We start from the raw sequence: 283673 nt of genomic DNA, 5'->3' as shown, positions 1-283673 counted from the left end.
CGCAAGGCCTTGAGTGGGGAGAGGGTTTGGTTGTGCCAGGGAAGAAAGGAGGTCGCTGGGGCCTGATTCAGAGAGAGAGGAAAGCGACCAGGTGGGAGAGGAGGCCAAGGGCAGGTCCCGTAGGGCCCCGGGGGGCCAGGGAGGGGAACTTTGCTTTTGTTCTCAATACAATGAGAGGTCACTGGAGGGTTCGCCTGTGAGTGCCCCGAGTGCCCTGCTCTCACTTCAGCTTTGAAAAGATCATTCTGGATGCCGGGGAAAGAGCAGAGAAGGGGCGAGAATAAAAAGAGGCAGCTGAGTCGTCAAGCAGGGACAGCAGTCCTCAGGGCATATCCTCATTAAGCCGTGAACCTGGCGTTTTCACAAGGTACCCCAACTCCAGGGGTGCCCGTCACCTAATCGAAATATGGACAGCATCCTGGTTGCTTTAGTCCCTTACGATTCTGAAAGTCTCTTACGACCCTGACATAGTCATGTCAAAGGGGCAAAATAAAAACCCCTTTAGCACCATTTTTCTACAGGAAAGTAAGACAAGCCACAAATCACTCTATCTAGGACCGGATCATTAATTATGCAATGAAGTAAATAGGAGGAACCGCAAAATCTAAACTAATCTTGTGCCTTTAATTAACTTATACCCATTGGAAAATATGTTAATCCCTTGGTTATGCGCCCCAGCACTCAGGAGAAGAATCACGGATGATCCAACAAATTGTTTCCGTACTTGTAATTGGTTTAAACATGAGGACTCACAGAGACACGCTGCAGCTGCTCCACGGGCAATGGCATTTCGGTTCCTATCATTGTCCAAACTGAATCATGAATGTTCAAAAAAACACAAACGGGTGGGAATGTAAATTGATACAGCCACTGTGGAGAACAGTATGGAGGTTCCTTAAAAAACTACAGATAGAACTACCATAGGACCCAGCAATCCCACTACTGGGCATACACCCTGAGAAAACCATAATTCAAAAAGAGTCATGTACCACAATGTTCATTGCAGCTCTATTTACAATAGCCCGGAGATGGAAACAACCTAAGTGCCCATCATCAGATGAATGGATAAAGAAGATGTGGCACATATATACAATGGAATATTACTCAGCCATAAAAAGAAACAAAATTGAGCTATTTGTAATGAGGTGGATAGACCTAGAGTCTGTCATACAGAATGAAGTCAGTCAGAAAGAGAGAGACAAATACCGTATGCTAACACATATATATGGAATTTAAGAAAAAAAATGTCATGAAGAACCTAGGGGTAAGACAAGAATAAAGACACAGACCTACTAGAGAATGGACTTGAGGATATGGGGAGGGGGAAGGGTAAGCTGTGACAAAGCGAGAGAGAGGCATGGACATATATACACTACCAAACGTAAGGTAGATAGCTAGTGGGAAGCAGCCGCATAGCACAGGGAGATCAGCTCGGTGCTTTGTGACCGCCTGGAGGGGTGGGATAGGGAGGGTGGGAGGGAGGGAGACGCAAGAGGGAAGAGATATGGGAACATATGTATATGTATAACTGATTCACTTTGTTGTAAAGCAGAAACTAACACACCATTGTAAAGCGATTATACTCCAATAAAGATGTTTAAAAAAAAACAAAACACAAACGTTTGTTCATTCTCTCATCAAATATATGTTGAGAGCCTGCTGTTCGTACTCCAGGCACTGCTGGGCCCTGGAGCAAACAAACAACCCGTATGTCCCCTGCCTTCGTGCACAGACATTAAACAAAAAAATACACAAATAAATAGTTAAGATTTGTAACAAGGCCTATAAGGGAAAAGAACAGAGAAGATACTGGGGGGGGAGTGCCTCCTTTAGATTGTAAGGGTCAGGGAATGCATCCCTACTGGACCTTTAAGATGGCCAAGGGCCACCTGGGCCGTTACACCCTCCCATTGCTCCCCGACCTCATTCCTCATTCTCCTCTCTCTCTCCCTTGCTCCCTCTCTCTCTTCAAACAAATATCTGCCCAGGAATTCACTCTCTTACCCGTTATTCCTCCCTGCCAGCCCCACGCCCCCCAAGCTCCGTGACCGCCGTGCAAGCAGATAACCCTTAGAGCCAGCACTTCACATCAAGGTGTTCTCGGAGGGACAGCAGTGAGTGGTGGCTTGAAGCAAGATCTCAGTTCCCTGCCCAGGAACTGAACCTGGGCAGCCTGGATGAAAACCAGGAATCCTAGCTGCTAGTCTACCAGGGGCTAGAGGCTAGAAGCAAAGTTCCCCTGGCTCTTGCCCCATTGAAAACTGCATTTCTCAAGGAGGCAAAAGCTGTAAAACCAGGTACAAAGTTTATTATTAGAGACACAGCACAACAAGTGGGAGAACTCACAGGGAAACAGTTGGTTTATTTAAGACAGAAGCGAGGCAGAGATACACACCCGGAGAAAAAGGGCGTGGACATCCCCCCTAGCAAGGAGGAGCGCAGTAAAGAGGTGGTTAAGTCATTTCTACAGGGCAGTTCTTCCAGGTCTTTGTTTCCGTTTGGTCAATTATCTCATTTCTTTCCCACCTCTGACCTGTCCTAGGGCCCTCCCCTATATGCACGCACAACTTTTTGCCACGATGGATTCCAGCCCACAAGCCTGTAGGAGGTTTGACAACACCTATTATGGGGTGGCGCCCCTCCCTTTTTGACCCCTGAGGAGCCTTCCTGTGTACGTGCAGTCGGGGAGGTCTCCTTGACCTCAGGAGCGGTCATCTTATCTCTTTATTCCAGCAGAGCTCAGCTCCTGCCATTAACTTTGTCCTTGGACTGTCTGGGTGAGAACAAAGCTTCAGTTTCCCCCTCTCAGCAAACTCCAGCCGCTCTGCCCCGGGGCTCATCTAGCTCCTACCTCAAAGGAAGCCCGGAACTCCTCGGTCTGGTTCTCGCAGGGTCTCACTCTGTTCGTGACCTTTGGGTGTGGCTGCCTCTTCCCAGAAGTGTCAGGACCCCCATCTGTCAAGCGGAAGGAAACACACAGCCCCCAGAGTCCCCGGCTGAGCCCCCAGGATTGACTCTGCTGCCCAGACGGCCTTGGAGGCCCACTGCAGGCTGGCAGACAGATTCCCACACCAGCCTGGGATCTGAGGGGCAGACAGCATCACAGAAAAGCCCTAACTCCTGCCAGGTCCTCCAGAGGCCCCCAGCCTCAGGCAGGGCCAGACCCCATGCACAGGCTCCCCCAGTCTCCCTCCCAGCCCTGGGAGGGAGACATCTTTGCAAAGCCTGCCCGCTAGCCCCTGGTGCTCCCTGCAAGCCTTCAGAAACAAACACTTAAGACGAGGTGAGGAAAGTGGAGAACTTCCATGAGTGAAGAAAGGGCGCAGGTTTTCTTTCTAGGCGCTGTGTCTGACGTGAAGCCGGATGTCAGGAAGTCGCTCACCACACCCGGCTGCTCATTGGCCGACCTCCCCGTCATCTCCAGCCTCTTCGTTAGCAAAACCCGGCATCCGGGTGAGGTCTCCAGACCCGGGCCAGCTCCTGGCACGGCTAGAAGGGGAGGAGGTCACCTCCTTGCCGTGCCCCGTTCTCGGTCTCTGGGCAGGCTCTGCCTCCTCTTAGAGCAGAACTAGGGCATGGCCACGGACGGTGGCCCACGGCGGGGCGGTGGGGCAGGGGAAGTCTCTGGACCCGGACAGCGGGAAGGAGTAGGAGACCCACAAGTGGCCTCCAGGAGGGAGGGCTTTCTGACCTGGGTTCCCGCTGCTGTTCTACCAACAACGGACTGTGTGACATCTCGTCCCCTCCAGGTCTCGGGCCCCTGATGGTGAGTGGGGTTGAACTAAGTGACCTCGAAGCCATCTTCCAGCTCTAGGATTTGTAAATTCTTGATGAGTGCTAATGCCTAAAGGCGTGCTCATCACATATGTGCTACGTGGGAGGGAGACTGCGGGATTCCTGTTTGATGGGGGGGATGGGGCACTTGGTGAGTGATAACGGAGAGCTGGACACGCCCCCGGCGGGGGGCGGGGCTTCTGTGGACTTTGCACAGCCGTGAAGGCTCCAGGGCTCTGCTCGCTGCTTGGGGCTGCGGCGGGGACAGCTGGAACTCACCGCATCACAGAAGTGAATCCAGCATACTTAAGAGCCACTGCCCACAGCAGCCTGGATTTGGGAAATGTACGTTAACCACGTTTTAGACGAGGCCCAAATCATGATGCATGCTATCAGCAGAGCCTCTTGATCGTTTCATAATTTATCCCGCAGGTATTAAGGTCTGTTACTGTCCGGCACTGTGCTAAGAGCTAGAGAAATAAAGATGAATGGAACCCAGTCCTCTCCCTGGGGCGTCCTAAGCTAGAGCACCCATTAGTCCAAATGGTACCTTTTACACAAATTAGGAAAAGGGACGCCCCCCCCCCCGCACCCAACCAGGCCGATGCAGCCCGTTGGCAGACAGTCTGACTAGTGGGCGGAGTAGAGCCGGCCGCTGGTCTCCGTTGGTGTTTATTGGAACATAAGAAAACGTAACATGTGAATTAACATGTGAAATACACAAGAGGTCACATTCAGAGCAGCAAACCGGTATTAAAGGCGACCAAGTGACAGATAGAGTGGGAGCTATTCTAGTCCCTGCGGGACCCAGTTATACCGCGGCAGTGACCGCATTGTAATTATTCTCGACTTGTTTAATGTGTTTTTAGTATTTTAATGCCTTGCAGTGTGTCACACACACACAAAGGTTGGAAGCCACCAGTCTAGTGGAAAAGAGGTGTAAAGAAAAGAATGCCAGCTTCCTGGCTCAGTTCTTACTGGAGACCTCAGATCAAGAGGACGCGACACGCAGTTCTACCCAGAGGGGCCAAGGAGGGCTTCGTAAAGGAGGTGAGCACACAGGCAACCTTGAAGACCGAGAAGGAGCTTCCCAAGCAGACGGGTGGGGAGCACCTTGCGCAAAGGTGTGAAGAAAGAACAAGTTTGGGGAACGTCCTGCCTGCACGCTGTGACACGGCTGGAGGGGTAAGTATGAGTAACCGGGGCGCAAGAGGTGGGGAGAAGCAGCTCACAAAAGAACACTAACGATGTTAGTTCTCCTTCCCCAGTTGAGCCTCCCCACCCGGCAGGAAAGGTAAGATTAGTGTGAAGACACGGGTGATCGCGCTTTCTGTGGGGTCCAGGCGACACCACAATCCTGCATCTTTAACTCGAGTGGAAAATGCGTAACACCCGCTGAGGAATTTGCAGAAATATCAAGGGCCAGACCCTGCGAAATAGAAGCCTGTCTTCAGAATCGGTGACACAAAATGAAAATGCAGGGAGTGGGGAGCTTTTGTTCGAAACATTAAGAATTTCAAGACAGCATCAGCAGAGCAGTAAATGAGGGGTGAGCCCTTTCTAAGCGGGGGACCGTATGTGACTACCCAGGGTGCGCACCCAGAAAGCCAGACCTGTAGCCGAGGGAGGCCAGGAGGCCTCATTAGAGCACTTTCATCTTTAGTGGAATTGGATTTATTTCTCTGGGTAAGAGAGGAAGATGAGGTGGGGTGGGGTGGAGGGGGAGAGAGAGTGTGGAGAGAGACTGGGAGGCCAAATTAAGGCAGTCAAAATCCTTTTTTGACTTGGAAGCAATCTAAATGTCCATCGGCAGGTGAATGGCTAAAGAAGATGTGGTACGTATATACAATGGAATACTACCCAGCCATAAAGAAAAGAATGAAACTTTGCCATTGGCAGCAACATGGAGGGACTTGCAGGGCATTATGCTAAGAGAAATAAGTCAGACAGAGAAAGACAAATACTATATGATATCACTTATATGTGGAATCTAAACAATACAACAAACTAGTGAATACAGCACAAATAAAAGGCAGACTCACAGATGTAGAGAACAAACTGGTGGTTACCAGTGGGGAGAGGGAAGGGGGGAGGGGCAAGATAGGAGTAGGGGATTAAGAGGTACAAACTATTAGGTACAGAATAAGCTACAGGGAGATATTGCACAACACTGGGAACATAGCCAATATTTTATAGTAACTATAAATGGAGTATAACCTTTAAAAAGTGGGAATCACTATATTGTACACCTATAACATATAATATTATACATCAACTATACTTCAATTTTAAAAGTTTTTAATTAAAAAAAGAATGTAAAATTTCTGAGTCAAAATATCACCTTTGTCTGTTTATTAGTAATCTATTAATTACTTATTAATTATATTATTCAAATCCCCTTCAGTGCTGTCCGATAGAAATGCAATGTGACTCACACATGTTATTTAAACGTTTCCAGTATTCATGTTAAAATAAATAAACAGAACTGGTGAGATTAATTTTAATAGATTTTATTTAACCCGATATCTCTAAAATATGATCTTTTCAACATGTAATCAATATTTGAAAATATTCCCAAGACATCTTACCAGATTTTTTGTACCAAGACTTAGAAAGCCGACATGTGCTCTATACTTACAGCACATCTCAGTTTAAGGGCTCAACAGCTCGGTGGTTATTGACTCTACTATGTGGCTAGGGGCAGCTGAATTGGACGATGCAAGTAATTAAATCCTTGGTTATTTTTTGTCTACTTGCGCTGTCATTTTTGCTTTATACATTTTGAAACCATGCACAAAGATTTATGAGTGGACAAGAACAAAACCAAACAGAAACCCTCTTCTCGGACCATTAATTCTTTTGGCTTTGAACTCCATTCTGTCTGGTGTTGGCGCTGGCACACCCGTTTCCTGGGGTTAGTGTTTCCTTGGTTAATAATCTTTTCCATTCCTTCACTTTGCAACTTTCTGTGCCTTATATTTTTGTATCCCTTTCAAACAACATTTAACTGAACTTTGTTTGGTTACCCAGTATGAGAGTTGTGACATTTTAATGGAGACTTTGACCAAATCACATAAATTTTGAGCACTGATATATGTGGACTTATTTTGTCCATATACTTGTATTTTCTATTTACTGTGCTTTCTTGTTTCTTTTCTTTTTTGCATTTCTTACTTTTATTGGATTAGTCAGGTTTTAGGTGTTATGTTTCCTTTTTCTTTCCTTTATCAGTTTACAGTTTATGTATCCTATTTTTATTCTTTTTTTTAACCTCTCATTTTTCTTCAGTAGAAGAAAGCGGACAGTTTTACTTCCAATGCTGTGTGATTGTCAGCTAACTACTTTATCTCGCCCTTTTTTGTTGTTGTTATCTTTAATTTTAACTAATGTTAAGTTACATAGATATTTTCTCCTTGTGAAAAACAAAAACGTTATAGATTTGGTCAAATTCCTCATTGATTACATCCCCAATCCCAGTCCCCTCTCAAGAAGTAATGACCAGGACTTCCCTGGTGGCACAGTGGTTAAGAATCCGCCTGATGATGCAGGGGACACGGGTTCGAGCCCTGGTCCGAGAAGATCCCACATGCCGTAGAGCAACTCAGCCCGTGCGCCACAACTACTGAGCCTGTGCTCTAGAGCCCACGAGCCACAACTACTGAGCCCGCGAGCCACAACTACTGAGCCCACGTGCCTAGAGCCCATGCTCCGCAACAAGAGAAGCCACCACAAGGAGAAGCCCGCGCACTACAATGAAGAGTAGCCCCCGTTCACCGCAACTAGAGAAAGCCTGCATGCAGCAATGAAGACCCAATGCGGCCATAAATAAATTAATTTAATTTAAAAAAAGAAGTAATTACTATACTTATACTAAGTTTAAAAGATATTCTTCCAACTTTTTCCATGCATTATATTATATATACATATATATATATCCATAAAAATTGCGTTTTCTGCGATTCCATTTCTAGAAATTTATCATGAAGAAATAACTGAATAAGTAGGCCAAACTATATGTGAAAAAATGCTTCATAACCACACTGTGAATTTTTAAAATTATAAACATTCTAAATATTCACCCATAGAAGATTGGTGAATAATATAACATATACAGATGTTATAATTTTGAAAATATTAAAAACCTTTTCCCAAAAGGTAAATCTTTTTTTTTTTTTTTTCTGTTACGTGGGCCTCTTACCGTTGTGGCCTCTCCCGTTACGAAGCACAGGCTACGGACGCGCAGGCTCAGCGGCCATGGCTCACGGGCCCAGCCGCTCCGCGGCATGTGGGATCTTCCCGGACCGGGGCACGAATCCGCGTCCCCTGCATCGGCAGGCGGACTCCCAACCACTGCGCCACCAGGGAAGCCCCAAAAAGGTAAATCTTAAATAACATAAATGCTCCAGGAATATTTGCCATGTTTATCCAAAGGTTTCCCCTCCTCCCTGGCATATGACCTTTGAGCCTGGGAGAGCCTATGCCCCAGTTATAAAAGCAAGCTCCGAGCACTTGCAAAGTAAGAGGAGAGAGGACTAGCATTGCGTGCCATGCATACGAAAAAATTCCAGTTGTAAAGAGTCAGTGTCATTCTGCACGTCGCTGGTACATTTGCTCAGTTATCTGTCCTTATGTTTTCTGAACCCTAGGTGTGTTTTTCTATGTTTTGCCTTAATATTCTTCTGGGAAAGAAGCAGGTTGTAAAGCCCTTCATGAAGAATGCCAAGAGCATGGCAAGCAGTCTAAGCAATGCTTCTGACACTGTTAATGAAGATCAGTAATTATTTCAAGCACTAATTAGCACAACTAATGTTCGTGGTGTCATTGGAAGTGTGCCTCGCAACAGCTGAAAAACTCCTACTCCTGCTGGGACGTCTCTGTCGTGGGAATAATCCCTGAGATTGTGAGGTTTGGTGCCGCAATCATTTCGTTACCACCTCCTAAGAAGCACCAGGAATTGTTGCAAAAAGGAGTAGCTTGGTCATCAAGCTCCCAGCGAAACGCAGGCTGAAGTCAAGCTGATCCCAACTGATCAATATTTAACATCTTGTCCTTCCCCAGGCCTGGAAGAGGGAGAAGTGCTGACCAGAGGCTCCTTTTCTCTATTTGTCATATGAAGAAACCGAGACCAGCCCCCACGCTCAGAGGGTAGCAATAGTCTTAAGATGAGTTGCTCCTCATTTTAAAGATGGGGAGACCGGCTGAGTCACACAAGCTATAGGATGCACACGTGGAGGGCAGTGCCTTCTACCTGGGTGGGTCCACCTGCAGGAATGTGGCTGTTCTTCCTGAGACGGGAACTCAACAGAGTCTATACAAAGAGGTCTCATCGGGGCCGCATCAGGACGACAGCTTAACAAGCAGGAATGTCCGGAAGCAGCAGCAGAGGTTGTCAAGGGAAGCTTCATGTCCTTGCAACCCTCCTGGGTACTAACTGCAAACTGTTTTGGAAGACAGGCTTGTACTTAGAGGATGGAGAAATCCAAGGTTTACATTTCCTGACCTGTGATGGTTCACGGTCCAACCTGACCGCTAAGCTGATGCGCTGAACGTCCTGGGGATGGGGATGCCGACTGTGTGTGTGTGACTGTGTGTGTGTGTGTGGAGTGCGTGTGTAACCTTCCACCCAAAACAAAGGTGTTTTCCGTGACTCCACCTCTAGGAGTGGACATAGATACCGTCGCCAGGAATTCAGGATATCAGGTCCCGTGCTGGCATGAAGGGCACCCCACGAGATCTACCCTGTACCTCAATCAATGGGTGATGGTCAGTTGAGATCTAAGGGAAGAAGTCTAGATGTTATTATTACTTTTTACATTTCTAAAGGAGTCTCTGCGAGTCCCATCCCTCCAGCATCCGCGATGCATCTCCGATGTAAGGCAGCAAATGGTGCCAGAACACAGACTGGAGGCAGGGGCTGCCTGTCCCCAGCCAGGGGCGGCAGATGTGCCGCAGGCCGGGATGAGAAGCACAGATCTCCCAGTCCGGGACTAAAACTCCTCCTTCACTGTAGCTTCCTGTTGGGGATTTCACCGGCCCTCCGTTTTTTGTTTGTTTGTTTTTTCCCCAAATGAAGGAGTACTCTTCCCATTTTGCAGATGAGGAACTGAGGCCGAGACCCAGAAGCCAAGCCCAAGCGTTTGTGACTCAGTCAGTGCTCAGAGCTGGGGCAGGGGTGGGGAAACTATGACAGTGAGGATCCTGACAATGAGATCTGTCCTCTGAATTATCAGCTCAGCCTTTGGAGGAGCCAGTGTGACCAGGAAACCATGGCCTTCCTCACGAGAACGCAGGAGGAGGATGGGAATGGAATATGTCCAACTCACAGCTCACTTCCCTCGCCTTACCCAGGGGATCCAAGCCAACCCCCAGTTCCTTTCCCACAGATGCTGGATCCTCACCCGCCAACTTCTCCAAGTGTGAAATAAAATGGAACAGATCAGGATCGTGTTAGTGGAGCAGCTCTTGGGGCGGAGAGGGGGCAGAAGGTCCATTCTTTCATAGAAGGTGCGGACGACACAAAGACCAAACTCTGGAAGTCTGGGGTTTCACATCCGTGAGGTCTGACATGGGAACACTGGCCATGCATGGCTACTGAACCCTTGCAACGTGTAAGTGCAACAGAAGGACCAAATTTTTTATTTCAACAAGTTAATTAACCTAAACTGAAATTTTTTTTTTTTTTTTTTTTTTTTTTTTTTTTGCGGTACGCGGGCCTCCCACTGCTGTGGCCTCTCCCGTTGCGGAGCACAGGCTCTGGACGCGCAGGCTCAGCGGCCATGGCTCACGGGCCCAGCCGCCCCGCGGCATGTGGGATCCTCCCGGACCGGGGCACGAACCCGCGTCCCCTGCATCGGCAGGCGGACTCTCAACCACTGCGCCACCAGGGAAGCTCTCTAAACTTAAATTTTAAAACTGATCACTCGATGTGGTTACTGGAAAGCATAAGTGTGTATAGAGCAACTTAGGTTTATAAATCTACTTCTTCAATCATAAATGTTATGAAATCCAGGCACTTCCAACGTAGAGGCAGCATCTGAATTCAGATATGCTGTGCGTGTACAATACACACAGGGTCTGAAGACTTAGTTTGAAGAAAATGTAAAACATCTCTTTAATAACTCTTTATATTGATTCATGTTGAAACGATCACATTTTTAGATATATTGTGTTAAATAAGATGTATCATTAGAAGTCATTTCACCTGTTTCTTTTTATACATTTTTTTTAATGGGGCTACTGGGAAATTTAAAATTGCATATCACATTTCCATGGGTTCGCTCCTCTCGATCTTAATGTCGCCAGGGATAGTGCTGGAGAGCGGACATCCTGGCTCAGAGGTTCATTTGTCACTGGCCCTCTCATATTGCTAAAGGTCCCTCCGGAGTACTTTGCCCTCTCCCTCCTAACTATGGTTTCAACAACACTAACTTTCGTGAACACGCACTTCCCTTCATCCTCACCCCACCGACGGCCTCTTCTCCCATTCAGGTCTCCTCCACCCTTCTCTCCTCTACCCCTTAGAAAACCATCTTCTACCACCTGTTTCTCAGGCTTTTCCTTTAACACCACCTTCTCCGGCACATCTGTGACTTGAAACTGCTTCATCAGAGGTTGAGGTCCTCCCCAGAGGTCCAGGTCCTCCCCAGAGGTCTCACGGAGGGGCCCTCACATTCTGTGCTGCTCTGGCCTCTCTCCCACCACAGGCTCGGCCTTCACCCTGAATGCGGTGCCGGGGGTTCATGGCCTCTTCTCTACCCCCAACCCACCTTTCCTTTGTTCAGCCCCCTTTCTCACTGACCCTCTGTCTCAGTCTGGATTTCTGGGAAACAGACCACGCACGGAGACGGAGAGCCGGGCGTCAATGGGAGGGACTCTTAGGGACAATGCCTGTAAGAAAGCAAGAGATGAGGGCTTCCCTGGTGGTCCAGTGGTTAAGAATCCGCCTGCCAATGCAGGAGACACGGGTTCAAGCCCTGGTCTGGGAAGATCCCACATGCCACAGAGCAACTAAGCCCGTGCACCACAACTACTGAGCGTGCACTCTACAGGCCGCGAGCCACAACTACTGAAGCCTGCACGCCTAGAGCCTGTGCTCTGCAACAAGAGAAGCTACCGCAATGAGAAGCCTGTGCACTGCAACAAAGAGTAGCCCCCGCTCGCCGCAAATAGAGAAAGCCCGCACGCAGCAAAGAAGACCCAACGCAGCCAAAAATAAATAAATAAAATAAATACATTTTTTAAATTCTATTTTAAAAAAAACAACAGAGATGGGACTTCCCTGGTGGTCCAGTGGTAAAGAGTCCACTACTGGACTTACAGTGCGGGGGACGCGGGTTCGATCTCTGGTCTGGGAACTAAGATCCCACATGCCGCGGGGCAGCTGGGCCCTCGCGCCACAACTGCTGAGCTCGCATGCCTCAACTAGAGCCCATGCGCCACAGCTACAGAGCCCATGCGCCCTGGAGCCTGCGCGCCACAACTACAGAGAGAAAACCCACACATCACAACTAGAGAGAAGCCCGCATGTCACAAGGAAAGATCCCGCATGCCGCAACTAAGACCCAATGCAGCCAAAACTAAATTGAATAAATAATCTTAAAAAAATAAGTGAGAGAAATGGGACAGCAGAGAGTGAACTTGAACTGGACGCAGTTTCCCCAGAAGCTGATCCCTCAGGAAACTCCGGAGCTGGGATGGCCCTTCAGAGGCCTCTGGAGCAGAAGTAAACCACCCAATCGGGTCCGGATGCCCCCAAGGAGGGGGACCTGGCTCATCCTGCCTCCACTGAGGGACCCTCTCAGAAGCCCCTGAGGAGCGCCTCATCGCCGAGTCTAGCCCCGTTTCCTTGGGCGCCCTCCTCTTCGGCAGCCCTGGAGCTGGGCCCCTGCAGGACCCGCCCTCTCCTCCGTGATGTGGCACCAGGCACTGCACAGACCCCCGCCAACCGGGGCAGCTTCTTTCACCCACCCTCTCCCTGCTTAGACCGGGTTCTGCCCTCAGCCCGGCCTGCCCTGCCTGGTCTACACTCGTCCTTCATCTCAGCTTCTCGGTGCTCCTGTTGTCTCCCTCTCCCCCAGCGCCCCGAAGGCCTCCTTCCTGAGACCCTCACCCCAAGCAGCTCTCTAGACCCGCCTCTGCTGCATCTTCCCCAGTCACCCCCCATTTCAGTGCTTCCTCCCCAGGGACTATTGCCGTCACCTCCCTCAGAGGCCCCCATCCCACCTCCCCTCTGCCCCCCTTTCACAGCCCGAGGTGCGGGGAGGATGGCTGGCAGCCCTGGACCAGCAGCCTGGTAAATGGGTAACGGCGCTTTCTGTGCTCAAATTTGAAAAGACCACGGTTGGGTAAGCTCAGGCCTCTGCTGCTTTGGCAGGTAACAGGAACCATGAGGCCCCACCGGTTGGATCCAGTTCAGGCAGCTTTGCCCCTGCTCTGGGCCAGGGCGGGACAGATGGGCTGTGTCGACTCGCTTTTTTCTCCAGTCCGGAAGGAGACCTTGACTCCCAGAGCCCAGGAAATGGAAAGCTGACGGCCCACAGGACTCTCAGAGGGACAGGGCTGGGTTGGGGTCTTCCTTGTGTACGTGGGTCTGGGGGGAAGCGGGGAGGATGGGGAGGCTCTTTGTGATCACACGGGCCGGTCCTTAGAGTCCCCGCACACCCCCACGGCCAGCTTCCCCCACTACCCTGAGGGGTTTCACGCCCCACTAGGGGCCCACTTGGGGGGACAGGGAGGCCTCCGGGAGGCCCGGGTAGGGTGTCTGCAAGCCGCCCGACTTCCATCCATCCACCCATCCATCCATCCATCCATCCCCCCTCCTCGCAGGGACCCCGGGGCCACCGCACAGCTGCCCTGACTCGGACTGGATTCGCTTCGTGCGCTCTGAACGGGAGAAAGGCCAACCCCTAACAAAGACGGGCGGCCGGCGGGGCGGCGGGAGAAGGAGCCCGGGTATTGGAGGGGCCGGGGGTGGGCGCTCAGGAGGCGGGGCGCGGCCGCAGGAAGTGCAGAGCGAGCGCGGGGCTGAGCGCGGCTGCGGTCCTCACCCGCTGGCCCTGCAGCCCCACCCCGGCGCCGGCGGCCTTCGCTGCGGAGCCCGCGACCGGTGAGTGCGGGCGGGGGCGCGGGAGGGGGCCCGGCGGCCGCTCGGGACTCCCGCGGGAGGGACTGGGAGTTGCGTGGCCGAGCGCGGCCCGGCGGGCCCGGGCAGCCGACTCCCGGGAGGATGGGGGCAGGATGGGGCGAGCACGCACCGCTGGCTGCCGTGTTCCCATCCGTCCTCCGGAGACTGCCCGTCTGCACTTAGTGTCTCGGGAGGGAGCTCGGGACCTCAGTGCGCGTCTGTCTCTCCTCCAAACGTCATTCTCTTTGTCCACCTGGACTTCTGGTGGCTCTTATGCACGGGCCCGAGGTGACAGGCCCAGAGCCATCCTAACTAGAATGGGTACAGCCCTTGGTTCCGTACCCCCGGCAAGGCCTTGCCCAGTGTTGGCAGCTGGCGTGTCTCCTGTGCGGGCACAGGATCGTTCTCGGTGGGTCCGTCTGCCTGCCAGGGTGGTCCACAAGTTTCATGGGCGCATCTGTGCACTTGGGGGAACCCGGCTCTGCAGGCCCTGTCACCTGTGTGTCCTCCCTGCTCCTGTGCCTGCAGCTGGCTGGCTTGGTATGGAAGGACAGGAGGTGTGGAAGGTTCTAGGTGTATTGTTTTCACCAGCTGTACGTTCACACACATGACTTGGCTGGAAATATGAAAGGGGCATCTCAAGCTGGGTCTCAGTTGCCGAGGGTGCGGGGGTGAGTGTTGGCCGTCTCAGCACATGGGCACCCACTGTGGGGCAGGGTGGCGTGGAGAGAGAAGGGAGCTCCTGGAAAAACCCCAAGTGCACCCTAGGGCCTAGGGTAGGTGGCCGTGTGGGAGAGACCTGGGTGGTGTTCGGCCGGAGCGGGTGGTCTGTGGTTAGCTGTGGGCAGCTGGATTAGAGGTGGAGTTGGAGACCTGGGTTTGAACCAGAACTTGGTGGAGGGTCACCACGGCAGTAGCGTGTTCCCTGCGCCTGTCCCCCTGGGACTCAGTTGCTTCGTGTGCAAAATGGGACTAATGACTGCTGTCCTGCCCACCTCGGGAGGTGTCTGGAGGCTCAAGTTGGCTAAGCAAAGTGCTTTGACAGCGGGGAGGCTCCAGGGACAAAGAGTGAAGGCCAGGCCCACGGGCGCGCCGATCGGGCTTTGGGGAATGCATCGGGGGCCAGGTCTGTGGGCTGCAGCAGCAGCTGTCTTCATACCGCTCCCTAGAATATTCCAGAGATAGGAGTGTCTGCCCGGTGCCGGGCCTCGATCTCTTGGAGTGTGAGGTATTCGCAGGCCTGTCTGGTGCTGCCCCTTCGGTGTGGATGCTTCCACAGCACAAGAGGACAGCCGGCTTGGCAGGTCTTCAAATCATAGCCCTGGAGCAGCTCAGCTGTGCAGAGACCCTCCTCCAGGTGGGCTGGGACCTTCACACCCCCCGGCTGGCTTTTCTCTGCTTGTCACCACCACCAGAAGCAGTCAGGCCACAGTTCAGGCCAGGGAGATGGCAGAGGAGGGAGCTCTCTGTCCCTGGTCACCAGCCTCAGGGTTCCATCTTCTGGTCACGGGGCATCCTCTAGAACCAACGCTGCACCTGCCAAGGAGGGCAGGGAGGGCGTCAAGAGTCCTCACAGCCCCAGACACCGGGATGTGGTTGTGGTTTGTCACCCCTGGATGTCACCTGTCACCAAGGCTTCTTGGCCCGTAGTAGCTGCTTCGTAAAGAAGCCCTGGAAACCCGGGTTCAGTGCAGCTCGGCTTCCTACCCGCTGTGTGACCTGGGGAAAGTCCCTTCACCTCTCTGGGTCTGTTTCCTCGTTGGTCAAAATCAGCATCTTTCCAGATTATAGTTCTGGTCTAGCCCACATTTCACGTCCTCAGAGAGGAGGTGACCCTCTATCCAAAGTGGCCACCTCCCGGCCTCCGTCACATTGCCCTGATCTGTTTCCTTCCTAGCACTCTCCGCACCATCTGAACCGCTCTCAGCTGCATCCAGCCACGCTGAGAGCTTTGCCGAGGAGGGACCTCCTGTTACCTGCTGGCTCACCGCACCTGGAGCCTAGTAGGTGCTCCGGAGAAGCTGTCAGTGAGTGAGTAACTCAATAAGGGAGAGGGATGCGCGTCTTTCACATCGTGCTCCTGGGAGCTTGTGAGGGGGGAGCGGGCCCATAGGCAGGGCCCTGGGCTCTGCACACCCCAGCTTGGGACTAATGTGAGTTAGGGGCTGGCTTCCATATAGGACTTCCCTTGAAGAAAGGGCCCTCCCATTAAAATAAAACTAGAAAGCCATTGCATCCGAAGACGATGGGGCCTTTTCAACTCCAAGTTGAAATTACAGTACTGGGACGGGGAGTAACGCACACTCAGCCTTCGGGGATGACCAAAGGCTGTGGTTCAGACATGCAGAGCTGTCATCCCGTCAACCATCACTGCTTGGCCGTGGAATTCATGATATGGTTGCTTTTTTGCAACTGGTTTAATTTCCTGAGCTTTGGGTCAAGATTAACGTGAAGAGGATTCTGCATCATGGGGTGTGCGGGGTTCTGGACCAGAAGGAAGCAGTGGACATCACAGAGTGGATAGGAGACACGCTGATACTGGTGAGCTGCCTGTGCGGGGTTCCCGTCTGCCATCATCCTCCTTTGGGTGTGTCCCAGGCAGACTGCCCAGATGCACGTGTCTCTCCCCAGTAGTTTGCTCCGCCTGGTTTTTCTCAAGTAGTTGGTAGTGGAGGACGCCCTTCTCTCTGAGTGATTCCTGAGCCTGGAGAGCCAGGTGGATGGCATGCCACGCCCTATATTGAAGCAGCCACGGAAAACATCCCTCCTTTGTCGCTTCTTGTAAATTCATTTGTGAATGGCGGGGTGACTCCCCTGTCCGGTGCTGTGCCCAGGTTTGGGGCACAGAATACAGTTCATCACCACCTTTGCTAAACCCCAAGGGCTGGGCGTCAGTAGTCCGCCCAAGGACGGGGAAGGAGGTTGAGTTGTTTGTGGGGTTGTTTTAGGTGGCTGGTTGAGGAGAGAGACGGGAGAAGTGGACAGAAGGGACTGAGTGCAGGACGCAGCCCTCTGCTAATTCCTCTGACGTTGACCTTGCTTCTTGTACGCATCCCTGCTGGGCTGACGCTTGTGCGTTCCCGGGTCCAGAAGCTTTAACCTTCCAAGAGGACACAGGCAGAGGGCAGAGCCAATAGAGGTGGTGGAGGGGGGAGAGGGGTTCGGGCGGGGGTCAATATTCTCACGTTCCCTGTGTGCCACAGGCCTGAGGCTAATAAAGACCCAGCCCTGACCTCCGAGCAGCCAGTTGTGAAGGAGATGAAACTTACTCCCCGGAGGAGAGGCGAGAACAGCTGAGTGCAGACTGCAGCGGGGGTGGGGGTGGGGGTCTCACCCAGGCCACAGCTGGAGCTCAGAGAAGGGTCTGGAAAGTGCCAGGGGGCAGAGAGCCCGGGCGGTCAGCTGTCCAGCCTGGAATCTGGACTCTGCCTTCTCCTGAGCGCCTTCCGTGACCTTTCCTGCTCTGTAAGCGGAGGAGACGGTCTCTAGGTCATAGCCTGGCTTCAGGTCCCCGAGGCTTCCCCCCCCAGGCCAGCCCCGTCCCTTACCTCCTCTGGGTGCCCTTCCAACTGGGCCATTCCCCTCCCCACCTGGCTGTGAGAGGAGCTGGCTGTATTCCAGAACTTCTGCCATCCGTGCTCACTGCCCCCCTCCTCGGGGGCTATGCACATGGCCCTTCGTAAAGGCTTAAGGAGCTTTGCTGTCAAATACCAAGAATTCAAGACTTGAGGATGTTACAGAGGTTGAGGGAACGTTACGGGAAGTTGCTCGGCTGGGTCCCCGATCTGCTGAGATCACGAGCAGGGTACCCAGACCCTCTCCAGTGGTAATGTGTGTTGGCGGGGGGAGGTAACCCAAAGTGGTTCTCACCTTGTCCTGACATATGGGTTCTTCCTCTTGTTTTTAAACACGGACCCCGTGTTTTGAAAGTTTTTTATCAGCCAAATTTCAACATAAATGAAAATTTGTTTCTCCATCTGAAAAAATGATTCAGAGCCACAAAACTGAAAGGGATTCACTCTCCAGTGCCCACCTTTCTGGTTTGTATCACTTACATTTTTTCAGAATCAGCTTATGTTATTTACTAACAGATTCTAGTGTGTTTCAAAGGCTCAGAAGAGAAAAAAGACAAAGGACAGGAGTGAGCTGTTTGTGTCGGTTTGCCTGAGGTCTGGAACCGATTGCAAAATTTTAATAAAAAAGCATTACCTATCCTGGTTGACCGTGTAGAGTGGTAGCTGAACTCTGAAGCATTTTTGACAGGTAAAAGCCCAAGTTTCATGAAATATCGTAAAGAGATTTCCCTCTCAGAAGCCCCTTTACTAGACACGTACGAGGGTTCTGACGTTTGGAAAACAATGTCCCATACCCGGGTTTCAGAATGGTATACCTCACCCCTGCTGGAGGATGGAAATTGACTTTCTTTTCCTGGCAACCAGCACGAAGCTGGGCGAGCGGTAGGGGTTCGGTAAATGTCCACTGGGCGGATATTTCAGAAGCACTCCTCAGCCATGCCTACGTCTGTGCCTGAAAGAGAAATCCCTACGCCCGCGCCCTTAACTCAAAAAGCAGGAAAAAGTGCCTATAGGTACTGAAATACAAAGCTTTTTCCTTTCTTCCGTGGCCTCTTTATTGACTTGTCATGATGTGGTTTTTTTACTTGCTTTTTAATGACATTGTAAGTAAAGAAAAGTTAAAGTTTTGAATGACTTGCATGAATTTTACATTCGCCTTTATATTGTGCAACGCCTGTTTTAAATGTAAATAGATGCGCATTTCACTCATACGCTGAAACACCAAAATGACACGATTCCTATTTCACAGCTCGTATGTGCGCGTGTATTTTGTTCCTACCAGGACAGCAGACATGGGGCAAGAAACTAACTCAGGTGTTTTTGTTTCACTTCTTGATACACACACGTTCCATCAACACACACCACCTTTGGCCTAGTGGTGAAGGAGGGACAGAAGGGAAAGGGAAAAGGCTGTCCTTCCTTTCCTCCTGTGTCATCATTTTCAGTGTACGTGGGTGAGTAATGCAGGAGGTAGCAGAAATCGGGAAAGACAGGCTATCCCAGGACGGCCCTTGGTTGTTGGCGTTTCTCAGAATGCACAGCTTTCTGTTGGCTTTGAATCAAGCTCGGGTTCCAGCAGGGAGCCTGGCCTCCCAGGCTGCTCTGTCATGGACGTGACTCCTTACCTGTACTCTCTCTGAGGCTTTCTGAACCCCGCACATCAAGGATGCCCTGGGATTCTGTGCTCCTGGGGCATCAGGAGCACCAGGTCAAGTGCGGCCTCAAGGAACAGTGGGTCCACATACTGTGCGTATCTCCCCAGCTCGCATTCATGCCCACCGTCCCATGAGACTTCACTTACAAAACACAGGTTCAAAGATAAATTATTAAGAATTCTGAGATGGGGCTTCCCTGGTGGCGCAGTGGTTGAGAGTCCGCCTGCCGATGCAGGGGACGCGGGTTCGTGCCCCGGTCCGGGAAGATCCCACATGCCGCGGAGCAGCTGGGCCCGTGAGCCATGGCCGCTGGGCCTGTGCTCCGCAACGGGAGAGGCCCGCGTACAGCAAAAATAAAACAAAAAGAATTCTGAGATGAAACAGCCGAGCATTAAACCAGGCACGGGGCCCTGTGAGGCTAGACTTGGTTTTGGCCCAGGAAGCCAGCGAGGACCCTCCTGTGGGTCACAGTTGTGGATGGTGGCCCAGTTAGGGCAGAGCTAATCCTTTAAACAAGTGGGCTGGGGAAGTGCCCTCGGATCCCTGCTTGTGATTTATATCTTTGGAAAATGCTGGAGGCTGCCGTTTCCTTTCCAGGCCTCCACCCTCCTGCTTTAAATCATTTACATTTTTTAAAAGTCAGCTTAGGTCATTCACTAACAGGTTCTAGGGGTTTTTAAAGGTTCAGAAGAAAAGAACAAAGGAAAGGAGTAGAGGTGGGTGTTGTCCATTTCGTCTGAGGTCTGGAACAGATTGGAAAGCACAAAGCCTCTAGGAGTTCTGAGGCCCATTTAGAGACGCTCACCAGCTGCTCCGGGTACGATTATTTTTATGCCCAAACTGAGCAGATAGGTTGGGACAGAGGAGGGAGTGGCCTAGTGACCAGGGACCCAGGGCTCTCAGGGTTGGAGAGGAGGGGGAGGGGGAGAAGGGGCCACGTGCAGGTGCCATGTGACTCCACAGTTTGGAGTGGGTTTTGCACACACACAGGCTTAGGGAAACCAGGAATTTTATTCCAGAAGAAAGAAACTCCTCTGTCTGTGGGCAGAGAGGGTGAGACCGGAAGTTAGAACCAGGAGCCCTGGGAGAGAATGAAATACTCAGAAGGCAGTTTGCACTTTCAGACAGCTCTGAGCACGTCGCTGAGGGCTTTTAAGTTGCTGGAAACCGAAAGTTCCAAGCAAGTTCTAGGAAGCAGGTACTGGTACCGTGAGCTGGAGGAGGGTGGAAGGAAGCCCACCCGCCCCCTTTTTTTTTTAACATCTTTTTTGGAGTATCATTGCTTTACAATGGTGTGTTAGTTGCTGCTGTATCACAAAGTGAATCAGCTATACATACACATATATCCCCATATCCCCTCCCTCTTGCGTCTCCCTCCTCCCACCCTCCCTATCCCACCCCTCTAGGGGGTCACAAAGCACCGAGCTGATGTCCCTGTGCTATGCGGCTGCTTCCCACTAGCTATCTATTTTACACTTGGTAGTGTTTATATGTCCATGCAGCTCTCTCCCTTCGTCCCAGCTTACCCTTCCCCCTCCCCGTGTCCTCAAGTCCATTCTCTACGTCTGCATCTTTATTCCTGTCCTGCCTCTACCACCCCCCCTCCCTTTTTAATGTAGAAAGAAAAACTGGGTTAGAAAGAAACAGCGATGATAACAAGTAAAAGATTAGCGGGAGAAACCATGTTTACATCGTACATTTAGTCCCTTTGAATCGGTCTGCCTTCTACCTTGGTTTTAATTTACTGTATGATTAATGCTGATTGTGAGTTGCTGATTCCATCATTAGATTTAATAATTGCATAACGGGCTGTTCTCCAGGGCTCTGCAAACTGTTTTTGGATGACCTGCAAGCTGAGGATGATTTTTACCTTTTTTTTTTGGCGGTACGCGGGCCTCTCACTGCTGTGGCCTCTCCCGTGGCGGTGCACAGGCTCCGGACGCGCAGGCTCAGCGGCCATGGCTCACGGGCCCAGCCGCTCCGCAGCATGTGGGATCTTCCCGGACCGGGGCACGAACCCGCGTCCCCTGCATCGGCAGGTGGACTCTCAACCGCTGCGCCACCAGGGAAGCCCCGATTTTTACCTTTTTAAAGGGCTGAAACAAACAAAAAACAAAGAAGGACATACAGCGGAGGCCAGAGGCCCAAAGACTGAAACATTCGAACTGGTCCCGTGCAAAAACGGTTTGCTGGGCCATAGCCGTCAGCCCCAGGCTGTGACCGTGGACAGCTCAGCACCCAGGGCTCTGGATGTGGGCACCGCGGCTGGAGGGAAGCTTAGCCTCTGAACCAGGGTCTCTGGGCTGCTCCCCTCTGAGATCCCGACCGAGTTCACCTGGGGTGAAGCCTGGGAATAAGGGTTTTTTACATTCCTTGGCGGGAGGGGTGGGGAGGGTGTCCTAGTGCAGCTAAGGTTGAAAATCACTGCCCTAAGGCAGTAATTCTCAAAGCGAGGTCTTCCACCTGCAGTGTCTGCAGTGTCAACATCCCCCAGCTGGTTAGAAATGCAAAATTCAGGACCCCACCTGACCTGCCAACTCAGGAACTCTTGGGGGGAGGCGGGGAGCAAACTGCGTTTTAACCAGCCCCCCAGGGGATTCTGATGCACCTCAAGTTTGAGACCACTGCTCTTGGCTTGGCCTTTCAAACTTAAACCTTCCTGTTTGCAGGCGAACGTCAGAGATGGTTAGGTGGAGAAGGCAAGACAGGAGGAAGCCAGCGGGAGGGGATAGCAAGGCCTTGAAGGTTATTTCAAGGCTGGACGTAACTGTAGTTGTTATTTTATACACAACCAAGGCCCTGGGAGGTGAAATGGTTGCAGGAAGCAGAGCTTGGGACTAGAATAACACTACCACCTACAGCAATCATGTTATCCTTAACAGATATCATAAATAGCAATTTTAGCTTTGGGCGCTACTTTCCATTACTACAGATATGATTGTCTTTTAGTACATTAACTTATAGAAGGTACCCATGTGGTAAATGCAGGGATTTAAGCACACTTCTGAGCTATCTTGAAATCATTTGAATGAACATTATACATGCCTGGGAAGTCGGAAGGCTGTATTGCTGACCATCACCTCATAACTGAGGGTGAATTCTGTTCTCCCAACCACTCCCTCAAGGGAAGGCAGATCCCCCCAGGATACTTCGCCCCAACTGCTGGCCCTCCAACAATGTAGCCCATGGGGCATTTGTGAAAATGTCACAGGGATTAGAACCTACTGATGTCCTGCTATGTGCCAGGCACTGTGATAGGTTTTAACATACATTATCTCCTACAGTCATCGCAGTGCTCTTATCCCCATTTTATAGTTGGGAATGTTGAGGCACAGAGAGGTTAAAGACTTTCCCCAAATCCCGCAGCTGACAAACCCGGGAATGTCTGGCCTCAAGATCGGTGGAAGTGGAGGGGAAGCTTGCCCACAGTCAGGCATGATGTGGCATTTCAGTAAATCTAAGCTGGGGAGCCTATGAACATGTAAAGCAATTACTCCCAGTTCTCCCAAGCCTTGCCCAGTGTCCTGGGTGTCCTTGGAAGGGTGTGAGTCCACCCAAAGGCTGGATTGCCGTTGTGCTATCTTAGAATTCAAGGGCCAGAGGCACACGAGCATCCAGGGATAAAGACTCCATCTGGGTTGTCAAAAATGCAGTTGCTCCCCACAGAGCTGGCTGGGTTCTTCCATTCCTCCTTCCTCATTTGGAAAATTAGCAGCTAAATTGATAGACAGATTTTTACATATTACATACTATCATCGCTATCAGTAGTAACAAGGCATCCTTTTAGAGGTTTCGCATCTCCAGGGCACTATACGCTCCTTAGCTCCTGCTGTCCTGGCGTTGGTGGCCTTGGTTATGACCAGAGGCAGCAAGAGCTCAGAGATCATGACCGTGGGGCAGCGCTGTGAGTCTGCAGCTCCCCGAAACCCCCAAACTAGGACTGAGGACCAGAGATATGCGTTTGAGTCCCAGCTCTTACCTGGTGAGAGTGGAGAAATGGCCTCCACCCTCTGGGCCTCCCTGGCCAACACGTGAGGCTGAACTGGTGTCTAAGAAGTCTCTTCTCCACCTTCTAGACCTGGGACATGCGGGCAGCTTTCCAAACCTTGGGAACAATGGGTAGTGATGCTCCTGGTGATGATGTAATTGGTACCCGACTAGGGAGCCGATGTGGGCAATAGCTAGGATATTCTGATGCCAAGTCCGTTTCTATAACATCCTCCCTCTGGAACTCATGGAACTACAGTTCTTTTTTGGAAAGAATTAGGGTAACAGTGCGGGGGTTGCTGGTTAGTTGCCATGTGCGTACATTATTTCCTTGCCCAGAAAGGTCAAGTATCTCTAAAAAGACAAGTTTCTGTATGCTTGGCTCTCCTGCAGGGGGAAGATTCTAATACTTTCCAAGGTGGGGGTTTCTAAGGTTTCTTAGGTTTCTAAGGTTTCTTAGGTTTCTAAGGTTTCTTAGGTTTCTAAGTCCGTAGAAAATATGTTTTCACAGACCTGGGATGAAGAAACATGGCTTATTTATCAGGGAGCTTAGCAGCTTCCAAACTCTCTTTGATAAATTACATCATCTCCTGGACTTAAGACCTAGCAGATTTACATCCAAGACCCAAAGTGAAAATGGGAGTTTAGAATTGGATGCATGAACGTCCTCTCCCGCAGCCTTGCACACACACGCACATAGATACACCATCCGTGCGTCTGGCAGAAAGCAAGTTGAAGCGGGGTCTGGGTACCCGGGACACCTGGCTTCCTCCCCAGCTTGGCCTCTGCTGCATCCTTGGGGCCAACGGGGTCTCTGAGCCTGTGTCTAAGACAGCCCTTCCCGTAGGAGGTCATAGTTCAGGTCTTATCTGTACCTACCCGAAGAAGGAACCTTAACCTTTTTGTGGAGCAAAGTCATGAACCCCTTTGGGGATGTGCTAAAGCCTATGGGGCCCCAGCACGTAAATAGTAACATTTTTCCATACAGTTTCAGGGGCCTCCACGTCATAACTCCTTGGAAGGAATGGTCTTTCAGGCTTACTTCTCAGCCACGGTGTCCCGCTCCAGAGACAAGACAGGCACTGTTTTGAAAGCAAATGAGAAATTGTACCAATCATCTCTGGGAACAGAGATGAGTTTTTGTGTCATTTGGGCTTTTTTTTTTTTTTTTTTTTTTTAATTTCCCGATGCCTGTAAAGGAGTGTCTGTGCCTTTCTGACGCCCAGGAGCAGGTTGTGAATGTCCGTAAGCCAAAGTCACGTGCACCATGATATAGGCTTCTCCAGGGCCCCTCCTGCCCGCCAGAGCATCGCCCCTGCAGCCTGGCTAGTCCCTTAGAGCCACAAAGCCTTCAGACCGCCATCGATCGTCCCCTCGACGGAGGCACTGCTGCTGCTGGTGTGATGGGGGGAGGGGCAAGCTGCGCTTCACCCACACTTCCTGGCCTTCATGGTCACTGTCTCGGAGGTCCGCACCCTCTTACCCCTGGAGGGCGGAGGGGGAGACTGGCTCAGGTACTTGGGTGACCTACCCAAGGTCACACAGCTGGTACGGGTGACGTTAATTTTCCCTCCGTGTATGTGAAAGCCCAAACCAAACGTCAGAGAACCATGCTGGGGGCGGGGGTAGCAGTGTCGTCAGAGCGTCCATGTCCGGGGACTTGGGTCCCCGAGTCAAGCCTGGTGGCAAGTCCTTCTTGAGTCTGAGGGCTGGGACCATTGTTAATGGGCCCCGATTGTTTCCTGCACCATCTGGACCGGTGGTCCCCAACCTTTTTGGCACCAGGGACTGGTTTCATGGAAGGCAATTTTTCCATGGCCGGGTGGGGGTCGGGGGGCGGGTGGATGGTTCAGGCGGTGATGCGAGCGGTGGGGAGCGGCAGGTGGACGGTTCAGGAGGTGATGCGAGCGGTGGGGAGTGGCAGGTGGACGGTTCAGGCGGTGATGCGAGCGGTGCGGAGCGGCAGGTGGACGGTTCAGGAGGTGATGTGAGCAGTGGGGAGCGGCAGGTGGACGGTTCAGGAGGTGATGTGAGCGGTGGGGAGCGGCAGGTGACGCTTCGCTCGCCCGCCCGCCCGCCGCTCACCTCCCGCTGTGCGGCCCCGTTCCTAACAGGCCACGGCCCTGGGGAGGTTGAGGACCCCTGCTCTAGACTATGAGGAGTGTGTCTTACCCCCTTCCCTGCTCAGTACCCACAACGGAGGAAATGCACCCTGGTCTCTAAGAACAGCATCACCCCCAGTTCCTCCAGCTCCATTGTGAGCCCCGAATCCAAGCTTGGGAGGCCCACAGGCCCAGACTGTCCCCCGCTTCTGCCAGGCTCACTGGAGGGCTGTGGGTGTGGGGGGGTTCCCTCCACTCTCAGGGTCACGTTCACCCAGCCCTTCCAACCTTCTCTGATTTCTACAAGGCACTAGCACCCGGGTGTCGGCTGGACCACCGACGGGTGGATGGCGGAGTGATGGGAAGACCTGCTTCCGATGCTTCCAGCCTAACCCTGCGCCAGAGGGGCTGGAGCAGAACCGCCTGGCTGGCATCTCTGGCCGCCGCCTCCTCTGGGCCTGCGTGTGGTTGGCAGCCTTTTCTCCCAGCCCTGGTCACATGGCCTCAGCCCCCAGGGTCCCGGTGCAGCTTCCAAAGACCCAGCCCGGGCTCAGGCTCCCTGGCTGAGTCCAGGGCCTGGACAGTGTGAGTCAGATGCACTGGGAGCCGCCCTGGGGGGAGAGAAGGGGCCAGTCCTCCTGACCCGGGGTCCCCAGGCCCAAGCCGAGGGCACGGAGCAGAGCAGAGCAGAAGCCTCCTGGCGGAGATGCTCTCACCATCAGCCGGGAGCGGGGCACGAATCAGCGAAGCCTGATGCCACGGCCAGAACTGGAGAGCAGCCCACAGAGTGAACCGGCCCGGCAGGACCCAAACTAGGACGTGCTCCTGGGGGGCCCGGCACCGGGAGCCTGGGCAGGACGGCCTGCCACGCTGTCTGGGAGACGGGGCAGCAGCACAGGGAGTGGATGAGCGGGTGGATTTGTATTTCACACTGGCTCGTGTGCCCCCCGGTGAGTTTCCTTGTCTGTGGGCTGGGGACGCTAAGAGCGCCGGCCTCTCGTCCTGCTGAGAGCTGCTCACCCACTGGCCTTATTATATATCTGTGCAAGTGACCTGAGGTAGTGACAGTGGTAGAGTTTATGTTATGTGTAGTTTGCCACAATAGAAAGAGAAAGAGAAAGAGTAGGGTTGAGGCCAGCGGGGACCATCACACGCCGAACCGTCTGTCAAGTGAAAGACTCCTCAGATGATCTGGGACGTCACTTTCAGTTCTAGAAATATCCTCTGGGTCTATGGAGTTAAAGCGTAACGAAGCTCACGCCTGCACCGTCTCAGAGAGCGCTAGAGCGGGTTTCTTTGTGGTTCGGGCTTTGGGGGAGTGGGGAGGGGAGACAGCGATCAAGTGAGCTTAGATGGGGAAGGGGCTAAACACACCCCTTCTGCCAGAGAAGCTGCAGTTCATCTGTTTTATATGTTGAGGTTCTAGCAGAAAATTTACTTAAAAGAATGTCCCGTTAGAACACCAGCGTCCTCATTGTGTAGATAAAGACAGAGGCACACAGAGGGGTAGGGACCTGCCCACGTGCTGGTGCACAGCAAGGGGCACCCTGAGTTAGATCCCCTGGGCCCTGCCCTCCCCCGTCTGCCGATGCCTCTGTACACACCACACCGTGTCCATTAGCGGACATTCCTAGCATCACTCTCTGCGAATCGCGGGAAGGGAGGACAGCCCTCGGCGCCTGTCCCTCGCCTGGGGTCCAGGACACATGTTTTCCCCAACCCAGTCCCCCTCGTGCTGAACACCAGCCTTCCCTGGGGGTCATGGCCAAGCAGCCCCCCGCGCCTGCACAGGGCCTCACGCGTGTGTCTCCACGTGGGTGATGAAAAGAGCAGCTCTTTCTTGGTGGAAAGCTTAATCCATTCATTCAAAAAGATCAGGGAAATTATAATATAGATCCATCTCTGAGTGTGGGAAAAATAATAGACTGTGTTCTTCGCTATAATTAAGCTGGTTTTAGTGGGAGCAGTAAGTACATCTGACAGCAGTGCATTGTTCTTTTTAAAGGTACTTTTGAGACCCAGTGTATCAGAATTAAAACCCTGCGGTCTTAGTTCAGAGCGGCGGTGATTTTCCTTGGTGGGTTTAGGGTCTCACGTCTCATCAGCCTCCGCTGCTCCCCTAGCCCGGTCCACCTGTGCAGGCCGTGGCGGCTGCAGAAGGACTGGATGAGGACGCGAGGCTTCAGACCTTGGTGGTGAAGAGAAGGGGATCTGGCGATAATTTGATTCAGGGGAACATGCGAGACCTGGGAGAGAGCATGCATAGCGATTCGGTCTAGTTCGGGAATCGTACACCTGAGATTGCATCCTGGCTCTGTGTGTATCCGATCAAGGAGGAATTTGCGGCCCCTGGAGGTGGACTTGGAACAGAATTTTTTTCTTCTTTTTCAATGGGATGTCATACAGAGAAGAATGTGACCCCTAGGATACAATTCAGTTAGAGGCAAGGCTGAATGGCTGTATCAGACACCTCACAGGACAGTGACTTAAAGAACAAAATGTGTTTTTCTCTCTTGGAACGGTCCGGGGTAGGCAGGCTGTCCTGCTCCATGAGGTCCTGCGGGGATCTTCTGTCTCAACCATCCCCACGCGCAGTGTGTGGTCCCCAGACCAGCAGAATCGGCACCCCCTGGAAGCTTGTTGGAAAAGCAAATGACCAGGGTGGGGCCCCGGGGGTGGGCCCAGAAACCTGTGTTTGTAAAAGCCTTCCAGGGGATTCTAATAGACTCTACAGTTAAAGAACCATTGCTCTGAGGGGCTGTCCTCGTCTGTGTGGTTGAAACTGGGTTTCAGGCACATCTGTGGCCCAGTTCTTGGGAGGGGGGGAAGATGGTGGAGATGTGCAGGGGCAATATTTTAAGGCTCAGGCTTGGAAGTAGCATTTCTACTCACGTTCCTTTGTCAAAAACTACAACACAGCCAGATACGGCCACTTAGACAGTTGGGAAATGTAGCCACTGGTTCAGTGGCCATGTACCCAGCTCCAACTCCATTATAATGGAAGGAGGGGAGGACAGCTTTTGGTCGAACACTAGCCGTCTTGACTACCTGGTGATTCAAACTAAAGTAAGTTTCAATGCACCTCTCCTCCTCTAGAAAAAGGGGAGGATGTCTGCCTACAGGTCACAGTTTAGTTCGTATGTTTAAAAGGGTCCATGGGGTGGGGAGTAGTCAGGTGTACCAGCCCCCACACGTCTTCCCACCCTCACTGCCCACCCTCACGGGTCTTGGGCAGCCCAACCCTGAGACACCCACCCCACCTGCCCTCCCACTGTGTATTGTGCTGCCCAGTCCCTGCTTGGCAACTTCCAGTAAAAGTCAGGATTTCACCCAGCTGGTCCCTTGAGAAGGAGGGCACCCAGGCTTGGCAGGGAAGGCTGGGTGGTGAGGAGCCTGGTTTACTGGAAGGGAGAGAGAGAAGGCAGGTGAGCAGCTTGTTAAGTGAGCAGCCGTGCACACCTGCTCGGTCCCGGGGCAGCCGCTCGTGGGGACTCTGATGTGTGCGGCTCCCCTGGAAGTTGGGTGACGCTCTGTTTCTGTCTCACCCCCACGTCCCACCCTCTGCTGAGTCCCGGCAGCCTGGGCTCTCAGGACTTCCTGCTGCCACTGTTCCTTGCCTTACAGATCCTGAGCTCACCCTGCATGGGCCACCTCTGAGCCTCCATCCTTGCTATGCAAGGCTTCTCGGGAGGTGCCCCGAGACAGGACGGGAAAGTCAACTCTGGATGGAGGTGACTTCTCTCCTCCCCTCTAAGCCTACGGAAAGCTCAGACCTGAGGAGCCCTGACCTTAGCTTCCCTGACACCACGACCTGATGTTTCGGTGTGCCAGGGGAGCCTCAGCCTCCTTGTTTATAAAATAGAGGTGATAGCACCGGCTTCGCTGAGCCGTTGAGACAGTTAAAGACCTGGCCCCAGTGAGGGGCCCACCGCTCTTCACTGGCCGAAGTTACAGGGGGCTGGGCTCTGGGGGCTGCCGGCCAGAACCTGGGCGAGGCGCTGGGGCTGGAGATGGCTTCTCTGTGCTCTCAAACGTCTCGTCTCCGTGAGTGGGGAAGCACACGTTTGTGGCGCAGAGCAGAACGACCTGCCTCCCTCTGGCGTTTGTTTATTTAATGAGCTACTTTCAGACCCAGCGCATGCACACGCCACCACGATGCTGAGCCTTCTGTAGGAGGAGGGGGAGGAAGCCAGTGTATTTTTCAGCCCTGAGATCCCACTGGGGCAGCCCTTAGGGGCTGTGGGCTTCCCCAGCCTCAGCTGGAGAGCCATCCCCAAGGGCTGGAGCCCACAGGGTGCATGGGGGTCGGAGGAGGGGCTGATGCTCGTTCATTTTCAGAGCCTGTGGTTTCTTCTGAGGTCGGGCTTCTCTCGGGAGCACCTGTGTGTCCAGGTGTTTCCCCCCAGTGGAACTGTCCTGGTCCCATTTGTGCCTCATTTGTTTTATTTTCAGAAGGGTTTTTCTACTTTGGTGTACCATGGACATAGGTCTGGGTTTCTCACCTGGGGCTGGCCTTGAAAGATGAGGGGAAGAAGAGGGTGGCGTGGAGAGGACAGAGAAGGTCCGTGGGTGGCTTGGGCAGGACGTCCCGGGAGGCCTGTTGGGAGGTGCTGAGCCTGTGCTGAACCCTCCACGCGAAACGTCCTCCACACTCGCGTGCATCGGGCCGAGGAAAGGATGCTGTAGGTTTGGCTTCTCTCCTTCTCATCACCTCTGACCCAGGTGTCCTGGGGAACTTGTGGGAAATATTTCTATAACCCTCAGAGCGCGCAGGGGCTTTCACGTGGCTCTCTGGTGCATATGTTCATCCGTTCATTCATTCCTTCCCTATCCCATGACACCCTCAGGTCAGGTGCCGAGGGGCATGCTTAGGATACAGGCTGAGCTCAGGTCTTAGCAAATGCTGTGGTTAAGGGAAACACCTTATGCTTCTCAGTAGGGTTGGTGACCCTGAGTGTCAGAGCACGTGGGTTGGAGAAACCTATAGTGTGTGGAGGGGATCGGGGCAGAAAGAGTCAGGGGCTTGAGAAATATTGAATACTGTTGACACCCAATTTAAGATAGTGGTGAAGAGCCAGGACTGAATGAACATCCAAACCGGGATATTTTTTTAAGTGAAAAGGTCCCTGCAAATAGTCATGCCAAGACAATAGGTGTGAACCGGGGCTGTCCAGAGAAACTGGCATTGGGCGGGCAAAGTGGAGCATATGGTCCCCCTGAGAAGAGTCCACTTTGAAGCCAGTCTGCATGACTCTGAATCCCACCCCCTCCTTACTGACAGCCTGGCCCAGGCAGGCTCTATAACCTTTGTCTCCCTTTCCTCATCTGTCACGTGGGGTGATGCTCATGTCTGCTCATGGGGTTACTAGGAGAATTAAAAGAGGGGACCCTTCCAAAAGGCTTAGGACCATACCTGACATGTGGTACACGATCAATAAGTATTGGCCCTTGTTATTTGTAGGTACACGATCACACACACGGAGCCTCAGGTGATGCAGAAATTACGTGACAGCAGCAAGTCCTGCAATGGAGTTGCAACTTTACCCATCTCAGTGAGGGAGATAGAGTCATTGCAGTTTTATAGATGAGAAAAACTGAGGCCCAAAGTCACAGAGCAACTTAGGAAACAGAAATGGGACAAGAACCCAGGTCTCTGGATGCCAAGCCCAGTCCTCCTTAAATCCTGCCTAGGGGCAGAGGGGTTATGAGAAGGGAGGGAATGGGTAGGGGCGACATCCTTCACTCTCTGGGCTTAATGACCTCATTAGCCCTGCTTTGATGGCAGAGGGCTAGCCATGCTATCCCATGGAGCCCCACCCACAGGCCCCCTAGGCAGCAGCCCTCCCCTGGAGCCCCTTCTCACACCCAACAGAGGATGTTTCTTTCACAGCATCTTGTTGAGAACTGAGATGAGGTGCTTAATGTTCACCAAAACCCTTTCCTTTTTCCCCCTTCTTTTTTTTCCAGTAGGAATATATGTTTTAATGACATAATTAACAAAACTGGAAAGTATACACTCTTTTCAACACACATGGAACATTCACTGAAAGAAACGATTTTCTGGGCCATAAAGCAAGTCTCAACAAATTTCAAAGGACTGAAGTTATACAGAGCATATTCTCCAGCCACAGTAGAATACGCCAGAAATCAACAAGAAAAACACAACTAAAACATTCTCCAAATGTTTGAAAAATCAAGCAACATACATATAATCTTGGATCAAAAAAGAAACTGCAGTGAGGATTAGAAAGTACTTTGAAATGAATAGTGAAAATATGACAAATTAAAATGTGCAGAAAGCAGCCAAAGCAGTACTCAGGGGAAAATACATAGCCTTACATGCATGTATTGACTTTGAAAAAGATCATCAAGCTATACACTTAAGACCTCTGTGCTTTACTATATATTTATTAAACTTCAATATTAAAAATTTAGAAAAATAGGAAATCATCCGATTTAACAAATTCACACTAAAATACAACAAATGAGTGATAACATTCATCTATTTCTACCTTTTAAGAAAAAGGTATAGAAAAAATGATTTTTGCCATACTTTCAAGTGAAATGCCAGTACAAACTGGAAAATTTCAGATGACCAATGTAGGAGAGTTTAGAAGACTTTCAAATGAAACTTAGACCAACCCATCTAGCAGAAGGTTATACAAAAATTGCATTTTAGAGACACATTTGGGTGAAACAGAACTTAGAAAGGGAGGTATTGATGAATGATAAAAAGAAAGAGAAGACTAGGAAAAATAATGTCCAAATAGATATTTTACAGTTTTATACTTAAACATGGTAAATAGACACCTACATGGTGTCAACTGCACTGTTTCTAGGATAACCCTTGGTAAAGGTCCCCGGCAGCTCGCAGTTGCCTTCTGATGTATAATCTCAAATTGATTTCCCTGTAATTCTATAGAGAGTATAATTCTTTATCATTCTTACCTTGCCTTCCTCCACAACTGGTTAGTTGATAGGTTCTCATGATTTTAAGGCTAATCTCAAGATTAGCCTGAGTTAAATGTTATTAATATTTGTATCCGCCCTTCTTTTAAAATGACTATCCTGTCTGAACCAATCTACTTTTTTAAAGTAAGGTCTTGATCTTCTGCAGTTGAATTTTTCCTGGTCACCTGGGGACAAGGTCTCCTGTCATGGCCATCTAAGTGGAGTCCACGAGTAGGCAAGTGGGCTTAGATACAGAGGCTTTAAGACTATATCCCCAACGATCGGATACATGGCCTCTGGCTGATGTAGTCCATAGAGTTACCCACACCTTGTTCTTCATTCAAGGACCTCTTGGGGGTTGGTGTAATAATGCCTTTACCCTGGCATGGCACTGAGGCTGTAAAAACCAGTACACACAGTTGTTGCAAATTCTTCAGCCCATTTGATCCTCACAGCCAACCTGCAAGGGAGGCAAAGTTGGACCAGCATCAGCTCCATTTCACAAAGGAGGAAGCTGAGGCCCAGAGGTCCTGTGACTTGCCCAGGGTCACGCTGCTGTAGGTGACAGCTGGTATTCACACCAGGATCTTCTGACCCACTGACTAGAACTGTTTTTGTTTGTTCACTCATTCTTTTCATAAGCACTGGGGAAGCCCTCATTTCATGGGTCAGACTGAGATTTTTTTAAAAAGGACCCAGGAAAAACAGCAGAGGGTGATACTCGCCTACAGGCAGAACTTCCAAAGACTCTGTGTATGTATAAATGTAGAGAGTCAGAAGGCAGCGAAACCACCTGCCTCAGGTTCTGAACATGGCCCTGACTAATTCACTGAATGCACGTTGGCACCTGCAAATGAAGCAAAAAATAGTCCCGTACTTAGGAAAACATGAGTCTCTGGGGATAAAGACTAAGAGTTCTTGGTGCTGAGGGGGTTTTTTTATTTATTTTTTTTGCGGTGCGCGGGCCTCTCGCTGTTGTGACCTCTCCCGTTGCGGAGCACAGGCTCCAGATGCGCAGGCTTAGCGGCCATGGCTCACGGGCCCAGCCGCTCCGTGGCATGTGGGATCTTCCCGGACCGGGGCACGAACCCGTGTCCCCTGCATCGGCAGGCGGACTCTCAACCACTGCGCCACCAGGGAAGCCCCTCAAAATCCTATTGGTGGCCATGGAGACAGAAGGCCAGCTCTCTGTCCTGCCACTAATCTACAGTGTGACTTTGGCCCCAGTGTGTCACCCCTACCCCACCCCCAGAGCCCAGCTTCCTCAGGGCCGAGCCAGGGATGCTTCCCCTTCAGCTGTCCCATTCAGAGGCCCGAGGAAGCCTCACTTCTCTGACCCCTGCAGAGGGACTCTCCACCCACCAGGAATAGGGTCTCAGGCACGTGGAAATTAAACAGAGGGGCAGGAGAGCAAAGAAGGGGCACATGCGGGGATTGCAACCAGGGTTCACTTGAAGCCTAAATTCAGTTACAGGTTAAACCACTTGGACTGTTTTTTCCTTTCCACCTCTTTGACCGCCACACAGGCCTGGCCTCTTGTTGACCAAGAACCCAGAGGAGGAAAGTGGGACTTATTTAACTGAGGGGGAGGGTGGAGCTAGTTTTTCCACAGCAAATATACTGGCTTTGTCTTTATTTTAGAAACACCAAGCTCCCCCTCCGCCCCCGAGTATGGGGAGTCCGCCCTCAGGGAATGAAGAGGCAGGGCACCCGCAGCCTGAGCTTGTGCTAACCGGAGCAGGCAGAGAACAAGAGGTTGGTGAGAGCCCAGGCGTAGAGAGCGTGTGGGGAGGGAAAAGTCACACCAAGTGCGGCCAGCCGGATTGACCCCTGGCCCCTGACCTGACCTTCTAGGCTTTTCTGCAGCCGCAGTGTCCAGCCTCTGCTCATGCTGTCCCCTCTGGCTGAGCAGCCTCCCCGTGCAGAAGCCCTGCCTGTCCTCAAGGACCAGGTTTAATGCCCCCCACTCCGCCCCCATCGCAACCTGGCAGGATCCATGTGCCGCTTCCTCTGGGCCACCGGCAGGGTCTGGAGGTTATATGTGTGCGGGCGCCCCAGCCCCACGGCTGCTGTCAGCTCCTTAAGGGCGAACTCCAGGGGTTCTATGTACAGCTCCTGGCACACGGTGGGGACTTGATGCGTGTCTGTTGAATGAGCAAAGGATGCAGCTGGCCCAGGGGCCGACAGAGCCTCGTATCTATACGGTCAGGTCCCAGGCACCCGCCTGCCCTCTGCTGCCCTCCCCCAGCGCCCAGCGTGGTCCACTCTGCTCTGGTCTCTCCCTCTGGCTGAGCCCTGCCCTGCCCACCGGGACTTCGGCACATCCAGCCAGCCGACGGGGTTCTGCCTACGTGTCCCTCATCTTCTCTGCACTTAGAGACTCATTCTCTCCGGGGGGGAGTGGGGTGGCGAGAAGCCGTAGAAGAGATGATGCCCCCCAGGTCTCAGGGCCCATAATTTTACATATCCGGCCTGACGTGGTCCCCAGATCCATCCTTCACCATCAAGTCATTTGAGGCAGCCTTTCTGAGATGTCCTGCAGCACAGGCCCCCAGGCCTGCTGGCTCTCCCTGAATCCCAGCTTTGTTCTGCAGTCAGAGCTTTGGCCTGGAGACCCGGCGCCCCAAGGCTGCATCACCAGGCTGTCTGGGAAATCTTCGTCCTAAATGTGGACTTTGTGTGAGAGGGTGCACCCACCCTGGGGCTCCGCCCCACCCGCTCAGTTACGTCTGTTCAGATGCAAAGGGTAATTACAGGGTAATTACACTGTGCAGGCCATGGAGTTAAGAGAACTGGAAGGGGCTTTGGAGAACACTGACTCGGAGTGTGGTCCCCAGACCAGAGGCAGCATCTGGGAGTCGGGTGACCACCCCCCTACTTCACTCCGGGTGGTCCAGGTTCAGCCCTGAAAGTCCAGCGTTCCGAGCAATCCCTCAGTCCTGGGCAAATCACATAGCTGGTCGTCCTGCCCGGGAGTCTGTTCTCCAGGGTCCCACCCCAGTCCTGATAAATCAGACACCCTGGGCTGAGCTGTCCCTGTCGACCAGCCCTCCAGATTCTGATGCTCCTGAGAACGGCTGCCCCGCCCCACAGATGGGAAGACAGACACCCAGGGGAGGGGGGCCGCTTGCCTGAGCCTGGGAGACAGTGAAGGGACAGAGCCAGGAAGTGTCCAAAGTCAATCAGCCTGTTCGCAGCACAAAAAGGTACTAAAAAGGACCTAGACGAACTGCTGCGGTCAGTGGGCAAGGTTCCAGATTCAGGGGCGGGCCCGGGAAGGGGCCGGGGGTGGGGGCAGCAGGCCAGTTACAAGGCCAAAGAAGAGACGTCCTTTGCTGAAATGGGGCTCATGACATTCCTCAGAGCTCAGGGAAAATGGTCCTGGAGGGTGATCCGAAGCCCTGGTTCCTCCAGTCCCTTGGTGGGGGAGATGGAGGTGGGGGAGAGATAAGGCCAGTCAGGCAGCTTGGGTTCACTTTCCCCTCTCCAGGGGCTGCCGTGGCCATTCCCTCCCTCCTACCCCCCACCCCCCGTCCCTGCCCCTGCTCATAATCACAGGGAAGGGCTGAGGAAAACTGGGGTGAAAGAAGGGCCAGGGGAGGAGAATACATGAGGACGGCTGCCTGCCAGGCCCCATCTGGAACCACTTGGGAGAAATGGGTTCTTCTGCTCCCCCCACCTTCAGCCGGTCCACCCATCCCCAGTCACTAGGCAGGAGGGTTTAGTGGTGGCTGGGAATCTTTCCCAGTGAAATGAGCATGCAAATCTCCCTTCTTTACAAGGCAAAGACACTTCTCAACGTCAACTAGGCCTTCTAGCTGCTTCCCTCGCCTTCTCATTTGAAAATATCTACCTTGGGTCTCCAGATCCCCACCCCCCCACCCCCACTCCTGGCTTCCTGACCAGAGTCATCCTCCGCTGATGCTGCCCTGGAAAAGGTGAGCCCTGCCACGCTCTGTGATTGGCTCTCTCGGCAGCCCGCGGTGCTGTGGCCGACCCCGCACTCGCCTGTTCTCCTCCAGCCCGCTCCCTCGTGCATCCCTCTCCCCAAGGCTGATGAGGTCTTTCCTGCTTCTCCTCCTAGCTGTACACATGGCCTGCCTGCCCATGTCTGTCCCCTGCTCTCCATCCCGCTGCCCCGGGCCTGGTTCAGACCCCCCTGTCCCCTTCTTGGACATCAGCACCAACTGTACCAACTGCTTAACTGGTCCCCAGGCACCCAGTTGGCCCCAGCCCTGTTCTGCCCCTGCCAGGGAACTCTTTCTGAAATGCAGGGCTCATTAAGGGACTGCCTCGCTGCGTGCTTTCCTGTGGTTCTCATCACTTGAGGACATGAGTCCATGTTCTGGGGCTTAGCTGCTCACGATCTGACCCCTACCTACCTGTACACTTCTCACCCCTCCATTTTAAAACCTGCATCAGTTGGCCCCAAAGCGGAGACAGACCATCTACTTAGAATTCCTCTTCCTAATTATTTTCATCTTAAAAAAAAAAAAGCAAAATTAAGCTTTTTGATGAATTTGATGATGTTTACCATATAGGTCTATAATAGTACATGAATAAAATTTATAAATAAATATACATATTTATGGGGTGTGCTCAAAACATTTTAGTGATCGAGTGTAAAGTTAAAAGAGCTTGTGGCCACTGCCCAACATCACCACCCGTCTGACTGCCCCATCCTCAGTGCCCCTGCTCACGTGCTCTGGCAGACCTTTGTACCCACCACTCCATCTACCACATCAGGGTGAAGTTAGCTATGGGTAATAGAATATTCAACCATGTACCTTAAAGAAGCTACAAGTTTTTTTGTTCTCTCATATAAACTAAGTCTGGAGGTGAGCAGCCCATGGATGGTGTGGCAGCTCCAAAATCATCTGAGATCCAGGTTCTTTGAACTTATTGCTCTACACTTTTCAAACCATGCTTTCCAGCTCATGCCTCAAAATGGCTGCTGGAGCTCCAGCCATCACATCAGCATTCCAACCAACTAGAAGAAGGAAGGGGTGAAGAGAGACATGCCTCTCCTCACTTTAAGGATATTTCTGATGATTAGAGACAGAGAGTGACATTTACTAATGATAGAGATTGATCCACCAGGATGATATCACAACTCCAAATCTAAATGTACTACATAAAATAGCTGCAAAATATATACAGCAAAAATGAACAGAGTTAACCAACAGTATAGCACAGGGAACTATACTCCATATCTTGTAATAGCCTGTAATGGAAAAGAACCTGAAAAAGAGTATGTATGTAACGGAATCCCTTTGCTGTACACCTGAAACTAACACAACATTGTAAATCAACTGTATTTCAATAAAAATTTTTTAAAAGAAAAAAATGAACAGTTCAAGGATGGATATACAAATTCATGGTCCTAGTGGGAGTCTGATATACTTTTTTCAATAGACAGTAGAACAAGCAGACATGAAATCAGCGAAGATGTAGCTGTGAAAAGTGCAGTTACCAAATTTAACCTAATTGACGCCCATAGAACTCTGCTCCCTACAGTGACAGGATTCACCTTCTCAAACGCACACGAAACATACACCCAAAAATGATACCTTAAGTTGCATACACTGCTTCTGCTTCCGTGCCTTTTGCGAGCAGTTAATCCTGGCTGTACCCGGTAGGAAGAGAGGCTAGGGAGTGTCGTCTGCTCCAGGGGGCCAAGTACCCAACTAAAATGGGGGATTCTTGTCCTAATCTAGAGGGGAGAACAGCTATTAAGGAAGTCAGCAACCTCGGTCCTCCTTGCTCCCTCCCCCTGGCAGCTCTGGTCCTGAGAGCACTGCATGGTGGGTAAGAGCTTGGGCTGAGTCAGAAGCTCCTTGTTCTGTTCGGGCTTTGCCACTTACTTGCTCTGTGACTTGGACAGCTTATTTAACCTGTGGGAGCTTCAGTTTCCTTATCTTGCAAAAGGAATGGGAATAGCCCTACTTCATAGGGCTGTTGGGAAGCTAGAACAAGATCGCCCGTGTAAAGCACTTAATCGTGGGCTTGGCACGTAGTAAGTGCTCAGTAAATTAGCTGCACAGAGAAATTAAGTAACTTGCCCAAGGTCACACAGCCGGGAAATGACAAGGTTCTGACACTTCTTTGGGGGCCTCTGCCAGCCCCAGCATAGGGACCCACGTATAGTAGGGTCCTGTGTAAGGAGCACAGAACAGGGGGTTAGGCAACCATTAGCCATGTGACTTGAGAGAGGTCATTTGAAAATGAGTCTTAACTCAGACATGTATTAATTTCCTCATTCCTTCTGCAGAAGGTTGGATTAAGTGAGTCCAGAGGTTTTTGCTGACCCTGCCATTCCACAGCACTGTGGGCTTCTGTCTTCTCTACCCCTCAGGGCCGAAACTTTACCATTAGAAATATGTTTCTTTTGTTAAATCCTGTCATCTGCCTGAACTCTTTTAAAAATACAGTTTCCTTCAGAGGGTCCTGACCCCTTGGTCTGCAGGTCTAGAGAAGGTTCTGGTACATGAGTCCAGTGGGCCCCGGCTGGGAGGGGAGGGCCAGGCAAAGGGAGAAGAGAATGCAGACAGGAGGAGCTGGGCCCCAAACAGACGGTCAGTTTACCAATGGCCCCGGTGGCCCAGAGGGTCCCTCATCAGGACCTCGTGCACAGTGACCTGCACACGACCGTGTAATAGCTCCCGGTCCAGTCGCCTGGCTGACCCCATCCAGCACCGCTTTTTACACTTTTTTATAGGGCTTCCTTTTTTCTCCTTCTGTATTTTTTCCACCACCCTACCTCTCAGACTAAATCGGAGAAAAATGGGTTTTGTCTTTTTTTACCAAGAAGACAAAGTCTTAAATTACCTTCTTCAAGGTCTGCAAATAGAAATCCCAAATAAGACAGCCACCTCTTCTTTTCTGTCTTCCTCTCGCCCTGTCTCAGGAGCCCATGAGCTTGAAATAAAACTCAGCACGGTGGCTCCAGGGGAAGTAATCTGGGCCCGGCCGGCACCAGCCGCGGAGAGGCGGGGCAGGGCAGTGGTGGGGGGGCCCGAGCAGACACTGGTGGGAATGGAGGAGAGGGAGATGGAGGTGGGCAGAACCAAGGCCTGCTTGCTCTGGGTCTGGAATAAAAGAGGTCCCGCTAAAGGGGACGGTTCCTAAGGGAGCAGCTACGCTCCGAGTGTCAGAGCGTGTGTGAGGGGGAGCCCAGGGAATGAGAGAAGCCCGAGGAGAGATCTTGGAGGCTGCTTTGGGATTTAGATGCAAACAGGATCACCGGGCACATGAACCCCCATCTTCTCATCCCACTGACGCCACGGTTCCTAGAGAGCCCACCAGCGGGCATCGGGACAAGGGGAAGGAGCATGGTTCTGGGGCAAAGGCTAGGAATTTTAGGGCTGGCGCTCTGGGTTCTAACCCCTGCCACATGTAATATTAATAGCCAACAGTATAGAGCACTTACTCCGTGCCAGGGACTGTGGTCAACACCTCACGTAGATCATCCCATTTCATCTGCAAGACAACCCTGCCACGTGGGCATCATTATTCTCTCCGGTACAGAGGAGGGCACGAGGACGAGAGGTTACGTAACTACCCACATTCTCACACACCTTGTGACAGATCAGGGTTTAAACCCAGGGAGCCAGACTCCAGGTCTTGTCATCCTACTGCCAAACCACGCGGTCTACCGACCTGCTTCCTCCTTTGGAAAGTCGAGGTGCTGGGGTGGCCTGGGGATATCGAGGTCCCTTCCAGCACAGATGCTCTGATTTGGGGCTCGTGCCTCACCTGCGCATGCAGAGGTCCTGTTCAAATGATACAGGATTCCACCGCAAGGCAGGCACGCCGAGTGTGTGTGTGTGTGTGTGTGTGTGCAGGACAGGTGAACTTGTGTCCTGCCACCCTGCTAAGACGGGGGCAGAATAAGAACACAGTAGCATAGTGCAAAGTCTGTAGGAAGACTTGCAGGTTAGTCCTGCATCAGAAGGGCCAAACCAAGATCCACAGCGCTAGAAAATTCTGCGTGATTCACCTCCATTCTGTGTCCAGTGACCTTGGCGTTTCTCTGCTCTTTGCTTGGGGCTGCACACCCCCAGTCTGAGAGTCCCCGGCCAGACAGGCTAGGATGCCCTTTGAAGGGAACCTCGCCTGGCTCTGGGCGGGCAAGGCCGCCTCCGTGGACCCCTGGTCACACGTGTGTCTTCTTTGCAGGCCCAGCAACCATGGCCCATTACAAGGTTGATCAGGACGACTGGCTGACCGTCTACTTGAAGTATTTACTCGCTGTCTTTAACTTCTTCTTCTGGGTAAGTGAACCCGGCACGCGCCACCCGCTTCTCCAGCACCGCGTGAGTCAAGCCGTCTTTGCTTTCTGTGAGTCATCTCTCTGGAGCTGATTTTTTCCACATCAGAGACCACCCATGGGCTAATTCTGCCTACTTGAAAGCAAACGTGTACATTTGCTACTGAGGGGGAACCTAAGACTCGGCCTGCAGGTTGGCGTGGAGTCCGTACCGCACAGCAACCAGGCATCGCCATGAGCTTGCGTCCCGGCCTCAGTCCGCAAGGTCTGGCTCTCCCTCCCCTGCTAACTTGCGGCTCCAATGCCTGGTGGGAAATGTGACGGCCTCAAATAACTGCTTGTTTTCCTCCGAAGCCCATTTGCCTTTCATGATTCACATTCTCCAGGCCCGAGGCAGAGAAACATAAGTCCTGGGGGGCCCAGGGCTGCCTCTGTGCATCGGGAATGGTCTCTGTAGCGACTCCCCGCCGGGGAAACCACCCGGGCTAGGTCACCCAGGAAGAAAAGAGTCTGTCCACTTGAGGCAATTATCCAGATAATTGGTAGCAGAATACCACCAGGTCCCCAAAGAGCCAGACACTGGAATGTGTCTGGAGAGGCAGAAGGGGGCTAACGGTGCAGGCGTTGCCGTCAGCAGACAGGCTCTGCCGTAGGCAACTCACCTACGCTGGCTGAGCCTGTGTCTCCAGTTAAACGAAAGCTATTTGGCAATGACCAACCCGCTGTTTTGCCTAATGTAACTTCCTTGTTCCCAGCCCTTCTGCCTAGAAAAGTCTTTCGTTTTGTATGGCTCTCGGAGCTCCTTTGCATCTGCTAGATGGGATGCTGCCTGATTCAAATCGAGTTTTGTTCAAATCAACTTAACATTTTTAATGCGCCTCAGTTTATCTTTTATTTTTTAAATTAATTTATTAATTTATGGCTGCGTTGGGTCGTCGTTGGTGCGTGCGGGCTTTCTCTAGTCGCAGCGAGCGTGGGTTACTCTTCGTTGTGGTGCGTGGGCTTCTCATGGCGGTGGCTTTTCTTGCTGCGGAGCACGGGCTCTAGGTGCGTGGGCTTCAGTAGTTGTGGCACGCGGGCTCAGTAGTCGTGGCTAGCAGGCTGTAGAGCTCAGGATCTGTAGTTGTGGCGCACGGGCTTAGTTGCTCCGTGGCATGTGGGATCCTCCCGGACCAGGGCTCGAACCCATGTCCCCTGCATTGGCAGGTGGATTCTTAACCACTGCGATACCAGGGAAGTCCCTCAGTTTATCTGTTAATAGTGTATTTCAGAGACGCCCTGAAATGGTGTATGTGAAGTGCTTAATTCTGTCTCTGCACACAGAAGGCATTCAGTAAATGCAGTCTTTTGGGTATATTAGCTGTAGAAGGCCCCAAAATGCCAGCAGATCGACCTGCTCGTAAGGCAGGGCTGAGTCTCCTTGTTGCCATGGCAAAGGATGCGCTCTCAGAAGCCTCTCAGAAAGGCAGAGGCAAAGCTGGGCTGTGTTTGCCTTTTCAGAGTCTTCCACTAAGATTAATGAAATTGCTTAATACTGGGAAGGATCATGGTATAGTAGTTAAGGATTGGTACCCACAGCGAGGCAAGGGTTTAGAAGCGTCTTGGAGAGGGGACATACAATGCCATCTATTCAGAAGTTAAACAATCTGCCGTTTGCTTAAATGCTTTTTGCAAAGTTCCCGAAACGAACAATGAACTTGTTTTATTTGCAACTTTTCTCTTCCTGGGCGAGCGTTTCCTGGAATAGGGAAGTTGTATGGATGAAGACAGTGGAATAATAAAGCCACAGTGATATGATCAGGTCATTGTGTGGGCGTAGATAGTTTCGATTCTCAGAGAGAAATCCGGTGGGGTGTTTAAGATTCTCGCTGAGTGAGGATTTTTTTAAAAATACAGTAAGTCCCTTACATACGAACGAGTTCCGTTCCGAGAACGCATTCATAAGTCCAGTTTGTTCGTAAGTCCAACAGAGTTAGCCTAGGTGCCCAACACAATCGGCTCTATAGTACTGTACTGTGATAGGTTTATAACACTTTTCACACAGATAATACATAAAAACAAACACAAAAAATAAAACATTTTTAATCTTATGGTACAGTACCTTGAAAAGTACAGTAGCACCAGTACGACAGCTGGCACACGGGCTGGCACTGAGTGAACAGGCAGGAAGAGTTACTGCCTGGAGGAGGGAGAGGAGGTGGGAGCTGGTAGAGCTGAAGGGTCGTCAGCAACAGGAGACAGAGGAAGCTGCAGTGTCACTCACGCCTGACGCTGATGGCGCAGGTTCTGGTTCCTTTGCTGGAACCAGATGCACGTTTGCATCTTTGAAAGCTTGCATCTGGAAGGTTTGTATGTCGGGGACTTACTGTAATAAGTGTGCTCTTCCAGCTCATAAAGTCTTATGTATCCACTAATAATCGACAAAATACTAAAAAATTTAAGTAAGAAAAAAATGGCCCATATCTCAGGGTATTAGGCTCCTAGGGGGCTGTAACAAAGGAACATAAACTGAGTTGCTTAAGACAACAGAAATTGATTGTCTCACAGCTCTGGAGGCCAGAGTCAAGTCCGAAACGAGTGTCAGCAGGGCTGTGCTCCCTCTGAGACTCTAGGTAGGACCTTGCTTGCCTCTTGCAAGTGCCTGGTGGGGGCGGGCGTCGTGGAGTCCTTGGCTTTCGACTGCATCTTTCCAGGCCCTGCCTCAGTCATCACGTGCTGTCCTTCCTGTGTGTCTCTATCCTTACACAGCATTTTCTTCTTCTTGTAAGGACCCACTCATACAGGATTGGGGCCCATCCTAATGACTGTACCCTAATTAATTACATCTGCAAAGATCCTATTTCCGAATAAGGTCACATTCACAGGTACTGGGGTTAGGACTTTAACAAACCTTCCTGGGGACACAGTTCAACCCATAATACTGTCTACCCAGAAATGACCACTGTGGACATTCCTTCTAGGCTTTTCCCTGATCAGGACAACAGATGGTGGTGACCTGCATTGAGGGGGTGACAGCGAGCATCAAATACTTGGGGAAAGTCAAGGGTTTTAGGAAGCAAAATTGACAAGATTTGGTCATTAATCAGATGCTGTCGAGAGGGCAGATGTGTCTAGGATATGTAAGTCCATCCCCGCAGCGGGAGCCCAGGAAGGCAAGCAGCGTGGGGTCAGATGGCGAGGTCACACGTTGGCGTGGTGCGCTTGAGTTGCCAGGAGACCATCTGAGCGGAGATGCCCAGTGAGAGAAGTCAGCTCAGAGGTCTGGGTCTCAGATGGGCATCATCTCCACCCCCATGGTGGTTGCAGCCACGGGACTGGGTGAGAATCCCAGGGAGAGCATGGGGGCTGAGAATTCAGGCAAGAGAGAGATGTGGGAGTCCCAGATATCAGGGGTGCGTCCAGGGTCCACAGTGTCCCCGTTTGCCCTGTCTAAACCAGGAGAGACCGGGGTTACGATGCCTAGCATCTGAGAGGTACTGCTGGATAACGACCTTCCGTGGACCATCCCCTGTGATCCGCAGGTCAACCCTGGCGGCTGTGTCACTGTTATCCTCATGTTACAGACAGGGAGCAGGTACACCCAGTTCAGAATCCTGCCCAAGGTCTTGTCGTGGTGGTAAGGGAAGCTGGTGCTAACGTCCAGGTACTCTGGTCAGTGATAATGGAAAATCTATTCCATGGCATTTATTAGGCATGTGCTAAGTGCCAAGCCCTGTTGCGGACGCTTGGAATCCGTCCGTGGACAAAGCTCCCAGCATCCACGGAGCTTCTGTGATAGGCCTTCCCTGGGCTGTGCGTCCATGCGCATCCTCCCAGTGCCCCGAGGCTGTGAGCGGCTCTGCGAGAGCCCTGCGTTACAAGGTGGAAGCAGTCTGCCCGAAGCCCCGGAGCTGGGGGCCCCTCTCTCTCACCCCTAAGCCGGTGTGCCTGGCCGTCAGCTCTGACGTTACCTGCTGCCTCCAGCTCTGAGTTCCGCGTTTTCCCAGTGTCCCGGGTGCCGGGAAAACTTGGGCTCAAGTTCAGGCTCAAATTGAGACCCCATTGTCTATTTGCCGTGGAAGATTAGGTGCTGCGGACTGAACTGTGACCCATAGGGGTTGAAGCCCTAACCCTCAATGTGACTGTATTTGGAGACAGGGCATTTAGAAGGTGATTAAGGTTAAATGAAGTCACAAGGGTGAGGTCCTAATCCGATGGGATTGGCTTTACAGGTAGAGGAAGAGAGCTGTCTCTCTAAGCCTGCCCAGAGGAAAGGCCATGAGGACACGGTGAGGAGACAGCCGTCGTCTGTAAGCAAAGAAGGTCCTCACCCAAACTGAATCAGCCAGCACCTTATCTGGAGGACTTCCAGCCTCCAGAACCGTGAGAAATAGAGATAAATTGCTGTTGTTTAAGCTGCTCTATGGCGTTTTATTAGGGCAACCTTGAGCAGACTAACACATCAGGCAGATCACTCCATCTCACCGAGCGTCACGTTTTGCATACGTTAAACGGGAACATCAGTACCTGTAAGAATTAAAGACGAATATTTAGGAAAACATTTCGCACGGTGTCTGGCACACGCCCACCTGGTGCTTAGCTGTTCCGCGTAGCTACGCTATTATGATTAGACTAAGGGGCACGCCTCATCTCTAACCGCTTCCTACGTCCATAGCTCTGGCTTGGCGGCTTTGGGGATCATGTGACCCATATAAGAAGTTCATGGAAGCATAAGAATTGCTCATGTGAAGCAGCATTCACGAAGCTAAGCTCGCCCTTACCGCGTGCAGTGCACTCCGGTGCTTTCTCCTCTATGGCGTGGCGGTTTGGTTTGGTTTGGTTGCTTAGCACAGGTTACCACCCACCAAGTGTAGCTCACAGCCCTAAATGTTTACATCCCAAAGTTTGAAACACCCAGAGCAGTGAGATGGGGGGAAACAGCACCCCCTCCACCCCCAGGTGGGCAGGATTCAGGTGCCGGTCATGCAGTGCAAGGTCCTGGTGAGACTTTAAACCGAGTCTCCGCCAGCTGCCACCGTAGCACGGTGTGAGGGTTATAAACCACCTTACACTCCAAAATGATTCCACAAGCACTCTGTCATTACCTTCACTCCCATTCTGTAGATGATGAAACTTCAGCTGAGATGCCTGGCAGAGCTCTAGGTCAAGTCTGGGCTTTCTGACTCTGCGTCTGCTGCCCTTCCCATCTCCATAGACCACTGACTCGTAACCACAGCCTTAGACCCACCACTCTGATGCCTACTTGGACTCCAAAATGTCTCCAGGAGTCAGGGTTGAACCTGGGTTAGGACGTTTTGATGGTGTGGACAGTTCAGACACGCAGCGCATGAAGATTATAAGCAGAACTGAAGTACAGCATCGCAATACACACCCGCATCCTGTATCTAAGCTCTGCCCCACCTCTGGACCCCTACCCCCTACTCAACCCATGCCTGCCCCCCATCCTTCACCATCGCCCTGCCCCTGACTCCCACCCCACCCCCACCATGCAGTTCGACTAATGCAGAGTTGAACGTGACCATCTCACTGGGCAGGGGCGGCTCCCTTGGATACAGCTCTGGGTCAGGAACCAAAAATGCCAAAGCTTTCATGACCCTAAAAGAAAGTGTGACCCAAGCTTCCTACGCAGCCGCCTAGGAAATGCTTTACCTCCCCCTCCCATTTCCTACACGGGTCCCTACAGCTCCCATCACCCCTGCAACGTTGTTCTCTAATGTATTATTTTAATTAGCTCCTTGGCAGTGTTAATAATCAAAACTTTTCCAGCCTCCCAGGAGCTACGCAGGCTGTGGGAGAGCCAGGGAAGCAGCGGCTCCCTTGCCTGGGGTGGCCTTGCCTCCGGAAGCTCTGTCCTGCCCGCGGCGCTGGCTGCAGTGTCAGCACCTCCCTCAGGGGCCAGTGGGGCTCAGACTCCAGGGGATCCCTGGGGTCCCTTAGGGGGACACGGGCCAAGACAGGAGGCAGTGGTGATGGAGGACTCGCCCGACCAGGGCAGTGAAGTGGCTTGAGAGCATCCCTCCAGGGTCCCAGGGGAGGGCCTGGTAGGGAATAGCCTCCGCTACCCCCCTGCCGAGGGGAGAAGCCTTCACTCTGTTCACCATCATCCCACTGATGGTGGCCTCTGCCGACCTCCTGGGACAGGCCATCTGAGGAAGAAGAGCTGAGGGGCCCCGTGGCTGGCGTTTCTGCTGCGTCCCTTCTTAAGGTGCTGTGAAGTCGCAGGACCCCGTGGTGTCCGGGCATCCTGCCTCTCTGTGCTTCAGCTTCTGCTGGGGGACAGGCCCCTACTCGGGGGGAATGCACATCTGGTCTGCCCAGGGCCGCGGTGGGGAGACCGGTCCAGGAGGAAGCCTGTGGTGGCCACTCTGAGCCGTCGCCGCTGCAGCCCAGACAGCCCTCAGCTTGCTTGGGAGTGTCCGCAGCCCAGTGGGTGAAGAGGGCATGAAGTGGACGTCAGGTTCCTTGAGTTCTAGGCCCCCGGCCGGTCACGGGTCCTTGGAAAAGTCACTGTTCTCTGGGCCTCAGTTTCTTCATCCGGAATATAAAAGGGTCAGACCTGACTCTTTCCTCTGCCCCCTTCCTCTGTCCCTCCTGCTTCCATGGGGAGTTATGGGGCATCTGTCATACGTGGAGGGCTCTGCTGCAGATGCTAAGATGAGTGAGGTTTAACCAAGAATCTAGAGGGGGAGGCAGAAGAAGTACCGAATGCAGCAAACATGCCGTGACGCCTGTAACTGCAGAAACCCGTGCGGGCGGGGACGAGCAGGGCGGACAGGCTGATTTGCTGGGAGGGGGGCGGGGACAGCGCCAGGCAGCATCCCTCCGGGTTCTGAGCTGCGTGTGGAAGAGAACAGGTGATGTGAGTCCCCTCCCAGCCCCGACCCGCAGTAAGTCCCGTGAGATGTGCCCGTGTGATGAGGAGACTGGCCCTTGCTGTCCCTGCAAGAGAGTGAGAAGTCCAGAGTGGCGACCACGGGGGTCCTGGTGTGGGCCGTGGTGGTGCCGTTGATGAGACTGGGGGGGGGAGGGGCGCGGAGGACAGGGGTGGCTCTAACTGGGTGAACACTCGTCCAGCCCCTGGTCCTTCCCAGTCCAGGTGGTGCTTGGCACCTGGAGGCCCCCAGCAAACACTTAGGGGAGTGGACTGCACCACCACCTGTGCGACCTCCGCCCCCTCCCCGTGCCACGGGCGCCCCGGCACTGCGGGCAGAGAGCACTCCTGCCCCGGGGTCCTCCCGTGTTGGGAGCCCCAGCGTGCTGGGCCTGCTGCACCGGCCGGTCCCCTCCCCGACCCCAGCCCAGAAGCCATTCAGCTGCTGACGAGGAGAGGAACACCCTGCAATGACCTTTGCACCCCGCCTGCTTTCCCCTGGGTCTGACAGGCAACTTTCTGGCCATGTTTCTTCTCTATAAATGGGCCGTTCCTAAAATTACACGGCCTGGGTGACCTGCCCGCCCCTCCCGGCCTGCCCGTGTCCTGGTTGGTAAGAAGGCCAGCTTCACCCTCTGCAGGGCTTTCTGCCTGATTGGCTACAGGCTATGGTTTTGAAAAATGTACTTAATATTCCGAAGAAATCCAACCCAGTCTCTGTAGGGAGCCAGATACTGTTGAATCAACTCTATGCAAATAGCCGGTGCACAGCTCAGCAGGGCCATTTGGCTCCGGCCCCAGTCGGTCTTCCGCAGGGCCTCTTCCACCGCTCTTTCTGCTGACCCGGCATCTCTGAACCGCTTGACGAAAGCCACGAGCATCTTGCTGGAGGTGTATTGGCAGATGGTCGTGGGGACATGTCACCCATGCGGAAGACCTCCGAGCTTGTCATCCGGCCATTTTACAGATGAAGAAACTGAGGCTTCCAGAGGCGAAATGTCTGCACAGTCACACACTTAGTCAGGGGCACGGCCAGGGCTGGGACCCAAGCCCACTGACCGCTTCCCTCCCAAGACGCCCTCTGGCGATCCGTCCCGACGTTGGGCAGCTTTGACTTCTCCTGTCCACAGGAAAGATCGTTTCCTAAAGAGCCAACCGGGTCCCAAGCAGGACACCCCCTGAAGGACTTGAAACTCTCTTGCCCCGGATGGCAAATCCCATTGGGTGTCCCCAGCAGACACTATGTGACACCCCAGGGGAGGTCTGGGGGCCCCACTGACTCGGACTCGCCTCCTGATTTCTTCTGCACGTCAGGGCCAGTGTGAATTTGTTGCTGTCCAGACCTTAATCAGGACAGCGTGTCCGCCCAGACCCTCCCCTGTGGGCGAGGGCCCTGCTGCCGCCCTGGCTGAGCTGCAGCCCTGCCTGCTTTGCAGATCCCAGCCATTCCTGTGACCGGGACATGCTCCTCTCTTAGGGGGTCAGTGTGCTGCGGCTGCATTGCTCACAGCACCCCTCCCTCCCCTGGGAGCACATAGTTTCTTCCTTTCTTGCGTAATTTAACTTTCCTCCATTTGGACTGAAAATACTGCTCCTTGTCACCCCCCTTCTTCCCCAAAGCTCCTGTCAAAGCAAACATCCTGGGCTTCCCTGGTGGCGCAGTGGTTGAGAGTCCGCCTGCCGATGCAGGGGACACGGGTTCGTGCCCCGGTCCGGGAAGATCCCACATGCCGCGGAGCGGCTGGGCCCGTGAGCCATGGCCGCTGAGCCTGCGCGTCCGGAGCCTGTGCTCCGCAGCGGGAGAGGCCACAGCAGTGAGAGGCCCGCGTACCAAAAAAAAAAAGCAAACACCCTGATGCAGACAGGGAAGTGGTGGGAGGGGCAGTCCTGAGCTGGGCCAAGGGCCTCTAGGCCGCGGCCTCAGGGGAGGATGTTCTTGGGACCCTGCTGGGGGAGGGGACAGGACTGACCCCTGTTGACTAGGAAACTATGCGGTGGTTCTCAACTGGAACCACCTGGGAACTTAGTAAAGGATCCAGACCTGATCCCACCCCCCGAAATCCAGTCACCTTGGTGATGTGCGGAGGTCTCTGGGTGGTGGTGCGGCCCAGCTGAGAAGCACTGCCTTAGAGGGTGCAAGGTGGGGGGGCCCCAGAGACGTCTGCGCCGGGGTCATTGTGAGATGCAAGATGAGGCCTCAGCCTCCGAAGCCGAGCGCATTATTTTCCGTGGGTGACGTTCCTCTGGGCAAAGCGTCCCAGGCTTTTCATCAGCTTCTCAGGGGGTTCCATGTCCCCCAGCAGATTAGGTGTCCCCAGTGCTGTCCACACGCACCCCTTTGGGTGGTTCCAGATGCGATGCTAAGCCTGTGGGGTTGACAAGCCTAATGGATGACGCGCCTGTTTCTATGAAGACGCTACACGCGTCAACAGTGAGATCCACTCCGTGTGGTCACGTGGACTATTTCATGCTGCTCAGAATCTCTGCTTGGTACTACCACGTGCCTTTGATTAATCAAGAATGAGAAATGAACTGTTACTTCATGCACTGTGTTTGATAGGCAGAAACCTTTCAAAACATAAGACCCGTGGGAAAAGTAATCAAAGGGGCCCTTGATGGTTATAGTTGGGACCCACTGGCCTAACACGTCCACCTTGTTTGAGATGAAGAAACTGAGGCCCAGAGAGGTTAAGGGACCCTCTTTAGGTCACACAGCCAGTTATGCCCAGTTGAGACCCTCTCTCGAGCCTCCCGGGCATGCTGTAGGGGCAGAAAGATTATGTGCAGAATATTTTGCTGGAAACCCTCCCTTGACACGATCCTGTTGACCCAGACGGAGGAAGTTCCTCACTGGTCCTGGAGGTTATGTGGCCAGAGGTAGCCCACGCTCCTGAGAATTAGAAAGCCTGTTGTAGTCCAGGATTTCATCCAGCCTAAGATACCGTCACTTGTAAGATACACCATTGTTTTCTGTACCGCAAGGCAAGAGTGCGGCCAAGCGTGGTTGTAAGATGCCATCAACCATAAGATGTGTCTGGTTTTGGAGATGTTAAAACGGGAGGAAAAATATGTGCCGTGGAATCAAAGGAGGTGGATTCCATTTGGAGCCGTGCGACGTCCTTCCACCTGGTTCTCTTACCCGCTAGAGGTGCTAAGGGGGATGAAACGCCCCTTAAAAGAAAACAGATGTATCTAAAAAGCAGGAGAGAGTAGAGGAGCAGGCCCAGCCCAGTGTGTGCGATCCCAGGACAGAGTCCCACACTGGCCCTCAGCAGACCTGGGTTTGCATCTCAATCTCAAAACTCTGGGTGGGTTTCTGGGGGGGCGGGGAGGCGTGTGCAGGAGGGTGTCCTCTCGAGCATGCTCTATTCTCTCCAGCCTCCATTTCTTCATATGCAAAAGAGAAAACGCCTGCTCCCACCTGCCAGCCCTAAGCCTCCCGACTACTGTGAAGCTCGAAGAGGCGCCTGGTGCAGCCTCGTTGCTAAGGAGCTTCCGTCTGCCCCGCTGAGGTCTGCGAACGGCAGGCGGGTTATACAGAGTCATCGGGGCAGTGGGACCAAGCCCACTGGGGCTGCCCACCTTCAGCCACACTCAGGACCCCCTGAGGGAGCAGCAGCCCCCATCTGAGAAGAACTCATCCTCAGATGAGGCAGGGAAGTTGGGGGCCATCTGCCTTCCCAGGAGCAGGTGGCAGATCTGGTCACAGGTGCCGGGATCCTGCCCCGCCGCAAACCCTGGGCCGACACCCCTGCTGTTCACCATTTGGCACCTTGGGGACACACACACATACTTTGCAGGATCACAGCCACAGAAAGGGTCGTTCAGCCTCACTGCAGAAGGAACAGGGCAGCTGTATTTCCCAGGGTCCCTTCCTGGGATCAGGGCCGAAAGGGATCAGACGGCCAGCAAAGAGGACACCTCCCCCCCACTCAGTGTCCTGCCGTCCCAGAGCGACTCCAGCCTGTGGAGCGTGTGTCCCTCCCTTTGCGGGGGCAGTTCGGCGGAGCTGCAGACCCGGGCTCCGAGCTGGGGCTGGCCCTGCCCTGTGTCGCCCCACAGAGGCGGCCCTCGGGCAGCTCCCCTTCCTCTGTTGGCCTTGTCCTCTGTCTGTAGAGCAGAGATAAGAAGCCCAGTCGCGCTTCCCCCACAGGCGATGAGAAGGGGGCTTGTGAAAGTGGCCTGCCAGGGAGGCAAGACGGGGAGGAGCGCTCGGGGTTGGGGGCGGGGACGGCGGGAGGGGGTCCCCACAACTGGAGTGTCCCTGCCTCATGATGGGGACGCACGGGCATCGTGGTGGGAAGCACGGGACCGGGAGTCAGACCTGGACCCAAACTCTGTCCCTGCCTCTCCCCTCGACCATGGGTAAGCCTCTGTTTCCCCATCTACAAAATGGGCAGCCAGACACTTCCCACGGGCTTCTCAAAGGACCAAATGAGATGATGCTCGTAGGCAGTGGGTGCTCAGACCCGGTGTCCCGCAGATGGGGGGCGCCGCGGTCATGGCCGTGGGCGTCTGGACCCTGGTGGAGAAGAGCGGCTACCTCGGCGTCCTGGCCTCCAGCACCTTTGCCGCGTCTGCCTACATCCTCATCTTCGCGGGCACGCTCGTCATGGTGACCGGCTTCCTGGGCTTCGGTGCCGTCATCCGCGAGGACAGGAGCTGCCTCTCTGCGGTGAGTGTCTGCCCGGCCCTGCCCAGCGCCGTGGGCAGAGGGAGGGCCACCTGCCCCGGGCTTCTGAGAGCCTGACCAGGCTCCGCTCTGAGAGCCCCACCCAGTGACGCTGGCCTTGGTCTTGGAGGCCTCGGGAAGGCTGCCATGGTCTCCAGGTGCTTGGGACCTAAGCCAGGAGGGCACCTTGGAGGTGGCGGCAGCACTGCTCCTCCCCTTTTTTCTCCTCCTCCCCCGCTCCTCCTCTTCCTCTGTCCAGATTTTATCATGGTGATTTTCAAAAATAGGCAAAAATGAAAAGAATGTTACAATGAAGGTCCAGGTCATCACCCAGACTCACTGCCACCATCTCAGAGCCAATCCTGTCCATCTGCACCCTCCCCTGCTCCCCGCCCACCCAAGGCCCCAGATATCATGTCACCTGTAAGAATTCCAGGGTGTACCTCAAAGACATAAGGATCCTTTTTTAGAAGAGGTAATGACAAGACCATTATCACACCTAAAAACAATTAATAGTCATTCCTTGATATCATGAAATAACCAGGCAATTCCAAATTTCCCCAATTGACCCATGAGCTGTTCTTTTTTTTTTTTTTTTTTTTTTTGCAGTTTATTTGAATCAGAATCTAAATTTGTCAGGTCTGCGTATTAGAGTTGGTCGATGTGTCTCCCAAGTCACTTCTGGTCTCTAAGCTCCCCATCAATCTCTCTCTGCTTTTTTTCCTTGCAATTTACCTGTTGAAGGAACCAGGTCATTTGTGCTTTGCTGTCTCCCAGTCTGGGCTTCCTGATGCCTTGCTGGTGATGTTCTCGTAGTTGGGTGTAGAAGCTTGATCAGACTCAGGTGTGACTGTTTGGGCAGGTGTTTCATGGGTGAGGTGGGCAGCACAGGCTCCGCGTCGGATGCCCCCCTGGAAAGCTGAGAGGACACCTGCACCCCACCTCTGGCTCCAAGTGTCAGGAAAGGAAGGGCTGCACTCGAGGGGGCAGAAGCCGGAGTCCCGCTCAGGACTCCCAGACCCTCCCTCCCTCCTGGGCACCTGCTGCCAGGGCAGGCTCCCTGGGGCCCGGGTGGCATCTCCCCCTTCATCTCCCCAGCGACAAGCCCAGCGCGGGCAGGGTAGGCTGCAAAACATCTGGGCTCAGAAAGGAAGGGCCGGGGCTGGAGTCAATCAGGCTGAGCCTGGAAAGGCTGCAGGAAGAAGCCTTGAGGGCTACGCCCTCCCTGCCCCGCTTCCCGTGCCCATCACTGACGTGGCAGCCTCGGCCCCCCGCGTCTGACCAGAGAGAGGGGGGTCCGGAGGGGCCGAGCCCCGCCGCCTCTTGCGCCAGCCGTGACCTAGCTTTTCGCTCTGAAGGCAGCAGCACCTGCGCCCAGGCTCAGCGGGACAGCCCTCCCCTGCCTAGCAAAAGTCCTTAGCTCTGCTGAGGGTCGCCCAGAGCAGGGTGCGGGCCGCGTGGACGGTGCGGGGGTGAAGGCCCACGGGGACCAGCCACCGGAGCGTGGCTTTGACTTGAGCTGTCCTTCCAGCCGTGGGACAGGGGTGCCCTGAGCCAGCCTGTCCCTGCCAACCGTCCCCAACTCCTGAGTCCTGGTGAGCCTGCTGACACCCTCGATTGGACCCGTGTGAGCTGGATGAGGACACGAGACATGACTGAGGGACCGGGCCTGTGGTGTAGCAGGTGGTGAGGAGCAGGGGGGTCCAGCCCTCTGGGACTGAGGCTTACAGGGACCGGGGCTCCTGGCCCGTCCCCTGCATCATCTGTGACCCCCTTTGCCCTGCTCGGCCCTGGTTCTGCAGGAAGCAGGGCCTTCGCCTTGGCCTCTGGTCTCGGCCTTCGCCCTCTGGCCTGGGAGGCAAGCTGCCGGCCCTCCTTCCCACCCAGAGCTCTCCCTCTCGGTTCTAAAGGAGTCCTGTGGCCCGTGGTCCCCTGCAGCCTGGGAAACAGCCCCCTGCTTTCCACCGGGGTGCGATTATAACACAATGGGCTTGGATCACGGAGCGCCCCCTTCCTCTAAAAGCAGCCCTGCAGAGTCACAAGCGTCGTAACCTCTGTGTGCCAGGCCGTTCTAAACGCTCAGGCGTGTTAGTTCCTTTGATCCTCATGCCAGCCCCACGTTTTGGAGGCGAGGAAGGTGGGGTTAGAGAGGTTAAGCCATCAGATCTGGGTCACACTGCTGGCGGGTGGCCGTCCCCGGGCCCCTGCTCCCACCCGCCGCTCAGCACAGCCTCTAGAAGGCGCCGTTCACCCCCAGGTGAGAAAGCTGGCCTGGGAGACGGGGGCCAGCGCGGGCCGGGGCTGCCGTGTGATGCTGCTCTGTTAGAATCACCTGGGGAGCCCAAGCGTGCTGGAGGGAAGCCGAGCGGGACAGCGAGTACAGAGACACCGTCTCCCGAGTCCGTGGACACCTGCGCAGAGCAGCTGCCCTCAGAAGTCTGGGGGTGCAAGAGTGACTCCCGCGGGGCCCAGCTAGGCCCCAGGGCAGGAGACGGGGTGGGGTGGAACCCTAGAAGCCCTTGCAGAAATAACTGTGCACGGTCAGAACTCATCCAGGCTAGAAGGGAACCCAAGGGCCATCGAGTCCAACACTCCATCCAAGGGGCTGCAGGACCCCGGGGAGAGTGGGGGTCACCCAGATGTTAATGGGGGCACTCAGCGTCAGTGGCCATTTTGGAGGCTGTCAAACCATAAGCTCTTTTCCCCTTGGCGTCTCGGAGGCCAGAGGGGAGCCGAGGGGTCTGTAATTGGCCGCTGTCTGCCCGCCCAGCCTCCCCTTCCTACACGATCCATCCGCGAGACGTGTCCCGCCATCCAGGCCAAGCCATTATGAAAACAGGTCTCCAGCCTCCGCAGTCGCAGCCTGACCGTCACTTGGCCTGGGGACCACCCCTGTGCCCGGGGCCGGGCAGAGACCGTGCGAAGACCTAGGAAGCCCAGGGGCTCGGTCTGGCCTGTGGGCCGGGAGCACACCTCTTGCTCCAGGCTTCTGAACTTCAGAGGGTCGACAAACAGGTGGGCCTGCTTGTCTCCCTGGGCCTGGAGGCGGGGCTGGGGGGCGCAGGGGCTGCTGGACAGGCAGGTGTGAGATGCCGTCCTTCCTCCCAGCCCCACTTGACCCTCCTGCCCGTGTTCACTTCTATCCCGCCCAGAACTGACGAGTTCTCTGCCCCGACATCACTAACCAGACACATCAGAGAGGCGCTAACTTGAAAGTGAGGTCAGGAGAAAGCGCGTGTGTGGACACACACACAGCCACCCGCCGCCAGCAGCGTGGGGATGAGAGCTGACAGACAGCAAACCTCGAAGCCTCGCATCTTCTTGCTTTGCTTTTCCCCGCCCGACCCCTGAAAGAACCAAAGACAGACCAGGTCCGAGGACAGAGCACAGGTGAGGGGGCGGATCCTGAGAAACCCACATCCTGGCCCATGGGCCTCTAAATTACTGAGCATTTGAATGTTTAAGCCAGGAGGACGGCTGGAAGACTTCTCTTGGGTTAACGCAAAGTAGGAATTTTAAAACCCATGTTCCCGTTTAGAGGCAAGAGGGATACTTAAGTCAGTCTAAAAGTGTTCTGTGGTTCCTGGAGCTTCTTCCTTCCTGGTCTCGCTTCTTTCTTCCCCCTTCGTGTCTAACTTCCTTTTGAAATCTTTCATCAGCTAAATGGACAAATGCAGTGAGGGTAGCTCTCTACACAGCGCTCCCTAAAGAGGAAAAGGGACGATGAAAGACCAGGCATCTGAATGATGGGCGTCCACCTTGCATTAGGACGAGGGAGGGGCTTGACATCAAAAGTTCCCTGAGAGCTGCCTGGTGAGGGCGGTCCAGCTCCCTTGGGCCCCCGGGGCTGGTGTCCGTCCTGGCCCAAGCCCCTCCCCCAGCACATCTGCAGTCCCTCAGACTCACTTTCTCAAGAAGCAAATGTTCATCGGGGACAGGAATAGCACATCTTCGCCGGTGCTGAAATGATGACCAGCGCGGAGCCAGAAATCTGCAAGGGGGAAAGGGAACAGGGTTTAAATTATTCACACCAGATCTTCTTTTTTAGCAGGCTGCATGAGAGAGCCAGATAATTCAGGCCATCTCAGCCCGAGGCCGATGACCAGCACAGATGTCACCCTGATCCAAAGAAAGGGATATTTGTAGCGTTTGGAATATGGGCTCTGAACACTTTTGTATCTTCAGCCAAATGAAGGTTAGGATAGATGGTTCAGGCTCGACCGGTCTTTGTCAGGGGTTCTTTTCTATTTAGGGGATGGACTCAAAGGAGGGAGTTGTAGAAACAGTTTCTGAAAATGAGGGGCCCCCGAGTTGCAACACTTCCATCAGATACATCCAGACTTGGATAACCAAAGGAGGAAGGACTGCGGCTGAAAAGCGGTTCGTAGTGCCTCCTGCCTGGCCTGCTCCGGGACCTCTGGGGCGTCACCCGGCCACTCCCGGCCACCGTGGTACCCCCTCCCCATCCCCATTCAGGGTGAGGAGTGAGGAGGGGAACGAGGCAGCATTTTAGCTCTTAGGAAACGAGTCACCACATTATATAAAGATCATAAAGTGTGGCTATAATTATCACTTGCATCACCATCACCAGCTCCTTTGAGAAGAAGCCTAAATAAATGGAGTTATTCTTAGGCCGTGACTCCCAGGGTCCTCACAGCTTGCTGGGACACTGTAGAGGCAGGGGATGCAGGCGGCGTGGAGGGTGCCTGGGTCCCCTCGCCCAGGCCTTGGACCATGTCCTCCCCGGGCTGGTTCCTCACCCACATGTTACCTTGCCGGGGCCCTACCAGCCACCCAGCCAGCTGGTCACAGCCTACTCTGACCTTTGAGTCACTGCCCACGTGCGTCAAAGGAATGGGTCCTGCAGCCAAGGCCTGGGGAGCCCCAGCTCCGCCCCGTCGGAGGAGAGGACCTCTCCTCATCCGCTTGGCGTGGGCAGGAGGATCCTCGCCAGGCTCCTGGGGAAGCAGGTACAGATAACGTCCTGGAGACGCTGCACGAGAGCCCCGCGGTCACGCAGCCCGCTCTCCCAGCAGGCCTGGCGCACCCAGGCGGGAGAGGCCCTGGGCTGCACGCGGCTGCCTCCTGGATGTGACCCCTTCCTCTCAAGGCCCCGCAGATCCTTCCCCTCAGCCTCCTTCTTGCTGGCCTTACTTGGGTCAGGGGCTGCGCAGAAAGGGCTGCCAGGCGGCTGATGAGTGAACTCCCCACCCTCTCCTCAGCCACAGAGAAACAGACTCTCCTGAGGTCATATGGGCCTCACCCCGGCTCGGTCCGGGCCCTTCCGCTGTCCCAGCTGGCATGGTCCCCTTTTCCTGGACGCCTCCAACACAGGGAGTGGGCACGCACCTTCTCGTGACTCGGGGCCCGTCGTTGGCATCCCAGGTGTAAAGGGAAGCAGGGAGGTGAGAACTGGGGACAAGTTACCCAGCTGCCTGCCACCTGGTCCACTGGGAAGTGGAGGGCAGGCTGCAGGGTGCTGCGGGGTGCAGGGGTCGGCTGTGCACCAAGGAAGTGCTTCGGCTGGGTTGGAGATGAGTCTAACTCAGCTATGTGTGAGTGGGTGACCACCCCGCAGTGGGGGCCGAGCAGGTGTCGGAGCAGACCGACCTCGGAGAGGCAGCGCGTGTGTGGGTGCCTGTGTCCGTACGGTGCGTTGCAGGAGGGCAGGGATGGTTGGTAAACGGCATCTATTTGCGTCCCAAACCCCGGAGTTGATTGCGGGAGTATCCTCTGCCTTTCCATCATTCGGCTTCCTGCTTCCTTTCCTCAGCAGAGTCTGGGTTTAACCACGTCCCCGGGAGGGGACGTGCTCTGGTCCCTGTCACCTAGCTGGGCACGGTCAGCCCTGATCACTGAGCCCTTCAACCGAGGAGATCCTCAGAGCAGGTGATCTGGACAGCAGATAGTCCTTCAACAAACGTTTAGAGGCCCCGGGTGTATGCAGACGTTTTTCCTTCCCAGTATCATTTCACTCCTTTTTATGTTAACGTTAAAACAAACCCTATGCCACAGGCACGTGCCCAGCAAGGAAGGCTGGCGAGGGCTGGCAGCTGGGGAGAGCTGACCCAGAGAGGAGAGGCTCCCCTCCCGGCCCCCGTGTAGGCAGCTGGCAAGGTGGTTGAGAGCAGTGAGTGTCGCCGCTCTACTCTGACGGGACTCCTGGAAGGACGTGGCTGGCGGGGGCAGGTGGGCACCTCCCCCGCTTTGCTTTGGCCCTGCAGAGCCGGCCTCAGCTCCTGTCCGCCAGCATGAGCCAGGGGTGCAGGCAGGGGGCGGGACCCACCTTCCTTCCCATCAGTGAGGTGAGCGCGCCGGCTGACCCGAACCTCTCGGCAGTGGTAGCAGCGCATCACAGACTTGGGGCTGCAGGCCCCTTCCGCCACTGGGACCCGGACGGGAGTGGTGGCTGGACAGCTGTCTGGACATGCTGCCCTCATGTCGGGTCCCGGCACTGGCCTTGGGACACGGGGTGCCCTCTTCCATCTCACCGTACTTCACACGGAGGCTTTAGAGGGCTTAGAATCAATGGAGCATAAGAGCAGGAAACAGAGAGATGGCAGTCAAATGTCACCTTTATTCCTAGTGAAGCTGATGGGAGTGTGTGTCTTCACATCTGTGTCCAGAAGCCTTAGCAACTCCAGCTCTGGGGAGACATGCGTACATGCCTAAGAAGGGTATCACTCAACCCACCGTGTGGTGGCGAGCAGAGAATGTGGCATCCGGAGGACAGACTGGCCCCAAGGGGAGGGAGGGAGGCCCGCTAGCCAAGCAGATTGGAGTAGCCGTGAGTAAGGATGGGGGGAGAATCCGGGTGTCCTTCTAGATGTCCCTGCAGGGAGGCGGGAGGCCAGGACAGAGGAGGCTTGGCCCTGACTGCACAGACCGATGCAGCTGTGGCACCAAGACATTCTTCCCATCTTAGCCCCACATTTTATGCAGACGGCCCAGAGAGGGTGAGGGACTCCCCCAGGGTCACACAGCATCCTGTCCCAGAGGCCAGACTCCCAGGCCAGGGCGCCTTGTGTGACATCACTCTCTTCTCTGACCAGCACCCTTCAGGCTCAAGACCCACCTTTTCCTGGGCTGCAGCAGATGTAACTGATCCCCGCCTGCTTGTAGGAGCAAATCTTCTACAAGGGGCAGTTTTTACAGCCAGCTACCTTCCGCCACCTTCTCCTCTCCAGTTTTCCGCAGCTCACGCTCCAAGTTACAGTGATGGGCCTGCCTAATTCATCCGCCTCAACAAGCATTTCCAGCACATTCCAGACTTCCTGCCCTTCTGGGCACAAGGCAGGGTGGGCCGGGTGGGCAGGGGAGAGGACGCGGAGGGACTAAAACCCCGTCTTGGCTTGGAGGCTGGTGGGGAATACGAGACGCCTGTATGAAAGGACAGAGGACCGTGTGGGTGGGTGACTTTCCCGTTTGGCTTGATCAGAGCCCCCGGCCTCTCTGAGCCCCCAGACTTTTCCTAACCTCCAGGCTCGGCAGGAACGCTACTCAGCCTCCCTTTCCCCCAGTAGCCAACTCTGTCCTAGAACGACCACTGCTGGGGACCCCGGCACCCATCCCACCCTGGGGTCCCTGCCACCTGCTTCGTGCTACCCCAGCCCTTTGCACAATCTCATCTGTGCTGGCGTGAGCACAGGTGCCCGCAGGTTATATGACATCTCTCCAGGGCCCGTGAGCAGTCAGCCCCAAGGAACACCCAGGCCCTTTCAGGGGACTCGCAGGAGGCAGCAGTGGGTGACCTCCCCCTCCCGAGCCCAAATCCATCAGGCGGTGGCACCCCCCAAGTCCCTGGGCCCCTTACGTCCAGGGGAGCCTGCTCCTGTCCCCCCGCCAGGCGCTGCCATCCCCTCCTGACCCTGCTCTCTCCCCCCACACAGCCGAACTCCTAGCAGTCCTAGCCTGAAGTCCAGTGGATGCCTGGCTTTGGCTTGTGGTTCTGGAAATGTGTTCTCCTCCTGTGAGCCCCACAGTATGACCTTGGGACCCCCAACATTTTGGCTCGGGCATTGGATGGCCTCAGCTGCATCCTCTAGATGTGTCCCTCGAAAGCCTCCTGCCTCCGCACGGCCAATCTGCTCCCTCCTCTGCCCTCTTCCAACTGCCCCTCCCTCTGTGGACCGGCTCTCCTCTTCCCAGCCCCTTGGGCCAGCACACAATACTGTATTAGCATCAGACACGGGCCAGAGCACACCCTGACATCCTTTATAGCAGCCCAGAGCTGAAGTCGCTGTGGCTGGACGGCCTGGGCCGGGAGCCCTGGGCTGGGCCAGGAGGATAGAGGTCACCTTCATCCTTCCAGCAGTGACATCTTGTTACTGGAATGGCTCAAGGCTCCAAGGCTCTTTTCTGCACGAACGGGCGGGCAGCTGCGCCCTGAGCCCTGACAGCCTCCAGCCGGCGGTTAATTATCAGAAAATCACGCGCCCTGAGGTCACTGCCGTTTAAGCATCTGGCCCCGCCTTTTCCGGTCCGGCCTCTCTGGCTGCTCCAAGCTGCTGGACCGTCCCACGGCTGTGATCAGCTCACACAGCCAAGCGGGGGGCTGCAGGCTGGTCTTCTCCCCGTGACTCGGTCTCGGCTGCAGCCTGACTCTCCTGTCTCACTACCTCCCTGAGAGTAGGCCGGCTTCCCCCCTGCCCCAGCCCCGCCTGCCTGGACACAGCCTGGTTTCCATCGCTAATCATGCAGAATGCAGAGCGGACAGAGGAGAAGAGCTTCGGCCAAGCTCCCTTCTTTGTGGTAGAATCAATCCCGTGGAGAAATTCCAGAAGTCCAGTGGTGTAAAGTTCTTAAAAGTTACGTCAAGGAAGGCGCCAGCTGGGCCAAGCCGTCTGGTCTCGTGGGTCCCAGGAACCATGTCCCGGCTTGGCCCCGTGCAGGGTCAATCCACCTGAAGACTCACCTTCTAATTAATCACCGTCATGTCACAGTGAGGAATAATTCCGCATGCGTCCTGCGCAGCCTCTTATTAAAGAAAGCATCGGTTTGGTTCAGAGAGTCCTGTGCTGTCTCAGCTTCGTTTGGGATCTGTAGCTTTAGAAAATATCCAACTTTGCTTCCAGTTCAAACTGTTCCATTAGAGAATTAAAGGGGAAAAAAAACACAAAACTTTGGTAGGTGGTACAGGGGTGGAGGTGAATGTTTGGGTCCCGTTCTGTGCTTACCAGGCTGGTCCCTTCTGTGTCTGGGGTCCAGTCTGGTGTATTTGGAAGTGACGTGTCCTTATGGAGGGCTCTGGGGGCAGAGGCTACAAGAGGTTTCTTTGGAATTCTCACTGCTGGTTTCTCTCCGACCAGGATTCCGGTGGTCGATTCTGGAAGGACTGGGGGTGGGGCCGAGTGTGAGGCCGGCTGCTCGCAAAGCTCAGGGGGGCTTGAGGGTCGGGGGGTGTTGGCGTGGGGTGGGCTCCTTCCGCCCCGCGGTACACAGGGGCAGGGCAGAGCAGGTGGGCACACGGGGATCAAAGCCAATACACTCCCGGGAGCAGGACAGGCGTGAGGCCCGTGAGTCAGACAGGGGTCAGAAGGAAGGGTGAGGGCCGCAGGGTCGCAGTCAGGACCTGGGCGTGCGGCGCGCACCCAGGAAGCCAGGGGAGCTCGTGGAGGACCTCTTGGCTCCAGGAGCGCTTTGTGGAGGCCTTGACCAAGCTCACACTTGACGGCTGTCAGCTGCACAGCACAGACGTGCTCGGAGCAGCGAACACCGGGAGGGCCCGCAGAGACCAAGGTGCAGCCCTGTGTGCCCTCTCGGGGTGTAGCCCAGCTGTGCGGCCCCCAGACTCTCAAACGGTCAGGCCGGGCTGAGTAAAGCGAAGGGGACAGACGTGGGCGTTAGAGCTGCGGCTGTGAGCCCAGCACAGGTGTGAAGGCACGGGGCCCTTTGCTGGGGGCCGGGGAAGCTGCCTGGTTGGTGCTGAGGGCTGGAGGCTGCATGGGGGCCGGAGAGAGACCCTCCTGCGCCTGGGTTTCCCCTCTGTCTCTTGTCACCACCTGACACCCGGCATCCACCTAACCTGCCCCCCAGCCACGCTGTGAGCTCAGCCAGCCCGCCCGTCAGCCATCAGGGTGATCCAGCGTGTGAGCACACAGCCCTGCAGCCAGAATCCCTGGGCCCAGTTCCAGACTCAACCACGTGCCAGCCACGTGGCCTCGGCCAGGCTGCAGCCTCGCCACACACGTGTGTGGTGCTGGCGCCCGCAGAGCACCGTGATGAGAAGGGCCATGCAGGGAGCACCCGGGTGGGTAAGGCACTGGTTCTCCCAGGAGGGCTGATTTGGGGCTTTCAGGAGTATTTCGGTGGAGGGGATGCTGTCCACTGCTCCCACTGTAGAAGACCTGCCTTTCCTCTGTTCCTCAGAAGGCAGCACCCCCTGCGTTGGGTTATCACCTGCTAAGCCACAGGCCAGGAATTCTGGTGGTCTCTTGGGAATGGTGGGCTCAGGGTCCAGTACGTCCAGACTTACACTGAAACATGACTTCTCCACATTACTCACAGGGGATCTGAGAACTTTTTATTGACTTTTGTTCAATAATTCCCAACCCACACCAGGCCGAGTTGAAAGGGGCTGGACTGCACTGCAGCTCCAGAACCTCTGCAGGCTTCCCAGAATCAACCGTTATCCACAGACTTCAACAGCCCACCTCTGCCCAGGGGCCTGCCCGGGGACCCCAGGCACAGCCAGGCTAGCAGCTTCCTCTCTGCACCCCGGGTGCTGGCGCGCCCGCAGCTGAAGCCTCGTAGGCCTCCCTGATCCTTCCTCGAGTCGGGGGGGGCAACCTCCTGCCCCAAAGTTGCCCTCCAAGGCAGGTACGGGGTAAAGCCCCTCCCCTGCTTCTGTCCGTGTTGTTTCAGGCTTCTCAGGAACCGCAGAACCTTCCTGAGATCTTTTCTGTCATGTCTCCAATAGTGCATACGGGCACATATGCAAATCAAGCCCCAGCATCCGCCTTAGAACCTGAAGGTAAATGTGTAAGTCAGAGTTTCTCGGCGGCCTTGGCACTGGCCTTGACATTTAGGCCGGATCGTCTTTGCCACGGGGCCTGCCCTGTGACGGTGCGAGGCTTGGCCGTGTCCCCACGGCCTGCACCCACTAGGTGCCGGTAGCACTCCTTCCCCGACTTATGACAACAAAAAATGGCTCCAGACGTTGCCAGACGTGCCCTGGGGGCAAAATCGTGCCAGGCGGAGAACCACTGGTATAAATTAAATGGAAGTAACAATTCCGCGCCACCCACGGGTCAGCAGAGGATTAAGCTGCTGCCTCCAGGCGTGGGCTGCGAGCTCTGGCCAGTCCCCCGTCTCACAGGCACGCTTTGTAAGAAGCGCACTTGCAGATCTTAATCCAGGGCTGCTGTCCGAGCATCTAGACCCAGCTGGGCACCAGGCCCTGCGGAAGAGCCGGAGGAGCCTGAGACAGGGTGCCTGTTCCCCAGAAGCTCACGGTCATCCTGGAGAGACGGCGCAGTAGCACCAGAAGCAGGCTCCTGGGAGCAGTGGGTGGAGTTACGTCCCTCACCCCGCGGAGGCCACGCCCACGCCCGGGGCTGGGATGAGGGGCGGAAGGCAGGCAGGGTGGGCCCCGGGTCTAGCCCAGGGGAGAAGGAGAAGAGCTGGAGTTCTTGTCGGGACACGAGGCGGGTGAAGCGCTGCAGGCCTGTGGCTGGGACCCGAGGGCGGGCTCGTGGAGGCTGTGGCGGAGCTGCGTGTGGAACTCCAGGCAGGGGGACAGGGCAGAGGCGCGGAGGTGGGGGGCTGGGCCTGCATTCAGACAGCCCCCTGCACCGTGGGGCGAGATGATTTGGCTGGACCCGGGGCCTCAGGGGAGGCTTGGTGGAGGGCAAGGCGGAGGGCAGAGGCGAGGCATGTCAGAGCTCAGGGCGCCACGTGGCAGAGCCCTCCAGCCCGGCCCCGGTGCCCAGGCTCCAGCCGGCCAGCTCCAGAAGCCAGGCTGCCAGGATCCCAGGGAGTGGGGACTGTCACCCCGAGCTATGAGCCAGGGCCTCCCCCGCGCAGGTGAGTCACACACCTGCAGCCCTCCTGCCGCTGGAGCTACTGCCTGGAACCAGTGCCCGTGCCCACCGACCACCCAGCCGTCCTGTCCCTGGCACCCGCCCTCCGTCCTGCAGAGCCCAGCCCGGCCCTGACCCCCCTCACAGAGGCATCTTTACCGCCGGCCGGAGCTCCTGGGTGGGAGGGAGCGTCACAGCCTCTCGGGACCGCCCTTCCCCTCCTGACGACTCCGGCAGGTCGGGTAGTCTGTTTGATGCCTGCTGATGCGTCAGAACAGTTTTGAGGGGCTGGCAGGTATTCATTTAGCCTGCCATCATGTCAGGATGTGGCTGGGTCGCCCTCCGTTCCCATCCACCCTCTTCCCCAGCCTGGCTTCGACAGCACCTGTGGCAGCAACGTCCCCAGAGCAGCGTGACACTGCCACGTCTCCAGGACCACCCTCCCACGTGACCCGCAGCCGGAGGGGTGATGGAGAGGAGCCTCGGCCCCCGCTGCCCTCCCCCGGCGCGGCCGGCATGGGCGTGCGGCGCGCACCCAGGAAGCCAAGGGAGCAACTGGCGGTCACTGCGCGTAGGGAGGAGAGCGGCCTCGGTGCCAGGCGGGCAGGGGAAGTGGAGGGGCCGCCGTGTCAGAGGAGCTGCAGGCCGGGCATGTGCCCCTGGTTGGGGACGGACAGAGCTCGGGCACGCAGGCTCTCCTGGTGCAGTGCTGAGCCTGGGCTTGGAGGGAAGGGGACCAGGGACCTCCACTGTGCTCTTGCCTCAGGCCCGACAGATGATTAGGGCCAGCGGTCGCCACTCCTGCAGAGACTGGGAACGCTTCCCCACATCCCCGCTTCCCCACCACTAGCAGCTCTGATGCTGGGAGGGATGGGGCCCAGTAAGATGGGGGCGGGGGCACAGGATTCACTTAACTTGAGAGGAAGCCTGGCTCTTGGGTGGAAAGTTCCTTCTCTGTGCCAGCTCCCCCGTGGGCTGGGAGGTGTCCAGGCCATGCCTGCAGACCCATGGACAGGCATCCCTTGGAACTGGCCCCACAATCCCCGCCCTGCCACTGTCTCCTTCCATCTGTATCCCCTCCTGCCCTCCTTCCTTTCCCTACCTGACAGGCCCTGAAGTTTCAGAGCTCGCCCCCAGGCTCAGCCTTCCCTGGAACCCAGTGATCCAGTGACCAGGGGCTGCGGCCCTGGCGTGGCCAGCCAGGTGGGCGGCCCTGGGGGGAAGGAGGCGGCACCAGCCAGTGCTCGGGGGGGGGCGGGGGGGGGGCTGAGCGGCCCCAGAGGGCCCGCTTGCAGCCAACAGTACGTCCCTCCTCTTCCTCCCCTTCTTCCTTTCCCCCGCCCTCATCTCCATCCTCCCTCAGCTACCTCTCCCTGTCCCCTCCCAGCCACGTGGGCCTGGCATGCATTTCCGACCCTTGGCTCCTGTAAGAGCAGCCCAGGACCAAGCAGTGACACCAGGTGGGAGTGGGAGAGGGATGCAGGCCCATCCTCCTGCCGGTCACAGCCGGGTGCACAGCCTGGAAGCCAGCCAGCAGGGCTGTGACAGGGGCGGAGCGGTGGTGAGGGGAATTTAGAGCCCCTGCAGGGCTTTGAAGGGCTGTGCCTTTCCCAGGATCTGCGCTTTGCTGTTCCCCAGGCTTGGCTCTAGCTGCCCAGGCAGCATCAACACGCTAAGCCTCACCGGCTCTCCCCACTCCCTGAACTGCAGCCCCCCCACCCCTGGAGCTCTCTGCACCCTCCAGGCTTCCCACGCTCTCCCCTCCACCTGGCATGTGCTTCCCACTTCCTTCACCTGGCATCTCATCCTTAGAGATGCCACTCAGGTGCCACCTCCTCCAGGAAGCCCTCTCTGACTGCCCTCCCCGACCTGGGGCCTCCTATAGTTTCTAGGGCCTGCCCCATAATAGCATTTATAACACAACGTTGTAGGCACTTACTTATCTGTCCCTTCCACCAATAATTGAGGCCAATAATTGCCTTACTTAACGATACCTGGCATACAGTAGGTGTTTAATAAACATTGGGTGGGTGGACGGATTAATGAACTGACAGCAGACCGGTACATGAAGGGTGGAGGGGGGACCTCCAGGCCAGCAGCTGGGAGAGGCGGGTGTCCAGACCCCCGTCCAGGGCTGCTGGGAAGAGTAGGAAGAAGCTGTGAGTGATGGGAGCCCCCCTCAGCTTTGGGGAAGCATTTGTCAGAGGTCTTGAAGGGCCGGCTGCCTGCCCCAGGCTTGACCCGGCCGTGACCACCTTCTCTCCTCGCTCCTAGTATTTCTGCCTGTTGCTGGCGATCTTCCTTGTTGAGCTGGTGGCGGGGGTCCTGGCCCACGTGTACTACCAGAGGGTGAGTGAAGCGTCCTCCTCGTACTTTCCCCGTCGGCTCCCCAAGGAGGGACAGTGCGGGGAGGGGTGCATGGGGGTGGGGAGGCAGCAACATGCGGGTGGTCCTGGGCCTCACCCGCCTGCCTTGGCCAAGGATGCCACGGTCAGGTACCCTCCCACTGGGTGCTCAGTGACGCAAGGGTGATATTCGGCTGGTAGAGACAGATGACTGCACTGGCCTTTCACGCCAGCGCCCATACGACTGATGGATGTCCTCAAGATGACGATTGTAAATATTTTTAATGTCACCTCAAAATGAAAATCAACAGATACAGCCCTCCATATTCAGGGGTTCCGGGTGCACAGATTCAACGAATCATAGATCAGACATATTTGGAAAAAATTCCAGAAAGTTCTAAAAGGAAAAACTTGACTCCGCCGTGCACAACTTTTTTTTGGGGGGGGGGCGGGGGTGGTGGGAGGGGGGCTGTGCTGCGTGGCTTGCGGGATCTTAGTTCCCCGCCCGACCAGGCATTGAGCCCTGGCCCACGGCAGTGAAAGCACCTGCACAACTATTTATGTAACATTTACACTGTATTTACAACTATTTACGCAGCCTTTACGTTGCATTAGGTGTTATCAGTAATCTAGAGGTGACTTAAGTGTACGGAAGGATGCGCATAGGTTATATGCAAATACTGCACCATCTTATTATACACAAGGGACTTGAGCGCCCGCAGAAGATCAGTGCTAGTCCTGGAACCACCCCCCAGGTACCGAGGGACGACTGTATTTAAAGGCACCCAGTGCCTAGCCTCCCCCGTGCCCCCACCAGCCTTGAGCTCTGGGGCCCCACCTGTCTCCCAGCTCAGCCCATCACACTCCACCTAACGCAGGTCCCCAGCCTTCGCAACGCCATCTCTAGGGACCCCGCCTCCCGCCCGGGGTCCCAGTTCACTGTGTGGGAGGCCTCGGCCATAGCAACATTCAAGTTCAAGGAGCTCTAGAGTAGTGGGGGCGTGTCCGTGGGTGGTTCTGCTGACGTACCTTTCCTCTCCACCCTCCTTAGCTGAGCGAGGAGCTGAGGCAGCACTTGACCCGGACCCTGGCCCAGAACTACAGGCAGCCCGGCGCTGCGGAGATCACAGCCTCCGTAGACCGTCTACAGCAGGACGTAAGCACCTGCCCTGCGGGCCCGAAGGCCACGCAGACATGGGTTCCCATCCTGACTCTGTCCCTTCCCGTCTGTGTGACCCTGGGCGAGTCACTCAGCTTCTCTGAGCCTCACAGGGCGTGGGAGCATTAACTACGCCCATAGGTAGAAGTCCCTCCCACCACGAAATTACTTCCTGAATCCTGGTTCCTTCTTTCCTCCTCTTCTGCCCTCCCCTCTGGGTGCCTGGTGGGCAGGAAGCTGGCGGTACCAGGATTCGGCTGAGGCCCCAGAAGAGTGAACTGTGACAGGCAGAGGCATCTGAGCAAAGCCGCTGTAAGAATTACCCAGTTGCAAGCCATCGGGCAGAACTAGGGGCACAGAAAAGCGGTCTCTCCTTTCCAAGAAGAGGCCCAGCAGATCCCCGCAGTGAGGCCCACAGTCCTGCCAGAGGTTGGGCGGGGCAAGTGGACCTCAGACCAATATGGCAGCCACTGGCCACACGTGGCTCCTTACACCTAAACGTAAACCTCAGGCCCTCGCTCACACTCACCACATCTCACTGCCCGGTGGCCACGCGTGTCTAGTGGCCACCAAGGTGGACAGCACAGGTACAGGGCATTTCCACGTTCCAGAAAACTCTGTTGGATGCTGCAGCTTGCAATCTTGGGGGTTTCGTGTTGGAGAATTTGAGACAATGCTCCCCGCCTGCCCTGGTGCCCCTGCTCCCTGCCACCCATGCCACCCTCACCCTGTGGGCCCTGTGCCATCCTGCGTCTGCAGTCCCACCCTGGGCCTGGGGCCGTGGCCTTTTTGCCGGGACCCCAGGCAAGTAGAGGGGGAAGAGGCTGGGGGACCCTGAGCTCTGGCTGTGTCTTAGTTCAGTAGGGCGAGGCACCTGCCCCATTTCCCCGAGACTGGCCCAGCTCCCAGGGGCTCTCTTGTCCTCCAGTGTAGTGGCGAAGGGCAGCCCTGTCCCCAAGGTGCACACACACCCGGCTGGGCAGCCCCGTCCAGCTCCGTCTGCACTTGGCAGGCCTCCCACATAGGAAGTGTGCTGGGTCGCTGCCCTGGGGCCTCTCTTAGGAAGCCCGACACCCCACAGGCCACCACGGTCCAGGTGAGGCTGGGGGACCCTGACATGGAGAGCGGGGCCGGGGAGGCCAGCTGGGCTTGCCAGGGGGAGAGGACAGGAGGGCACAGTCTAAGCAGAGGGGGCCAGCTCTGCAGTGCTGCCCCGCGGGCACCAGAGCACATGGACTCGGGTTCCCACACATGCCAGGAACACCTAGAACACCCTCACAGGGACCTGAGGGACATGGGGCCCGGCCCGCATCTTGGGCCTAAGGACACTGAACCCTGAGAGGCAGCGTCTGGGCTCTGGGCCGCACCACAGGCCTGTGTTCACGCACGTATGGTGACCACAGGGGGCCCCTCGCTAACTGCCTCCTCTGTACTGGGCTCGTGGCCAAGTGCTTTACGTGACCCGCCGCTTTCAGGCCTCACAGCAGCCCTCGTGGAGGTACCTGGCCATCCCCATGTTACCGGGGGCAAAACTGAAGCCAGGGGGGCTAAGCGACCTGTTCAGGTGGCATACGAGGACAGTCCCGCGGGATTCCCAGCACACGCCATGCTGTTCCCTGCTGTCCCTGCTGTTCCCTTCCGCCTGGCCCTCGGGCTCGTCTGCTGCCCTGCGGGGCCTCCTTGGCCCTTTGCCCACGTGAGCACCTCTGTCCCTCCTACTAAGTGATAGTCAGTGACAAGCTTGGGAAAGCCAGGAGCTTCTTACTCAAGTTCAGGCCCAGGGCCTAGCTCCACTCTTGGCACACAGCCGGTGCCTAATAAATGCTTGTTAACTGGACTAAATGTACCTCCACCCCACACACCAGACAGCCTCACAACAGCCGTGTTCTGTGGCCCCTACAGGGACTTGAGTCTCAGTCCCCTAACTCGGGGTGCAGGAAATAAACCGTGTCCAGCCGTCCGGCTCCCCTGAGGCCCGGGCTGGTGCTCCCCACGCCCCGGAGCCGTGTGGAAGCCCCTGGTCTTGTTCGGCCCCTCTGCTCGGCACTGAGCTGGCTGTGTGTGGCCTCTGGGCACCTCTGTGTCCTGCAGGTCTAGGGGATCTGAGGCTTCGAGGCCTGGATGGGGGGCATCTGAGCCTCTGGGAAGGCTGCGACCCTGTGCCGGTGGGGGGGTGTCCTACCTCCCTGGATGACCAGGAAAGCACCCCCTGGTGGTTTGGTGCTGCCCTGGGCCTGCATGCAGCGGTGCACGGCCCCACTCCCTGGGGGACCCGCTGGCATCCGTCTCCCCACATCTTCTCCCAGACCCTCCCTGCCCCAGGGACACCCAGCGCAATCTCCTGAAAGGACGTGGGTGAACAAAAAGGTGGTGATCGGTGTTCCCGCCACCGGCTGTCCACCCGCCCGGAGAGGAGGGCCCCGCAGAGCCAGCCGCCCGCTCCAAAGAGGGGAAGGGAAGAAATCGCGGAAGCAGAGAGGGATTGGCTTAAGATTGAAGACTGTCCTGCGGCCCGTAAGCGAGGGGCTGGAGGCCCCGCCCCTCCCCCGGGCGGGTCCTCGCCTCCAGCCCCGTCTCTCGCTCCAGTTCAGGTGCTGCGGAAGCAACAGCTCAGCCGACTGGCAGCACAGCACGTACATTCTGTCTCCAGAGGCCGAGGGCCGCCGGGTGCCCGACAGCTGCTGCAAGACCGTGGTGGCGCGCTGCGGCCAGCGGGCACACCCCTCCAACATCTACAAGGTGGAGGTGAGTGCCCGTCCTGCCGGGGGAGGCGGGCGGCCCGGAAGGGCTCGAGATGGGCCAGGTGGAGATCATACTCACTGGCCACGACACGGCGGTGGGCCTTCCAAGGTCCCCACGAAGCCTGGGGGCGGCAGCCGCTCCTGGGAGATTCGGGGACATCGTGGCACGCCCCTGGGCCACCTGAGAAGCCCACGGGCACTTGAAAGGCTGGACCCGGCCCTTTAAGTGTCTGGCCTCCCTGAGCTGGGTGGGCGTAGCCCCCCAGCCAGCCCTCCCTCCCCATCCTCACACGCCTCTGGACCAAGGGGTGTGTGACCTGCCTTACTACCTTCCAGGGAGGCTGTATCACCAAGCTGGAGCAGTTCCTGGCCGACCACCTGCTGCTCATGGGGGCGGTGGGCATCGGGGTGGCCTGCCTGCAGGTGAGCCGGAGCAGGGATTCGGGTGCGGGGGGCAGTGTCTGGAACTCTGAAGCCCTCTCTCGCTAGCTGAGGTCGCAGATCCTGGCCCTCTGCCCGCCCTTGCCCTGCCTGCCCCCTCCTCCCCCATCCCCTCCTCTTCCTTCTGCAGCCGAGAAAACATGAAGGAAAATACCCGGGCCTTGGGGCCACCTTGAACTTGTCAGGCACAGAGACCTGGGAGGAGTGGGAGTGTGGGCTCAGGTACGTGCATGCACTGTGTGTGTGCACGCGGGGGTGTGTGCACAGCCTGCTGGGGTCCGAGTGGTCCATGGGTGTGTCTGCATGCCTGGGTGTACGTGGTCGGGGCCGGATGCACATATGTGTTTAGGCGGGCTGTGCATACGTGTATATTCTCGTGCATGGACACGCGCTCATTCCTCTGTGTGTGCGTGTGTGCGTGTGTGATGCACGTGTGTGTGCCCCTGGAGGTATGTACACCCAGCTCTGTGCTCTGAGGACGAGCGATGCCTTTTGCTCTGTTTCACCACTCCACACCCCTCCCCCGGCCACCACCCAGGAGTCCAGTTGCGGGTGCAGCCTCAGTTCCTCATTTGTAAAAAGGAGCTGATGGGTGACCAGAGGGGATGGGCATCGAGCACATACATCACTCAGCTCATCGCTGGGCAGACAGCAGACACTCAGAAAATGGTACCCACCACCGTTTCATCGTTTCTACGTGGGCACAGCATCTCTCAAAAGAGCCGAGTTGTCTCCTGTCCCCCTCACCCACACGCAGGTGCAGGCGCAGCGAGCCGGGGGCGGCAGGTCGGGGGCACTCACACGGCCCTTTCGCACCGCCCAGGCAGGCCTTCCGCTCGGTGCGCTGACCCCCGGGGGGCCGCAAGCCGGAGCCGGGGGAGGGATGCTCTGCGCTGCGGCTCCTACTCTGCCGAGCTTCCCGGACACCTGTTGCCGACTTCAGGTGTTGGGGGCCTGCTCTGCGGACGCTGACCGGACCTGGGCCGCACTCTCCGTCCGTTTCCTCCTGACCTCTGTTCTCAAAAGCGTGAAGCTGAAGATGAAGCAGTGAGGCCAAGGGCAGGGAGCGGGCTGACCGCTGAGCCCGAGGTCAGGGTGGGACACGTCCAGCTGTAGGAGTAACGCAGAGGAGGCCGGGTCACCAGGTCGAGGGCAGGTGCCCGCAGCCCCCCGTTGACCCCCACCAAGGGCGGCTCATCCTCCACAGCGCCCTGTGGGACAGTGCTTATGCGCCGGAGAGAGTGTCACCGGGCCACCTCTGGGTCCCCATCCCCGGCCCATTTTCTCCGTCCGTTCCGCTGCGGCGGCCGAGCCTCGGGGCTCCAGCGCCCCCTGCCGGCTGGCTCTGGAGCTACCACCCAGCCTCGAGGAGGGGCTCAAACCAGGCCAGCCCCCCCGGGCTGCCATCCTCCACCAGGCACCTAGCACCTTCCCCACACCCGCCCAGCCTGGCGCTTCGGAGACCCCCAGGCCCTGGAGATACAAGGCCAAGATGTCATGCCCCCCTGTCCTCAGGGACAGGGGAAGTCTTGCCTGGAGTCAGAGGCCCCCGTGGTAGACGGAGCCCCCCCTTCTGTGTGATCTGGGGAGCCACCCTCCCTCCTGAGCCTCAGTTTCTTTACCTGGAAAATGGAGGAGTCTGATGTCTGCAAGCCTTTTTTAAGCAGCAGCGATCTCTCATCCTGGAAGTCTTGCACAGGAACCCAGTTATTCAACGTGAAGCCAGAGCTGATGCGATGGAGGAGTCGGGAGATGAGCCTGGCGTGAGAGCCCTCAGGAAGCACTTGGCCCCCCCGCGATTTTCCAACTTTCTGGGAAGGCTCCCGCCTCAGTGAGACGGAGGTGCTGCCGCTTCTTGGGACGTTAGGTAGATGTCTCATGAATACTCTGAAGACCAAGCAGGAAGCAACGACAAACGACGAACGTAGCAAAGCTGATTCCAGTCAGACGTCGCGTGTGCCTCCAGGGCGCGTGGACCAGGCACTGGTCTGCCTGCAGAGATGCTGGCAGGCTGGATGGCCAGGATGCGAGGGGGGACGGGCCTCCTGGAGCCTCTGAGGGCTGCACGTTGAGGTCACCTGGCAAGCTTTAAAACACCCCGGGCCTAGGCTGCACCCCCAGAACAATTAAATAACGCCATCTGGGGCTGGCAGCCGGGCAGCTGTGTGCTTGTAAAGCTCCCTGGTGGGTCCAGCGTGCAGCCGGGAGGAGACACGTGAGAAGGAGCCCTGGGGGCCTGGAAGTCAGCAGTGGGAGAGATCAGGAGCTGGGGGACAGGACCGCACCCTCACGGTCCTTAACGCCCCAGACAGTCCTGAGGGGGGCAGGCAGGGGCCGGAGGACAGACAGAAACGGGAAGGGGAATTTACAGGGAGCCCGACTGGAGAACTTTCAAAGAACTGGAGCCAGCCGGCAGCGTCCCTGAAGAGCGCAGAGCGCTCCTGGCTGTAGCTTGGGACAGCGGTTGGGGGCTGGTGGGGACACTGAAGGACAGAGGTCCCGCACCTGCCAGGCTGTGCACCTGTCGCTTTCAGCAAGAGCTGGCAGGGCCCCCCCCACCCTCCCGTCTTGTGTGACTCCGTACACTGGATTTCCAGACCCGCAAGGTGCCCCACATCGTAGGCTTGTAGTCCGGGAAAAACTCGAAGATTCTCTAGGCGGGTATGTCAACCCTGGACACACAGTAGAATCAGGTTTAAAATCTACCGCTGCTCAGGCTCCATCCCCACACATCCTGGCTGTTGGTCTGGGGCGAGACCTGCGCACGGGTGTTTTCTAAATCCCTCCAGGTGATTCCCGTGTGTGCTCGGGGCTGAGAACACGCCCACCTATTCACGTACCTCTGGGGCACCAGGCCAGGACCCAGCTCCACCCTCGCGGCCCCTTCCGTGGGTGCGCTTTGGAGGCTGTCCACGCTGAGGTCACTTTGGAAGCTAATTGTCAGCGTATTCTGGCCAGGAAGCTTCTATCTAAAAAGGACATAGTGGCTCAGCCCCTTTTCCGACCGTCCTCTTCACACACAGAATCCGGGATCCTCCCTCTCAGGGGCAGGGTGGGCAGAGGAGGGGGAGGGCGAGCACTCTTTGTCAGCTTTGTAACGGGAGCTGCTGTGTGCCAGGCGCCCTGCCCAGTGCCAGGCCACACCAGCCAGCAGCACGTGGTCCCCTCTGCTAGGGGCTCTCACTCAAGGGGAGGAGACACACAGAACACAGGAGCCACGCACAGTCACAGTGTGAGCCCTGGTGTTTGGGGAGCACATAGGAGGCCTGAACCATCGTGGGCAGTCAGGGAAGGCTTCCTGGAGGAAGTGATATATAATTAAGCCTTGAAGGAGTTTGACAGAAGCAGAAGGGGGAAGCATGCCAGGGTGAGGGGACTACACGTGCAAAGCCCTGGCTGGCTGGGGGATGGGGGAGGTTTATCCTGAGGGCCCTGGGGAGCCTCTCACAGGCTCAGGGTGCAGAAGGGGCTGGGTGCCATGGTGTTGGTCTTGTCATACTGAGTTTCAAAGAATCTCGCTGGGAAGGCTCTGGACCTATGAACGGTCTGGATGTTTTCCTATTGATAGAGGGGAACTTGGGGCTCAGAGGTTATGACTGAACCCAAGGTCACAGAGCCCCAGATAGAAGCTAACCCACTCCCACCCTGACATTCCCACAACGTAGGATGGAAACCTGAGCCCAGAAACATACCGGACAGCGAGATTGGGGTCTGCAGGTCATTTAAAGGGGAACTGAATGATCTTATTGGAACGGCTTCTTGGACCTCCCTGGCCCATCCTTGATGCTTGTAATGACAGCCGGCTGCCGTCCCAAAAACCTCACAAGAGGCTAAAAGCATGCCGGCCTCCCTGTTAAAAAGCCCGCACGCGGCAATCACCGCCTCCAGGCAGGCTGCCAGGAGAGGGCACCTCTCACCCGTGCCCCACACAGGCTGAGCCCAGCAGCCTGTCCAGCCCACCCTCTGCCATCTCCTGCTCCTGCAGCCCCCTTGGCCTGTGTGTTCCTTGCTCACAGCCGTCTGCGCTGAGTCCCCCATGTCCTCTGTCAGGAACGGGACACTGGGGGTCCCTCAGGGACTGGATAGTTTGGGCCCATTCCCCATCTGCACGCATCAGGGTGGTGTGTGCGTCCGTGCGTGCGTGTGTGAATGTGTGTGCACATCCTCGGCCCCTCTGCATGCATCAAAGTGGTGTGTGTGTGTGTGCGTGTGTGCACATGTGTGTGTATACACGTGTGTGTACATGTGCCCACGTGTTGATGAGCACATCGTCTGCCCCTCTGCATGTATCAGGGTGGGGTGTGTGTGTGTGTGTGTGTGTGTTTGGACACGCGCTGACGTCCACCTCGCCGTGCCTTCCCCAGGGGCACCCTTGGGACACGTGTCATGTACAGAGTGTGCATGCTGGACGCTCAGCCCTCCGGGCCCTCCCCGGCATGAGAGGTGTGCTGTAGGGGACGCAGCCACGAGTCTGTGCTGGTCCAGCTGCCCCCATCTGGCCTCCCCCTGACAAGATGATCCCCCAGGACAAGTCATCAGACCATGAGGTGGGACAGGGCAGAGGGCCTGCACGCCACCTGGCTGGAATGACTGTGACCGCCACCCGCTTAAAGCCAGCGGGAGATGAGATAACCTCTTAAGCCACCTTTGAGCCCGTGGCTCTGAATCCCAGAGGTGGATTAGCGCTGCTCTCAGCGCCAAGTCTGAAAGCTGAAAGCTGTGTTCCCAGGGCGTGAAACTCCCGCGTGGGGACAGAGGGGAGGGAGGAAGGGGGCACAGAAGGGCTCGACCTCTGCTCCCTCCTTGAGTCTCTCAAAGAGAAACTAGGGTCTGCCAGCCCCACGCTGTCCTCATCAGCCTGTCCTCCTCCGTGTGCATCCGGAGGTACCCTGGAAAGATCAGGTCAGCAGCAGCCACTGGGAAAGATGGGGTACTGTTTCCTATATTTGGGAAGCCCACCTGGACCCCTGTCCACGGCACAGTCACGGGCTGCCCTCCCAGTGTCCCCTCCTGCGGGCCAGGAGCCGGAAGCCAGCAGCGCCATCTTCATCAGGGCCACGGCCCCAGCCCTGGGCCTCCTCGGTCTGACACGGCCTCACCTCCGCGTTCTCAGTGCATCCTCGGGCGTGAGGAAGGAGAGGAAGAGGAAGAAGCAAACAAAGAACAGGGTGGGGAACAAAGGTCCTCATCCTCTGCGTTTAGAGACGGGCAAGTGAGACGTGGGAGGCGACTGCCCAGCACTGCCCGGCTCTGGGCAGCTCGGAGATGGGACAGAGGGGCTGGCAGGCAGGCTCCCCGGGCCTGGGGCTGGGGCCGCGTCCCGAGCTGATTTACAAGATGAGCTGGTGACGGTCCTGGGCGCTCCACTGAGGACTTCAGTTTCCCCTCCTGCACGTCAGCCAGAGAATCGACTCCGGGGCCTTGTTTTTCTCTGGTATCTGAGAGCAGCAAGATGTAGACAGACTTTCCTCAGGAAAGACGGCTTCAGCCAGCAACGAGGGAGTGGCGGTGTCACCGTTCAGAATCTAATAAAACCAGGCCATCTCCAGAGAATATCTGGGACCACAGAGCCGCCGTGTGGACGGGAAGCTGGTTCGACGTGCAGGCCCTCACCCAGGCCACAGAATTGCAATCTGCAGCTAACAAGGTCCCCGGGGATCCGTGACCATTCAAGTGTGAGAAATACCGCTCTTGGGTGTGGTTCTCAACGTGGTCCCCACCTCCACCCCCAGCATCACGTGGGAGCTTGTTAGAAATGCAGAGTCCCAGGCCCAGGGCCCCCCGAGTCGGAATCTGCCCCTGATCAGGTCCCCAGGGGGCACTTGGGGGTGGGAAGCCCAGCTCCAGGGCGCCCTTGGCCGGCACGCTGGCGGGCTCTGATGGCTCTGTCCCTCTGCTCTTTCCACCCGGCAGATCTGCGGAATGATTCTCACCTGCTGTTTGCACCGGAGAGTCCAGCTGCACTTATACTAACGGCCAACCTTGTCCCCGTCCCACTGCCCCTCGCAAGTTCAGGGGCCCAAATGCCATCGGCCAGGCCTGCGACATCAGTATCAGCTGGCCTAGAAGCTCCCGGAAACAACCCCCACTCTGTGCCCAGCCCCTTGGGACCCACAAGTGCCTGAGACCATGGCTCCTGCAGCCCCCACCCGGGCCGGGGACCCTCAGCCCCCTCCCTGCACTTCTGTGGGCTCACCGCCAGAACCCCCAGGCCGGGGACGGAGCCTGCTGGGAGACCACAGCCAGAGCCTCTCCAGGCATGGGCTCCCGAGGACCGCAGGGGGCTGGGCTCAGGCTGTGCCCCCTCCCTGCTCCTGAACCCTGAACCAGGGCTAGAAACCTTGGCCCCTCTGCAATGCTTACGTTGGGCCCGTGACCCTCCCACCTGTGCTCAGCATCCTTCCTCGTGCCTCTGCTAGGTGTGCTTCCCCCCCTCCCCCCGGCCCAGGAAATGCATCAGGTGGGCAGGTAGGGTTGGCTCTGCCCCCAGAAGACCTAGCCTTCTGCCCACCACCACACCTTCTCACCTGGAAAGGAGTGTCAGGTGGCCCGGTTCCTTCCTGCAGGGCCGGGGTTGGGCGGCGCAGGCGGGGTGGAGCTGCCAGGGCCGGGAGCAGGGTCCTGCCTTGGGCCCCTCCCCGGGAGAGGTCCCCAAGCCCCGTCTCTAGCCATATGCCCCTCGGGGGTCTCCTGTCCATGGCTTGAATCTCAGGGTCACCGATGCCAGTTCATTAAAAGGGAGGCCAGCTTTCCAGCAATCCCAGATTGCACCAAAGCCAAAAAACATGGTGCTGCGATTATCTTTGCTGCCCTCCAACTTCCTGGGATTCGTGCATATAATCGAAAAATAACCATAAGTCCCAAGTTCTCTGCAGGGCTAGAGGCCAGGCTGACGTCACACTCTCCCGCCGGTACCGGGACCCCAGGCCACCTCACTCCAGAGTGGCAGCGTTTCTCCACGGGGACCAGTTCATTTGTCCCCGTCCCCAGATGCGGGGGGGGGGGCACTTTTCACCCCAAAGCAAAGCGACTTCCATCGTAATTCAGAGAAGCTGGGGGACCCAGGTTGCCCAGTGTGAAGCCAGAAGGAAGTAAATGCTTCGTCTTTTGTGACAGAACGCGCTCGTTCTACTTCATTCACTCTTCTGTCTAGAAAACTTGCTTGAGGTGGGCGGGGCTGGGGTCCGTGGGAGCACCTGGGCCAGCTGGGCTTGGGTGGCCCCAAGACGGGGGCACGGGGTGGTGCGGGGGTCTGCAGGCTGGGCGCGAGCCCCTCGCCTGGTGTGAACCCGACAGTCCCGTTCACTATGTGAGCCCTCCATCCACCAGGGATGTCCCTGGGGGGAACCCACCTTGCAGGGGAGTCCACAGCCCTGCCCTCCTCCTGTGTCACGCCCGCATCTTGGTCGAGATTATTCTCTGAACAACCACGGGGCCGCCCTCCGATGGCCTGGGTATCAGGCAGGGGCTGGACCCGGTCTAGGCACGTCTGAGCACATCTGTCTTGTTGGGCCGGCATGTCTGCTCACCTGCACCATCACCGTGGGCGTGAGTATGCACGCGTGTCCGCGCAAACGCTCAAGTGTGCCCGGGGGGCCGGCACACCTGCAGGCCCCTCCCCGCTGCACACAAGCAGCGCTGGGGGTGGTGGGCACTGCTGTCTACACAGGCTGGCAGTCAGCGGGGCCCGGTCAGGTGGGTGGGCAGCACGAAACCTTTGCGAAGCTGTCCGCCTCGGTGCCCGCCGGCGGGCCCGTCGCCTGCCGCTCCGTGCCAGCTCTGAGGGCCGGGCTGTCAGGCTGCAGTGGCTGGGCTGCCGCGAGCTGGGCCCTGCTTCCCTCCGTCCCCCAGCTGAGAATGGACAGGCTGTCAGTGGGGGCACAGGAAGCCCCGCTCCCGCTCTCCCCCTGCATCCATCGCTGGCTGAAGATGACGCAGTGGCTGAAGATGGTGACACAGTGACTGACGGCCGGCAGCGGGGCCTGGGGGAGCCTCTGGGTCAGGCCAGGGGGTGAAGAGGGTGGTCAGTAAAGCACGAACCCAGCCCTGTCCGTCAGCAAGGTCCAGACTCTGTCCTTGCACTTTGTCGTCAGCCAGGCCAGCCGGAGCCAAGAGGGCTAATGGTCCCATTGGCGCCGTTTCACGAGGTGGGAACGGTTTCCACCAGACCCTTCAAAAGCTGTAAGTGTCCCTGAAAGTCCTTATCTGGTGTTTAGGGAACCCCAGGTTGGGGACCACAGATCAAATTTCACATGCTTTCCCTGAGTTGCCAACCAGTAAGTGAGAAGGCTGAGTCCTTTGGAACCGGGTCTGTTGACCCAGAGAAGATATCTGTTGAGACGATATTGGCCCTGCAGGAATTCAGTGTGGGGAGAGGGAGGCAAAAGACCAGGAGCTTCCTGAGGCCATAGACCAGTGAGATGGCCTCACCTGTCCACACGCTGGATCAGCCTTGCTGTAGACGTCGGGCGAGGCTGGTTCCCTGAGCTCTGCAGCCACCCGAAGAAAAATCTCTGGGTGGCAGCAGGCTCTACCCACCAGACCCCCAGAGCACACTGGGGCCTGGCTACACAGTCCCCCCTCTGCTCAGCACCAAGGGGCACTGAGGGCAGCTGGGCAGTGCTCAGGGGTGCCCCAGCTGCCATCCAAGCGCCTCGACAGGGAGAGCCCAGCAGCAGCTTCAACCGGAGAGCCTGGCCCGGGCATGCCCTGTGGAGGGTTGTTACGCTTTTTCTTAGTTTAAGGAGACACACTAGTCCGTCTCCGTGGCTGCGTTACACTCAGCAAAAACAAGATGGCTAAATCAATAGCCTCCAACCTTTGCCGAACACTTTAAGAAGGAACCATTGCAATGCCAATACGTTGGTGTCCAAAATGACATTGACTTAATCTGACTTGTGTGGATTTGTTGAATGCTGCTACTGGACCAGCAGAGCAGAACAAGCCCCCCGGGGGAGGGGGGGAAGCTTGCCCACCGAGCCCGCACATCTCCCGAGCTCTATCCCGGCTCCACACTCCATCCAGCTCCGCCCCCCAGATCACTCTCTTCCAACTCCAGTTTTCAGCCAGGGGGATGCTCTTCCTTGGGGTCCCACCTCTTGTTTGGGGGCTCCTGAGGCCCCAGATTTGACCAGTGTCTTGCCAAGCACCTACTCTGGTTCAGAACAAGCTGGATGTCTTCTTTTTTTTTAAATTTATTTATTTTAATTTATTTATTTTTGGCTGTGTTGGGTCTTTGTTGCTGCGCGCAGGCTTTCTCTAGTTCCGGCGAGCGGGGGCTACTCTTTGTTGCAGTGCGTGGGCTTCTCATTGCGGTGGCTTCTCTTGTTGCGGAGCATGAACTCTAGGCGCATGGGCTTCAGTAGTTGCAGCATGTGGGCTCAGTAGTTGTGGCTTGCAGGCTCAGTAGTTGTGGCTTGCAGGCTCAGTAGTTGTGGCTCGTGGGCTCTAGAGCACAGGCTCAGTAGTTGTGGCCCATGGGCTTAGCTGCTCCATGGCATGTGGGATCTTCCCGGACCAGGGCTCGAACCCGTGTCCCCTGTATTGGCAGGTGGATTCTTAACCACTGCGCCACCAGGGAAGCCCTGGATGTTCCCCCATCCCGCTGGTAACTCCCTTCGTTCTCACGCTGTAGCCAGAGGCATGGCACGCAAGGGCAGAGCTGAGCCGGTCCCACGGGCTTCAAGCCTCTCAGCGGGCACCCACTGCTCTTAGCTTAAAGTTCAAACTCACCCACCGGCTCACAGGCTGTGACCCCTGCCCAGCCAGGGCAGCTGCCTCTCACAGCACACCTGGCAGGAACCCAGCGCTCACAGTGCAGCCGGGATGCTCCAGGAGCAGACAGCACAGGGGCCAGGTGGCATCGCCGTGGGGCGCCCACGGGCTGGGGCAGGAGTAAGAGCAGGATGGCAGGGGGAGCGGCCCCACCGGCGCTCCTCTGACTTGGTTGGTCCTCAGCAGATGACAGAGGGTCACCTGCTCTCGGCCCCAAGGTCCCCCGGTAACTGTCCTTGGGGAGGCTCCCAGGGACCCCACTCCACTGGACCTTCGAGAGGGTCGCCTCAGACTCCTCAGTCCTCAGCGAACCCCCGGGGGCTTCGGGGCACAGCAGCCGTGGGAAGGGGTGCCAAGGTGGGTGCTCAGGACAATTCGTGCCAGCCTGGCCTCCCCCTGAGGAGGGGGGCAGATCTCCACGTGTGGAGGGACTCAGGGAGACCCCGTGCTGTGCCTACCCTTCCTTCCCGCCCAGCCCGTCCACCCACCCCTCTCCTGTTCCTTGTCACTGTGACGATGACAGCAGAGGAAAACCCACAAGCCAGAACCCCAGCTGAGGGAGCTGGGAGCCTCCCGCTGCCGCTGGCCGGCAGATCAGGGCTCTCGTGCTCCAATGCCGCCCTCCGTCCCCGCCGACCATCTCTTGCTGACGGGTGCCTCCTGCCCTCTGAAGGCCGTGCCAGGGCCACCCTCAGCAGGTGCGGCCCCCTCAGTCCTGGGAGAGACGCCAGGCCCACACGAACCCAGGAACGTCGCAGGGACGGGGGAGAGGCTGTACCTAGAGCTGACAGCCCCGCCCCACTGGGGGCCTCTGAGAACTTGTTCCTGGCCCCGCCCTCACACGCTTACAGGACCCCAGGACTGGCCATCTGTGGCGGGTGGCGGACACTGAGGTGGGAGCTGGCCTCTCGCGCGGCCAGGCCGCCGGGACAGGCCCCTGACCCCAGACAGCCCTCCCCACCCAGCAGATCTGTAGCCTGGGCCCGAGGAGGTGGCGAGAGGTCCTTGCTGTGGGCTGTGCGTGGACAAGGCAGGCTGGTCCCCACAGCAACACCTCGTGAAAAAGCCACAGTCGTGGCTCAGTGGATACAAACACCACAAAGAGACAGGCTGCGTGTGCTTTTGACACGTTATCAGTTTTTATTTAAAAACATGCTAAAAACATGGCGTTCCGTAAGCCAGGACCAGGAGGAAGGAAGCGCACAGATACGGCATCGCAAGCAGAAAAGTGCATTGAAAACAGCACGCGTGCCCCCCCGCTCGGCCATGCTGCCCCAGCGGGCAGCGTGTGGGCACAAGCCCCAGGCCTGGCCCTCGAGGGGCCCGGTCAGCGTGGCGAGGCAAGGACACGGCCTGGCCTTGGCCTCGTGGCGGCGGAGCGGGGGGATGGGAGAACAGGAACGCAAGAGGCCGGCCCTGGAGGGCTGAGGGGCGGGGGGACCTCAGGCACCCGGCTCCCGCTCCGTCCTGGCTGGGTCGCTGCTGTTAGCACCTCCACCAGCGGTGGGCAGGGGCCGGAGAGGCGGGACATCCTTTCCATCCACCTGGACCACTCTTTGGCCACCAAAGCAAGGACGGACGGCCATCTGGTCCAAGTGAAACCAGAACACCTGCATGAGGGCCTGGGGTGGGCCAGCAACCTTTCCAGGGTGAGGGGCCACGACGCAGGCCCACGCTGGAGGGGAGAGAGGAGAGGGCCTCCAGCGGGGGAACAGGGGTCGGCACCTGCTGGGGTCCGCAAGGGCCGTGCTCAGCCCTGCTGGCTCACCTCCCTTGCGAGACGGCTGCAGAGAGAGGCCGAGTGGAGACAGGCACTCCCCTGACGTCTGCAGGACCTTGGCCTTGGGAGTCAACTCTGTAAACCGCCTGCATCAGACCCCACTGAGCTAACTGTGACCTTGGCAGGGGAGTCGCCAAGGAGGGGTTTCCCTCAGGTAGTGCTGCGCTCGACAGCAGGGTCGGGAGAAACCGAGCAGGTGCTGGGCCCCATCACTGACGTCACACGGTGCGGTGGGGACCGCTCTGCATGATGGGAGAGGGCCTGGAAGGAGCCCCCCCGGCCCCGTGCGCGGACTCGGCCGAATCACGGAACAGCCAAGCACAGGGTCAGGCGAGAAGGCAGTTTGGGGAACTGTGGACAAGGCTCTGTGGACAGACGGACGGGGCAGGGGCTGGCGGGAGGAGGGGGCCGGAGGACGCCCCTTGAAGCCCCAGAAACAGAAGATGCCAGCGAGGCCATACACCACCAAGGTGCTAGGCTTTCGCTGCTGATTTTAACAAAACTTTTACATTGCATTGATAGGCGTAAACCCCCCCCCAAGATAAACCCATTAAGCAGCAGTGCCACTGTGCCGCCCGAATGCTCGTTTGTGGAGGGTCCCTCGCGGCGGAATGGTGGTGCGTCCTCTCTGGGCTCTGCAGACCTGGGCTCCCGGGAAGGCAGGGCCAGAGGGCGGGGAAGGCCCGTCCCCTGTGGCCTCCGCCCACGGCCCTGCCCACAGGCTTTCCCATGAGCATCCCACTCCCGTCTCAGGAGGTGGGCTCTGCTCTGCCCAACCCGCTGAGCGCACCCTGCTCTCTGCTGCCCCACACCCAGAAGCTCGACTCCCGAGCACACCAAAAGCTCTGTACTGGTCCCAACCGTCTTGTACTTAAGGGAGAAGGGGGCTGCTGGCTGGGTGGCCAGGTCTCAGCTCTCGGAACAGACAGGTGGAGGCTGGGGAGGAGACAGGGCCCCCCAGGAGGTCAGGGCACCCATCCAAACAGTGCAGAACAAAGGCAGCGCCCAGGTGAGGCCCACCTGGGGAAGCACCAGCTGGTGGGGAAACCTTTCCAATCTCAGCCCCATGGACTCTTGACTTATTTTTCTAACTGCACAACTTGCTTAGACCAGCATGAACCCTAGTCGGGGCACCCCGCGGCAGTCGGATGCCCCCCAACTGTCCATCTCCAGGCCCTGACTCAGGCTGCTGTGTCCTGGGGCGACCGTAACAGGATCCCGTCTGACCTCTCTTGGGTCTCGGTACTCTGCCTTGGGGTCGCAGAGGACGTGATCACCAGTCACCTCAGCATCGATGAACCCCAGGGAAGGAGATGAGGTCCTGGGACCCGGGTGGACGTCTCTCCCTCCCTCCCAGCAGGGAGTCAGCAGCCAAGCGACTCTGGCTGGAGCGACCACGGCTCCGCCTCCCCTCTGGTGGTCGTGGGTCCTCTGCCGCTGTCTGAGCAGCTCCACGGAAGGACCGCTTCCCCTTCCAGAAGCAATGTGAGAGAGTAAGCAGCGTCTGAACTACAGAGGTATTTGTCCAAGAGTTTCTAGCAGGAATGTCTGTGAAATAACGTGTTTGCAGAACCTGTCGCGGGAATGCCCGCAGGGGTGGAAGGGGAGCCTCCCGGGCCCACAGAGGGCAGGAGGGAGGAAGAAGGGAAAAGGAACTGCTCATCAGTGACGCATAAGGACCCACGACCGCTCGGCCTCGTTCCCAAGCAAAGCACCCGCAGCCCCCAGAGGACCCCCGGCCCGGGCCTCTCACGCGGCCTGGGCCTCGGCAAACGCTGCACCCTGCAGGCCTCGCCCCCGCACGGCCTCCTGCGCCTCCGTCTCCCCTGCCCCTCCCAGGCTCCCTGCTCCCCCACCCTCAGTGCATCCTGGCGAGAGCCTCCTGAGTGTGCACAGCGGTCTGTCCTGACAGAAACCGGGCGGACATGCCCTGTCCCTGCCTGTCCCCACCCTCAGAAAGAAAATCAAACCGTTACAGAAATCAACGCAGTAAAAAGTTATAAATCAGAAAGCTAACCCTAAACTTATCCAAGAGATAGTATTCCTGAATAATCGTAATCAGAGTAAAATAAAATAGAAAAGTTACACTGTAAGGTATAAAAAGCCTGGGCGAGATGTTTCCAGGGGCCCGGCCGGGAGACGGTCAGCCCCGCCCGCATCCGCGCACCCGCTCTCCGGGTGGCCAGGGGCACCGGGGCCTCCGCCGCGCAGTCTCTCCACCGGGAGGGAGCCCTGCGCCTCCCGCCCCACGCCACGCGGGGACAAAGTGTCAGCGGAGGAAGGACAGGGCAGAAGCGCACTGGTGCCGGGGGGCTCCCAGAGCACACCGCCTGCCCACCCTGTCTTCTTTGGCAAATACACAGGAATCCGGGCACCCCGGCACCCCGAGGTCTCTGCACCTCCTCCTCCCTGGCCTCCGCCCGCCGAGAAGGCTGCAGTGGGCGGCGGGGAAGGCGGGCCGGGGCGGCGGGCGCAGGGGTCAGCAGTCTGGAGGGTGCGGGCAGGCGACACAAGCTGAAGGCCTCTTCCCAGGCGCAGTGTCCGCGGGGCCGGGGCGTTCGGCCGGCCCGCTCAGGCGTCATATTTTTTCCCAGTCCGGTGGATGTGCTGGAAGAGGGTCATGGAGAAGGCCATGCCCAGAATCTGAAAGACACGGGGAAGGCCTCAGATGGGGGCCACGGGCACCCAGAGAGCATGAGGCAGCCCCCTGCAGGATGCAGATGCTGGCGGAGTGAGGACGATGCAGAAAAGGGGAGGCCGCACGTGGGGACCTCGGCCGCTCGGACTGTCCGTGTGGGACGTCACCGAGCTTCAAGGCCCAGAAACCTGCCGTCTCAGAGCGCTGCGGTGAGGGCAGGACCTGACCCTAAGTGGCAGCCGACGGGGAGCTGGGGGCGTGGGGGTAGCGGCAGGACGTGGACAGCCCCCCGCCTCACTTCCGCGGGGTCCTGGGGTACATGGCGTGGCGTCTGACCGCTGCTCCGCTGGGAGGAAGTTACCACTCATCTGGGTCCCCTCAACCCCCCGATCCCGAGCGGGGCAGAACGTGCAGGAAGCCAGCCTGCGGCCTCCCGGGCACCGGCACTCGCCGCGAATCCCGCGGCCAAGGACACCGTACTTCCCGCGGCACTCACACTCAAGGTCTGCCCGTGACCTTGGAGACCGAGGGGCCCAGCCTGGCCCCGGCGTCCTGGTCCAGGCCGGGCTGCAGGCAGCCCCGAGCCGAGCCCCACTCTCGGCACCGGAGAGACCCTTGCTCCCATGAGCCCGTCTTCCGTCAGAGCCCTGAGCAGGGACAGTGGCTTGTCTGCTAAGCTCGGAGGCTCGCAGATGACCAGACATGGTCCGGCCCGCAGGGTTTAGGGAAGAAAGGGGACCTCGTGCAGGAGCTCATCTCCTCGTGGATGGACCAGTCAGGGTCAGGTGGTCACCAAGGGTAGGAGTTACACACAAGTGGGCAAGGGGGAGCCCATAATGCCCCCCCAGAAAGGCCAGGGGCTCCTGCTCTCACCACGTCAGCCTTCTCTTCAAGGAGGGAGCCGGGGGCCCCTGCGAGTCCCCCTCCGTCACCCACGCTGGGCCTTGCACAGCATGACCGCCCGCGAAACGCTGGCTGAGGGCAGCGAGCCCTTCCCGAGCACCTCCCCCGTGCGACGTGTCGGCTATTAAACTCACATAACGCTGAGAAGCGGCCCACGATCACGCCCACTACGCGGACGTGTAAACGAAGGCACAGCGGCTCAGCCACCTGCCAGGTCGCACGTATCCCACGGGATGGGGCAGACCCCACGGAGGCACCTGTAGGCCTTGCTCACAGCTGACGCCTGAGGACTCACCGCCGTTCAGTTCAGTCACAGGGTAAACGTCCCCGTGCTGTGGGGACAGGCACGTCACAGGCAAACCCATGGGGGCTTCCTACAGGCTCGCACAGGCCCCGGGGGCGCAGCCCGGGCGGGGAGGGGCAGGTCGGTCCTCTCTACCTCGGGCTTTGGGGCTGGGCTGCGCGAGGCTGGACGGCCCCCTTACCTGCACGATCAGGATGCACATCCCCACCGTGCCGAGCACGTGTTTATTGTCATCAAACCACATCTTCACCTTCTCGTAGCAGCCCTGGGGAGTGAGGACCAGAGCTTCAGGCGCCGGCGTGACCCTCTCTGCGCCTCTGCCACTGCCCCCGGCCCCGGTCCTCTTGCCTTCGAGCATCTCCCCCAGGGGTTCCGCCTACAAGGCCCCGCCGCACAGCCCCAGACCCCATTCCCTCCGACCTCCAACGCCCCCAGATGTGGGCCCAGATCCCCCACTGCCCACCTGCCTTCTGGCTTCAGGCCTGTGCATCCCCGCCCGTCCCACATTAAGCCACCTCCTTGGTGGCCCGGGCCACCGTCCCCAGGCTGTCCACCGCACGGACCCCTGGGGTGGGGTGGGGTGCAGCCTCACCGTCCTCCACACGGGGGCGCTGCTGTTGCGCCCACAGCCCTGGGAGTTCTCCATGCAGCAGCGGTCGGGAACCGTGTTCTCCCCCAGCACCGGGTACCAGTCTGTGTAGTCGGTGACACCACAGCACCGCATCTGCAGGGGGAGGGGCCCAGGGTCAGACGGGCCACACCCAGCTTCCCCGTTGGGCTTCCCCTGTCACCCGGCCCAGGGGTGACAGCCTTCTTGTCCCTTCTTTGGGCCTCAGCCGGGCCCAGGGGAGGAAGTGATCGCTCCTTCCTGGAGGCTGGATGGGGAGAAGGCAATGTCACCTGCCCTCTGAGCTGGGCGCTGGGCGCTGGGCGCTGGGCAGGCCGCTCAGCCCTCCGCTCGCCCACCAGCGCCCTGGCTCTTGGCTCTGTGGATCGCCCAAGCTGGCTGTAGCCCCCTGCCCCCTCGCGCTGTGCTAACTCCTTTCCTCTTAGAACAGAACCTCTTGAGTCATGACAAGGGAGGCAACCCTGCTGCTAAAATAAGTTGTCGTTCGTGCCAAAGCTTCAGAAAGGAAGGGCTTGGACGAGGTGCCCTCTCGATCATCCGTCCTTCCCAGCTCCCTGGGCCCCGCAGCTGCAGGCCACGTCCAGGCCCTGCTTGCCGACCCCCTCACCCCTCTGCGGCTGCCACACGGTGTCTGACCCAGAAGGCCAGGGTGCCCAGCCGGGTCCCAGAGTCTGAGGCCAGGCCCCGCCGTCCCACCCAGCACGACCCCGCACCTCGGCCTGAATGATGTTCCAGGCGTTCTTAAGCCCCACGTTGTTCTCCGAGTTGTACAGCAGCAGGCCTTCCTTCAGGTCCTTCCTGGCGTTCTCATTCACCTGGCAGGTGAGGGCAGACTCAGGTTGGGCGAAAGCAGGAGGCCGCCCCGCTCCCCAGCTCTCCCAGGTTGGCCAGGACAGCTGGCCACAGCTCTCCCGGGCGGGGGAGGCCCGCCGGGGGCCGGGCGGTGACCCTGGAGAGCCGAGCTCTTCGGGCCAGAGCTGTGACACGGAGGCGGGGACAGCCCAAGCCGCTCAGCTGCCCTGGTCCCAGGACCAGCCCCGCACAGGCCACCTGCCTCCAGGCCATGACACCCCCCAACGCTGCCCCTGTCGGGACACACCCTGGGAACTGCAGGGTGCGGATCAGCTGTCCCGAGCGTGGGCCACCTCTGCTTTGTCTGTGAAGTTGGAAAATAGCCTCTATCTCTGGGGTTGTGAGAGCTAGAGGAAAGGACTCCCATAAAGAGCTGAGAACAAGGCTGGCCCGCAGGGATCTTGCAGTATTATTCGTGCCTCCTTTTCAGAGATGCAAAGGAACTACTGTTAACAAATCCTAAGAGTGCCTCTCCCTCTCAGCGTGGCCCGGGCGCCTCCTTCAAGACCCAAGGAGAAGATGGTAACACGGTTCTGGGTACAACGCACCCAAAGGGCCCACCGAGCCCAAAGCCCACGCTTGGCCAGTCGTTCCTGGTGGTCCCAGAAGAAGTTCCCCAACTTTGCAGGGAACCGTCCAGCCTGGCGGGGTCGCCAGGGGTCCCCGCTCCACCCTCCTGACCCCCCGGGGCAGCCTGGGAGCAGCTGTCTGTCCCCAAAGGTCTCTGGAATCACAGCTGCCTCCACTGTGAGCCCTACACACTGTCACCTGGAAGCTTCCCCTGTGTTACCAATAGGTTACCCTCCTATCACCCAGCCCAGGCACCTAGTGAGCCCTGCATCCCTTCCCCACAACTGTGTTTGAATACTCCCAGTGACGGGGAGCTCTCTGTGCCACAGGCCGTCCGTGGCATCCCGTGGTCATTGGAGGACTCCACTTCCTAAGACTACACTAGGTAATGAGCCCCCACCAAAACCTCTCCTCCAGGCCCTTCTTAGCTCTCCTCTCCTCACAAGTATGAACTGTCACTGCTTTTCCTCCAGCTTCCCGGACCCAACCCCGGGGGCAAGGAAGTTCCATACGCCCCCTCCCCTCCTGGAAGGCTTACCTTGTCCGTGTAGACAAAGAAGAGGATAATTAAGATCAGCTCCGCCAGGAGGGTGATCAACAAGACGATGAAAAACTGCAAAGAGAAGGTGCAGGCGTGGGCACGTGGCAGCGGTCCCGGGCGGGGACGGGGTGCAAACGGGGTGGCCGGGGACAGGTAACACCTAGACAGGACTTCCCAGGTACGGGAGAGGCCACGGCTCCTGAGGACTCCCAGATGGGGAGGGCAGGGAGAGGAGGCAGACACCAGTCAAGGAGTGGGAGGGGCACCTAGGGCAGGGGCAGCCAATCATGAGGAAGAGGGGCGGGGTCAGGCAAAGACCATTCTAGGAGCTACTTCTCCGGGCTCAAGCTGGGCACCCAGGGGGCTCAGGGGCTCAGATGCAGGGCGATCCAGCGTTCGGAGGGCTGGGGGGTCTGGGGTCCAACTTACACTCAGAAGGAGGCACCTGTTCTCCTTGACGGCGCCCAGGCAGCCGAGGAAGCCCGTCACCATGACGACGGTGCCTATGGCAATGACGAGGTTGGCTGCAGACAGCGATGGGAAGCTGGGGGAGAAGGTGGCAAAATTGCCTTGGGACACGGAGAGCCAAATGCCCACTCCAAGCAGTCCACAGCCACAGAGCTGGAGAGAAAGGGAAGCCTGTTAGCCCGGCACTGCTCTGGTATCCGTCTCCACAAGACTCAAAGGACTGCGTGTCCCTCCACTGCCCCCACTTCCCCCGGCCCCAACCGTGAGACACGGACAGGGTGCAGCTGGGTGGTGTGACCTGCACGAAGCCCCCAGCCTCTCCGCGTCAAACGGGATGGAACTAGCTTCTCGAAGCTCAGAGGGTCACGTCAATGAGGACAAATTAAACAAGGCGCAGGGAAAGCACGTAACAAGTACGGAAGGTCCTAGCTGCACGTGCGTGGCCATGGGGGTGCCACTCAGCAGAGGAGGGCCTGGCGCTCCGGAAGGAGGCGGGGAGGGGCCACATGGTCATGGAAGCAAGTGAGGAGTTTGGGAGGGAACCGCCGAGCCAGTTTCTCAGAGCCAGACCCTGCGGTGACTGGGTCCCGCTGCCCTGACCAGAAGGGCCACCTGTCCATGGTCCTCAGGAGCTGGAAGAACAAATTTCACGCATATGGAAACAGGAAGGGGCTCCCTGGCCTGGCTGAGGGGCTGGCCGATGTGCAGGGCATGGGTCCGCCATGACCTCACCACCCATCCCAGGGAGCAGCAGCCGCCCCCGGCTGGAACCCACTCCGCTCCACGGCACCCCTGGGGCTGCGATGCCCGCGGCTGCAGTTTCCCACTCCCCGGGCAGCAGGTCTCCACAGCAGCCTTGTTTCACACTCCATAAGCTGACACCCCCCTGCTCCCTCCAGGGGCTCAAGGATGTCTGCGGGGTCTCGGGAGCTAGTTAGTCGGCCGACAGGTATCTATCGAGAACCTACAGCACAGAGGAGCCACAGCCACGTTAGGGACCTGCCTTCCCAGGGCCTCGGCTCGGACCAGACGGGAGCCAGGGGAGGGCAGCATCCACCCCAGGCCGTACGCACGGGGGCCAAGTAAGTGGCACAGAGTTCAGGTGGCAGGGGGAGGGGCAGCCCCGCAGGCACGTGCACGGGGCAGGTGGGGAATGAGACACTACCACTCCCTGTCTGGACCGTTGTGGGACTTGCAAAGAAAGAAGGCCCGTGAAGAGGGTGAGCAGGGCCAGGCGCCGGCATCCGGGAGACAGGTCCCGAGCCGGGCGCCATGCTGCGGCCCCCAGGATGCAAGCCCATCTCTGCTCTCGAGCTGCCCCCACTCCGGGGAGCGGACACGTGGCAGCGAGGGCCAGGCGGCCACACGCAGGCGCACAGCGGGAAGGCCAGGCACCGGCAGAGGCTGCCCAGGAGATGACTTCCTCTCTCATCTGCTCCACGAACCGGAATGGAGCTCCTACTCGTTAAAGCCGGGCCCTGCTCTAAGCACGGGGCAGCGGTGGCAACGGCGCCGGCAGAGACCCGCCCTGGGGAAGAGGGGACACACAAGCAAGCACACGACAGGCTTCCCAATGCCGTGAAGAGAAACAGTCAGGATGAGAGGGAGTGTGGGGCAGGGGGCAGGGAAGGCCCCTCGGGAAGGTGGCACTTGAGGAGGAACCCACAAGAGGGGAAGTAAATAAGCAGGCAAATAAGCGGGGGAAGAATGTTCTAGAGGAAACAGCAGTGCAAAGCCCTGGGGGGGGGGGGAGCCTGGCCAGCCGGGGACCAGAGGTGACAGAGTGACAGTGGTGGGGGACCGGCGGGTGGGAGCTCGCAGGCATCGGGAACGAAAATGGTGGTGTTCTTGATGGGATGGGAAGCCCGGGAGCAGGACAGGGACGTGATCTGTGGTTTCAGCAGGTCACTCTGGCTGCTGTGTGGAGAATAGGGCATCGGAGGGCAAAGTGCGATGGGCGAGCCATCAGGAAGCCACTGCCGTGACCAGGGGACCAGGCGGGGCTGGAGGGACCTCCAGCGGGAGGCTGTGCAGGAGTGCCGAGAGACAGTCCAATTCGAGATGTATTTGGAAGGGCTTGCTCGGCTTCGACGCATGAGTAGGATTTTGATAAATGAGGAGACGGAAAGGCAGTCCAGACGGGGCATGCCGAAAGAAGCGGGGCTATTCCCGCGCGGCACTAAACCGGAGACAGCTCCCAGGGCTGCAGATGGAGCCGGCCGAGCGGAGCAGCTGCTGGGGCCCCACGCCGTGGACAGCCGCCCTCGCCCCGTGCCCTGCGGCAGCCCCGCTGGAACGGGGCCGAGTCCGCGGTGTGGGCACACCGGGCCCAGAGCGGCCCCCCACGCAACGGGGCATCCACCCAGCTCAGCCAGGGACTGGGTGCCACCCACACCCGCAACCACCAGGTGGCGCCCCAAGCCGGTCAGAGCTCTGGGTTTGCAGGGAGGCTCAGAGACCTCCAACCTGTCACTGACTCTGCTCAATCCGGTCATTTTCTGTGGCTGCCGGCTCAATGTTTCCTTCATTAATCACACCGTGGAAATTCATGCTCTCCATGCTGGAGATTTATGGCTCTAAAAGCCAGACCCTGGAATGAAAAAGAGGAGACCCCGGGCTTCCCTGGTGCCACAGTGGTTGAGAGCCCGCCTGCCGATGCAGGGGACACGGGTTCGTGCCCCGGTCCGGGAAGATCCCACGTGCCGCGGAGCGGCTGGGCCCGTGAGCCATGGCCGCTGAGCCTGCGCGTCCGGAGCCTGTGCTCCGCAACGGGAGAGGCCACAACACTGAGAGGCCCGCGTACCGCAAAAAGAAAAGAAAAAGAGGAGACCCCGCTGCTGCCAGGTCACTTGCTACAGGCTAGGTCGCTCGCTACAGGTAGGGAGCCTGGCCTTGGGACCCTGGAGCCGCAGGACGCCTTCCCACCCTGCGCTGGAGACACCGGGCCCCTCGGGACCATCCCTGGGCCCGGGAAAGTCCTCAGGGCACTCGCACCACTTTATGTAAGGGACCTTAGCATTCCCGGATACCAAGGGACGACTGTCCGGCTCCCTCCCAGCAGCTGGTTCCCACCGGGAGTGGGCCTGGGAGGGTCCCCTTGTGCCTCGTGGACAGGGGCCCCCACGTGGGAAACCCCAACAGCTCAGAACCTCCAGGAGCCAGCCACCTCGGTGACTTCAGGCCCCCCAACCTCTGACCTGCTGTGCCAGCTCCCCACAGCCCGCCGGGGAGGACGAGCTGCTCCCCACACCTCTGCTTCCCTCTCATTTCCTGTCTGAGGTCACCCTGCCCCGGGTAAGTCTCAGGTAAGGCCTGCTGCGGACAGCAGGGCAGCCTCCACCGGCAGCCTGGACCCAAGTCCCGCACCTTCCTCTCAGAGCCACACACGCGTCCCCGTCCCCAAAAGGCCATCGCTGAATGAATGAGGCCCTGCAGGCAACGAGAGGCCCTGCTCACCCCACATCCTCGGCCTCCTGCTGAGATGGAGGGACCCTCTGCTCCCGTCTCTGACCCCAAACCAGCAGAGCCCCCAGACCCTAAGTTCACAGACTAGGACATCACACTGCCAGGCCCAGCCCGGGACCTGGCTGCCCGGCATTTGACGCAGAGCCCCGGCGCCACCGCCGCTGAGCCCCGACGGGTGAGAGGCGCCAGGCCGCTGCCTCAGCCCCAAGCCCAGGTCCCGGCCACGCACCCCTGCCTTCCTCTGGCCTCCGTTTTTCAGCCCAGCCTGCAAAGACCTGCCTGAATCCTTTCCCTAAAATGCCTCCTTCATTACGCTGCTCCCGTGTGACCCTAAGGTTCTTTCCCTCTCTGCGGCCCAAAGCCCTTTAAGATGTGGCATCCGGACTAGAGAATCTCCGAGCCTGAGACACGCTGTTCTCACCCCGGTCCGGTGGTCCCACCAGAGCAACTTTACTCCCAGGGGACATCGGCAATGTCGAGTCTTTTTTGTTGTCACAGCTTGGGGCGAGGGTGCTACTGGCACCTGAGTGGGCAGAGGCCAGGGACGCTGCTAACTGTCCTACAGGGCACAGGGCAGCCCTCACGCAACAAAGAGACATCTGGCCCCAAATGCCAATAGAGATTGAGAACCGCTGCCCTAGCCCCCTGCCCAAGCCAGGTGTCCACCCCCCAGCTACCAACTCACAGAGAAGACAGACACCCGAGGAAGAATTGGTGTGTCCCTCCAGGGTGGGGTGCGTCCTAGCTCTGAGAGGGACACGCACGGGAGGACAGTGCTGGTGAGGGCCGGAGAGGGGCTGATGTCTGGCGGGGGGGCAATGGCAGCAGACAGGGTTTGTTGGGCGGGAGGGCAAGAGGACAGGAAGCCACCTCTGAAGCCACAGAAGGGGCAGGGAGGGCGAGGGAGGGATGGGAGGGACAGGGGGAAACCACCCCACACGGGCGGGGGGGCGCCCGGCACAGGATGGAGGCGGGGCCTGCAGGGGCACAGCCAGAGCTCAGCGCTGGAGAGCTCAGCTGGTGGCATTCGGGGAAACTGGCTTCCCAAAGCAGAGGGTTGTCTCAGACACAACCAGCTGGATTCAAGCCCCCCGGCAGGAAGAAACCCCGGGGCGAGGCGGGGTGACTCAAGCACCAGGACCCAGCCAACTGACCGACCCAAAGGCACCAGCCACCCTGCTGCGGTCCGGCACTCCTCTCTAAGCAGAGGCAGGCCCAGGGGCCACCCTGACCACCGAGCCTCCCTGCCCCTTGCCCCTCCCCCAACCAAGGGCACTTCCAAGTATTTTCCACTCGGGCTCCAAATGAACCCCCATCCAAAGGTAAGCAAACCCTTGGCATTTGTCCGTTCCCTGCTCTCTACAGGGACCAGGACCTGGTCTGTACTGTCCGTTACTAAATCCCCAGGGCCTAGAACAGCGCCTCCCCTTGGCAATGCCCATGGGTCTCCCTCCTCCAGGCTCTCTCTTCAGAAGGGAGAACGTGCAGGACCCTCAGGGTCTCAGCATCTTCCTCATCACCCTGGGCCCATCCAACAGATGCACAGCATGCAGACTGAGGCCCGCAGGCTATGGCCTCATTTATCAAGTCTGCTGTAATCAGCCAACACCCCCATGGCCTTTCCCCATCTTCAGCTGCAACCACACTGATCTGTGGTTTTAATTCATGTTCCTGCCACGTGTCCTTATGCATTTTTCACACAGCGCCCCAGTTCTCCGGGAGGGAAACCATAACCTCCCCTGAACAAACCTCCCCCCTGAGCTTCCTCCCTCACTTGCTTAGAGCCAAAGGGCAGCCACTGCCTGTGTCCCTCACAGCTGCCACCATCTCCCCAACGTGTAGGGAGGCCCTCCCTGGGGTGACCTCCTGTGCCAGGGCTGGGCATCCCTCCCTGGCCCTCTGTGTAGACGCGCTGCCCATCTCCACAGAAACACCAATGCTCCCAGGCCAGGTTCACGTCTCAGCCCCTTCTCTACCACCGTGGGGCCCAGAACATGCCTGGATACTGCAGAAATATTTGTTCCATGGATGGATGGATGGAGGGATGGGTGGAGGGAAGGATGGAGGGAGGGAGGGAGGGATGGAGGAGGGAGGGATGCATGGATGGATGGAGGGAGGGATGGAGGGAGGGAGGGATGGAGGGAGGGATGGAGGGATGGAGGGAGGGATGGAGGGAGGGAGGGATGGATGGAGGGATGGATGGAGGGAGGGATGGAGGGATGGAGGGAGGGAGGGAGGGACGGAGGGAGGGAGGGAGGGGTGGGAGGGGTTGGGAACAGGACCATAGCCAGACACACAAACCCACCTGAAAAAGAAGGCCCCCTTTGCACCCTCTTCACCACCCCCGTGCCAAGTTCCCCCGCAACTCCCCTGTAGCCCCTGTTCGCCTGTTTAAGACGCCTTCTCTACCTGCCCCATCCCCTCAGAGCTCAGCACACCCTCTGGCTACTTTCATCCCCGAGGCCTCTGTGTCTCTGCAGCGCCCCTGCCCCCCACGCTCTCTTTGCTTTGCAGGAGCCCCTCAAATCCTTGGCCTCAGCACGCCCCCGTGTTCTCTATGAGTCAGGGCCAAGTGCAACGTTTAACAGCATTTAATAAATTAGTGGATGTGGAGAATAAAACAGCAAACAGAAACGACTATAATTTCACAGCCAGTGCGCTGGCTGGTGACGATCCTGCCTGGCCCTGGGAGAAGCCGGCTGCTAGGAACTTCATCACGCAGAGAAAGGGGAAAGGTGTCAGCGCGAGGACTGAGGGGGCGGCTACATCGTGTCTCAGCCACCCTCGCCTCTTGGCGGGGAGGTGGGCTGCAGCTCATTCAATGTCACGGCCATAAAGGGAGATGGGGGCCTCCAGACAGAGCTTCCAATTCCACACAGAAGGGACAACGTCACAGGGACACCTTTGCCAAAGCCACCCGGAGACAGAAGGACCAGGGCACGGAAAGGGGTGGGCGCCCGTGAGAGGGCTCCTCTGTGCCTGGCCCCAGGGGTCCAGCCTCCGCTTGAGCACCCCGGGGTCCCGGTGCTCACCTGCCAATAACACACTCTGTTCCTTTTTTGCACAGCTCTAATTGGTCAAGAATTCTTCCTTATTAACTCAGGAATCCGCTTCCCCAGGGCTAACGTGCGGCAGTCCTAGTTTTGCCCGCGAAGCCCGCCGAGATCCAGTGTGGCAGGACCTGAGGTTCTTGAAGGCCTGTATCTAACAAAATCCTTTCCCGACCTCCTCCTGGCCTATAAAAGGGCGTTTAGGGCTCTCACCTCTGAGTCACCCTCCACTACCAAAAGTTAGGTTCCAGCTCCAGAGGGACCAGTGCAGAGTGCAAGACACCACCCTCCCCTCCCGCACTCTGAGCTCTATACCTCTAGTAATCCAGCCTGTGCCGCCCCTGGCTTGGCTGGGAGCCACAGCACAGGTGTGGTTCACACTGAGTTTGCACGTGACTCAAAGCCAAACAGCATGGTGCCTCGGCCATTCTATTTTTAACCCCACACTTTCTCTCTCAAAGCCTCCAATTTCTTCACGACTTCACAGCCTCCAATATCACCAGCTTGCAGAGGTGATAGGGAGATCACACCCATATTTCCGAGCCGAATTTTCCTCCGAATAAACACGACATAAAGCATTTGCGTATCTAAAACCCAGTCACATTTTGATTACTGCAGAATGTGGTTATTTGTCTATCTAAGATGGTTCTAGGGGAGAGCGTTTAAATGTGGCCAAACTGCGGGGATGCTGTATTTGGGAGCTGTTGAGTCTCTGACGTTCACAAAGCTCTTAAGTTACATGCTTCCCGAGCCCACTTCTCTCCAGCGAGCTTTGCAGAGACATCGGGAACATGGGAACCACGCCCCCAATTCACTGGCATACCCCATCGGTTGAGAGGGGCTCCTGCTACAATACCTCTTGCTATCGAAGACTCTTAAAAGTGCTGGGGATGAAAGAGCTGAGACGGGGGGAGACCCCTCTTGAGACCGTGAGGCCAGCCCTTCCTCCCTCCAGTCAGTTAGGGTCCTGGGTAGGGGTAAATGCAGGTACCGCAGCCTTGGCCCCAAGCTGGCTGCACAAAGGGCCTGGCATCCTCTGACCCCACTGGAGGCAAGGGAGGAGACTGGCTTTGCTGAAGCACTGCCCACCTGTTTGGGCTTCCTGGCCTGGCCTCAGTACGGAGGGCACCTGCCCTGCCTAGGGGCTCACACCAGCCAAGGCACCTGTGGGACCGCAGGGTGGCAAGCCCTGTGTCTGTCCCTGGGCCTCAAAGGCCAGGGCAGGGGTGCCAACAGCAGGCCCAGTCTCCACGACAGCTGATGCCCAGGGAGCAAAGGGCAAGGACTAGAACTGGGGAAGGGGGTCTACCTTGGGCTCTCCCAACACGGCCCCTTTAAAACTCTGGACTTCCACACTGTTCCTGTCTGGGAGGAAGGCATGCAGGGCAACAGGGCTCACCTCCCCTACGTGCACCCGCACCCCAGTTCCCAGGCCATCTGGGCTCCTCAAATCGGACAGCGGGGCCCAAATCGACCTTCTCGGGTGCCAGCCACGGCACCTCAGTCTCGGACTGGCCACAGGCCTGCTCACTCGGTGGGGAGACGGAAAGAAAAGGAGGTGGGAAGCAGCTCAGAGCCCCCACGGGGGCCCAAGGAACAGGCCCAGATGGACCACAGGCTGATATGTGGTGAGGAGGCCAAGGAGCAGCGGGTGCGACAAAGCCCCTGCCAGCCTTGTAAAGGGGGCGTGGCCACTCATCAGTCTGTCCACACTGACCCAGGCTACGTGGCGGCCCTTCCAGGGCGGGCCCACCAGGCTGGCAGGGCTGCACGTGCTTCCTGTTCAAGCTGGGGTGGGGTGGGGTGGGGTGGCTGCAGGGGAGAAGGGACACGAGGGGAGCATTGTAACCCAGCGTTCCCAAGCTCGCCCCACGAGGATGGAGCCCATGGATGGCGGGGTTCTGCTCCCCTCGGGAGCGCACACAGCTGTGTTCCACCCCTGCTCTATAAAGGAGAGGAGATGGGCTAAAACAGCAGGGGGCAGGCTTGGGAAGAGCTTCTCAGATGGAGGAGACAGTCGGTTGTCCCGGCTCCACTGGACGCTTCTGTTCCCTGAGCCAGTGGGAGGACTGCCCTTCGCTGGGAGAGTCGGGGAAGGTGACCCCAAACTGCAGAACTTGTCAGCACTCCACAGGACACAGCTTGGCGCATCGGGCCACCCAAGACCAGCAACTCTTGGGCAGGTGCTAGTGCAAGAATGGATGCCCTGTGCTGGGGCAGGGGTGTGCACGGAGCCCTCATCACCTGCGCCCCAAGCGCCACGGCTCTGGAGCCGGGAGGGAGCCACGGGGAGACAGCCTGGGCCACAGCAAGAGGCACTGTCTGAACTCCCAAGGTCACGGTAAGCTGGGAGGGAAAAGCGCCAAGGACTCAGAATACTTGTCAGAGGAGTCTGGAGAAGGGATTTTCCCACCACAGGCGTATTTTTTCCCTTCCTGCATTTGTTTTACTTTGTGCCTCTGGGGAGAAAGGCACTCTTGACGGCATCGAAGCACAGAATAAAACATGAAGCTGGGGCTGCCTTGGGAGTCAGGGATGGGTTTCAGAAACCTATCTTCAAGGTTCATGTTGAAACTGGGGCCACCCGGGCTTCCCTGAGAAAGCGGAACCGCCCACAGCCTGCTCTCTGGACATGGAGCCCCAGGGGACAGTAATGGTCCAGCCGCCTTTCTGGGACGTCTCTCCGCTGAAAGACCGAGGGAGAAAAAAACACCTCCCCAGCACTCGGGGACACAGAGGATGGATAGGCTTATGCCTGCCGAGCCCTTTGTGTTCCTCGGTATATAAATATGGTACAAGGCACTGTGCTATTATTCAGACTCCTTGGAAAATGCAGGGGATAACCTTGAATTCACATCACATCTTTCTGGCAAAGAGCTCAAATGATCTGGGAGACTATAACTCACCTTGCAGAATGGGGAGGGGGTGGGGATCATTCTCCCTGTTTGAGGAAAGGTGCCCCCAGCCCCCCTAGAGAGGAAGAAGAGTCACGCCATGAAAATACGTCCACTTCTGGGTGCCTCTCATTCGTCAGGGCTGCCTCCATTCAGCCTGTCACAGAACGGAGGCCCTTTCATAATGTAAAGGGCACAGTCTTCCCTGGCTTGAGCTCAGCAAATAACACTCCCTGATTACATGTGTAGATATTGGGAAGGATCGTGGTGGACAACCAGCTCCAGCTCTGGCCCCAGGACAGCCGCCCACACACACTTCGGCTGTAAGCCTCGGACGTGGCCAACACGATTGGTCCTCTCTGCAGGGATGCACTGCCAGCCGGGAGCCGTGTCCACCCACGTCGGGATCTGACATTTCTGACATGTTCTGTGGGGGACACGGGCTGGTTAAGTTCAGGTGCCTCTGCCAGAGATGGTCTCTGCACCAACTTCACGTGTCAGCCTGAGACCCCCTCCTCGCCCCGGCCCTGGGCCGACGCTGCCATCTGGCAGAACGGGAGACCCTGGCCCGCCTTCTACTCCTTGATGTGCCCACTGCCATCGGGTCACTCGCTGAAAGCAGCCGGGCCACGGCCTGGCAGGCGAGCGCGCCCAAGCTCGCGGAGCTCATTCAGGGAGGAGCCTCATGCCCTGTCCTCACCCACCCGGCACCTTCCCTGTCTTCACTACCCCCCCGAAGCTGTGTTGCCAGGGACCCCAACCATGTGCCCGTGGTTCTGAGTGCTTGGCCGCATCTGCCTCACTTAATCCTCCCAACCCAATGGTGGGGACAGGGGGAGGTCATTCGTCCTCCCGTTCTACACCTGGAAGGGTGAGGGCACAGAGAGGTTAGGTGATGAAGGAACCCAGGGAATCTGCCTCTGGAAACCATGTTCTGACCCACCAGACCCCACTGCTTAGACCTAGGGCGTCCCAAATACCTCAGAAAGGAGTCCCTGGACATGTCCATGCTTGGAGAGGGGAAGGCCAGCCGCTGCGTACAGCGTGCCTGGGACCCACCTGTAGACTAAGAGGGTGGGGGAAAATGCAGGGATGGTGACAGTGATGGTGGTGACAAGGGTGGTGACGATGACAATGATGATACTGAGAACACGGATGAGGAAGCTAGCATCTACTGACCGCTGATCCACGCCAGGAACTGTGTCAACCCCTTTCCACAAAAACCAGACAAGGTATCTACAAACAGTAAAAGCTGGAGAGGGTGTGGAGAAAAGGGAACCCTCCTACTGTGGGTGGGAATGTAAATCAGTACAGCCACTATGGAGAACAGTATGGAGGTTCCTTAAAAAACTAAAAACAGAACTACCATATGACCCAGCAATCCACTCCTGGGCATATACCCGGAGAAAACCATAACTCCAAAAGACACATGCACCCCAGTGTTCATTGCAGCACTATTTACAAGAGCCAGGACACGGAAGCAAGCTAAACGTCCATCAACAGATGAATGGATAAAGAAGATGTGGTACATATATACAACGGAATATTACTCAGCCATAAAAAGGAATGAAATAGTGCCATTTGCAGAGACGTGGACAGACCCAGAGATTGTCATACAGAGTGAAGTAAGTCAGAAAGAGAAAAACAAATATCGTATAATATCGCTTTTATGTGGAATCTAGAAAAATGGTACAGATGAACTTATTTGCAAAGCAGAAATAGAGACACAGATGTAGAGAACAAACTTATGGATACTAAGGTGGGATAAACTGGGAGAATGGGGTTAATATATACACACTATTGATACTATGTATAAAATAGATAACTAATGAGAACCTACTGGAGAGCACAGGGAACTCCACTCAGTGCTCTGTGTGACCTGAATGGGAAGGAAATCTCAAGAAGAGGGGGTCTACATATATATACTCGTATAACTGATTCACTTTGCTGTACAGTAGAAACTAACACAACATTGTAAAGCAACTATACTACAATAAAAAATTTTTAATAATTTAAAAAAAACAGACAAGGTAGTTCCTACTGTTTCCCCAAACTTTGCAAATGAGAACCAAGGATCAGAGGTTAAGTATCTCATCTGAGCTGGATTTTAATCCAGTCTGATGCAACTCCAATCCTTTGACTGAAGCCTCTGTATGCCTCAGACAAACAAACAAACAAAACCCCCAAACTTCATTTTATTAACATTCTCCACTGTAGCCCAGTCTGAGTCAAGGGAGGCGGGGAGAAGTGCAGGGGTCCGGGACACACCCCAGCAGGCGCAGCTGGAAGGAGCGGCAGGTGGTCTGTCCTGCGTGCCGGCTGGGCGGGTAGAGGCGAGGAACAATCGTTAGGGGTGCCCCCCGCAGGGAGGGGTGCACGGAGTGCACATGTGTTGGGGGCAGACGTCCAGCCAACCTGCACTGCCCGCTTTGCTGATTTCACCAGAGTTGCGAAAATTGATGGCCATAGCTCTGCATGAGGAAGGAACAAAATAAATACTTTGGGGCTCGGTGGACCTTCTTACTGTGCCTCTATTTCCACAACAGAGGAGCTGGTGGAAACGATTCTCCGCCCTCCCACCCCCGTGCTGCGTTCTTCTGGAGGGGGCCTTCACACACGCCACTCCGCACGCTACCCACAGACCCCTGGACTCACTACCCCACGTTGCAGATGAGGCCGCTGCAGCTCGCGGGGGCCCAGGCCCCATCTTTCGAAGGCCCGTCCCCGCCCGGCGTGGTCAGCAGCCTCATGGGGACATCCACTTCTGACCCACCAGGAAACGGAGCTTCAGAGGAACGCTCAGAAGTGACTCGGAGAACTTCCTGTCTTTAGAAAGAAGCGACAGGGAGGCCTGACCCCCACTCCTGACGCCCCTCAGCCCAGTCCCTTCGCAGGGGCCTCAGTACCTGCCCTGAGCCGGGCACCCTGCTGACCACGGCCACCCAGGAGCAGGACACCCAGCTGGACCAGCAAGACCAGCCAGACAGGCAGCCACGACGCGGAAGAGCACAGGGCCAGTGGGAGGTCTGGGTCGGGGCTACAGACGGCTCTGGCCTTGGTTCAAGTTCACGGAGCCCTCATGTACCAGCGGGGGGGTGGGAATCTCAGAAAACGACTTTCCAGGGCTTGCTTTTTAAATGGGGAATTCATGGTTCCCACTACACAGAGTTGTAGTTGGGACTGAATGAGAAGCACGAAAATAAACTCCCCAGCGTAGCGCCTTTACAAAGCTATAAACGAGGGTCATTATTAGTACTTATGGCCTGCGGTCCTCATTCATCCTGACTGCTAAGACGCGGCAGAGCGGCTGTTAGCCAGGGTTCCCGCCGAGGCGGCAGCGCCCAGCCCCGCGGGGCCCCCCCACCCATCCAGGCCGCCGCACAGTCAGGCCAGATGCGCGTCCCTCACTCTGCCGCCCCACCCTCCCTTCCCCAGCCACCCATCTCCCGGAGGCAGCTCGCTTTCCCGATTGGCGAGCATGCTTTCTTTTGGCAGGGAGCTGCTGCCGTCTGTGCTCTGGACCGTAAAACAAGTTTTCATCAATAAATTAAGATAAGCGGAAAGCCAGCTCGAGAGGAGGTGGGCGGAGGCAGGCAGGCGGCGGCGGGCGGGAAGTGGCTCTGTGACCCAGAAGGGGTCGGAGTGAATCCAAAGCAGGACTGGGCTCCCTGCCTCCTGTCCTTGGATCCCAAGGGCCCCCTTCCACCGGGCTCCTGGCGACGGGAGGCTCGGGAAGTCCCCCGCCTCCCTCCGGTCCCTTCCATCCTCCGGCAGGTGAGCAAGCGGCAGTGACAGGTAGAGTCAGGTTCTCAGCAATGCTCTGAGCCAAAATAATGATCGCGATCGCTGTGTCAGACGAGCTAAATCTAATCAGACACGTGCCGCCCAATCACTGACACTGAGACCCAGCCCTGAAAATAAAACGTGTTTGGCCAGAGCCTCCCCACTCCTCGGCGGGAGCCCTCGGGTCCCTCACTGCACCTTCCACACCACCGTCTCCATGCCTGTCTCACAGCACCCCACCCACCCAAGAAACCTTCCTCTTCCCCCTTTGCACCATTCTCAGTCCCACCCAGGGCCCTCGGGTCCCCACTGACGCCCACCTCCTCCTCCAGGATGGCCAGCCCCGCCCTGACCCCCACCCAACACTCTGCAGCGGCTCTGACCGTCTGACCACTCACCAGCCCTGGACCCTTCTCCCACCCGCCAGCGCTGCCCTGGCCGGCGATGCTCCAGCGCAATGGCCGCCCGGGGCGGGGCGGGGCGGGGCGGGGCGGGATGCCTCCCCTCATACCTCTCTGTGTGCATCCCCGGCATCAAGCTGAGCGTTGGGCCAGGTATGGACGGAGCAAGCACAGGGAGGGAGGAGTGCGGGGACGTGGAAGCAAGGCGAGTGCCCAGCTCCGCAACAGAGCACCTCCCTGGCCCTGGCGCCATGACACTGAAACAGGCCAGAGCATATGGCAGGAGAAGGGCCACCTGTCCATCCAGCACCACACGTGGGGAGGCGCGGCACCACATATGTTCAGGACCTAACGGACAGGTGAGCCCTCGGGCAGGGCGGCAGGGTGAACCCCAAACGGCACAGCGCACTGGCCACGCGCCACCAGCGGCTGCAACCCCCGGCAAACCTCTCCCTCGTCTGAGCCTCGGCCCCCACCTTCCAGAGAAAAGGCCGAACCTCACAACATCCCAACTCCTCAGCCCTCAGGTCCTGGGCTCTCACCTCTGCTCTCCCCTCAGCCTGGCTGAGCAACAAGGAAGATGGCTACATCCACTGTTAGGTGAGGAGGTGACGTCTCTGAGGTTGAATGATCTGCCCCGGAGCTGGGAGGCTGGAACCCCCCCCACCTGCCTCCCCAGGGTGAGCCCCTGTCCCTCGGGGAAGGCAGCAGGAAGGAGAAGTGTCAGCACTGCACCGGACCTGAGAAGTGCTGTGTGACTTACCGCCCCCGTGACCCAAATCCCCCAGGTAAGGAGACGGATGCTCGGAGTTGAGACTTGCTCGGGGCCCCATGGTCAAGGGCCCAGGCCGACGCCAAGACAGGAACTGACCACTCAAACATACACACACAGCAGGAGGGGCTGGCAGGGCTTCAGGCCATAACGACGTGAAATCAAGACGGCTAATTATACCCCACCCTGGATGTACACCAGAATCGATCACTTCTGAGTCCGGGCACTTCCCAAAAGCGGAAGTAGAGGAGTGTGAGTTCTTTGACCGAGTCCAGGCAGCGGAGAGGCCTCCCTCCAAGCAGATCCCAAATGGCCCTCCCTCTCTCCTCCCAGCCCCCTCTTCTGCAGCGCGCGCGCGCGCGCGCACACACACACACACACACAGGCGCGCGCGCACGCAAGAGCGGGCGCACAAACGCTCCCCGCATCAAGACCTGGAGGGGAAAGGATGCCACTTCATAAACAGCAAACAGAAAAATAACTCAGATGTTGACATGTGAGATGGCGGGAGCCGAGCACAAAGTTCAATGAACGGAACAGAAACATATTGACAATAGCGAAAGGAAACAATTACCACGCATTTTCACACGAGATCCCATCCCCGGGAATAAACGTGCTCTGGCTTTTGCTTATTCGACAGAAAAAAACGAGCAGTAGCCGGAGACGGATGAGGACCCAGCACAATGCAGACGCTTGCATTTTGTGGCTCCACGTTTCCCCGAAGCTCTCAAAAGAGTGTTTTTTGAGATGCAGGCTGACCCGGGAGTCAGAAGAAATAGAAGAAATAACATTGTAAGTGGAGAGATTTTAGGGTGCTGCCTGCAGGGCACCCACTAAACAGACACCGTCAAATTACCACGGAGAGGGGCCGCTCCCGTCCACGTGGCAGGTTTGCATCTCGGGAAGTAGACGTTACCAAAAAGAAAAAAAAAAAAAAAAAAGATTTTCCTTGGAGATGGAAGCTTCCAGGTTCATGGTACCAGCTGCTCAGGGGAGCCAGAGCCTGGCTTCATCTCAGGAAAACTCTGACTTCTTTTGCACAAGAAAACCTAAGGCAGTCCTACAGAAAGCGGGTCACCGAGGCCCAGAAAAGCGGGGACGAGTGCTGGGGACAGGCCTACAGAACCACGTGTCATCCGCCTGTGGGCCTGATGCTGTGGACACTGGACACACAGGACTTGGGGGAGGACCCTGCCGCCTGCATCAGGATGGGGGGCACACTGACCGTGCAGGTACCACACTGCCTCTCGGGTCGCAAAGGGCCCGGGGCCCTTTGCTTGCCCCGACCGTCAGTATTTCATCTCCGTGGTGTCGTATGCTCTCTGAATGACGTCTTCTGAATCAGGGTGTCTGTCCCAGTCTCTGGAAAACATGCCCCTCCACCCGTGTCCCCATCTCTTCCTCCATCCAGGAATCAAAACTTGGATCTGGGGCCAGCAGTTAAGAGCACAGGCTCTGGAGTGAACGCCTGGGTTCTGAATCCCAGCTCTGCCGCTTCCCCAATGTAGCCTCATGCCAGTTGACCTCTGTGACTCTGATTCCTCATCTGTAAAATGGGGATAATAATGCTAACTCCCCCAAACTACATGTAGTACCTACAAGGTTTGTTGTGGAGAGTAAAAGGAGAAAACTGGGCTTCCCTGGTGGCGCAGTGGTTGAGAGTCCGCCTGCCGACGGAGAGGACACGGGTTCGTGCCCCGGTCTGGGAAGATCCCACATGCCGCGGAGCGGCTAGGCCCGTGAGCCATGGCCGCTGAGCCTGCGCGTCCGGAGCCTGTGCTCCACAACGGGAGAGGCCACAACAGTGAGAGGCCCGTGTACCACCCCCCCAAAAAGAAAAAAAAGGAGAAAACTTCTAAAGCCCTGAGAACAAGAACACGGCGTAATATCATAAACGATGGGCACCACCGCTGTTACCCTTCTGCATCTCGCCCATTCCAAATCCTCCAGCCACACCCCTGCAACTCTCCTGCAACCACCTGGTCCTCTCCACTCCCACGGCCCAGGTCCTGGTCTCATCCCTTCGGCCAGAACACTGAGAAGCACCCCTGTTGGTCACCCCACCTCCCCCCGCCGTCACCACCGTCATCTGAACACTCCACCTGGGGTACATCATGCCTCATCTTCCAGGCCCCGGAGGGCTCCTGCAGCCTGCAGGATGCGGCTGACGCTTCTCAGCACGGCGTCCAATTGATACCTCCTGCAGGCTCATCTTTTCATTATTAGCCTGCCAGTATCCCCACAGTCCAGGGCACTGGTCCCTCTGTGATGCACCCCAAGCCTTTGCCTGTGCGCCTCCCTGCCGGCTCTTCCCCGCCAGCCCTGCCCCTCCTGCGCCCCAACCAGTCAGCAGTGCCATCCTTCCCGGGAAGGGCCCATGAGCTCCACCCTCCCCATGCCCCCTCTGCACGCTAGAAGCACCTCCCACCTCCCTCACAGCACCCAACACCCTTCGCCCTACAAGGTTCATTCCTTGTTGGTTTTGCCGAAGTCGACTCTTATTTGGCATCTCCTACAGTGCCTCGCATATAGCAGGCTCCCAAGAGGTATTTTTCACGTTTTCACAAAGGCAAGCTCCCGGCAGCATGGGACTGAGACGGTACAACTGTGCAGCCCCCAGCTGGTCCCCTGGGGGAAAGGGCACCTGCCCTCACACTGTCGAAGACCACGAGGGTCAAGCCTTTCCATGAACACCAAGCATACGCAAACCCCGGGGGCACAGAAATGCTGTTGTATCTGATGCAGCTGCATCCCCATCCCCGCTTCCTCTGTGTGACTCAGTCATGCCGTCAACTTGCTTCGTTTCCAAAGGCCATTATTAAGCACACGCTACGCCAGGAACCACACCCCGCAGAGCTGGGCCCCCCACAGGCTCTCAAAGTGTCCTGAGGGACTGCTCCACCTGACTACTGCCAGGCAGAAGTGAGCGGCCCCTCCCTGCGCTCAGACTTGCGCACCCACGTGCCGACCGTGACCTCCCCTCGGACGCCTTACAGGCAGCTCAAGCTTAACAGGGTCACACGGGAAGCTTGATGCGCAAGTCACGGGGAACCCGTCACCAGCAACTCCTGCTGGTTCTACCTCCGATTTTTGACCCCAGCCCACCCATCTCTCCCCGACTCCACTGCTACCCCAGCCTCCTCCTTGAACTTCTGCGATCATTTTCTGTTTTCCCAGCTGCCACACCTGCCCCTCCACTCCTCACTCTCCACAGAGCAGCAAATTTCCAGAGGTTCCCCTCGTATGCAGAACAAATCCCAAATCCCCTCCCGTGTTCTCCGGGACCCTACACGATCCAGCCTCTGCCTTGCCCACCTCCTCCGTGCCCTGGTCCCGTTCACCGGCCTCTGCTAGCTCCCAGGCACACCATGTTATTCCGCACTCGGGTGTCCCTTGTCCGGAACGTTCTTCCTTAGAGACGCGTGGTTTCCTTCTTCTCCTTTAAGCTTCCTTTGCTCCCCATCTTGTATGAAAACCTATTATGACTTTAAGTGTTTATTTACTCTTGTCCATCTTCCCTGCTAGAATGTGAGCTCCATGAGGTCAGAGATCCCTGACTTGCCCCTTGTGTGTCCCTCGGGTGCCAGGTTCATGGCAAAGGCTCAATGAATCTCTGTGGAGGGAGGAACAGAGAGAGGGGGGAGACCAGGACTCGGGAACCTCCTGTCCTGGGGAACGTACGCCTTCAGCATACGTGGAGTAAACTTCTCGGGCGTCACCGAGAGCCTGGGAGTAGCAGAAGGGTGGTTGAGCTCAGCACAGAGAAAATGCTGCAGGATGTGAAAAGCTCTGGTGAAAAAGAACAAGAAGGAGCACGGGCTATGAAGTTCATGGACTCGAGGGAGTTCAACTCCCTGCCCCTGCTGTGCAACGTTAGAAAAGCAACTTGACCTCTCTGGGCCTTAATTCCTCATTTACAAGACGGAGACAACACCACCAAACTCACAGGTTGCATAAGCACGGTGCCTGGTACAGAGTGATGCTCACAGAAAAAAGTCTTTTTTTCCAAGGATGCTGGGGGCTCAGGCCACACACTCTTTCTAATTAAATGAGGTCGTCCTCCTGCTTCCCGGATGCTAGGCTGCCTGGTGTCACCACCACTCATGTATCAGCCACCTCATCTCAGGGTCTCACCTAAGGGACAAGGGGCAGTGAGGGGGGACATGGTGAAGCTGGGCATACCCCATGCTGTCTGCTAAGATCACGGACATGCTGGCACGTGCATTCAATTCCAGTGAATCTCTGTTGGGCGTCAGCAAGGAACGTCTGCTCCCAACCAAGCCATCATTTTTGACCGTGGCTTGGGGCCAAGACCCTGGGAGCAGGTACAGTGGTGGGGCTGGGCGGGGGGCGGGGACATGGCCCGGTGCCGTTCAGTACCGCTTGGCTCTAGGGTCATCCCCAGCTCCTTGCAGCCTTGATGGGAGGGGGAGACGAGAAAAAGAACCAGCTCACCTGACGGCTTGGTATCAAATGCCAAAGAGCAGCTCCAAACCCAGGGAAGGCGGGGAAGGCTCCCTCTGCCTTTAGCCGCTCCCTGAAGGAGACAAGCCACACGGCCCAGGCCAGAGATGCTCACAGTGGAGTCCCTCCTTCAGAAGTCAAGGGCCTGTGCTCTCCTCCCCCATCCCAGCGGACAGGACACCAGGGAGATTTCGAGCCCCGGAATATACCCATGGATGGGAGAACACGTCCCAGGCCCATAGCACTCAGACCCAAAACGAATCTTGCGAGGCTCTCCTTTGCTGAACCCCCAAAGCCCGTGGGCTGGACCACCAGGGTGCAGGTTCAGCCCGGGACAGAGCAAGCCTGCCTGCGGGGGGCTCAACACTCAGCTAGCCAGCAGCACCCCAGCACCCCTCTCCTCCCTGCCCTGCGAGGAGCCCACGCCCCCTGGCCTGGCGGTCAAGTTCCTCAGGAGCCGGCCGCGGCTCCCCGCCCAGCGTGCCTGCTGGGAACCATCTGACTCTGGCAAAACGGAGAGGCCAGCTTCGTCGTCATCCAAATATCCCCTGTTCGTGAAAGGAGGGCCCTCCTTCTCCTAGCTCACCCTGCAAGGGCAGCTAAGGGCTCCTCCCACAGGGCATGGTTCTCTGACAAAGAGCATGAAGAATCCGAGGGATGAAGGCCTGTCCTCTCCACGTCTGCGCCCCTGCGGCATCAGCGCTCTGCGCGAAGTTCCCGACCTGGCACACGCAGCGGCCAGTTAGAGAGAAGATGTCGCCCCAGGCGGAAGGGACATGGGGAGGACGACAGAGGCGGGAGGTTCCAGAACCCCCGCTGAGATGCTGGCGAGAGGGGGGCCGGGGCCACAGCAGAGGGGCCCGGAGAGCTCGCTGGGGTAATCTATTCCCGTGGCGCCTCTGCAGGCTTCGGCTGGGTGAGCTGAGATGGAACAAGCAGCGAGCGCCGTTGTTCTCGGACGCCTCGGCTGTGACGGGAGTGAGCGCAGAGCGACAGTGGCCATAAAGCAGAGGGCGGCCCATGGGGGGTGCAACACTCCACGGGGACCAGTTTCACGGTCCTGGAAACAGGAGGTTCCGAGCAGCTCAGAAGCACGGCCCATCCACAGCAGCAGGAGATGGAGCGGGACCCCCAGCCCCGGGAGGAAGGGGTCAGGCTGGAGGAGAAATCCAGGCTGGAAGCGGCACTTGCGGGGGAAGCAGTGCACACCTCCCACGAGGCTGGCGGCCGAGAACTGCCCACCCGCCGCCCCCACAGACCCCGGAGGGGCAGGCAGGCTACAAACCTACCCTCTCTCTGCAAAAGGGTGAGGGTTAACGCCTGCAGCAGACGGGGCGGGAGCAGGAAACCCCCAAAGCCTAGAACTGTAGTGGGAGAGATTCCTGCTCTTATGCGAGGCATTGGAAAGTGGGTCCTAACACACCAGGCCGTGGGGGGAGGTGACAGGACCAGGAGGGGGAACCCCTGACCTTCAGTGGTGCTACCCACTCACCCCGATACTCAGCAAGGCAGGTCCCTGAGCCTGAGCTACTTCCCAGGGGGAAAGGCACCGTCTCTGTGCCACAGGGCTGCCCCAGGACATCCTCCCACAGGACGGCCTCGTCAGAAAGACAGTCACACAGCAGAGTCCACTTTGCACTTCAGGCACCGGCCCTCCCCTGGATGGACCCTCTTGAAGTCCAGCTCCACGACGGCTCCGGCTCTGTTTTGGACAATGTGGAGTCACCACAACTTTGGGGGTCTTCTGCAGTCCCCCCAAAAGAGTTAACCTGGCCTCAAACCTGGCGCCTTAAGCAGGCGCCGCCGTGGAGCTTATCTGACCTCCTGAAGGGATTAGCACCCAGCTCAAGAAATGCCAATCGGCCAACAGGGCCAAACTTGACCTCAGCCATCCTCCCACCCTCGCCAGGGCACTCTCAAAATCGGCGATTACGCTAGAGGCAGCTCTCCCCACAGCCTGTCATCTGCTATTTATAACCCGCTCGCCTTCTGGGAGGAACCAGACACCTCCCGTCACAGCGAGGCACCGAGACTCGGCCCCCAGACCGCTGCCGCCCAGGGCCCTGCAGGAGGCGCTCCTCCCAGGCTCTGAGCCGCCCTGCCCTGTCTCCTCTGCTGCACTGGCCGAGTGCACCTCTGCCAGGGCCCTGCACTTCCTTGTGCAGACTCCAGGCTGAGCACCAGATGCGGCTCTCCCCAGCTCACCGCCCAGGCCCCTCCAGCTGCTGGCTCCCCCGGGGCCCCTCCCTCTTCCTCATCCCTTCATCATTCTGTGGTCCATTCAGACGGCGGAACAGTATTCTGTGCTGAACAGAAATGAGCCGTCACGCCATGAAAAGACACGGATGGACCTTCCACGCATATTACTAAGTGAAAGAAACCCACCTGAAAAGGCGACACACTGTAGGATTCCAACGATATAACATTCCAAAAAAGGCAAAACGATGGAGACAGAACATTAATCACTGCGTGCCCGGGTTTGTGGAGGTAAAAAGGTAGAGCCTGGAGGATTTTTAGGGCAGTGAAAATACCCTGTATGATACTATAGTGGTGGGAACAGATCCTTATACGTTTGCCAAATCCATAGGATGTACACCTCCAAGAGTGAACCTCACGTAAACTACAGACTTTGGGTGACCACGACTTGTCGATGCAGGTTCATCCTTGGTAACCAGTGTTGCATCTGGTGGGGATGCTGATGATGGGGGAGGCTGTCCATGTGTGGGGTGTACGGGACATCTCCTGTACCTTCCTCTCAATTTTGTTGTAAACCTAAAAGTGGTCTTAAGGAAAAAAAAAAAAACTCTTTTAAAGAAAAAAAAATGGTAGGTGACAGCAAACAGCCCTACAAGGATGTAACTAGCAAAAGAAAGGCTCTTCCACTCAAGGACGCTAATAAAAGCAGGTGTCTGTCCCTCAGAGACACGAAGGGGGTCCGGCTTTGTTCCCACAAAGGAGAGGCCTGAACCACAGGCTCATCTCCGGACCTGAGAGATGCCAACCCTTCCCAGCACTGCCATACAGTCGAGAGTCCGTTTACTTGTTTGCCCGAGGACTTCATCTAAAAGATGCTGCTTCATTCTAAGGGTCACCCAAAGAGAAAGGCTCTCTGGCTTCTGGGCTACAGGTGAGATGTCCCAAGAAGTCCTTTCTGAAAGCCAGGCATTCTTCTACCACTGAAGGTGGCAGGAATCCGCTGGCAGCTCCACGCCACTAAAACAGGCCCCCCTGCCATCCTCCCTATACAGGTCACAGCAGCCACATCCCTTTGGGGTGGCACAGGGACAATCTCTCAAGTACGGTGGCAAAGGGCTGAGTGGGGAGAAAGTGCTAGAGAAAAGTTTAATAATAGCTGGGTTGGGCACGGCCCGTTTCCTTTTTCAGCTCCCTGGCGGACTGCTCCCATTACGCGATGTGGCTGTGGGCAGAGCCCGTCAGCTGCTGCTGAGACTCAAACCCAGGTCAGCCCGGGGGCCACGTCTCCTCAGGCCACCCCGGTGAAGGGTCCACATGCCGCAGTCAGATGAGGGCCACACACACACTTGCAGGGCTCACCTAGCGCAGCTTCGCTATATAAAGCCTGGAGCTGGCGGGACAGACAGGGCCAGGCCGCGAGCCTCAAGGTTGACCATCCTGCACCCACCAGCCCTGCAGCCCAGCCATGCGCCCTGCTCCCCATTGCCCCTCTTGACCACAGACTGCTATTCTGGGCTCTGGGGGGCAGAGGGGAGCTGGTGACCGCAGCAGGAAGCCCACATGGCGGGCAGGCTGGCGTCAGAGCAGCTCTCCCGGCAATGGTGCATCTGCTGCCCTCTGTCCAGCCTCTCCCGTCCCCTGGAAACCAACAAATAAATACACCCGACAGTCAACACACGTGTGCACGGAGCATCCACCCTGCGCGGCAGCTACAGACCACAGAGGGAAGTGTCCACGGGAAAATGTGCGCTACGTGCTTGTCGCCATTGATGAGCTATTAATGGAAACCGATTCGGAATCAATATTAAAAGGACAGGATTAGGGAACGGCATGCCTGAAAACACAGCGCTTAGCAACACGTGGTCCATCTGTGACTCATCTTCCATATCCGTGAAATGGGTTTACGAATAGTACCTCCTTCAGAGCTGTCATGAAGCTAAAATAAGTTCAAGTGCGAAAAGCGCCTGAAACAGTGCCTGGCACTGAGTAAGTGTTCTACAGGCGCTGGACAGTGCCACCACCATCATCAGGATGGACAAGACAGACCCAAGTCCTTCACCTTAGTCCTCTTTATGGAGAAATGCCCTGAGCACTGGTCTGGGGCCTGGAACTCGGGCCCAGGCTGGGTTAGGAGGCGCCTGCGAACCTGACCCAGGGGCAGCCCAAGCCAAGCACCAATGTCCACGGACCTGCAGATGGTTCTCCCCGCAGCCTCTAAAACAGGAACCACCACTCCTGCATTTAGGCCTCCAATCTGGGGATGTGGGGAGGGGAGGGGTGAGGGCAAGGAAGACGGCCCTCAAGCCCGGAAAAGGTCTGGAGAAGAAGCTTGAGACCCTGAAGGCAGCCAGCCCCTGGCCCAACAGAGGAGGGGCCCCCACCCAGCCGGTGTTTCCAAGTTCACTGTCACTGCCACCACGCAGGGAGTAGGGCCTGTGCACTAGGCTCTGGGCCGGGTGTTCCAGACCCACTGTTCCATGTAACCTCACACCAGTCCAAGAAGGTGGGCACTGTTGTCCGAGACTAAGCAGCAGGGCCAGGCTGAGTGCCCAGCTCTGTCTGCCTCCACAGCCCTTACCCCACTCCCCTGCTGGGTGTCAGAATCACCGGGAAGGACTTTGGCATTGCAGCTGCCCAGGCCCCCACCCCAGACCTGCTGAGCATCAGAATCTCCAGAGCTGTAACCAGCCAGCTTCCCAGCCAGGAGTGGGCTCCGCTGGGCTCCAGCGGACAGAAATATCCCCAGGGAGGGACTTCCCTGGTGGCACAGCGGTTAAGAATCCGCCTGCCAATGCAGGGGACACGGGTTCGAGCCCTGGTCCGGGAAGATCCCACATGCTGCGGAGCAACAATGCCCGTGGGCCACAACTACTGAGCCTGCACTCTGGAGCCCGCGAGCCACAATTACTGAGCCCACGCGCCACAACTACTGAAGCCCGCGTGCCTAGAGCCTGTGCTCCGCAACAAGAGAAGCCACCGCAATGAGAAGCCCGCGCACTGCAACGAAGAGTAGCCCCCACTCACTGCAACTAGAGAAAGCCTGCGCGCAGCAACCAAGACCCAACGCAGCCAAAAATAAATAAAATAAATAAATTTATTTTGTAAAAAAAAGAAAGAAATATCCCCAGGGACATGCTGCCCCTTGAGGCCAGACATGCTGTGACCCCTCCCCACATCCCCTGGAGAATGAACACCCTGTCACCAGCACCCTGGCATCCCACCCCCTAAGGCAGGGCTCCTGGGGGCAGTAACCAGACTCCATCCGACCCCTGCCTAGCACGCTGTGGACCCCGATGGGGAGGGACTAGTTTTCCACCGAAGCTGGTCCTGGGCCGATCGGCATCACGGCAGGTACCCTCTGTCTGTGATGGGGTTCTGGGAAGGTCACAGCAGCGGCCACCGCAGCGGCCAAGCCATTCAGCACTGACTTGCAGCACGCACCCGCCCTACAGACCATCATCTTGGTGCATGTCCACTACACCTACGAGGTGGACATCATCATCACCCCTTTACCGATGAGAAACCGAGGCTCAGAGAGGCTGAGGAACTTGCCCTGTGACAGGCTCGGCAAGCCAGACCCAGAACCCAGGATGCGAAGCACAGGCCACGTTGGGTCCCTCACGAGGTGCTGGTGATTATTTCATTCACTGGGCTGCCAGCAGCCTTCTACGGAGCTGAACAGCCTTTGCTGCCTGTTTCCATCATCTCTTTATTTGGTTTTCTTGGAAACGTGTGTCTACTTAAAGAGGCTTTGCCTGGTGGGGAGACTGACTTTGGCAAATGAAGCGGGAGGACAGGGGTCGGCAGATCCCAGAGGAGCTCATAACAATTCTCTGAGGTCACGGGAACGCTTTGAGAGGCAGGGCAGAGCCACGTGGGTCCCCATTTTCCAGGTGGCAAGGAAAACAGGGTGGCCAAGCCGCCTGCTCAAACACGGCGCCAGCACCACCGAGGGAGGGAGGACGGAAAAAGCAGACTCCCGCTGCCGGCCCGGGGCTCACCCACCGTGTAATCGTGCAAACCCTCTTCCAGATGGCCCTGAAACAGCCCCGCCTCCCACCCCCGTGTCCTCCCCCCAGGACACGTGTCCATGGGCCCAAGGAGGGAAAAGCAACCAGCCCCCAGCAGCCCCGCGAGGGAAGGGAAGGGTCCCAGGCTCAGCGCAAGAGGCACTTCTCACTGCTCCCTCCAGTTTAAAATAGGCCGTGAGGACGCCTGCCAAGACCCAGTGCGCTCCTGGCAAACAGGAGGGTTATATTTCTGGCTGTGCACCGTGAAACACCAGGGAAGGCTTCCCAAACCAACAGCTGACTCGGGCTGTGATGACAAGACGATCCTGAGAGTTGGCTGGGGCCCAGCCAGCAGAGGCTCCCCGAGTGTGTCCAGCGGGGGGGTCATCCCCACCCGAGCTCTGGGAGCAGGGCGGTGGCTATATAAGGGAGCCCAGGGGGCGGGGAGTCCTCTGGCCCCGGCAGCAGCTCACACTCACGCGGGCCTGTGCACACACCTGCCACGGATAAACATTCCTGCGTGCCATTCCCTGGCCTGGAATGGGCTTCCCCATCCCGCTGCCATCACCATCCCCTCTCACCTGCTCCCGGAAGCCTAGCCAGAGGCTCTGCCTCCCTCCACGCTGCCCATGAGGAACGGGTGGGAACTAGAGGGGGCTGGGGGCAGGGGAGGGGGGAGGGGGGAGCGGGGAGGTGCACGGCTGCAGGTTTGAAGTACGGGCAGCCCTGCCGTGGCTCACGGTGTCTGGACTTATCCCACGAGGCTCTGGAGGGCAGAGCGGGGACCAGGGTCGGAACCGACAGGTGAAAAACGATCCGACAGCCTCACTCACCCAGAGACCCGGAGCTCACCAACACGGCAGCTGCCACTAGAAGTCTGGGACCAGACCCCAGGGCCACCTGCCAGGAGCCTCTGCTTTGGTGCAGGGGCTGTCCCACGAGCTACTGGGGTCCCAGCCACTCTGCAGGAAGTCCCAGGAGCAGGGTCCTCCTTCCAGGGGGCACCCAAGCCTGGGCAGAGTGGCTGCCCGGTTCCCAGGGTCAGCCAGCTAGGGCTGACGGTCAAAGTGGGAGGCCCCAGGCAGCCCAGGGTAGGAGGGCTGGGAACCCACTATCCTGTGTCCTTCTATTCCTTTAAACTCAAGGCATCCTTGGCAACAAAAGTCTCTCCTCCCACATACACACCTGGAAACTCATCAGAGGCGAGCAGAGGTTAGCCCGGCATGGCAACACGATGAAGCTAAAACTTTAATTTATGCTACTTCTCTACCTCTCTGTTCTTTCCAATACTCTCCAATGACCACATACAAATTTTATCATCAGCAATAAACTTTTTTTAAAGAAGAACCCACTTCCTTCTCCCCTCAGACACCCCCATCAGTAGCGAAGATGGACCACCTGGAAAACTCTATCCTCCTCTTTCCCGTACCCTCTGGCACATTCACACACACCAGGGGAGAGTGTCACATGCAAGTGGATCTCGTTTCTAGGGCAGCTCATTGCTGGGAAGGTCACAGCACTCGACTTCCCTGCTTTTCAGGTGCTAGACGCCTGTGTGACAGCAGGCGTACCCAGCAGGTGCACGTGGGGTGCGAGTTTCCTTCCTGTCGCGGAAGTGGTCTCTGCTGTTCCCAAGGCTCCCTCACCACCTCCGAAGACGGCCTTGGATCTTTTTTTTTTTTTTTTTGTGGTACGCGGGCCTCTCCCTGTTGTGGCCTCTCCCGCTGCGGAGCACAGGCTTCCGGACGCGCAGGCTCAGCGGCCATGGCTCACGGGCCCAGCTGCTCCGCGGCAGGTGGGATCTTCCCGGACCGGGGCACGAACCCGCGTCCCCTGCATCGGCAGGCGGACTCTCAACCACTGCGCCACCAGGGAAGCCCCGGCCTTGGATCTTTAATATGCCTGCGACCTCTTTAAGAAACCCAGGCTGGCATGAAGCCCCAAAGCAGGAGATCTTCAGAGCTCTGATCTCGGGCTGGGATGGTACCACCCACGCCCATCCCCGTGGTGACTCCCAAAACATAGGGGGGAAGGAAAATGAGGAAGAAAGGGAGCTGACCAGGAAGGGGAGGCCACAAGGAGATGAGAGAGTGCCTGGGCCAGAGCACAGGGCCACCAAGTCCACCTCGGTCCGCCTGCGACCCCTCCCGGCCCAGAGCCCCTCCTCCCAGCAGGTCATGCCCATCACTGCCACTAACCTGGCCGTCCCCAGGCCTGGCACCCGTGATTAGCACAGGAGGCCAGGAGCCCAGCTCTGCATGCCTCCGGCACTCCGTCACAGCACCAGGAAAGGCTCTCCTGTCACAGACACGATGCAGTGAGCCAGCAGGCCTGGGACGGGCTGTATCTGCGGCCGCTGCTCAGCTGACCTCAGCATGGGCGGCTGGGCCTGGAGTGGGAGTAGAGACGGGGCTTCTCGTGGTGTGTCTGTGCAGCGGGGAGGTGTCCTGTGCATGCCAGCTGTGGGAGGATCTGGGGAGGGGGTGGCCCTACTCCAAGGGGGAGACTCGTCCCCACATAAACACACCAGATAGACAGGAAGCAAGTGAGAACTTGAGACATGAGGGGAGATTCCTAAGAAGCTGAGACCTCCTCATTCTGGAAAAACAAAGTCGAGGGGGATTAGACCAAAGTTTGCAAAATCACGAAGGACAACGAGAAAGCAGCACAGACCAGCCCAACAGAGCCCGAGACAGAACAGCTCAGAGAACCTCACGATGACAGGACCACAGGGGGCCGTTCAGGAAGCAGGGGTGTTGGGGGCGTGGCCCTCACCGACGGCCAGCCCTGTGGCCAGCACGGGTGGCGGTCACGTGCCTCGTCAACAGGTGTGGGTGAGCAGAAAGCACGCAAGGTCTGCTGTCAGCTCCCAGCTCCGTCACTCACTCGGAGGCTTTGAGCAAATAACACCCCTCACTGGCCAGTCCTTCATTTGTAAAACACAGATGAGGATATCTCCCGTGAGGAACGACATGAGGACTAAAGCAAGTAACACGTGAACCCCGAGGACAGGGCCTGGTGTGAGGGAGGTGCACCAGGGGTCCCTCACGAGGGTCCGCGTTCACCGCGGGGGTGACTCAGACGTGGTTTGCCCACAGGCATGACGGACGTGCATTTGGGGAGTGAGATGTAGCCCAGCTGTGGCTCAGTCCTTCCGTGCCTGAGCTGTGTCATCCAAAAAGTGGACGAACTCTTCCACTTTGCAGGCCGATTGCTCATAAAGACGCCCTGCAAACTACAAAGGCACCTGATACACCTGAGATGCTGTGATCAGAGCTCGCAGCTGAAACCAAGAGGCTGGACAGGTTTGCCAAGGGAGAGCGAGGAGGAGAAGAGAGGGGGAAGGACCAGAGGTGTCACTTCCAAGGCCATCAGCTCAAGGCGAGAAGCAGCCGTGGAGAAAGCAGAGAAGCAGAAGGACAGACTAGGAGAGCACGCCACCTCCAAAGTCAAAGGCAGAGAGCGGTGCCTTCAGAGAGGAGCTGCACGGAGTCCTCTGCAGCGCACACTCTTGCCCCAGGCTGCCAGCCCGGCCGACACCGCCCAGCGTCCCACAGGGATGACTCCTCTTCCTCTCCCCGAAGAGGAGGACAGTTTCAAAGGTAAGGAAGTAACTATTGCAGAAGTAACCAGGGGCTGTGAGCATCCCTGTGCGGGGGACTCATCAAAGTCCTCGGGGGCAGACATGGCCAGGAAGGAGGCATTCAGGAGCCATTTGCGCCCTGATGAAAATGAAGAGCCTGTTAGGGACTCCCCTGGTCCAGCGGTTAGGACTTGTGGCTTTCACTGCCGAGGGTACAGGTCGGGGAACTAAGATCCCGCAAGCCGCACGGCGCAGGCTAAATAAATAAATAAATAAATAAAAATTTTTTAAAAACGAAGAGCCTGTTGCTCTGACATGCGGAGGTTGAGCAGATCCAGGGGAGACGGGCAGGAAGACAGGCTGACCATCGTGAGACCAAGAGGCAGTCTTCTAACCCGCCCCCCTCCGGGCCCACCACGCCTGCCCACTGGCACGTGCTGCAGGGCACGCCGCCCTGTGCTGGCAGCAGAGGCCGAGGGCGGGGGTCAGAGGGTGGGGGGAGCCCATCAGTAGGAAGAGCCCAGAGGGAGAGCAGTGGAGGGGGCCAGGGCAGACACCAGCACAGTGGGGTAGAGGCGGAAGCTGGCCACGGCCGCTCAGCGGGTGCCCTCTGGGGTGTCTCTCTGTGGGCGGAACACGCAGCCCCCCCAAGGGGTCTTCCCCAGCCTGCCTGCCCTGGGGAGGCTCCCAGACCTCGTTGTCATTTTGGCCTGACACCTCTCAGGCCTTCCTGTGCTTTGTCCTGCTCTGCAGACAGAGACACCGAAGCAGGAAGGCCTGCCAAGGGCTTCTGTGCCGTCCCCCCGCTCCACGCGGGCCACACTCCGGCATCACAGACGCCTGGCGACCACAACTCTTTTTCTTCCAGGCCAGCAAATTCCATCAGCCGTAGCCAGAGTCAGCAAAGCTCCTCTCCGACTCTGCCCCGAGCACATTTCACGGGTCTCTGTCAAGTCACTTCTGCTGTAACTTGGATCGCTCCTGCCAGGCCTCGGAGAGGCTCACGGGCGTCCCAAGACACTTTCCCTACGACCTCACGGCTTCAACACGGTACGTTTACAATCAACTTCCATGAGTCCAGCATGCGAGACACTCCTCCTCTCTGCCCTGGACAAACCCACAGCCTGTCCACCCACCCCTTCCTTCCATCCACCTGGGACCGCGCTCTACCCTCAGTCCAGGAGCTATAAACACACCACAGACTGGAGACTGCCTGCACTTCACCCAGGCCTCCACTGCCCACTGACCGTGCTCAGCCTCCCTGTGCCCCCAGGAGCAGAGCCCCACTCACCGCCAGCCCAGTGCCACCTTTGTGAGCCTCCCTGAGGGCTGGGCTGCCAGGACGGCCGGGCGGCGCACGGAGGGGGAGCTGGGAGCGTTGCCGGGGCTGCTCTGAACAGCCACCAACAGGGCTTTGCTCAACCCTGCCCGGAACAAGGCCATTATTAGGCCCAGGAATTGGAGGGTGGCGGTCCAGAAGTATGCGGGTGCCGTGACCAAGATAATGTGGGTCTGGAACAATTGGGCTACTGTTCCCTGGCGCCGAGAAAGGCACGGGCTTGGAACCCTTCTCAGGTGGGAAATTCTGCAGATGTCCATCTGCCTTTCGTCTCCCCTGCAGGGCGCGTCCTCGGAGTAAACGGGGCTCAAGCCCTTCTGCCAGAAGAGCTGCAGTCCCCCTGCCCCAAGGGCCCTAGGGAGGGAGGCACTGGAGCTGGGAGAAGGAGGGGACATCAGGGCAGGGTGAGCAGCCCTGGTCCTCCCTGGACTTTGAGGAGACTGCCCAGGTCTGCCCAGCAGGGACTGCAGCCCACGACCCGGGTGACCTCCCCCCAACACAGGAGTGCACCCACAGACACAGAACTGCCCGTGCCGGCTGCACGCCACGGTCCCATCCCCTGCACCGTGAACAAAGGATGTTTGGGGGTTGGGAGAAGCAGCCTAGGCCCCCATCACCCCTTATGACTGTTCCAGGAGCGCAGGTTCCACCAACACAGCGCAAGGAAGAAACGTGGAGAGGACAGGCGACAGCCAGCCCTTCCTTCCTGGTTACAGGTGGTCCACGGTCACCGGGCCTCACCTTACTCCCTTCGCCTCCCACACAGCTAGGCTCCCGCTCTACGTGCTTCCCTCCTTAGGGACATTCAAAAGAGGTTTGAGAGAAAGAAAACTGGAAAGCGTTTCTCTCTCTTGGCAGGAGTCCACCTTGCCTCCCCGTTTTCAGGGTGGGGCAGCTTTGAGAACATCCGTCTGTCTTTGCTGCACCTCTGGGCACCTCCCTCTGGCAGTGTCCCGAGAACGAGAAACGGGCCTGGCACCTTCCGGGGCTGTCCCGCTGGCTGGCAGGTGCGAGAAACGTGCCTTGGTCCAGGCACCTGCTCGCTGGCTTGGCCGCCCCGGGATGGTCCGGTCAGAGCGGTGCCGAGTTCCAGAACCGGGCGCTGCCAGCGAAAGGCAGAGGAGCAGAGCCTGCCCGGCTGGAGGGGGACTCCGGGAGGTCTGCTCTCCCTCCATCCCAGGAACTCACACCCAGGTGAGCTGGGCTGCTGTGCACAGACCTGTCTTCTCCAGAAGCCTGGAAAGACTGGATGCCCATGCAGTTGGGAAGCGAAGCCCAGGGAGGGGGAGGCCTGGCCCCAGGAGTGTGGCCGGATGCCGAGAGACAGAGCTGGGTCGGCTGACCTCAGGAGGGGGAAGGGAGGAAGAGCCCAGCCACACACACAGGGAGAAGGTTCCAGAGCCTTCTCTGCTGTCCAACAGCAAGATTTGGCTCCTGCTACCCCTTTCCCCTCCATTACCCAAGCTCTCACACCCATGACTAAAGAGCCCATCAGCCAGATGGTCCCCTTCAGGGAGCAGCGGGGGGCTCACCATCTGGTGGGACCGACGCTGTGTGCCTGCTGCACCGGGGACAGCAGGGCTGGCGCGGCACGAGAGCAGGGTCTCCCAAAGTGGACGTCGCCAGGTGCTTATGGCCGACCAGCCAGGCCTGGCCAGCAAGGCTTCGGCTCCCAGGAGGGCAGAACCAGAGGGCATGCGGGGACAGCGGGGCCCCAGGACAGCCGACGAGGGTAGCTCAATCACAGAAGGCTTCCCAGAGGCAGCGGTCTTGAGCTCAGTCACCTCCTGCCGCCCTACCGCCCCTTAGAGGCCACGGGGCCTGAGAGCCTGTATCAGAGGAGACAGGAAATCAGTGGGGCCTTCGTGTCCCTCCTCAGCCAGGCCTGGGCAAGGTGGCCAAGGGGAGGGAGTGGAGGAGGGTGGCAGAGGCAGGGCCTGAAGCCTGCTGCTCCCCGCACTGCCGTGCCCCCCAGCCCCGGCTGGCTGTGACCAGTGCGGCGCTAAGCGGCTTAGCCGAGGGCCCTATCTCCTCAGCTCAGGACTGGCGTCTAGGGATGCGGGAGCAGGGCGGCCTCAGCCAGACAGAGCCGGTGCGGCCATCAGTGAAGCCAAGCTGGTCCCTCAGCTCCTCTGAGCCTCCTGAAGAAGGACGAGGGCAGCCCTGCCTCCTGGCTGTGACGGGGATTCGGTGGGGCCATAGGAGCGAGGCCAGCTCCGTGCCTGGCCCACAGGAGACCTCCACGCAGGGGCCCGTGACAGTGGCGTGGAAGCACCGCGGGTTAGACCAGCAGAAAACGAGGTGCAGAGCCCAGCCACTATGCAGTAACGTAGGCAGGAAAAAGGTGGAAAAACTCATGGAAAACTAGAGCATCCCTAGGACAGGCTTGAGGGATGACTCTGTATTGGGTGATCTTCTCTACTTTGGGTTTTAAGGCCCATCCTGAGCCCTCATCCCCCGGCACACCGGTCCACCACCAGCACCCTCTGGCTGACTCGGAGGTGGGGCCCGGAGCCCAGGGACTCTCTGCCCCCTGCACTGTTCCCGCCATGGTCCCGCCTCTAAGGACACCCTCCCACTGCCCCAGGAACGCGGGCAGGGTTCAGGGAGCAGCCACCGCGGAGGGACACGGGATGCCCAGCTGTCAGTGCTGCTGGATATTCCGGGAGGGAAGAAGCAGCGCAAAGGACCAGCGCAGGAGATCACACGCACACTCAACGAGGGCCCCCGCGCCCTTGTGGCACCTTCAGGGTGACCAGGGCACCCCTGCCACAGCCTGCCCCTCAACCTGCTGACCACTAGAGCCCCTTGTTTGTCCTGTGCCGTCAGCTGAGCACAGAGAAGGGCAGGGACAGCCCCGTCCTTGGGACCTGGTGGGCAAAGGAGGAGAAGACGTCCAGGCTCCGCCCAGAGCTCACCGTGGGAGCCGAGCAGCCATGTCCCCGTTCTGGGGGCTGGGAATGCTCGGTGCAGAGGGGCAGGGGGTCGGCAACCCCGGAGTGCCAGGCCACCAGGCAGGAGGCATACCCAGGCCTCGGGCCTCGGCCACACCCACCCCAACCAGGCCACGGGGAAGAGCCCCTCCCAGGCTGGCCCCCACCCTGGCTCAGGGCTGGGTAAGAGGGGCTCTTGATGGGGCCCCTCCCTGCCTGCTCCCAAGCGGTCCCATCCCCAGGGGACCAAGGAGGCCTGAGAGGGAGACCCCTGAAGCTGGCCTGGGGACACCAGAGGGGCAGGGAGGCAAGAGGGCAGGACAGCAAAACGCTCTCTCCCTGGATCAGGGCTACTCCCTGCCCAGAGGAAGAGGGAGGTGTCCGGGTCTAGAATGGAGAGCCCCTCCTGCCCCAGGCACAGCCCCCAGCCTGCCAGGGCCCCGACTCAGCAGCTGCGCGGTGGCCACGGTGAGGAGGGGGCAGGGGACGGGACTCTGCCCTCCACAGCCCGGCCAGCAGCATTCCATTCTATCCTGAGTGAGTGACACAGCAGGGCCCCAGGCTGGCAGTGCCAACTGCCTCCCAGCCCTGCTGAGCACACTGGCCGGGCCAGCCCTTCCACGCGGGCCAGGACCGGGTGAGATCACTGGTGTAAGGTCAGAGCCCCGGCGCCCGGCCTCCCAGCTACAAGGAAGAAACCCAGGCCCTGATGGCGCAGTGGTTAAGAATCCGCCTGCCAATGCAGGGGACACGGGTTCAAGCCCTGGTCCAGGAAGATCCCACACGCTGTGGAGCAACTAAGCCCGTGCGGAGCAACTAAGCCCGTGCGCCGCAACTACTGAGCCTGCGCTCTAGAGCCCACGAGCCACAACTGCTGAGCCCGTGTGCCACAACTACTGAAGCCTGCACGCCTAGAGCCCATGCTCCGCAACAAGAGCAGCCACCGCAGTGAGAAGCCTCTTCACTGCAACGAAGACCCAACACAGCCAAAAATAAAAAATTTAAAAAAAAAATTGTTCAGAACTCACGCAGCCCATTTCTCCTGAGCCACTTCCTTGGTTCGCCTTTTTGGGATGTCCCTCCTGTCATACGCAGTCAGACACGTATGCATACATATGTTTTAAATTTAGGAACTTACTGTGTACACACCGTGGTAAACTATTTTTTCTCTTTTAAAATTATACGGTAGTGGTAGTTATGTGACTGCCTGTATTTGTCAAAACTCAGAACTGCACAGCAAAAAGAGTAAATTCTACTCTTGTATGTAAAGTAGACTCTATTGCCAACATTTTCCCCCATGTCATGTAATAATTTCCCAAACTCACTCACCCACAGACGTATTGCACGTTATTTAACGCTTCCCCTCCTGGAGGACATGCAAGTTGTTCTTAATTCTCCTCTGTTACAAACTGCTCTTTGGTGAGCACCCTGACAGATAACACACTGGACAGCATTTCAGGTTATTTTCTCAGGATGGATTCTTGCAAGGGCCGCCCCAGGTCAGAGGACAAGGCCGTTTTTAGGGCTCTCAATACCCTGTGCAAAGTTGTTTAGTGCGAAGGTTGTGACACTGTTTCCTTCCCCCCCAGGGCTGTATCAGAGGACTCCATCGTCTTGGCAATTAACAGCTTAAAAATCTGTGCACATTGTGAGGCTAGAAGACAGCACACTATTATCGTCAAAACTTGGGTTACTTTTATTGCTAGTAATGTTATGCATTCCTTCTCATGTTTATTGATCACTGATATTTCTTCTTACACAAATCTAGTTACCACAACAGCTGGCAAGCCACAACTCTCAAACGTCTGTGCCATTATAGTGTTACTGTTATAATATGTCGAATACACGTGAACCCACAGGAGTTAACAGTATGCTCGTGTTTAACACAGCAGCACAGCGCTTTGGCATGGGGTATTGTGAGGAGCACCAGGTTTGAATCCTGGCAGCCCTGGGCTTACACCCTCACGTATCAGCTGTGTGTCGGTGGGGAAGTTACTTAACCTCTCTTAGCCCCAGTTTCACCTGCCGTGGAATTAATTATAAAATGGAACGACAGTAACGACATTGCAGGGCCCCCATGAGAACCAGGTGAGGCACTCAGTGTAGGGCCACACCCCTGTGGAGCTCAACAAGAAGCAACGATGACCACACGGATGCTACCAAACGGCTGCTAGGCAAAGCCCCGGTCCTGAGAGGTGGGAGGAAGGAGGGGGACTGCATTGCTATGACATCATCGTGGGAACGGACTCCATGACCCTGGCTTTCCTCCCCAGGAGACAAGAAAAGAGCTCAGAGTCACCATAAGCTTCAAAAGGCGGCAGGACGTGAAACAGGTAAGCTCTCTCCTGCCGAGGGGGTTCCAGCCCCGGTGTGGAGGGTTCAGTCCTCTGGGACAGAGCAGCAGGCAGGAGACATGCCTGGGGAGGGGGGCCTCAACCGCCCGCCAGGGGAAAGGCCAGGGCTGTGGTGGAGGCCGGGGCTGGCTCCAGCCACAGCTGCTGAGAGAGGAAAATCATCAAAGAACCCCCAAAACACGGCCTCCCCCTTCCCTTCTCGAAGGGCTGGCAGTGGGCTCCTAAGATGCAGGGACGAATCGTTGAGCCCCCGTCTGACTCCAGCCCTGCCCTACCCTGCAGTGACTGTGGAGAAACCGCCACTCAGGGCACAGCAGCGGCTACCTAACCCTCTCTGGGGAACCAGGAGAAAACGCAGCAGGAAACTCCCTGGGGATGAAAGTGCCCCTGGCACAGGGCAGCCCGCACGCCCGGGGCCAGTGGCCGTCAGCGGCCCAAGCTGGCCAGCAGCTGAACGCTAACTGGTCCACCCAGTGCTCCACTAGGGACGGGGGTTTGAAGCCGTAGCAATCTTCGCCCCATCTCCTGAGCGGGCAAATGAGGGCATTCGACTTGGCCCAGAGCAGGGGGAAGGGACAGCTGTCTTTGGGGTCTAATAGACCCAGGAGTCCCCCTCCCAGCCAGGGCCCTCCCACGAGACATGGCAGGGTTGACACAGTTTTCTGGGGAAGAGGACTTCGGGGAGTTGGGCTTTGCTGCCAGCTCAGAAGAGGCCAGCCCCGTTGTAACTCAATGACATTCACGAAGGGCACCGTGGGAACAAACAAAAGCCACAAACCACATTCAGCACAAGGCAGGCTGGCCCCTGGCAGCTTCAGACTCTGCTCAACCCCACATCCCCAGTGGGGCTGGCGGGGACTCTGCTCGGGGCCCAGGGAAGGCATGTGTCATGCCAGCCAGATCGAGGGAGCAAAGCCAGTTGAGAACAGCAAAGGACACAGAGTCAGGACTAGGGACCAGGGCTCAGCTCAGCGGCCTGGAACCATCAACCTCTGGCCTGGGTCTCTCTGACCCTCCATTCCTCACCTGTAAAGTGCGAATAACGCATCTTCTCTACAGGAGAGGTGAAAGTGCTGTGTGACCTGCAAGCAGCATGCAGAAACGAGGGAACATTCTAGTCTTCCTCTGGAGGACGAGAGGGGAAGGGAGGGGACGGGAGGTGGGAAGGCAGAGGAGGTAGGAGGGAGCATCCCCAAAGAGGCTGAGATTCTGAAATGCAACCTGCTGGCTTTCCAGGCAAGCCCTCCATCATCACAGGAACGCTGACCTGCAGCCAACGTACGCCGAGCTCATAAACATGATGAAGAAGGCTGTTTGCAAAATTCATACAGTGGGATGAGCTACAGATGCTGGCGGCGGTGCCCTCCACAGCAGGGACAGCTGGCCGTGTGGACTCAGGGCCGCTGCAGGGGAGCCCGAGGGCCATGCCGACCTGCCCTCTCTGTGACTGGGGACAGGGAGACCCTGAGCCATAAAACAGCCATTCGTTCCAGAGACGTCAATCGATCAGGTTTTCGATTTCAGCCCCACCAGGAGGGCAGGCCAGACCCAGAGAGAGAGGAGTGGGCTGAGCCTGCCTTGTGGGGGACCAGCCCTGGAGTGTCCTTGGTGCGGGAGGAGAAAGAGTCAGCAGATCTGAGGTCTCTCCCTGGTATGAGGAGACGAGGTGGGAAACGCAGGGACTGGAGCCTTCTCTGCCGCTCACGGCCCCGCACAGCCTGTAGGTCACGTTCACCCAAGTGGCATCAGGCCGCCTGCCTTTGCCAGCGAGCCGCCAGGAGACAGGTCCAGGACCGGGTGTGTCATCAGCTCCCAGCAGGGCAGCCCACATAGGATGCTCTAATAACGCGACGAAGGGGACAACACTGATCAGGATAATACAACGAGCTCCTGGCCCCAGGTCAAGATGCCCTTCCCCCTCCTGGCCACACTCTGCCCCTGCTTCAGCAGCCCCTCCGCTCCAGGAAGCCCCCCTGCTGAGTCACCCCCATCACATCACATCTGAGGGAGCAGCCCCTCTGCAGTGCAGCACACGTGCCTCGGCACCTGCTCCCGTTACACCCACACCCCCGTGCGTGCCCTGAGGCTGCAGGATGGCCAGGTGCTCCCTCTGGGCAGGCCCATCCGCATGACAGTTCTCAGGTGTCCCCCGCCGTCCCAGGGACGCAGAGGGCACCCCAAGACGACGGCCACGACTGGGCCTGGGCCCGCAGAACTTCCACAAACCCGCGGAACGAGCTGAGTCCCCCGCCCTACGCCTCCTGCTGAGCTCGGAGGAGTCATCAGGCTGCCGCCAAAAATACGACAACGCCTGCGCTCTCAGAGCGCTCGCGACGAAGGTGGGGAGCACAGACCCAGCTTACCAGTCCCTACCCCCACCCCCATTCTCTCCGGTCCCCAGAAAGCCCCAGCTAATCTCTCAGGAATACCACAGGCCGCGTCAGACTCGGATCCAGCCAACCGCGTGCCAGATGCTCTTCACGTGTCATCTCATTTACCAAGAGGAGCAGCACGGTGGTGGTGGAGAGCACAGGCGCCCACCGGGTGCCAACCGGCCCTGCGACCACCAGCTGTGCGACCTGGGCAAGTTACCTAACCTCTCTGATCTGCAGCTGCCCCTCCATAAAACGGAGGTCCACACCACCTCTTTCTCGGGGGTGTTGCTGAAATGATATCTGTAATGTGTTGACACTCTTGGAAAGCACTCAGTAAACGGTCATTAGTGTCACGTGACTGCATCAAGCCCTCAAGGTAAGTATCACTGTCTTCTCGCTACCACGCAGGAGGTGAAGCTCAGAGACGTCAGGCAACTGGTTCAGAGTCACACAGCTGCTGCTAAGGAGACAGAGATGGGGATTGGAGCCCAGGTCTTCTGACCTTAGGGGCACTGTTCTTACAACAGGGGCTTGCAGAGGACGTAAAAGGATAGAGGCAGCAGGGTGTGCCCTCAACCCTGGGGAAGCCTCAAGTCACGAGGACCAAGGAGCTGTGGGACCCTGGGTCAGATGACTGCCCCGCTCCTCGACGTCAGCAGCTCCCCGGGAATCTGGAAGGTGAGGCATGGCCTTAGCAAGTCTCTGTCTGAGAGGACTGGCTGGTGTCCCCAAATTAAGTGCTGTTGCAGCAGCAAGGCAACTCCCGCCCCCAAAGCTAATCGGACCGGCACCTGTTCTCCCCGCGCAGGCAAACCAGGAAGGTGCCACTGGCTGGAAGCAGCCGGCAGGCCTCACACGCTCTAGCGCGATGGGAAAGCAACCATTTGCGACGTTCTGGCTGCAGTGCGAACCCAGCTTGCAGGGGAACCGCCTTCTCCTTCAGCAAACAGCCAGCAGTCACCAAGGCTGGCAGAGAGGATCCGTGGGCACTATTCAAATCATAACCCACTCGATGGGGAAACACACACGTGCCCATCACAGCCAGTCTTCCATCCACTGAGATGGGTTACATCAGACGTGAGGGGAGCAGGCACCTTCCCAAACGTCATCTCCTTTGGCCTCCTTGGCCACCCTGGGGAAGGACATGCTTCTGCCCCATTTTACAGATGAGGGACCTAAGAAAACATTAGGCAATTTTTCCAACGTCATACAAATAGGAAAATGCTCGCTGCAAACCCCACGCCTTGGGGCTCCCGGCCAGGGTTCTCTCTGGTGCAGCCACTGGCTGTTTGCCCTCTCATTCATCCATTCATTCATTCACCCTCCACTCATCCCTTCATTCGCTCACTACATTTTTTTCCTAAACAGCTATAATTCACTGCCCTCTGGGTCGCTTGCCTCCTGCTGCCCAAGAAAGCCTGGGAGACCAGGACGGCATTTTTCTTTCCTGCAGGACTGCCGGGAGAGCACCTCTCCAGGCCCTCCCAGCAGAGTGGACACGGTGACCAGCAGCAGATCCCAGAGCACAGCCCATGCCACACTCCTGCCCGGAATGCAGCCCTGGCCTAGCATTGCCCCTCCACTGCACAACGAAGCTAAAATCCTCGTAGAAAACGTCTGAACCGCCCAGGAATACGGTTCTGGGAATGTCCTTTTTGGAGGGGACACGCGGTTAGGAGTGGGAAGGACAAAGCAGCCCGTCCCCCAGCTCACATGCAGGGGCACGTGGCTGGCGTGGACCCAGCCAATTAAGTAGTCAGTTAACGACAGTACTGACTGAGTGGCCTCTACCAGGCCTGGGGCCGCAGGGGGCACTGTGGAGGACGAACACAGGCCCTGCCCTCAAGGGGCTGCCGGTCTGGTTGAGGGGAAGAGACACATCTGGAAAGAGAACTGTCTGGGCAGGCAGGAAGCACCGCGTCTCGGCTACCGCACAGACCCTAAATGCTGCCGAGAAACTCAGAGGAAGGCAAGGTACCTGCTCCGGGGAGGAGAGATCTCATCCCGACTGTGGGAAGTGGGGCAGATGTGGCCAGGCTTAAATCCGGGACGGGGACCACGGCTAACACAAAAGCCTGCCTTTTGGTCCTTTCTTCCCTGATCTTAGCTAAATATTCATCTTTTTTATAGGCACACGGCAGAGGCTCCAGGACGGAAAAGCAGGGCAGTAAATTAGATCTGTGAGCGCATCTCAGCCCCAGATGCATGCTCACACCCTCCACTCATCCCTCCTCTGCCGTGAGGTGGCCCCGCCGCTCTCCACAGCCCGCGTGGGCTCAGGCCTGGGGCTGCCGCTCAGCTTGAGAATCTCCCCCTGCAGAGACCTGGCTGCTCCCCGGGCCAGTCAGAGGAAACCACACACCGGCCCCGGCCGGGCCAGGAGCACGGCTCTTCTCGCTCTGAGATCTGATGTATTTCTCAAAAGATGAAACCGCCCTTGCCCCGCGGCCCAGCAATTCCACCCTGGGAAATGCCCTGGAGGGACGAGATGGTCCAGACGCCCACAGAGGATCTGTCCAGGACAGGCAAAAATGGGCAACAAAGGGCAGATGCGTGCACTGTACTCACACAATGACAGATTATAAAGTAGGGAAGATGAATGAACCACAGCTACAAACATGACACAGATGAACGTCAGAGAAATGCAAACTACGGAAAGCTACACAGAGCACACGCCACTGCAGGTGGCTCAAAGCAGGCACAGCTCCAGAGCACGCAGTTGAGGGCCACGTATGAGCGGCGGCATCGCAAAACCAAGGGGAAAGAGGGACAGAACACAACCAGGAGGGGGGCCCCTCTGCCGGAGGAGGCTGGGGTGCACAGGGATGGCCACAGGCAACGTGCTGGGGAGGGCCCAGCCTCAGGGTGGGCCATGGGTTCAGTGGGGTCCCTTCTATTAACCTTGATACCTTGCATGTACCTTCCGTACCTATCAAATACTACTTAATGAAACAATTTAAGGTGCTTGCTAAATGAATTATTAATAATCAGTAATTAGGCATGGCTGAGGGGGCTGAAGCACTCCATGAGGACAATCTGCTGAGGGTTATTGGAAGAGACTGAAAGGGATGAGGCGGTGGTGCCATCGGGGGAAGAGCTCACCCCTGGCCCTGCCAGCGAGCTTGGGGTGCCCTGCCCCACTCCTGGCCCCTCCCCCCTGCCCCCCTCATGCTCTGCAGCAAGGGGAAGGCAGCTAACAAGCCTGAGAAGGGGCAGGGGTGCGTAGACCGGGGAGGACAGGACGGGCGGGACCCCGGAGAAGGGCAAGCACAAGCCTTCTGTACAGCTCCGGGGGACAGACAAGGGCCCACGAGAAGGAACTTCCCACAGTTAAGCACCCCCAGCGGAGCGGGCAGCCCAGGAGGCGTGAGTAGCCACTTCAGATGGCCACCTGGAGAAGCAGGAGCTCGGCGGCCTCAGCTGAGAGGGGAGAGGCCGGCGCCGCACTAGGGCATGTGGACCGAACACCAGCCACAGGACCGGGGGCGCAGGGGCTGGACGTGTCGGCATCACCCGGGGGCTTATTAACCAAACCGAACCCCAATCCCCGCTCCTGCCCCGGGGTGGGAACTACAAGCTTCCCAGTGACTTTGATGCACAGCCAGGCTCAAGCCGCCAGATTTAATGTCCTCTGAGTGTTCTCTGAGTTCAAGATTCCAGGCACCAAAGGCAGGGAGAGGAGGTGCGAGAGGGAACACATGAGGGCAGGGGACGGGCTTCAGGTTCCCAGGGTTCTGAAGACCCAGCCTAGATCCTGTTAGCCAAGTTCTCACCCCACTTCCTCTCCCTCATCTCTTATTGAAAAAAACTTAAAGTGGCTTCACATCCTCTGCTTATCGGAAGGATTTAAAAGTAAATAAATAAGTAAAGCTCACAGTAAAAAGAGAAACGAGCTGACCAAGGAAGCTGGAACTCGGGAGAGAAAATGTTCTGGGAGGAGACTGCACGCATTTCCCAGGATTTGATTTGCTGTCACGTGTGCCGTGGGGGGGGCTACCTGTTGACACAGGGAACCCTGGTAGCTGGGAAGCCTGTGCCCGCCTCACTTCCAAGGCTCACCTTCCTCTGTCCCATAACAATTGTACCAAAAAGAAGATCCAGGGGTGCACCCCACGACAGGACAGAAGCGACTTCGGGAGAAGCAGGGGCTGAGGTCCCGCAGGCTCCCGGTTCCCTGCAGGGGTGCGTGCAACTTGGCGGCTGCACCCGAGACGCGCAAGATGCTCCCAGGGAGAGGGGAGAAGCTACCCTGGCCGACCGGGCCGTCGGAGAGCCAGCCCCGGGCTCAGGGAGTTCGCAGCACCGGGCGGCCGACACTGGCTGGGCCCGCCTGCCAGAGCAGGTGAAAAGATGGGAGGAAAGTGAAAGGCCCTGCCCAGAGCCAACGAGAAACCCGACCCGGGAGCTCATCTGAAGCTGCCGCCCGCCCACGGCCTGGAGCAAACCCCATCCAGGCTCCAAAGCCAACATGTGTTGCCCTGGCACCCAGGCCGGCCAATTCCACGTGAATTTCCACCCGCCCCGCCCCTGCCAGCTCCACTCTTTGCTGACCTCCTTAGGGTGGGCCTAGCACGGGCACAGGCAGGCCAGGTCGTCATGCGTGGATCTAGAGAGCTCCCCCCAAGCCCTTGCCCACAGCACCTCTCCCTGGGGAAGTGGGGCGAGGCCAGGGTCCTAGTCCCAGCCGAGGCCAGCGCGAGGCCCGGCCTGGGAGCGCCATCCTGTGTCCCCATCTCAGAGCCCGCTGGTGCCCGCGGTCGGGGCAGCAGAACCGGGATCTTCCACCTGCAGGGACCTGGAGGGTCAGTGCGCCGACAGGAATCCTAAGGTCCCGATGGGGGAGGCGCCCGGCCCTGGTCAAGGAGCCGGGGGACCTGGGACATTCCTGCCCCTCTACCCCCGCCTGCCTCTCTCACGGCTGCACCTGCTGTCCCCCTGCCTCCTGCAGGGTAAGAGGGCAGAGAGAGAAAGAGTGTGTGGCATTCTTGGCAAGAAGCTAAAATCACTTTTAAAAGCCCACAGTCCTTGCACACCCAGGCGCGCACTCTCGACCAAGCACTGTCCCCAGTGTGTGGCGTCCTTCCCTCCCGGGCAGCAGGCTGATGTAGGTCATGGTGGGCCCTGAGAGCAGCCAGCCCCCCTGCCCACCCCATCACTCCAGGCGGGGAGGGCTGCACAGACATCCTACTGGCTGGGGCTCCAGACGGGGGTCAGGGAAGCCCCGTGGCATCCTTAAGGGGTCTCCAGGGTGACTGAGGATTGGACAAGCCTCCAACAAATCGGCACTTCCTCAGGGAGCAGAGGACCAGGGGCAGCGGCTGACCGGGGAGCTCGGGACACGGGGGGAGTCGGGAACAGCCAGGAGGACATGCCCCTGCTGGTCCCCAAAGGAGCCGGGAAAACCCCTGGGGTGTGAGGCAGTCTCCAAGGGCTGAGAAACCTCTGTTCCACCCTTATTTTAGAAGGCTATGCCCCACAGTGTTGAAGAACATTCAGTAGGCACCACCTGTTTGCAGAGGTGGCTGCAAAGTGAGTGCTTTACTCATCTCTGGAAACGCTCAGTCCCAGGGCAGGGAGGGCAAGTCCCCGGTGGGCACTGTTCTGCAACAGAGGAGACCACCTGGTCGGTGGAGGGACAAGGGCTCGGGGTGGGGATGGGGGGAGATGGTGAGACAAGGATGGGGAGAAAAAAGCTGGGGCCCAGGACCAGGCACCAGGGAAGACATTTGCTTTCCCACCTGAAGCAGATGTCTTCTGGAACCGACCCTGCCTCCTGACCTTCACGACCCTTCATCCCCTCGGATAATCCATGATGCCCACCACCTCTGCCCAGGTCCCAGGCAGCTCCAAGCACAGCCCAGGGAGGCTCGGGCAGTGTGGGGGGCAGGTGGGGTGGCTTCTGTAAGGGGATGCAGGGCCCCAAGGGCAGTGCTGGGATGTGTGGGAGGGGTGGGAAATGTGGGGAATGAGCTGAAAGGACAGGAGACCCTTGTCTCCCGCTCGTGCAGCCCACACAGCAGCAGGTCCTGAAATGTCTTCGCAATAGAGGCTGGGGCAGCAGTGCCCGCCTGCCCGCCAGGGAGGAGGCTGCTGGCCGGACCTGTGAGGCCGCAAGGGGCTCCATCTGCATTCAGCCCAGGTGGTACCTGGCAGGACAGCGATGCCAGCACAGGCCCACTTCCCCTCTCTCTCGAGTTCAGCAAAACCCAGCAGGGAGACAGCCTACAGCTCCACCTCTGGGCAATCCCCCGAAGCGCCCACCCCCATCCAGCACAGCGCACCGGGCTTTCGGGCTGGCAGCAGCCCTCCCTGCGTAGACAGGTCCTGGTGAGAGGCCCTTGCCAGCAAGCTCCAGGCGGGAGCGCTGCAGAGGCACTGTGGTCAGAAGTCAGGAGAAAGTGTATGATCAGCAGAGAGGAAGCAGAGGGCGCCCGGGGGATTTGTCCGGAGAAGGCGAGGCAGGAGGCCAAGAGAAGAGCAAAACAACGCAAGGTGCCTCCCTGTCCCGAGGCTCAGAGTCTACAGACAGAGGAGAGGGGAGAAAGGCCCAAGGCGGGGCGTCACCATGCTCGTTCCGCCGGCTGCCCCTTGCTGAGAGGGCTGGCACACATCCCTGGCCCCCACCGCCCCCTGGGTCTGAACTGGGACCGACTCCTGCCGCCCGAAGAGGACGCCTGGCGTCGTGGGCTGACGTGCCCACCCACACCCTAATCCCTGGAACCTGTGTGACCTTATATGCGTGTGTGATTAAGTTAAGGGTCTCTTGGATTACCCTTAAATGCCATGACGAGTGTCCTTATAAGAGAGAGGCAGACACACAGAGCAGAGTGTGACCGAAGGCGGATGCAGAGATGGGAGTGAAGGGGCCAGCAGCCGAGGAGCGCTGGCAGCCACCGGGATCTGGAAGAGGCAGGAAGGATCACGGCCCTGCCGACACCCTGGTGTTGGACTCCTGACCGCCAACTACGGAGAATACAGTCCTGTTCTTTAAGCCACCAAAGTCGTGGTGATTCGGTAGAGCAGCCACTGGACACGAAACAGCCTGGAAGTGAGCTGCAGTGAACCTCCACCGAGAAACCCGCTTGGGCATCAGCTCGTGCCCCGGGCTGGGGACGGGGCGTTGCTCTGCTGACAGCCAGAGCTGGTACTGGGACAGAGCCGCACCCTTCCGGGCCTGCTGCCGATGGGGGCCCCGGAGGGTTGGGGTGAGAGCTTGGCCTCTGGAACCCATCTGCTTGGGCAGCACCTTTGTGACCTTGCTAGCCAACCTCTCCGAGCTGCAGTCTCATGATGGGGAAAATGAGATCACGTTGGTACTGTGTCCCAAGGTGATGGTGAGGAGAGCATTCTTTTTTTAATTTTTATCTTATCCTGGCGTCTAGCTGATTTACAATATTGTGTTAGTTTCAGGTGTACAGCACAGTGATTCAGTTATACGTATACATGTATCTATTATCTTTCAGACTCTCTTCCCATATAGACTATTTCAGAATACTGAGTATTCCCTGTGCTATACAGCAGGTCCTTGTTGGTTACCTATTTTATATATAGTAGTGTGTTCATGTTAATCCCAACCTCCTAATTTATTGCTCCCCCGCACCTTTCCCCTTTGGTGACCATAAGTTTGTTTTCTAAGTCTGGGAGTCTGTTTCTGCTGTTCATTTTTTTATGGCTGAGTAACATTCCATTGTATATATGCACCACATCTGCTTTACCCATTCATCTGTTGATGGACACTTAGGTTGTTTCCATGTCCTGGCTATCGTAAATAGAGACGCAATGAACACTGGGGTGCATGTATCTTTTCAAAGTATGGTTTTCTCCAGATATACGTCCAGGAGTGGGATTGCTGGGTGATATGGTAATTCTATTTTTCGTTTTTTAAGGAACCTCCATACTGTTCTCCATAGTGGCTGCACCAACCTACTTTCCCACCAACAGTGTAGGAGGGTTCCCTTTAGGAGAAAAATTTTTTAAACGCACATAAAGCATTTAGTGCAGTGCCTGGCACATAGTAATTGCTCAACAAATATTAGCTGCTGTTGTTACGTCCTTGAAAGGGGCCATGGGGAGCAAACTAGAAATGTTTATGAAGGCACTGGCTAAACAGTGTGGCATCACACAGGTGTCAGTGGTCCTTAGTCATTATAACTCACAGAAGTCAAGATTTTCGTCACCCCAGCCCACGTGAGGGGGACCGATCACCCCTGTTTATGAAGCATCTCCCCACCTCCCCTTACAAGGCCCCCAAGGGCACCAGGCCCCCCGCCTCACACAGGTCTGGGCAGGGAGGGCCCTGCCCAGCGGGGCAAAGGGGCGATCAGAGCAGCCGTGCGAGGGGGTGAGGAGGGGACCTGGGGTAGTTGCACAGTCTCTCACCACACCCTTCCTCCCTGCCCACCAGAAACAGCTCTGTCCCTCCGGGCATCTGACCTTGGTGGCTGATGGAGTCCAGGGGTGTACAGGCCACGGAACCACCCACAAGATGGGCTGCCCAGAGCTCCCCACAGAGGCCAGCCCTCGTCAGGAGGCCACAGCAGCTCTCTGAAGCCTGTGCCAGCAGCACCAACAAGCCAGACTGCACAACCCTGGGGGACACACTCAGGCCCCGAGAAAACCGGGCCCATGTGGGGCAGACAGCTCCCAAGGCTGCTCTGGGGCTCTCGGTCTCCCTGTGCTGGTTGAAATGACTGCTGGCTTCAGCTCTTGCATTTAAGTCTTCACCACTAAACACCTGTTTGGATTTGCCCACTGAGATGCTTGTCACTGGTGCACGGACAGAAGATGCTACAGGACTCGGTGCATCCACAGGCAGAGGCATGGGGACAAGGGCTCCATTCTGGCCTCTGCGCCCCCCTCCAGACATGCCTGGTAAGCACTTGGGTCTCCCGTCTGCACCTCAGTATCTCACTAAGCAATGGGCTCGGGCCCTCTCTGCTGTCAAGGCTACTGCATGGAAAGGACTCGGGTCACGTGTGAGGAGGGAGCCCTGAAATCTGAATACCCATGGGGAGGCCTGGACTCTCCATCCCTAGGAAAAGAGTTAGCGTTCCACCCAGAGAGAGGGAAAGAGACCAGACGGCCCCTAGGATCCTCACGGCCAGAGGATTTGGGGACGGGCCCTCTTAAGGCTGCTGAGATGTCATCTGGCCCTTCCGGAGCTGAACATCCCCTAGGAAATATTCCAGCCAGTCTTCTTGAACTTGTGGGCCAATTAGGAATGTTTCTCCTTTCAAAGCCCCAAAACCAAGAATGGAAGGTTATCTTCTCTGGTCTTGAAAGAAGCTTCTCCCGCTATGTGCAATTCTGAGAATAAGAAATAACCTTCTGGGCTTCCCTGGTGGCGCAGTGGTTGAGAATCTGCCTGCTAATGCAGAGGACACGGGTTCGAGCCCTGGTCTGGGAAGATCCCACACGCAGCGGAGCAACTAGGCCCGTGAGCCACAACTACTGAGCCTGCGCATCTGGAGCCTGTGCTCCGCAACAAGAGAGGCCGCGACAGTGAGAGGCCCGTGCACCGCGATGAAGAGTGGCCCCCGCTTGCCATAACTAGAGAAAGCCCTCGCACAGAAACGAAGACCCAACACAGCAAAAATAAAAATAAATAAAAAGAAGGCTCAACATTAAAAAAAAAAAAAAAAGAAAGAAAGAACCTTCCTTTCTAGCCCTGCTCTCCCCCTCCCCTGCTCCCCTCATCACACACGCACTCCCCAGCTCCAGCGCTCAGCCAGGGCAACCTCCCGGGCCTCCATCCCCCCAGTCTCCACTCTGTCCCCCCGCACTCCTGACCGGTGGGAGAGGCGACAGAACAGTGGCCCTGACCCCTCTCCCACCTCGTGTCAGGCCTGGGCACTCTGTCCCCCTGCAATCCTGACCGGTGGGAGAGACGGCAGAACAGTGGCCCTGACCCCTCTCCCACCTCGTGCCAGGCCTGGGATGTTGATGGGCCCTGTGAGCTCGACTGTGGTCAGAAGAAAGGCAAAACGGTCTCCAAGTGGGTGCCAGCTTGGCCCAGCAGGCAGAGTGAGCGCAAAAGAACGGTCCCTCTGGGTCCTCCTGGCACAAGCCCGTTCTTCCAGCTAAGAAAGACCCCGTCCAGCTTTCTTGGGAATCAGCCTGGAGGCTCGAGGCTACGGGGTGGCCATGGTCATGCCCCTCTGATGAGCATGATCTATTTGGAAAGAATCCCTTCTGCTCCCCAGATTAAGCCAATGCCCCTTCTTCCTGTCAGTGTGGCGGGCGAGCTGCTCTCCCACCTTCATAGGCTCCGGAAGCAGGCATGAGTCAGGCAGTGCGCAGGGATGCATTGCTCATCTTCCCGTGAGGATGCGACAGCGGGCCAGCATCCCACGGGGACCTGCCTGCTTGCAGCTGCCTGCGAACTGCCCCCGAGTGGCACCAGCGTGCACGTGGCTCCTGCTGTGCTCGGACACCCGCCCCCCCCAAGAGCCCTGCGCCTCCCACCCGGCCCTGGGCATGAAGCCTCCCCACCACCGTGCCCCCTTCCGCGGGAGGTGCAGAAACTGTTACCGGCCTCACTGCTGGGCTCCGGGTGGACAGGCCTGCAGGCTGGGGGCAGGTGGAGGGACACCAGGAGGCAAAGCCCTGCCTGGCCTGAAGCCCCTCACCTCCGCTCACTGTGGGTGCAGAAGAAAGCCTTCCCCAGGCCCTGGCTTCAGGCGTGCGCACAGCTTCTGTGTTCACCCCACCACAGCTCTTAGCGTGCCGGGATGACATGGAGCCCATCTCTTCACTAGAACGGAGCTCTCCGAGCAGGGGGCTGTGCCCCACCAGAGCCCCTCTGTGCCCCGCCCAGAGCCAGGTCAAAGGTAACGCTCCCGGTGCAGTGGCCGAGTGATGGTCTGACCACCGCATGGGGACGGGCACCGGCCCCATGGCTGCCTGGTCACCCCGACCCTCGCTCTGCTCCCCCTCCCCGGGGGGCTGATCCATCTGAGGCAGACCTGCTTTCCCACAGCAAGAAGTATGCAGCTGCGGCAGCCGAGCTGACAGAACTGGGGGATCTGTCAGGGGCCTGCACTGGTGTCAAAGCAGACCTGACAGCTGTCGTTCCCCCAGCCCGGCAGGCGGCCAGCCTGGCGCAATGCGTGCGTCTGGGAGCCTCGCCGAGACGCGGGCGGCTCAGGGTCCTCGCTCGCGGGGGTCCTGCCCCCAGGCTCAGCCTCGCCAGAGACGGGGTCCAGGGCCCACTTCTCCCAGCTGGGGCTGCCACGTGTGGTTAACGGCCCTGATGGGAGCAGGCCTGGCCTTCCAGCCTGACCTCTGCCACCAAATCACTGTGATTTGCTGGCAGAGTCCTCTCCTACGTGGGGTCCCTCCTGTATAAAAGGAGAGGGCCGGACCCCTTGTGCCCCTCCCCCCAACAACCTGCAGATCCCCGAGGGCCCTCAACTCCACTGCAGCGGCCGGGGAAGGTGCCGGCAGGCCGTGCAGCACGCAGCACAATCCCCGGGGGGCTGCGCTGCCCTCCAACGAAAGCCTTACTGTCCCGTTTATGAGTCGGCAAGGCCTCCGTGCTCCCAGTGATGACATGCTGCCTGCCACCCTCCAGACGGAGAGACGGCGCCAGCCACTCGCGTCCAGCCAGGGGAGGATTCGAAGCAGCAGGGGGTCTGGTTAGATGGAGGCCTATCATGTCCCGCCTTTTGTTTTTTTTCCAGAGATCTTTAACATCAGTTAGTATGGGTCCCACCTAGAGAAGCACAGACCCATCTGAAGTCAGAGAAATGGACCAGATGGCAGTTCTTAGCCCTGGTAACACGTGTATGTGAATCCCTGGCCCGGGGCGGGGGGGGCGGGGGGGCAGGCAGGGGGCTTTTAACATCCAGATGCCCAGGACACACCCCAGACCAATTAAAGCAGGATTTCGAAGGATGGAGCCCAGCATCAGGATTTTGTCTTAAATCTACTGCGACCCCACTGTGCAGAGAAGAGTGACAGCTGTCCTGCTGCCTGGCCGCCTGTCGGCCCTGGGCTAATCGCTCTCCTAACAGTCTCCTGCTGCTGCTGCCTCCGGTTCACGCTCCAGCGTCCAGACATCTGGACTCCCGTGCCCTGCCCAGCACTTACACCAGAGGGTGAGCAGCGAGGAAATGGGGGAGCTGATGACAGGAACTGCTGGGGAAGGGCAGGATGCACGAGGATGGCCTGGCCTCAGGGGTACTGTTTTTACTCTAAGGCAAGACGGACACACACACGTGGGTGTGCACACAGACATGCACACACGGGCACTCACACAGAGCACCACACTCTGAGGTTCTCAGGGCCGTCACACCAGGCCCAAAGTGTCCGCGACAGCAAACCACACTTCAAAAGCCAGGGGTCTGGAACAGGCAGTGAAACAAACTCGGTCTGGCCCGACACCTCCAAGGGACGTCAACGTGATGGTTCCTAGCCCAACTCCTGACAAATCCATTTGAGACACATCTCTGTTCAGGGCTGGCCGTGCCAGGGAGGCCTTGGTGGAGAGCTGTGTTCCAATCAGCCGGGGAAAGGGCGTGCAATTTCACTGTAATTGGTCGTGTTTGTTCCAAGGATGACGACAACGGCACATTTCTCATGTTAATGTCATCCAGCTACCCGTGTACTGCAATTACTCCACATTGATTTTAAAGCCGATTTAGCACAATAGCGGCTTCTAATTTGTAAGCAAAACCGAGGTGGCATATATCAAACTGTTAGAGATAACGCCACAGCGCATGCTAATGCAGAGTTAATAGACGGGCCGGGAAGGGCCAATCCCCACCCCCGGGGCCGGGCCTCCCTGCCCACGCTCCACCCATCTGTCCACGTTGGCCTCCACGTGCATTTCCGGTGGCGGTTCTCCGAATCTGGATGGTCAGAGCTGTGATGAAACCCACAGTGTAGGACAAAACCCGCAGTGAGGAGGAGAGGTCCCGCATGAGGCCTGGGGGATGATTTAAGAAGAGAGCTATAGGGCTTCCCTGGTGGCGCAGTGGTTAAGAATCCGCCTGCCGATGCAGGGGACACGGGTTCGAGCCACGGTCCAGGAAAATCCCACAAGCTGCGAAGCAACTAAGCCCGTGCGCCACAACTACTGAGCCTGCGCTCTACAGCCCACGAGCCACAGCTACTGAAGCCCGTGCACCTAGAGCCCATGCTCCGCAACAAGAGAAGCCACCACAATGAGAAGCCCGCACACCACAATGAAGAGTAGCCCCGGCTCACCGCAACTAGAGAAAGCCCGCGTGCAGCAACGAAGAACCAACGCAAATAAAAATAAATAAATAAAATAAATACATTTAAAAAAAAAAAAGAAGAGAGCTATAAATCGTGGGAGAACAAGGACCCGGAGGCCAGCACCGGTGAACCAGAGTCTCTGGTCCTCAACTGCCAATTACTATTTCCTGAGGGCCCACTGGAGAAAGGGCCCTGGACTCGGCACGCTCTTGGCAGGAACGTGGGTGACAGAGCCAGAACACGAAGTGAGCCATAAAGCAAACAAGGCCCCACACGAGCTGACCAGGATCACCTCTGGGCGGCATCAGGCTCGGGAAAGACTGCCAAGAGCCAAGACCCCTGTGACTCATCCAGACGTGGCTCCGCGGTGCTGGGAGGGCCTCTTCACCTGGCAAGGGCAAGGCCCGGGCCGGTAGGCGTGTGCGGGACCTGGCTCCCTTCCCTCTGCTGCCGTCACAGGCCAACCCAGCAGGGCCGCCGAGCCCGCCAGCTGCGGCCGTTCCTGACGCTGGAAGTACCAGTTCCGCCCAAGGCCAAGCAAGCTTCACCTGGGCCGGAGCCAGCACCCTGTGTGCAGGAAGTGGGGATCCCGTTCGCACCTCCTCTTCCCAGGGCTGTGCCCCGCCCCCTGCATCCCAGCGGGGCACAGCCCAGAGCTGTGTCTGGGGCAGCCTAGAAGTTCGATAGCCGTTTATTGGAAGAACTGTCAGGAGAAGATGGCAAAGGGCCCTGGGCAGCTCTAAGGAAACAGAGCACCGGAGACGCTGCTGCTTTCTTTCCAACACACTCGCATTCGGTGTGTGATGTCCTTAAACAACGCGTTTTACCACGTCCGAAGGAAAGCTTCGCGTGTATAGGTAGAACACAGGGGAGTTGTAGGGCAGTGAAGCTATTCTGTGTCACACTGTAACAGTGGATACCTTTCATGGTACAGCTGTCAGACCTACAGAATGTACAACAACAAGGGTGAACTCCAATGTAAATGATGGACTTTGGGTGACAAAGGTGTGTCAAAGTAAGTTCATTGATTGTAATAAGTGTACTGCTCTGGGACACTGATAGTGGGGAGACTTCATAGGGTTGGGGGCAGAAGGTATGTGAGAACTGTCTTTAACCTTCCACTCAGTTTTGCTGCGAACCTAAAACTGCTCTAAACAATGTCTAAATGTCCATCGACAGAGGAATGAATGGATAAAGATGTGGTACATGTATACAATGGAATATTACTCAACCGTAAAAAGGAACAAAATTGGGTTATTTGTAGAGACATGGATGGACCTGGAGACTGTCATACAGAGTGAAGTAAGTCAGAAAGAGAAAAACAAATATCGTTTAATATCGCTTATATGTGGAATGTAGAAAAATGGTACAGATGAACCTATTTGCAAAGCAGAAATAGAGACACAGACGTAGAGAACAAATGTATGGACACCAAGGGGGGAAAGTGGGGGAGTGGGATGAATTGGGAGATTGGGATCGACATATATATACTATTGATACTATATATAAAATAGATAACTAATGAGAACCGACTGTATAGCACAGGGAACTCTACTCAATGTTCTGTGGTGACCTAAATGGGAAGGAAATCCAAAAAAGAGGGGATATATGTATACCTATAGCTGATTCATTTGCTGTACAACAGAAACGAACACCACATTGTAAAGCAACTATACTCCAATAAAAATTTTAAAGGAAATGTAATAATAAGTGCATTGAATGTCCTAGTGATAATGTTATTAAATTAAGTTTTATCAAAACTAAAAAAAAAAGGGACGTCCCTGGTGGCACAGTGGTTAAGACTCCGTGCTCCCAATGCAGGGGGTCTGGGTTCGATCCCTGGTCAGGGAACTAGATCCCACCTGCATGCCACAACTAAGGAGCCCGCCTGCTGTAACTAAGGCCCGGCGCAACCAAATAAATAAATATTTTTTAAAAAACTAAAAAAAAAAAGGGAAAGCTTCGATCAGTTGCTCAGCCTTCTTTAATATTTCCCTTTAATACAAAACAATGTCTCCGGGTGTCAAGGCAGTCTGGTCATGACGAGACAAGGTCTGTGTCTCATGCCTGCATAAGTAGGTGTTTGAATGAAGGCGTGAATGAACGAATGAACGAGGGAAGGAGGAGTAATGGATGGGGTGAGAGACCTAGCGAGCGGTCCTGATGAGAGGCCTTCCCCCGACCCCAAGGCCTGCCACCAGGGAGCCCTGGGAAGCCCCACCTGTGCTCGCAGTGAAGCAGCCCCATGACCCGTGTTGTCTCCCCTCCTCCCACCAACAGCCAGCAAACTTGCAAAAGGTCAGCCCGCTGACCAGTCCCAGGGCTCTCCTGTCCCAGAGCCATAAAAGGCAACTTGAAATATCTCTCTGCATCTTAGGAAAAAAGCAACAGGTGAAGGATGGCTCCAGAGTCGGGAGCCACGGGCAAAGGCCAGCACGTTCCTTATCCAAGATCTATGATGAGCACGGCCTGTCCTCTGAGGGACAAAACCCTTCCCACCTGGGCCCCTCCGCCAGCAGCCTGGTGTGCTCGTCCCCAGGGGGCAGGGAGTGGTCCCACATCACAGGGAGGCAGTGACCCCACAGGCCAGGACAGCGGGGCTATGTCAGTCCCAGGAAAACACCAGCATCAGATTCCTCCACAGACTGCCCCCCCACACTCCCCACTCCCAGCAAACAGCCAGGTTCAGCCTGACCACCTCTGCCTGCTCCAAAGAGGCACCTCTGCCCACATCTGCTGAGCTGCTCTGTGCCGTGCACAGGCCGCCAGGCCCAGACCCTGAGCGCCCACCAGGAGGGTATGCGGTGGTGGGACTTGCCGCCTGTCGGCCAGGGGCCGCCCGCCCACCCAGACCCCTGGAGGGGATCTGGGAAGAGGCCCAGGGTCTTGCCAGCCCTGAGAGTTTCACGCTAAGTCACATGCCCTGGTCCGTCACCAGCCTGGGACAGTAAAGGGCAACACAGTGGTCAGGAGCATGGAAGGCTCTGGAATCAGCCAGACAAGGTTCAACACAGGTGGGTGCTCAGACCAGGGTCCAGCGTGGTGGGAGCTCCCAGAAGTGACAGCTGCTGTGGGTACCTCGAATTCGTCCCTGCCACCTCCCCCTTCTGGGCCGTAATCCTAGATCCCAGAGCGAGATGTACTAACCAGCCTCTATAGCCTTAAGAGGGGTCTCCGTTTAAGAGGCTGCCGGCCTCGCTGCTCCTTTGCTCCCGCCCGGCAGAAGTCAGGACGTCTCTCCCGACGCCCGCCTCCGGGAGCTCAGTCCTGGTCAGGCGCTCAGCCCAGCTCAGGGCCTGAGGCTGAGCAAACAGAGCGGCTCCTCATCAGAGACAACAAAATAGCGACAACCAACCACGCAGCAGCTCCGTTCCTCGTGCGGTGCCAAGACACCCCCTGCAGACCCAGCCGACAGCCCCCGAGTCGGCCGAGCCGCCTCGCTGGATCACAGCGTCTGACCCTGAGCCCACGCTCGCGGCCGCCACCACGGCCGCCAGTGGGAGGGGAAACCCCTCATCTCCAGCACATCCCTCTCCGTTTGGGGCCTTCGCTTCACAACCACACAACTCGGACAGTCAGCACAGCGGCTGCCAGGCTGGCTGAGTGGCCCTGACAGCCAACACGTCCACCGTGGCGCCGGTGCCTCCGGCCCCTCCCTGGGGTCCCACCTCCACTCCAGTGCACGGGCTGCCCGAGGTAAAGGAAGACAAGGAAGGCCAGGTTGTTTTTTTGATGACCCAGATCCAGCCACCCGCGTTTGTTACTGGCAGCGGAGAGCGAGCGCCGCTGAGCACAGGCAGCTGGTGACGAAGACGTGTCCACCACCGCGCAGAGGAAGGGGCAGCAGACATGGCCCCCGGCGATCCTACCTGCGGGGCTTGGCCGCGTCTGCCCGCCCGGCCCGCCCGCAGGCCCCGCCCACCGGGTGGCCCCTCCCACCAGCCCCCTCCCCCGCCCCACCCTGGCTGGCCCGGGCCTGCTCCGTCCTGCCCTTCTTCCCTTTCCTCTCCTTCTCCCTTCCCAGGCCCTGCTCTCCTCTTTCGCTCGGTCTCTGCTGAGACCCTCGGTGGGGCGCCCAGTCTCCCCACAGGCAGGCTTCAGCCCCGCCGTCAAGGCCAGGTGGGCAAGCCGCTGCCCATCCCAGACCCTCCCCTGCCCACCCAGGTCCCGGCTGCTCCGGCTGATGCAGGCCCCAGGGCCTCCTCCCGGCCCCCCTCTCAAGAGCTCGGAGAGGTTTCAACTCCAGTTTAAACACTGAGTCCCTGGAGAGCATCCTAAAAGCCCAGAACCCCACCTTCGATTTCCTCCGCCTCTCAGAGCCCTGGGCGGCTGGACTCACTCCTCACCTAGCCTCGTCCTCCCGCCCTGAAGGAGCCGGGGGAGGGGTGGGAGGCACAGAATGACGCCCCTCATGCAGCTGGAGAGAGCGCCAAAGCAAAGCCTAGAGTTAAGGAGGGCCCAGCTGGGGAAGGTGGCCGAGAACAGCGACCGGGCCCCCCAAACCAGTTCTGAACATACGCTCCCCACGTCGGCCAGCTGCCCACACACACCCCACCTGGACCCAACACGCCCATCGTGTGCGGGACAACGGGCTGAGCACTCTTCAGACAGTGTTTCGGTTACTCCCGAGCCATGTGACAGATGAGGAGGTCAGGTTCGTGTAAACAGGTGGCGGTGATGCCAGGAATCAAACCCACCTGTGTGTCTCTGAAGCCGGTGCCCTTCCCACCATGGTACCTTTTACCTCCACCTGGGCAGCTAGGGAGGCCTGGAAGGAGGGGAGGGGGATAAGTGGGCGGCAGGCGAGAAGGGTGGGCACAGGGATGCAGGCAGGAGACAGCTGAGGCCAGAACAAGTCCCCCTCTGTGTGTTCTGACTTTTTTCTCCCCACCCCCAATTCCCTGGGGCAAGGGAAAGGGAGAGAGAAGTGTCTGCAAGGGCGCGTGAGGTCTGGAGCGGCGGTCACCCTTCACCCCTCCCAAAGACCAGGCCACCCACCCAAATGGGGCTCCTCACCGCTGCCTCGGTGATGCGGGAGACACCAGAGAATGTGGTGTCTGGATGGTGTCTGGATGTGGTGGGGTCACTGCCTTCTCCATCACCGGGAATGCAAGACCTAAGTCGTCCCCAAGCTGGGCAGTGGGCATCTCCATCAGGGGACGCAAGATGCCTTCCCAGAAGGCTCCAGGTCTGCCTTCATCTAGGTCCCGGAATTCCAGCTTAGGGGTGGCACCAGGGGAGCGTGGAGGCTCACCTCCCAATACCTCCTAATATCCAGGTGATAAGAACCCAGAGGGAGGGCTTCCCTGGTGGCGCAGTGGTTGAGAGTCCGCCTGCCGATGCAGGGCACACGGGTTCATGCCCCGGTCTGGGAAGATCCCACATGCCGCGGAGCGGCTGGGCCCGTGAGCCATGGCCGCTGAGCCTGCGCGTCCGGAGCGAGAGGCTCGCGTACCGCAAAAAAAACAAAAAAAAAACAAAAAAAAAAACAAAAACCCAGAGGGAGAAAGGCACGAATAGAAGTTTGGCAACACCAGACAGAGAAAGACACAGAAAAATAACTCCAGCAAGCTAAGCGGCAAGGCAAGAGGATGCCCTCTGCCCCTTCCCCTTCCTCCAACCCTGGTTCAGAGGCGCATTCTGGCAGCCTAGCCACCCCCCAGGACAGTGGGCCCTTGGGGTAGCGGCCTGGCCTGGAATTTCACGAGGATCCAGAATGATCCTCAGAGCCCCCTGAAGCAAGGGGCCATGGGTGTCTGTCTAAAGGCTGGAGGTCAGGGCCTTGGCAAAGGAGGTCCACGTTCCCCCAGGACGCCCGCAGCTCCCTGGAGAGACCGGCCCACAGTGGACTTCAGTGGAAGCAGGCAAGGGGCAGCAGCTGACCCCTCAGGGACCCACCCACCCTGGAAGCCAGGCCACCTCCTGACCCACCTAATACACTCGGGTTCCCTGCCTACTCGGGTGTGGTGCCCGTGGCTCCAGCGCAGCCAGGCGGGCTTCATTGATTCCTGGTGTGGCCTGGACCCCTGACGTGATGCCTCCCCTACGACTCAGCCTCCCCAAAAGCAAACTAAGGCCTTTGATGCTCTAAGGGGAAGACGTGCTTCGGGTGCCTCCAAGACACTACAAAACGGGGAGGACGCGCTTGGAGAAGCTGCCCCCCGCCCCGCGCCGCCCCCAGACCCACCTGCCCTGGTGTGAGTGCCCGGGGTGGGAGGGGAAGGGTCCTGGTCCCCTCGTGTGGGTCCACAGCGACGTGGGCGAGCATCCTGCCCCCGAAACCTACCTCCACTACCCACGGTTGAAGCGCAAGCCAGTGGCTCTGTCCAGCAGAGGACAGAAGCCCGGGTGGCACATCCCCAAGGGGCAGTTAAAGCCAAGAAGCAAATGCACCCAAACTCCCGCCAGTCCCAGTGCAGACTCAGGGCCGCCAGAAAAGGGCCTGCCCGGGAGGCTCCTCCAGCAGCCCTGGGTCACAGGGTCCATGCTCTGTGATCCTGGGACACACAGGGTATCCCACTGTGCTCTTAGGACCCCTGACAGCAGCCAGGAGCCTGAACCAGCGTGACAGAGCAGCTCTCTCCGGCGCTTGCAGCTGCTCCCGGTCCGGCCCACCTTCTCCCCTCTGACTCAGCGCAGAGCCTCGGGGAGGTCGGAGGGGGCTCCCGCCCGACACCCCACTGCGCGGGTAGCCTCGAGCGGGCTCTGCTGAGGTGTCAGCCTCCGTGGGCACCTGGGCAGGCGGCCTGCGGGAACCAGGACCACACAGCGAGGCTGCCTGGAGGGTGAAATGCCTCAGGGAACACCCACTGCAGGCCTTCGGGCCCACCCTGAAATGGAAACACGGACACAGCACCACGGGAAGTTACAGAAAGAACACGACAGTCATCCCAGTTTACATCAGCATCTCCCTTTACAGACTTCAGAGACCTTCCCAAACACCTCAGTGTGTCCTCCGGACAACTCTCCCCGGCTGGCCAGCCAAGAGTCAAGGTTTATCCCCATCTTGCAGATGAGAAGCTGAAGTCCCCGCAGGAAAGCCAAGGCAGGGCTGCGAGGGGAACCCGCACTCCCGTCAAGCCTCTTTCCACGCGAGCCCGCAGCCCTCACGACAAAGTCGGAAGGACAGAGGAGGGGCTAAGAGGAAGGGGAGCCGCCGCCAGCGGTGGTGGACAGCGGGAAGTGAAACTGCACGTGTCCTTTCCAGTGGGGGAGCGGGACAGTCCCTGTGTTCACAAGGAAGGGACAGCATCACAGCCTGGAGCTGTGAGTTGGTGGGGGGATGTTTGTTTGTTCGTTTTCTCAAAGGCAGCGGCTGCAAGTACGGCTGGATGGGGAGGTGCCGGGGCTATGGAAGCGGCAGAGGGAGAGACGGAGGCTGGAGGCGGGGGCCTGGAGGAGCAGGGGCTGGGGAACCACGGGCAGAGGGAGAGACGGAGGCTGGAGGCGGAGGCCTGGAGGAGCAGGGGCTGGGGAACCACGGGCAGAGGGAGAGACGGAGGCTGGAGGCGGAGGCCTGGAGGAGCAGGCGCTGGGGAACCACGGGCAGAGGGAGAGACGGAGGCTGGAGGCGGAGGCCTGGAGGAGCAGGCGCTGGGGAACCACGGGCAGAGGGAGAGACGGAGGCTGGAGGCGGGGGCCTGGAGGAGCAGGCGCTGGGGAACCACGGGCAGAGGGAGAGACGGAGGCTGGAGGCGGGGGCCTGGAGGAGCAGGGGCTGGGGAACCACGAGGGAGAAGAAAGCCCTTCCTAGTGCTGGCGGGTGCAGTTGGAACAGTCGTCTTTAAGGTGTCTTTCTAACAACAGGAAGGGAGCCGCACAGCACGCTGGGTGTCAGACGCGGCACTGGGGGCGCTGAATAAAGCAGCCCGCCCCTCGTTACCTGCTTGGTGGGGACAGCCCTCCCAGGCAGGGAAGCGGGGGCTGCTGTGGCTGAATGCCCAGCCAGACTCCCATCTCTTCCTGCCCTCGGGTGGGCCATGGAAGCCAGAGCCCCTGTGCCTGGGCCCAGCTCGCGGCCGGGAGACCCGAGGCGGAGCAGAACCTGGGGCAGTTTGATGAGACTCAGAGAGCAAGTTCCAGCACAGGGAGGACACACCCAGTCCTGCCTGATGGGTCCTCCCTCACTGTGGCCTCAGTGTCCCCACTTGTGAGATGTAAAGAACTCCATCCCTGGTCCCTCACTCCACCCAAGAGGAAGAGGAAGATAGAGCATCTGAAGAATCACCAGCTCTTTGAAAACACAAAGGGAGCCAAAGAAATGAAGAAAAATCACAGATGTCACAGCCCGAAAGGGGCTCCCAGGTGAGCTGGTCCAAGTCTACCATCGTGCAGATGTGGAAACTCAGGCCCAGAGAGGGCAAGTAACTTGTCCAGGGTCACACAGCCAGTTAGCAACTGCTGGGGCTAGAACCCAGGGCTCTGTGACCACGCGCTGCTCTTTCCCACGCTCCCACCTGGATCCCAGGTGCAACATGAAGAGCTAACTGGTGCACGTCTTCCATGAGAAGCGGAACTCGGCGCTTCTGTTGTGGAACGGGGAGGAAACGCAGGCTTGGTGGCCGGGCCCACTAGGATCCCGCAGGCTGCTGGAGGGGCTGCCCCGCCCTGCCCACCCAGCCGCAGTAAGATGTGAGGCGCCTCCACCCACGAGGGAGGCGAGGATCCTGCCAGTCCTCCCACAGCTCTCAGCTCAGCGTGCGCTTTCCACACAGACGCCCCTCCTCCCATCAGGCAGGCTGAGAAAGGGGCAGGCAGAGGGGGGCTCCAGGCGGAGGGGAGGGGGCGGGCCTGCACCGCTCTCTTAGCTGCCATAAATGGTAACGAATCAAGCACCTTGTGCGCTCAGCTCTTCTGACTGCATCCACGTTCCTTCCCCCGGCCCCCCCGAGGGTCCCCAGGCCTCAGGGCCCAGTCAGGACTCGTGTCCTAAATGACTCAGACATCAAAGATCTCTTGCCCAGGGCCCAGGCTCATCGGCCTGACAAGCTGTCACTCGCTCTTGCCCACAGGCGGGGAGCACGGTTGGGCCTGGGAACACACATGACCACCCCCAGAGAGAACCCTGGGGCCGCCGCTCCAGCACAGAAGGCTCGGGAAGGTCCTGCCAGCAGCCTCCCTTTCCTTAGAGCCCCCTGCAAAGGGGCGTTGGAGTCTGTGGGCCAGGCCACATTCACCTGTTCTCCAAACCTGCCACCTACAGTCTCTACCGTCCGCTGGCTACCATGGAATGTGCCAGGGAGCAAGTCCTTGCCCATCACACTCTGCTTCAAGCCCTATGCATTACTAGCCTCTTCTCCGTCTTCCATACCACCTTCTTTTTTTTTTTTTTTTTGCAGTACGCGGGCCTCTCACTGTTGTGGCCTCTCCCGTTGCGGAGCACAGGCTCCGGACGCGCAGGCTCAGCAGCCATGGCTCACGGGCCCAGCCGCTCCGCGGCATGTGGGATCTTCCCGGACCGGGGCACGAACCCGCATCCCCTGCATCGGCAGGTGGACTCTCAACCACTGCACCACCAGGGAAGCCCCATACCACCTTCTTTTTCCTGCCCCCTCGTCCTCCATGCTCCCCCCATCCCCTCTCATCCAGAACCTTCTCGTGACTGTCCTCCTGCCCTGCCTTCTCCCTAGCAGTACACCTCCCAGGTTCGATCCCTGCCCGGGGAACCGCATGCCATGCAGTGGGGCCATTGTAAAAACTCTCAGGAACTTGCCCCGCCCTCTGTGCTATCACAGCATCTTCACACAGAGACAGACACACACACCGGCTGCCCCCGGCCCCACCCCTTCTGCTTCTACTCTGGACCACAGGGTCCTGCGCTCTGAGACTTCTGAAAGGGCCTCCCTGCCCGGGGGGAGGACAGCAGCTGGAGGGAGACACGCACACCCCCGCCTGACTCAAGCACGGGCCACGTGGAGCCCCTGGACAGGCACCAGGGACTGAGTGGTGTTTGGTTTTGGGGTTCCCTCAGCTCCTCTTCTCCCAGAGGAGACTCTAACCCTACTTTCCCTCTTTCACTGTTCCTTTCATAGCCGCCGCCCCGTCATCCCTCACACCAGAGCCACCCGTGGCAAAGGATGAAGGATCAAAAGTCTGCACTCGGCGGAAAACGCGTAAGACCCTCACGGAGAGCATTAGAGGCCTAATACGTGGAGTAAACCACGTCCGTGAACAGAAATGCACGTTGAGAATACACTTTATATTCATGAATGCAAACACAAAGATGGCGATTCTCCCCAAGTTGATCAAGAGATTCAATGAAAGGACAATCAAAATACCACCAGGGCTGGGGGGTGGGGTTGATGGATTGATTTTTGGTGAAACTAGACAAACTGATTCCAAAACTTACACAAAAGAACAAAGGGCCGAGAATAGCCCAAGCATTCTTGAAAAGCATGAGATGAACGGACTTGCCCTACCACTTACGGAGACTTGTTACAAAGGGGCCGTAATTCAGACAGTGTAGCACAGGGAAAGGTGCAAGGTACCCACCAGTGGGGGAGAAGGGGCCTGGCCAGCTGGGGAGGCTCAGGCAGCTGCTGTGACAAGGGGAGAGAGGAGTCAGGGCCCTGCTCACATCGCACGCAGATATACATCCCAGAGCTACGAAGCACTTAAATATGAAAAGTAAAGCCTTCAGAAATAAATACAGGGACTCGTCTTTGATCATGCATTCATTCATTCAGACCTCATGAATATGAGCGTCTATTATGTTGTGACAAAAGCACTGTCCTATTACCAGGGACATAAAGATGTCCCTGAGATGTTACGTCAAATAATACATAAAAAGTACCATCTCACAAAGAAAAGAGACTGATAAGTTTGACTACATTCATTTAAAGAAGTTGTTTATCAAAAGACCTCTGAAGAAAGTGAAAAGACAAGCTACAAACCGGAAGCTGTCAAGGGTGTTTGTGGTACACTTAGCGGACAACGGATGAGTACCCAGAACAGAGATAAAACTCCTAAAAATTAGGAAGAAAAAGCAAACAACTCTACAGGAAAATGGACGAAAACATCAAGCGGCATTCACAGAAGAGAAAAGAATGGCTGATAAACCTATGAAAAGAGGTTGACTAATAATCAGAGAAATGCAAATTGAAAACATAACACAGCATTTTACACCCACCGCATCGGAAAATGCCCCAAACTTTCCATTTTCAATTGCCATTCCACTGGGGGAAGTGTCAACTGATGTTTCCAGTCTGGAAAATAATCTGTCATTCTCCAATAAAGTGGAAATGCAAGTATTCTGAAACTCATCAATGCCAATCCTTGCTGTTTCCTAAAGCAGCTCTCCACGTGTGGCCCACGGACTGGCTCAACGCTGAGGAACTTTATAGCAATTTGACATGGCCAGAACATTCAAGTGCACGATCAACAAGCTCGGGGATGCAGTGGGGTCACCTCTGGCTGGAGCCGGGTACCGGTCATGCACAGCAGAGCCCTGTCCAGAGACTGGAAGGAAAGAGTTGCTCCTCCAGAGACACGTTCAGAAGCGAGGCCCTAGAGACGCTCTGGCATATGTGCACCAGGAGGCTTATTCAAGAACGTCTCCAGAAGCATGTTTGCAAAGAAGGAAATAACCCAAATGTCATCACCAGAAGAATACACTGCTGCACACACACATAACGGAATCCCATGGAGCAGCAAAAATAAACGCACTATCATCACACATATCAACACGGATGAATCAATAAACGTAACGCTGAATTTTAAAGATTCAGAAGGCTTCCAACTACCAAAAGCTTAAAAACAAGCCAAGCCAAGCGATGTGGAGTTTAAGGATGCACACACACCGTAAAGAAATACACTGAACACGAAACGTAAGGAGAATGGTTCTCTCCAGGCAGGATGCGGGGGCGGGACCAGGGAGGACCACACAGAGGCTTCGCAGGTGCAGATGACGTTTCACTCCTTAAACTACATGGTGGGCACATGTTCGTTATATACATCTTTATATGAATTTAAATATGATATATTCTGCTATTTGAAAAAAGTTTTAAGCGACCATTTTTCTGGTTAGTAAAGTGACCTGGAGGCCCTAGTTGCCTGTCTTTTGTCAGCTCAGGTCACAGCCAAGCTGCCCAGCAGAGCCCAACCCGGAGTGTGCGCCGTGACCTGCCCTTGGAGCACCCAGGGCAGAGGACCATGGGACCCTGCCATGTGACCACAGGCCCAGCCGGCCCGATTCATGGCACCAGGAACAAAGGGAGGCAGGGGAGGGCGTGGCCCAACCGAGAAGAGTGCAGTGTGGCAGGGCAGCTGCAGGCCCCAGCGTCCGAGACCCCGGCCCTCCCTCACTGCCTTCCACCCCATCCTCCGTTCCCACAGAGCCGCCTCCCCATTTCTACCACGTGTCCCTGAGACCAGAGGACGTGGTACTCACCCCAGCCTAACAAGACATCTGGAGCTCCGTCCTGGCTCCAAAGCCCCGCCCAGCACTGTCACGCCAGCCCTGGGCACCTGACTCACTGTGGGGGGCTCCCTGGGGGTCCATGCGGTCACTGCAGGAGGGCGGTGACAACACCTGCAACCACTGGTCACTGAGTCCGGCGTGCCAGCATCCCGCTAAGAAGCGGACCTGTGTCATGCACACACCGCCTCACCTGGGCCCCTGGCATCAGCCCTGCAGGATAGGTGATACTGTCACACGTGAGGAAGCCCAGGCACCAGGAGGGGTAGGAACGCTTCACAACGCAGGCCTCATTCCTGCGCGCTCCGAGTCAGTAGGTCGTAGGTCAAGGGGCACGGTGATCTCTGCCCGTGTACACAGCTGCCTGGGTGATTCGAACCTACACACTAGGGAAGAGCCCCGGAACGGATGGGAAGCTCCCTGAAGGCAGTCACCCCCGCACCAGCCACCTAACCCGGCCTCCTGCGTGGTACTGAGCTGCCCACACTCGGAAGAGGAGTTGAAACCCTGTGGCCTTCCCTTCCAGGGCCTTCCTACAGCCTCTCAGGAGGCCTGCCAGGGCCCGAGGGAGGAGACGGCAGAACCCATCCAAATGGAAGCACGGACCGACCACGTTAAAAGAGATTTCAGGCCCCCTGAGGTCCTGGGGCTGGGGGAGGAAGAGCGAGGGGTGGGGGGTGAGAGCCCCTTCTCCACCCCAAGCTGCTCACCCCTCCACGTGCCACTTGTAATGTCCCTGCCCCAATGCCCCCCTCCCCCCCCTCCCCGACTCCTGCCGGCAGACTAGCTTTCACACGTGAGCAGCGACAAAGCTGGCTCAGAAGACTTAACTCTGCCCGATGGGTTTGCCTCAGCCTCAGAGCTTGCTAACTGGAACCACGGAAGCAGGTACATGGCAGCCGAAGGGGAGCGGCCGGGCGTCTCCGTAAGCTGCATCAGCGACAGCGACAGCTTGCAGCCCGAGCGGCACCGCAAGACCCGTCTCGGGGGTCACCGCCCGAAAAGCAAAGCATCCCGTTGTGCAGAGCCCCGGTGACAAACCTAGCGGCAGCCCCAGCACCTCGTCCTCGGAACCCAGGCCGAACTCACCAGGAAGCCGCCCTCGGCTGGCACCACCAGGCTCACACCGCCCTTTGTTCCCTATGTTCGGCTCACTGCACACATGCCGGAGGCTCAGTCTGGATCACCCTTCTCCCCGGCCCGGAACCCCATCCGCATCTATCCAGCAAACTCCTATCCATCCTTCCAAGTCCAGCTGTCACTGTCATCTCTGTATCTCGTCTCTATTAAGCAGTATTAATTACTCTACTTAGAAGCTCGACTGAGCACTTACTGCCCAGAAGTGTCATTATCTGTTTATGCACCTGACTGCTCCCAGGGACCTGGCTAACAGCAGGTGCTCGATAAATGCACCTAGCGCACACTAGCCACAGAGCGCCCACTCAGCCCTTTCCGTAAGAAGAAACAGAAAAGACACAACTCACGAATTCTTTTTTCCAAACTCAGATGCTCCTAAAAGAAACAGGCTGTTTTTCCTCCCCTTTATTTCTGATGGACGCAAACATTTTAGAGGGAGCGAGACAGCCATCACACGGCGTGGGGGAAGGGAAGGACAGGTCAAGTCAGGGCCCCAGGACGGACGCTGAGTCCAGGCCTGCCGCTGCCCCGGCCCAGGGTGCTGCGGAGGGGGAGGGGGGCTCCGTGTTCTGGTGCCTGGGGGAGGACGGGCCAGGTGACCTCCCCATCCACGACTTCCTGGCCCGGGAAAGCTGATCTGCCCTGTGCGAGCCCAGTCAGCCGGTCCTCAGCGCTGCAGGCTTCTGCGCACGCAGCGGGCATTCAGGAAATACTTGTGGCATGAGTGAAGCGGCTCGATTGGGACCCTGCAGCCCAGTGAGGCCCACAGCCCGCCGCCAAGTTCGGCCAAGGGCAGCCAGGCACACGGAGGCAGGGGAGGGCGAGGCCCCATCCTCCGCGGAGGCCGGGGGAGGAGGCCTGTGGCTTTTTCTGTGCTCCTCAGGACAGCGGGAGGGGGGGGGGCAGGCCTGCAGCCCCTTCCCCACAGGGGTGACAGCACTCCCCCCCGTTTCAGCGGAACTCTCTCTTCCCTGCCCTCCTCCTCCCCACCCCCTCTTGACTGACACCAATGCTGGCTCTGACATGATTTAAAAATAGATATCAAGACACGGAAGTTTAATTTTTAATGCTTTGGAAAGGAAGCGAACACAGAGCCGGCATTCCCTCACGGCCACATTCCCGGGTCTCGGGGCATCAGCCCCCCTCCCCGAGCAGAGCCAGGCCTGACCCACCCCAAGGATCAGGCCCCACGTGTAGCCGCCCTCTGGGAGCCGGCCGGAGCCTTTGGGAAGCCTCTACGTACGTGCCTCTTGCTGCCCAGCTTGGCCTGTATCTCCTGTTGGGACTCTGTTCTGACCCCTCAGCCCACTCACGACTTCCGTTCCCAGACAGAAGGCAGCCCGCAGACTCAGGACACCCCAGGCCGCCCAGCCCAGATTGTACCAGACCCTATCCTGGGCTTCACGGACACAGGGTGGCTACGGCATCCACTGGCGGCCAAGCCAGTACCAAACGCATGCCTCCAAGGTGACTGGAGAGCCGTGACCACGCTGCCCGCACCCAGAGGCAGAGTGAGCGGCCCGAGAGGGGCCAGGCCGCGAATGCCTGCCCCCACGTAGGGGAAGTTAATCAGGGTGCCCGCCCGACACCCGGCGCACGCAGCCCTGCGCCAGCCCTTCTCCTGCCCCAGCAGGCACCCTGAACGCTGCCTCCTTGGCTAATTGGCCTTTCTTAAGAGACCAATCCACAAGGAATAGACTTCCAGGTGAGGCCAGAATGTCGCTGCTCTGCCAGCCATGATTTAAAGTGATGGGACAGCTCTGCTGGTGAACATGCAAAGTGACCATTATTCTGAGTGGCAATTACACTAGCCACGCCAGCCCTACTCCCACCACTGCCCCCATCAGATAGGAGCCAAATTTGGGTTGGGAGGAGGTGGGATGGGATCACGATTTGCCGTCCCGAGAAAGGGACAAAGGCCCCCAGCACTCAGAGCTCGCCCCGATACTCAGAGTTGAAAGCTCTGAGCCTTCTGTGCCCTCCTTGAGGGGCTTAGCTTCGCTTAATCTCTGCCTGGAGTATTCCACCAGATGGTCCCGGGAGGACTGAGAGATGGGGCTGAGACGAGGAGAGATAGCTGGGGCGGCTGGATTGCTGGGGGACAGGCCCCTCAGCATAGGGAAACTTCTGTGCCAGCTCATTTCGCACCCACCTGGAAAGCCAGCATTCTCTTTGAGGATCCGGGTGGGGCGTGCATGGGCACAGAGGAGGTGGGGCTCATTCAGGCAGGCTGACCTCTACCCCACCGTCTATGTCAGGCCCTCAGAAACGCTGCCCTGGGCGCCAACCTGGCTAGCACCAGCTGGCTCTAGGCAGCAGTGCCAGGGGCAGACCTGGACGCCATCCCCTCCCCCCCACAGTTAGGCGCCCAGCAGCCTGCAAGGCACCTGCCCTTTCCTCGGAAGGGGGTGGGGGGTAGGCCAGCGCACAGCTCCGCCTCCATCCTGCCCCCGGTGATGTCACCCGGGCCCCCGCCAACACCAGTACCCTAGAAGCTCCACCCAGTGGCGAGGAGCCAGGCCCGCTCAGGCCTGCGAGGGGCTGCAGTGTGAGACAGCTGCACCTCTCCTGGCAGCGGGACTCCTCCCAGCGGGCTCCCGGGAGGCAGGCGGTGTGGCCGCAGCGGTGGGTTTGGAGAACGACCAGGTAGGCTTCAGGATCCATGGGGAGATCTCAACCTATTGATTACAGGCCGCAGGTTCAACTCTAATGCCTCAGGAAAGCCTCCTTTTGGGCTCTGAGCCATGACACTAGAAAGTCATGGCTACATAATTCCTAACAATTGCTCTGGGTCCCAGAGGGCTTGGCGCTGACCCTCCTCGCACCCACCCTCTCACTCACGTCTGTCCTTGCCTCCCTGATGCCCTGGGAAGCAGCAGGGGTCTCCAGAGGTCCTGCCTCACCAACACCACCACCCGCCTTCGCTCCTTCTCTTCCGAGTTGGCTCTTCCCTCCACTGCTCCTTCTATTTCAGGCCCAAGCACCTCCCGCAGGAAGCCTTTGCTGGACTGGGGTACAGGGACGCGCAAGCCCAAGTCCTGGCTACACCTGCTCGTCTACCTGCCAAGAAACGCAGCGGCCAACACTCTCACACACACAAGCATCCGTCTCTCTTCTGCTGAATTTTCCAGCTCTCCTAAGGTCTAGGCCTCATTTCATCATCCCATACGCTACAAGCATGAAAGAACTGGGTCTCTGAGACTCAGAATTTTTCCCAGCTCATAGCATGTTGTGGGAATTCTGAAAATATTACGTAGCCAGCAAAGTCAGAGGCTAGAAGAAATCGAGTCCTTGCCGGGTAGGAGAGAGGGGGTAGGTACTTTCTTATTAGGAAGAGTAAGTTCTCTCACTATAACCAAAAAGGAAGGCCATTCCACTGACCGGTTCATTAACCACCGGAAGAGAGAAAGTCACTCGTCACCCACAGCTAAGGCGCCAGGACAGCCTTCATCGCTGGCAAGTTTGAGAACTAACTTCTCTTTCCTGTCAGGTGGGATTGGGAATCCCTACCACATGTGTGGGTTTACTGCGCTGACCCTCCCTTCATTCACTCACAAACACACAACCAGTGCCTTCCATGTGCAGGGCACAGACCACAGCACTAGCTAGCGCGTGGGGAGGTCCCCAAACGCCCGGAGAAAAAAAGAGGCGGCACACGCAGTTATACCTACTCTGGCCAGCAGGTGGCGGGGTGGGGGCGGGGAGGAGCGCGTCTGAGTGGGAGGTACTGGCCAGGGCACCGAGCATCCCAGGAGGGTCTGTCTAGTAAGAGTGGGGCGAGGCAGAAAAGCAGAAAGGTAGGCGGAGACTGTGAACAAGGACAGAGAGGGAAGCCGTGCACAATGAATGGGCAGCATTCATGGAAATCCGCAGGCCCCAGACAAACACACACCAGTGCTTGGCTGACACGGATGCTGGCAAACGAGCCAGAGGGCCAGGAGGACTTGCCCAGAGGCAGCCACAAGATCGTTCCTGACATTCCAGCGGATCTGCCCCAATTTCCACAAAATCCTCACCACAGGACAGGTAACATCTTACCAGCAGTGGCCCAGACCCAGACCTGGGGAAATCCTACTCAAAAGATCTCAGACCAGGCTCCTCGGAAGAAAAGGGAAGGGGGCTCCCTCCCCAGAGAGAAGGTAAGGAGGCAGGACGTCCCTAACTAAGGAGGCGAGGCTGTGAGGGGGACCATCACGACCGCCCCCCACATTGGACTGGAAAGGAAACCCAGTCCTTAGGGATAAAGTGATTTGCCCAAGGTCACACAAAGAGCTGATGCGGAGCCAAGGCCAGAGCCCCGTCTCCCTCCAGCCCAGGCCTGAGCTCTCCCCTTCCCCGGGAAAAGTCACCCACCCATACACACCCACGAACGCTTCTCAGTTAAAGTGGGTCAGTTCACACAAGCACGGAACACCAAAGCACGCCACACGCAGCCCCCCGCACTGGGTGACTCTCCTGCCCCATGCTCCTCCTGGACCATGGGCAGTGGACAGCCTCCACAAGGGAGGAGGACAGCCCTGGGGCAGGGCCAAACATCTGTGCTGACTGCGTCTGGGCTCCAGAGAAGAAAGGCAGAGGCAGAAGTTGGGATGACGGAAGAGTTAGACACGCATTTAAGAAGTTTTCAAATTCGCCTAGTATTTCTCGTGCACAGGGGCACACAGGGGCAGAATAACAGGGGACTGAGCACAGTTCCGAGCTGCCCCACCCACTGGCACCTTCTCTAGAACCTCCTCTCTCACCAAGGATGGGGCACTCCCTTTGTCCCTTCCAGGCTCTGGGTCCCATGGCGGGACCACATGGCCGGCCCGCTCCCTGCCCAGTCCACTGCAATCCCTCAAAAGCAGCTGCGGCCACCCGATGGCAGCATCCCTCCCACACCCCCCTCTCCACACAAGCCCTAACTCGGGGGCAGAGCTGCAGGCCAGCGAGCGGGCCCCTCGGCCTGGGATAGGGGCTCCTTCTCCTTTTCCTGGGATTCACTGAAAGGATCAGGAGGGCGTGACCTCTACCACTCCCCCCATCTCACGCCCATAAAGTGCCGCAGACTGTGTTCGTGCATGTTCAGGAGGAATACAAGAAAAAACTCGGAAAACCGTCCGCACTTCTGCTTGAATTCAACTCAAGGTCACAGCTGCTAAAAATTCCGACACCACACCTATTTCTACACATTTCCCAGTTGGGGGCACGGGTTTCTTACAGGGGGAGAAGGTGGCGGCAAACTTCAGCAGCCTCCCAGGAGTAGAACAAGTCTCTCCTGGAAGACAGGCAAGTTGCAGCCTCCACTCAGCCACCGAGGAGAGAGAAGGGAAGAGAAAGATGAATGAAAGTGGGGGCGGGGGGGCGGGGGCCGGGGGAACGGTTTTTTAAAACCCACTTACCGCTGTGCAGAGAGCAGAGCAATGCAGCTCTGAAGGGGAAGAGGATATCGTGCTTAAGCAAAGAAGAGAGGAGACCAAGGAGAGATACTGGGAAGGACTTACCCAGAATATCAGATTGAAGAGGAACATCGTGTACTTCAAGCAGCAGAGGCAGCCTCTGGCCATGTTGCACTTCTTAAATTCTAGGAGGAGAACAAAGGACAGGTCCAGGTAAAACACCACGTACTTGCTGCCTTTGGGCGCATTGTACTTGTCGGTCTTCACGCCAGCCTCGGCGCGGCTCTGGCCGCGGGAGCCCGCGGTGCCGTAGAAGGCGCCGGCCGTGAAGCCGCGGCCGAACGGGCGGCCCGAGGTGGACGGCTTGGCAAAGTCCGAGTCCTTGCTGTCCAAAGATGGACTCCGGTGGATCGAAGAATCCTCGCTACTCGACTTCTCCATGCTCGCGTCGCTCCCGGGGGGCGCGGGGGGCGGGGGGCATCGCTCCCGGAGTGGCACGGAGGGAGCGCCCGAGTCGGGTGCGGGCTGCGGGCGGGTCGGAGGAGCCTCGCACGCCGTCGCTCAGTCCCGGGGCGCACTGCCGGCCGGACCCCGCGCTGGGGGTGCCGGCGCCCCGCTTCTCGCCGGCCGGCCCGGGAGGGCTCTGCGGCGCGGCGCGGCGCGGCGCGGCTCCACGCGCGCTCCCCGGGAACCGGCTGGCCTGCGTAACTTAGAGTCTTTGGGGAGGCAGCGATTTGCTTGCTCGCTCCCGAGCGTCGGCTCGCCTCCTGGGCGCACCGCAGCTCCACGCGAGGCACCCGGGCGCCCGGCTCCGGGCTCCCCGGCACCCCTCTCCCCGTCCCAGCCCGGCCCGGCCCGGCCACTTGGCGGGCGCCCGCCTCCTCTCGCCCCGCGACTTTGCGGAGCTGCCCCCGGCCCTGGGCTGCCCGGCCGCGCGGCGGGCAGTGCCGAGGGATCCGCCGCAGCTTCAACCGCTGGGCTACCCCTGCGAAATCCCGGCCCGACTCCCGACTCCGAAATCTCCGGAGCCCCCTCCCCGGCCCTCGGCCCCGCCCCCTGGTTTGCATTCGGCCAATGAACGCGAGGACTGCGGGGGGCAGCCTCCCTCCCGGATGACACCACAGCTTTAATGGGATTAGCGTTCTGCCTGGTGCCTACACCAGTGCGCCGCGAGCCTCGCTAAATGTCAAGGGCTCCGGAGCCGGGGTGAACCAGAACCTTCATCGCAAGGTGCTGGCCTCTTTCCGGGGAGAGAAGGGGGCGGGAGGGGAGGGGAATGGCTGGAGGTACCACGACCCACGGAAACCTCCCCAGAGGAAAGTGCTGGGGAAGACTGGAGGGGAAAGAAGCGCGGCCGCTGTCCAGCTGGCCGCCGCCCCCTGTGCCCACGGGGCCTGTCCGACCTGGGCACAAGGTCTGCCGGCTACACACACACAGGCGCGCGTGTCTGCACACGTGGGTCAGGCTAGGGCACACGGGGAGCTGGGACCGCAGGGGAGGCGCGAGGTGTGGGAAAGGCCCTCGCGACCCGCGCCGCCTGCCCCGCCCCCTCCGCGCACGCGCGCACGCGGCTCCGGAGGCTCCTGCAGCTGCGCAAGCCCCCCCCCAACTCCTGACCTGCGTTCCGGTCGGGACCCCCCCCCACCCGGCTGAGAAGAGTAGGTGGCCCAGGTAAGGTCCTGCCTTGCCCCCGCGAATCCTGCCTTGCCAAGGGTGGTGTCGGAGCGCGCTGGGATACCGGCGCTCCGGCAGGGCTGGTCAGGGCACAGCACCAAGAATGCTCTCGCTAGGAGCCTGGGGGCATCCAGAAGGAGCCCTTCATCCTACCATGAAACACCACCTGCGTCCCGGGCTTGTGCAGAGGTCTGCGCTGCCCAGTTGGCAAATAAAGAAGACCAGAAGACAGGTGGGGGGCGGCACCTCTGCCACCAGCAAGAGGGTGCTGAGAGCCCCAGAGCAGCGCCACGTCTCCCCTGGCCCTGCATCCCACACCTAACAGCGCGCTCGGCCGCCGGGAGGCGCTGGGCAGGGCGGCTGGATGGTGTGAGTGTGAAAATGTCCTCCCGGGATCCCATCAGACGTTTACTCCACACCTGCTCTGTGCTGAGCGCACCAGGTACCTGGGGAAACAGGTATGAGGTGTGCTGCTCCCTGCCCTTCAGATTCAGATACACAAGATCTAGCCAGGAAGACAGAAGGACATTAATCACCAAGGCCATGGGCAGGAACAGAGCTACCACATCCGCTCTGGCCGAGGGGGACACTCATTCCGACCAGACCCTTGTCACAGATCTTCTGCGGGGCCTTAAGCTGCTGAGTCTGCACCTCGGGGCCGGAGGCAGGCCTGCATTCCAGGGGTGCGGGCGCTCTTTCTGAGGGCAGCCCAGCTTCTTTAAAAGGACCAACAGCGGCGCTACTATTCTGAGCCCCTCCCCCACTCAGATGGCAGCCCAGCAACGAAAGCCAGTGTGTGTCACAGACAGGGCACCTTGCTGTCTCCTGGTTGGGCACAGCGGTCCCGTGGGTGCTGTGCACACATGAGGGGCAGATGTCCGGCTGGCTCCTGGCAGATCCCACGGCCACCCGACTGGAATGCCTCTTGTCCTCTTCAGCCTGGACCGGCTCCTGAGGGCTCGCGGCTGCCACATCCCTTCTCTGATGCGGGAGAGATCATACCAGCTGGACTGAGAGTCAGGAGACCTGTTTTTCACTCTGAGCTCGATCTGAGGTCTGTGATCAGGGCTAGGTGGTCCGCCTTTGTGAGGTGCTATCTCCTCCTCTTTAAAGTGGGGTTCACAGAGCCCAGCCCCAGAGGAGTCGGCCTGTGTGAGAACCGTCTGAGGCCCCTAAGGGCTGAGCCAGTCCCAGGGGCTGTCACTACTAGTCTCCGACGTGGACTTGGAGTCAGCCAGCACCTCCCAGGCTGGCCCCCACTCCCCACCCCGCCTTCTCCTTTCTTTTCATCTCTCTCTTCTCGCCAGCTCACACCTTGTTCCGTGAGAACAGCCTCCCCACTGTCCTCGATCGTTCCACCCTCATTTCTGACTATACGTGGATTTGTGCCAATAGCTATTTCCTCAGCAGCTGAAGCCCTGGGGGGCCGGGGGTGCAGGACAACAGGCAGGTAGGAGAGGAAGAGGGGCCGCCCAGTGTAAGCGCTCTGCTCTGCTCCCTCCTGGCCATGCTCATCAAAAGGGCACTGAGGTCCCACTCCCGTGAGGGCTCGCTCCCAGCTTAGTCAGTGAGCAGAAGCATAAGGGCAACTCCTATTTGCAAGTCCCCAGTGTATCCCAGGCACCAAGCATCACCCGCAGTAACTCACAGAATCCTCAGGGCAGCCCCACAAGATAGGTATGGTTCTTATTCCCATTTTACAGATAAGGAAACTGTGATTTCAAAGCCCATGTTCTTTACTCTCTTGGGCTCTAAACCTAGTTCCTGCCCTTGGGAATCTGCCAGTCTAACAGAGAGAATCTAAAAGCACAACAGGGAGCCTGATGAGGTCATTAGCAGAAGGAGCTGAGTAAGGGGCAAAGGGGAGAGGGGTGGTCAGGGCAGTGCCGCTGGACCTGTGGTCAGCAAAGGGGAGTCCCCCAGGAGATGGCCCTACATTATCGTACAGCGGGCTGGAAGAAGGAAGGGTGAGGGGAGAAGGTAGTTTGCAAGACAGGAACTGAGTCCCCCATGGGAGGCAGCTCAGGCAAAGCCAGGAGACCGCCAGGGGCAAGCGGTTTCAGCCAGAACGTCGTCCTCCTCTGCCACCATGAAGAGACCACTCATGCGTCATAGACAGTTCATCGCGGCGGGACAATGAGCGGGGGCACCGGGAGAGACAAAGGTGAGTGAGACACGGCCGTGGCCCCAAGGGGCTCGAGATGCAGTGAACAGACCATCCCTGGAGAAGCCCACAGCAGAATGACAGAGCGCACACGTGCCACGACAGGACGGCACAGAGCTGGCGTTTGGCCTCCCCTTGGAGAAGGGCTGGCTGGAGTGGGCGTGGCAGGGAGAGGAGTGGGGAGAGCACGGCTACGGGAACTTCGGGGGCAGTGAGGAGACGGGGCCTGGGGGGCCACAGTGAGCTACCGGTGAGGCCTCGAGTGACACTAGGAGTCTGAGCTTCATCCCGGGGCTTCCCAAGCAGTGGGGCACGTGACAGCATCGGGGCCCTGGGAAGCCAGGCCTGGCAGCAGGGTGGAGAGGCAAGGTCAGCTGCTGTGCTGCCTCAATTTCTTAGACTTTGGGCGCAGAAGGAACCATCAGAGAGAGAAGGTGATGTGAGACACCATCTCTCCCCCGTGATGGTCCTCATCTACTCGCCGGGCTCAGGGGAGCCGGAAGGTACAGACTGCCCTTGAGGATCTCAGAGCATGTGAACAAGGCAGAGCTGCCTTTTTCTTTCCTTTCTTTCTCTTTGGACAACAAAAAAAGTAAGCAGGTACAGAATTCCCAGAGGGGAGGAGGAGATGCGAATACGTGAAATCAACACGCAGCATCTCTGCTGCCTGGCAGCTGGGGAGATGCTGCATGTTGCAGCTTCAGAGTAATGCCAAGCTCTTGGCCTCTCCCTGCGTCTCTCAGGCCTTTGGGCTCTCGCTAACCTGCACACAGGTGACGGGCCACACAGATCCCCTTCCGGTCCCACACCGAGTATCTCTGTATCTGACAACATGTGTAGCTCGTGAGGCATCCTGAACCTCCGAGGCTCAGGCAGGGCGGCCCCACCAGAATTCAGGTGAGACAGAGGGGCCCTCGCCATCCAGAGGGGCCACCATTGCAGAAGGGAGCCTTTCACCGCAGCTTAGTTCTTAAACTCCCAAATTGGGATCCTCTTCAGCAATATAGAAAATGCTTTGATTGCTAAGCAAACCATTTACCGATGGTGCCAAAAGGGAACAAGGATGGACGATGGATGAATATAGATAAAGAAGATGTGGTGTATATATGATGGAGCACGACTCAGCCATGAAACAGACAAAACCCTGCCATTAGTGACAACGTGGATGGACCTCACGGGTTAAGTGAAATAAGTCAGACAGAGAAAGACAAATGCCGTATGATTTCGCTCATATGTCAGACATTAAATACATAAACAAGCCAAACCAAACCAAACCAAATATGTACATACAGAGAACAGAGCAGTGGTTATCAGAGGGGGAGGGAGGCAGCTGTAGGGTGAGGGCTGGAAACCACACCCTTGGTGGTGAGCATGCTGTAAAGTACACAAAAGTCAAGATACGATGTTGTACACATGAAATGTACATGATGTTATAGACCAACGTCACCTCAATAAATTTTAAAAAGAAAGAGGGCAGGGGGAGAAGGATGGAGCGGTGCCTAACGGGCCACACCCCGGGATGTTGGCATGAAGGTTCACTCTGCAGGGGGAGATGAGGAGGGTCTGGGGCAGGGGGCAGGGGTGGGCCTCCAATTTGCCGTGGAAATTAAACAGCTCCAGGGCCACGAGTCACCAGACTTGGCCGGGATTCACGAAGGACGGTGATGATAGTAAAAGGGCTGGGGTAGAAAGGAACTAAAGGTCATTGTGTTTGTTATTTGTTTAGTTTCTGAGACCAGTAAGGAAAACAAAGAAAGAACTGGGTTTGGCTGCAGTGGGAGGGGCGCCCTTAGAAGGAGGGATGTGTTGCTCAGGACCTTCTACCAAGGGCGGCACCTCCTTCCCTGGGAAGAGGTTTGCCCCTCCTCCTTCAGGCCCCCAGATCTTCGTCCACACATATTAGTTTGTCCACCTGCCTCTGCTCTAGTCACTGGGCTTCTCAGAGGAGGCAGGGGCTGTGTCTTAACCATTTCCTCAGCCCCGGTGCCTGCCCCTGTGACCACCTCAGTCAGGGCAGGTGGAGGGCCAGGAAGCCCACCAGGCCTAGGCCCTGAGTTCTCCCCACGGATCACCCGGGGGCCCAGGTTCACTAACCAGAGGGAGGGACCCAAACCAGACGTGTATGGGGCCACTCCTGGGAAGCAGGCTATCGAGGGCATCGGGACCTGGTGTGAGGACCATGTGGTCAGCTGCCGCTCACAGCCACGTCCCCAGCATGTGGTCCAGCCTGAGACGGATGGACAAACGGACAGACAGGTAAACACACAAACTTACTGAGCAGAGAGGAAGAGTCGGAAAAGGTAGGAGGTGGGAAAAGGAGAGGACAGAACCCCTCCAGGCCCTCCCCGCCCTGGGCAGCCAACCTGGTGGAGACACCCACGTCCAGCCCCGAGTACCCGGTGGGCCCATGCAGACTCCCTCCTTCCATCACATCTCCAGGCCCAAGAGGTGGTGGCCACTCCTGCCTACGGAGGGAGCACGCCCGTGAAGAGACCTCAGCTTTGTGTCCACACCCCTGAGGGACGGGTGGGCATGCACGTCAGAGCACGAGCTGCTGATACTGCGGACGCTTAGCTTAGCTCCAAGGAATCGCAGTCACAGCTCCAGACCAGCCGTACCACTCCTGACCCACTCTCAGGGAGGCTTCTGGATCGAGGAACCAGGTGAGGTGAGGAGGGTCCATCCCAAAGCCAACCCACTCGGCACACTCCGCCTGCCCCTAACTGTGGGCCAGAGGGGCCCAGGTCTGGGAGAAAGGACAGCATATGCTCAGACGCCTGCAGTGACTGCCGTCCGTACCCACGACCCGCCCCGACCACAGAGAACAATGTCCTGCAAACTCCGGGCTTTGGGACTGGACGGATCTGTGTCCAGATCCCACCTGCAGTGAGCTACCCACGTGCCGGGTAACCTGGAATGACCCCCTGCCTGCTCTGTATCTCAGTTTCGCCAACCGTGAGATGGAGATGATAATACACACCTCCCGAGCAGTGTGCAGAAAGACAAAGACTGGAGGTTAGGAATGTGATGCACAAAGCACAGTGCTGGACACAGAGTGTTCAGTGAACTGAGGCACGGTCATCACCAACAAGCGCTGTTATAGCAAATATGGTCCCAGTGCCCATCCAATCATAGGGTGACTGAACAGGGAAAGATACAAGACAACACATAATTGATGCAAAAGGTCCTGTGGCTCAAATTCTGAGGGCAAGTGCTGGCAGGTCCTCCTTCGGGGGCCCTCCTCCCCTCTGCCAACACTCCTGCATTCGCCACCCCATCTGTTCCAGGGCCGTCCACGTGCTGACGACACCTAGAGGTTTACCTGCGCCTGACCTGTCTTCTGAGCCCCAGGCACGCACACCCAGCCCCTGCTTGGCATCCCCACGCGGCTGTCTCGCAGCAGCTCCCGCTTCCCGTGCCCCAGAGGGACTGACCTTGCCCGTGCCCTGCTCCCCTGGCAGCGATCCCCTCCTCAATAAACGGCCTAAACACCCACCCCATTGCTCATGCCAGAGACCCAAGATTCATCCTGACTCCCCGTGGTCACGGGCCCCCACCTCCTCTCAAACACAAATCCCACCCAATGAGCTTCCTTCTCCTCACCGGCTCACGGCCACGGCCCTGGTCCAGCTCCTGCAGCATCTCGGCCAGGGCTCTCCTTCCCGCCCCCGCCTGAGGCCCATCTTCTCACTCACACTGCTCTCTTACCGCCCTCAGTGGCTTCCATTCTGCTGAGATTATGGTCATGTGTATGTGTGTGTGCGTGTGCGTGCGTGCGTGCGTGCGTGCGTGCATGTGTGTGTGTGTGGTATTTGCTGTTCTACTTTTCTATTACAATCCAAATTCCTTAAGCCACCCTGGAGGTCTGGAAGGACTGGCCCCTGACCACCTCTCCAGCCCACTGTGCTCCAACCAGTGAACCTGTGGAGCTTGCCCTCCTCGGAGCCTTTGCCCATGCTGTTCCCTCTGCCTGGAATGCTCTTCCTCGACCCACCAACTGACGTACTTCTTCTCACCCCTGAGTTCTTGTGAGTACTTCACAACAGTCTCTTCTGGTTTTGTGGCTCCCCTCCCACCCCGCCTAATTAAAGCCTAAATTCTCAGAGCTCCACTTCTCCTGCAGCACTTGTCCGTTTGGAAGCACATGCTTACTTGAGTGACAGTTTGCTGTCTGGCTCTCCTACCGGACCATAAACCCCAGGGCAGCAGGGGCTGAACCCAGGACAATGCGTGACCAGCAGCGGGACCAGAGAATGCTGGGTGAACATGAGAGGAGGGGCTCAATGGAGGGGGGGCACGGGGGCTGGGACGGCAGCACCGCCAAAGAAGGGCTTCCTGGGTCGCCTGAGGGACAAAGCCTCAGGACGCCAATTACCTCCACCTCCTCGACCACAGAACAGGAAGTTTCTACTGGTTGCTTCTCTAAGGCCCCTTCCAGCCCTGAAATTCCCACCCAGTGAAACGGGACCTACCTTGTTTCTTGGGAGATGGGCAGGGCCGATCAGGGCAGCAGAAGGAAGAGCATGCTGGTGGAAAAAGGCTGGGCGAAGCCAGAGGGAGACGAGTGCCCAGGACGTCTGGGGAGGACACGTCCACACACCCAGCCAAAGTGAGGTTTCACGGCAAGGGGACTGGGAAGGGAGGCGGGGGTGAAGCACACATGACCCTGGACGCCAGGTGCTCTCCCACCCCCGCCCTTACCTGGCTAACCTCCCACCAGAACAGACCTCCCACGTCTGCCTCGCCCCCAGCTGTAGCACTTGCTGCTTCCTCTGCCTGGACCTCCCTCCCCGCACCCTGAATGCCAGTGTCCACAGCCGCGCTCGGGCCTCTGCTTGGAGCGCCAACGCACCTGAGTCCATCCCACCACGGAGCTACCTGCTCGCCAACATCCTGGCCCCAGACTGTGAGCCCCTTCAGGGCAAGGGCTGCGTCCATCATCTTTGTATCCCAGCGCTTGGCTCAGAGCCAGTGCCCAGCGCACAGGAGCTGTGAGATCACCACCGAACACACGCGTGCAGACAGCGGGTGCAGACAGCGGGCCTCGTGGGAACCTCGAGCAAGGTGACAGCCACTCTTCAGGAGAATGGGCCTTGCCTTTGGGAGGGGAGTGAGGGCTGCCACGCCTCCTATTTGAGCAGGTTTACAGGATGCAGGGCGCAGGCTGGGGGCCCACCCAGGGAGCGGCACCCCCTGGGCTCACAGGCCCTTTTTTCCAGGCAAGACCCAAACGAGCCCCACCTTTCACCCCAAGCCCAATCAGCCTCCCTGTCAGATGCCCCAGAAGGGCCTGCTGTGTGCGGTGGGCACACACCGCGCCATCCACGCCATCAGCTCCCGGATGCCCAGCAGCAATGAGGCACCGTGATTAGCGCTTATCAAGGAGGGCAGGCAGCTTGCGGAGAATGAGATAAGGCCCGGCAGTGGGCCCAGGGAAGTGTAATGAAGCCCGAAGGTAACTGTCATGCACCAGTGGAATTTCCTGACCCAGCAAATCTAGTATTCCTCAGCCAGTCCATGCAGGGCACTGACCGCCGGCAGGGACAGCGCTCTCTGACACAGTGGCCAGCCTGTGCGAGCAGCCCATGCGGCTGGGGCCCTCCCGCCGATTCAGGAGCTGCTGCCTCTTCCTGCCTCTTCACTGAGGCTGGAACCACTGCAGGGAGAACAGCAGGCACACAGCATTTGCAGATGCTCCAAAGAAGACGGAGAAGAACAGTGGCCGGGACCCCATCTGCTCTGAAGCCATGGGGGAGGGGAGGCTGCACACGGCCCCCCCGCCCCCCAGCAGAAGGGAACGAGAGGCGTGGGGATGAGTGGTGGGCGCATCTCTGTTGGGTAGAACTGGGCTGTCTGAGGACTCGGCGGTCTCAGTGCATGAAGCCTTGTGGTCTCTGAAGCACTGGCCACTCTGTAAAGTGAGGCTCCCTCCCCTGTGTCCACTCAGGCTGCCCCGCGTCCAGGAGGCTGCCATTCAGGCTGCCTCCTACTGAGGGGCCTCAGAGGAGCGTCTGGGCCACCCCAGACCTGAAGGTAGTCTGCTGTTGGTACCGAAACTCTTAGGCAAGTTCTTTCCACAGTGTCTCTCCGGTTGCTCTAGCAGAGGGTCGTTGCTGGTGGAACCCGCTCACACACGATGGGGACCCAGCCTTGCTCAAAACCTCCCAGGATGCAGGCGGCACACACAACCCTGAAAGCAGAGGCTCCTGCTGGCCCAGTTCTCCCTCCCGGGGTCCCTGCTTCCAGTCCCCTCCACAATTAACCTTGCCACCGGCTGCCACATAACTATTCTGAGACAGAGCCCTGGGGGTGCCACGCTGCCCCTCTCGCCAGCTGAAAACCTTCCCTGGCTCCCCAGGGATTTGACACAAGTACTCAAACGTGGGGTCGTGACCTCTGGCGCTGTGCTCTGTCAGTCCTGACCTGTGCCCTAGCTCCCACCACGCGGAGCTCCCCACTTCTCTGTCTCCGTCTGGGGCTCCGTGCCGCCCTCCACCGCCGCCACCCAGCCACCTCTGCCTTCAGTGGATGCTTTGAGGCGCGTCTCAGATGCCACGTCCTCCACGAAGGACCCCCCGAACTGAGAGGCCCTCTTCTTGTCCCTAACCCACCTCTCTTCGGGGCGCTGATTTCACTCTGCCCTGTATCAAGGTTGTTTGCATGTCTTCCTACGGGAAGCCCCTGAGGGGATGAACCCACCGAGTTTCCTCTCGCAGGATCCGTGGTGGACACATAAAAAATCTGAAGGGCCCTTAACTGAACCCTCACGCAGTGCACATGGCCCCCAAGCCTCCCTGCCTTCCCTGTGTGTACTCACCTCACGCAGTGCACACGGCCCCCAAGCTTCCCTGCCTCCCCTGTGTGTACTCACCTCGGCCCATGCACTGGACGCCCCCCAACACCACCCTCAGCCTTGCCGATGGGCACGCATCTTGCCAGATCACCACGATTTGTCCTCGCCCTGGAGGCCCCCTCTAGGGTCACCGGGCAGCCTCGGTCCCCTCCTGAACCCTGGGGGGCTCAGATGTCCAGCCTGGAGCTCAGAGAATGTTCTGGGCTCCGCGAGGCCTGACGCATCTGGGTGACTGCGTGTCACTCATCCCCCAAGCTCCGGCCCCAGGGGGTGCTTCCGTATCCCATTCGGGCTGGGCGCCAGGGCACACCTGCTCTCCCCCTCCCCCACACCGTGGCCGGACGAAATGCCAGCCTCGGCCGGGTGGGACGACACAGCGGGATCAGGTCCTGACCACCGGCGCCGCCTCTCCTCGCCTCACCCGGCATCCCTCCGTGGGTGCCCACTCGTCCTAACGCAGCACAGGGCACACGCTCAGACTGCAGGGAATCAGGCCCAGGCCCAGCTCTGACACTTGCCACCTGTGTGACCCGGACCAGAGACGCACAGCTCTCGGAGCAGCGTGCACGTTTTTTGAATGAATGAACAAAGGAGTGAGCTGTTTCCATTTCCTCGTCTGCAGAGTGCGGTTAGGGAGGACTCCGGGGAGCAGAGAGGCACTGCTGGGAAAGGGCTTTACCAGGTGGGCCGTCTACACCTCAGAACCTCCCATCTACACACACACAACCAGCCAGCACATTCAAGGGCTCCATACAGAGACCAAGGACACAGACAATCATTACCAGTCAATAAGACTCCCCAAGTACCCATTGTGGGCCGCCCTGGGCTCGCCACTGTGGCTGTGACCGAGGAGCTTGCGTCCACGCAGGGGAAGAGCCGAAAACTGAAAAGGCAGCTCGAGCACGAGCCAGAGTGGGTGGTGTGAACCGAGGGCAGGGAGGCCTGGCCTATCCGGGAAGGCTTCTTGGAGGAAGTGGGAGCGTGTTGGGCTGTCACCCCCACTGGAGGCGGGTGGAGGAGGGGCCCCAGGTGCTGCACGTCGAGTGCAAAGGCGTAATCACGGGGACTCAGCTGGTTCTCACCGCACGCGTGTGTGACACACAAGCAGGGCAGTCATCCCAGTCATACACGAGGAGACTAGGCCCGAAGAGCAGAGGGCTCTTCTAAGCTAGTTAGTGGCGGAGCTGGGGCTCCTCACTCCGAACAGAGCCCTCTCCTTACGCCTAGGTTCTGCCCGGGCCTGGTGCTGGACGCTGCTCTTATGCACAGAGGCACAAAGCCGTCCCACACACACAGAGGGGGCAAAGGGAAGGAAAGAAGTGGGGTGCGAGGGCCCTCGGGACCACGCGTCCAGGAACAAAAGAGAAGCACCCCGTCACCGGCCCATGGGCGTGCTTCGGAAATCCGAGGGAACACGCCAGCACCACCCCATGTCACCCCCCAGCCAACACGTCCGCTGCACTCCGACCTCGTAGAGCCTGAACGCTGGTGTGGGTGCCAATGAAAGCAGGCAGAGGCCCCGCCCCCCGGAACCCCGGCCCAGGGAGAGAGGGGATGACAACCAGGGGTGGGCGGTCCACGTTTACCAGCCAGCTCTCCGGGGAAAAGCCGTGGCTCGTCGTGCGCGCCACTTTCCACGGTGCAGATACTCCCACCGCGGCCAGTTTCTAGCTCCCGATGGCAAATCTCCCGACTCTTTACTAACAGGCTCTTGACCGCCAGCATGAGCAGCCTCTGGCCAACCACTGCCACGGCCCAGCTCCCTCGGTCCAGGAGAAACTCCACGGCAAGGAGAAGAACCCAGCACCCTGCTCGTCCTCCCAGGAGAAGTCGCACGTTGGGGGTGGGGACAGGAATGGAGGCTGCACACGTCATGGGGAGGGTCTCCCGGGGTCCCCCACAGGTGGCCTAATAACCAGAGAAAGACCGCTGACATTAGCTCCCGTACAATGTAAGTCAGGCCAGGTCCCTGCTCTTCTCAAAACCCTCGAGCGGGGGACTTCCTGGCGGTCCCGTGGTTAGGATCCCACGCTTCCATTGCAGGGGGCACGGGTTTGATCCCTGGTCGGGGAACTAAGATCCCACATGCTGCGCGGCCAAAAAATAAAAAAACAAAACCCTCTAACGGCCCTCATCTCTCCCAGAGTAAGAGACAAAGCTCTCGCAGCATTTTCACCGTTGACACACACACGTCCACCCCACGCATCCCTCCACTCCGGCCACTCGGTCCTTCCTGCCGTTTCTCACGTGGGAGCCTTTACGCCGGCTTCTCCCTCCTCTGGGTCACCCCTGCCCCACGTGTCTGCTCTGCCAGCTCTCACTCCTTCACAGCTCCACCCAAAGCCACCTCCTCAAGGGCTGCCGCACTGAACTCTGTACCTCCCCCAGTGCGCCCAGCGTCAGCCAGCTCCGCTCTTTCCACAGCACGTAACCCCAGTGTTCGGTGTAATTTGCTCTTTTATTCATTGATTGTTTAGGAGCTCTCTTCTTCACCAGAACTAAGCTTCATGAGGGCAGCGTTTTGGCTGTGTTTCCGTAGCCAAGAACAGCTCTACACGTGGTCATTAGTCAGGAAATACTTGTTGAGTGAAGGAAAGCCCAGAGAAGGCTTCTGCCCAACCCAACAGGAGGCAGCTGGGGAGCGAGGGGCCCAGTGGTCAGTGCCCGCCCGGCTGGGACTCCAGGTGCCCGTGACCTGGCACCCCACCTCTGCGTCTCATTTTCTCATCTCATTTAGGCTGTACGGGACCCTACATGGCTAAAGGATGCCGGGTCTGAAGCCCTCTGACTCTACAGCAGGAGGCCCCAAGGTCAGGTTCGAGGCCTTCCCTTAAAAGGTCTTGGGAAAGACAAGCTCTTCGCGTCCCCTCTGCACCAGCCACACCTGAGCCCCCAGCCACACCGCCCCCTGTCCCCCAGCCCTGAGATCGGGAGAAACTCCCAAAGAGCACTGTCCACCCCTGGGTCAGGGCCACTGGCGCCCCAACTCCAAGCAGCTGCCCATCATGCCCCGCGGGCGCCCCACATGCAAAGCGGCCAGCTCACCCAGCTATTTTAAGCCCTGCGGGCCCAGCTGCAGCTCGTCACCACAGCGGGCTGGTGGCCCAGGGTGCAGGCAGGAGCAGCCAGCTCACAGAGGAGCACTGACCTGGGGAGCTCCGAAGGGGGCCGGTCATCCTTTGTGACCGCAGCACTCCTAGGAGGGACCGGAAACTCCCGTCCACGCCCTCAGATCCACCAGCCGTGGGAAAGTGAGTCAAGGGCTGCCCTGGCACGCCCAGATTCCACTGCTGAATGTGACCCCTGAGTTTCCACATCAGAATGAGTCCTGGTCCCGCCCTGCCTACCCCCAGACATTCCAACCACGCTGGAGCTCCCACTGCACCCACCCCCCGGGGCCTGACAACTCGAGACAGACCACGATGTGGACAGAAGACCTGGGACCGGCTCACTCACTGGGCCCCCAGCCTTTTCCCCTCTCGGTCTCCCCAGCGACTGTGCACAGTGCTGGCTCACAGCTGCGCTCAACAAACCCTTGTTGACCAAATGGTAGTCCCAAATGTGTTCTGAGCCACATGTGACGGAAGCGGTAGGGGGACAGCTCAGTCTCAAGGGCTGTTATCAGTAGCAACACTACTACGGACATTTCTGCCGACGCCACCGGGCACCAGACCTGAGGATAGAGACCATAGAACCAAGGAATCAAGAGAGTTCGGTGACAAAACAGGGGCGCCCCAAGCTGCAGCCCTTTCCGGGAGGGCTGCCACCCCCAACTCCGGGGGGACGGTTACACTGTGCTCTCCGGGAAGACGGTTCCCTGAAGTCGTGCGACGCGGACGCCCTGCTCCAACCCACCCTCCTCCGTAGGACCTCCAGCAACCAGGAGCTGCCTGGAGAAGCAACGCACAGAACAGAAACCCTGGGTGTGAGCTATTCCCACCTCCAGCCTCCTGCCGCAGGACATCAGCAAGCCCAGGGCAGACAGGTCACACATGCCTGAGGCTCCCAGCCACATCCTCTGGCTCTAATTGCTCCGTTTAAGCACCATCAGCACCCCGGGGAAGAGGGAAGGAGATCCAGAAGGTGCTGTAATTAGGGAGCTCTGCGACCTACCCCCTCGCTCCCCTCGCTCCCCGTCTACCTCGAGAGGGAACCTGCCACCCACACCTTAAAGAAACAGACCCACCACCTGCATTAGGGGGAGGAAGCGGGAAATTCCTTGAATTTCCCTGTTGGAGGAAGATCCCAGAAGCTGAGGGTCTTCAGAGACCATTCAGTCCACTCTCCTCCCTTCCCCTCCCCTGGCTTCCATCATTCCAGACTCTGCTGAACATTTCTATTATAACTGTAAAAGCAATGACAGCAGCCTGCGTTTACAGAAAAAAAAAAAAAAAAAAAGGTACATTGTTGAAAGGGATTTCACACAAGTGACTCTCCCCGAAGTAGGTGCAGAGAGCATCGTATGGAAAATGAGATGACCTGCACCAAGGCCTTCACACCGCCACCCAGTCCCACGCTCCCGCAGCGAGCCGCCCAGGCCCCCACTTCGGAGTCCTCAGGCGTCGGGTACCAAAGTCAGAATTTCTGAAGCCAGGGCTACGATGACCTCCTCTGTTACTGACCCCCCTCCCCGCCTTGAGAAAGTGGTTCACTGGATCCACTACCCAAGCAGCAACTCAAGTCCCACCACCTCTAGGAAATCTTCCAAAACCAGAGGATCTGGGGGGTATGAGACCCCCGCCCCCCGCCCTGTTTGGTGCGTCTCCTGAAGAGACATCTGCACACGATCACCAAAGTGGCGCTGAGACATTTCAGTCCGTAATCTGAAGTCACACCAGCTGGGGAGGCACCCTGGCCAAAATCTCCCCCTCCAGCAGGGACAGATCTGCCAAAACCACTCAGTCAGCCGGAGCCCATCCTCACAGACGTGCCTAATGCAGGGGGATGGGGGGGGACAGAACAATAGGATGAAGTCACTGCAGGGCTGCCCCTCCCCCTCGTGCTGTAGAGTCAATGCTACGGGTTCTGCCTTTGTTCACCCTCAGACAGGCCCTCACCCCGACACAGCTGCACAGCACAGACACCCAGGGCTCCCTGCACCCCCCTAGAGATGGCTTTCGATCCGCCCTCCACCCACCCTGACCCTGAACCCACCACCCTGTCCCAGCCTCGGGGAGGCCTGCGGGCCTGGCTCAGCTCTCTCCAGCTGCCCCAGTTCCAGGCTTCCGTTAGCCTCCCCCCTCCAGCCTGGGGGCTCCTCGGGCCTATGGCCCAGTTACAATCCCCCTTCTCAAGGCCCCCCCGCCCTGCCGCCCCCATCACGTGGTCTCGCTGACTCAGCCCGAGCAGCCGCGTGGTCAGATCACGTCTTGGCCAGCGGACTCTTGGCCTCGGGAGAGCAGAGCACAGTCGGATTCTCGCCATGTCCCCTCAGAGCTTCCACCATGTCCCAGTCCCGAGCCAGGGATCCCATGAGCACTTGTCGAATGAATGAACGATGTCTGGAAACCTGGCCCAGCTGGCTCTCCTGGTGGCATCTCGTGTCAACAGAAAAATGGGGGAGGAGAGGGAAGAAAAGCCCAGGGAGAGAGAGAAAAGGAAAGGAAAGAGGAGAGCTCGCCTACAGGCCAAGACCAAGGCCATCGCTCGGGGTGTGTGGGGGCGGGGGCGGCCACAGGCCCAGGGAGCTTAGCAGGCACTCAGACACTCCCCAACCCCCCAGGGCCCCGTCAGGAACCAGAACTGGCCAATTAGCAGCTTCCTCCTTCCATGGCAGGGCATCTCCCAAGCAGAGAGCCTGCCTGATCTGGGTGAATTAACTGAGCAATTAACTTCCCTAATCTGCTGCCTCGGGGCCCACCTTTCAGAAAGGACGGCAGCGCAGGGGCCTGCACGGGGCAGGGCAGAGCACCTGCCCTTCAAGATCCCACCGCCTTGTCCACCAGCCCCGCAGTGCCAGGAACTCCAGCCTGCCCACGCCACATCACACACAGCCCCAGACTTCACCGCCCGCAGGGCCTCCACGACACGCACACGCGTGCACACACACTGGCTGTGGTAACCTCTCCACCAGCCAGGGTGCTGGCCGTGGCCTCCGTGTGGAGCCTGGGAGTCTGTGGGGTCCAGAAAGGAGCAGGGGAGAACAGGCGCAAGGAAGCCCAGAAGGCAGGACTGCGGGGCGGGTTTGGGGGGGCAGAGCGGGCGGCCGGAAGGGCACACAGGGTGGGGGGATCAGATGACCCAGGCTTGAGTCCCGTCTCTCAGGGCCTGTGTGACTCTGGGCGAGCCACGTAACGCCTTGAGGTGCCTGCAGTCTGCCTGTCTGCAAAATGGACATAGAGCCTACCTCCCCCGACGGCTTCCTGAGGATCCAGGGAGCCCAGAAGAGTTACTCGCTTGCCTCCAATCTCCTCCCCTCTGCAGAAACCCCCTGGGGAGACCCCCCCCCCCACCCCGCACAGACAGGCTTCACCCGCTGCTTCAACACTGTCACCAGGCAGCTGTTCCCTAATTGAGCCCCAGCTGCCCACCTCTAACTTCTACCTGGGCGGCTTGGCCATGGAATCAGCCTGGTGACAGGAGCTCTGCCCCTTCCCATGACACTCGCTGCTCCATGAATCATGAGCACGTGCACGGAGCCCATGCGTGACGCACACGCCGTGCCTTGCTTAGTGCCCAGCACATGCTGCACTTAATAAAGAGTAGACGATATTTCTTTTCAGTGGCAGCATCATCATTACCCTGGCTAAAAGATTTAGTTCTCCCCTCTGGAGCGGTAGAGCAGAGGCCGAATTCCTCTCCCAGGTGCCAGCCTGTCACACGTAGGGAGACAGTGTCAAGTCGCTCGAGCCTCCCTCTCCAAGCAACACACCCCCTTCTCGGCAGCCTGCAGGGCTTTGCCACCCGGCCCAACTCGCCTTCCTGTCCTCCCTGAAACGCAGTGCCCTGAACTGCTACGTCTGAGCCCCTGGCACGTAGTAGGGGCACGGAATCGTTTGGTGACCAAGCACTGGATGAATGAGCCGGACACTCCGCTCCATGGAATCTGAACATTGCAAGTGGCAACAGGCTGGCTGGCTGTGGACGCTCCATCCCCACCAGTGCAGCCTGGTACCACCTCCCTTCACACTGTGACCATCGGAGACAGAGCCCTGAGCGGCACCGGGGCCTGCCCGCTGTCTGACCTCAAGCGCTTCAAACCAAAGCTCCCCGATCAAAATTCCTGCCTCTTCTACATCTAAGTAACCCAAGTAAGGACCTGAGCTACAGGGGCAACTGTAAACATCTGCCCACTATCCTTCATCTTGTTAGTTTTTCTCCATCCTTACAGACACTAGTGATTTAAAGCCCCAGTTCTAACATCCAGTATATTGGTAAATTCTCTCAACGTTCAGAAGATCACAGAATTTTTGCCCTAGAATGCACGTAAGAGATGGTCAAATTCAATGCCTTCCATATCCACATGAGGAAACTGAGGCCCAGAAAAGTGATGTAACTTGTCCGAAGACACCTGTAATTTTCTGGCAAAACTGAGCTGTGAGCCCTGGATCCTTCCTCTCGGCCCACATCACTAAGAGTGATGCTACAGCACTTTGGAGTGCTCGCCTTGTGCCAGGATGTTAATATCTGTTTTCTCCAATCCTCATTACGACCCTGCAAGATAAACACTGCTTCCCCATTTGACGGATGAGAGAGCTCAGGTCCTGGACCACACAGACCAGGAGCATGTGGCCAAAGAAGGAAGAGAGGCTGCTCCATCTTACTCCAGATGCGCCCCCCACCCGCCCCCGCCTCCCAAGGTCACTGAGCAGCGGAGCACCTCCAGCCAGACGTCCGACAGAAACGCGAGCCCACAGATCTAAATCTAAATTCGTTATCTTCTCTCTCCAACACCTACCTGTTCCTCCCTTGGTATTTTCTACTGTTAATAGCATCACCACCAATGTGGTCACTTAAACTAGAAACCGAGAGAGAGATTCCTCAGACTCTATTACTTTACCTCTTCACCCCACAGATGCAAGCCAGCTCCCAGGGCCTCGAACCCATCCATCTTCCTCTCCTTCATCCCCTTGGCAAGGCTCTTCAACCTCATCCTCCTTCCGAAACCTACACAAGACTATCACCAACACCTCTGCCTGGTTTCTCTCTCCCCATCTCCATCACCTGAGCACTTTTCACGTTTGTCCTCACAATCATCTTTCTAAAATAAGCTGATCTTTCGTTGCCCCAGCTTAAAAACTTGGCTGGTTCTATTCCAAATTTCTTTGAAGAGCAGACCAGCTCCTTCAGCACAACCTGGCAGACCTTCCACTTGAACTCCTATGCATCCTGCAAGACCCAACTCAAACCCCATCTGCTCCTCGTCTGGCCCCTGCCCTCCCAACCTCCCTAAGTCAGTCGTTATGACTCAGCCTCCGTGAATGCCTCTGCTCTTCACTGTGTTTCCTCAGCAGGTCTCTCCCCTCTCTTTTGGAGGTGAGCTCCTTGAGGGCAGGAAGGTGGCATTTCTGAATCCCCAGCTCCAACTCACGGATATGCTCATTTACTCATTTGCTAATTTACTCCACCTTGAAAACGCTCAATGAAAATGGTTGAGTAAACTAGCAAATTCATAAAGCAGGGCTCTGTTTATAATTCTATTACAAAAAATAATCTTCTGTTCAATAAAAACCTGTGTCTTGAGTTAAGATCAAATTTATTTCAGAAACATGATGTTAAAATAGTGACTGACAAGGGTCCTTGTAAAAATGCACGAAATTCAAGCTTCCTGGTTGTCAGGCACTCACTTTGGAGGCATCAGTGACAATAAAGAGTAGAAAAATCCAATTTTGAGAAATAAAGAATCTGAGCTATAACAGGTATAACAGATGTGTGACTGTGACCCAAATGAACTAATTTGCTAATTGTTTCCATTTGCTGTCATCTGTAGGAACTCCCAGGTTAGCGCTTTTCATACTGTGGGTGGGTCATTTCTCATTCGTGGGTTATAAAATCAGTTTAGTGGGTCGGGAAGAGTATTTTTTAAAAACTAAAACAAAACAGAAAATACCAGAATGTATCTCACACAGTTTTGCGAAACATTTTTTTCAGGGTGAGCACGCACGTACACACACACACACATGCACACGCTGAGTCATAAAGTTTGAGAAACACAGCCTGGGTCTTTCAAGGTGACATGTGTGGCCCACGAGAGTCTCAGAACACGGGCCAGCTGCCCATGAGAATATGTACTTTCTAGGCACGAAATTCAGAGCGAGTTACTTTCTGCAGGCGGCCACCCCAACTGCGGGAAGTACACTTGGATTCACCCTCCGAGATGGAAATGTGCTTAAAAAGGATGCCAACAAGTTACGTGTACCGTGAGAAGACAGTCTTATCCTAGGGAAAATGCGTCCCTGAGTCATGGGATCCAGCAACATCATCTGCTGGACAGAACCCTGGCTGGGAAAGTGGACGCAGGATGCTGGCCTGCAAAACAGGAGATCAGTGCCCACGTCACAGTGAAGCAAAACCTCAAACGGACCATGGATAACATGGACTCTATTCGCGTATTCCTCTTTGATTGCTGAAACAAATCAAAGTTGGTTTAAAAAATGCATGAAGTTAGCTCAGCACAGAATTATACCTTCCTAACCCATTAAACTAGAGAAAACCAATTCTGAACCGAGCCAATATTTTATCCGCTACAAAATCTACTCAGCTGCCTGCCTCATGTGGCTGAAGGAAACACCACCTCCCGCTGGTTCCCCAAAACAGAGGGAGAACATCGGCCCTCGTGCATCCGAAGGCTCTTTGCTGAGGACAGTGGGCTAGGGTCTTGTTTCACTTAAGGCAGGATGCGAGGAATGGTCTTGAAACACAAGGGGAAGCCTCCAGAAGAGAGCTGTTAAGGACAGGGACAGGTGACCGGAGCAGGTGCTCACCACCACCCTGGGCAGGCTGAACCCCACCCCACCTGGAGCCCGGCTGGGCCACGTCGTGTCGGGCATGTAATGCAATGCACCCGGCATGGGATCAGCCCCGTCCCTTCCTTCCTAGATGACTTTGGAAGGTGCCTTCCTGTCTGCGGCATCCCTGGTTCCAGGATGAGAAGCGATGGTGACCATGGCGTTGCCACCAACAATGGGCCCTCCGCCTGGGCCCCACGGCCTATTTCCAGCCCCCGATGGTTCCTGTCTAATGCCAACATCAACTGAGGAATCCAGGGCATCCCGGGCCCAGCATTGTTCAAATCACACATTCCTCTGCTTAAAAAGCTACTGAATAACTCTCATTCCTCCACCTCCCAGGAGAAACCACATCAGAGGACAAGCAACCAGATCCCTGTGTGTGATGGGAACAAAGGGAGACGGCCACAGGGTGTCCCCTGCCCAGCAGCTCCCCGGCAGCAGGGGCAGACCTGCCCAGAAAGCTCACTCTCCCCTTCCAACAGAGCACCTGCCAGAGCCCCTGACCACGGAGCCCCTGCCTCGGAGCCCCTGACCACGGAGCCCCTTCCCACAGAGCCCCTGTCACGGAGTCCCTGCCACGGAGCCCCTTCCCACAGAGCCCCTGCCCGCGGGCCTAACCCACCTCCAGTCACAGCAGCCAAGAGCAGCTGTGAGCAGCCCGGGCCCCACCTGTCTCCTCGGTCCGGACATGCTGCCTCTGAAGTGGCCGTGTCTCTACACCACCTATCTCCCTGGCTCTTTCTGAAAACTGCAACGAAACCCTCGGAGAAGGGAAGACGATCGCTGATTGTTCCAGAAGCCTCGCTCTCGGGCACTGGGTGTAGCACTCGGGTGAGAAACCTCCCGACCCCTATGGGTCACCAGATGGAGACGGAAATGCAAATGGAGGGAAAAGGCCACAAGAAATATTACGCTGAGCACTGCAGGGAGGGAAGAGGAAAGGAGGGGAGGAAGGGAAACGGGCAGAAACAAAGAACGATGGAGTCTGCCGTGGGGAGAGGATGACACTGCCCTGTGACCTGGGGCACGAGGTGAAGACCCCGCTGTCTTAACCCGCTCGGAGAGGTCAAGCACGACGCGAGACTTGCTTGCGGCCCACGAGGAGCCCGTCATCTGACGGGAGGCCAGTCAGCGGGCCAGACCCCTTCCCGGGGCAGAGCTCGCAGAGTCCCACACCCCAGGCAGCACCCGCACCATCCTTCCCACCAACCACGTAACCAACCGGTGAGGTGGGTTCTGTGTGAATAACTTCTGCCATGAGGAATTTCACTACTTTGTTTCTTGGCTGTAAGAAACACTTGGAACACGAAAAGTCACGGAAATACAAATTAAAACAGCCAAGCTATCGCCGTTCACCCCCCAGGTTAGTAAAACATATGCATCTGGTTAAGCGAGGCCGTCCGGTGCTGGCCAGAGTGGGGTGCACCTCCTCGGTCCCTCCCAGCCTCCTCTCCGGGAGGCGGCCGGCCATCCTCCTAACACTCAGGCCCGCTCATTTCACTCACCTGCTGAAACACTTCAATGGCTACGATTTTAAGGCGTGTTTGAAGAACAGCCCTGGTGGGTACCTTGGGGCAGACTGGACAGGACTCAGTAGGACCTAAAACACGCACAATTCATGGCCTAGTAGGGGAGGGTGGGCCGGGGTGTGATGAAAAGATGGGACCTGGGGTACCTTTTCCTTGGGATTTTCCTTGACAGTGACCTGACACCCTCTCGCCTGTGACCAGGCCCCAGAAAGGGGTCCAAGTCACTGGATGAAAAGGAAGGAAGCCCTAGTGGTGGTGAAACTGCTTAGTCAACGGCTTAGTCTCCTTTTAACTAACTTTTCAATTGTGACCAGGCCAAGGGACAAAATACTTTAGTCAAGCAGCAGACACTGACAGAGCATCCTCTGACCCGTGGGGGGCTAGCAGGGAGGAGTGGAGCGTCACCTGGTTGGGGCTGTCCACTGGCCACGCTTACACGCACGCCCTCCCTTGGCCACGCTCGGCTTTCTCCGTGAAGCCCGCCTCCCCGATCCCAGGCAAAACCGGACATTCTCTTCTGCACTCGGAGCCCTGGACTAAGGCTCGCGCTGCCTGCCACCCTGCGAGTCTCAGTGCTCAGACGGGGAGGAGGGGCAGCGGGGAGGGCTCCTGTCCATCCTGGGATCCCAGAGCCTAGCACGGCGCCTGGCCCCTAACAGGGGAAAATGAGAGAACGAATGCATGAACGACCCATCGAACAGACGCACGGCCGGCAGAGAAGGTCCACAGAGGTGGGGTAGACAGATCCAAAGCCCTGGGAGGGCGGGGCTCTAGGCAGCGGGGGTTCCAAGCAGGCAGGGAGCAGGCACGGGGCCAAGCAGAGTGCCGGGCGTCAGCGTGGGTCTGGTTAAGATGCAGTGTGCAGAGTCCCAGAAATCAATGCTCATTTTTAAAACACTGCTGCCTGGAGCCACCCTCCCTGCCTGATTCCAGGCTCGGGTGTTAAGTATCTTTCTATTTATAAAGCGACTCCCCAGAGCGGTGCAATGCCGGTCCCACAGCGGCCACAGGGTGGGGCAACCTGGGCCGAAGCAGAAACTGAGGCCTAAGAACAAGGTGCCGGGAATGCCCTGCGGGTTCCAGCCCGAGAAAGGCTCCCCCGACCCCAAGGTCCTCACCAGCTGGAAGGCGCTGCCCTTCCCTGGGGCCTCCACGACCACTGCCAGGTAGGCCGGGCCTTCCACAGTGAGTTCTCTGAGCGCTGGGGACAGAGCCCAAGGGGACATGAGCACGGGAGCCTGGGTTCCGGAGTCCAGGCTGCTGAACTCGCTGCACCCCATCACACACCTTCCCCGGGGCGGCCATGCTGCAGCTCAAGGGGCGGCCTCCTGGTTCCTTGTCTGTCTCTCCAGGCCCGACACCTCCAGGGGCCTGGACACCCGAGGCCTTCATGCTCGAGGCCAAGGAGGAGCGCCCGACGCCGCCCTCAGGGCGTCTCCCGCCCACTCCTGCTTCAGGCTGAGGACTGTCCTGCTCCCGGGGCCCAGCGCCTGGCTCCTAAGTCCCTCAGGACCAGCACATCACAGAGGACACCCTCCACTCGGCAGGGTGCACCCACAGAGCCCTCGAGAAGTCAGAGGCTGGTCCCACACCGCACATCACACGGGGCACAAAGCTGCGAGCAGGGCCTTGTGAGCACTCCTGGCCGGCTCAGCAAATAAGGAAAGATGAGGGGCCGGGCGGGGGACGCTCGAGACCCGGCAGCGTGCGCACCCCCAAATCAGGAGGCTCCTGAGGTCCCGCTCAGGCTGACAACACGGCCGCACAGCACTGTGCGCTGGGCCTGTCACCAGGCCCCTGGGGAAGGCCCTTGTCGAGGCACGCAAGACACACGCTCTGCGTCTCTAACACAAAACTAGGGAGGTTAGAACTGGAAGGCGACCTAGAAATCACTCGGGTGTGTGCCCGCTTTACACCGGAAAAAAAATGAGCTTCCAGAGGGAAGAATGAATGAATCCAGAGTCATCCAGGAAGGCAGTAACAGAAGCAACACAAACCCCAGGGCTCTCGACTCCATGGTCAGGCCTCTCCGCCAGGGACACCTGGGCCGACCCAGCGGTGAGTCGCACCTGCCGGCCTAGCAGAGGGGGAGGAAGGGCATCCCCGTCCCAGGGGGAGCTGACGGCACAGGCGAGACCCAGAGGCTGGACAAAGGTGACGGGATCACGGCGGGACAAGAAGAGCAGGAGGGCAGGGCTGCAGCCTGTGGGAGCCTCGAGGGTAGGGCTGCAGCCTGTGGGAGCCTCGAGGGCAGGGCTGCAGCCCCACTCAGGGCCCGCGAGGCCGCGCAGAGCCCGGCTCTGCCCCCAGGATGACCGGCGGCCACCGCAGTGAATCCACCCGGGCACGGTGCACATTCCCCCGGCGGCAGGCACAGGCACCGAGGCCCGCGGGCACGGCCGCCCCGGAGCTCGGTGAAGACGGCTTGAGGGGGGCTGGATAGGAAGCTACTCTAGGGTTCAGGCAGGAGCCCCGGAGCATCTGCACTGGGACAGGGGGATGGAGAGACAGAGTGAGGAAGGAGATCACAGAATGTGGATGCAGGGGTCGGGAGAAAAACTGAGAAAGACTCCCAAACGACTAGCAGGGGAGGTGGGGTGGGCAGGGCCGCCCTGCAGGAGACTATCCTTCTCCGCTGATAGATTCCCCTGCCTTTGGTTAGTCACCTCTGGTACCTACACGCCTATGGCAGCTCTGTGCTCCCAATGGCCGCAATCAATACCTGCAGGCAGACGTTGATTACAAGGCAAGCGCGACTCCGAAGATGATGAAATCCAGGCTAAGTGATAGTGCTGATGGATCTAGTGCCAGAGAGGGTCACACAAAGCGGCCCATCCCACCACCTAACCCATCACCCATCTCACTCTTCATGTGTCCCATCGATGGTCCTGACCAGGAGCACCCCAGCAGGGGCCCAGGAAGGTGAGAGGAAACACCCAAGACTAGCCCCCTGCAATGCTGACTGTGCGCTAGGGCAGGACTCACGAGCTGCTTTTAAATTCCCAGGTGACGCAGACGCTCGCTCCAGACTAAGAACCACTGATTATTAACCCCCTCGTTTTAGAGATAAGCAGGCCTGCAGAGCTAAGCAGTGGTGCACGGCTTTGAATAGAGAACCGCCATGGTCCCATCTGTGCTGGCTTCCCAGGGCCACCCGCAGAGCTGGGCAGGAAGGCAGAGCTGCGGCACCTGCATCCCAGGACCAGTCTGCATCCCTCCTTCCACAGCAGTGTGCTGAGAGCAGGTGGGGATGGGGGAGCTGTGATGGATGGGTCCTGCTTTGCCGGCTGCTGCCAGAGGGCCAGGGAGGAAGAGGAGAAATGAAAAGCAGCCCGGAGATTTTTTCCCTGTGATTTGTGCCGGCCAAGATGTTCTGTAGCAATATTTATCCAGAGGCTCTGTCCCACTTTCATTTATTATCCAGCTTAGCCTGAGTTATCACAACCAGGACAGACCTGTAAACTAGCTACCTGACACCATCGGGACTGTGAAGCATATTTTAAAATCTCAAGGAGCAGCTTCCACTCTCCATGGAAGTTTAAAGGAATAGATGCACTCCTCACCCTCTGGGGGCTGTGGCCATTCTCAAAGCAGACACAGGAGCCCCGTCCCTCCACCACCTCTCCCAGCGCTGCACCACCCACGCCCCTCCACATCCCACCACCCAGTGCAGACCACCCTCTGCCACTGCCCCTTGTCCAGCCCGTAAGGCACACCTTCTAAAAGCCCAGATCATCTCCACGGTTGAATTTTAATCATCTGTCAACAGCAATTCATTAAAACATTTGCCAGTAAAGGAATGAAAAATGGGGGCTTCCCTGGTGGCACAGTGGTTGGGAATCCTCCTGCCACTGCAGGGGACACGGGTTCGAGCCCTGGTCTGGGGAGATCCCACATGCCGCGGAGCAACTAAGCCCGTGCATCACAGCTACTGAGCCTGCGCTCTGGAGCCCACAAGCCACAACTACTGAAGCCCGCGCACCTGGAGTCCATGCTCCGCGGCAGGAGAGGCCACTGCAATGAGAAGCCCACGCACCCGCTTGCCACAACTAGAGAAAGCCCGCATGCAGCGGCAAAGACCCAATGCAGCCAAAAATAAATAATTTTTTTTTTAAAAAAAGGAATGGAAAATGAATTTATTGAGCCTCTTCTATTACACGCTAGGGCTGTGTTGGGCAAAGGGGCTGGGGTGTAAGACCAGGTCCTCAATCATCTTACCTACCAGATCTACCCATACAGAACACAGGGCCGGATAACTAACCATTCAGGAAAGACAGGCGTCTGCCAGGGGGAGGGGACAGGACAGCAGGGAGGCCAGAATGTCCAGGGCAAGGGACCCTCAGGGACTGGCGCTGGCATCAAGGAAAACATGACAAGAGGGTGGACAGTAATTTCCAAACTGACAGCAGTTTCTAAAGATCACAGGTTAGTCGTGCAATCTAGTTACTAGGTTTACGGCATCGCACAAAACCAGAAGGAAAAAAACACCAAAAATCCCTGCCCTCAGATGGCTTACATTCTGATTTGAGGGCAAGGGGGTGACAAAGAAAGACAATTAAGAAAGAACTAAAAAATACGTGTCTGACAAGCTAAGTAGAAAATAAAGAGGGATGGGGGAGACCATGAATATACGGGGTGCGGAGTGGGCAGCTATTATAAATAATGATCGGGGAAGGTCTCTGTGGTACCTTTGAGCAAGGGCAGCGGTAGAGAGACACCTTGGGAAGTTTTATCAAAATCCAAGCAAGAGATGATGGATGTTGGCTCAGATCAGGGCCGTAGCAGTGGAGGGAGTAAGGAAAGCTGGATCCTGGTGCTATAAGGAGGAAATAGGGTAGGGAAGCCAAGGGGGCTGTCAACACATTAAGATGTCTATCGGTCACCTAAGCAGAGAGGCGAACCCACAACTTTACGAGCCGGAGAACTTTAGAAACAGGAGACACTTCACAGAGGACAATCTGAGAGTCCTCGCCCAACAGGTAGTGACGTGCTGGTGGCCCTGGAAGCCTCCCCTGCAGCCCTCCCAGCAGGGGCCGTGGCCATGCTGGCCGCTCTGCTCCACTCTGGGGTCCATGTCAGCATCCCCAGCATTGCTGCTTGGCTCACCGGAGAGGCCTGGTCTCTGCACCCGCCTCATTCTACAGGTGAGCTACTCTGAGGCTGGTAGAGCCAAGTGATGGGGCCGAGGCCACCCCCGCCGGCAGCAGAGGCCGCCTGGGTGAGACCTTCTCTATGCCGCCCACATCCACAAACTAGATTTTGTTTCCAGGTATGTGATTTTGATGACAAGGGAAAGACCTCTGCTTCTAGAAGTTTTCTCATAAAGTTGCTTTTGAATTCGGATTTCTTTCCTATGAACATACATTACATGCAAAATCCACGCTCCCTGATATCTGGAGGCGAACTGGACACAGACAGGCAGGTCTGACACAAGAATATAGGTTATTGGTATGACATTGGCACAGCTGCAATGTCTGTCTCCACAGAAAGGAAGGAAAATACTGAGCCCTGGCCTGGACCAGTGTGCATGTGTCAAAAGCTCCGGAATATTCTCAGCAAATGCCACAGACGAGATGGATGGGAGAGAAATTCAGATTTAAGTGACATTTATTGAGCACCTTCTATTTCCAGGCTGTTGTATGGCTTCACTCAATCCTCACAGCGACCCTGTAAGACAGGTATGATGATTCCCAGATGAAGGAAGCGGAACGTAGACAGGTAAGGGACAGGCTCAAGGTCACAGCAGCCAGAAAATGACAGACGGGGGATTTGGGACGCCTCGCCCCCCCCCCACGACACTCTCCTAAATCAGAGCCCTCCCACTGCTACGCAGCTCCCCAAAAGGAGGGCAGAAGGGCCCCCCCCGCGCAGGCCCAAGGGGATGGCTCCGTCTGACTCGGGGAGCCGGGGTCTGGGCTCCCTGCATTCTTCACCTCCTCCACCCCCAGGTGGCATCTTGCAGGACCGTTACTTCTGCCACCGTGATGCCTGACCCAGTCTTCTTCCCTCCTCCAAATACTGTTCAAAGCTGCCCCTTTGTCAAGGGCTCCAGGCTCACCGCCATGCTCCAGCCCCTCCAATGAGCTCGGGGACTTGGGAGGACCTCACCAACACCCAGCTCTGAACTGCCTGACCTCGGCCCGAGGATCCACAGCCCTTCCAGCTGCAACTGCTCACGACCCCATCAATACCTAGATACCTGCGGCCTGAGTGTAACGACAACAGCACTTGTTATCAGCAGTGACGTCACAGGACTTCTGCACTGCACTTCTCCCAGGCGGTCACATGGCTAACACACATGGTCCTTCTCACGACCCTGGGTGGTAGGAGGGCAGGCATGCATATCAACATTTGACGTGTGCGGAAACTAAAACGTAGGGGCCAGGGGACCTTTCCAAGGACACCAAACTAATTAATATCTGAACCAGATCTAGAAATCAGAGCTGCTCATTTCGAGGCCAGAGGTCTTTCAGTCAGACCCTACGCACTCCCTCTGTCTGCCCCGACGCCCTGGAGTTGAGTCCTCCCCGTGCCTCCACCACGTCCTCAGAGAGCCCCAGGGCCAATAAGCCTTCCCGACAGCCCATCCCAAACCCCCGGAACGGACGGAGCGCCTTCTGCTCCCTATGGGGAGGGCAGAGCGCTTTACAGAGAGAACGCAGCGAGGGTGAAGGGCCTGCGCCCCTGTCCGATGCTCCAACGGGCATGAGACCCATGAGTGGGTGACAGAGCAGCCGGCGTCCGCTGACTAGCCTCCGTGGAGAGTACTGTCACCGGATCTGGGCCGAGGAGGGAATGACGGAAGACGCAGGTACCCACCCCTCGTGTTCCTGGCTCCATTTATTGCCACATGAGATCACCCCCTTGAATTTCTCCTACCTTCCTCCTGAGTCAGGTCCAAACCTGAGCTTATACATCCGCACGCCAGTCCGGTGCCAGCCAGAGAGGGGGCGGGCGGGTGGCCACGCACCACCTCCCATCCAGTCATTTGCTCCTCAGGTGCTTTGCTGACGGCGGGGGCGGTGGGGGGAGGTTGCCTTGGCTTCCCGAGGGACGGGGGGCCTGGGAGAGGAGCTGAGATTCACCCAATCCTCCCCACCCACACCCTGTTCTTCCCCGATCCCTCCAACCTCTCTGGAGACATCTGTCCGCAGAGAGACGGGATGCAGGCGTCATGAGTGAGTAATAATGCTTCCCAGACGGAAAGAGACCGGGAGGCAGGGGGATGGGCGGGGGTGGGGAAGAGGCAGGAAGTGAGTACACGCCTCTGCCGGGACCCCCCCCAGTCCTCGTTACTCTCACACCCGGTCCCGCACGCATTACTAGTGTCCACACACCCTGCTCTTCATGCTACACGCTGGGCAACTTCGGGGGGGTCGGAGGTTTGCCCACCCAGCGCCCCCGAGCACTTGGCGCCCCCAGAGCACCTGGCGCGCATGCACTGGGGACACACGCGTGCTGCCCCCCCTCTTGGTTTTGACGTGAAGGAGGCATAAAGAAGAGAGGGCAGAGAGGCAAGTTCACGAAGGCCTCATCAACCAGAAGGTTTGAAGCATGTGGAAGGAGTTGGTGTAGCAGAGAGAGACGAGATTTTTCTGATGATAAAGAAGAGAGGACAGTTTTTGCTGAGGACAGTTGCAGGGCCCCTCGCAGGGAGCTGAGCTGAAAGGTGTGCGGCATCTGAGCTTCTACAGTAAGTTTTGGTGCATTATTTCTGACAGATGGCTGCCCCAGGGCTGCTCTTCCCCTGTAGCCTGGGGGCTGCCCAAGGCCCTACACCGGGAATCACGCCGGCCGCGCCTTCATCAACAAAGACCTGCAGCCGGTGCCGACTTTACTCCCTCCCAGGGCATCTGTCCACAGCCTGACCCTGCAGAATCAGGCCTAGAGCTCCCAAAGGAGCCAGAGGATGGGCCCAGCAAGCACACTGCCCCAGACAGGGACTCTGCAGGTCCAGCGTAAGGTACTCCCAGCCCCTGTGCCGGCCAAGGACCCTGGAGGAGACCCACCGCCTTGGCCCCTGCATTCCAGGTGAAGGTCCACATCTGTCGCCCACAGCTCCCAGCTCCTGCCATCCCAAGCTTGCAGAGGGACCACGGGGGGCTGTGCTCACAGCGCTTAGCCAGCAGCTGGCAGAGCAAGAGCCGCATCTGAGAGGCCTGTACACACCTTGAATCCAGCCCAACCCGGGCTCTGTAACCCACACCCCCGCAGCACCCCCCATCGTGCCTCTCCAGCTGCACCTTGAGTCTCTGCCGTCCCCTGTCTTCACCGAGCATTATCCTCACCACCAAAGGGGAGGCAGGTGCCAAAGGACACAAGCCACAGCCCTAGCCTCAAGGCACTTGCAGCCGTTTCTATTCTAAACTTGGAGCTCTATGTTTACTTATCATCCCTGAAATATGTCTTCTTCTCTCTGGGTCCTCCTTGGCTGGCAGAGAGTAACTTCCTTGATGATGGAAGAGCTAAAAACCCCAGTCTGTGCTCAAAACCCCATTTCTAGGTCTCAGTGTCACCGGTCATCAGAGAAATCAAATAGAAGCTGCAGTGAGGGCTTCCCTGGTGGCGCAGTGGTTGAGAGTCCACCTGCCGATGCAGGGGACGCACGTTCGTGCCCCGGTCCGGGAAGATCCCGCATGCCGCAGAGCGGCTGGGCCCGTGAGCCATGGCCGCTGAGCCTGCGCGTCCGGAGCCTGTGCTCCGCAACGGGAGAGGCCCGCGTACAGCAAAAAAAAAAAAAAAAAAAAAAGCTGCAGTGAGATACCACTACACACCCCCCAGAAGGCTAAAACAAAAACAACAGAGAACATCACACGCTGGCACAGACACGGGCCCTCCAGAACCCTCACACACCGCTGCTGGGAGCAAAGGTCAAAACCACCACTTTCGAAAAGTGGTCACGTCTACAGAATTGGAATTTACCCATATTCCACGTCCCAGCAGTTCCGATCTTTGCTATAAACCAATAGAAATGGGTTTCGATGAAAAGAAGATGCATAGAAGTACGACTTAAAAATAACCAAAATCCGGAGGGAAAACGTTGACGAAAAGGAGTCAGACACAAAGGAGCACATACTGTACGATCCCAGCGATGCCAAGTTCAAAACTATTCTGTGCTATCAGATGTCAGGACAGCGGTTACACCGACCAGGGTAGCGGCTGGAGGGGCAGAAAGGGGGCTCGGGAGGGCTAGTAATGTTCGGTTTCTTGATCTGGGCTCTGGTCACTTTATAAAGGTCCTCTGAACGCTACCCCTTTGTATATGTAAGTTATACTTCAATCAGAAGTTAGGAATTTTCCCATTTCTCTCCACTTATGCAGCCCTGCAGCCCTTTCATACTGGAAGGACAAAGCTGCTCGTGGAAAAGGAGTCGCTGATCGTGTGCGAGCACATGTAATAACCTAGTGTTTTTCCATCTCCAAAATGAAGGCTGCGAGACGATCTCTAAGGAACCCTCCAGCTCTAGACAGTATGATGCTTTGATCCTATTCTTAGTAAAAAAACCTCATTAATCAGTAATAAGAAATCATTCTCAAATTAATGAAAAGTAAAAAATATGCAGCATTTGTTTAAAGATGACAGGGTGACGGCTTTCAAGAACTAAGCATATTACAAATTAAAATGTAAATGTCCACTAAATTGAAGTTAATGAAAAAAATGGCAATGTACATTAGACTTAACACTACTTGAATATTATTAAAATTCTGTGTCTTGCTCACGTGAGATCCTTATTTCAACCATTTTAATCGAGAGGAGGCATGAATGCCAAATGACTGCATCTGCTGTAAGACAAGTGACCAAATCAGAGCGTCCTGAGGGTAACACAGGTGCAGACATCACTGACTCCCAAGCCCGGCCCTTCGCTTCCTGGTGTGAGACCCTCCCGCACCTGGGAGAAGCCGAGCCCGGTCTGAGCCCCGAGCTGACCCCCTCCTTGAGGACCGTCCTCTGCATCAGGCTGCCTTCAAACACGGATTACTTGGGAGACTTAAGACGCCCCCGGGAGCTGGACAGCACCAGTGATGGTCACAGATTCACGCAGGCAGCAGGACGGGGATTCGAGGCGTCCTCATAAATAAAACCTCTGCACGGTGGCCAATCTCCCGGGCACCTCGCAAGTACACGAACAGATCCACGAAGGTCCGCAGCCTCGAGAGCTTCCGCCCGAGGCTCCTGCCCACCTCCGCCGCCTGCACAACCACAGCATTGCAGGTCCCTCCCCCCAGGGCCTCGGTGTCTCCCTCCGCACGACGGGGGACACCCGCTCTGTGCCCCTCGCCCTGCTTTGCAGACACAGGAACTGATGCGCTTGGAATGTTTCTGGGCTCCCTCAGCACCCAAGGGAGCAGGGGGAACACAGCTCAAAAGAAGTCACTTCCTGGGGCCACGATGAGACTCAGAAGGGCAGGTCTGCCCAGGGAATTACACCTGAAGGAAGTCCCCTGAACAGAGGGCGGGTGGACCTGGACCCCCAGCCAACGCACCATGGTCAGCTCTCCTTCCCCACCAGCCGAGGGTGAACCACGGGATGGGGGCCAAGTACTTAACTCACGGGGTTCAGCTCCTCTGCCAAGATCTAACCACACTGAGGACCCGGCCTGAAGACCTTCAGTCCATCAGAAGGAAGGGCAGCTGAGCTGGGGCTCCCTTTCCCCGGCCCTGGAGCGGCCAGCGAACTCCCCCTCCTCTGGGCTCCACCACCTGTCTCTGGACCAAATTCGGATCACAGAGAGGCATTTCCTGAGCTCTGCAAGCCTGCTGACCCCGGAGGTTAATCCGACCCCTCCACGGCCAGGCCGCGTGGTGACGAGGGCCCCCTCCCCAGGCAAGGGAACCGCAGAATACTAGCGTTTCAGGGACCTGAGGCATCGCTGTGTTCCAAATGCAGAAAACTCTGCTTGTGTGTCAAATCGACTCTTCATTACCAAGTGCCCACTATTTGTCTATGGGACAAACGTGCGTGAAACACCCACTGTGTGCAAGGGACGGTGTGGCTTCCTACCCAACCGACATCCCAGGCATGGAAGCCCGCCTGACCCTGCCACTACCCCTTCTCTCTGCAGACCTGGGCCTGAAGACAGAGCTAAAAACAGCTCCCAGGATTGTTGTGAGACTCAAACCTGGAAATCCACGTGAAAGGACGTCCCTTAGGAAACAGAAAGCCCGTCAGCACCGATGGTCAGATTGCTCCCTCCCTCCCTTTTCTCTCTTAGGGACAAGGTGCCCATCCAGCCCGGCGTCCCTAAGGCCCTCCTCAGCTCAGCGCCCCAAGGGGCTTCTCCATCCCTGCTGCGGCCTCTTGCCCCACTCACCCCACCTTCCAGGTGAGGACTGTGGGGGGAGGCGGGGTTCCCACAAATACGAGAGAACAGAGAGGGCAGCCCCATGGACGGGAGGGAGGAGGCCTGCAGCAGCAGGTAAGTTCCTAACATCCAAGGCAGCAGCTCACTCAGAGGTTTTCTGTATCCTCCAAGGCAGAGCAAGGATTATCACTGATGTGTTATCTGCTCCAGTTCTTCCTGCCAGAGTCGAGTATAATACCGCAGTAATGCGGCCGCCCGGATGGTCTCCACACAGAGATATGTAAATTACACACAACGGACGGACGGCGCGACGCACGCACGCATGCCGCCGTCTGTCTTCCGCAAATCCTTCCTCCTCCAGGATGTGAGGCCCGGAAAAATCCTCGGGGCAGCATGAATCCGCAGGCAGGACAGGAGCCTGGGGGGCAAGGCCCAGCCCCAGTAACCCGAGGCCCAGACACTGTGACTTGAGCAGACTGTTGAGTGGCAAACTCTGCAAAACTCCGCGCTGGGTGTGGCGGAGAGGGAACGAGCGGACACGCAGGAAAATACAGAATGAGAAAGCACGGCCCCCACGCCACGCCCTGTGTTCCACTTCCGGGGTGAAGACGTACACGCAAATATTTTACCACAGGACAGAGTGTGGCAAGTGGCAAAACAGAGGTAGAAACATAAAGAAGGGAAGGCTCGGAAGGGAAGAGATCATCATATCCAACAAGGGGGCAAGAAGGGGTGGCAGGGCTTTATGGACAAGATCTTCAACCCGGACTCTGAACAGAGACGCCAAAGGGCGATGGGGAAGGAGGGAGAGGACAGCTTGCGATCCAGGTGGAAAAGCACGCGTTCACCCATCTGCTCATATCCAACAACTGTCTGTAGCACCAGGCAGCTCGCCATGCCGCAGACGCGAGGTGAGCAGGACAAACGAGCCCGGGAGGGGTCTGCGTGACCCCAGCAGGGACCATGGAAGAGGATGGGAAGAGCCTGGGAAAGAGAGTTGGGGGTCTGCTGGAGAGATTCGCCTCCCCGTCCCAGTCTGTCAACAGTGGGAGGAAGGAGAAGCCCTGAGCCCTCTGAGGGCCCCACTGCCCTCCACCCAGCAGGCTGCCCAGTACCTGGCCATCTGACCCAGCTCTCACGGTGGGGGAGATGGAGCTTTGAGCCTTGGCCCAGGAGGCCTGGGGAGAAAAGGGGGACACATAGCCTAGAGTCTGGTATAACCACAACTTGTCTCACTAACTCCCCTTAAATCCACCCGGGGGACCTATAAGAGCTGCTGAAACAAGTGTTGAGGGGGAAGAAAATGGTCCTTGCCTGGCCTGAATGCAGAGTTGGATTAAAGGAGCCAAAGAGCTGAAAATGCCCTCTTTCTTTTTTTCACCAAACATCCATCACCTCTGGTCTCAGTTGTCACTGTCTTCTCCTTCCCAGCTTGAGGACGGGCCTGCCAGGGTCCCATCACCTGGACTCCGGTAGAAGCAAGCTGATGACTCCTCGGCTGTTGATTCCAGTGGGTCTCATGAGGCAAGGACAGCCTTGCGATGACGGCAGCCCCCAGCCTCCACCATCACAGAATCAATGATTTAGCACCCAGCTGCACACAACACTATTCTGGAAGTTGTTAAGAGCAAGTTAAACACACAAAGAATGATAAAATCTCAACACAAAAGACTGTCCAGGACTTTCCCGGAGGTCCAGTGGTTAAGACTCTGTGCTTCCACTGCAGGGGGCGCGGGTTCAATCCCTGGTCGGGGAACTAGGATCCTGCATGCCACACAGCACAGCCAAAAAAAAAAAAAAAAGATTGTCCAGCAGGGGCTGGAGGCTGCATGTGGGTGCTGGTGCCCAGAGCATTTTCCCTGGGCCGGTCTCCACACTCCCCAGATGGCAGCCTGCCCCAAATGAACCTTAAGATCCCATCCATTTCAACAAACTGTGCTGGACATCCACAAACCCACCCACACACACACAATGAAGCTGGACCCCTACCTCACACCACATACAAAAGCTAACTCAAAAGGCATCATGGCTATACATGGAAGAGCTGAAACCATAAAACTCTTAGAAGAAAACATAGGAGTAAATCTTGGGTTAGGCAATGGTTTCTTAGATATGACACCAAAAGCAAAAGTAATACAAGAACAATTAGATAACCTGGGCTTCATCAGTGTTATAAACTTTTATGCTGCAGATGACACCACCCAGAAAATGAAAATGAAAAGACAACGCTTAGAATATGAGAAAATATTTGCAGATCATATATCTGATAAGGGGATATATATAAAGGACTCCTACAACTCAGTAATTAAAAGACAACTCATTTTAAAAATAGACAGTATATTAATAGATATTTCTATACAAATGGCAAATAAGTACATGAACAGATGCTCAACATTATTAGTCCTCAGAGAAATGCAAACCAAAACCACAATGAGATACCATTTCACACCCACTAGGAGGGCTACAAAAAGACAATAACAAGTGTTGACAACGGTGTGGAGAAACTAGAATCCTCTGTGTGCTGCTGGTGGGAATGTAAAATGGTGCAGCCACTGTGGATAACAGTATGGTGGTTCCGCAAAAATGTTCGACCTAGAGTTACCACATGACCCAGCAATTCCTCTCCAAGGTACATAACCACGAGAAATGATAACATGTCCTCACAGGAGCTCGCACACAAATGTTCACTGTGGCATTATTCATAACAGCCAAAAAAATGGAATGACGCAAATATCCATCAAGTGACGAATGGATAAACGAAACGTGGCATACACACACCATGAAACTTCGTTGAGCAGTAAAGAGGAATGGAGCACCGCTACACGCTGCAACGCGGATGAACCCTGAACCATCATGCTAAGCAAAAGAAGCCAGTCACAAAAGACCCCACTTATAAGAAATGTCCAGAATAGACAAGTCCACAGAGATAGAACATCGATTAGTGGTCACCCAGGGCTGGGGGTGGAGTAAGGGCTGCGGAGAAATGAGGAGTGACCACTGGTGGGTACGGGCGCTCTTTAGGGGGTGATAAAATGCTCAAAAATAGATAGTGGTCATGGTTAAACAACTGTGAACATACTAAACCACTGAGCTGTACATGAAACGGTTGGGTTACTTTGTTCGTGCAGCAATAACCAAGTACTACAGGCTGGGTGGCTTGAACAACAGAAATGTGTTTTCTCCTGATTCTGGAGCCTAGAAATCCAAGACCAGGGTGGTGGCGGGTTCGGGTTCATTCTGAGGCCCCTCTCCTTGGCTTGTAGATGGCCGTCTTCTCCCTGTCTTCACATGGTCCTTCCTCTGTGTGTGTCTGTGTCCCAATCGCCTTTCAAAGGACGCCAACTGTACTGGCTCATGACCTCCTTAAACTTAGTTACCTCTTTAAAGATCCTATTTCCAAATACAGTCACATTTTGAGGTCCAAGAGGTTAGGACTTTGACATAAGAACTTGGAAGGGCCACAGCGCAGTCCAAAACAACGGGAGAATTTTATGGTACGTGAATTGTATCTCAATAGAAGTATCTTTAAAAATCCCACCACGGGCTTCCCTGGTGGTGCAGTGGTTGGGAGTCCGCCTGCTGATGCAGGGGACACGGGTTCGTGCCCCGGTCCGGGAAGATCCCACATGCCGCGGAGCGGCTGGGCCCGTGAGCCATGGCCGCTGAGCCTGCGCGTCCAGAGCCTGTGCTCCGCAACGGGAGAGGCCACAACAGTGAGAGGCCCGCGTACCGCAAAAAAAAAAAAAAAAAAATCCCACCACAAAGCCCAGAGACCGGCTAATCCAACCCCTTGTTTTACAAATGGGGAACTGGGTCCCAGAGAAGGGGAGCTACTTGCCCTGAATCCCAGAGGCCGAGCGGGCAACAGAACACACGGCTCCTGCCCCAAGTCTAGGGCTCGTTCCACCAAACCCTCCTGCCGTCCTAGCCTCCGGGACTCGTAAATTGAACAACGATGGGGAAAGTACGAAAACTTTAAACTTAAAAAGAAAAATGCCCAAGAAGTTAGATCATGTGCAGTCAAGGAGTAAACACGCTCCACGGCTTGTGGGAAAAGGGGACAGACAGCAAAGCTCCGAGGAGGCCCTGGAAGAGACCTGCGGAGGCCATGAGTGAGTTCGACATTCATTCCATGTCTGTTGTGTGCCAGGTGAAACAGGGGCATGTTCCTGAGAAAGAGGTCGTTTCCAGAAGAGTTGGCACATCAGCTAATCCTTGAAACATGGCCCTGATTCCACGGGGCTGAGGGCTTTACCAGCCAAAGGAACTGCGTGACCAAAGGCAGGTAATTTCCAGACCTGCTCAGGAAACAGCCAACTGCAGAGCGGTGGAAGCGTGTGCTTTGTACCAGGAGCAGCGGGGACACCCAGCAAAGGTACGCTGAGGTCAGCTTCCGGACAGCCCTGCACGCTATGCTCAGAAGCACAGACCTGAGCTGGTGACAGAGCTGCGGAAGGTTCTGGGGCAGGGGTGGGACATCACCTGAGCCGGGCTAGGGCAAGGGGGCTCACCCACGGCCAGAGGACGGCTGGGGCCCGCCTCACGAGCCCTTGCATGAGGCATTCACAGGATGGGGGAGGAGGGTTCGAAGAGAGCCGAAGGAAAGACCCAAGGGGAGCCAGAACTGGGGCGCTCCTGCCTCTAGGGGCGCTCTCAGATTTATCTTAATTAAACTCAGGAAAGCGAGAAGTTGAGGGGACTCTCTGCAGGCACTGAAAAGCCGCCAACTCCTGGAGCCCGTGTTGTGATCCGGTGCTGACAGCCCTTCACCTTTTCCATTTCTTTTATTTTTTTAGGAGGTAAAGGGAGGGGAGGGGAAGGGGAGAGAGACACAATGGAGTTGCTTGGTGAACAAAAGCCCCGGTACGTTTCTGTTCGTTTTCATCCGAGTGCGCTGCTCTGTCAGCACCCTATAATCAGAGCCAAGCAGGGACACAGCCCGTGACTTACAATTCAGGCATCAAGGCAGCCTGGACGGCGCGGGGCCTGCCTGCCGACGTCTACCAAGCCTCCATCTCGTCAGGGATGGGGAAGGAAGGGCCGGGGACTCAGAGAACCGGAGGACACGGCGTAAGAGGTCGGAAGAGCTTGGTTCAAGTCCTGGCTGCTCCCTCACCAGCTCTGCAACCTTGAGAAGACAAGACCTCTCCAGACCTCCACTTCTTGGTCCACACCAATGACATCTGCAACTACTATTAGTTATTCAGAGTCTACTCTGTGCCAGGGACGAGTTTAGGTGTTTAGCCTCTACAAAGCACCCTATGAGGGAAGTATTAGTCTCCTCATTTCACAGATGGAGAAACAGAGGTCCAGAGATTAAATCGTTAATCAAGGTCAGAAAACTAGTCGACCAGCTTCAAAACCCACATTCTTAAACTATACCACACTGATGTGAGTTGAGTGGAAATAACCCTGCTCTCCCCTCCCTCACCTGCTTGCTGTGAGGCTCAGTGGGGAGAACTCGCACCAATACTGCAGCGTATAGCCTTTATCAACACCATCGGCCTTCAGTATCTGCAGGATTCAGTCAACTGCGAGCCAAAAATATTCAAGAAAGAACTCCAGAGAGTTCCAAAAAGCAAAACTTGAATTTGCCGTACGCCGGCAATGATTTACATAACATTGACATTGTATCAAGCATTATAAGTAACCTAGAGCTGATTTAAAGTATGTGGGGAAAAAAAGTATACGGGAAGAGGTGCATAGATTATATGCAAATACTACGCCATTCTGTATGAGGGACTCGAGCATCTGCGGATTTTGGTGTCTCTGGGGGTCCTGGAACCCATCCCCTGGAACCCATCAATCAGCTACACCACCCCTCAACTGGGGCTCCAGAAAGCGCTCCCAGCTGGTCCAGCCCTTGCTCCACTGCTGACCCACGGTCACGTCCCCGTCATGCTCTTGGTCCCTGGATTCCACGGGACTCTTAGAAGCAAAGCCCATCTCACCCCGATTCCAAACTCCAGGAGTCCGTCCTCTCCGGAGACGGCGGGCATCTCCATCAGCACCCATTCCTGACCACTGTCCCTGACCCCGTCCTGGGGGGCATCATGTGAGAGGGTGCAGAGTCCCGGCACAGTGCCAAGCACTGGGTCCACAGCAGGCTCTGGGCCCAGCCACCAACTCCACAGCCTGACTCTAGTCCTCCTGGGGGTCACCCCCGACAGAGGAGCACCCAGACACATCGAGAGCTCCCGACACAGTGGGAAGGACACCGACCTGCTATTAATACAGGAAAACTGGACCTGACACTGTCAGTGATCTGAAACCTCCCAGCTGAGGGAAGCTTTGTTTTTTCAATAAATGATGAATAACACAGGGTGTTTATTTCCCCAGCAAGTCGTATTTCTTAAGTATCACTAGGCTCGTACGTCAGGGCTGTCATCTGGGGAAAGCAGGGACGATGCGGCGTCTTCAAGCCCTTCTCCTTCCTGAGGAGTTCAAAGCACCTCACGCAGAACCCCCTCTGTGGTCCCTGAGGCTCTCAGCGGGGCTGGGGCCAGCAATCTGCCTGCGGAGAACACCCGCTGACAAGTCCTCCCTGCCCAGCTGGGAAATGCAGGGGCGGGGGGTCCCCCAGAATCCACCTGGTCCGATCCCCAGTGCCCACTCTGCGGCCGACCAGGGGCCTGGAAGCGAAGATGTGGTCTCTTGCTCAAGACAGACAGACAGACAGACATCTCCGTCTCATCACACACCAGACAGCGTACAGAGAATATGTCCTTCAAGACAGCTCGGTTAGTTCTAACCCCAGGAGTGGCCTCCTCAGGACGACCGCCTACCCCCTCAGGACAGGACTGTCGTCCCCGCCAGGCACGTTCAGAACGGCGTGTCTCTGTCTCACGCGTGTCACCGATCACAAGATGCTTCCTGTGTTGTGTTCTGTGTGCAAGTTGCTGCCCTCCCCATGATTTGTGGTCATGTTATAGCTTTATGCTCCTGGTATCCCTGCAAGGTGCCCAGCGTAACAAACGGCCCAGACACAACACAGAAAGCAGGGGCCACAAACCAGCACCCTAACCACAGATACATTCCGTTCCGTCTGCATCATGTTTTAAATATTTTAAACTAGTTGCCAACAGATAAAGCTCAGGAGGTTTTACCCCCAAATCAGGGGTTCGAGCTTCCCTTGGAGAATGGAGGCTCCAGCAACACCAGGCTATTTCTGGTGTGGCAGCAGTCGGCAGGCCCTGAACAGCAGGTGCATCCCCAAACGGGCGTGGCCTGTCTCACGCACCTGAGTCTGCAGCTCTGTGTCCAGTTCGGGTGACGTAATCAAAGGTGCACTGTGCTCGCTTCAGACCGTGAGCTCCCTGAGGGTGAGCCCTGGATCTACTTCTCTTGCTGTGAATGGGGTCAGGTGAGGCAGTGCCCTAACGGATCGCTCAAACAGTTAAACACACACAGTGGAAACCTATGCACCCTGGCCAGGGGCTCCAACAACAAGCCTTTAAAACAGGGACTCTGCCTCCTAACTCACTGCCCAAGGCCACACGCTTAGACGAAGATCTGAGTCCTGTGGCTGCCCTCGGGCACCTGACTTCGGGTCGGCACTTCACAACCCAGAACGAGCTCCCCCATTACTCTAGGAAAGAGTGCCTGGCTGCGCGACTCGTCCTGAGAAATAATACAAAAGGCGGAGAAAGAAAGGGAGAAGGAAAGGAGAGACAGAGTGAAGAAAGACAGAGAGAAAGGAAGGACAGACACACACACACACACACATAGACACACATACAATATTAACATACCTATGCATATTAATGCAGTTTTATTTAGAAGTAGTATTAATGCATTATTATTTAGATCTGTTAAAACCTGAACAAACTAAATTTCCAACAATGGAAAAATTGATAAAAACTCAATGACTACTATGTAGCCATTTAAAAGTCTAATTGTGATGATTATGTAGCTTGTGGGAGAATATTAAAGCAAACAGAATGCAAAAGTCTACCTGCAGGGGCTGCCCTGGTAGCACAGTGGTTGAGAGTCCGCCTGCCGATGCAGGGGACACGGGTTCGTGCCCCGGTCCGGGAAGATCCCACATGCCACGGAGCGTCTGGGCCCGTGAGCCATGGCCGCTGAGCCTGTGCGTCCGGAGCCTGTGCTCCGCAGCGGGAGAGGCCACAGCAGTGAGAGGCCCGCGTACCACAAAAAAAAAAAAAGTCTACCTGCATTATGACTATAACCACGTAAAAATTATGTCTGCAAGGAGGTACAGACTGAGGGCATCGTGGAAAATGGAACGTTGATTTGTCGTGGTGGCGGGTCTGTGAGGCCCTTTTTTTCGCTACTCCTTTGATTCATACTCTTTCTTCCTGCACAGCATTATTTCCGTAAGTATGTTTTTAATACCCAGCCCGGTCCTGTCCCCAAATTAAGTGCACGCAACTCAACCAGACAGCGATGAGGTCAGGCAGGCACGGCTCCTTAGCCCGCGAGTCCCTCGGGGGCGGTGGTCAGGCACCAGGTCCAGGTGCGCATAGCTGGGGGCTTCAAAGCAGGCTCCCCCCGACCCCCGCTACGCACTGTAAAGGGGAGTTCAGCTCTCCTGGCCCAGCAGACACCTCGGGGCCCGCCCTTTGTGTGGCTGGCCCTCTGCTGCTCTGTCACCTGGTCAGTGGCTTCAGGGTCTGTCTCTGATGCCACATGAAGAAAGGAGAAGCCCTGGGGCCTCCAGGCAGGACGTGGCCACGCCAGCGACCTGTCCGTCAGTCGCTCTTTTCTTTCCAATACACATTTCATCGTGTCCCTCTCTGGAGACTCAGGAACCAGGTCTAGGGAGGGGGCTGCCTGTCAGAGGACGGGAGACACCCAAGCACCTTCTAGAAGGTGGGGCTAACAGGGCAACAGGCCAGACACCCCGGGGAGCCGCCAGGCGAGGGCAGGGCTGAGGGTCCAGCCGCGTGGACACCAGAAGAGCTGACCCCGCGGTGGCCCGGGGGGCGGGTGCTGCGGGCTGGAGTGGCAGCTGCTTCATTGTTTGTTAACTGTGACAGAGAGCCGGGGCCTCGGAAAACAGAGACATTTCCTTACATGCACGGTCCAAACGATCACACTCCCCAGGGAGAGATTTCCTGCTCTGAATTCCCCATGGGACTGAGAGCCGGAGAAGAAAAAACCTCCTCAGCTGAGCCGGGCCCCAAATCACACCCACATCCAGCAGGGCGCCCCACGTGCAGGGAAATTCACTGAAACTCGACTGTCGGGCTTCTACTTCTCAATTCCTGAGACTGGCTTCATTTAAATTTAAAAAAAGAAAGAAAAAAAAGGAAAGGAAAGAAGGAAGGAAGGGAGGAGGGAGGGGAGGAGGGAGGGGCGGAAGGAGACTTCCCTCACTGCCGCCCTATTCTGTCCAGCACCTGGGGTTGGCAGGGCAAGTCCCCAGGGATGGGGCCACAGTCCCGACAAGCGAGGGTGGGAAAAGGGCAGCCAGCTGGTCAGGTCATTGAGCCCACGGACGGGCACTGGCAACCCTGGTGCCTGCCCAGCTGGTGGCATCTGCCCGGAGGGGAGGTGGTGAGGATGGACTGGAGAGGCCCGGAGGACCAAATGTGAGGCTGGTGGCAGGCGGCCCGCCCCTTCTGTAAGCAATCCCCCACGGGGTTATTTCCAGGCACTTTTTCCTGTGAGAAAAGAATGGGAGGAATGCAGCCCAGCCGTTACCCAAATCCACCCTCCTTGGCTCCGAGCCCATGACACACAGAGGGGGCCCCCAGCGCCTGTAATCAGCAAATCCGTTTCAGAAACTCCAACTGGCAGCAGAGACCAGGGACATAGGCAACGCCAGCTGAGGGCGTCCCGGAGGGAAACGCAGGCCACGCCGAGAGGGGCCAGAAACACTCCTGGACGCTTATAGCTCCTCGGGGACCTGAGCTCCAGGAAATGCTAGCAATTGCAATCCAACTGTGTCCCTGGCCAGAGGAGCCGACTGGAGACTGAGACTGTGCACAGGCAGGAAGAACTTCATTGGGAAAAAATGTTGACCGAGTTTAATGTGAGCGGAAGGACAAAGGCTTGGATGCAGGAGCCTTCCTGAGAAACGAGCACCGAGCGCTCCAGCAATTTGCACGGGGCTGTGCAGGGAGTATTGGGTTCAAAGGCCCGGGCCGGGGGCTGGACTCCCCTGGGCAGGGCCAGGCCCACGGTGAGGAAGGGGTGGCAGGTGCTCCCCTACAGTGCCTGAACTTGGCACCCTGAACCCCGCCCTGCAGTGGAAACTTGCTCCAGGCCACCCCCCTGCTGCAAGGAGGGCTCAGAAAACTGAGGCCAAAAAAATACAGTGTCCTCACTCGAGACCAAATAAAATGGTGGAGAAGAAACCCCAGCATCTCCTGAGCCCCTGGCATGGACCAAGCACACGGCCCCTCTAGGTCTAAGAACCCGCAGTAGGTGGGTACGTCATTCTCATACTACAGGCAAGAACCTGGGAGTCCTGGAGATGGACCCTCGGCGCGTGGCTGGAACCAAGCCCGACGCCTCGTCTGCATGCATCTCCAGGGTCCAGAGAGACCACAGTCCACCTGGGGCTGCACAATGCAGTTTCTCCTAAAGGAAACCTGGCCCACTCCAGACGCCACCTTCAACAACCAGCGTGTAAGCGAGCTCACTGGGCGGCCTCAGTCAAGCCCCTTGGTCCCTGGGGGCCTCAGAACAGGGGCGACCAAGGTCCCTTCCTGTTCAATAGGTGCAGGAAGGGTACGTAAGCCTCTAACTCTGGCCAGGAACCCAACGAGACTAAGGGAGCTCCATGGGATTCTGCTGCATCTCTCTGCCCAGAGCCTCTGGCACCCGGCAGACACTGGGGCAGTGTCGGCGGGCCGAGCGGATGGCTCCGTGAATGGACGCATGAAGAAGTGTCCTGAAAGTCAGGCCCACCTCGGAAGGAAGCACTGGGAATATCTGTTCGCCAGACTTCTCCCCAAAGGCGGAAGAGTTGGACCTTCCCAAACCTCACTTTGCATTGAGATCATCTGGAAAGCTTGTCAAAATACAGATTCCTGCCCCACTGACGAGTGTCAGACCCAGAAGCTCTGGGCTGGGGGCCCAGGAGTCTGAATTATTCAAAAGGTCCCCAGATGTCTCTAACTCAAGGCCAGGTCTAGAATCACTGATGTATATTACTTGGCTAACAGCCGTTCGGTCCTGTGCTGGGACCAGATGAAGGTAAGAAATCAAAACAAAATAAGTGACTCTCTCCTAGAGCCTTTTTTCCAAAGAGCTCAAATCGTTTTATGCCAAGATGCTGTTACCTGTTGGAATGAAACAGGGTGGCAATTCTTCTCCCCATTCTGTAGGTTGGCAAACTGAGGTCTGCCCAAGAAAGAGTACTAAGTCTGCTTTTCACCGCTGCCTTTAGCTCCTGAAGAAGGCAGGGTATTAGACCTATATTAGGGTATTAGGGACTCAGCTAAATTTCATAAAAAAGAGAGGGCTTCCCCGGTGGCGCACCGGTGAGAGTCCGCCTGCTGATGCAGGGGACACGGGTTCGTGCCCCGGTCCGGGAAGATCCCACATGCCCCGGGGCGGTTGGGCCTGTGAGCCATGGCCGCTGAGCCTGCACGTCCGGAGCCTGTGCTCCACAATGGGAGAGGCCACAACGAGAGGCCCGCGTACCGCAAAAAAAAAAAAAAAAAGAGAGAGACCAAGGCCAGGCACGTGTTTGGCTGCTGCAGGAGGTGCTGATGTCAGGAATGACACCTCTCCTCCTCCTGCGCACACTTGGAGGACAAAGCACACTTGTTTCTTGATGGCTCACACACCCCAAACACAGAGTCCCACCAACGTCAAACCGTCAGGCCAGAAGGAAGGAGACCTGCCCCCTTCGTCTCAGGCGTGCGCCCATCTCCCCGTCCTGGAGGTGATGGGGGTCGTTCACTGATTCATTCATGAAAATGACAGCAAAGTAAGCAGTGCTGAGCACAGCAGGAGAGCTAGGAAGGCTCGAGTCCCCATGGGCGTGAAGCAAGAATTAACTTTTCCTCTTCTTTTCAATTAAAGAGCGGCCCTGCTGGAGGGACGAAAGCTGAGCCACCCACAGCCCGCAGCTTACCCAGGAGTGGAGTGGGCGGGGGGGGGGGGGGATACCCTCCCAGGTCCCTCCGTCCCTCCCTCAGCAGCTGGAGACACTGCTCAGAGGCAGGGGCAGAGTCGCCTCGGCCGGACACGCCCAAGAGGCCCCCTCTGCCCCCAGCCCTGGATGAGATTGATGGAGCTGAAGCAGCTGCAGCAGTGCGGGGGGCAGGGGGGAACAGCAGCTGGACAGAGGGAGGGCCCTCCCCCCGACCTGGGCAGAGTCCAGCCGGAGCTGGAGAGCGAGGAGAGAGACGGGCCTCGTCCAGGAGCAGAACGAGGGCCTTCGGCCCCCTCCCGCCGTGAACCCTCCCCCACCATCCAGGTGGGTAGCTGTCCCCAGATCCCCCAGGAGCAGAGCTGCTCAGCAGTGGGGTCACACACCCGGGGCCCTGGGTCAGGCGGCCCACGCTGCCCCAGCCGTGCTCCCTACAAACCTACCGCACGCCCCACCCGCGTGGGACATGAGGCCCCACCTCCACTGGCTGCCCCACAGGCCACCGTGCCGCAGGAAGACGCCCGGGTCCTACCCCACCCAGCACGCGGGAGGGCGACATGATGACCCGGGGCGCGGAGGGCTGGTCTGACGATCAGTGGACGGGGGTTCTGTCATAAACGAAGCATGTGACTCCTGACAGACTTGGGGTCCATCTCGGTTCCACCAAAAACCTTCGTGACTCTGACTCCTGGTCGTCTGTCTGCAAAATGAGGATGATACTATCTACTCTATAGGGTAGTCCTTAGATGGAAAGGAACCATATCGTGGCCCATGATAGGTACCTGATATATGCTGGGCCTCACTTTCCACATGGGCGAAAGGAGCAAGCTAGACTTGATGGTCTATGGGTCTCCTCCAGCTCCTATGAAACTCACTCAGCCCTTTGCCCAATAACCCTGGGAGGTATCTCCTTCGTCCCTTTCCTCTAAAGAGAATGGCTGCTCAGAATACCTTCCCTAGTCCTGCTGTGTCTCCCAGATAAATGGGGCCTTTGAGATGTTTCCCCTCCAAGCCCCCCTTCAGAGCCTACAACTCCATCTCCACAGGTGTCCACATCAGACTCCCCAGGGCCACCCTTCACCTGCCAAGCTGTGCCCCCCACACGTGTAGACCACCCACACAGCTCGGGAGCTTCTTACCAAGAGCACATCGCCCACTCACAGCACACCTCACACACCAAAGGCGACCCCCCCGGGGGGGGCAACACTGCAAGTGGAAACTGTCGGTGTAGCACCGTCCTGTCCAACATGTGGCCACTTGAATTTAAATTTCAGCTACTGAAAACTAAATAAATGTAAAAATTCAGTTCCTCGGGTGCACCAGCCGCATTTCAAACGCTCAGCAGCCGCGTGTAGCCGGTGAGTGCGCCCTGGGCAAAGCACTGCTCTAGAAGATGTTCTCCCCTCCCGGGCAGAACAGGCCCAGCTGGCTCAGACTGAACCTGAAGGAAACAGGGAGCGCGAGGGAGGGCAAGCCTAGAGGGAGAGGGGCCGTTTCCCACTGCTTCGGCTGGAGACACCACCAGGATGGGGTTGCAACAGACCCACCAACTCGGCAAGGGTCTCCCTGGCCCCGGCACCCGGCAATAGGCAGCTGTTACCCACGCTTCATTTGGGAGATGCACGGGACGCCTGTCATTCTCTCCAGGCCCAGGCGGACTCCTGGCCTTCCTAGCTCAAGATCTGCACCTTGCCCCAGAGCAGAGGCACCCTCCTGCCATCGTCCTGCTGCCCAGCTTCAGCTGAAGAATGGCCTGCAGAGGACTGGGGCCCCTCTGCTTCCACCCCAGACTCAAAAATATCTGGCTGCAAACCCAAACGGAGGAGAGGAAGGGGCAAAAGCTAGTTTTAATCAAGCACCTACTATACTCAAGGTACCACCGAGATACTTTCACTTGCATTTTCCCATTTGATCCCCCAAAACTGCTGCAAGGTAATGGTTGGTAAACCCATTTTCCAGATGAGGAAGCTGAGGCTCAGAGAAGGTAAGCACTCATGCGAGTTTGTAAGGGTCACAGTCTGAACACAAACCCAGAATGTCTGACTCCAAAGCCTATGAGCTATTACCCTTCAGAGGTTATGGGGTCCGTGACAACAGATGCAGGAGGAGGGGGCCCCGCCACTCTCCTCCCCCAGGGAAGTCCCCGGACACATAAGCACGAAGGTCAAGACCTAGGGTTTCTTGAGTTTCTGGCCTGAGAGAGCCCAGAATCTCTGGAAGGTCTTGGTTTTGGAGAGATGAAGAAAGCCATAGAGCCATAGAGGACATAGAGGACAAGGAAGGGGAAGAAGGAGAGTGGAGGGAACAGAAAAGTAAAGTCAGGAAGAGAGGCAGGGCATATAGAGGCATCTGAAATTATTCCCAGTGTCACTATTTCTGTGACTGTTTGTCTAATGACTATCTTCCTCAGTTAGACCACAGGTCCTGAGAGCAATGGCCTCACCTTGTTCACAGCTGTATTCCCAGCACTAGCACAGAGCCTGGCACACAGTAGGTGCTCAATAAGTACCTGCAGGAAAGACAGATGGGTGGATGGAATGATAAACAGAATGTCCAGGGACTACAGAGAGAGAAAAGTCCTCTTTTCTGCCTTTTCAGAGGCCACTTCCTCCAAGAAGTCCTCCTGACTGCCGGGCCAGCTCAGCTCTGAGGGCTGAGACTTCGGGTGGGGAGGAGCTGTCCTCCTCTATCCTGGGCCGTGTCTGCCCCTCTGCATCAGTCCCAACCCTGTCACCACTCTCTGGGCGCAGAGACCTCAAATATCATCTGGTCCACTGTTCCCATGTTACGGATGAAGAGACTGAGACCCAAGCAGGGGAACTGTCCTGCCCGGGGGCACAGCTTCTAAGTAGAGAAAGTTCCTCGTGCCCATGCCAGCAGGAGCTTGATAACAGAAGCTCACGCTAAGCCCCGAGGGCCTGCAGCTCGCCTGCGGGGCCAGGCCTGGTGCCTGCGGCCCATCTGTCTCTCCAGCCTGCCAAGAGGCCTTCCTTCCCCTTGTGCCAGTGCGGATGACACCTACCGCAGGTGACTTCAGAACATTGCACCATGGGGAGGTGTTGCTGGCCGTAGCACCAGGCCTTTAATTTCCGATTGCCCAGCCTGACACCCCTAATGTCCGAGCCCTCTCTGCTCTGAGCCCCATGTGGTCATACATCACTTTGGCTGGTGCCAGCCATGCCTCCCCCCAGCCATCTGGACACAAAAATGAGGAAAGAGCAGGACAGGATGATCTTGGCAGAGGACAGATGGGAAGCTAAAGACACCTGGTCCCTACCCTTCCTAACCTCGCTATACACGTGCCCTGGGGCCGCGGGGTGGTGGGCGTGGTTCTCTTTTCCCGGGACTCAGTTTCCCCATAAGCAGTGGGGAATCTTCAGCCCCAACCTCAGCAAGATGTGTTGAGATGGGAGTTCCCCTACCCCCAGATGTAAAGAAGGAGAAAATCCAAGACAAACCCGAGTCGGGCACCTTCCGGCTGCGTTCGCTCTCAGTCAAGATCAGTGAGTCAAAAGAAGTTCACGCAAAAAGGTAAGTTCCCGAATGAGACACTGCCAGGTGAAGGCCCCAGGGCAAGGGCACGGTTAGGGGAGACACGGCACGACTGAAAGACGGGTGTGACCTCAAGCAAGAGACAGGGGTTGCTGAGCCCACTGTGAGCGGGGTCCGTCCTGCAGGTCCTTGCTGTCCACGCAGTGAACACACACGCCATCCGCCCCGGCAGCCCAGGGCCACTGCCGTGCACTGCGCCCACGCCGGGGACGGGGAGTAAAGGCGCCTTCAGGATGCACTTGACGTGAGGAAACAAGGAGGAACATTTCCCGGGAGGTGACCTTGAGCTACATGAGGAAGCAAAGGAAGACAAGACAGACTTTAGGTCAAATTAGACGCTAAGAAACACAATTTGACAGTCAGACTCTCCTTGTAACATAAATGCTCTGGGTACAGGGGGAAAGGACAAGTACCATCACCAGATATTGTTCAAAATCCAAACGCTTTGGGTCTTAATGTAGCCAAAACACAAACTTCACTGAAGAGGGCGCCCTGACTGTGGCTGACGTGCTGATGAAACCTGCGCTTTTTACCTGGGTGACAGGGGCCACCCAGGGGTGGGACAGGAGGACCAAGCAAGGAGCCATCCACATCTCAGCAGAGGCTGGAAAGCAACACCCACCGGAAATGCCGCTGCATGAGTACCCGAGGCTGGTACAGCCAAGCACCACGAACTGGGGGCTTCAAACATCAGATGTGTATCGACTCTCGTCCTGGAGGCTGGAAGTCTGAATCAAGGCACGAGCAGGGCTGTGATCCCTCTGAGGGCTCTGGGGAGCATCCTTCCGTGCCCCTGCATGGTCCCAGCGGCTGCGGGCAGCCCTCAGCTCCTGAGCGCGCGGCACCCTCACTCCTATCCCGTTGTCACGTGGTGCTCTCCCTATATTTCTATATCCAAATTTCCCTCTTCTTATCCTTCTTTCTTATCCTGCTTATAAGGATATCATCATCAGATTGGGGCTCACCCTAATCCAATATGACCTCATCGTAACACGATTACACGTGCAAAGACCCTATTTCTGAACAAGGTCACGTTCACAGGTTAGGGTAGACACGCATCTGGGGGGAGGCGCTAATCAACAGAGATGCTTGTCGCAGTGGAGAGGCATTACCTGGAGACATTACTTAACAGTCTTGAGTTCTAACCCCAAATCCACCTCTGACTAGGCAGGTCATCTCAGCGGGAATGCCAACCCTCTCAAAGACTCTGTCCTTGAGGGGAGAATTTGGATGTGATTCCCCAGGTTCCTTCCAGCCCCCAAACTGTCAAGTTAAAAGCAAATGAAAATCCATACAAACTCATGATTTTTAAAATCAGACACAAATAAACCTAGCTATGTATGTACATAGATTTCCCAGCTATGCTCTCTCTAAGGACTTAGCAGCAGTGATTCTCCACTAGCAACAAACACACTCAGTGCCTAGATCCTGGTCTCTAAACACCATTCTCCAGCAAGGGACCCAGAGCTCCTGAGACAAGTGATTGATTCCTGTCCAGGGCTGAGACAGGAAAAATATAACATGAGTCTGGAGTATCTTGTGGTGCCGGGAAGTAAGAAAGTGCTCAAAAAACAAAGAGGAGGGCCTCGCAAAAGGGCACAGGAGCCAACCTGCAAGAGCTTCCAGAGGAGCAGTTTCAGCAACAAAACAATGGTGTCAAATTATAACTCTAATCCGCAGAATAGAATACATACCCGTGACCTCTATTATATAACACATATCCATGCGTTTATTATATATTATATATTTTATAAAATAAAATTTGTGACTCCAATGATAAAAATTACTAAGTAAGTAAGCAAATAAAGGAAGGAAGGAAGGAAGGAAGGAAGGAGAAGGGCTAGCTCTTCCTTCCAAGAGAATTCCAATTAACAAATGCAGAGGAAATGAGGGAAACAGAAAATGACCGTTAGGCAAACACCACAATAATAACTACTGCAGGAAAGAACCACTGATGGATGCTAAAATTAGTGAGTAAATGTTTGAGGGGGACTTCCTTGGTGGTGCAGTGGTTAAGAATCCGCCTGCCAATGCAGGGAACACGGGTTCGAGCCCTGGTCCAGGAAGATCCCACATGCCGCGGAGCCGCTAAGCCCGTGCGCCACAACTACTGAGCCTGCGCTCTTGAGCCCGCGAGCCACAACTACTGCAGCCTGCACGCCTAGAGCCTGTGCTCTGCAACAAAGAGAAGCCACCGCGTACACCGCAACAAAGAGTAGCCCCCGCTCACCGCAACTAAAGAAAGCCCGCGCACAGCAGCGAAGACCCAACGCAGCCGAAAAAATAAATAAATTTATTTTAAAAAGAAAAAAAAGTTTGAAGGAAAACAGGATATTTGTACAGTCTCAGAGTACCCCCCCCCCAAGACATCTATTCATTACCAAGAGAAAAAGAGTAACTTCATAGAGGAGATACCCGGCCAGCATCACCTTCTCCAAGCACTGAGGCTGACATACTGATGCCATTTACCCCGTGACACAAGCGCCGAGGACGCAGCACCATATCTGTGGCATCCTTGCCAAAAATGCATAACTTCACCCCAATCACAAAGAAATGCTGGCATCCTACAAAGTGACTGATTTGTCCTCCTCAGCACCGTCAAGGCCACAAAAGGCAAAGAAAAACCAGGTAATCTTCACAGGTTGGAGGAGCCTAAAGAGACAGGACAACTAAATGCAAGGTGGGGGCTTGGAACAGAAAAAGGACGCTAGTGGGAAAATCCAAAGAAAGCCTGCAGCTGAGTTAATAACACCATACCAATCTGAATTTCTCGGCTTCCACAGTACACTATGGTTACATAAGATGTTTACAATAACCCAAAAAAACCAAAAGAAAAAGGGTGTTGGTGTGTGCGTAGGGCACACCACGGGTGCAGGAGTGCCAGCAAGTGTGCAGGGGTGGGGGGGGGAGGGAGGGGGAGGGAGGGGAAACAGGCTCCTGCTGTTTGAGGCACCGTGCTGAGCATGGGGTCTGATTCACACAAAAGGATTACCAGATTACATTCTTTACTGCAGGCAGCTGTCCCTGTCAAACAAATAATCATCGCCTTACACGTATATATCACCTCTCACCCTGCAGCCCTCTCCTAGGCAGGGACCAGCCTGGGGACCCACTCAGCCCTGCCCAGGGAAGGGGGGAAGAGAGGAGTGGGGGAGGGGGCCAGCCCACCCAGAGGAGCCCAATCTGAACCCCACCTGGCTTCCAAGAAACGGGGGGTCGGGACCCCCGTCAGAGAAGAAGGGAAACTCAGCTGTTAAGAGGAGAGGACGGTGTGGGCAGGAGGGTGGGTGGGATGCTCCATGAAAGGGTGGGCAAGGGACAGAGCAGCAGGTGGCAGGCTCCCGAGAAGGGCACGCGGCGGAGCAGTGTCAACCCAGGGGCAGGGGGCGGAGCGGTCACCAGCCCTCAGCCTCCAGGATGCGTGTGCCGTCGGGCACGCCCTCATCCGCGAAGCACGTCTATGACGGGATCCTGGAAGCAGCCACCCGCGTTAAGCACTCAGCATGACCTCTGACACCGCATCTTGCTATTCACCTGCCAGCCACGTGGCCAGGGCCAGAGCAAGGGCCAGATGGAGAAAGTGGGCGTCAGGCGTGGTGGGAAATACGGGGGGAACCGCTGGTCCCAAGGAGAGAGGCCATGAGTCCCCCAAGGGGCTGACTGTCAGAAGCCCCGCGGAGCAGCAGGGGCGGGGCCCCTGGGTCCGAGCTGCTGCGCAGGTGACTTGTTCGCGTGCAGGGCTGTCCCTCCGAGAGCTGCCCCGTAAGGTCCGCAGAGCAGGCCTGGGCCAGGCTGGAGAGGAAGAGGGGCGTGTGAGGGGTGGGCCCCCAACTCAGAGAGACACCTTCAGACCGGGGGCCTGTGTCTCCCAAGCACCTAAAACACGCACACACGGGAAAGTCAGGTCAGAACATCTGCCGGGCAGGCCAAGGGCAGGAGAGGGGACCGGAGGACACGCCACGGGCACCTGGGGAGGGCGAGGTCACAAAGGCTTCCTCGAAGAAGCAGGGCTCCTGTTGGACCCTGAAAGATGTGTGGGACCCCAAGGAGTCGAGACGGGGCAGGAGAAGGGGAGACTGGCACAGACACCAGAACAGGCACAGCATGCTCCCCGGGCAGGCAGGGCATCCTCACCGCCGTGGTGGAGGGCCCGGTGGGCTGGGAAAGCCATTTGAAAAGGGCCAGGGCGGGTGCTCTGAGCTAAGCCCCCCTGTGAGCCCCCTCGGCATGGGCACGGCTGCCTTTGCGCTGAGAGAGCTGGAGAGGCTGGGCCAGGGAAGCTTTTGGCGCCAAGGAGCAAGTTTTCAGGGGACACGTCGAAAGAGTTTCAAAACTTTCTCATGACACAGGATACTTGTGAGCTGCCGGAGCCTGGGGAAGCCTGGGCCATCCTGTGTAACACAAAACCCAGATGTCGCCTTTGGCAAGGAACCCAGGACCCCTTGGTCCCCATCAACGGAGTCGCATGGCCCCCCTCGGCCTCCCGCACAGCATCCCAAACCCCCCGGCCTCTCCTATGAAGCCCGACACCCCCAGGGCCCTCTCCCCAGCGCTTCCCTTTGGCCTTCTCCAGCCTGAAACTCCCTCAGTCCTTACCAACACACGTCCAAATTTCCTTCTTGTCTCCTGAATAAAACCCCAAATTTCTCTTCCGCTGTTCCACGAAGCACCTCCAAACTTCCACAGGCCCACATGACTAAACCCATTGCTCTCTCTGTCCTTTCCAGGAACCAGTATTTTCTTGTGTCGTCACCCATGAAACCTCAAGGCGGTCATCCTCCCTCTCACCCACCCCGACCCGAAACTATCCCCACATCCTCCCAGTGCAAACCCCACACTACCCGCTAACTTCCCATGCCTACAACCTTCCGCGTTCAAATTCCCCCCAGAAATCCTGAACTTCCCTTGAGTCGTCATCATCAAACCCCAAACTTTTCTCAACTTCCCATACCAAGTCTAATTCTGTAGCTTCTCCCAAGAAACCCCCGAAGTTTCCTTCTCGGGACTCTTTGGTGGTGACAAGTGCCAGGCCTTTGACTTCCAGTCCATCCTGGGCCCACGGGTGGTGCTGCTCTGGGGGACGATTCTGCCTTTCACCCCGGGGGAACTGCCTGGAGATTCGAGCAGCGTCCCAACTGGCCGACACCCTGTTCAAAGAGACAAGTCCTTCAGCTTCAACGAAAAGTCCCAAAGAGTTTGCATGCTTCCAGCCACGAGAATCCAAGACTCACCTCGCGCTTCCCTAGGAAACACCACACTACCCTGAGGCGTCACGGCCAGTCAAATCACTGCGAACATTGCTAAATGCTGACTTTCCATTTCCGTACCCGCCTCGTCATCATGAGCGCTGGCCCACGGGCCACACTTTAAGTAGCACTAGCCTAAACCCTCTTAGACTGTCCAGTGACTGCCCTGAGACGCCCTTCCATGGCCCAACAAGTCACCTCCCCAGGTACGGATAACCAAGAGGGGCAGGTGGTGCAGATGCCCATGGGACCAGCTGGAAGCTACTGTCCCCTTGCTTCTGGGGGATGTGGGCAGAACGGTCTGAGCCCCGGGGGGTCGGCGGCGAGGCTGGAGGTTCACCCCCTGCAGATGGAGAGCAAATCCACCCGGGACTGTGCCAGGGCCCCCGAGGCTGCAGACTCTGTCGAGGATGTCAAGGGGGGCAGGCCAGAGAGAGTCCACTGTCCCCAGGTTGTCCCACTACCAAAGCCAGGCCCCTGGGGAGGAAGCCCCTCCTCAGCAGGATGGCTGAGCAGAGAAGGGAAGGTGTGAACAGAGAAGGGAAATCTAATGACAACTGGTTCCTGCCCAGACACCTGCCAGAAACCAAGACTTGGATGGAAGGATCCCGGACAACAACACGGCCCAAGAGTCTCTCCACTGCCAGCGTAGGGAGGGAAGGACCAGACGAGCCTCCTCTGCCCTGAGCCCCCAGGAAAGGGACTCGTGGAGCTGAAACCCGAGCAGATGCCAAGGGGCAGCAGGAGGCGATGGGCCCCAGGGAGGGCGGGGCCCAAATGCACGTGTGCATGGGGGAGGGGCGCAGAGGCCCCAGGGAGGGCTGAGGGCCTGCAGGGCTGGTGGATCCGGGGCCAGCAGCCGAGGGCAACGCAAAGCAAAGGGAAGGAGGCAGACGGAGCAAAGCCGAAGGAGAAGCCAGGAGGGGCGAACCCAAGGAGGGGCCCACCCAAGGGGGGGCCCACGGGAGCGCTGCGCAGGCTATAAGCCGCGGGCTCTGCCTTCCAGCCCACCCACCCCTAGACTGGCTCCTGCCTCTAAGCCCCGAGACTGCAGGAGGCGCCGAGTGGGAACCAGCCACGGATCAAAGCTGCCTTCCCTTCTTGGCCCTGCACCTCCGCCCCGGGGCAGGGCCTGGTCTTCCTCGACCCTGACAGGGGTGCCAGCCTCCAGGCTCCTGCCGCACCAGCCCACGCGCCCCAGGTGGAAGGGGCGGCTCGGGGCGGCAGCAGCACGGGAAATTCACTCTGTCGAGCCCGCGCGCTCAGGACAGAGTCTGCACTCCAGAGGGGGAAGGGCGGGCACTGCCCCCCGCACCGCTGCAGATGGCAGGTGTACCCAGAGAGGGGGAGGGCCGAACCCACGTCACACAGCAGTGGGGTAAGCCAGGCCCCAGACACCTGACGCCGAGCTGCACGCTCTCCCCACTCCCAGCACTGCCTTCCTCTGGGCCCCAGTTCAAGGAAACCAGTCGGCCCTGTCTCTAGAGCATCAAGGGGGTGGGATGGGAAGCAAGGGGCAAATCAAGCCCCCTAGAGAACTGAACGCAGAAATCCGTGTGACAGGGGGTGGAATTACTTCCCCTGGAAAAAATTAATACAAGGCCCTCCCTTAGCAGACCCCAGGGGTACTTGGCGGGAAGCTGACATAATGTGGAGAGGCGAGCGCCACCCACCCCAGCAAGCCGCTGCCAGGAGCACAACAGGGAGGCTGCAGCTGGCGCCGGGGGCCCGGAGAGGTCATGCCGAGCAGGATGCTGGAGCCCAAGACACGGTCCTCGGCGGGCGTCTGGCTGGGAAGCAGAAGCCTCTGGTCTGGCAATCGGGGGGGGCAGTGCTCCCTCGGGGCCCAAATCCAGGCATCAAGGGAGCTGTGTCTCCTGGCAGAACCCGCTGGGTGTGAAGCCAGGTAGGAGGGAGGAGGCAGAGCTCTGGAGAGAGGGACAGTCGGGACAGCGCCTCAGGTCCTCCCGGGAGGAGCGGTGGGGCCCCTGGCAGCCCGGGGCAGGGGCCTATCTCCCCATCCGCGCCCATCACTCAGCTGCTGCCGTTCTGACAAAGTCAACCTGGCCGTAACGGGCCCTGCACCCACACCCGCACCCGGAGAGGCTGAGGACCAGGATGGCGAGAAGACCCAACCTGGAGACGGGAAAAGACGAGGAGCCCAGGAGCGGCCCCCACTGCGGCCCCGAGCTCGGCAGGCGCTGCACCAGAGAGGGTCCGACTGGAAAGGGGGTCCCAGCAAGGCCCCCGGCTTCAGATGAGCTCAGAGCAATGCCGAGAGCTCGCAAGGCCAACCGGAAGCCGATTCCAGCGCAAGAACACCCCCACCTGGCCCAGGCCTTCATGGCACGACGGCCAGTTGAGGTTCCGGCAGCTCCACAGTGCAAAGTGGGAGTTGGGGCAGCGTCCCAGGCCAGCCTGCCCTCCACCCCGCCCCCTGCTCGGGGTACACGATGGGGGGATGCTGGGAGGAGGGGGCAGGGCACAGCGGCCAGGCAGCCACCGTCCCATCTCATCTGCCCTCTCCCTTCTCCGGTCCCTGTTCCTTTAGAGGCTGGGCTGCCAAGGCACCTGCACACCCTTCCCTCTCAGAGGGGTGCCGGCTGGTACTGTAAAGTTACAGCACAGGGGTTCTAACAGTCACCCTGATCCCGGACGGAGCGAGTGCTTCTCCCAACCCCACCCACCTCCCCCCACCACCAGCATACAAACTGCTTCACTCCCAAGAGAGAGGCAACACGGTGTGGGCAGAAACAGAAAAAGCCCCCGGCCTTGGAAGCTACTGTGCGGGGCCAGTATCCTGCCCCTGAAGTGTGGGACACACCTTTCCTTTCTCTGGGCCTCAGCCTCTCGCCTGTGAAAGGGGGCCGTCCCCAACACAGGGTCACTGGGAAGACCGAGGGGGGCCATGGGAGAGAAGAAGAACCCGTAAACTGCAGGGCGTACTGTTGAGCGATGTGCAAGGTGAACGGCCACCATCAGTGGCGTGTGACTCACACCAGAGCCAGCCTCGGAGTCACGGTCTGGCCCAAACGCCCGCACGCTGCCAGCCGCCTGTGAGGAAAGGGTTCTGGCCGGGAGAAGGGGAGCAATCCCCGCTCCAGGAGCGCTTTGTATGGACCACTGTTCATGTGGCACATGTCCTGGCCTGTGCTGTGTCCCCACCATCACCACCACCGCATCCATTCATATGAGCACAGGTGCCACGCTGGGAACCCCGCCAGGAGCAGGTGGACGTCCTCAGGGACACTGGGTCTCAGTTTCTGGTCCCTCTAAGGCACGAACCCTCAGCCTGGGACATAGGGTAAGACCTTCTCAGTAGCAGGAGCAGTGCTGAAAGAGTCTGGGCCACACTGAGGGCTCCTGAAAAGCCTCCTCCAAGCACAGGACTGTCCAAGCTGATACAGTCACTTCTCAAGGACGTTGCGGGAGAGTCGGACGCTAGGCTTCATCCCAGCCTTTCCTCACACCCATCCCGGAACCAGTGAGACCTGGAATTTGAGAGTCCCTGTGCCATCCAAGAAGCGACGCTGATCCAGCCCAGAGCAAAGGGCTTGATCTAAAATCCACGCGGAAGAGAAATTGACAAGTTTCCTGCTGCCATCTAGTGGCCGATACAAATAAGAGCAGGCAATGAGCCAGAAGGCCTCCAGCAGGCCTCGGTGACCAGTGGTCAGCCTTGCCTGCCTGGACCAGAGTGAGCGACCAGCTATGTGAGGCAGAACCTAGCAGAAAGGACTGGGGAAGGACTAGGGTTCACTCATCCAGCTACTGGTCGCATCTACAGAGCTGCATGGCCAAACCACATCTCAGAGCCCCAAATGCTTCTCGCCTTCCCTCTTGGAAGACGCAGGGCCCCAAACCTGGAGGCCAAGCCCCAGGGCCACTATCCCTAGATCTCCCTCCAACCCTCCAAAAGGCCCATCTGTCTGCTGGCCTGTCCATGAGCCTCCTGCCACAGGGGACCCTCCACCACGAAGCAGCAACCCTGAACAGAGGCGGGCAGGCCCTCCCACATACTGGGCTGGGTGTTCCCGTCGGATGGGCAGAGCACCAGACAGAATCAGGAGACCTGGGCTCCAGCCTCAACTGGCCCCTAACTGGCTGCAGGACGCTCCTGGCAAGCTTCTTCCTTCCCCATCTGTATCATGAAGGATCAGTTCTTGGGTCCCTTTCAGGTCAAAAAACTCTATGACACTAATTCACACTAATGTGTCAATGACCAGTAACAGCTAACTGTGTGACTGTTCCCACGAGACCCTCACCCTGAGAGGGGGAAGCCTCAGCCTGTCACCCATTCATTCATACGTGACCGCCGCCCAAGCACTGGTGCTGGGATCACTATTTTTAGCTCTGCGACCTGCTTAGCTCTGCTCTGGCCACAGGCAGAAAGGCCGAGGAGGGAGGTCAAGGGCCGACGCTGAGCTGACACAGGCAAAGCGGAGGAAGGAAAGTGGTCCCCGAGCCTGACACACAGCAGGGACCGACAGCCAAACCCTCCACCGCACCTTACGCAGGCCCCGTTGCAGGACTCACCCCTCACTACAAGCTAGGAGTTGACTGTTTTATAATTGGTGAAACTGGGGCTCAAGGAGCTTCGGTAACCTACACTCGCCCAAAGGGACACAGGCAGTAAGTGTGGAGCCAGGACGGGCCCCAGGCAGCTGTCTAGCTCTGACTCTGTGCACCAGTGGCCGACATATGTGGCAGGCCCCTGTCCTGCCCTCGGTCCATCTGTTTTCAGGGCGTCTGCCTCCCAACATCCTCCACCTCCTCACGCAAGGTTTTCCTTCCCTCTTATCCGCATTCAAGTCCCACCTGGGGAGGAAAACTCCACCTGCTGTCCACCTCTTAAGAAGCATCATTCTAGGGGCCTCCCTGGTGGCGCAGTGCTTGAGAGTCCGCCTGCCGATGCAGGGGACACGGGTTTGTGCCCCGGTCCGGGAAGATCCCACATGCCGCGGAGCGGCTGGGCCCGTGAGCCACGGCCTCTGAGCCTGTGCGTCCGGAGCCTGTGCTCCGCAACGGGAGAGGCCACAGCAGTGAGAGGCCCGTGTACCGCAAAAAAAAAAAAAAAAAAGAAGCATCATTCTAGAGAACATCCGAACCCATTTTGCTTGATACACTCAGCCTAATGGTGTTATTTATTTTGGAGCTGCCCTTAGATGAGAAAAATGAATGCACCGGGATGAAAGGCCTGGAAGGATCCAGAACCCATAGCAAGTTTTACCTGCAGTTTCCCCCTTTAAGGGCACTGGGGGAGGGGAGGGGTATGGAGGCGGGGTCTCTCACATTTACTCTATTACTTCGATGTTATTTTATTTTCTGCAGCAACCTAATTTTCATATAATAATCGAGTCATCATTTTAAAGTAAACACCGTACGCGGACAGATCCATTGCATACGACCACACCCTGCCCTTGCGAGAAAAGTGCCCGGCGAGGCAGGCCGGGTCTCACCAGCCGGGGCCCGGGAGCAGGAAATGAGCCCAGTCTTTTTCCAGGATGGGTGGGGTCTCTCACTCAGAGGCAGATGCTGGAGTGGTTTCTGGAGCACAGAGAGACGAACTCTCTGCCCCCCAAAATACCCTATCCATCTGCTCATTCATGCCTGAAATTCCATCCCTGAGGAGCAGTCTTTGATTCCTCGGTCAGAAATAGGCCTGAAACCGTAAACCCACCCCGGAGACGCAAAACGGCGCCTTCAAGTCACACTTGGAGGGAGCGAGGTTACCGGACTTGAGGAAGCAAGGCTCTCTGACGAGGCTCTTAGAATAGTCCTGCGGACGAGACGGGGACACTGAGGCTGGAGGTGATTAGTCGCTGCCCGCAGGTGAGACGGATCATTTCTGGGCCCGCCTGTCCTCACCCTGACCAGGCGGGAAGAGAGAGCCGGCGGGCCAGGAGTGGGAAGCACAAGGCTGAAACAGCTGTGACCGCCTGGGAGGAAAGGGTCGGAATCTGAGGAGCCCCAGGAGCCAGAGCAAAGGATGGCGCCGTCCAGAGGACACCGGGGAGAGAAAGCAGCGGATCTGGAAAGAGTGAAGTGGGCTCACCACACCAGGTGCGTCCCAGCCCAGCTGGAGGCCCGCCCTGGGATCTAAGCATTTTGAACAGGGCCTAGACAAATGAGGCCACGTTTCGAAAACCATGAATAGAATGGTGGAAGACCTGAGAACTGGGTCAAGAGAAAGTGGGACGGTTAAAACCAAAGGAGAAAGTTCGATGTCACTTGTCATCAGGAAAATGCAAATCGAAAGCGCAACGAACTACCGCCTCGCATCCACTAGGACGGTCAGAATTTTTTTTTTTTAATGTAAAATAACAGGTGTTGGCAAGGATGTGGAGAAATTGGAGCCCTCATACATTGCTGGTGGGGATATAAAACGGTGCAGCCTCTATGGAATAGAGTTTGGCAGTTCCTCAAAATGTTAAACATAGAATTACCAGATGATCCAGCAATTCCACTCCTAGGTATATACCCAAAGGAATGGAAAGCAGGTGTCCAAACAAAAACTGTGCATGTACGTTCATAGCAGCTCTATTCACAACAGTCAGAAGGTGGAAACAACCCAAATGTCCATCAACAGATGAACGGATAAACAAAATATGGTATATCCATACCACGGAATATTATTTAAGCCGTAAAAAGGAATGAAATACTGATACATGCTACCACGTGGAGGAACCTTGAAAATATTATGCTAAGTACTGAAATGAGCCAGACACAAAAGGCCATATACTATATGATTTTATTTATACAAAACATCCAGAATGGGCAAATCCATAGACAGAAATCAGATTAGTGGTTGCCAGGGGCTGGGTTTTGGGGGGACAGGCGGTGACGCCTAAGGGTACAGGGTGTCTACTGGAGGGCAACGAAAAAGTCGAGGGACTAGGTAAGGGTGACGGGTGCACGATGATGTGCATGTCCTGAACGCCAATGAACTGTACACTTCAAAACGGTTAAAACGGCAAATTTTATGTTGTGTGTATTTTACTGCAATTTTTTAAAAAAGGTTTAAAAAATGGAGAGGACTTTGGGAGGGACAGGATACCTGATATCAAATACCCAAGGGCCCGTGCAGAAGTGGTCATAAGGCTTGCTCTGTGGGTTCCCAGAGTCAGGCCCCTCAGGACGTCCACCTCCGACAGGGGCTCACATTCCCTGCACATTCACCACACACCAGGCCCACGGCTTCACCAGCACCCGACGTTACTGTCATCCCCATTTCCAGGTGGACAAACTGAGGCCCCCAGCCTCACAGTGAGTGGGGAGCGGGGCACCTGTGCTGCTGGCCACCAACGCAGAGAGTGTACTGTAGCTTCACAGAGTCCAGCCTTAATCAAGCACCACTGGCCCCTTCTCGTGTGTGACCTTTGGCCATTTACTCAGCCTGGCTGTGCCTCAGTTTCCTGCCCTGTGAAAACTGGCATAACACCATCACCAGGCTCCAAGCCTGTTGGGTCGAGGAAGTGAAACCAGGAATGTGCCTGGCGGCTCCTGGCACAGGGGACTCCACACAATTGAGCTCCTTTTTCCCCCCAAAGTGGAAAAAATTACAAAGACAGAGGGAACTATGTCAGCAGGGAGAGAGCTCTGGGTCAGAGGAGGTGAGGAAAAGCAAAGGTACCACTCAGCCAGGACACGTATCAGACGGGGACGGGCCCAGATGCCCTTGAAGCTTCCACCCCTGAACCCTGGCAGGGCTCCCCAGAGTGGGCTCCGCCAGAGGAGAGAAGGGGACAATTCAAGGACGCAGGGATCTTGGGGGGATCGGGGCTGCCCCAAAAAGAAAAGGTGGAGAGAAACGAATGGCTGGGAACAGCAAAAATAAAGTTTGCCAATAAAAATAGCAGTAACTGGGGCTTCCCTGGTGGTGCAGTGGTTGAGAGTCCGCCTGCCGATGCAGGGGACACGGGTTTGTGTCCCGGTCCGGGAGGATCCCACATGCCGCAGAGCGGCTGGGCCCGTGAGCCATGGCCGCTGAGCCTGTGCGTCGGGAGCCTGTGCTCCGCAACGGGAGAGGCCACAACAGTGAGAGGCCCGCGTACCGCAAAAAAAAAAAAAAAAATAGCAGTAACTTACTCTTTTAGAGCATCCGCACGTGTGCCAGATGCTACGCTAAGCGTTTCACGCAGATTATCTCACTGAGGCCCCACATCTCTGCAGGCAGACGCTCTTATTATCTCGTCTCACTGATGAGAAAGCTGATGCTCGGGTCAAGAAGCGTGCTCAAGGTCACACAGGTGCCGCCGAGCCACGGGCCAGTCCTGAGAGCCGGGCCAGAGAGGCCCGTCACCTGACCGGAGGGGTGACCGCCTTTGGACGCCACGTGCCGGCTCCTGCCCTCTGCTTTCAAGCAGAAGTCCTCCAGAGTCGAAAATCAGCAAGGAGCCCAGAACCTTCTCCCCGCCTCCCCACGGCCAGAAAGCTGAAGCCAGAAGCTGATGTAAGAAGAAATTGTGAGAGGAGGCTGTAAATATTTAAGACATTTTTGTTAAGTAGAGGAAAAATAAAAAGAGGAACTTCTGTTTTCACCAGCTCCATCAGCTTTAGGAGAACACAGGCTGAATCACGTGGCTGCCGAGCGCTCAGCACCCCCCGTGGGTGCCCAGCAGGACTCAGGCTTCCCAGGCGGGCCACAGGCCCACAGCTGACGTGCTCCTCGGCGGCCTGGGGAAGTGAGCCTCCGGCCACCACCGCAGCACAGCCTGCAGGAGCCCAAGAGTTGGTGTGGTGCCCAAGGCCTCCCCTCATGTCCGAGTCCACCCCTAGGACCAGCGGCCCCTCAGGAAAGAGGCTGAGGGGAAGGTATCCAAGACGACCAGGGACCACCTGAGTGGAGGAGGAGGCGGGTGTGGGGAGACAGTTAGGGACCAGCAGAAAGTGGGCTCCCGCTCTACCTGGTTCTGCACGGTCCCCCCCTCCAACCTTTGGGATGCCGGTCCACAGCAGGGGACCCATCCATCTCAGCCTAAAGCCACCTCTCGAGGAAACTGAAGACGAAAGAGGCAAATTCTGAAAGGGGTGTTGAGATCATACTGTTTTCTTAAGCTAACATTTAAGGGCTTAGAACGCATCAGAGATGGTGCTAAGCCCTCAACATGGATTATCTCGTTTAACTTTCCTAACGGCCCTACGAGGCAGATACCCCATTGTCACCACTTCAGCGCGGACAAGCTGCGTGCCGAAGGGTAAAGTGACACATCAGTGAGGCTGGAATCAGGATGCAGCCACGCTGTCTGACCTCAGAGCCCACACTCTAAACCACGAGCCTCTACCACTTCCTAAATCAGACTCCCAGGCCCATTCAACCTAGTTCCCGGCCTCAGAGCGTGTCCAGGCTGACGAGGGAAAAGGATAAACGGATCCAATGCACAGGAAAATGACCTGTGACTCTATGTGCACCCATCATTTCAACGGTACCCTGTGTGCATGTGTGTGTGTGAGAGCATGTGTGTGTGTGTGAGCATGTGTGTGTGTGTGAGCATGTGTGTGTGTGTGCATGTGTGTGTGTGTGAGCATGTGTGTGTGTGAGCATGTGTGAGCCTGCATGCACATGCACTGGAGAACCACTGGAATGACTGGGAAGGGGGATGGTGGGAATTTAATGTTAAAATATGATGATGCACAGTAACCAAAAGGTGGAAACAACCCAAATGTCCATCAGCAGATTAACTGGATACACAAAATGTGGTCTATCCAGACAACAGAATATATTATTCAGCCACAAAAGCAAAGGAAGTTCTGACACACACTAAGACAAGTATGAACCTTGAGGACATGATGCTAAGTTACAAAGCCAGTCACAAAAGGACAAATACAATGATTCCACTTATGTGAGGTTCCTAGAGGAGTCATAGCCATAGAAACAGAAAGTGGAAAGGTGCTACCAGGGGCTGGGGGGAGGGATGCAGGGAAGGCATCCAAGAAGACCAGGAACCTCCCGAATGCAGGGGACAGTTAGGGACCAGCAGTAAGCGGGCTCCCACTCTGCCCTGTTCTGCACGGCTTCCCCCTCTGACCCTTGGGACTCCAATCCACAGCGGGACTGGAGGGGGAGTTAGTGTTTAAGGGGTACAGAGCTCCAGTTTCGAATGATGAGAAAGTTCTAGAAATGGCTAGTGGTGAAGGTTGCACAAGAATGTGGAGGTACTAAATGCCACCGGTGAAGGTAAATTTTATGGGTCAACTTGATTGGCCGTGAGGTGCCCTGATTAAACCCTATTTCTGCACGAGGGTGTTTTGAATGAGATTATCAGGTGAACTGGTGGACTCGGTAAAGCAGACGGTCCTCCCCGATGTGGATGGGCATCACCCAACCCACTGAGGGTCTGAATAGGACAAAACGCGGAGGAAGGAGGGATTCGCCCCTCTTTTTTTCCCTCAATATTTGAGCTGGGCCATCCCATCTCATCTTCTCCTGTCCTTGGAGTAGGATTTACACCACCGGCTCCCTTGGTTCTCAGGCCTTTGGACTCGGACCGAATTTCACCACCTGGGTCTCCAGCTTGCAGATGGCAGATGGTGGGACCTCTCAGCCCCCATAATCACGTGAACCAACTACTTGTAATCGATAAATATATATGTCATACATAGACATAAGTCACCATGCTGGTGGGCCAGGATCTGAATCTCTCTGATCCAAAATCTACTTTCTTAACTGCTGCAGGAGACCATCCTCTTTGTACACCTGAATACAACTTCACAGGAAGTCGCACTGTTGAGAGCAAATGTTGCCGTGAAGGCCAGTGTTTATCCAAACAACATGGGTGGGGCCTTAAGTGCCACGTGACATGCCTCGTCCCGACCAATATCCACAAAACACAAACACAAAGGTTGCTCTGAGTCAGGATCACAGGTGTCACAGGTGTTCTCTGGGCTCGCATGGGGGTCAATTTCAATCGTATCATCTACCACAAAACGCTGTCCGAACTGCAACCTTCGCCCTCTCAACTCCTGTGTGCCACGGGGCTGGACCGCTACTACCTAACAGGCCGTGGCAATGCAGCATCATTTTAAATTGGGCTTTCAGAGGCCATTTAAGGCAGGAGCAGAAAATTCATCTATCTGACAAAGCCCATCTAAACTACAGAGAAGAAAAATCAATTTGGATCGCGTGAGTGGAAAGGAACTTCAATTAGGGTTTTCTTTTAATTTAGAGGGAGAAGTAGAAAATACCTCCTTGTCAGGGTGCTCAGGAAATGCGACTGATAAAAATAATACATACTTTTTAAATCATTCTTCAGTTATAAATTTATAGCCAATTAAGGGAGAAAACTGGAGGGGCAGAGTGTGACCGAGAAGGAAGGAAGAGGGACCCAGGGTAGAGGCCCCGCCCTTGGGGCCCATCGCTGTCCTTGGGAAAGTGCTGGAGATCTTGGGTCCCAGGGCAGGTGAGTCCTATCCATGCAATACGCACCCCACAGTCCCCAGACACTCGAGACTTTTTTATTGTTGTTACTGTTGGTCACTAAAGAAATTTTAGAAATCACAGAAGAACATAAAACAGAAAATAAAAATCACTAATAATCACTACCATTATTAGCATTTGGGGTATATTTCCTCTTGTCTTTTTTCTTCACACTGCAAAAAAATTGGAATTTAGAATATATACACTTTTACATCTTACAGTATTTGCTTGATATTTTTCCATAAACATGATCTAGAATCATTATATATAATTTTTGAAGATATGATTTTTTAAAGGCTATACAGTTTGCTGTCCTATAACCGTATCAAGATTTACATAACTAATCATCTATTCTTGGGCATTTGGTATGTTTCCAATTTTTAACTATTGTAAGTAATGTTACAGTGAAGATATATATGTATATACACATATGTATCTATGTCTGTACATATATACATATATATGACTAGTTCCTTAGTATAAATTCTAAGGAACAGGGACTTCCCTGGTGGCGCAGTGGTTAAGAATCCACCTGCCAATGCAGGGGACATGGGTTCGAACCCTGGTCCGGGAAGATCCCACATGCCGCGGAGCAACTAAGCCCATGCGCCACAACTACTGAGCCTGCACTCTAGAGCCCGTGAGCCACAACTACTGAAGCCCGCATGCCTAGAGCCCGTGCTCCGCAACAAGAGAAGCCACCGCAATGAGAAGCCCGTGCGCTGCAACGAAGAGTAGCCCCTGCTCGCCGCAACTGGAGAAAGTCCGCTCGCAGCAGTGAAGACCCAACATAGCCAAAAATAAATAGATAGATAGATAAATTTATATTTAAAAAAATTCTAAGGAACAGAACTACTGAGTCAGAGAGAATGAATATTTCTCAGGCTACTGATACCAATTTCCAAATTACTACTGAAAATAATTCCAAGCAACGCTGCCTTTTCGCAACTCTAGACATGAATGGCACTTACACCTCAGTGTTTTCTACGTGGACCAGTTTCAACCGTGCTGACGGCTGAATCAGTCCTATGGGCCAGGAATGTCCCACTTCGGTTTTGAAGTGTCTCATCTGCTACTTGCTCATATGCCAGCTGAAATGTGGTCCCAGATCACTCTGGCAGCCCCACCGTTAGCACCAATCACACTGTGTCTCGCATCCGAATTGGCTGCTAACATGTCTGCTCCTCCACTCTGCTGTAAACTCCAGGAACGGGGCCCTGCTCACCTCTGAATTTTTGGGGCGGCCGCGCCTCGCGACTTGCAGGATCTTAGTTCCCCGACCAGGGGCTGAACCCACTCCCTTGGCAGTGAAAGTGCCAAGTCCTAACCACTGGACCGCCAGGGAAGTGTCACCACCTTTGCATCCTCCCTGCAGAGCTCCCTTCAAATGTGCATCAATGGTTCTCAGGCTGTTCTTTCACATCCCTCCCTAGGAAGTCATACGTCACAGCACTTTCATGTGAGGAGGATCTGAGGTCTTGGGCAAGCCCCTTGCCCTCTGGTGCCTCGGATGCCTCATTTGTAAAACGGGGGTAATGATACCTCCCTCAGAGAGTCACTGGAAGGATTAAGTTGGATAAGTCATGAAAAGTGCTACTAAGCAAGCATGACAGGAACCTAAAAAACACTCAAAAAAACGATAGCTTCTGTTTTAAAAAAATCATAATACACAATAACAAACCCACCAAAAAATTGCTTAATCCTCTACCCACTGGAGGAGATTAAAGAATCCTACAGCTGTCTTTCTCATCTGAAGCTCATCCAGGTCCTGGATGCCTGGGTAGAGACTCAGGACCCCAGGGACTACACCAAACCCACAGAACCTCAAACCAAGGGCGAAGGAGGTCTGGCAAAGCTGGACTTGGAAAGGCAGGCGGGCAGCTGGTCAGCACGGAGCCACAGAAGCTCTGCACCAGCTGTGCACAAAGAAGAAGGGAGGACAAGCTACTGGGAAACCAAAGAGCAACAGCCTAAGGCCACCCCAAGCCGGACAGGACCCTGGGACACCAAGACCCAGCAGGGCAACGGTTCCCTCCCAAGTTGGAGCCTGGAAGCCGGCGACCGGCACAGGGCCGCTCCCTAGCTGACCCTGACAAATCTGCTATTGTCCATTGAGGGCGGTGGGAGTTGAGTCACCACAGCATTGTCCGACCGCTCTATCAGGAGGAAACAGCTGGACAGACCGACACCAAGTGCAGGAAACCTCCACCTCCACCAGGGCTCCCCTCGGGGGCCCCGCCCTGCTTGGGAGGCCCAGCATCCTGCCTGCCTGTCCCCCCCAACCCCAGGGGCCCCTGGCCAATCCTCATGCACCCACAGCCTGAGCAGACATCTCTATTCCCGACCCCCCTGCCTGGGGCAAAATACAAGCTCTTTGTGCGGCATCTTGGCAACACTTGTGGGGGGGCGGGGCGGCGAGCGGGGAGGTGGGTCTCCCAGGTTCCACCTGCCAGTAAACAGAAGGCAAGGTGCAGGCAGACGGGCAGTAGACAAACAACAATCGGGCGAATTTGACAAGGACACACCTTGCGGCAGGGAGATGGCTTCTCTCTGGACTGAATGTGAGCAAGCGGACACCAGCTCACCACCACGGCCCAGGACACGGCTGGGGACAAATGTCCCAGCAAAGGGGAATTCTTGCCAACTTCCTCATCTAGAGGCCTGACCGGGGGGCTTCTCGGCTCCAGCAGAGGAGCCCAGAATCCCTGCCGGGTTTGCAAATAGCTGGGAAAAGCAGCTGGGTGGTTCAGCCAAGCCTACATCCTGCCCCTCACACTGCATAGCTGTTGACCTAAGGTGTGAGTTACAGCACGTCCTTAAAGCAAGGTTTGCAAACTCAAACCTGCAGAGGCAGGTAGGACGTGTAAATGAGCAGCTCTGGCCAGACACACAGGCACGTCCCCTGCTGTCAAGACTGGGGGGCGGCGGGGGGGAGGGAGGGAGGGCTCGGGAATGCACAGGTCCCACCCAAAGGTGATGCCTGACACTCAAGCAGCCAGGGGTTGCCCCCTGGCTGGTGTGGGCTCCAGGCAACTAGTCCTCCTCTAATCTCTAAAAAGCCAGAAATCTCTTAAGATTGTGAAATCTCTTCACTGTTTAAACGTTGGCTCTAACAAACAACAACATCAACGGGGCAAACAAAATACAACTGCGGCCGGATGTGACCCAGGCGCCAGACTGTAACCTTGGCTCCAACGTTAGCATGTGTAAAGTGGAGGCAAGAGCCCGGCGTGGGGAGGACCAGATGGGGTTAGGCCTGACCCCTGCCCCGTGACCCTCAGAAAGCACCTGACAAATAGCGGTTGTCCAGCAGCCAGAGCTGGAAGGGCCTTCAGGAAGAACCACCCCAATCTGCTCCGTCTCCTAAAGAGGAAACCTCCAGAGGCCCTGGGGCCGAGCCAAGATCCACAAACACACCAGCGGCAAGAGCCGGGCTGGCCCCGACGCTCGGGCTCTCGCCTACGTCCCACAGACCCCAGCAGCCTCTCCCGGCTCCACTCGGTGTGTCCCAGGTGTCTCCATAACTGTCCCTCACGGGTGTGGCCTCACCAACTGTGATGGGCAGCTCCCCCCAGGTAAGCACGCTGTGCACTCAGCCTCACGCAGGTCAGGGGCCCGGTCACTGTGCCCCGACCAGGTGACCGGTGGCCATGCTGCTTCCCCTCCCCTGCACTCCCACTCACACTGAGCGGGCTCCACGGGCTGGCCCCGCGCCAGGCGCTGCCCCTGACCCACCCCAGCCCGAGCTGGGGGGTAAGGGAGGAGGGCACCAAAGGATGGGGTGCCGTCAGCAGGTAGAAAGGCTGAGGCTCAGGTGAGGCGTAAGCACAGAGGAAGGCAGGCCAGAGGCCAGGAGCGCGCCCGGGGCCAGAGCTGGGGCCGGGGCAATGGGAGGAGAGAGGACAAGTGGAAGGAGCGGGTGCCTGGGCTCTGGACCAGCTGGGTTTCTGCCACACCAGGGCACTAACTGGGCAGCTTGTAACCAGCCAGCTTTAACTAGCCGGGTCCCAAAGCACTTGCTGTGTTCGCTGAGGTGAACCAGGGTTGCATCCTGTCCCCGGGCCCTGGGGGTATCCTGTCTGAAGTTGAAAACTTCCCGGCCCTGATGTCCAGGGGAATGGTCCGGACCATCTCCACGGCACACACGGGAGCTTTCCAACCATCAGCAGCAGAGAAGCACACCTTAGCCTTAAAGAGGCAGTGGGGAAGGAGAGCGGAGGGGCCTGGGCTCCGGGCTCCCTAACAGAGGTTCCAAAGAGGGGAACTGGGAGGGCTGAGGGGAGCTGAGGGGCCACCCGGGACAGACGCCTCACGTGGCAGCCAGCACCAGGCCGTGCCCTTTGGAGGCTCCCCGACTCCCTGCATCTTCCCAGCTGGGAACCCCACATTCACCTCCCCAAGGGTCCCGGAAAATCATAACAAAGCCCAAGGTCATCCGCACCTTGCAGCTCAGTCTCTCTCACCTGCTGCGGCTCCCTCTTCTCTCCAAGTCTCAGGGGGCAGGGAGAGAAGGCGGGGAGGCAGGGGACTTGTGGTTAAACACCAGCCAGCGAGGTGAGGGGTGGGAGGGGCGGCAGAAAAGAGAGCACACAAACATCACGTGTTGAGAGATTTCACAACGACGGTCCAGAAAGTCAGAGAGATTTGGGAACTCCACCTCTGGCTTTCCCCACCTGGAAAGAACACAGACTTTGGAATCCCCCAGATGGGCATTTAAATCCCTCCTCTGGCATATTCCACCGTGTGACCTCGGGGTGGGGGAGGCTCACGAGCCCCCGGGGGCCTTGTTCTCCTCATTTCACACAGCAGCTGCCTGGTGCACGAAGGGAAAGCAGCGAGCCTCCTCCTGCCGGTAAAGCCTCCTCCGCCCCTTTGTAAGCATCCTGAGGGCAGAAAGCACAGTCCGGTCTGGGGTCAGAGAATGAGCACCTTTGTGCTCGCTGAGAACATTCGTCCGTGACCAACTTTCTCAACAACATCTCACCTGCTCCAGTGTGGACGAGACCACCGAGTCTGCTCCCAGCACCGCACAGAGGGCGCTCAGCTCCACTTCCAGACCACGCGGACCCCCGAGGCTCGGCCCTGGGCCCCCAGCTCTCCCACACCGTCAACCAAGATTCTGTCCTCCTAACCGCTTGCCTCGCTTACTAAATGCCACCTGATACCGTTCACACCGTGGAGGCGCTGGCACAAGGAAAGGGAGGGGTGAACGTCTTCCCACAGGTTACAGATGAGGAAACGGGGGCAAGGAAACCAGACTGTCTGCTGCCACCTGGCAATCGGACCAAGGCTGGCTCTCACCGCGATGGCAGGAGGGGGGAGTGAGTGGGCACTAAGGAACCTGAGGGCAAACGCGGTGGGGTTGAGCTGAGGCCAACGTTTTCCCATATTTGTCAATAAATACAGATGATGGGCCCTGTTCTATAAAAAAAAAAGAAAAAAAAAGGAGGAATCAGGTAATACCATAGGAAAGGTCGGCGAGCATCCTCATCGCCGCCACTAACAGCTGCAGTGCTTTCCATCCGCTTTCTAGACGCTTGACCTGTGTTAACTCACTTAATATTTATAATAACCTTGTGAAGCAGGTCCTTTATTATCCCATTTTACAGAAGAGAAAAGGTCTTAAACAGCCTGCCCAAGGTCGCACGACTGCGGAGGGGTGGCCAGGGTGTGAACCAGGATGCACACAGCCCTAACCGTCTCCTGTGGTACCTCTCAGCACACAGGCCCACCCCACTAACCGCCCAAGCCCTGAGCTGCCCCACCGGCAGCCAGTCTGCAGGCCCCGGGGTTCCTGTACCTGCAGCAGCTGCCCCCAGGCTGCTCCCTCCAGCGGCAGGAGCCGGGACTCATATCTGCAGCATGGGCTCCCCTGCTGCCTCTGCTTCCAGGCAGGGATGAGACCCAGGAGAAGCCAGGGGCCAGGATGCTACCCGGATATTCTGTTCCCACTGACTCAGAATCCCAGGAGAACAGACAGACGGGGGAATTTCTGAATGAGTAACTAACCACAGAAGAATACAGTTATGTCATTCAGCCAGGAACATAGTTAGGGATGGGCTTTCAAACAACCAGGCCCGGGGAGTGGGAAATGCTGCCTCATTGCTGCCGCCCAGGGCAGAGCTGGGCCACTTGTGGGTTTCCAGACGCCGCTGATTACATAACTGCAAGGTCTGTACCCCATGGGCAGCAGCAGAGGGACTGATGGACACATGTGGGTTCCTCCCACCAAGAGAAGAGAGACGCCTTAGAATACAAAAATCAGACGGACAAATGATGGAGCGCTGATTCCTCTCCCTTCCCGTGTTGTTTTTGCTGAATTGCTTTTATCATTGGGCTTTGATCACCATCTCCCTCCAGCAGCTTACAAAACCAAGCCCAAGAAGTGTATCAATGGCTCTGCCCCGTTAGGACAGACGTGGTGACAGGAGAGGCGACAGTGGGGAAAACTCAAACTCCCCAATCACAAACCCTTTGGGCAGAGCGAGCTGCCCTGTGACACCCATCAGGGAGCCAGATGCTGTAGGTGGCCAGGGCTGCCTTCCTGGACGGAGCTTGGAAAGCGGGATGGGGAGACCGGGCAGGCTTTGGCTGGAATTTTATTTTTTCCATAATTTAGAATGAAGTTATCTTTCCCGCTCGAGCACTTCCTCCCATAAAACCGTCCTCGCGGGAAAGGTGAAGATCTGTCACCCTCTAGGCTTACAATTCATTCTGGCACTGAGTGTGTGGATCTCCAACGGGGAAGGCTCGGGCCAGGCCAGGAAACAACAAACGGCTGGGATGCGGCCAAAGGCGGCCACGGGGCGGTGGGGTCTAGGGATGGAGTTATCGGCGGGACAGCTGGTAGAACTGGAGAGGGGACGGAGGGTAGCTGTCGTCCGATGCTCCCGCCTTGCCATGAGGACGAGGCGGCAGGCTCGTCCTCGGCTCTGCCGGCAGAGGCATGGCCATAGCACGGCTCCAGAAAGGCAGGGATGAAGACCAGACTGCCAAGCTGTGGGCTGGGGTGAGGGGTACTCATCCCTGTCCCAGCAGAGGCTGGAATCCACCAGACCGGAGCCCAGTGCGAGGCGTGAGTGGGGAGGATGACATGTGAGGACCTCCCCCTCCTCTGAGTGTCCCTGTGGTTACCTGGCAACAACCGTGCACCCTGAGGAGCTGCGTGGCCTCAGGAAGGGCAGGTTCTGTTTCCCGGGTTTTATTATTACCATTTATTAAGTGCCTGGGATTATGCTCTGCACTGCACGTGCATCGCCCTGTTTAATCTCCACCATAACCCTGAAGACAGATGCTATGCCTGCCACACAGTAGGTGCCCAGTAAATATCTACTGAATGAATGATGAATGAGTGAATCCTTTTCCCCAACGAGAAAACTGGAGCCTAAAGAGGATAGGCATCTTGTCAAGGGTCCAGCAGCCGGGCAGCAGCAGAGCTGTCAGTGAAGCCTGGCTGAGCCCCCAGGGTCTGCATCCTGAGCCACTGCACTGTTCCCTGCGGCCCCTGCCTCGGTCTTCAGAGACCCTTAAAGAGTTGGTAGCTGTGACCAAATGTCACAAGTGCATCACTAAGATGCATCGGGTTTTGTTTTCCAAATACGCTCTAATAAGCATGCATTGCTTTTACAAAAGAAAATAACAAAACTTATCAAAATGTTCCTGTTCAGCCCACAATCTCACAACCAAAGGTGGTGTGTCCATTTAAGAACTAGTTGGCCAGTCAAAAAGAAAGTTAAAAAAATGTTCAAAAAATGCAAATAGAGTTGTCTGTGAGGACGGGGGAAATTGGAACGCCCGCACATGGCTGGTGGGAGTTGTCTGTGAGGACGGGGGAAATTGGAACGCCCGCACATGGCTGGTGGGAGCTGTCTGTGAGGACGGGGGAAACTGGAACGCCCGCACATGGCTGGTGGGAGTGTGAATTGGTGCAGCTGCTTTGGAAAACAGTCTTGTGGTTCCTTAAGACGTTCAGCATTCAGTCACCATGTGATCCAGCAATTCTACTCCTAGGTGTTTCCCCAAGAGAAATGAACACACATGTCCACACACACACAAAATTGTATATGCATGTTCATAGCAGCATTATTCATAACTATCAAAAGTGGAAACAACCCAAACGTCTGTCAACTGATGAACAGATAAGGACAATCAAAATGTGGTATGTCCGTGCAGCAGAATATGATTCGGCCTTAAAAAGGAATGAAATTCTGATACGTGCCATCACATGGATGAACCTTGAAAATCCCACGCTACGTGAAAGAAGCTAGTTACAAAAGACCACATAGAGTACGATTCCATTTCTATGAAGTGTCCAGAATAGGCAACTCTATAGAGACAAAAAGGACATTAATGATTGTCTAGGGCTGGGGAGCGGGTAGAAACTGGGGGGAAGAGGAGAGATGCTAATGGGTACAGAGTTTATTCTGGGGGTGTTAAAATGTTCTAAGATCGATGGTGATGATGGTCACACGATTGAGAATCTGCTGAAAGCCACTGAACTGTACACTTTAAATGGGTGAATTTTATGGTAGTGAATTATGTGTCAATAAAGCTGGGGTTTTAAAATATTTATTTATTTATTTCGCTGCACTGGGTCTTAGTTGTGGCACACGGGATCTTTAGTTCTGGCATGTGGGATCTTTTAGTTGCGGCATGAGGGATCTAGTTCCCTGACCAGAGATCGGACCCGAGCCTCCTGCACTGGGAGCGTGGAGTCTTACCCACTGGACCACCAGGGAAGTCCCTAAAGCTGTTCTTTTAAAAAAAAAGAACCAGTTGCCTATCTTCCTTAATTTTAACAGATTACAAGGAATCTGATAAGGGGTAGAGATCATGACGTTAACTGACTGGAAGGCCACAGCTCGTAATCTCACTACCTCTTGCCCACGGCCAAGATTTCATTCAGTCATTCAACAAACATCTATCAGTCAGTCATTGAACAAACATCTATCGAGAACATACTATACGCCATGCATCAGGCTACATCGGAGGTCAATAAACTGCAGCCCACAGGCTGAATCCAGCCTTCGCCTGTTTTTCTACAGCCTGCAAACCAAGAACAACTATAGCATTTTTATGAGGTTGGAAAAAAATCAAACGCCAGATAATATTTCCCAACATGTAGAAATTATGTGAAATTCAAATTTCAGTGTCCATAAATAAATTTTATTGGAACGCAGCCACTCTCACTGGTGTTCGTGTAGTCTCTGGCCACTTCAGAGCTAAAGGGCAGAGGTGAGCAGCTGCAGCAAAGACAGGATGGTCTGCAGAGCCTAAAGTATTTACAACCAGGTCCTTTACAGACACTATTTACCAGCCCCTGCGCAGATGCTGGAGATCTAGGGGAGAGAAGAGAGGAGCAGTCACGGTCAGGGCCTCTGTTCTTGTCTGTCCATGGCCCCAACAGCCAGACAGCCGGGCTCTGAGGACCACACACTGAGTGCGTGCGGTGAGCACAGAACAAGGCGGCCGACCAGGCCTGCTGCAGGCAGGCTTTCCTGGGAAGGACTGGCCTCTGAGACCAAGAGGAGCAGGAGAAGTGGCGTGTGCAAGGCCCTGGGGCAGGGGCACGCAGCCCACTGAGGGTCCAGACGAAGGCCGCTAAGGCTGGGCGCCGAGTGGAGGGCAGGGCCTGCAGGCAGCACCAGAGTCTGTGCTCCCCGAGGTCCATCTCCTCCCGCCCCTTCTCCCCTCCCTGCTCCTCCTCTCCCCTCTCTCCCTCTGGCGCCTCTTCCTTTCTCCCCCTCCTTGCCCCCTCGCGCCCCAGGCATTCCCTAAGCCGTTACCTGGCTTAGCTTTCTCCGTGGCACTTAACTCTACCTGCTACACATGCATTTGCTTGTTCACCAACCAGTTCTTACACTAGAATCCGAGCTTTATGAGGACAGGAACTTTGTTGTTTTTTTTTCACTGCTGCATTTCCAGCACCATGACCTGACCTAGAGTCGGCTCTCATATAAATATTTGCAGAATAAATGCAAACACACAACTCTTAAAGAAAATTTAAGGGCTAAATTCCTTGATTTGCAACCTTGGGCAAGCTATTTCTTTAGGGCTCGGTCTCCTGATCTGTAAAATAAAAATAATAAAGGTATCTACTTCACGGTAAATAAGGTAATGCACATAAATGTTGATTATTACTGTCATTATCGTCCTCTTGTGTTACTTGTCTATTTTGTGTCACACGTTAAAAGGGGAGTTTTTAAAACCTATCTCATTTAATTCTCATATAAGCCCCATGAGATAACTTCTATTACAAATTCCCTCTGGACAGATGAGGAAACTAAAGCTCTAAGACACTAGGTCAGCGGTCCAAGGTCACACAGTAAGCCACAGAATTAATATTCAAACTAGCACCATCGGGCTTCCAGGGCTATGCCCCTTCCTCTATACCCAGCTGCAAAGTGAAAATGCCCGAGGAGGCTGGGGAAAGGGAGCCGGCATGTCCTGGAACAGCTGGGGAGCCCTCATGAAGGAAGCACCCTGTTCTGAAGGTCTAAAAGGACGCACATGAGCAGAAGAGTGGGTGAAAGTCATTCTAGGTCAAAAAACAGAAAAGGCGGTGGGGGCAGTTCTTTTCAACAAGAAGCGTACACTGTCCACTGTCGTAATACAAACAGGAGAGGACAATGGTGGCCTCACAGGGCTGGCACTTGGGTGAAACCTTAGATGCATCTGGTCGGACCGCTTGTTTCACAGAATGAGAAACAAAGGCGCGGTGAGTTGGGGACGCCGTGAAAGCTGTGCCCACGCTGACACTTCATCCTTATTCCTACTCGTCTCTTCCCTTCAAAAATCACAGGAGTACACGCTCACTACAGCCGGAGAAACACTCCAAACAAGAAAAGTGTTCCCTGTGTCCCCACCACCAGCCACAGCTATGTCAGTTTCACATCCACCAGGCTCAGGGTCACAGGGATCAGCTCGCATCTCAGAACAGAAGGGAACCTGCGTGAACTGTGCTTCTGTTTCCATTTCTGTTACCAAGTCTGTCTGCAGTTCGTCCATTTGCTCACTCATTCACTCAGCCGGCGATTACTGAGGGTCTCACACAGACCCGGCCCAGTTCCAGTTACTGGGATTCTGCAATGGACACACACGATAAAATAATCTTTCATTCCTTCCCCACGAAGGCTGAAGACACTGGTTTGTTAAAAACAAGTGGGGGCGGGACTTCCCTGGTGGCGCAGTGGTTAAGAATCCGCCTGCCAATGTAGGGGACACGGGTTCAAGCCCTGGTCTGGGAAGATCCCACATGCCACGGAGCAGCTAAGCCCGTGCACCACAACTACTGAGCCTGCGCTCTAGAGCCTGCGAGCCACGACTACTGAGCCCGCGTGCCACAACTACTGGGCCCGTGAGCCACAACTACTGAAGCCCACACGTCTAAAGTCCATGCTCTGCAACAAGAGAAGCCACCGCAGTGAGAAGCCCACGCACCGCAAGGAAGAGTAGCTCCCGCTTGCCGCAACTAGAGAAAGCCCACGCGCAGCAACGAAGACCCAACGCAGCCAAAAATAAATAAATAAACAAACAAACAAACCAGGAGGCCTGATGAAAAGTCTGCTTTGGGAGACCTCCCTGGCGGTCCAGTGGTTAGGACTTCGCGCTTCTACTGCAGGGGGCACGGGCTCGATCCCTGGTCAGGGAACTAAGATCCCACAAGCCGCGCAACATGGCCAAAAAAAAAGTCTGCTTTAGAAAGAGCTCCCCCCGCCCAGATCTCCTCTCCCACACCATCTGGCAGGTGACCGTGGCCGTGCCGCCCCACCCCGGGGGGGTATTCTTTGCAGGGGCAAAGGCAGAAGGTCTGTGGACTGGGGACACCCAGCACAAGGCATTACGTTGAAAACAGGGGATTCAGCTGAAGCGCAGAAGGCCGAGATCCCTGCCCTCTTTCCATTAGTTCCCAGGTAGGTTAGAATATTCTTCTCTAGGGAATCTAACAGCTCAGCAGAAAATACCGAAGATGTTAACTTACTGGGTTCCTAAATGAAACAGGCCAACCAGGTTACCCTACGTGAGGCCCAGAGTCCACAGGATCCTCCTGCCACAGACACACACACAGACACAGACACAGACACACACACACACACACACACACACACACACAGATGTGCACGCACACACACATACACGCACACACACGCATACATACACACATGTATACACACGCACACACATGCACACAGATGCACGCATGCATACACATGCGTGCACACATAGATACACATACACATGTGCACGCACACATGCATGCACACCTTAATGCCCCATTAAGGTATGCACAGACTCACATACACACACACACACACACACCTTAATGCCCCACACACATGTAACCAGACTACAAGGATCACCAGACTTCAGGAGAAAGCCTGTCACAGGAAAGACAGAGAAAAAGCACACACACACTTTATAAGAAATGGTGAGGAAGAATCCTCCCATTTAGTCTTTTTTTTTTTTTTTTGCGTTACGCGGGCCTCTCACTGTTGTGGCCTCTCCCGTTGCGGAGCACAGGCTCCGGACGCGCAGGCTCAGCGGCCATGGCTCACGGGCCCAGCCACTCCACGGCATGTGGGATCTTCCTGGACCGGGGCACGAACCCGCGTCCCCTGCATCGGCAGGCGGACTGCCAACCACTACACCACCAGGGAAGCCCTCCCATTTAGTTTTAATGAATAAAAGTATCATTAATAGCCTCAGAGAAGTAAGAGGCGATGCTGCATCCATGAAAACAAAACAAGATGCTATAAAAACAAAAAATGTATATTTAGAAAATATAAGAACTCTTAGACATTAAAAATATACTAATTAACATGAAACCCTCAACAGAAGCCTAGAAGATAAAGCTGAAGAAATCTCCCAGACTTCCCTGGTGGTGCAGTGGTTAAGAATCCACCTGCCAAGGCAGGGGACACGGGTTCGATCCCTGGTCTGGGAAGATCCCACAAGCCATGGAGCAACAATGCCCATGGGCTACAACTACTGAGCCCACGTGCCACAGCTACTGAAGCCCACATGCCTAGAGCCCATGCTCCGCAGCAAAAGAAGCCACCACAATGAGAAGCCTACGCATACTCTTGTAACGAAGCGTAGCCCCCGCTCGCCGCAACTAGAGAAAGCCCACGCGCAGCAACAAAGACACAATGCAACCAAAAAGCAAAAAAAGCAATCTCCCAGATTTTGCAGGGGTTGGGGGGAGTGCAAATAAGGAGAAAGAGAAAGACAATAAAATTGTAAGACTAATCCAGGAGATTCAATATCCAAATTCTAGGAGCTCCAGAGGAAAGAAGAGAGAAAACGAAAGGAGCAAATCAATGAAGTCATTTAAGAAAATTTCTCAGCACTAAATAATGGGTGTTTCAAGACTGACAGGTTCCAGGGAGCCCTGGATGGAAACATATCCACACTGAGTCATGTTACTTCTGAAGTTTCAGAACAGCAGCCAAAGCGGAGACTTTTACACGCAGAACACTAGAGATTCCAGAGAGAAAAACTGTGTCACCTGCCAAAGATTAAAACTGGAACATTAGACAGTAACCTTGGAACTTAAGCAATGATTTGCACACAAAAAAGATCCCTAGCCTAGAACCCTACAGCAAGCCACAGGATCAGTAACACGCAAGCGTGGAAGGAATATTTTCTCAGATCCGTGAGGCCAACGAAGGTTCGCAGAGCACCTCCTGCGCAGTGCATGCATTTCCCTTGCGTTGCACGCACTGGATTACCACCGGTCCATCCCCTAGACGAGAGCCCAGAGGCTGTGTCTTATTCCTCCCCGTAGCCTCAGCACAAGATGTTATGGGGTTACCCAAGAAAGGGGAGGTGGGGGGCACTTAGCGAAGGGAAGTGACCCTAAACGGAATCCTCGGGGATAAGGACCCACAGCACCATGCGGTCCGGGCAGCAAGAACACAAGCCGGGGCTGGGGACCCGTCACAACCCATCAACTTGCTGGCCACAGACAAGAGTTCTAGCTGGCAGGGGAAACTCAAGCCAGGAATGAACAAATCCACGCGCAAGTAGCGCTGGTGATGTTACCAGGTATCTGGGTTTGTTTTAATCAGCTTTTCTGGAACAAGGTGATATATGAGTCGATGAGATACAACCAATCTGGGCATGAAGAATGGGGACAGTGAGGCAGAAGCCTGGCTCCGGGTGTGACCTAAGGGTCCCTGGAGCAGTCTGGCAGCCCCACAGGGCACAGGCCACCAGGACACCAGTGTCTGAAACACAAAGGGGAAGTTGGACCTTACAACAAGCACACGGAAGCCCCGGAGGGAGGGCACCTGGGCCTGGGGGCTGCCCTGGGCCAAGGAGGCCCTCTCTCCTCACCCCTGCCCGTGAAAGCCAGAGCTCGGAGGCTCAGAAACATCCAGGCCCAGAGACTGGGAACGGAGGCCCGGCCACCTGGCTGGTCCGCCCAGCCAGCTGGGAATCCAAGCCCCGTCTCCAGGCCCCTCCCACCCCTTCAGTCCCGCCTGGCCAAGCGCAGGTTCTCATGAGGATGTTCCCTTGCTGGATTTCCAGGTGGGAAGAAGCCGCCATGGAGGAGCCGCAGCCTGGCACCTGCTCCAGGCGGCTCTTGGGAGAGGCCCCCTCCCCCATGCCCGCCCCGAAGGAGGCGCCGGAGCCTCAGTGGATTCCCACGGCCCCTCGACGATTTCCTGCTCTGCAGCAGTGGCGGCTCTGAAATAGAAATAAAGTCAGGGGCCTGCCTGCTTGGCTTCTGAGGCTGGTAACCCGCTGGGATCCGAGCAGCCAACAAGGAGCCTTTCCTTCCTGAAACAGCCCCGGCCCCGAAAGGGCACTGAACAGGGCGCCCTCCTCCCAGCCCCACCGAGGTCTGGCTCTGCCAAAGGCGTACGTTCGAGGTGAGGGACTGGGGGGTGCATGCAGGGGGCCCGGCGGAGGGGCCGTCTCCTCCCCGTCCAGAGTCTCCCCTCTTCCCACGGCCAGTCCCCTCCTGGCTGGTTCTACAGGGCCTGTTACTCATCACAGACACAGCACCTCCCAGCTGAGGCGTCCCCTGTCTCTCCAAGGTGAACTCGAGGCACGAGTAGAGAAGGCGAAGGGCTGGGGCTGTGAGGACCCGCTGCTGTCACAAACTCTCCTGCCAGATCACCTGCAGCTGGGGTCCAGCCGCTGACGTGCGCTGTGGGCAAGCACGTGAGCAGGCATGCAGGCGCGTACAGAGCACGAGTGTGAACCAGCACGTGAGTAAGCCGTATGCAAGCGTGCGCGTGCATGCTCCGTGTGCGTGTGCATGCGGGGGAGGGTGCAGACAGTGAGTGTGTGAGAACAGGAGACGTGCGTGCACGGGGACCTGTGCAGAGAGCGGGCCCCGAGTCCCCGAGGCGCCGCTAGGTAAGGGCAGGGCGTCCCACCCCAGCCCCCCTCCCCCAGGTTCAGACACCGAAGCGCAGGGTAAACGCAAAAGGAGCGGCCTTCCCCCAGTCCAGAAGCCCCCGTTTCCCACCAGCTCACCTATGCCCTCGCCCCTCCTCGAGGCCAGCTGCACCCGGCCTGGGCCTCTGGGTTCCCTCTTCTGCTCCCACACCAGCTTTACTCTCTGACCCCGATTTTCCACCCTGCAGCATATTTTTTTTAAAAACAAGGAAAAATCCCCCTCGCTTCCTTCAGGAGCAGTAAATTAGAGGATTACGGAAGTGACATTCTGCAAGTGATCTGAACTACCCGGAAGACGAGGTGGATAAAATACAGGGCATTTTGGCCCAGATTCACTCAGAAAGAGAGGGAGGGTCTGCCTCCAGGGAGGGGGGACCATCTGCAGTGGCCGCCCGCCAGCCTCGGGCTGAGCCCTGATCGGCAGCAGAAAGCCCAGGCCTCTAAGTCACAGGGCTTATCTAACATGCCAAACACAAGACACGGGGTCCCTGCGGGCCCAGAGAGGCTGCTGTCTAGAGTCGGGGCACAGACGCCACTCCCCAAGCTGCCTTCCCTCATCTAGAAGCAATCTGTCCCACCCTCCAGCAAACACTGAGGTAAAGGGGAGAGCCTGCCCCACACCCCTGCTGGCTGGCCAGCTGAACAGCTGAGAGCGGCCAGAGAACAGGCACAGGGCAGCCTGACCCTGACCCCAGACGCTTGTGCCGTCCTCCTAAGCAACCTGTCCCTTCGCCCCTGAAAACCGGACAACAGTCGAGAGCACAAGCTTTGGAATCAGGCTGTCCCCAGCTGGCAGCTGCTCCAGCAGCCGGCTCTTGGTTTCCTCCTAAGGAAGATGCAGGTAACGTCGGTCGTCGGAAGGATCCAATGGGACGTGCACGCCCGGGGTCTGCCTGGTGCCCAGCACACAACACGCACTGGATAGACAACAGTTACTGCTGTTCCTTCTGCTGCACGCTCAGCTGACTACACAACAGCCACCACGGTCCTTCCGAAATGAAACGCAGGTCCGTCTCCTTGATCTAATTCCTCCAAAGGCGCCCACCTTGCCCACCATAAAAGCGACAGCCCTCAGAATGGCCCTCAAGCCCCTGTAGGGTCTGAGTCCTGTGACCTTTCCCTTGCTCCCTTCACTCAGCTGTACTGGGCTCCAACAAGCCTCACACGCTCCTGCCGCAGGGCCTTTGCACCTCCTGTTCTCTCGGCCCTGGGATGCACCTCCCCCAGATATCTCCAGGACTCACCCACCTCTTCTTCCCTCTCTGATGAAATGTCACCTCCTCAGGAATGCCTTTCCTAAGGACACTGTTTAACCCATAATACCTGCCCCCTGCCCCTTCCTCCCACCCCCTTCCCTATCTCACTCTGACCCATAACATTTGTCACTATAGATTTTAGTTATTTGTTTATTGTTTGTCTCCCCCTCCAAAACATAAGCTCTTGGGGTCATGGATTTTTCTTCACTCCTGCATCCCCAGAGCCTAAACAGTGCTGGCCCCCAAACATTTGTGGGATGAATGAGTCTCAGGACATTTAGGACAGCCCCACTCGGGGGTTGCCAGTCCTTTAAGGCTTAGTGGCCTCCTCTAGAAAAAAAACATGCTCGTTCTAGCCACTTCTCAAGGTCGTTGTCAGGAGGAAACGACAGGTAAGATGATTTCTGGGAATATTCTTTGGTGCTTTCACAGTGGGGCGCCCTATAGAAATGGAAGACCCCCAAATTATTTATCCAGCACCAACTGAATAATTACTTATTCAGTCCCGGGGTGGGGACCCTGAGTGCTAACAGGACACCACAGAGAGGGGTTTACACAGACAGTCCTTGCCTCCAAGGACCAGTCTGAGGCCCTCGGACCCGCGGGCACGCGTGGTGCTGTTCACCACAGAATCCCTTGCGCACGGCAGGTGCCCAGTAAATGCCTGGCAGAGCATAAATGAGAAAGTCCCACATGGATAACCACACAGAGAATAGAAAGATCAACCACACAAAAATCCTCAGTAAAATATCTGTTGACCTAAAGCAGCACGTAGACAACAGCTAGCACAGATAAGACTGACAGAAATACTGAATACATTTTTATTATCTTCACAGCAGAGGCAAATGTGTTCCAAGGCAGAAGTCAGGAATTGATGCAAAAAGCCACGGGGAATGGACAACAAGTTCGGGAAACTTCTTTCTAGTGAGTGCATTTCAAGAAGGAGGCCAAAATCCTGCAGATCATGACAGAATGCGCTCCATCCATATTAGCTGTGATTACGGCATTGCTTGTTTTTTTGCTTTTTGTTTTTTATATACCATTGCTTTTATTATGGTCCTGGCACCCTCCAATGGAACAAGCAGGAAACGAGACAGAACACTCAGGTTTCCCATCGAACAGTGAGAGGCCCGGGCGCACCGCTTCCCGCTGAAGCACCTCTGGAGTGCAGCGCGGCCCAGCCATGGGGATGAAGGGCCGACTCCATTCGGTCATCAAGGGCTCCTGAGTGCCTGCTTTGTGCCAGACGCCGTCTGGGCACTGGACAGACAGAACGCACACAGAGTGATGCACCTCCTCTCCCTGGGCCCCCTTTCCAGGGCGCGCGGGCTTTGTGAGCCCGAACGCAGGCAGGTGCCAGCCCTCCAGGTACACCGGTCTCCAAAGAACATTCCCTCTCCGTTAAGGGAGAAAGGATGCTCATTCACAAAGGGTTCTGAGCACTGGCTGAGGAGGAGGCCAAGCCCACACTGCTCGGGTTGGTGAAAGCTGCTCTGGGGACCCGGCAGCCTCGGACACGAAAGAAAGTCCTGCAAACGGGCCATCCTCCAGCTCCCCGGAGAGCCACTGTTCCTCCCATCTCGCAAAGTAAGAAACGGAGCCTCCTGCAGGTCAAACTGGTCTGGAGGCCAAGGCTAAGAGGGCCAGAAAGTCCCCAGTTCAAGAGCGCTCCTTATGCCCATGGTGGTGCCTGGCTCGCCCGGTGGGGGAAGGGAGCGGTGCACCAGGAGAGAGGCTCCCGGAGCTCAGGCCTCTCACTCGGGGCACAGCCCAGCACTCGGCTGCCAGGAAGATCTCTCTTTCTTTCTTTTAAGAACTCTCTTTCTGCAAAGCCCCAGAGCCTGCCCAGCTGTGACCGCTTACAAGCGACCTGACCGGGCTCCTTCCGTACAGAGGTGGGACAACAGCCTCGAGGAAGCAGGAGACAGGCCCTTGGCTTAGGACCCCTTCTGAGCTGTCCCCCTCCCCTCCCCCAAAGCCACCAAGCCGCAGCCCCGCCCGTCCTTCCTGGGCTGCATCCTTAGAAAGGGGAAAAGGCAGGTGCTTGAGGATTCCCTTGAGAATCTGCCAGGACCACCGTTAAACAGGCCTCCCCAGCATCTTCAACCTGGGGGTGAAACCTCCCGGGCACTTCCAGTCCAGGGAGGAGAGGCCCCACGGAGGAAGAGACCCAAGACCCAGAGCAACAAGCCAACGAGCAGGCAAGAGCGGAGGTGCCTGTGCAGAGCCATGTTCGCCAGCACGGGAAGGGCTGCAGCAAGGCCGCCAGGCTTCACTGCGCAGGAGGCTCACAGTCACCCTGCCTCAAAGGCACTGTGTGTCCAGACACAGGAGACAATGGGACGAGGCGCTGACACAGGGCCAGCCCGGATCAATGCGGTGCCAGGCAGGCTGAAGGGGGATGACGGGGCCCAGCACCGGCAGCAGGAGGCCACTTCTGCAGGGGCCCCAGACGAGGCCCGGCGATGGAGGCTGCAAGGAGTTTCACAAGAGTAGTAAGGAGCATGTTTCAGGTGTGTTTTCTGAACATGCTTGCACAGGTGCGTACATGCGTGCGTGCGTGCGTGTGTGTGTGCGTGGGATGCAGAGTTGCGAGGGCGGATGAATCAGGGGCTCAAAAGGAGGAGTAACATTTAACCTCATTGAGTAGAAAAGTATCTTAGAGAGTATCTCGTGTAACACTGTACCTACTCTTCATCCCAACAAAATCCCGGGTCACTATCAGTCTTTGCTTAAACCCCAGCAGTGATGGGGAGCTCACTACCTCCCAAGGTAGCCCATTCCTTCTCTGCCGGATGGCTCCAGCTGTTAGGAAGTTCTTCCTGGAGCTGGGCCCACGTCTGACCTCCCTGAATCCCCTCCCCCATGGGTCCTAGGCACCTGGGTATTTAGGCTTTGAAGCCACAGGACATGTTTACACCCTCCTGTCCACATCAATCCTGCCCACGTCAGGAGGCCATTACTGTGCATCCCCTCCCTTCCCATAACACTCCATAAAAATAGCTTCCAGACAAAAGGAACATTCCCAGACCCTTCACCCAGTCCCCATGTGGTGTAGTTTCCCCCATCTTAGTCACCCTCCTCTGATGAATTCAGAGTTGCCAGTATCCCAACCAGCATTGTTTCCCTTGGCAACCACACGGCACAATTAGCTTATAGTTTCTTCCGATTTATTCATTTGGTCCACAAACAGGAGCTGTCTCCTATGTGCCGGGCACTGGGCTAGGTACAAAGGATGTTAAGGGAAATACCGTATCACCTTTGTGCTCAGGGAGACAGCCTGTGTGGAGAGATAAAAAAACAAACCAGATGAAACACGGGGGAAAGAACACACAGCTAATGGGGTTTTTCCTGTAGGAAGGCTGACTAGAGACACCTGCCCCAGAGGGTAACGATGCCCAAGGTGAGTGTTCCGGTAATGCAAGCCTCAGATTACAGCCACGGTGAAGTGACAGGGACTGGCTTCACCCTTGCCCCTTAAACGACTAAAAAGCTGGACAGAAGGCACGAAACAGCTGCTTCAGACACTGGACAGCAGGCAGCACTAGACTGTAATCCGTGAGAGAAGGAAACACAAGAGGGAGTCCCACGAGGGCCAAGCTTACTGCCCGGAGGCAGCATCCACACTGCAGCTGAGGACAAGGAATCCACACGGGGTCCAGTGGTCCCACCGAGTTGAGGAGACAGAAATTGGAGTTCACAGAGATAGAATTTTTAGGGCAGAACTTTGGAGAGAAGGGGACTGCACAGAGAGGGTGCTCCGGAGAAGAGTCCCCTGGCATCTCCAGCTGACCTACACAAGTGTAGGGTAAAACACCACAAGCCTGGGAACAGAACCAACAGAAAGCAACGGGCCAGCCAATCTGCAGAGCTCACTCAGGGCCACATTCCCACCAACGAGAGCAGAAGAGCTCACAACACACAAGGCACTGGGTAGAGTCCTCAGAGGGTGGTGCCTCGGTAGTGAAGCTACATTAGCCCTAGCCCGAAGGCTGGACGCACCCTAACAAAGCTTACAAGCAAGCCTCGGACATATTAAACCAATCCCAAGCGGTTAAGAGGCATGCCAGAATAAAGGCCAATACTATTTGAAGGAATGTAACAAAATCCAGCAACGCTCCATTGACAACGTCTGGCATCCAATCAAAACTTAGCAGGCATTCACAGAAGTCGAAAACTATGAGCCATAACCAGGAGGAAAAGCAGTCAATGGGACAGACGCAAACATGACAGATGATGAAACCAGTAAACAAGGGTGAAAAAATAGGACAGACGCAAACATGACAGATGATGAAACCAGTAAACGAGGGTGAAAAAATAGGACAGACGCAAACATGACAGATGATGAAACCAGTAAACGAGGGTGAAAAAACAGGACAGACGCAAACATGACAGATGATGAAACCAGTAAACAAGGGTGAAAAAATAGGACAGACGCAAACATGACAGATGATGAAACCAGTAAACAAGGGTGAAAAAACAGGACAGACGCAAACATGACAGATGATGAAACCAGTAAACAAGGGTGAAAAGAAACAGGAATTGTATGTTCCATAAGCACAAGAATTCAGAGGAAAACATAAGCTTGGTGTGAAGAGAAATGAAAGATATAAAAAAAGACTCGAATGGAACTTCCAGAGATGAAAAACCCAATATCTGAAATGAAAAATACACTGGATGGGACTTATTAACATTGGATTAGACACTGCGGAAGAAAAGATAATTGTACTTGAAGATATTAACTCTAGAAACTATCCAAGACGAAGCACAGAAAGAAAAAAGATGGAAAAAAATGAATGGAGCTTCAGCAACCTACAGGACAACATCAAACAGTCTAATATACACATAGTGGAAGTTCTAGAAAGAGAGGAGAGAGAAGGGGGAACAGAAAAATACTTGAAGAGGGAATTCCCTGGCAGTCCAGTGGTTAGGACTCTGGGCTTCCACCCAGGGGCCCAGGTTAGATCCCTGGTTGGGGAACTAAGATCCCGCAAGCCGTGCAGCACGGCCCAAAAAAAAAAAAAATTCTTGAAGAAATCATGGCTGACTGAGTTTTCAGATTTGGTAAAACAATGCTCATAAGAGAAAAAACCATGCAGGATAGGAGGGGAGTTCCAAGCCAGGCAGACAATGACAAGGACAATGGGAAATGAGAACCCGTGTGGAGGGCGTTACACAGACAAACGGGACATAGTGGCCCCAAGTGGGTAGCAGTGAGGCTGGACACTGCTCCAGGTCACTGCAGACTCTGCAAGCCTCACTCAGCCCCTCGGACCTCATCTTGTAGGCCAAGGGGCAACCACCTCAACCTGGACAAGGGCAACTATTTTCTTAAACCTAAAGTCTGACTTTGCACAAGCAGGAGGGTCCAGAGAACAGAAGAGAGGTTTGAGGCCCAGCTGTGACATCTGAGCCCTGAGCCTGTCCCCATGGGGATGACTCAGCTGAGATGTCCACCCTTGGACCACCCCTTTGGAACAAAGAGCGGAGGCAACAAAAACATCCCACCCGTCTGAGAAGGGTCTTCCTCCTCGCGACTCCTGGAACCAGGTAACTCTCAAGCCAGAAGGGACTTGGGGATCACAGACTCCTCACTTTACACACGAAAAACCCAGAGAAGTGACGTGACTGATCCAGGGCCAGCCAGGTGTCCTGACTCCCCGGGGCTGCTCTTTCCACTGACCACTCACCTGCTATGATCCCCACCGCCCTTCCAGCACCACGGACGGCTCCGGATGGCATCATGGGTCAGTGCACATCTACACGGGTCTCTACACACCCATGCCGGCTCCTCCAGGGCAGAGGCAGATGCCTGGCATCACTGTGCTCCTGACCTGCTACCGGATGGGTGCTCAGTACGCGCCCCCTTCACGCGCACTGAGCAAAAGGGTCTCTGGGCCTGGCTCTGGGGAAGGGAGGGAGAGATGAGGCTCCCCAGGGTGCAAGGCCAGAGCTGCCCCGAGCTGCCTAGGTCCAAGGGGGACAGAGAAACAGAGCAGAGAGGTCAGAGAGAGGGCTGCACTGACCTGGCCAGCGGGTGCTACCAGGCGACCCCCGAGACGCAGGGACGAGCTGGTGTGGGAGGGACACTCCTCTGGCTCCTTATCAGACTGGCCCCGAACCAGCCCTGAGCTCCCACCTGCTCCTGCCCGGAAGAGGAGACTGTCTGAAACCTTCCTCCTCTTCCCCTACCCTTTCCAGCACCTCCTTCAGCCCCAGCCTTGCTGTGGGCTCTGGGCTGAGCGGCACCTCTTTACAGGGGTCACGAATGAGCAAATTCTTGAGCTATTCCTGGGGCCTCGATTTTTATCATCCTTCCATTCTGGTCAATTCTGAGAGGCCAACGGCCAGGAATGCCAGAGAGATCCGAGCCCGGCCCACCAAACCCAAAATAACCCCACACGTGCCTCTCTCAAGTCCTCAGGGATTTGGCCATTTTGGGTGCATGTTTTCCTACAAAGCTGCCCCCCTGGCCCTGTGAGGTTACCTCTGAGGCACCCCTGGGGGAGCTGAGGAAGGTGGGAGCAGGGGAGGGAAGGGGCGGGGGATAAGAGAGGCAGAATCCAGGCTTGGGATCTGCAAAGGCTGGCTCCAGCCTCCTCCACTCGACTGCCTGGAGCTCCTGGGGAAGCCAGCCTCAGTTTCCTCATCGTGAAACCTCCAAGCAGCGGCCTCCTCTTGCCCAAGACTTCCTGTCCGCCCCTTCGGGAAAGGCAGCGATAAGGCCCCCTCCCTGAGCTGCAGACGCCTTAATAAGAAGCTCCTGGTTTGAGAGTCCTGCGCCCTCCCCAGAGACATCTCCCACCCCTGCAACTGTGAAGATGGGGCAGTTTTACATCAGGCAAGTGCTCCAAGTGTCCAGGGAAATGGGTAGGATGGGGGACACATTTCTTTTCACGTCGCAAATGCAGTATTCATGCATTCAAAAACGATCGGCGTGCCCACCAAGTGTTGGACAATGAGAAAACAGGCAGAGCATCAACGGAGGGGAAAATCCAGGCCTCTGCTCTTCAGCAGAAGTAGAGACAGAGATTGAGGCGAGTGGTCAGAAGTGCCCCTGCCTGGCAGAAAACCAATGCCCAGAGGCTGCACGAGTCCTGAGTCGTCTGAGTCCTCTGGCTGCACGAACACTGCACTGCTCAGACTGCAGGGCTGGCGGAGGGGGAGGCTGCAGGGTCTCAGAAACACCGGGGTCGGTGGAGACCGGCCCCCGGTCCCCTGCACCGCCAGGTTTAGGGTGTGCAGCACCGAATGCTTTAGTTCCTGACATGAATCAGGAATGTTAAACAACCACCATCATAAGATAGATACACCCTCTTAGGTATTTCTTTAAAGCTGCACCGCCCCTCCAGTGAACGCCCTTGAGGACTTTTCGGCAAAATGAAGATTTAGCACTCTCTGGTGGGGGTCCCAAGGAGAAAGGGCCCACAGTCTAAGGAATCACCTCCCCTTTGCCCCAGAGTCAGGGTGGGGCTCACCTCCCCAGCCTAGCATCCTCCCTCACCCCGGCCCACAGACAGAGCGTCAGGTCCCCCCACTTCGCTCACAGGCACGGCACCATCAACCATCTGGAGAAGCAGTGATGAAAGTGGATGATGAAACAGAGGTAACATCGCTTTTCATTCCAGATTAGGTGTGACTGTCAGGCATGAGGCTTCAGCTGGTCAGGCTGGCTTCTCTTCCAAGCCCTACACTGAGGGCTCTGGCTACAGCAATCCCATCCCTTCCTACTCGGCCTCCAGAGCCCATGCCCGGGTGCCACGGACGCTGCGGGGCCGAACCTCAGGGGGAAATGGGAGAACACGATGCAATCGAGAAGGCCTTTGGTAGCTTAGAACAGAAAAGGTGTGGGACTCACCTAAGCCAACATTGGCTGGAGCTCTTACCACACAGAGCACCAGGGCTCAAAGATGCCTCGGACCCTCGCAGAGTCAGAGTGGCCAGTAGTGGGACTTCCCTGGCGGTCCAGTGGTTAAGACTCCACACTTCCAGGCTTCCCTGGTGGCGCAGTGGTTGAGAATCTGCCTGCCAATGCAGGGGACGCGAGTTCGAGCGCTGGTCCGGGAAGATCCCACATGCCGCGGAGCAACGAAGCCCGTGCGCCCCAACTACTGAGCCTGAGCTCTACAGCCCACGAGCCACAACTACTGAGCCTGTGTGTCACAACTACTGAAGCCCGGACGCCTAGAGCCCGTGCTCCACAACAAAGAGAAGCCACTGCAATGAGAAGCCCGCACACCGCAACGAAGAGTAGCCCCGGCTCACCACAACTAGAGGAAGCCTGCATGCAGCAATGAAGACCCAACGCAGCCAAAAATACATAAATAAAATAAATAAATTTATACCAAAAAAAAAAAAAAGACTCTGCGCTTCCACTGCAGGGGGCATGGGTTCGATTCCTGGTCGAGGAACTAAGATCCCGCATGCCAAAAAGGAAAAAAGAAAAAATCTCCTGTTCCTTTCCTAGACTGTGCTTCTCGCCCAAGGAGTTAGACATAAAGCTAAGTGGTCACTCACTTGCTGATGAAGTGATATTATAACTCTTGATGATATGGAAGTAAGAATTATCCTCGCAGCCACAGGGAACCAGAACTGGGGGGTGGAGGCATGGGCAGGGAAGTCAGGAGTCAGAGACAGGCCTCTTGGGTCTCCGCTGATGGACAGTTTACCTACCATCTGCCTCAAAGCAGCAAACGCTCAGTTGGCACAGGCTGAGGACCTCCGTTTAGTTTTTCCAATTCCTTGGCCAAAAGGAGCGGCTGAGGTTTCTTGTCTTGCTTGTGATGCCAGATTTCTCCGAGGTCTGCAGCGTCAGCTCTGCACGTTCTCCTCAACACTAAGCGCCGGGATACACTCAGCCCGTGAGCTGATCAGATATCATGCACCCTGCCACGGTAGCATGACGCCGGCGCCCCCGGCACCCAGGGAAGCATCAGGGCAGCTGCAGCTGCTGGCTGCCTCCCATCCTCCAGTCCCCACCAAGCCCTGTCGCTGAGCCGGGTCCATTCTCTCCCAGCACAGCCAAGGAGGAGAATGGCCAAGAGGCTGAGCTGTGCAGCGTGGACTGTTTCACAGTGAACCTTTCGGCCACAAAACATTTCTTTTCCAAGAGGGGCAGAGAGAAAATAAAACACCAAGGGGTTTTCAAATGTGAAAGCCCTCTCAGCCTTTGTTCTAGTTTGATGAATGCACAAACCACCAGGCAGTTGACAGGCAAAAGAACACGGGGCGGGCGTGTGAGGAAAGCGCAGTTCATCAAGGCCAGCCTGGGGGCTCCAGGGAGAGGGGAGTTTGATGGATGTGAGTCCCAGGGAGGACTTCTCCCCCAGCGGCTCCGTGGAAGCATCCTCCTTGAAACTGGAAGTGGCACTCCTTAATGACCCGGAGCTGGCTCTCCCCGCCCCAGTGTTTCCTCCTGTCTCTGTCATTTGAGGCATTTCCCAGGAAAGAAGAGCTACCACGCATGGCAGGTGATGAGAAAACTATACAAACGAATACGTCACAGGGAGTCAGAATGTTAAGTCCATTGTGAGTTGTCTGGGAAGTGAAGTCTGATCCTGCAGGCTGGGTCTTCTCACTCCACCTCTGAGGGTAGGAGGGGATGGGGAGAAAGGCTGGAGTACAGGAGGTGCCCTGTTTGCTGGGCAAATGAATGAATGAGTTCCCAGCAGAGGCCTGAGTCTAGAGTGACTGGCTGGCTTCACTCACTGACGCACATTCTTCGGAGATGCCATGAAAATTAGCAGCAGGTACCGAGCAGCGGAGCTGCCAGCAGCTTCCAGAGGGCAGGCAGGCTCCCCTCTGCTTCCACAGCCCGCGGGCCGGAGAAGCCGTCCGTTACGAGGCCTGTGCTCTAGCTCACTCTCACCTCCGGCCAGACAAGCCCCTCACACACATCCACACAGAATCCACCTGGAACGACACCTCTAAGCCAGCAGGAGGATGAAGCATCCCGCCTTGCCAGTTTCCCTGGGTGACCCATCTGGTCAGAGGGGGCTGAGAAGGGACCGAGCCTGGGCTGTCTTCCAAAGGTCTGTGGCGTCTAGCCCCCAACATTCTAATCCTCCTGCTTCTGGGCCCGTGCAGGGGCTGCACACCCCTGCCCTCCCACCGCTGCACACACTTGCCCTTGACGTGCCTTTGCCAGTCCTCCCATCAAGAGGTGGCGTCTTTGCCCCAGCCCTGGAGTTCCAGCGGGGGCGGTGACTTGCTCTGGCCAAGCGGCAGGTGGATATACATTGTGAGACCTCAGAGCCTGCATCTCAAGGGGTCTTGGAGATTCTGTTTTCACTTAAAAGGCCAGTTCCCTTGAGAATGAGAAATCATGTGGGGAAGAGAGGCCCAGCCAAGAGCCAACACCAGCCCAACACGTGCCCAAGGGGCTCCTGGACCATCCAGGCCCTGCAGAGCCACCAGGTGGCTGCCACCGCGTTCACAAGCTCAGGTGATGGGACCAGCTGAGCCCCGCCCAGTGCTATGGGCACGGCTGCGGGAGGACGGCTAAAGAAGTTTCCAGTTAGTGAAACACAATGCTATTTACGGAAATTGATAAGATAATAGGTAGACAGCTGGATACTAGTCTATCATTAAAATACCCACAAGGAATATAAGTCAAAGTGCTAACAGCGATTGTTCCTGAGGGGCAGGATTACAGGAGGCGCTCCTTTTCTACCAGTTCTGGAACGCTTGACGGTTATAAGGAGTTTGTATTATTTTTGCAACAACAACAACAAAAAAGTACTTTAAAAAAATTCACCTTGGGGCTTCCCTGGTGGTGCAGTGGTTGGGAGTCCGCCTGCCGATGCAGGGGACACGGGTTCGTGCCCCAGTCCGGGAAGATCCCACATGCCGCGGAGCGGCTGGGCCCGTGAGCCATGGCCGCTGAGCCTGCGCGTCCGGAGCCTGTGCTCCGCAACGGGAGAGGCCACAACAGTGAGAGGCCCGCGTAACACACACACACACAAAAAAAACTGGATTCCGTGACAAGCTTATTTTTCCGAAAAATCTGTTTTCATCCTGTCATTCCCCTGTCCAGGGACCAACACCAGCTCCCCACTGCTAGTCTGCTGAGGTCAGTCTCCTCTGGGGAACATTTCAGGTACCCCAGAGTGAAGAGGCCCCGCCTTGACAGCTTGCTCCTCCCCCTTCCAGCCCAATCACCAGGCCACGCCCAGCTTGCCATCCACCCCTGCATCCCCCTCCCTCAAGGCCCAGCCCCATCTCCCCTGCGTTCCTCCGCCGGTCCTCAGAGAGCGGTCCACCCAACCCTGTCCTTGATGGGCCAGTGTCCTGTATTAGTCTCCCTGCACTGTGGGGAATGACTGCCCCTCATAGAAGACATTCACCCACACAGGCCAGCCAGCCACCGCCAGCTCCAGCTTCTCAGTCTGCAGTAGGCAGGGGGCAGAGCCCAGACGGTGGTTCCACCCCGACTCCCTCTCTGCTGTCCACAGCCTGCACGGTGGGGGGTGGCCCTGAACCGGCACTTCCTCCCCACCCGGCCCATCTCAGCGGCAAGCACTGGGAGCCCCTTTGCCATGGCTGCTAATGCAGAGTGACTCTGGCCTGGGGGTGCTCCGAGAGATTCCCCTGCCCCCGCTCCGGTCCCACGTGCTGCAGAGCTGAACTCTGGCTTCAAACCGACCTGCCTTCCTGGGGGACCCAACGCTCTTCCTCACGCAGGACTCTGCCATCTGCGTGTCCGATTGTAAACAAAGCTGTTTAGAATCTTCCAGGATGGGACGAGTGGAAAAGTGCAAGCCCAGACCTCTACCTCACTTTCTCTGAAGCAACATGTGTCATTCTACGTGTGCCCATCCCCCCACTCCCACCCAGCCGCACGCTGCTCCTCTGAGCCCTTCTACAGGGTGGGGACTCGCTGGGGCAGGATGTACCCTCTCTGCCCCGCACGCCCCCGGGCTTGCTGGAGAGCGTTGGGCCGAAGCCTCAGCCTCCGCACTGGGGCAGGCGGCCAGGTTCTGTGCTCGTTTCACACTCCCCTCCAAGGAGGGGCATTCACGACACAGGTATATACTGACCCGTTGAAAGGGCCCAGGTGGGCCTCTTAGCTGAGAACAATGTGGGAGAACTCCCCCCTACACAAAATTGCTAGGACAAGCACACACACACTCACCGCCACACACACGCGCTAGTGCACGGCCACACCCTGTCCCAACCTCGCTCTGAGCATCCCCGAGACCACTCCCCTCATCTGTCCGTCCACTGTTCTCAGAGGCCCGTTCCTACCCCTGGCCCTCTCCCTGACTCTGAACCTGACACCCTTTCCTCCCTGGGGGTGCGAGGAGCACAGGATGTGCTGGGATGCAGCACAGGTACTGGGCCGCCGCCCGCCAGGGCTCTAGAAGGCCGGCCCAGGCGGAGTGGCACGTTGTTCAGGCTTTACAATAATTTGCTCGCTCTAATTTTTCTTGTTCACCTGAGGAAGGGCATTTTTGGACTCCGCACAAAGGTGCTGTGAGGGTCGGCAGCGGCCCTGAGCCGCCAAGGCCAAGGCCAGGAACACGCCAAGATCCTACACAGGAGGCTGCGGGACCCTCGGCCTCCCTGCAGTGACAGCCAAGCCTCCCCAACAAGGGGGAGGTTCCAGGAGACTGGCTGAGCTGCCTGACTCTCCAGGCGCCCTGGATGGTCCTCCACCCCCATCCTTTCCTGTTTCCAGCACAAGGTCAGATATTTTAACAAATGCTGACGCTGGGTGTAGAAATGATCACGAGGCTCTTGGAAAGTAAGCAAGTATTCAAAGTGCAATAAATTTCCAGGCACTGGAAGGGGAGTGGGGAGGAAGGCAGAGCGGGGAGCGGGTGGTAAACTCAAAAGCACAGGTAGTATTAAACAACAGACACTCAAAAACCATCTACACGTGGCTGCCGAGTGGGGCCCAAAGTGCCGCGCTGACCGGTGAGCCCCCCAGACATGTTCCTTCCGGCCGCCCCTTCCGGGAGCCCGGCCACTGCGGGCTGAGTTTGGGTTGTGTTTTTTGGTTCGAGGGGAGGGCGGGTGGAAGCTGGCCTCCACCAGGCAGATATTCTCATTTCACCAGGCTGGGGCTGTGACGGAAGCTGAAATTATGAACTCGTTGGGCTCGGGTCCAGCGATGGGGCCTCTCACTCCCAAGTGCGTGGGGCTGGGGCAGGAGGCAGGCCAAATGAAAGGGGCGGCAGAGACCCTGCCGCTAACCAGACCGGCGCGCACCTCTGTGGACAATCTCCGCCCCCCCGCCCGGCTTCCATCAGGACCCAGATCACCTGTTCACTCATGAACCTCACCCCTCCCTCCTCCGTGCACCTCGAGGCCAGGGGCAGAGGAGGTTCTTGTGAGAGGAGGGCGGTGGGGAGGCCCCCAGACTGGAAGCGGAGACCGAGGCAGGCCTTCGGCCACTCAGAAACCACGTTCACCAGCGCGAGAAGGCATCTGAGCGAAGGCGGGGAGGAGACCGGCCTGAAGAACCAACCAGCCCGTCACAGGGGACCTAACCAGGAGAGGTGGGACGAGAAGCTCCACCGGGAGCTGGTCACCATCCCACAGGCGCAAGCGCAGGACAAGAAACGGCCAAACGAAAGGCTGTGAAGGCCAAGGCCTTCGGAGAGGATAAGCTTCCTGTCCGGAAAGGCCTTCACGCAGGTCTCCCTCACTTTGCCTTCAAACAGACGCAGAGGAGGACAGTCGTCTGCCTAGAAAGGGCTGGTGACGCAGGCCCATCTGTCTCCTCCCTTGAGGCCCCCCAGGGCGGGCCCCGTGGGTCTCTGTGACGGGGTGGGGCGTGCCATGAGCCGCGAGGACCCTCACCCACTTGTCCTCAAGTTCCTCCTCCCTGCCACCTGATTCTCAGCAGACTGGTTTCCCTCGTCCTGGCCTCGCGCCTGGCTGCACAGCCAGTCCTCCCGTAGGCGGTGCCCCAAATCCCAGGGCAGCAAGATTGAAAGCAGACACCCCCCAAGCCCCGGGGGGAGGGGGGAAGACTTAAAATGGGAGCCCTGCATCCCAGCTGCAACAGACTCCAGACTCCAGGAGGGATGGGAAGCAGATTCCTTGCCGCAGGTCTGCTGCGAAGGGCAGGGGCAGTGGGAATCAGATGGCCTGGGTGTGAGCCGCTGCTCTCCTGGCACTAAGGAGGTGGTCTTAGGCAAGTCTCTGACCTGCACTCCACCTCAGCCGCTGCCGCTGTGAAACGGGGGGAAATGATAGCTACCTCACAGGACTCTCATGAAAGCTAAATGAGAGTTAAATTAAGATTTAATACGATTTAAATTAAATTAGTTGTGGACATATGTAAAGAGTCTGAAACTGTGGCCAATGATGACAATGACAAATATGAATCCCGGCATCTGAGTATCATGTGCAAGGCACGGGCAGGCCAGCCACAGGTCCGCAGCCACTCCCGGGACTCCAATTAATCTCCGCTGGGACTCAAAGAGGAGGGAACCTTTGGCAAGAAAAGCTACCAGCCAGCACCCTCCTTCTCACCACACCACCCCACCACCACGCAGCGGGGTTCTTGGAAGGTAAGAGGTTTACAGATCACCCCCCAGGAGGAAGCCACAGGATAATACACACATCAATTAAAACATTAAAAGACCCAGGTCTGGGCTTCCCTGGTGGTGCAGTGGTTAAGAATCCGCCTGCCGGGGCGAGAGAGAGTCATGGACATATACACACTAACAAACATAGTAAGGTAGATAGCTAGAGGGAAGCAGCCGCATGGCACGGGGATATTGGCTCGGTGCTCTGTGACAGCCTGGAGGGGTGGGATAGGGAGGGTGGGAGGGAGGGAGACGCAAGAGGGAAGAGATATGGGAACATATGTATATGTATAACTGATTCACTTTGTTATAAAGCAGAAACTAACACACCATTGTAAAGTAATTATACCCCAATAAAGATGTTAATTAAAAAAAAAAAAAAAAAAAAAGAATCCGCCTGCCAATGCAGGGGACAGGGGTTCGAGCCCTGGTCTGGGAAGATCCCACTTGCCACGGAGCAACTGGGCCCATGAGCCACAACTACTGAGCCTGTGCTCTAGAGCCTGTGCTCCACAATGGGAGCCGTGACAGTGAGACGTCCGCACACTGCGATGAAGATTGGCCCCTGCTCGCTGCAACTGGAGAAAGCCCTCGCACAGAAACGAAGACCCAACACAGCCAAAAATAAATAAATAAATTTAAAAAGACCCAGGTCTGTACGCAGCACCCCCGGAACGTGAATCAGCACCATCCACACCAGCGACCTGGGTAGCTCCTGCCCAGCTCCAGCTCCGCAGGGGCCTCGACGCACAGGTGCTAGGAACGATGAAGCTACCAGCAAGACCCCTGGAGCCTGCAGGAGCAGAGACGAGGACCCCCAGTGAGCATCCTGGCAGAGGGTGCCCACCACCGGAGGGCCAGGGGCATTCCTGCAGCAGCCAGGATAGAGGAACAGACACAGGTGGGATTGGTCTGATTCCCACAGATTCTTTTCTGGCCGGCTGGTGGGAGGAGACAGGAAGCAGGAAGTTACAGGCCTCTCCTGCTTCCCTAGGCTCCCTCCCTACAATAAGGGTGGTCAAGAAAGAAATTAAGAATACTGCCGGCCACCATTCAGAAACAGTGGGGAGGAGGGAAATCTCTCCCGGCTCCCAAAGCCCCATTTAAGGAGCTCATCAATTCAACGTCGAGAGCTGGGGCAGAGAGACAGCTAGAAGATGTCAACATCCCACTCTATCCTCCCTCCCCAAGCCACAGTGAAAGGGCAAGAGAGACTCTGGCTTTAGACAGTTTATAACACGTAGACTTTCAGAGGTCCCAGCACACAGAGGACCCAGACCAGCACTGACCTGTTTTCCTTGAATTTCCTGCGAACACCTTGGCTGCTGACAGATCAGAGAAGATCCCAGGATATTCCTGCAGGAAAATAAATGAAACATTAGGTCATCATTTCGCTGTGAAGCCACTCCAGGGTGAATTCTGTCCAGCAATGGCCACTCTTTGGGCTGCAGTCTCCCATCGAGAACCCAATCATTCAACAGCTGGAGAAGGCCAGAAAGAGCAAATGGATTCCAGCCGCTGTGCAGGCCACTCAGCTGGTGGGGGGTGCTGAAGCATGATGACAGAGACCAAGCCCTGGCTCGATGGGAAAGACAGCCATGATCAACTAGTGATGTCTGCTACGGGTCATTCTAACGGTAAGTGTATCCGTGCCAGGTATTTGCCATCTCTGGGGTGGCCCCTTGGCATCCAGGGATTTAACATTTGTAATTTTGACCACTCACAAGTGAGACGAAGTTTCAAGATACTGAAAAGTGTGTAACTTTACTGAGATGTGAGTTTGATTCACACAAATCAAAGGAATAGACAACTGAGGCTGAGGTAAAGGAATAGACAACTCTCTTGTTTCCATCTCTGCCACATCTAAAGTTACTCTTGAGGAGCAATAAAAACTTGGTGGGAAATGGCCATCAAGTGAGAGATAAAATTGTAGCAGAAGTTGAAAGGGTAGTTAATTTGGGGTGTGAAGATATATACAGGAAACATTTGGCTCTCTGCGGAAACATGACTCCAGAGACAGCCAGGCCAGTGTACAAACACTGCCGTGGATGCAAACTTGGGATTCTAGAAGGTGCAAGATTCAGTTGTGTCTTTTTTTGGGGGGGGGCAAATGGGCACTTTTTAAATTGTGATGTAACTGGCATCTCACAAATTCGTTTCAACATAAGGATTGGCTGTTTGTACATATTTTTGCAAAATGACCACAAGTCTAGTTAACATCCATCACCACACAGTTACAAAATGTCTTTCTTGTGATGAGAACTTTTACAATCTGACTATCTCAGCAACTTTTTTTTTTAATATATTTATTTTTGGCTGCATTGGGTCTTTGTTGCTGTGCACGGGCTTCCTCTAGTTGCAGCGAGCGGGGGCTGCTCTTCATCGCAGTGCGCCGGCTTCTCATTGCGGTGTCTTCTCTTGTCACAGAGCACAGGCTCTAGGCACGCAGGCTTCAGTAGTTGTGGCTCGCGGGCTCTAGAGCGCAGGGTCAGTAGTTGTGGCTCGCGGGCTCAGTTGTTCCACTGCATGCGGGATCTTCCCGGACCAGGGCTCGAACCCGTGTCCCCTGCATTGGCAGGTAGATTCTTAACCACTGCGCCACCGGGGAAGGCCTCAGCAACTTTCAATTTATAACACAGTCTGATTGTTAACTCCAGTCACCACGCTGTATGTTACGTCCCCATGACAAGATGCGTTTCTTGCGGGCTTCCCTGGTGGCGCAGTGGTTGAGAATCCTCCTGCCAATGCAGGGGACACAGGCTCGAGCCCTGGTCCGGGAAGATCCCACATGCTGCGGAGCAACTAAGCCCGTGCACCGCAGCTACTGAGCCTGCACTCTAGAGCCCACGAGCCACAACTACTGAGCTCACGTGCCACAACTACTGAAGCCCGCGCGCCTAGAGCCCGTGCTCCACAACAAGAGAAGCCACCGCAATGAGAAGCCCGTGCAGCAACAAAGACCCAACACAGCCAAAAATAAATAAATAAAATAAATAAATTTTAAAAATAAAATAAATTGTCAATTAAAAAAAAAAAAAGATGCATTTCTTGAGAACATCCGGGTCCACGCTGAGCCTATTCTGTGCCCCTCGGAGGTGAGTGAGGGGCCGAGGAGAACACAGGGGCAAAGAAAATCTATGCCCTGAGGGGCTTCCAATCTAGTTGGAGGAGCGATGATGCCACCCTGAAAAGAGCAAATGGCCCTGCATCCTCACCATCACCCAGCCCAGAATCCCCTCCAGTCCCCCTGCATCGTTTCCTCTCCACCCCATCCCGTCAATCCATTGATGGTCTCAATCCTACTTCCAAAATGTCTCAGGTTTGTTCCTCACAGCTGCCCAGCCACTCTCCCCACCATGATTTCCTCTCTTCACAGACCCCATACTCGCCCTCCACAGGCCTAGCCCTGCTTCTGCGACCCCTACTCAAAAACCGGCAAGGTTCCCAGGCCCCCCAAGGTTAACTGCAGTCCCCCCAGCACCAGCAGGCAGTGCATGGGAGACACTTAATTTCAATGCATGGATGGAGGAAATTCCTTGGCTGGACATTTGAAGCCACCCATAATATGGTCACTGTCTACCTGTCCAGCCTTTTGTCTCTCTGGTTCCTCCCACACAACCCACTCTTGGCCCGACTGAGCTATTCCAAACCCCAGCACTTTCTTAATGCCATTCCTCAGGCTGACCTTTCTTCCCTTCTGTAGAAATGCAAGCCACACTTCAAAGTTCGCATCCAACACCACCTGCTGCATGAGGTGGTCCTCTAGCATCAGGGTGATTTATCCCTCTGTTTGAAACCACATTCTACTCTCATAAGCTATTCACCTTATATTTTTAATTGTCTTTTTTTGGGGGGGGGGGCCACACCACGTGGCATGCGGGATCTTAGTTCCCTGACCAGGGATCAAACCCGTGTGCCTTGCAGTGGAAGTGCAGATTCTTAACCAGTGGACCACCAGGGAAGTCCCTGAATTGTCATTTTTTGAAGCCCTTTCTTAACCCTTTACTGCGTTTTATGCCCCATGGAGACAAGGACATTTACCATTTTCATTTTTGCATCATCAGAACTCAGCGCAGACTCTTGTACTAAGATATACACACTAAAGGATCTGGACCCCAGGCAGTGTAGAAAAGCCAGGAGAGATGAAGACATAAAATGCCAAAGGGGTTCCAAGGAAAAGGAGGTTCTTTGGGGATGGGTGGCCAGGGAAGGCTCCGAGAAGGAGCCAGACGTGAGTAGGATCTTCAAAAGAGGGGAAGGAGGGAGTGGGGAGGAGCATTTCAGGAAGGTGGAACAGTATGAACTAAGGGACAAGGAAGGAACGAGCGAAGCATGCTCGGAGATGAGTCTGGCTGGCACCGGGGGTCCCTGGGGGAAGGGGAGTGGGAGGTAAGGCTAGACAGGCCGGCCGGGATGGGTAGGGAGGGTGTGCAGCGCCAGGCTAAGGCACCTGGATGAGACCCATTCCCTCAGTCCGTGGGATGCCCACCGCAGCAGGCCTGGGCCTTGATGGCAGAAGGAGTCCTATCCTCTCTTGTTAGTCTAGTTTCCTCAGCTAGGTTATAAATAACAGGCACCGTTGACTGAACACCTGCTGTGTCTGAGGCCCTAGCTACGTGCTTCACATACATTATCTCACTGCTCCTTCCAACAGCCTTGAGAGCGCAGTATTGTTATCCTTGTTTTGCAAGCAGGAAGCGAAAGCTCCAAGAGGTGAAGGCCTTGCCCAGGCCTCAGCTGCTCACTCTTTTTTTCTTTTAAGTAATAAAAACTTTAATTAGCATTTATTATCTTCTAAAATCCATGGTCAGTTTCTTGCATATACTAACCAATTTAATCCTTATCTCTCTATAAAGTATGTACCACAATATGTACATTTTATAGTCTGGGAAATTGAGATGTAGAGAAGTTAAGTAACTTAACCAAAGCCATCGTCTAATAAATGGTGAGATCAGAATCTAAAGGAAAGCATCCTGCTGTTTGCAACTCATGACCACTGCCTAGTCTCACCTGCTCACTCTTTTACTGAACAATACGGCCGGTGCTAGAGGGCCCGTGCCGGAGTTACATTCTCAGAGATGACGACTGGCACTCTGGCCAGCTACCCAGACGCGCCTTACTCACTCCTCAAGGGCAACATTAATTAAGGACATAGTAGGAGCTTCATAAAGCACACTAAGTAGAATGGAGGTTGCCAGGGGCTGGGGGGAGGGGGACATGGGGAGTTGTTTAATGGGTGTACAGTTTCAGTTTCGCAGCCGAAAAAATTCTGGAGCTCTGTTGCAGAACAATGTGAATATACTTCATGCAACGGAACTGTACATTTAAAAATGGTTACGATGGTCATTTGTGTCATGTGTTTCTTTGCCACAATTAAAAATAACAAATAGGAATTCCCTGTGGCGCAGTGGTTAAGAATCCACCTGCCAATGCAGGGGACATGGGTTCGAGCCCTGGTCCGGGAAGATCCCATATGCCGCAGAGCAACTAAGCCCATGCACCACAACTACTGAGCCTGCGCTCTAGAGTCCATAAGCCACAACTACTGAGCCGGCGTGCCACAACTACTGAAACCTGTGCACCTAAAGTCCATGCTCTGCAACAAGAGAAGCCACCACAGTGAGAAGCCCGTGCCCCACAATGAAGAGTAGCCCCCGCCCGCCGCAACTAGAGAAAGCCCACGCACAGTAACAAAGACCTAATGCAGCAAAAAAATAAATAAATAGATAAATTTATTTTTAAAAAATAACAAATAAATAAAGCACACTTATTAACTGACTGATTGGCTGCTGATAGCATTGCACACTGTTAAGATATCCAATGCTGAAAGAGACTCTAGAAATTTTTTTTTTTTTGCGGTACGCAGGCCTCTCACTGTTGTGGCCTCTCCCGTCGCGGAGCACAGGCTCCGGACGCGCAGGCTCAGCGGCCATGGCTCACGGGCCCAGCCGCTCCGCGGCATGTGGGATCTTCCCAGACCAGGGCACGAACCCGTGTCCCCTGCATCGGCAGGCCGGACTCTCAACCACTGCGCCACCAGAGAAGCCCAAGTTCTGCTTCTTCCACTTATGAGTTCTGTGACCTCAGAGAAGTCATTTATTCTTTCTTAGCTTCACTTTCCTAAACTATACGGAGACAATTAAAAATAACACATGCGTTACAACATTATGTGCGAATCAAAGAAAATTATATACAGCTAATGTGCAGAGAAAGCACTTGGCCAACTACAAATTACTTTATTTATTTATTCTCTTTGGCTGCACAGCACAGCTTGTGGGACCTTAGTTCCCCCTCCAGGGATCCAACCCACGCCCTCAGCAATGAAAGCACAGAGTCATAACCACTGGACCACCGGGAGATCCCCTACAAATTACTTTATAAACACTAGTTACTGTTCTTCATATTAACTATCACTTTATAGATTGAAAGATTAAAATCTGAATAAGTCAGACCAAAGAAAACTCCTTCTCCATTCTGGTCCACTCTCAGCCGTTCCAGGCCTTGCACACAGCAAGTCTTCAATGAGTGAGTGTAGGACTGAATTACCCTTCAAGTTGTACCCACCTCAACCCTCTTCCTTCCCTCACCCCACAACCCACAGCTCAGCTGCAACAGCCCTGCCAGGACCAGGCGGAGGGTAGGAAGCCAGTGTGAACCTCTGCCTCCCTGGCTGCATTCCTTAGCTAAATATAAATGATTTGTCCAGTCCATCCTTTGAAATTGTCCATAATACCTCTCCTCCCCTTCCCATTACTTAGGGTGACAAGCTGACTGCACATCTTTATAGCAGAACATACATACAAAACATTCTCTATGGCTATTTTCAGTAAAGAGAGAGAAGCTGGCTGGTATACAGGGATCAGAGCATGAGTCCTCAGTTTTCTCCACTAGTCCAGGAAAGCTTCCTGGAGGAGGATACCTGAGTCACCCCAGGCAAGGGGACAGCTGCCTGTCAGAAGGGCATCCTCGCATAGTGAGTTTGGTTCTCGGAACCAAAGAAAGGTGAACTGCTGCGGTCTTATCCTTGTTTGGGGGATGGGGAGAAAAGATCTACCCAGCCCAGGGGATTCCATACTACCCCAGTGCTTCAAACCTCGCCAGACACTACAGGCATTTGGGAAAGAGGTTGAGAAGGGACCAGTATCTTTTTCAAAAACAGGCGATCCAAGACTCCAGTTCTGAAATACACGAGTACAAATACTGCTCTCAGTAAGAAGCCAGTTTTTTGTTTGGACTTTTTCTTTTTTTTTTAACCACAACAAAGTTTTTTAAAGTCCCAAACTTGGACAGATGGACTACATCTCGGACCTCGGGGCGTGCCAAAGCCCTGTCACTCTGAGTACCGATCTGCCAGCGGTGGCGCAAGGAGTGGTCGGGGTGCCGGGGGGCTGCAGTTAGTATCCCAGCCCTGCCCGAGCCCCCGGCCCTGCCTGGGGGCGCTGTATGGACCTCCCCCAGCCGGTCCACTGGGTCACACAGTCAGAAACCCTTGACAGCTCCGGGGCTCCCCCTTTCTGCTGCATCCTACAGACCCCCATCCCTTCGCCTGGGATTCCGCCGTCCACTCCCGCAGCCGCATTTCCAAAAGGTCTTCCTCGAAACCTCTCCCCTTGCAGACTCCTCTTCGCCTAGCTACCGGGAGCCGCGCACACCGTCCCCTTCGGGCCTCCCGCCCCCTCACAGGGCGCTGACCCCACCCCTCCCACAGTTCGCCCACTGCCGCCCCCCGACACCCCTCCCAGGGGCGCCCCGGGCCGCTCGCCCCTCCGGGGACCGGGTCGGGGGCTTGTGGGCCCGCCTCCAGCCGGCCGGGGCCCGTAACCCGGCACGATCCCGAGCCTCCGGCTCGCGGCCCGCCGCCCCACCCGCCCCGGGCCGCACTCACCGAGCTCCCAGGAATGCGGGGTCCAGCTCTCTCGCGCTCGCGCGTCGCCGCCGCCACAGCAGCAGCCAGCGGAAACAGGGGGCGGGGCCTACCCTGGACCGCGAGGCCGCGGGGCGGGGCGAGGCCGCGGGGCGGGGCGGGGCGAGGGGGCGGGGCCGGACGAGGGGCGGGGCCTGGCGAGGGGGCGGGGCCGGCCCGGGAACTGGAAGGCCGTGGGGGCCCGATCCGCCGCGCGAGGGGTGGGGGCGGGGACTAAAGCCGGGAGCTGGCGTGGGCACTGCGGGCGGGACAGCGGGTACGGGAGGGGTGTGCGAGGCTGAGCACGGGAACTGGGGCCGGGGGCCTCCAGCAACCCCTGGCCGGATCCCCAGCGTTGGAGCTGGAGGAACCCACGGGCAGGACAGGGCCGTGTTGGGCGCGGGCGTCCCGGGCCAGACGTGGCTGCCCTCCGGGAGTCTTCCTCCCTCCCCGCCGCCTGGATCGGCCGCTCCTCCCGGGCGCTGGTACGACCCCTTCCCCAGGGGCTAGAGCCGCAGCAGGACCAGAGTTTCTGGGGTGGTCAGGGCCTGGGAGTTCGCGCCTCTGCTCTCGGCGACCAGACACCGGCCCAAAGCCGTCCGGTCCCGGCCAGGGTCGCAGCCTTGCCTCTGTGGCCTCCCGCCTGCCCGCACACCTAGGCAGGCCTTCCCTGTCTGTGTATTAGGGACCGCCTCCCCGGAGAGGCTATTGGAGGACCCGCTGTCCACCTCCCCAGGAGTAACAGCCTCCAAGTTCTGGTAAAGGGCACCGTGCGTCCGGAGGACCTGAACTGCAGTGGGACAAACGCAGGTTACGCGTATCCCGCCCAGGGCTTCCTATAGGCCTTCCTTTCTGGGCCTGGACTCCCTTCCAAAGTGACCACTGCACAGCCACCTCTCCTCTGCTTCATTACTGTCATGCAAATGTGTTTTGTGCTTCCCACCTGCACCATCCTGCACTAAGTATGATTTGAGACAAAGGTTTTTAACCTGACTAATCACCAGGGTCCCCTTGGCCTTTCCTAGCTGGATGGCACTTTCTGCTCATCTCTTGGGCCCCCTCCTCTCATACACACACAATCTTGTTTTTGTCTATTAGACTTAACCCAATAATCCACCCCCCTGACTCCTCTTTCTTTCCTTCCAACCCTTGTTCAATGCCCCCCATAAAGTCTTTCCAGGCTGACCCCTAAGCCCCATTCTCTCCAGTCACTGTGGAGCCATTACTACATGCAACTAACCCTGCCCAGCTTGCAGAAGAGGAAAGTGAGACCCAGAGAGGGGAAGGGATTTGCCTGTGATGTCCGCTGCGGGAGTCATCTTACTGTAAAAACACTGGGAGGCAGCCTCACGTGGTAGGACAGGGCTTTGGAGCCAGCCAGACCCGGGACTGAACTCTGGCTCTGCCTCTTATGGGCTGTGACCTCTCTAGGCCTCAGTTTCCTCACCTGTGAAATGGGGTTTCATAATACCAATCCCACAGGGTTGATGGGATGGCCAAGATGACTGAGGCAAAAGCACAACATTTGATGCATGGTGGGTGCAAACATTAGCCTCTCTCTGCCCTTTAATGGGAGATAAGCAAATCTGAAATAATAGGACAATGGAGCCTTAGGGTTGGAAGAAACCTTAAAAGAATCCCCTCAATAGAGCCACAGATGTAGAAAACACACTTATGGTTACCAGGGGAAAAGGTGGGGGGAGAGGGATAAATTGGGAGATTGGGACTGACATATACACACTACTATATATAAAATAGATAATCAACAAGGACCTACCGTATAGCACAGGGAATTCTACTCAGTACTCTGTAATGACCTATATGGGAAAGAGTCTAAAAAAGAGTGGATATATGTAAATGTATAACTGAATCACTTTGCTGTAGAACTGAAACGAACACAACACTGTAAATTAACTATATTTCAAGAAAATTTTTTTAAAAAGAAGAAGAATCCCCTCGGCAATAACCCAGAAAGTGGCCACACAGCTCACCCTCCTTCGACACATCCAGAGATGGAGGGCTTGTGCCTCTGAAGGGGTTTACAGCTGGGAGAAAAGCCATAGAGGATAAGGAAATATTCAACATAGAGAAGGGCAAGGTGCCTCGAGGTCTGTGGGGCAGACACACTCCCACCGTGTCCACCGAGGACAAACTCAAACAAATGACCTGACAAGGAGGCAGGACACTCTTAGGGCAGAAAGACACCTGTGGGAGTTAAGACACCCCCCTAAGCACAATGTCACAGTTTACTGTACTGGGCTCCTTGGGAGTTTCTGTCCTGAGGATTCTGAAAATGATGAGGAAAACCCCCCATAGATGGGGTGTCCATGTCCAGGATCTTGGGCTACATCCCATGTACTCCTCTTGTCCTGGCACCGTTATTAACGGCCCCCCTTTCACTCTCAAAATACCTTGGTTTGGACAATAAATTACGTGTCGCATTAACTCTGGACAAGGGCAGCACTCCAAAGAGCTTCTTCCAGCCCTGGACGTCAGCAATTCTTCTGGAATTTCTGGATCCCCAGATACTTCAAGAGATAGTGTGTTAGTTTATATCCCCTTGAAATCACCAAATCAAATCAAAAATGATAATAAGCAAAAAGTCAAGCTAAGGGACAGGCAGGACCTGCTGAATTGCGACCCCTAGTGGGGAGACTTCACACTGCTGCTGGCTGGGTTTGGGGGACACTCCATGTTTGGCCGTTGGTCTCTTCAAGTCAGCTGGTAAAGCAAAGAACAACAGCTAACATTCGCCAAGTGCTGTGTGCCGGGCACGGTTCTAAGTCCTTCACGTGTTCTGATTCGTTGAATCCTCATAACAGATCCATGATGTAGGGGCTGCCGTCATCCTTCCACTTTACAGAGGAGGAAAGTGAGGCTCAGAAGGGTTAGGTAATGTCTTCCAGGTCATTTAGCTAGGAAATGGGCACAGGACTGTCTCCTCATCCAGTTTCCATCAGCTAGATGCTAATTCAGAGGCATCTCCCATCTAAGATGACTTCAACCACCCCTCTGACATGGAGATGATACAAAGGGACAGTAAGAGACAGAGTGTAGGGATTTCCCTGGCAGTCAGTGGTTAAGACTTCGCCTTCCAATGCAGGGGGTGCGGGTTCGATCCCTGGTCAGGGAGCTAAGATCCCACATGCCTCGAGGCCAAAAAACCAAAACATAAAACAGAAGCAACATTGTAAAAAATTCAATAAAGACTTTAAAAAAAAAAAAAAAAGAGGCAGAGTGTACCAGGAGGTCTATTTCCACATCTACCAGGAAAGAGTGGTAGTTTCTGCATCTACCAGGGATTAAAATCAGGGCATTAAACCGGACAACAAGAAAATGTATAAACCATCCATTAAATGCACAGTGGAGCTGCTCATTTAAAGAAACACTTTCCAGCATGAAAAATGAAACAGCTCCATCCTTCCCCATCCCCTTCAACAACATTTGCTCATGAAATGTGAAGAGTGGTTGCTGGTCACTGCAGCCTGCCAGCTGCCCCCAGGGGACCCAAACCCAAACCTCCCAAAGTTCTTACAGTGAGGAAGGAAGAAGTGACCAACGACTTTCTTCTGCTTCCTTTTCACGCTCTCTCTTGTAAAGGACGCAGGTCATCCCCAGGGCACCTCCTTCCTTCAAACTTCTTTCTCTTCCAAAGCTAAGGTGAGGCAGGGGTGGCAGGGCTGAGGGAGCCTTAGACCACAGGCACCTTGTACAAGCCTTTGTTAGAAGGTTGCCAGGTGATATTTGGGACATGCTTATTCTAAATGAAATATTCATCACTTATCTGAAATTTCGTTGTTTATCTGAGTGTCCTGTATTTTTAACGGCTGAATCTGGCAACTCTACTTTGTTATTGATGGTTGCTGAAGCAGTTAGAAGACATAGACAGTCAGAGGTCTGCGAACTTCTTCTGTAAAGGGCCAGATACTAAATATTTTAGGCTTTGCAGGCCATACGGTCTCTGCTGCAAGTACCCAACTCTTCCACTGTAGTACGAGACTCAGCCGTCGACAACACAGAGTGAGCGAGCATTCAGTGTCCCACTAAAGTTTTATTTACAAAAACAGGCATCAGGCCACAGTTTGCCAACCCTTGGACCAAATTAGGGCCTTCAGACTCCGGGCTACCTTCAGATGTGTTGTAGGGGCGAGAGTGGCTTGTATCCGAGTTCTCAGGCATGAAAAACTAAAAGAGACTGACCAAAATCACTAGCGTAAAACAGACACATAACTCGGAGTGGGTGTGCACACGGGCATGTGTGAGCCAAGGTGGGTCGGTGCCTGCAGAAAGCATGTACTTCTAGAGCAGGGTTGGTCTGGAGCTGCCTAGGTTCTGCAAAGTCTCGGTCAGCCCCTGTGTGAAGAAGTGCAGCTTCTCTGCTGGAATTCCTGGTGGTCAGCACGCACTCTGTAAAGACAGAAAGGCACAGGCAACACTGTGAAATCAGACAGGAGGCACAGAGGCCAAGAAAAGCAGATCACCCCTGCGGAAGGCCTTCGGGTGAGCTAAAGCTCTTTGCATTTGCCCACCTGATGTGGCGTACGGAGAAGCACATGGTAACTGTCCGCCTGTGTGTGTGTGTGTGTGTGTGTGTGTGCGCGCACGCGTGCCACATGGACACCAGCTATCTGAACAGTGTGAGGAGCACCTGAGGAATTTGCTGGTTTGTTGGAATCAATAAATGTAACAGTAGTAGCCATACGTTTGTATGGCCGCATTTGTATCAACTTTCTTAATGCTCTTCGAATAGTTCCGTATGCTTTCCAAGGACAATTCCACGATTTAAAACCACACTTGAAATTCTGCCCTGCAGACCACAATCACATGTGACAGGACTGTCCAGTTAAAAGCATTAAACCCAAACGGGAATTGGCCACGGCACAGGAAATGTAATGTGTCTGGGACGAGGGAGTTGTGGCGGTCACAGTGCAGGTCACACAGGCAGCAGACTATGATGGGCCACGCGAAGGATTTTGACGTGCAGGTATGTCCGAAGATAAGTAAGTCATCATTGGAGCCTTTCAGACAGGATCCGATTTGCATTGTGAGACTTTCCCTCTGGCTGGAGGGGAGCAAGAGGCTTTAGCAGTGGTCTAGGCACGAGGTGAAGTTAGCTTGGTCCAGTCGGTGGTGGTAACAAAGGGGGATGTGGAGAGACTTGAGAGAGACCTTGAGAGAGGCAGAAAGCGACATGCACAGAGTGGATCTGAAGGACTGGGGGCGGGCGGGGGGGAAGCTGTCGAGAATGACTGTCAGGTTTCTGGCCAGCCTCACAGGACGGTTGGCGGAGCCATCACGGAGATGGGCAAGAGGGGAAGAGGACTAGACTGACGGGGCAGACGGTGAGTTCAAGGAAGATGAGGGTTAACAAGCATCCAGCAGGGACTTCCCTGGCGGCCCAGTGGTTAGTACTTGGCGCTTTCACTGCCACGGCCCGGGTTCGATCCCTAGTCCGATCCCTAGTCGGGGAACAAAGATCTCACACACTGTGTGATGCAGCCAAAAAAAACACAAAAAATACCCATCAGCTATAGTGAGTTTAAGGTCCCTGGGGGTCTTGTCAAAAGCCATTTCTTTGCAATAACGAGGCAGAAGCTGTGCTGGGGAGAGTTGAGAATGGGATGGAGGCTGAGAGAGGGAGATAGTGAGACAATTCTTCCCAAAATAGGCTTCTTCCCACAGGGAAGAGACACAGGGCAGGTGACTGAAGGAGGTTGTAGAGCTTGGGAGGGTTTGGGGAATTTAACGGGAGAATGGAGCCTCTGTAAAACCTTGCGGGAAGAGTCCTACTTCTGGTGTAAAAGAATCAGGTCCTAATAGAGCAAACCTCCCACAAGTAATATCTATACACCCTGGACAACATACAAAAAAACAAAGCCAAAAAAACCCCCACAAAAAACGCAACAAACAAAACCCAAACAACACCCGCCGCCCCCAAACCCAACTACCTGAAGGCTCTGGAAAGGGAACCCAAGCAGGGAGATTTTGGAGGGGATTCAAACGTGGATGAAGCAACTGGCATGAGGTGATTTCTCAGTAAAATAAATTTTTTTACCTGTGCTGGCCACAGTCACTCTGCAGCATAAGATGGATAAAGTTGCAACAGAAAACCCACTGTCTTTCTGGCAGGAGGAACCAGAGGATGGAGCCCAGAGCAATTAAGGTTGCTGAAGAGTGAGGGGTGAGTCCTGGGAAGGAGAGAGCCAGAGAAGAGGAATCCAGAATTCCCTGTATAACAAACTCTGCCCAAGTCTCCCGACTCATGCCTGAACCACATCTGAGCAGGAAAAACGAAAGGAATCCCGGCAAAGATAAGAGAACCAAACTGAGACTTGAGTAGTTGCCTGCTACAAGGAAGACAATGTTTGTAGCTGACAATACCCAAGTTAATTACCTGTCAAAGGAAAACAGCAATGCTTTTCTAAGGGATAAAATAGAATCCAGGGCCTCCTCAAAATAACCTTCAAAATATAACCCAAAATTCTCGGCATACAAAGAACCAGGGAAATGTAACCCATTCTCAAGGGAAAAACAGAGGCCAATCCCAAGATAACTCAGATGCTGGAATTATTAGACGAGGATTTTAAAGTAGCTATTATAACTATGTTCAAGGGTATAAAGAAAAATGCATTTATAATAAAAGAACAGATAGGAAACCACAGCAGAAAACCAAAGTAGAAAATATAAAAGGGAACCAAATGGAAGTTTTAGAACTAAATACCTGGAATAAAAATATTTCACTGCGTGGGCTTAATGACTAAATGAAGATCCAGGGGAAAGAGAACATGAACTAGAAGATAGATCAATAGAAAGTAATGAATCTGAAAGAAAGGGGAAAAAATCAGAAAGGAAAAAGATGACAGAGTGACAGGAATCTGTGGGATAATATCAAAATGTCTAATATATGGGTAATCGGAGTCCCAGAAGGAGAAGAAAGGGAAAAATGGGACAGAAAATACATATACATATATATTTAAAAGCTTACGGGGGTGGGCTTCCCTGGTGGCGCAGTGGTTAAGAATCTGCCTGCCAATGCAGGGGACACAGGTTCGAGCCCAGCTCTGGGAAGATCCCACATGCCGCGAAGCAACAAAGCCCGTGCGCCACAACTACGGAGCCTGCACTCTAGAGCCCGCGAGCCACAACTACTGAGCCCACGTGCCACAACTACTGAAGCCCATGCGCCTAGAGCCCGTGCTCTGCAACAAGAGAAGCCACCGCAGTGGGAAGCCCATGCACCACAATGAAGAGTAGCCCCCGCTCACCGCAACTAGAGAAAAGCCCGCGCTCAGCAACAAAAGACCCAACTCAGCCAAAAATAAATAAATAGATAGATAAATAAATTTAAAAGTTTTTTAAAAAAGCTTACGGGGGGGATCCAGTTGAGACAAAGAGCTTGAATCTATGGGAAAGATAAGAGACCACAACTAGTAGATGTTTCCATAGAAGGAGGGAAGGAATTATAGAAGTATAGAAACTTGGTCTCTTCATTAGAAGCAAGTCACAGGTGCGTGCGCTCAAGGGGAGGCGCGAACACCAGGAGTCAGGGATTGGGGGACGCCTTGGGGTCTGTCCTCCCAGAAGGGAAGGGGATTCGGGGCGTTGGCTTGGCACTGCGGTGCAGTGTGCTGGATGGAGGTGGTCGCTGGGTGAAGGCAAAGTGGCGAGCACTGGAGGGCAAGGGTCTGGCTGGAGATGGATGGGGTATCGGGGAGAGGGGCTTAGACTTTGATGGAAATTGTGTTCTCTGCCTTCTTCCATCATACGCACTATGAAGAAGAAATCTGCTTACCTACAAAAATATCTTGTGTCAAACAGGTTAACTTTGTTAAGTATGTATTGATTTTTATTTCCTCCCAAAGGCTGACCTCCTTAAAAAGCAGATGGTTGAGGCGCACACTCTGAGACAACCTGAGAGAGGAGTCTTGAAGATAACAGGGAGAAAGAAAATGACAGCCCATCTCCAGCATAAAAGGCCGAGGAGAGCCAGAAGGCAAAGGAGAAAGGAGAGCGTCCCAGCTGATGCTTTGAAATTGGAACCCAGCCTAGTGAATTCCATAAGGTTGCAAGAGATGAAATTGTGTGACTGTCAATAAAATGCCCAGAGGACGGCGGCTGATAAGACAGGAGGATCGTACAAGTGAAGGGGGCCCTAGCCAGGACGTCCAGGATCCAAGCTGATGTACATCCATATGTGACATGAAAAACTTCATTATATTAGAATTAAAATATGTATAGCATGACATGAAAGAAGCAGCAGCAGCTGGTCGCTAAAAGCTGGAATTTAAAGGGGGGGATCAAATGAGAAGCTCTCACATTTAAAGTATATTTTCTAAAGGACAGAGCAAGGTTGGAGGTTATTGGACACATCCATGTGAACTCACTTTCCGGCTCTCTCACTGGAGTGGACTGGGAATGGAGAGTCCTCCCTCCGTTCTCACACGGATAACGCGATCTGCACCACGAGTGCCCAGATATCGGTCACTTATAACATTCACCGCTTAAAGAAACCAGGCCGCCCCGGAGAGCAGCAGGTTCCACGCCTCGGGGCAGAAAGGTCAAAGCAGGCCTAAGTCTGCTAGATGAGGCCAGAGCACAGCATTTCAAAGGACACGTGAGGTAGTGTGAAAAGGAAAAGGGACACAGCAAAACAAGGCAAAGCGGACGATCTGAGTATCAGAAAGGAATCAAAACTTACAAAAAGCCCGAGTCCCTAATGATACCGAATCCAGATTGCACTAAAAAAAGGTGTATGTGAGTTCCCAAAAATGTCAACTATTCCAGCAATGTGCACACCATAGCCAAGGGCTGGTTAATAATTAAGCTGTGAATTTCTTGTGCTGTGATCCAGGCAGTGAGACACCCAGGGATGAAGGAGGCACTGGGGTGTCTTTTTTTTTTTTTTAAGGTGAGGGTTTTAGGAATTTTGTTATCGTGGCAGGCAAAATTTGACGGCAAGAAGCCACTCCCACAGATAACTGCCAGGCTGGGTGACGTCCAGACCCCTCTCCCAGCCTCGCCCGGTCTCCAGGTGGGCGAGTCTCCGTATCTGTAACAGTGTGGCAGCTCCAAACACGGAGCTGATATCCCCGAAGTGTAAAGTGTAACCGAGTCCTAACCCTTCACCGCAGTCACCTCAGCACACCTGTGAGGCTGGTTCTACTCGTCTTGCTTAGATAGAGGCTTGACAATAAATATAAATGTGACACAAATATATATTAAAACTTTTGTGATGGGTTTAAGGATGTAACAGTTCATTATCGTAACCATTAGGGTAATTTAATTTATATTTTATCTGGGTTTGGAGAGTAAGTTGAAAAATATAATTTATTTTTTGTTGCGGTTGGTTGGCTGTGGGATCTTAGTTCCCCAGCCGGGGGCTGAACCCACGCCCTCGGCAGTGAAAGCATGGAGCCTTAACCCCTGGAGCACCAGGGAATTCCCTAAAAATATAATTTAAAATTTAAATGCTTTTAAAAAATTCACATAACATGAAATTAACCATTTTAAAGTGAACAATTTTTACCTGCTGTTTACAGTGTTGGAAAAGTATAGAAGTATGTGATATATTCGACTTGTGATGCTAGTTTAATACGGAGGTGGATTAAGTGTGAAGGTTAAACACCTAAATAAATCTGATGAGATCTTAAGTTGAGACTTGTTACGTTTCGTGAACAGTGTTTAAGTTCTTAGTGTTAAATGCTTAGTGGCTAAGATTTTGTTAGATTTATAAGTCTGCCTTGTTAGATATTTGAAGCGCTTAATTATAGTTTAAATAGTCTAAGCTAATTTAATTAATCCAGTTTGTGAGAGTAAATGTTTAGAGAATTTGTAAGGTAACCGAACATTAATGAAACAAAAAGATATTTAACCAAAAAATGACTAGCCTTCTGAACCAAACGGCAAGATTTACAAGTTGAACTTAATAAGATCAGGCTTTAAATTTTACAACTTTAATCAATTAAAAAAAACTTAAAATACACAAATAACATGAAGTAGTCTTTTCCATGCACAAAAGTTCCCCTCAGACATTAAAAACTCCATTGATAGTGACTTAGTAGTTTATAAACTAATACAAAGGTATAGAATATTTATTTGTTGAAATTTTGACAGTTGAAAATATCACGTCAAATGAAAAGGAAGCACCCTTTTTTGAAGTTAGTTTTTAAGTTCTATTTTTATTGATATTATTTTATTTATAGTAACTAAATCAAACAATGATGAATGTGTTGCTCAAATGCATACCTTTGCCAGGGGAGGAAGCCCATCACCTGCTCCACCTCCGAGAAGGAGGAATGATCACAGATTGGTCCCAGTTGGGGGGGGCGTAGCTTTTCTCTGCACCTGGTCAAAAAGCCTAGCCTGTTGCTTCTCGCACTTTGCTGTGCATAGGAATCACCTGCAGATTTTGATTCCAGTAGGACGGGTGTGTGGGGTGAGAGCCCCTGGGTTCCGGGGATGCAACAGAACCACACTTTGAGCCAGAAGGGCATGCTTTCTCCATGTGAGCACATGTGGACATGGCTCTTTTCCGGGGTCCCAGTTACCAAAGGCCAACGCTGCTCCCTCAGCCGGATGGGCCACGTCTATCTCTCTGTGGATGGGACAAGCGGTCTTGCTGTCATACGGTAGCGGGAGAGGGGAGCCACTGTCTCCTCTAAGGAGACATGGAGGCAAATGCCCTCCGTTGCCCTTGACTCTCGCACTCCCCGATTCACAGAGATCGTACCCTAGACTGTCTGGGTACGGCTGTGGTGGGAGAGGGGATAAGCAGGACAGGAGGTCTGGCGCCGTTTTGTTTATTTGTCGTGTGATTCCCCCACTACTGTGTAAGCTCTCCCAGGACGTGGACTTTGATTCTATTCACTGCTGCATTCCCAGGAGCCAGAACCGTGCCGGACACATCCTAGGTGCTCAGCAATTATTTATGGGATAAATGAGGCCTGTTTGGGTAGTAGGCGTTCAGGCCAACCCTTCTAGAATTCGACACTGGGGTCCGAGTCTCACCTGATAAAGACAGTGGTACGTGCCTGGCTGAGCCTCTTGCAGGCATCTCTCTCCCTCGAGGGGGAAGAACTGTGACCGAGAGAAGGATCTGGGTCTTCTTAGGCCCCTGGCCACAGTGCTATCTGAAGGCCGCTTCCATCTCCGGCCCAGGCCGGGGGCAGGGCACGCCTCACTCAAGACCGAGAGAGGACACAGACCAGAGGCAGGAACAGGGCACGGGGTGAACGAGAAAACCCGAGGCCCAAAAAGCTACAAGGGGAATGTGATGAGTTGCCAAGTCTGAGGCAGCAGCAGCAAATATCAAAGCCAGGGACCACGGCCAGGAATCCAAGATTCAGTGAGACGAAGGGGAAGGGCAAGTGGGCCTGTGGTACGTGGGGAGGGGCCGGGCCGTTCCCTGGAGCAGGCATGTGAGGCTCGCTTTAATGTGCCTCCAGCAGTGGGGCTGGGGAGGGTCTGGGCTTCCCTGGTGGCACAGTGGTTAAGAACCCGCCTGCCAATGCAGGGGACACGGGTTCGAGCCCTGGTCCGGGAAGATCCCACATGCCGCGGAGCAGCTAAGCCCGTGCGCCACAACTACTGAGCCTGCGCTCTAGAGCCCACGAGCCACAACTACTGAGCCCACGCGCCACAACTACTGAAGCCCGCACGCCTAGAACCTGTGCTCTGCAACAAGAGAAGCCACTGCAGTGAGAAGCCCGCGCACCGCAATGAAGAGTAGCCCCCACTCGCCGCAACTAGAGAAAGCCCATGCGTAGCAACCAAGACCCAACGCAGCCAAAAAATTCAATAAGTAAAATAAATAAATTAAAAAAAAAAAGATTAAAGGGGGCCCTGTGTGGGACGGACAGAACGGCAGTTCCCGGGGGCTCTTGGTTTTCTAGGAGGCAGTGTGTGGTCTTTCAAGTCCCAAGGCTGGCTTCAAGTTCCAGCTTGCACTTCCCTACATAACCTCAAGCAAGTCACTCAAAGTCATCTCAACTTCGCAAACCCTTAGGAAGGTGCAACCCATAATCAGCTTAAAGTCTGTATCTCCCCAACAATCGCCAAACGATCAGAGGCATACACCCGCCACAAAGGGTCTACATCAGGATCAGTGGGGATTTAGAGAGAGAAATTGGAAAGAAGTCAGCAAAGTAATGACCGAAGAGGAAAAGCAGAAGGAGAGAAGCGTGCCCAACTTCAAAAGTGCTGGGCTCGGCCTCTGGAAGGGAGGCTGCAAAGAGAAGCAGATCCCCTTTGATACCGAGAAAACATTTCCACAGTCAGAGGACGCTCCGCAGACTCTTGCTCTGAACGTCTGACTGCTACCCAAGTACTTCCAAAATGGGATCGCTCGCCTGCCAGCTGGCAAACACATTTCCCTCCAGTGTTGGTGGCTGTCTGATCTTTACTTCTCTAATTATCCAGCACAGTCTCCACCCCTGTGGAAATAGACACATTTTCCCTGAGAAGTGAGAAAGCTTTCATTGCTGCCCTTGAAGGCCAGTGTCTCCCGGGGCCTTCGGGGCCAGCTCCCAGCTCTCTGCCCAGCACCAGGCAAGCTCTGGGGCAGAACCTCCTACACATTCACAACCCACTGTCCACCTACGGTCACCAGCACCGAGGAGGGACCAGAGAATCCAGGTCGAAGTACACGATCTGCGATGTAGTAACCAGGCGACACGAGTGATTTCTCTGCGCCTCAGTTCCTTCATCTAGGAAGAAAATGTCTACAGCATCACAGAGCAGCTGCAAACGTCAAGCAAGACAGCGGGTTTGAAAGTGCTCTGGAAACTGAAAAGTGCTATAAAGAGTCAGGGGTGGGATTATTCCTGTTGTTGTTGTTACAGCTGTTCATGCTTCAGACACTCTGCCTCTGTGTTTATCACCAGATCCCAGGAGGTATCGATGAGAAATAAGTTTGGCTGCGAATTACAAAAAAAACCCCACAAAATACAAGTGACTTAAAGAAGATAGTTTATTTCTCTCTCATATAAAATCTGTCCAGAGCTGTAATGGTGGTCCGTGGAATCAAAGACCCAAGAGCATTTTATCTCGTTGCGTTACCACGGGTAACTTCCATTCTTAAGGTCATCTCAGAGTCCAAAATGGCTGCAGGAAATCCAGCCATCACATCACACCCCAGTCAACTGAAAAGAAGGAGAGGTGAAGAAGAGCGTGCCCTCTCCCTGTTAGGACACTTCTGGAAACTGCAGCTCTGTTTATCTCCATTGGTCAAACTTAGTCACAAAGCCACGTCTAGCTGCAAGGGAGACTAGGAAATATGGCTTTTATTCTGAGTGACCATGTGCCCAGCTAAAAATGGGGGATCCGATTACTCAGGAAGAAGGGGAAACCAGGGCGTATCTGTCACAAGTGGTAATTTCTCTGTCTTCACCTTAATCTACGCACCAGTAGCATTTCACCGCTGCCCTGGAAATGCTTTCTTCTCCACTACTGAGAAGAAAACCACTCTCTCCTGGTTTCCCCTCTCCTCTCCTCTCCTCTCTTCTCCCCTTCAACATTGGAGGGACTCAGGGCAGTCCTGGGGACACCTCCTCTCCTCCTAAGTGCTCTCATCTAGTCTCAAGACTTAAAATACCAATCCAGGCGCCCGTGAATCCTAGACCGAGCCCTGACCTCTCCCCTTCATTCCAGAATCACACAGGCAGCTGCTACGGAAGCCTCCAGTCAGAGGTCTAACAGGGATCTCAACTCAGCTCTGATCTCCACCCACATACTTGCTCCTCCCCAAGCCTCTCCCACCACAGTAAACATGTGACTTGAGCCAGGAAACATGGAGTTAATCTTGCTTCCCCACCTTCCTGCCCTCCCTGCACCCAAAAGCCTCAGGAAGTCATAGTGACAATCTTCAAAACACATCTCAAGGTCACTGGCTTCCTTTCCTCTCCATCACTAACCCGCGTCCAGGGCACGTCGCCTCCCTCCTTGACTTTGCAGTGACCTCCTAACTGGGTCTCCCTGCTGCCACTCACCCCTGCCCCTCCCCTTTTCCATCACAGCCAGAGCGACACTTCAAATAAGTGAGTCAGGACAAAGGTGGTGGATTCAACACATACATCTATTTTGATCCCTCTTGAAACCCTTCTAAGATGACCACATAAGGATTTTTTTAAAGCTATAAATCCTAAAGGACAAAGAGAACAGGAGGATAGGAACAAAAATTCGGAAAACAGAAGGATGGGTGCCAGCTGACTTAGCACACCAAGAGAGCTGAACCTTACCCCAGGGACAGCCAGAAAGAAACATAGTTTCTACCAACGAACTCGCCAAGAGTCAAGAGCTGACAGCACTGGGCGTCTCTGGAAGCGGAGGTGGGGACGGGAGGGCGGCTCCGAAGGAGGTGACGCTCTAAATCCTCTCCTGACTCCACACGCAGCTGGGGGGTGCCCCTCCCTACGCAGGCAGAAGCTGAGAGTTCTTTCCCTTGGAGAGGATGATACAGAGTGTCCCCAGGGTGGGGGACACCAGGTCCAGGGGAACACAAGAGCCCCGTGCAGAACAGGGGTTCCGTACTGAACACTGGGGGTGGGGGGGCAGCACTTTTCTCCCACGTGGTTCCCAGGATGCTGGTAGCCGGATTGTTCTCCACAGCAAGAAACTGGGGGAGCCCTTTCCATGGAATCTGACCCGGCCAGGAAGCCCTGCCCTAAAGAAATCTGCATTCTAACACGAGAGCCCTGCCAGGTGGCCATGGATGCAGCCGGCCTCCCAAACCTGCCCACCTGCTCTGAGTCTCCCATGAGCGTCAGTGCCAGTCTTAAGTAGAGACGGACGACCGAGGGTGACCTTCTGAGCAAAGGCTCTGGCGCAAACGACAAAGGCCAAAACAGACCCAGAGGAAACAGATCAGGTTGGGAGGAGAACCACGTCCCTGAAACCATTGCTACCCGCAGGCCAAGCAATGAAGATGTGGCCCATGAGATAGGGATGGGACGTTACCCCAGCTGCACCCCGGTCCCTCCTGCCCCTATTCCCACCTCAGCGCCCTCAAAGTGGAGGCTCGCTTCCCTGGGTCGTCTCGTGGCTGCTCTTGCTGTCACCTCGGAGAGGCCTTCGATGGCCACCCGCTCCGAGGACGCCCCCCCGCCCCTCCCGCGTCACTCCCTGACTCAGGAGTCCGGGAGCTTTTCCTGGAAAGGGCCACCATGAGCCAAGAGTGGTTTCCGCTGCCACCTCCCAGCCCTACATCGTAGCTCGAAAGCTGCCATGGACCCCGGGTCACAGTGACCATGACCTGCTCCAGTGACACTCGATTTACCGACACTGCGACTGGAACCGCAGACCACTGTCACAGGTCACAGTGCTAGTCTCCTTTGGATTTTTTTTTCAACCATTTAAAAACATAGAAAGCATTCTTAGCTCCCAGACTCTACAAAATACCAATTTTGTATTGGCCTACAAAAGCAGGCCCGCTATGGCCAAACCCTGTTCTAAGACATCCTCCTGTTTTCCCTTCATCAAAGCGCTAACTGCTTCCTGCTCACTTCTTTTTTCTTGTTGCTTACTGTTCATCAGTCTCTCGGACCAGAACGGAAATTCCGTGAGAGCAAAGACCCCTGCACACCCCTGGTCCCACCTGCCATGCTCACACCCAGAGCCGTGCCTGGCATACAGTCTGTGCTCAATAAATGCTCGCCGTGGGCCACACCAGCCGCCCCGCACCCGCGGGACAAGCTCTGGGGGACAGCCGGGCACTCCCAGCCCGGCTCGCCCCTCACCCCCTCCTTTCCCAGTCCTTCCCTCTCTCCATCCCACACCCTAAGCCCCTCGGTGATGCCAGGGCTACCCACGAACCTGAGCGCCACGAAAAGCCCACGGTCAGCGCTGTCCCTACAGCTCCCTGGCCTGAGGGGAGGGCGTAGTGTCAGGTGGCTGGCAGCCGCCACCTTTGGGATGAGACTGGTAGAGCAAGGCCCCCGTGGGCACCACTCAGAGGGAGAGAGCTGGGGGGATTTGCTCCGGGCTAAACAGGGACGCACAACGATCCCCTATGAACCCACAACCAGTGAGGATGAACGGAAGTGCTCGTTAGGGTCTGCGGGATCCCACTGGCCGAATGCTCACAGGCATCATAGCTTCTCAGCACCACGTGCTGGGACTCGTGGTGACGGAAGAGGGGCCACCTCTCACCCAGAGAAAAGGACTCCTCGATCCTCGGATGGGAGGATTCAGGCGCCCAAGGTGCAGACGGGGCCTCACACGCTCACCACTGCTGGCACTCGGTCCTTCGAGGTCACTCACGTCCCCGCTTGCACAGACTCACCAGCCACCGTCTGCGGGTGCCCTGGCTTCCTGGAGAGGAAGGGCCCCCAGGAGGAGGGCAGGTGCTGACACACGTGCCCTGGGTCTGCTCAGGCGAACTGGTAAAGTGGGTTTGGGCCCATCAGTCCGCTGCAACTCGCAGTTCTGATTCTGGCTAGCCAGTGCCGTGGGCCCACTCACTCCCGGGTCAAGGGCTAAAATCAAGTTCCTAGGAGGCCAAAGTAGGGACGACACCCTGCCAGGCGCGGCCCGGACCTCCTGCTTTCGTGGCTCTTCAAATCCGGGGGGTTGAGTCCAGTTGTTGCTTATTAAGCACCTAACGCTCTGCGTCTGAAACTGCGGCGCTCACAGAACCCGGAGCCTCGCAGGAGCTGGGAGGCGACTGACTGGCTCGGATGGCAGCCAAGGCACATCCTTCCAAGGGCTCGGACGGGCTGGGACGTCACCCCGCGCGCGGCCCCTTCTCCTGTCCTCTCGGGAGGGGCCGTCAGCTGGTGGGCGGCTCTGAGACGCTGCTCCCCCTGGCCTGGTCCAGACTGGACGGCTCTGCAGCGGCTGCCTTGTGCTCTACCAACAGCGCCTGGGGCTCCTTCATTTCCATACAAAGAAATCACTCGCACAAAGGCCTTGGTGTGTGGAGCAGACTTTACTGAAGATGTGGAGACAAAGGGGGTTTACAGAGCAGAATACAAAAAACTTAAAGTTGAATCAGACATCCATGAGCTCAGAGACACGGTTTTCTCCCGCTGGGCTCCAGCCTTCCGCGAAGGTGCGTGCCCACCACACCCGTCCTGTCTCAGGAAGTAACACAGAAACCAAACTCGGGACAGTTTCTTATTCGGAGTGGCTTGGCCCTCCCTTTCGAGAGTTATTTTCTCAATGAAGAACACCTGCTCCCCTGTTTCTGACCCCAAAGTGAGGAGGAAAGTCTGCCCGACCCGGAGCCCCGAGGCCTCCTCTCTGCCTTTCGAGGGGCATCGGAGCAGAGCTTTTGCCTAACGATGAGCGTGTGTGTGTGCGTGTGTATACATCTGTGTGGTGAGTGTGTGTGTACGTCTCTGTGGTGTGTGTAGGTGTGTGGTATACGCATGTGTGTGCGTGATGCGTGTATGAATGTGTGTAAGCGTGTGTGTACTCACTGTGTGAGTAGGTATGTGGTGAGTGTGTGTAGGTGTATATAGTGTGTAGGAGTGTGTGTGCGCCTAAGTGTGTGTGTGTGTATTCAGCGTGTGAGTGCTGTGTGAACACGTGAGTGTCCGTGGCCGGGGTGGGATGGTCCTCTTCGCCCGACTCCGCGGGCCAGCTGTGGACCCGCCCCCTCACAGGTGTGGACCCCTCCCCTCACAGGTGTAGGCCCGCCCCTCACAGGTGTGGACCTCTCCCCTCACAGGTGTGGGCCCACCCCTCACAGGTGTGGACCTCTCCCCTCACAGGTGTGGGCCCGCCCCTCACAGGTGTGGGCCCACCCCTCACAGGTGTGGGCCCACCCCTCACAGGTGCGGTCACCTCTTCCTCCCCACAGTCAGCCCACTTTATTCCCATTTCACACACGAGGTTACAAAGGTTCCCGGAGGGTAAGTCACTCGCCCAAGGTCACACGACTTGTAAGAAGCCAACTCAGTCCTGGAGCAGCCTGGCTCCGGGGCTTCCGTTCTCAAGAACAACTTATCCGGAGTTACCTTCTCGTTTCCTGTCTTGGGCAGTAATGTCAGAAGGGGTCAAATGCAGTGACCTCTGGGATGAGGGGGAAAATCAAGCCCGCCCCCGCTCCAGCTCGAGTCCCTCCTCCAGGCAGGTGCAGCCCAGGTGTGCACTGGTGGCCCGGTCCCTGTGGGGCTCCCTGCTGTCGCCACCCCTGCTAACAAGGGACACCCGGGCCCTGCTCCACCCCACTGCCCTCCGAGCCCCGTGGGCGGGCCAGGAAGCAGGGGCCCCAAGCTGGTACACACAGCCCCGCGCTCCTCAGCCTGGCTCCGGTCCCAGAAGGGCGGGGCCGCGTCACACGCGCCTCCCAAACTCCTGTCGCATGCAGAAGGTCACCCACCCTATGGAAGGTCACTGGTGGTCACTGGGGCACTGTCTGCTGGGCCATCGGACCCCATGGGTCAGGCACCCATCCTGTTTCCACATCCCCGCCTGCTGACTCCTGATGTCAGCAGAGTCCTATCCCGCAGGCTCGGGGACACCCACCCATCACCCCTCCCAGGCCCAAAAGGCACGGGTCACAGCCTTGCACACGGGCACCCTTCAAACGTTCATCAGGCACCTGCTGTGTTCCAGACGTGGGTTCAGGTTACAGAAAGTGACAGAGCAGGGCAGCTACGGTCTCCCCAGCCAGATGCTGAGTCCAGGGGGCGAGGCTGACTCGGAAACCAGGACGCGCACTGCTCTGTGGTCCACGGCCACCAGTGCTGCTTCCCAAAAATCACACCGACAGTCTTACTCCCTTGCTTAAAACACTTCCAGGACCTCCCATCACACGCGGAAAAAGCCGAAGCCCTTCCCGAGCGCGGGGCAGGGCCTGGGCGGGATCTGGGCCTGCATCTCTGGGTTCCTGCTGTGGCTTCCCTGCTGTCCCCGGGACACGCGTCACGCCCGCCCCCCAGGCCGCGGCCTCGGTGCCCTCTCCTGTCAGCACCCGTCAGTCTGCACGTCCTTCACCCGCTCACTTTGTCTTCCCTCCTCAGTAAAACGCAAGCTCCCAGGGACCCCGTCTGTCCCGGCCATCAGTACGTCCCGCGCCTGGCACGAAGCAGAAGTTAAATAAACGTGTGTTAAGCGAGTGGATAAACGCATTCAGCCTCAGGCGAGTCAGCCGGCCTCTCCAGACCCCACCTTCCTCATCTTTAAAACGGGGAGAGCACAGCGCCCCCGGGTGAGGGTGGAAGAGGTGACACAGGCCCTCTGTCCAGGGACGCGTGGCAGGTGCTCTGACGGGTTGTGAATGGAACGCTTTCTCCACGCCAGGACAGGAGCAACAGGCCCTTCTGCGGGAGAAGACGTGGCTCCACGCTGGCTCTTGAAGAATGAGTGACAGTTCTCCAGGGCCAGAGCCGAAAGGCGGGGAGGGGCGCAGGGGGGTGTCAGATGAGGCTGCAGGAGAGGCGGGGCCGGGTCGGGTCTCCCATTTGCGGGCCCCGAGGGCCGCGGTCTGCACGACACCGCGGGGAGAGGCGCCTGCACCTGTGTTCTCCGTGGCTGTGACCGGTTTGGACTTCCCAGCTCTAAGTAGGTTAGTGTCCCTTAGGCTACTGAGGTCAGTTCCTAAAGAGAAGGGAAGACTCACAGCCAACACGTGGACCCGACAGCTGCACTGGCAGCCCTCACCCACGATACAAAACAAGGGACCTAGTGTGTGCATCCGTCCCAGGGCCCAGAGGCTGCTCACACACGCTTCTCAAGCCCTTGCTGGAAGGTTCAGTCGTGCTGGGAGGGCAGGCGTCACGAGCTCCCCTTATTCTGACAGCCCCGGAAACAGGGGCTGGGAGGGGGGAGGGCGGGAGAGCCTTAGCAGACACTAAACAGAGGAGGACGTGTGAGTGCTTCTCAGGGACCCCAAGGCCCCCTCCACGTCACATCATCCACAAGGGGGAGCTGGGTCCCCGCACGCACGAGGG

The 283673-nt window shown here is 56.5% G+C and overlaps 2 protein-coding genes across 11 annotated transcripts; one reads left to right on the top strand and one right to left on the bottom strand.

The window, feature by feature from the left end:
* The first annotated feature begins 13739 nt into the window (after positions 1-13739).
* On the top strand, positions 13740-77796 carry TSPAN11 (tetraspanin 11). 4 transcript variants are annotated; one of them, XR_009521293.1, is made up of 10 exons: positions 13740-13879; positions 15795-15928; positions 40346-40440; positions 51791-51982; positions 66274-66348; positions 67396-67500; positions 70095-70248; positions 70581-70667; positions 70816-70907; positions 76599-76654. XR_009521293.1 is itself a non-coding variant. In XM_060026039.1 (10 exons), exons 3-10 carry the CDS (start codon positions 40357-40359, stop codon positions 76609-76611), a joined length of 807 nt encoding a protein of 268 aa, XP_059882022.1. In that variant the 5' UTR covers positions 13740-13879; positions 15795-15928; positions 40346-40356; the 3' UTR covers positions 76612-76737. The 4 variants fall into 4 exon arrangements, 3 of the variants coding, with proteins under 3 accessions (XP_059882022.1, XP_059882020.1, XP_059882023.1); XM_060026039.1 differs by having other exon boundaries at positions 70090-70248; positions 76599-76737; XM_060026037.1 differs by lacking the exon at positions 70816-70907 and having other exon boundaries at positions 76599-77796.
* A 3784-nt stretch (positions 77797-81580) lies between these two features.
* TSPAN9 (tetraspanin 9) lies at positions 81581-263843 on the bottom strand. Of its 7 annotated transcripts, none has more exons than XM_060024126.1 (9): positions 263764-263843; positions 257168-257234; positions 159019-159098; positions 89105-89296; positions 88673-88747; positions 87426-87527; positions 86677-86808; positions 86266-86349; positions 81581-84882 (listed from the first exon to the last, which is right to left on the bottom strand). In XM_060024126.1, exons 3-9 carry the CDS (start codon positions 159079-159081, stop codon positions 84811-84813), a joined length of 720 nt encoding a protein of 239 aa, XP_059880109.1. In that variant the 5' UTR covers positions 159082-159098; positions 257168-257234; positions 263764-263843; the 3' UTR covers positions 81581-84810. The 7 variants fall into 7 exon arrangements, with proteins under 7 accessions (XP_059880109.1, XP_059880112.1, XP_059880110.1 ...); XM_060024129.1 differs by lacking the exons at positions 257168-257234; positions 263764-263843 and adding exons at positions 206901-206966; positions 207916-208061; XM_060024127.1 differs by lacking the exons at positions 257168-257234; positions 263764-263843 and adding an exon at positions 229135-229168.
* Between the last annotated feature and the right edge of the window lie 19830 nt (positions 263844-283673).

This window comes from Delphinus delphis, chromosome 11, assembly GCF_949987515.2.
Source record: "Delphinus delphis chromosome 11, mDelDel1.2, whole genome shotgun sequence".
Taxonomy (NCBI): Eukaryota; Metazoa; Chordata; class Mammalia; order Artiodactyla; family Delphinidae; genus Delphinus; species Delphinus delphis.
This window is presented reverse-complemented; position numbering and strand designations above follow the sequence as displayed.

Excerpts from the sequence above, each read along its gene's own strand:
- TSPAN11 (XM_060026037.1), top strand. The coding sequence starts at position 40,357 with ATGGCCCATTACAAGGTTGATCAGGACGACTGGCTGACCGTCTACTTG. Across the intron at positions 40,441-51,790 it reads TCTTTAACTTCTTCTTCTGG|ATGGGGGGCGCCGCGGTCAT; the intron begins GTAAGTGAACCC and ends GGTGTCCCGCAG. Across the intron at positions 51,983-66,273 it reads ACAGGAGCTGCCTCTCTGCG|TATTTCTGCCTGTTGCTGGC; the intron begins GTGAGTGTCTGC and ends CCTCGCTCCTAG.
- TSPAN9 (XM_060024125.1), bottom strand. The coding sequence starts at position 159,354 with ATGGAGAAGTCGAGTAGCGAGGATTCTTCGATCCACCGGAGTCCATCT. Across the intron at positions 89,297-159,018 it reads TCTTCAATCTGATATTCTGG|CTCTGTGGCTGTGGACTGCT; the intron begins GTAAGTCCTTCC and ends CTTTCTCTCCAG. Across the intron at positions 86,350-86,676 it reads GCGCCCCCGTGTGGAGGACG|GGCTGCTACGAGAAGGTGAA; the intron begins GTGAGGCTGCAC and ends CTCACTCCCCAG.